The sequence below is a fragment of the Aquila chrysaetos genome, chromosome 11, assembly GCF_900496995.4.
Source record: "Aquila chrysaetos chrysaetos chromosome 11, bAquChr1.4, whole genome shotgun sequence".
Lineage (NCBI taxonomy): Eukaryota > Metazoa > Chordata > Aves > Accipitriformes > Accipitridae > Aquila > Aquila chrysaetos.
Window position 1 is genome coordinate 24,913,574 of NC_044014.1, and position 287,051 is coordinate 25,200,624.

At 41.0% G+C, this 287,051-nt stretch overlaps 7 protein-coding genes and 1 long non-coding RNA gene across 26 annotated transcripts; 4 read left to right on the top strand and 4 right to left on the bottom strand.

Annotated features, from left to right (window-relative positions):
- Window positions 1-635: 635 nt before the first annotated feature.
- KAT6B (lysine acetyltransferase 6B) lies at window positions 636-120,504 on the top strand. Of its 9 annotated transcripts, none has more exons than XM_030030161.1 (17): window positions 636-882; window positions 8,292-9,187; window positions 64,972-65,080; window positions 70,743-70,858; window positions 71,026-71,107; window positions 72,126-72,258; window positions 75,891-76,822; window positions 77,747-77,868; window positions 79,518-79,633; window positions 81,315-81,456; window positions 84,069-84,230; window positions 86,692-86,785; window positions 109,393-109,624; window positions 111,778-111,937; window positions 112,556-112,822; window positions 114,068-114,377; window positions 116,301-120,504. In XM_030030161.1, exons 2-17 carry the CDS (start codon window positions 8,567-8,569, stop codon window positions 118,784-118,786), a joined length of 6,084 nt encoding a protein of 2,027 aa, XP_029886021.1. In that variant the 5' UTR covers window positions 636-882; window positions 8,292-8,566; the 3' UTR covers window positions 118,787-120,504. The 9 variants fall into 9 exon arrangements, with proteins under 9 accessions (XP_029886021.1, XP_029886028.1, XP_029886029.1 ...); XM_030030168.2 differs by having other exon boundaries at window positions 75,891-76,273; XM_030030169.2 differs by having other exon boundaries at window positions 75,891-75,946.
- Window positions 120,505-125,967: 5,463 nt separating this feature from the next.
- On the bottom strand, window positions 125,968-150,155 carry DUSP29 (dual specificity phosphatase 29). Its single transcript, XM_030030171.1, has 4 exons — window positions 150,027-150,155; window positions 141,046-141,259; window positions 131,435-131,655; window positions 125,968-126,352 (listed from the first exon to the last, which is right to left on the bottom strand). Exons 2-4 carry the CDS (start codon window positions 141,219-141,221, stop codon window positions 126,105-126,107), a joined length of 645 nt encoding a protein of 214 aa, XP_029886031.1. The 5' UTR covers window positions 141,222-141,259; window positions 150,027-150,155; the 3' UTR covers window positions 125,968-126,104.
- Window positions 150,156-168,458: 18,303 nt separating this feature from the next.
- Window positions 168,459-192,716, bottom strand: DUSP13 (dual specificity phosphatase 13). The gene is made up of 4 exons (XM_030031156.2): window positions 192,414-192,716; window positions 177,649-177,840; window positions 176,728-176,948; window positions 168,459-168,884 (listed from the first exon to the last, which is right to left on the bottom strand). Exons 2-4 carry the CDS (start codon window positions 177,837-177,839, stop codon window positions 168,670-168,672), a joined length of 627 nt encoding a protein of 208 aa, XP_029887016.1. The 5' UTR covers window position 177,840; window positions 192,414-192,716; the 3' UTR covers window positions 168,459-168,669.
- Window positions 192,717-194,675: 1,959 nt separating this feature from the next.
- Window positions 194,676-222,455, bottom strand: LOC115348445 (dual specificity protein phosphatase 13-like). 4 transcript variants are annotated; one of them, XM_030031160.2, is made up of 4 exons: window positions 218,584-222,455; window positions 215,678-215,998; window positions 196,947-197,167; window positions 194,676-195,796 (listed from the first exon to the last, which is right to left on the bottom strand). In XM_030031160.2, the coding sequence occupies exons 2-4, from the start codon at window positions 215,770-215,772 to the stop codon at window positions 195,570-195,572; spliced, it is 543 nt and encodes a 180-aa protein (XP_029887020.1). In that variant the 5' UTR covers window positions 215,773-215,998; window positions 218,584-222,455; the 3' UTR covers window positions 194,676-195,569. The 4 variants fall into 4 exon arrangements, with proteins under 4 accessions (XP_029887020.1, XP_029887018.1, XP_029887017.1 ...); XM_030031158.2 differs by lacking the exon at window positions 218,584-222,455 and adding an exon at window positions 198,401-198,608 and having other exon boundaries at window positions 215,678-215,763; XM_030031157.2 differs by lacking the exons at window positions 215,678-215,998; window positions 218,584-222,455 and adding exons at window positions 198,401-198,608; window positions 213,554-213,701.
- LOC115348447 lies at window positions 200,390-203,916 on the top strand. The gene is made up of 3 exons (XR_003925822.1): window positions 200,390-200,511; window positions 201,100-201,244; window positions 203,687-203,916. It is a non-coding gene; the product is annotated as an uncharacterized LOC115348447 (long non-coding RNA).
- Window positions 222,456-222,572: 117 nt separating the features above from the next.
- LOC115348446 (dual specificity protein phosphatase 13-like) lies at window positions 222,573-224,728 on the bottom strand. The gene is made up of 3 exons (XM_030031161.2): window positions 224,490-224,728; window positions 223,976-224,193; window positions 222,573-222,859 (listed from the first exon to the last, which is right to left on the bottom strand). Exons 1-3 carry the CDS (start codon window positions 224,648-224,650, stop codon window positions 222,660-222,662), a joined length of 579 nt encoding a protein of 192 aa, XP_029887021.1. The 5' UTR covers window positions 224,651-224,728; the 3' UTR covers window positions 222,573-222,659.
- An 8,218-nt stretch (window positions 224,729-232,946) lies between these two features.
- On the top strand, window positions 232,947-251,549 carry SAMD8 (sterile alpha motif domain containing 8). 8 transcript variants are annotated; one of them, XM_030030325.1, is made up of 8 exons: window positions 232,947-233,115; window positions 233,542-233,709; window positions 234,598-234,738; window positions 240,507-241,114; window positions 242,859-242,954; window positions 243,687-243,804; window positions 244,602-244,752; window positions 245,787-251,549. In XM_030030325.1, exons 4-8 carry the CDS (start codon window positions 240,534-240,536, stop codon window positions 246,089-246,091), a joined length of 1,251 nt encoding a protein of 416 aa, XP_029886185.1. In that variant the 5' UTR covers window positions 232,947-233,115; window positions 233,542-233,709; window positions 234,598-234,738; window positions 240,507-240,533; the 3' UTR covers window positions 246,092-251,549. The 8 variants fall into 8 exon arrangements, with proteins under 8 accessions (XP_029886185.1, XP_029886187.1, XP_029886189.1 ...); XM_041127339.1 differs by lacking the exon at window positions 232,947-233,115 and adding an exon at window positions 239,828-239,935 and having other exon boundaries at window positions 233,444-233,709; XM_030030327.1 differs by lacking the exon at window positions 233,542-233,709.
- Window positions 251,550-268,011: 16,462 nt separating this feature from the next.
- Window positions 268,012-281,018, top strand: VDAC2 (voltage dependent anion channel 2). The gene is made up of 9 exons (XM_030030210.2): window positions 268,012-268,138; window positions 272,384-272,455; window positions 273,503-273,552; window positions 275,770-275,922; window positions 276,011-276,063; window positions 276,522-276,749; window positions 277,983-278,133; window positions 279,043-279,100; window positions 279,945-281,018. The coding sequence occupies exons 2-9, from the start codon at window positions 272,389-272,391 to the stop codon at window positions 280,034-280,036; spliced, it is 852 nt and encodes a 283-aa protein (XP_029886070.1). The 5' UTR covers window positions 268,012-268,138; window positions 272,384-272,388; the 3' UTR covers window positions 280,037-281,018.
- Window positions 281,019-287,051: the final 6,033 nt, after the last annotated feature.

Sequence of the window (287,051 nt, forward strand, 5' to 3'; positions counted from 1 at the left end):
CTCAGGACAGCATGGAGAAAACATTTAAATGAGTTTTAAGTCCATATGTGTTATCACCTTGTCTGTTAAAATATATTCCTCATAACGTCTCGTTACATTTATGGCAAACTCAATGGGAGGACAACATCTGTAATGCGTTCACCCTCCTTTAATCCCTCAGACTAATTATGGTTGCCTCAAAGACAGCCCCCTTCCTCCGGACCGAGGAAGCGTTCAAGCCCTTGAACTGCCAAAGCCTGCCTGTAGTGGTGCTTCCATCGAGACGTTTTAAATCGCCCCATATTGGACAAAAACCCAACCCAAACCCCCGAGGACGGCGTGAGGGCCCCCCGGGAGGCGGCGGTGACCACTTCCCCTCAGGCCGCCTTCCCGCCCAACGCGCCCCGCAACGGCCACCCGCGCGCCCCGTCCCTCAGCCCCAAAACACCGCCGCGCTCGCGGCCTGCCGCCGCCGCGGGGACGCGCCCCCCCCCAAACTTTATTGCCTTTTTTCCCCCTTTCTCTCCCCCCCCCCCCCGCTTTTTTTTTTTTTTGAGGGAAAAAGGTGGGGGGAGCTCAATTTCCCACTTGCCAACAGCAGATAAAAAAGTGGGGAGGGACCTCTTCTGTCACAGCCTATGTAGATTAACCTTTCAATTAGCTGTTATCAGGTCCTGTGTCTTAGCACCAGTCCTCGCAATCTGCGTCCGCTCGGCATCGGGAAGGCTGGAGGTCTGGGGTGGGTTTCTGTTTTAATTTCTAAATTAATGATAATTGTTCGTGCCGTTCCCCTCCCCCGCCTCTCCCCCGCCGTGAGCCGAACGCTTGTGTCTGATCTGCCCGTCCACCTTTTAGTATTTTGAAGTGAGAAGAGGAGCCCCGCGGAGGAGGAGGGGAGACAAGGTATTCTCTCTGTATTCATCTTCTTTTTTCCCTTCTTGCGAAGGGGCTTAGAGAAGGTAACTGGTGCAATCAATCCGCTGGCTGGGGATTCCCTCCACCCCCTCCCCGGCTCGTCTGGCTCTCCTGGCTGGGTCTCTTCAGTGTGTATGTGTTTGGGGAAGGGGGTGGGGGGAGGTTGTGTTGTTGTTGTGTTCCTGGCTCTGGTTGCAGCCAGGAGAGAGAGCGAGCGAGCGAGAGAGCGAGCGAGCGAGAGACAGAGAAGGAGAGAGCGAGCGAGCGAGAGAGAGAGAGGAGCCGCGATCGCGTTTCAGGGGCAGCACATTCCGCAGGAACCGCTGCTGCAGAAACACACACAGGCAGAGAAAGGAGGTCATTGCAAGCAAAGGGGGGAAACCTGCATCGGAGGTTAGATTCCCAGGAGTTTACGTGGGGGATAATAGGGAGCATGCGATGGGTTTTGTTTTGCATTGGGTGACAGGCTGCAATTTGCCATAATAACCCCCTTTCCCTCCCCTCTCTCAGTGCAGGGGGCTTGTCACTAGGCTGGGTACTTTTTTTTTTTCTTTTGCATTGGAGGCTGATGCACGTGTTTGCAGACACTTGTGCTTGGTAAATGCATTGCAATGCTCTGCGTTTTGCAGGGGAGGGGGAGCAGCAGCAGGAGGTGATGGCTGGGCTGGATGGGGTGGGGAGGGGGGGAATGGAGTGGCGGAGGGAGGCAGGGGATGGCTGAGGTTTTTGTGTTGCATGCTCCCACCCTGTCCTTCTGAGGCGGCAATTGTTCCTTCGCAGACGGGGTGACAGAGAAGTCCCTGTGCTTCGCATGGCGAAACTTGCAGGGACCTGCATGTGGCTGTAGAGCTGGGAGTCATTGTCGCCGTTCCCACCCCCTCCTTTCGCCGTGCGGGCTCTGTGTGTGTGTGTGTGTGTGTGTGTGCTCGATAAGCGGCTGCCACTGCCAGGCACCTTGGGAGGGTTGTGCTGGGAGCATGCTGCTCCATCTCGCCCGCCCGGGTGAGTGGCAGGATCTGAGGCACGCACGTGACGCTCAGTATTTAAGGCTGCTTATTAGTGTGTGTCGCGCGCCCGCCCGCCCTGCCGAACTGGTTCAGGCGGCCGCCGCCGGTGTCTCTTGCTAGCGATCGCCCTCTCGAACAAACTTCAGGAGCGGGTGGGGCGGCGGCGGGTGGGGGAGGGTAGCGAGGCCGGGGGGACCAGACGGACGGCAGTGGTAGCCAACCGGAAGGCGGGCTTGCGAGAACTCTCGCCTCCACTTGCGGCGGGTGACCAATCACTAGCGTTCGAGGCCCAGGAATGAGGCGGGCCGGGCTGTGGCGGGCGGGTGGGCGGGCCATGCGGGTGTGTGGCGGCGGTGGCAGCCAATGGCAGCCTCTAGCCCCGCCCTTTCTCACCATTAGGCGGAGTTGAGCGCGGAGGGAAGGGGCGTGTTTCGTGATTGACATGCCCCGCCTTCCAATGGGAGAGAGAGGCTGGTTGCTGGGCGGAACAGGGCCGGGGTGGGCGGTTGACGGACACGGGCCGGCGGCCTGTGAGCGTGGAGCGGCGTGCGCAAGACGGCCCAATGGTGGGCGCCGGTGGGCGGGGCGCGGGGGTAGGTAAGGTTTTAATGAGACTCCATTGGGCTGTAATCAGTGTCATGTCGGATTCACGTTAAGTACAACAGGGCGAAACAAAATGGCGGCGTAGGTGAGGCGAGCCGAGCCGAGCCGCGCCGCGGCGGTAGGGGGAGTCGCGGCGGCCGCCGGCAGGGGGGCAGCGCGGCAGCGGGGGCAGCCGCCTCGGCGCAGTCTGGCCGCGGGAGCAGGGGAAGAGCCGGCAGCAGGGGGAGCCGCTGCGGCGCCTGGAGGAGGCTCCTCCCCCCGCGGCCCCGGTCCCGCGGAGGTGAGTGGTACCGGGGAGGGGGGGCCCTCTCAGCCTGCCTCTCGCGGGCGCGGCGGGGGGGGGCCGGCGCGGCCGCTGCCCCCGGTACCGCCCGCCCGCCGCCCCCGTGGGGTGGGTGCAGGTGCACGCCGTCGCCGTCCTCTCCCGGCTGCTCTGTCCTGTGGGGTCGCCGTGCTCCGGGGAGCAGCGCCTGCGGGCTTGGGGTTTCAGCCTTTGAAATGAGAAATCCCGGAGGAAGGCTTGGAGGGTTCAAAAGCCAGCCCCGGCTCGGCCCCTGTCAAATACAACAATGCATTGGCGCTAGGCACTAGGCGTTGCAAATCTCCATGGCTTGGGTATACTGCAAAAATTTTAAGTAAGTTGGGGAGGGAAATATTCAAGCCTTTAAAGCCACGTTTCGGAAGCGATGTTTGCACCGTAGTTTCTTTGCCCAGACCTTACCTTTAGCATTCTGTCACTGAGCATTGAAAATAACCCTCTCCACAAAAAGCGAACGGAAACCCCTTCTGTTGAGGATCTCTATCCCAAGAAGAAATGTTTCCACTGAAATCCTCTTCCCAGGTTAACTGCTGGCAGTGAATAGAATATTACCTTCCCATGCTCCCTGATGTTCTCTAGTACTGTATTTTGAAGTGCTAAGAAATTCCATGGAAGAGGGTGGGAAGGGTGAATTTGGGTGATTTTGCTGGTGTTGTGTTGTGCTGATGCTGTTTCCTCTGGTGGTTCTTGCTGCTGTAATGTTGTGAACTGCTTTTTAGCATATGATCTTAAACTAGCTTGTGGGGTATTGCAGAATGCAAGCACTTCATCAGTTTGATTCACTCTTATTTCCCACACCCCCAAGTCTTTTGGTGTAGTTTTGAAGTTACTATAATGTCTCCTCGTCTGTCTGTTTAAGGTATGTGCAAGTGTCATTGCCCTTCCTTGTTATAATTGAAAACTGTTGTATAAAGAATAATGCAATAGCTGTCTTCGTGATCTGAGTAATTTTAAGAGTGTCATGGGTGCTGGGAGTCCTTGCCAGGATCTGCTTTCTCTCTCTCTTCGTAGGTGCATGTATTTTGCAATGGGGAAACAAGTATCTTGCCTCTTTTGCATCATTAATTGAGATGGGGGTGGAATACAGAGTTGATTAGCTGCAGAATTCTAAGTAATGGCTTGGAGGAAAGAAAAATGGCAAAAAGCTTACTGAATGCAATGGCAGTCTTCTCTTCCTCCTCCTCTGCTGCAATCCTTACCTGACCCTGATGCTGCAGCAGAGAGCTGGCCTGCTGCTGCTTCTCCTGAATGTGTGCAGAGCAGGTAGGAGGGAGCAGAATGAAATTGTGCTTCACAGGTCACCGGCAGGTTGCACAAGTTGCTGTCATCTTTCCCCCCCCCGCCCTTCCTATTTCTTTTTTTGGTGGCTGTGTTAACCTCAGTTTTTGGAAGTTTAACTGCATTTGCATTTTAGACAGCCAGAACTAATTTTTCATGAATTTCTCCAAAAAAACACTTTAGATAGTATTTTGTGAAATGCTTTCAGATACTTGTGTAATAACTTTTAGTTTTGTTTCGGGGGGTGGGAAGCGGAGCTAATTTTTTTTTTTCTTTCTTTCTTTCTTTCTGACTACACAGCTTGTTTTCACAATCTGATCACTTGGAAATAATTCCAGATACTAGTTCAGTCTAAAAAAGACCTTATTATAGGATTACTGATGACATCTAAGATTGACATGTTCAGTCAGTGCTTTCTTTAATTAGAATCAGCTGTGCAATAGGTGTGTGCTTTATAAAGGACATATTTGCATTCATTCTAAATCCCAAGCTGCAATTTTGCAACTTCTTTGTATTTATCAGATAATTTATGCCTTAGGTAAAGGGACAAGCCTTGACTAGAGATGGCTTTTCACATTTCGAAGGTAATGTATTTAACCCTCTGAATGCTTATGTTCTGCAGCTCTTCTATAGCAGACTTGTTAACAGACTTGATCAGTAGTATAGTGCAATCAAACTTTCTCAAATGTTCTTATTTTCAAAATAAATAAGATACCATAGAGCGTAGAAGCTGGAATATGACATAGAAAGAGCTTAATGACAGTTGCCATAAAACTTGGAAGTGGTCCTGTGTACTTAACAGTCTGGAAAATCTAATCTGTGATTGGACGGGTACTGTTGAGGGTTTGGTTAAAAGTTATTTAATTATGAGGGGAGGAAAATTAATAAATAGACATGAGTGCCTGCTACTAATTTATAATCACTCGTAAAATTGGTATTTCCTCAAAATCTGTTTGGGTAAGCATTGTACTTTTTATATTAAATGATGTATGACCACCTTTTTGTGGTTTTGGTAAAATTAAGTTCTAAACTTAGCAACCTGAACGTCATTTTGAACTTCCCTGCATCCTCTTATGTTGAATCTGGAAAGTTTGTTTCTAAAGCAGTTTGTTTCGTGTTTATCCAGTTACTCAGCATGTGTATGTATGTATCTCTGTATTGCCAATCTTGGATCAATCTCTCTTAACCTGATTTATGAAAAGACCTCTTTAACTTACAGGTCCAGGATCACTGAGCTGAATTATATTGCTGGCAAAGATGTTTGTTGTTAAGAGGTTATTCTGAATCTTGTGGATGGTAGACCTTGTCATATCAGTTGTGGAGGTCAGGGTGCTATGCTTCAAGTACAAATGCAGTCGAAGTGGCAGAATAACCAAGACTCTAGGTTATGGTAGAACAATTCAAAAATTGGATCAGATGAGCTTTGCATGGTTTCCTAAAGCAGAATGAACTTAGATTCTGTTGGAAGGTGTGAATTTAAGATGTCTTGGTTTTCCTCTTGATGTATCTTGTCCTGTGTGTTGGAAGCTCTGTGCTCCTGCTGTTACACTCAACTAGTGTTGATTTAGTAGGTGCTAGTATGCAGGAGGTTGTATTACACATAGGGAATTTTAAGTAAATAAGTAAAAATGTAGTTCTGAATGTATATTGCTGTGGAATTCCTGTACCAAGCAGCAGATTTTACATGAAGATACAGGTTTATGCTCGCCTTTTGCCACAGTCACTGGCCAATAAAAATTCCTGTAAGCCACAAGTTATAGCATTTATACTGAAATGTTCATCAGTGTCCAGGTACTTGGAACAGACCCTGCACTGTATGTTCTGGAATTTAATGGAAGTGATGTGGTTGCTTGTATGAAATTTAATACAACAGTACTGCAGTAGGTTTAAAAATGAGGCAAGTATGTCTGACTCAGCAAATGCAGTGTTCAGCATTTAATTAAGTACTGACTATCTTCATGAAGACTCATAGTAGAACAGCCTAACTAAATAACTTTTAAACTTAAAAGTAGCTTTCTAGGAATCTGGAGCTTTATATGTAGCTGCTACAGAGAATTTCCGAATCAATAGGCAGGGTGTATAAAATAGTCTTAATGTGAGTGAGCCTGCACTATATATAGAGTTCTGCTTTGTTGTATTATTGTATTTTCAGTGTCAGAGTTGAGAGAATTTGTAGGATTCATAACACCATGGAAACTTTTTTCTTCCCTATATTTGTCTGCGTTCTGCAGCTACAGTTATTTTGGAATTACCTGAAAACAGTGAATATAAATAATGCCGTTAGGGAAAGAATGGCTCTTGCTAGCTGGATTAAATTAAAATTTGTGTTTATAGAACAAGTTACTGTTTTGTTACAAATACTTGAAATACACAGAACTGTTATCAAGTGTAACTTGCATGAGTACAGATTTGGAAGCAAGAAACAGGATCGAATCCATGTAGATCAATAGGGTTCAGTATGAGAGCCAATTAAACATTCAGGCCCTGCATTTGTATCAGGAATGTGTCTCTTCATTCTGGCTGTCAGTTGAACTTTCATATTTATAAATCTGAAAACGCTTAAGCTTCAATCAAACCTAAAGAATGACAAAGTCATAGAATGAATTGGTTAATATTTCTACTATTTGGGTATAGAAGAAATTTATATTCACCAATAACCAGCTGCTCTTTTGTTACTAATCCTGTTGTGTAGGTATAATAATGTGTGAAACATGATCTGGAGTTCATATTTAAAGAGATTTTTGAGGGGGTAGAGGGAGGAGAAGGTATGGGACCAAAAGTGGGTTTTGTACTTCTTCACGGTTGCAGAGGAATCTTTTTAACAAGTTGAAAATAATTTAGATTACTGCATCAATTCAGTTTTTTTCCTATACATAGGTTACTCAAGTTTTAAACATGATTGAAATGCAAGATGACTTGAATAAATGAATAAAAATGAGATCCAAGACTTGTGTAATCATAGATATTATTGTTAGTTATAAGTTGCTTGCCATAGCTTTATAAATGTAGTTTCAGATTAACTCAGTTTTAGATTTTGCTGTGAAACCGGTGAATCTTCTTCCTTACAAGACAACCCATTTATTGAGAATGAAGATTTTCCTCTTTTTTGGTTTTTATTTATTTTCCTTTGATTTGAAGTGATTATACAATTCTTTTAATGTCTTCAAAAGTTCTTCCTCACATTTCATGGCAGAAAAAACTAATACCTCAAATATATTTATTTATTTGTTAGGTGACTACTGTCTTAGTTTAATTTGTGTGGATTTTTAAATTTTTTTTTTTTCATATATTGTCCTGCAGGATGAATACACTCCTGATTCAAGATGTTCTTTCAGGTTTCTTGTATAAGTTGTTGTAGCCACTGAATTTTCTATTAGAGTGATATATTCCGTAATAAGTAAAGAAAATTGTTCATTAAACTGTTACCAAAACATATTTTGTCAGTGTGACCTCTTTTATGTCTTCATGCTGACAGTGTATTTATGTGAAAATGCCTCCTGTTACTTCACTTTCATTTCTGTTCCTAAGAGTTTGTATCAAAAGTACAAGCCTCTCTACTGCACACCTTTAGAATGAGAAGTGCCTTTGTGATCCCTTGCTGTATTTTAGGGTACCTAGGTATTAATGAAGGATGTAATACCAGTAACTCAGTTCTGATATTTTGGTTTTGATTTTTCTGAGTTGTATAATCAACATATGGCATGGCACTTATAAACGGCATACTGTAAGAAATGGCAGTGATTAATAATTTGACTTTCATCAGTTGGAGATATTTTGGTTTTGTGGGAGGTTTTCTGGGTTGTTTTCCTTTTGTGCATGTATAATCCTTGCAGATAGTAATTTTCTTATATCTGTGGGTCTAGGAATGATTTCTAGGCAGTTTGTTTTAGAGAATATTTTCAGATCACTGGCTGAATGGAAATTGTCCACCAAGTCAGTAGTAGGTTAAGTGTTGGGGTGATAGAATTTAGGAAAATTAAATCCACTGAAAGTTATGAGAAGTGGAAGGATTTTACGATGACTTGTTTAGGGTGAGGTAGGAATTGGTGAACATTGCATACAATCTTGCAAAGATTTTTGCATACTGCAGCATCTACAATATGAATGCATGTCTGAATGCATTCTGTTTCTCTTTACTACTTCAGCGTTAACTGTATTCTCTTCCTGTCTCTTCTTTTTTCTTTTTAAAGGTTGCAACAAACTTTCTTGTAAGGATGTACCAGTATCATTACCAATGAATCCTTTCTACCTTTCCATAACAGTAAAGTAATTGGAAGTTTCAATCAGCAGATACTTCCCTGCCTTTTCTGACTCCTCAGGATGGATATTTTTGAGAGGCATCCAAGCAGTGTGTGGGATCCTTTGATTTGTGTTTGAGGTGTGACCAACCTCTGAAAGATCTGCTAAAAGGATAAGGAGGAACCTCTATGGGTAACTCTTGGCTGGAAATAATTACTGGTCAACCATGGTAAAACTTGCCAACCCTCTTTATACGGAGTGGATTCTTGAAGCTATACAAAAAGTTAAAAAGCAAAAGCAAAGGCCTTCTGAAGAGAGAATATGTCATGCTGTTTGTGCTTCCCATGGATTAGATAAGAAGACTGTTTCAGAACAGTTGGAACTTAGTGTTCAAGATGGTTCTATTCTTAAAGTTACCAACAAAGGCCTTGCATCCTACAAGGACCCAGATAATCCTGGACGGTTTTCATCTGTTAAACCTGGCGCTATTTCTAAATCTGTTAAGGGATCTAGAGGAGCTTGTACTGAGCTTCGTAATGTGGATTGGAATAAACTCTTGAGAAGAGCAATTGAAGGGCTTCAAGAACCAAATGGCTCGTCCCTGAAAAACATAGAGAAGTATTTGAGAAGTCAAAATGACCTAGCAAATATTTTCAATAATCCCGCCTTTCAGCAGAGGTTGCGTCTGGGGGCCAAACGTGCTGTGAACAATGGGAGATTACTGAAGGATGGACCGCAGTATAGAGTGAATTATGGCAGTTTGGAAAGCAAAGGAGCTCCAAAATACTCCAGCACTTTCCCAGCTTCTCTTCCACCTGTCAGCCTTCTACCCCATGAAAAAGACCAGGTAAGTCTGAAAAAGGAGACTAAATGTAGTAATGCAAAAATGATTCATGTTCTTTGTTTATTTACCTAATGCAAAAATAATGATTCTTCTTGTTCTTTATTTACCTGTTTAAATGTGTATAAGTGAGGATGCATGTCAAAGATCCATGCATTGGATAGTTTCCTCTTTGGATTTTCAGTAGATAAACAGAGCAGCAGGGAAGAGTACAGCTTTATGCTCTCTTCTAGGTGTGAAATTGTTCTGTCTTGCCTGGCAGACTGGTGTTGCTGAAATCTGCAATGTGGTTTGATTGTGGCCTTTTTACCTTCATTTTGTGCCTGGACGTACTGATTTTCTTATAGTTTGAACACGACCTGAAATACTATCAGTACAACTCTTGACTTTTAAGACTGTCAAAATTATTATTTTTAAAGATATTTGTATGTAGATACTAAACTTTAAAACTTAATTGGAACTGTAGTTAATACAAATATTCTAGGAATGTAAGTAAAGGTGTTAGAGTAACAAATGGAGCTAAACTGCAGAATCCTCCTCCTATTTCAGTTTTGTTGGACTTCCTACATGGGTTTATTTTTGCTCTTACTTGGGCCTTCTTTTCAGGTTAATTATTCACAGAGTTTAAGCCTTGAGGGAGAAGGGGGTGTCAATTAGTGTTTTGTTTATGAAAGGATCATGTCAAAGACATGTCTGTAGGTATTCTTTGATCATTCCTCATTTAGTATGGTGAAGTGTGTTTTGAATTTTCAGCATACTTGAGGGGAAAAAAACTACCTGTTCTGCTTGAATTGGGTTACTTAGAATATTTGTAACTTGGTGGTTTGATGGGGTTTTTTTGTTTCATTTGGTTTTTTTTTTCCTCCACTTCTCAGTGGTAAAGTTTGGTGGCAGTTCTTTTTGGCATGGAATAACCCAGACAACTTTGCCATTGTAAAAGTGCCATTAGTGTCTCCTAGAAACTGCATGATGGTTTTCACTGTCTTCTTCCTTCAGCTGACTGTGAGGTGTTGGAGGGTGCAGAGTAGAAAGTGCTTGTGTTATAAATATTTAGTGAAGTGTACAAGAACAGTTGCTTGTGGAACTGTCAGAGGTGACACTACAAATGTCGGTAGCTGCAGGTTGATTTTTGTGAGCTTCTCTAAATATGTGTTAAACATGATTGCTTTTATATGTGGATATCTATGTATTTCTGTCAAATTGGACTTCTCGGGTAATTGAAGGATGCATGGAGCTTCATGCTCAATAATCGGAATGGAAATTCAGAAGTGTTGCTTACTGTGCAATTACTGCTGTAGCCATACCCTATAAAGATTTAATTACTTGTAGCGATAAAGCTGTCTGTTGTTTAAGTACTTTCAGAGATTCTTCTGTAATTCTGATACTCTAGTGGCATGAAAAATTTGAAGGCTGGAGTACTGAACAACCAAAATAGTTTAATACTATGATCCTTCATGTGAATTCTGTGGAAACAAAAATCTCCCTTGTTAGGCTACCTACTGAGACTGGCATCCGTTGCAAGGAATGTTAGTTGGGTCATGGTGCTGAAAAAGCCGTTACTGCCATACTAAAATACTGATATAAGGATAAATCTGTCTTTTAGAAGTTGGCCAAACAAATCTGTTCTCTAGCAAGTGCTTTGGCAAGAAATAAGCTTTCATTTGGGTGCCTCAAAATTAGCAGTGTGACTTGCGTGTTTAAAAACTGTTCGGCATGCACTTTCTCCTGACAAAAATAGTTTTGATGTGAAGTTCGTGAATCGGTAGTTGCATATCAGCGTAGTGCACTGCTTAGTTGTACTAGTTGTGGCACAGGTTACTAGGCAAATGTATAGAGACTGGGTTTAAATATGGGATTTTTGCTGGTCTTCAGGCTGTATGGCTTTAAATACACTTAAAGGGCAGTTCTGAAAGTAAGTGTACGTAGCTGTCTATTATTGGGATATGACTGCATGTTCACTTGAAATTGATGGTAATTAATGAATAAGCAGAATGACACTGCAGGAAAACTGTTAGGCTGTTTTTATTAGGAGTATTTAAGTGGCAGTATGGGGCATGTCAAGATTATTTATTGAATTTTATACAGTAAAATGTAGCCAGCTGGCATCTCTTAGGAATGGCTAGTCTTTGAAGACATTTGTGTATTTCAGTGTTTCTTTGGCTGTTTATGTAGCTAGCACAAGTAAGAGCTACTTTTTTGTTTGGGTGGCTCTTTCTGTTTGTTTGGTGTTTTTGGTTTTTAAATACTAGAGGTGAAGTTTAAGTATCTCTTCTGTTGACTTTCCTTGAGGAGAACAAAGAACAGGAGGATGTGCAGAAATCTGTTTAGATGACTGTGGAAGTTTGAGTAATTTTGACTTTTTTAATACATAATTGACATCTCATCAGAATGAAACAGTTCAAAGATTTAGTGCATTAGAAGTGCACCACAGCGCTCTCTTTGGCAATCTGAACTTTCACACTCATGGTACCAAATGCAGACTCTGAAGCTTTCTTCCTGACTGAGTAAAAGGTCATCAGAAGAGATATAGTAATGCCTCTGTGTGTGTGGTGGTTTTGGTTGGTTTTTTCCTGTTTTGTTTTGGGGGGGGTGTGGTTGTTTTTTTGTTTTTTTTTTTGTGGTTGTTTTGTTTTGGTGTGGGGTTTTTTTGCTGTTTTTCCTTTTCCATCCTCCACTCTCCTCTCTTGCCGGCCCTGGCCCACCCCCCCTCACCTGCCCCCCCCCAGGCATCAGAGTATCTCGTGCACTGAGAAGTTAGATACTGTTGCAATGCAGTGCCACTGAAGTTAGTTTTGCAGAACTGGAGCTTTGACTATGTTATGGGCGTGTTGAGTGTTTTGCATGCCATGAAATACTTGCATGGAACAGGGAGCTGGAAGTGCTAAATTTTCCTCTTGATGGTGATGATACAGAGCTGCTTTTTTTGTCTTCATATTAACTGGGTGATCCAATGCAACTAGATCTAGTCCTCTTGTTTCATTAGATGCAGAAATAGCTGCATTTGGTTACAGCAGTGTAGCTTATATTGCCATGTTTCCTCCTGTTCTCCACAGGCCTGGAAGGAAGCATTTGTGTAACAATGGTATGTTTCTTTCAAGTGTTATCCTCACTCTTCTGGATTTGGGCAAATGTATGTCAACTCTGAGTTACAGAAAGAGGAAGTATGCAGTGCAGCTGTTTAAATTTTCTCTTCCTCCACCCCTTTCCATTCCCTAGTGTGTGTGGAGGGTTGCTTTTTCACTTCTGTATGAAGAGATGCAAGCACAAGGCTCATAGGAAGGACAGATTCCATTGGAAGGTTAGTAGCTGTCATCAGCTATACCGTGTCTAGGCTGTACATCATAAAACGTGTAATGAGTAGTATAAATTACATTTCAAAAGGACATCCCAGTTATCCTAAATAGTCTGGTGGTTACATTAAGATAGATGCTTGCTTGATGTGGACAGGTAACTTGAATCAAAGCACTTAAAAAAATGCCTGTTTTAAAGTGTTTAAATTGTGCTAAAGGACCAACCTCCAGCCAGAGGTGGAGCCGCCTTAACAATGAAGGGAAACTGAAAACAGTGCTGTCCTTTAGGATGAAGACTTGCAATGTTTTTTCTTTCCTGCAAATAAAAAAAAAACAACAACCCCACACATAAGAAATCAGGAAAAGAAGGAAATTAGTTGCTCAGTAGTTTGATCTTGTGCACTTCACTAGATTGCAGTGCATAGTTAGTTTTAACAATTTAACTGCTCTTATGTGTTCTTCCTTATGTTCAGAGTATCTTGCATAGATGTCTTCTCTCTTGCGCTTCACACCTTCTCTCACACACCATCTTCTGAAAAGGTCTGTATGAGTATGTTAATGAGAAAATGCAGTGTGAAAACTGATAACATAGTAGTAAAGGATGTGAACAGAGAGGAAAATCAACCTTAACATGTTGAGTGATATTTAGCTTTTCGATAAGCCTTTGATGCATTAAAGTACGCTTCTGGAAATGCAGCAGTGAAGTGGTATTTAAGTTATGATTAGTCTTTAAATGGGTGTTTAATTTATCTTTAATGGTGTCAATTGTAGAATGGCAGTATTGGTGGTGGTTTTTGTGCACATCCACACGCATGCACTGTGTCCTTCCTTGTTTTTCTTGTCACTTGGACAAGCACTAGGAGGGTTCTGCAGTTTGGGAACTGCATGAAACCTACTAGGTCTTAGGAGTTAGCCATCTCCTGAGCACAAATGCTGTGTGGCTATAAACCCGAAGAAGCAGATGTTTGTAGGCTGTAGACAGCACTTTATTTACTTATTACTAAACATGATTTAAAAGGATAAATCCAACTTTAAAAGGTGAAGAGGCAATGGCCATTGTAACATTTTCAGAGGGCTGGGGAAATGCGTAGTATATCTTGGTGATTACAGCTTTGCTATGTTCAGAATAATTCCTACTTAAAGTATACTTTGAAAGATGCAGTGCAAATGGACATGACTTGATCCATAGGGCATTTTCTTGGTTCTCCTGAATGTTGTCTTGAACAGCTGAGCAACTGTATTAATAGTTGTTTCCATTTGATTCTTGGCATGAAAATTTTTATTAATTCCCCTTTCACTTTCAGTTTGTCTTTCTAAGCTGACTTTCATGCAAAACCAAACTTGTTTTATTAATTTTTCATACTCTGAACTCCTATCTAATTTTGTTTTCACTGTCCTACGTACATTTAGCTTTTCAAAGTGTAACTTGGCATGGATTGAATTTCAGTTTTCTGGTATGTAGCTTGTGCCAGTGCAGACACTGGGTGTTCCTCCTTCTGTCTTTCAGGCAAAGGGCCAATCTATAGAGAATTGCGTTTTTGGCATCCAGGCTCCTCCCTGCTCAGTTTTTCAGCTTCATGCCTTCCTGTGGGTAGGCAACAAGAGACTGTTGGCTGAGACTTCTTTGCTTGCTCTACCTTGTTCCCTCTGGCCTCTAGAATTTCCACTGAGCAGAAACAGAAAAGTTAGGCAGAAAGGAAGTGCTACACAATGCATCTTACTGATTTACACATAAGGGGATATTCATAATGCCTAACTTTGGAGCCAGCTTTACGTGGAGTCTGTGCTCCTGAAGGTGAGTCTGAGCACCAAAATGCAGTGATAGGTAAGTTTCTGTAAGAGAATGTTTGCAGTGCTACAGTTAAAGAGACTGTAGGCAGTGGTATGAAAAAAAAGAAGAAATCTAGGCTTGAACTTTGTCAATCTATAAAATACTGTTGCCTTTAGAGACAACCTGTGTTTCTCCCCTCGTAACATCTTCACAGTGACAAAAGACAGAGGAATGTTAGTGTTACTTGACGAACACAAACTCTCATGTTTATGCTTCTCATTATCTCAATTCACAAGATACCTTTATTTCTTGGAAGGGTGGCCTGCATCTTCGTGTGTGTGGCTCTTGTCCTTGAAGTTCTGGGATGATTGCTAGGTGCTGCTGCTCTCTCTCATTTCTCTGCTGTTCCCTGTAGCTTCTGGAATGCTCTAAATACCAACTCCATGCATAAGCCAAGTGAACACTTAAAAATGGATCCTATTCACACTTGAGATATTGGAGCTTACCAGAAATTGAAGAATGACTTACCTCATCTTTTGAGCGTTTAAAACTGAATTGGAAAAGTCTTGTCATCCCGTATCATGGAGAAACAGCTCATGCCACTGTAGATTGACATAGTGGACTTCTGGGCTTTTTTGTATTTTACAGTTCAGCACATTGGGATAAAACCAAGAAGCATGCATGTGAAAGTTTCCTTGAATTGGATGGTGGGAAGGAAATTAAAAACTGCTATTTCCTAAGTTAGATTGGTTTGCTCCTTCATAAGGCGGGGCAGGGGAGAGGTTGGGTTCCAATTACTGATGTCAGTGACTTAGTTTCTGCAAACAGGTCATCTGTTTGCAGTTTCCTATAGAACCATCACAGAAGATCCTACTCGTCCTTTTTTCCCCAAGTTGGATATTTTGGAACATAGTTCTGCATGATGTGCTTATGATTCTTGTTTACTGCAAAGAGTGATTCGAAACCTTATACTGCAAGCTGTTTAATCCTTAGGCTTGCTAAAATTTGATTCTCTTGGTAGTCTCTCTTCAAAATTTCTTGGTGTGATGTACTGTGGTGAGTCCTGGTATTGAAATGGACAGCAATGAGTTAAAGAAATCCTGTGTAGTTCCAGTAGTTCTGTTGGTGTTTGTTCATCTGTGCTGTTTGCTGTGAACTCTTCTGTCTTAACTGGGAGTGGCATTTGATTCCTAAACTGCAGTTAGAGGTTTTACTCTTTGCATTTTTCTTCCAAGATTAATTTTTCTTTAACTACTCAGTACGTGGGTATCTCCTTTGTCAAGATTCCTTCTGGAATATAGAAATACCAGAAGTCTGCCTTAGCTACAAGGAGAACTACCTCGCATATTTTCTCAGTGCTGTATCCTTACCCAACTTAAGTGTCTTTCCTCTTCTATGTTCAGTAATAGTGATAGTCTCGACTCTTGGGTGTTTTTTCTGTGGCGGTTGAAATGTGGTAACAATTCCATGTTGTTTCTTGTTGTTACTGGAACTTTGTTATAAAACAGGTGATGAAAAACCTTGATAACTTGCAGTTGAGGTTGTTTGCTATTTTTTGACAGACTATTTTTTTTCTCAAGGAAGATCCCCAGGTGTGGATTGAGTGCTAATCAACCACAGCTTTCCAATTTGGTGGTTGGAAATGACAAAAGATTGTCACTCTTGAAAGAATTTCAAGCTAGCAGTGAGAAAAGAATTGCTCAATTGGTGTAAAAGTCTTCTTTACAACTTTGAATCCATTTATGGATGCTAATGCATCTTCTTTCAAAGGGCAACTCTCTTCTCTGTATTCAGGACTACATTTGCCTGGGTATAAGGACAGACCAATAGTTCCTATGATTGTTTAAACAGGGCCTGTTTAAAGTCAGGACACAAGGGCTTTCTGGAACCAAATGGAGGGAGTTGCTGTTGCGTACTGGAACAGCACTATTAGGGCTCAGATTGTGGCTGTAGAATTTTGTGGATGACGCACATCAAATCAGGTACCACTTAGCTGACAGATCTACTCCTGTCCTTTCCTGTCTGCTTATATCCCTCCTCATTGAGGGAAATTATAACTGGTGTCACTGAGATTTTTCTGTGGTTTAGTTTTTTTCCTCTCCAGGTTTTTGCAGAAGAGCTCAAAGTTTCAAATTTGCAGTCACAGGCAGCCTTCTTACAATATGAATGGTGTGAACTGTTCAAGGGATGTCTGCATAGGCAACTCCAGGGCTGCTGCATTTAGTTCTAGGTTTGTGTGGGTTACTGTGACTTCAGGTTGTGCTGTAGAGAAGATGTTGCATAAGGAAAATGTCCTTGGGGGAGGGAAACTGCAGACCTGTAAATTGTCAACTCTTGTGTCTCATCTCTGTGGTAAGATACACATGTGCAGGAATTTCTGCTTTCTCAAGTGTTCTGGATCTAGAGGGGCAGAGTCCCCTTCTATCTCCCCTTGCAGTTGTAGTGGGACAGCCTGTCAGTTACCAACTAATGCAGTACTAGGTGGAGTAGGCTTGAGACTTGTTTTTAATTGCAAGCAGCACTCTGGCACAGGAGAAAAGCTGTGTACGATCTCAGCAAAGTTGTCTGGGAGGCATAGCTGATGTTTCCTCATCTAGGAAGAGTCCTTAATAGAAGTGGGGGCTAGCATAAGCTGTGATAAGTTTGCCACACATTTTCCACATTCTCTCCAGCATTTAATTTCATCGCCAGTGGTGTTTTGAAGTTGGCTTCAATTTCACAGCTCTGTTTTTTCCAAAATGGTGAAAATGACTGTAGTTTTAGGAATTAATTTTTATGTAATCTCCATGTATCCATGGCAACATTAACTAGCACTGTTTGCATTTGGCTCAGTAAGAGACAAATGTCAGTGGCACTTGTATTTCAGACATTGAGTACACGTATTCTTAACTAATGAATAAGTAGTTACAAGTAACAGTTGAAAGGAGTATAGTCAAGGTAAAATTATAGATGTGTAGAATTCTTTTGTCCTTGTGTGGAACTGTTGTGTTAAAGCACCTCTTTCAGCACTATCTATTGGGTGATTGTAGTAAAGATGCTATTTCTCAGATGGTGTCCTGGTTTTGTCTGGGATGGAGTTAATTGTAGTAGCTGGTATAATGTTATGTTTTGGATTTAGTATGAGAAGAATGTTGATAACACACTGATGTTTTCAGGTGTTGCCAAGTAGTATTTAGACTAAGTCAAGGATTTTTCAGCTTCTCATGCCCAGCCAGCGAGAAGGCTAGAGGGGCACAAGACGTTGGGAGGGACACAGCCAGGGCAGGTGACCCAAACTGGCTAAAGGAGTATTCCATACCATGTGATGTCATGCCCAGTATATAAACTGGGGGGGAAACTGCCTGGGGGGACCGCTGCTCAGGAACTAACTGGGCATCAGTCAGCAAGTGGTGAGCAATTGCTTTGTGCATCACTTGTTTTGTATATTCTAATTCTTTTATCATTACTATTGTTATTCTATTATTGTTACTGTTATTACTATTATTTTCTTCCTTTCTGTTCTATTAAACTGTTCTTATCTCAACCCACGAGTTCTACTTTTTTTCCAAATTCTCTCCCCCATCCCACTGGGTGGGGGGGAAGTGAGTGAGTGGCTGCGTGGTACTCAGTTGCTGGCTGGGTTTAAACCGTGACAGATGGCAAAAGGATGAGAGGTAACTGACACTAGTTGCAACAAGGGAAATGCCAGATAGGTGAAGGAGAAAATCCTGTATAGTGAGGATAGAGAGACATGGAACAGGGGTTCGGAGGGGCTGTGGAATCTCCATCCTCAGAGGTGGTCAGAGATTGAGTAGTCAAGGTCCTGAGCAACCTGAGGGAACATTTGAATCTGGTCTTGAGTGGTAGGTTGGTGTACAGGCTCCAGAGGCCTCTCCTGGCCTAGAGAATTTTATTTCAACTTGAATTGAAAGTTTGTCAGTTTCTTCTAACTGTTGGCTAATAAAATAGAAAGTGTAGTTTCTTTATGCAAGACTATGATGATGAAGATTTGCAGACAGCTGCATCAAATAGCCAAAGTGTAAGCTAAAGAAGTTTTAACGAGGGGTAGAAGCTTCACCTGGGAAAACCACTGCTGGAGAATTCACAGTGTGTTTATTCTTCTTTTTTGTTGTTAAAGTTTCTTTCATAAGTGTATTTTGTGTGTGTTGCTTTAAGAATAGTGAACATCCTGATTTCTGCTTTCTTGGGACTCCCTGAAATCTGGAAAAATAAGAACTTAAAGTTGCTGAACTTCTAGCTTTATATACCAGACCCAGGAGACTGGGTCTGAAGCCTTCTAGGCTTCATTTAAGTTTCACCATTATGTTGTGTGGATACCTTATCTGGTGCTGCTTGGAGAACTGTTGTCTTTTATATTGATCTGTAAAAATCTGATTAATGCCTAACTTGCAAGTACTGTGGAATTCTCTAAAGTGCTTAGGATTAGTGGATAATGAGCAATAGTTAGCAAAGTGGTTCTACAAAAATAAAAATACAGTTAAAGGGTGATGAAAAAGGCAGTGTTTGAGCCTAAAAAAATTCTCAAGACCAAAGTAATCTCCATTATAATCACTGAACTTAACAGTAGTTAGCTAACAAGTTCTATGCTTATAAAGGCTGTTGTATCCCTCCATTCTGTTTCAGATTTAAAAGATACTCAGCTTTCATTTCCTGCTTTTTCTATTTTGTCCTCTGAACACTACCTGCTATAGGAGTCAGGTTAACAAGAGTATGTTAGTGGTAGAGGAAGAGGACAGTGTATTGACTCCTGCAAGTAAGTATTTGGTTATCAGTCAGTTTATAAATACACAAATGGAGGTTTATGTAATAAGCAGTGGGGTTATACATAAACATGGTACTTTCTGGTCTGAATATTCTTGCTCTGCCTTTAACTGCCCAGCTCTCCTCCCTTTCCTCTTTATCCAGTGGTGAAAACAGGATGTCACTGAAAACTTCTTAATGCTGTTTTACAAATGTTAATGCTGCTTTAATATTGGAAAATTGTATAGTAAAAACAATTTTTATTTATTTTGACGTGTTTGGCACACATTCTGCTGATTTAGCAAAGCAAGCTTTCATTCAGATGTTACAGATGTTTTCTGAATGTCTAAAAATTATAGATAAATCAGTCAAGAAATGACTAGAGAAAACCACTCAGAAGATAGACTCTCAAGTTAGATAGCAGCATGTGCTATGTGCATACAGAATGGTCTGTTACTGTGCTTGTGTATGCATATGTTTAACTACATGAAAAAGTATTGGAGCTCACACTGTCTTAGAAACCAGTGATGACTTCTGTGGCCATTTTAAAAAATTACTCTTGTTGGGCCACTTGACAAGCTTGTCTGCCATACTCTTGAAGGAAATTATTGGTACTTAGGTCTATTAATGGTTCTGAATGTTCTTAAAATAAATTTTAAACTACTACATTTGTAGAGATGACAGCTTCCACTGGAGTCAAGCAATTCCTCCTCTTCACATCTATGCATTTAACTCTACTCTCTTGTGATAAGTCAAACATGGAATGCAATAGCTGTTTAAAAAAAAAAAAAATTAAAAGAAGCCCTGGCTTTAGCTAGTCCTTGTGCTTTGGGCTTTGCCACTTGGAATTTATGTGGGTGATGGGCAGTTTTTTCCCTTCATGCATTTGTGCACTGTGTTTAAAAACCAGTGAGCAGCTGCTAATCTTGCAGGCATGTTTTCAGCTTTTCAGTAGAGAGTTTCAGGAGTCTTCTCAGATCTGAACATGAGATGGATGATAGGAGTCTTTTTTTTTTTTTTTTTTTTTTTTTTTTTGAGTAATAAACCACTGGAGGAATCTTCCCTGTGTTGCCAACTTTCTATACTGCTCTGAATTCAAGATGGTACCTCAATTCTGCCTGTGAATTTAAGGAAATAATTGCGGCTGCTATTCAGCCCAGAATTGACAGATTTTGTTTTATGTCTTCTAGAAGATACTAATGCTGGGAGAGGGATGTACTGGAATTTTGTTTGGTACCCCTCTTTCTCACTGATATCCTGCCGCCTTAAGTAACATTTTCAACATGTTTATTAGGCGCTTTCAGCCTGTTACAGAAAAGGTACTTATAATTTTCAGAGTTAGTCTAGAAATAAAACTGATCTATCTGTTTTTATGTTAATGAACTTGCTGGAGTTGACTTCATTTGAGAAAATGACTTTGACAGCTGGCAGCTCTGTTCTGCCTAAGAAAACAAACAAAAAAAAAGCTGCATGTTCAGGCTTCATTGTGTGAACGTGCCATATTTAATTTTCTGTATGTAGTTCCAAACAGAACTGCCCATAATCTGCTAATGTAAAACTGAATCTTAATGATTTATATTGTTTCTTTCTCAATATTGTGTTTAGATGTATTTTGAAGAGACTGCTGAAAGATTTGATTTCTAGAGAAGAGTTACTAATATAGCTGAGGACGAGCTTTTTCCCTTTCCTGATCTCCGTCTGGTGGTAAAATTCTAACTAGCTTGATATTTTGCTATTACAAGTGAGTTTCACCAAAACAAGTGGATTTCTAATTTTCTTAGAAGTTTTATATGGAATTCACATGTAAAGCTTGATGCCTTAAAATTTTGTGTTTTGACTTAGTTAAGAAATAAATACCATGGTGTTCTTAATTGCAGAAGAGAACAAAAGTAATTTTCTCACCCCTGTGTAGCAGGGGAATGAATCCTAAAATAGTTTTAGTAGCTAAAGTGGTTTTACCCTTGAATCTCTTATTTTGCTTTTCCTCTCAAAAATATTTATCTTGGGTTTTAGCAGACTGGTGTCTTACCTTTAAATTTCTGACAACAACCTTAACAGCAGATTTTTTTCCTCTCCCCACAACACATGCATTTTGTTTACTTCACTGTTACTGATATTATTGTGAGGCCAGCAGCTTTAAATAAGGTTAGCTTTTTGTCTTTTATGTGCACAGCTATAATGACTCCCATTGTTATTGCTTTCTTAAGTCATGACAACTTGACTTTTTTCTTTTTTTTTATAAGTATGTATTTAATAGACTTTACCAATTAGAGTAGACATCTGTTTGGAGATCAGTACCAATCAAAATCACTTACGAAGAAATTGTTGGCTCATGATGCATCTAAAATATTTCTGGAAGTTCAGCTTCTTTTTAGCTGTTGCTAAGAGATGAATTTTCATTGACATGAGGGATGTGAGGACATGTCAGCATGCTACCAGTTGTTTTATAGGCAGTTAGCTTTGCCGCCTTGCAGATGGTTGGAAAACTCTTGGTAGTGGGTAAATGTGTGCTGATTATCTCATTGAATTAAGGTAACCTTTTGTCGTTCATTGAATTCTGCAGACCAGGCACTGAGCAGCTGCTCTACTGTTGAATTCTGGATTTAGTGAATACAAAGATTATGCTAAAGGGTATTTAGTCCTATTCCAGGTACTGAGCATTGGACCACTGTAAGAATTATTTAATGCTACCTTCACTGTGTTAGTAATCAGGGCAATCCAATAAGACAGTGTCTTCAACATTTTGACTAAACAAACATTTGACTAAAATTTTCCAACTTTATTGTCACCACATGGTTATTGATACTTTAAAACTTTGGAAGTAGGTCAGAAAGAGAGATTGAAAAAAGCCATTTATTTTTTCCTCCTTCCTATTTCTCTCCCTCTGCTTTTCTTAAAGTGGTGCAAAGGGAGGTAACTCTTGTTTCTGCCTGCTTTTTGTATTAATAGTTTTGTTATGGGTTGCGTTTTGTTTTGATGTGGTGGTGTACCCCCCACCCCTGGAAGTCTGATTTGATACTAGCTCATGTGGCAAATGTCACTTAAAACTAGTTCCCAGTGTATCGACGAGACTTGCCTCAGAAACAGTTTAAGCAATGTGGTGATTATAAAGTTCATAAATACATCTGTTTCTCTGTTTTGGATTACACTTGTGAGTATGCACCTCATCTGTTGGGGGGTATATTTAAAGGTCATAGTTCACCATCATGTTAAAACTTGCTTGTAAACTTGTTTTCCCACCTCTTTGAAAACAAATTAGTAGGCAGAATTATGTTGCTTTTGTTAAAGACTATTTTCAAGATTTAAATAAAATACTTTACTTTCTAAAATGATTTTGGAAAGGGATGGGAGAAGGAATTGGAGCATTCCCTTGGTAAAGCTTAAGTTATTTGGATTGCAGAAAGCAGAAGCACTTCTGGATTACTTGACAGTGTTTATAGACTTTCAGGTCTTCAAATCAGTATAGTTTTGTCCAAGAAAATTCAATTTTGTAAGGATCTGAAAGGTGGGGTTTTTTGAGAATAATTCTGTTGCTTTGGAAATACAATGGATAAAGTGTAACTAGAATAAGGTGCTGTTGTAGCAACTATATATAAAGGGGTATACTTGTATACTATGCTGTATAGAAAGAGGTATTATACTCTCTTTTGTAACAGTAATGGATTGAGGACTTAAAGGATCTTCTAGAGAGCTGCTTTCTTAAGGCATTATGGTCCTCTCGGTGAGATTTAGAAATAGATTAGAAGTAACTGTGTTTGGTATTACAGTACCTCTTTTCCACGGTAAGAAGTAAAGAGAAGAGGGCTAAGCTTTTTAAGGGGCTATGTTTAAGGGTCACTCTCTAATGCACCTTAGAGGAGGTGTTTCTGAGATAACAGGTTAGGTTCATCTTCCCTGACCTGCTTAAGTGTAACTTTTACTTCATTCTTGAAAGTGTGTGGGGTTTATTTTCATTTTTTAATCAAGTATATAATGTTTTAATGGGTGTTTGTTTCCTCCCAACCTTCAACACAAATCTTACGTACTGATTAGACTTCTGCCAGTAAATAGTTGCCCATCTTCCACATAGTTTCAAGTATTGTTGGGCTGTTTCTGTTGAAACTATGTTGTTCAAAAACTAGAAAGTCTATTTTGTTGTCAGGATTATAATGGCAAAGCTGATTAAAAATCAGCATTTGAAGTATAGAATTTAGAAATTAATCTATTTTTAAGTTGAATTAATTTTATTTGTTACATAAAACTATAGTAAGATGGACATATGATATTCTGCAGAAATCTTTGCAGGAGCCTGGGAGCTGAAGTCTTTTCCCTGCTGTAAAAATACCACAGTCAAATGATACATCTTTGAAATTATGGAAAAAGGCAGTGACTTCATATTTGTTTGATTACCCCCAATATATTTTTGCCCTAATAATCAAACTGGCTTCCATGTCTGAATAGAGTGCTGACACTTAGGTGGAATACATTCTAGCATAAATGTTTAAAATAGTTTCTCAGACTGAAGAAATTGCTCTTCTCTTGTATCTAGTGGAATTTTTTTATAGATTCCCCACCCTGCCCCTTCTGGTTTGCTGAAATGCTGACATCTTAACTCCACTACATTTTGAAGAATCCCTCTCCACTTCTGTTAATTATCTAGCAGGTTTCTATTGTGACCTGGTTCATGTTTTGAGAGTTAATCGTGTTCATAGGGTATAAAAATCTGAGATACTGTCATTGAGAAATAGCTTTAAAAAAATGCATCTGTGTGCCCCAGTGTTAAAACTAACTATTGCATAATAGTATATATGAAAATAAAGTCTTTCATCTCTTAGTAACCTTTCCTAGAATATACTGGGTGACTAAGGTAAACTGATAATTAATGCTTTCTTCAGGCAAACCAGACCAAAATATAATAGCTTATGCAGTGGTATCTTTCAGTTGTGAGGGACTGTGGCCTCCTTGGAGACAAGGATGAAGATACACAGGCTGTGTGGTAACTTTGAAAGTACCAGCTTCTAGTATCAGAGTTCATAATGACAGCTTATGCCACAGCCTTGGTTACAGCACTGTTGTTTCTTGGTGGTGCTATAATGTGGTCAGAAATAGCACAGATAAGCATTGCGCAAACTTGGTACAATTTGGGAAGTTTTTCTCAGTTGTGTGATCTAGCAGTCGCATTCACCTCCGGTCTTTTGAAGTCCTGTAGTAAAGGGTACTTGCTTTTGGGTAGCTTTTTAATATTGCAAAATGCTACAGTTGGAGAAAAAAACTTGACTTCATAGTATTAAATTTAAACAGTTTTCTTGGAAGGAGTTTCACCAGGAGGAGGTACTACAAGAAATATTGTCTATTGCCTTATTATATCACTCTTTATTGGAAGCAGGCTGTTAGACTATAAAGCCCGTAAGAGAGGGTAACTAAATTCTTAATTGGGGCTGATACTAGCAGAGGTACAATGACAAATGTTTTGTTAGAAGCAAAACAGCAACAAGGAAGCATGACTTAGAACTGCATTTCAAAATAAGAGAGCAGCTATTGCTTGTGAAGAGCTATATGGACATGTGTTTCTTCTTCTATAGTCTGTTGATATGTTGACTTTTAAATAGAAGTAAAAACACCAGTTTTGCTAAGATTTTTCTAAAGTAGTGCTACAAGAAAGTAATGTTAATATTTTGTTTGCAGTTTTAACTCATCTGTATTCACAAAACAGTAAATACTTAGTCTACAAAAATTTTTTTCTTAGTAGATCTATTAAATTCCATCATAGGTCTATTTGGTACAGCTTTATGCTTACTGTCAGCACCTATTGCCTCTGTGGTTATTACCACAGAAGATGGGTTTGGTATTTATGCTGTTTGCCTGGCTTTCTGTTTCCTAGGTGTGGAGTTCCAAGTACTTTTCAGGCTTTTCTAAGAGCAGCATAATCTAGAACAGATAACCCATTTAGTGAAAACAATAGCAAAACATAGGGGGTTTTTTTGTTTGTTTGTTTTTTAAAAAATACTTTTTAAAAAACGCTTTTTATGCTGACTTAGTAGAAGTGCGCTGAAGAAATTCTTTGAGATTGTTGTTTAGCCTCATCAGTGTAAAGCTTGAGGGAAAAGCTATAGTAAATACTTGATTAGCAGCTTCCATGGAGGTACTAAGAAGTGTCCTGTTACCAAAGTGGGAGGCAGTAACATATAATCTATATAAAACCTGTTCACACTATGTACAATTTGGCTAAATTCTCAGGGTTCTTTTGCCCAAATTACCAGTTTGCATTCAGACTCTGTACTTCTGAGGTACTATGAGCATCAGTGAGAACAGTATACTGTGGGGTTTTTGCTACTTTCGTAGTCACTTTGAATGCTTCTCTGCAGTGCTAATTAGGACGTCACTAATATAAATAGCACAAGTGATAGATGAGACCCAAATACTGTGTCATGATGGACAGATTTCATTTTTTCTTCTCTAAATTTGTGGCTACTTCAGAAACTTCAAGCTGAGCAGTGTTCATTTCTTTGTACAGCCCTTCCTGAACTTTTCCCATAAGGGGACCTTAACTGATAAGATCTTAACATCGGTTTTGTGGTTTCACTGCTCATAATTAGGGGAAGGAAAAAGCCAACTATGATGTGAGTTTACCATTGTGGTATAGGACACAGTATATAGTTCATGCTGTTTCCTGTCATGTAATAATCTTTATTAGGTTCATTTGCAGAGTTAAATGTTCTAATATTTAGCTTAAAATAATTTGGGGAAATGGGAAACATACATGGTAAGAGTTGGACTATTCATCTGCTGAAGGAGGAAAAAAATCTTTTTCTCACCTTTCTATTTCACTGGCACTAGCTTGTCCTACCCACCTACCTGCCTTCCACAATCAGTTTGCGCTGCTTAAAAGAAAAAAAGAAGTGGCTTGAGGCCCTGATGACGATGTATATGTTTCTTGACTAGAGTAGAATTGACTAGAAAATGCAGGCTTAAGGCAGTGCTTAAGTTTCCAAAACCTTGGGAAGGGGCTGGCAAGTCCTGTCTATGGTATGTTGTGCTGCAGGGTCTGCAGTGGTAGTGGCACAGGTGAAGCTTTAGAATAGGGCTGTCTTGTGTTAGCTCAAGAGCTCAAGCTTTTATAGCTGGATGAAAATAATCTTTCTTTGATCGTGAGTTACAACACTGGATTAAATTGTGACTAAGTTAAATAATCCATTAGAGTAGAATCAAAAGACCAAATGAATGCAGTGAAGATAGTTTTTTAGAGCCTAATGCTTAATTATTCTGGCTCGGGAGAACTCTGTCTTGACAGGTGTCATGTAGATGTTTTATTTGAGGATGGAAGGGCATTTACCTAGATTATAGGAGAGAGCTTTGCAAACAAATAAAAAAAGGTGGAGTTTTGTTAATAGAACACTACTCAGAATTGAGTAGCCTAATGTATCCTGCAGAAGCACTTCTGTAGTACTGTACTTTTTTTCTGTTTAACGTCTGAAATAATTTGCCTGATTTAAGAATATCCTAACTCTTCTCCAGGATATAACAAGTTATAAAGTAATGTTTCCTTATAGAGGACCAAGCTGTTATCCTCAGCTTTATCTGCATATGATCTTAACTAATGTATGCTGGTAACTAACTTGGAATTTGTTTTGTGGTCACTAATTACAGGAATCTGAAGACTAGCCTCAATAGCTGCCTTATCCATGTCTAGAATACATTTCTGTTAGGGTTGTCTTGTTTGAATTTGTGTCTTGAACACAAATATTCAAATCTTTTTAATGGAGTGCTAAAACTTCCTGGTTTGTGCCTAACAGTCCACCACAAATGTCAGTTTCTTCCTCAAAAGTTAAAGCATACTGAAATTGTAATGCCATGTAATTAAAATACTGTTCTTTTGCTGAAAGGCTTTGCTGCGAGTTTGCTTTTTGTATTTGTAGCAGATAACACAAATATGTGTCATAATTGATACATTGATAAATGATAAAATCATTATGTTAAATGATAAAACATTGGGCTGGAAGAAAGGATGCAGTGCTACAGAGCTCAGTTATATTGCTATGCTGTTATATCATGTGGCCATCCAATAGAACTGGGTGAGGTGTTTGCCTTGGTTTTGAAGACTTCCTGAATTTGATCAGTACAGATTATGTGCAAGATCCATAGTGACCTTAAGTATCGCCATTCTTTTATGGGGTGAAAACCTGACGCATCTTTAGGGGTGTAAAACAGGAATGCCAAATCAAAACTTAAGTGCAGTGTACAGGTTTTGAGGCGGAATCTTCTGTCCTTCTCTCTGTTTCCCTTTCCCCATGGATTATGTAGCTTCATTTGAATGATGCTTCAGATAGTGCAATCACACCAGCAGATGCTTGAGACACCTTTTCACCTGTCATCAGTACTGATGGGCACCACCCTGTGAAAACTTCTGGAGATACTGGCTAGTGTGTTATCCTTGATAAAATATGTTCTGTCTAGATGAAAATGTCCTGACTGCTAGTAGGTTTTTCTGTGCTGGCTGTCAGGGTTGACAAGTGACACATGTTAGAAGTGCAACAACTAAAAGGCAGAGTCTTTTGCCTCCTAACAGGAAGCAGCTTTGTTGCTCTTCATTGTATTTTTGTTGTTGTTGTTCCTAGTAATACAAAATAAAATACTTGAATTGTCTGAAATTCCAAGCCATCATGAATACACCTGATTTGAAAATAGTATTAACAAGACCCTAAAAGTCCATAACAAAAAGCTGTATTATGCAGTGAACAGGTGCTGGCCTTTAAATTCTAAGCAAGACGCAAATGAACCATAAAAGGAGTAGTATTTACTTTCATGCTATAAAATAAAGGGCAGAAAACAAGGGGTGAGGGGGGTGGGGAGAATATTACCTTCCGATGAAAGTTGTATTCTGTGCATATGCATGGCAGTATACAAGCTATTAGATTTTGAAAAGCATGCTTTCCTCATTGCTTTTTGCTTTGTAGGGATAAAGGGTACTGTACAGTGCAGTTGCAGGCTGATGAATCCTGTATTTCTTTTCTACTACTGCTTTTTCCTTTGATTCATTGAAGACCATTCATGACATCTGTTCAGGGCCAGTAAGAAAGGGCTTCTTGGCTTTCAGACTTTCAGACTTTTTATGCTAAACAAGATACAGGTATTTTCTCAGATGTTCTTGAAGAAAAAGATTTTGCAGAAGTAGCTGAAAAGATCTTAGGATTTCTTGTGGTCATTTTAAATTAAATACTTACTGAATCGTCCATTGTCTTCCATGTCTGTACTACAGGGTATTGCCATTTCAAGCTGTTTGGATAGAAGAAATTCTAAGAACATCCATTCCAGGTTTTCTCAGAAGGGTTTAGGAGGCTTTAGCATGTTGGTCACTAATTACGATTCGAGTCAGCTAGGACACTTCCTGCTCCCTTTTAGTCCAGGAGGGTATCTGGCTTGGCTGGACCTGCAGAATTTCTATCTGCATGTCTCATTCACTGCTGTACTCAGAAGTAAATGTATTAATTTCTAGTACCAGAGGTAAATGAATCTTGAGCTGCTTTTCAGTCTTTAAGTAATGAGTCTAATCTATTGCAGTAAAAGCTCTACCAGTCAATGAGTGTGGTACTTCAAGTAATTCTGTGGTTTAAATCTAATTACTGTACAGTGCTTTTTAAATCAAACTTTTGCTGGCTGCAGGGCAAAGCATCTTAAGCCTTGTCAAACTTAAATTGTACATTATGTGGAATTATTTTAAGAGTGATAACTATGATCCTGTCTTGTGCAATGTGTTCTGTATTTACAAGAGAAGAATTGCAGCTGTTGAAGTTGGTCAATTATATAGGAAATAATGGGATCGACTGTACTGAGATGCCAGAAAATAATTGAGTGTGTAAATGGGAGCCAGACTCATTAGTCTGTGACATCATACAGTGAATGTAAGGTTTTAATGATAAACTAGGTACTAATTATGAAGCTTTTTCTATGCTACAAATGAGCTAATTTATAAACTGCCAGCACCTGAAGAAGGAAGTCTCTTGGGGCCAGAGGGTTGTGTATTATAACATATTTATTGGTTTGATAAAAGCTGTATTGCATTATCTGTCCAATTTAACCAGGAAGTATTTTTCTTATAATTTAACTGTAAATCTCAAGAGGAGAAAACTGTAGAAGTATGATTTTACATTTTAGTGCTGCTTAGCAGTAGCGATTCAGGAATTGATGCAAATAACTGTTTTAAACAGCTTCTAGGGAAGAGAATTTTTTTTTCTTCTGAGAAGTTATTTCTGTGCCTTGGGGTACTCTATTTTTACATGTATCTTTTATTCACACACAATTGTATATGTGTATGTATGTGTATATATATATATCAAAATGTTTTATTTGCATTACCCTCATATTATACAGTGATTTCCCAACCTTGTTGTCTTGTAAAGACTGACAGATTTTGATTTTAAAAATTGAAAAATAGGGTGCAAGACTCAGTGAGGATGGAAGGGAAAAACAGAAGACTACAGGGAATGAAAAAAAGGTGAAAGAAGAAAATACTCTGTGTACTGTTAACTTTGTAATGGTGATGTTTATTGTCGAGAGCAGCTTCCTTTCTGCAGGTACTGGCAGCTATTTAGCAGTGTTGATGTTTTTTCACTTGTCTTGAAGTTAGTTGAGTAACTTGGTGATAGCTGCAGCCAGCTGCAGGTGCTTGGGCCAAAAGATACAGGATTACTGTAACAAAATAGCATGGCACCATGTCCCACTGCAATAAACTGGGCTTTTATTACTGATGTTGTTTGGCCTTCTGAAATCACTAGCAACATTGTCCTGGAACCTGTAGTGTCAGTGTGTTTCTCACCTGTGAGATAATGTTATGAGAAAGTCATGTGAGGGGTAGGAGAAACTCAGCAGGACAGCTATTTGTGTGATTATGGATTCTTCTTTTTGTCACCAGAACTTAAAGAATGGCATTTGCACTATCATACTTCCTTAGTGCTCATTTATGGAGTAAGTGGTAGTGACCTGAACATCACTTAAATAACCCTGTTATGATGTCTGGTTTTGGAGGTGGGCAAGGATTTCTAGGTACTTGAATCCTAGTTGAGAACTCAGAGCCACAAAAGTATACCAGACTAAGCCTTACGGAGGGTTAAAGGTTATGTGGAAAACAAACTAGCTATGTCCTTCCTTCTTTCTTTTGGTCTAGTATTCACAATTTGTGAAGTTACATGTTTACCTAGAACACCTTAAGTATTCTGCTGGTTAAAGTGATAGAGAATTAGCCGATGCTCTGTGCATGCTCTCTTGAGAACTATCAGAGTTGTCATTGTCTCAGTGGCTACCTGTGATGCTTCACTGAAGCCTTTAGATAACGTGTAAAGATCATAGGTAACCAGCTCTGATCATCAGTTAACTGACTGCTGCTTTTCCTTTACCTTCGAATTTTTTTTCTTTTTTCAATAAAGCTTTGCATTTATGGAATTTTCCCTATTGAAAAACTAAGCCTGGAGAGATTTTTTTTTATATATTCCTTGCAGAGCTGGTCCTTGGTTTTCTGGTCCATCTTAAGGACCTTAAATTCCAAACTTTATCTGCTGCCAGAAGACTTCAGCCTGCCATCCTGGCTTGTTGATAGCCAGCCTTTTTCACATGTCTTCTATGTGCCATGTTCATAAGAATCAGAACTCTACGTTCCCCATAGGTAGTGCTGTTGTGGCTGACATGCAAATGGCATGGAGGAGCCAATGACCTTTCTGTTCTAGTTACTACTGCAAGAAGAGAGGACTGAGGCTGGAAGGTGGTGTCTCTGCCTTCAGGCTGTAAAGAAGCAGTTTGCCGTTGTGTAGGCTGGTTTTCAGACTGTGCTGGTTTTGGCTGAGGTAGAGTTAATTTTCTTTGTAGTAGCTAGTATGGGGCTAGATTTTTAGATTAGTGCTGAAAACAGTGTTGATAATTCAGGGATGTTTTAGTTATTGCTGAGCAGTGCTTACACAGAGTCAAGGCTGTTCTGCTTCTCACGCCACCCCGGATTAGGCTGGGGGTGCACAAGAAGTTGGGAGGGGACACAGCTGGGACAGCTGACCCCAACTGACCAGAGGGATATTCCAGACCGTATGACATTGTGCTCAGCAATATAAAACTGGGGGAAAAAGAAGGAAGGGGGAGAACGTTTGAACTGGTGGCATTTGTCTTCCCAAGGAACTGTTAACGCATGATGGAGCCCTGCTTTCCTGGAGATGGCTGAACGCCTGCCTGCTGACAGGACGTAGTGAATGAATTCCTTGTTTTGCTTTGCTTGTGTGTGTGGCTTTTGCTTTACCTATTAAACTATTGTTATTTCCACCCATGAGCTTTCTCACTTTTACTCTTCTGATTCCCCCATCCCACCGGGGGGGAGTGAGTGGTGCTTAGTTGCTGGGAGGGGTTAAATCATGATACAGTCTATTCCTGATGAAAACCATGCTATAAAGCTGCAAGGATCAGAATGTACTTTTGAGGGGCTTCTGCCCACTGGCATGTTTTCTAGCACCTCTCTCTGTTACTTGTGGTGTCCTGTATCTTGTCCTGTGTTTTCTCATGCAGACTAATTTCATTGCCTGCATGTAGTAGTAACTGGGATTGGTTTGAACATAGTGTGGCTAAATAGCTTTGGATGCTGGTAGTTTGTTTGCTTTTAAGAATGGGAAAACCTTTTCATAAGGGCTCGGGGTGAGTGGGGATTTTTGCTTTGTTTAATTGCTAAGAGTACTGTTGTATTTCATGCTAGGTTATCCCCTTCTTCCTTCCCACCCCAGTCTAACATGTGACTGCTATTTACAACTCAGTTGTGGTGTAGGTATTGTACTGTATCTCATAGTAAGCCCTGAAATTACATGGGTGCATGTTTCTCTTTCCAGAAGAGAGGATGTGGAGGCATAAACTATATGTAGTGAAAGCAGGGGGGGTGGAACAGGATGCAGCATTGTCTTGGGAAGATGAAAACTTAACTTGCGAACTTCTCCATCTCTTGAAGTCACATCAAAGACTTATTCTATCTGAAGTAGATGTGTGGGTGCACTTTGAGAAAATACAAATCTTTGCTGAATATATCTGTTTACTTGTATCGTGTAGGATTTTGCTTGAGTGCTTACCTGAGAGCAAGCAGTCCCTTTGCATAAAGTGTACGGGCTGTCTTGTCCCTTAAACTAGAACAGAGTGGAAAGGTAAATGTGTGTGGAAGTGATTAACATTATGCTCTGGAGTTACTGCATATGTCTTTAAGCACATTTTTAGTGTAACTATCTCTGTTTTGCCAGAGGTTTTCATACTGCATTATGCAGGCATCAGGGCTCATGTGATAATATACAGTGACCATCGTGTCCTGTCCTGGGAGAGATGGGGGGGTAAAGACTTCAAGCTGGAGACACGCACAGACTGCTGAACTGTTCAGTGTGTCCTGGCAGCTACATATAGAGCTGTGATTGCTGCCACCATTTGCAGGGTTGCTGCTGCTTTTGAATTCGTGTAGAAAGGAGTGTTGGTATAGTTCCCTTAGGTGGATCTGTCACTTCTGTGCAGTCAAGTGACTCTGCATGAGTTTCCCCAGCCCATGGATGTGATGTGTCCCAAACTGGCTTTGCACAAGCCACCTGTTGCTGCAGGTGGTTTCCATGCCAACTAAGTCCGGGAGCCATAATGCTAAGCCACATCTATGTTAGAAGAATTAAACACAACTCTTAAAACAGGAAGCTGGGAGGTTGTAATAATCTGGGCTTCTAGACACCTTATTTTAGTGGTGGTCTTGCTATTTCTTAATGTGAGTTTCTGTGGTCAGTAAGAAAATAGTATCTCTGTGCCTCGAGAAAATGTATTGAAAGCAAATAGATCATTAATGTTGGGTTTTGCTCAGATCAAATGTAAATGCTTTTATTGTATTATGTATTAATGGTCTTGGTTTGTTTGGGTTACTTTATAATGTATGATTGTTTTAAAGGAAATGAATCTTTTTTGACTTTGTTCAAATACACCAAGCTTAATGAAAGGCAGTTCGAACTGGATTGGTTTAATGAGGCCCGCTTCTATCAAATTTACTGCTTTAAACCCAACTACAAATAAAGTGAATTAAAGGCCGAATTATTTCAATATAGATGTGCATTGAGCCAGAGTGTTATAATGATTAATTTCCTCAAGTGTTTAATTCCCAGTAGGTTTTTGTGTCAACAGCCAAAAAGGAATTTATTGACTTTACATTAAGCATAGTTTGGTCTAGTTGATTATATTATTCAAGTGTAAATTAGTGGGTGGTAGAAGTCTGTGTTGTATTGGAATTTTATTTTGTCTTAAGCAAATTGTCTCATGCCTTATTAACTACCAGTGTTTAAAATGTATCGTTCTGACTCTTGGAATAGATGCTAGAGCATTCAGAAGTGTTTTTAGTGGGTTTCTCCTATTCATTATGTAAGAACATCTGTATTCAAGGAGTGTTTTCCCCCTTCCCTGCCCTAAGAGTGCTGTTAAGACTGCATAGTAAGTTTGAATGTTTTGTGGCAAACTCACTAGTTTTTTTATTTGTTTTATTTTGAGTGGTAAGATGTTTAGGTTCAATTTCAGTATATACAAATTTACAGACCATTTTCTCATCTGGGATAAGCATAGTTTAGACACAAAACACTTGCCATTGCTTCCCTTCTAAGTCCCGTCTTGTACATCTGTTGCTCTAAATAGATGACTTTCATTTGTCTCTATGCATTTTATGGATTGCAGTCAGGAAACATGATTTAACTAATGTCTCCTGCCTCATGCAAAGATAATGCTAGAGGAGTATCTATTTTTTTTGGTTGTGTTTTAAAGGGCAGCAGATGCCATGTGGAGTAGTTAATACAGTGTGTTTATCATTGTCAAAGAAGTTGTATCGTCAAATGCTTCTCTTCTCCCCTACCCTAACGTGGCATCAAAGTATCATTAGAAATGATAGGTGTTGAAATAGATGATCCTGATAGACCTTCTTATGTTTCAATTAAAAATTGTGCTGTGCAAATTTTTTAAAAAAGCAGACTTCTAGTTGGACATGACAGCCCTCCAGTTTGAAAAAATAATTACTGTTGGATCAAACTTTCTGTTCCATGTCTGTTATCAAGTTATCTATCAAAGAAAATGAGATGAGTGATTAAAAGGTTCAGATCAAAGGCAACTGATTTAGCTTCACTGGAGGCTCCCATCTTTTAATTTAAAATGTATCTATGTCTAACTGATTACCTTTCACATTTATAAAGAAATATTGACATCCTGCTAAAGTATGCAATGACCTCACTTCTAGCTGCGTTGTGCAGGTTTCACTGCAGGCACTCTGAAAGCATTGATATTCCTGTAACCTTTTGAGGCAAGATATGTGTTTAGTGTATTAATGAGCTGGTTGAAGTGATGTACAGTAATTTCATCCTTGGGTAAAAACAGATGTGAAAGATTCTGTTTTAATATTTAATCAAGCTCAAAGCCTCTGTTGGCTTGTTTAAGTTGACCTGACAGCATCATACCTGGAAACACTTTGAATTAAACCCGGAGTGCTTGACCTTGTTCAAACAGTTGTAATTTAATAAGACTGCTGTCTTTGTGGAGATAGAGCGGCTAATGGGTAAATCCTTTCTTGGCCAGGATTGCTTTTTATTGCAGTGGAAAAACTTCCTATCTGCTCTTAAAAAGATTTTAATCAGATGAAGTAATAAAAATGAAATAAAGAGCAAAAGAAGTTTTGTATGAGTTGCTAGTCCTAGATTATAGTTAAGGGATTCCAGAAGATACCTACTTTCTTCAAATGTTTCCCACCATTCTCTTGTGACAGGTCCCTGGCAATCGCTATACTGTAGCTCATCTCTTTCCAGAACTTTTCTTAGGGTTAGGAAGCTATTTCTCAAGTGGTATATATTGATTTGGCCTCAGTAAAGTCAGTAGAGCTTGCATCAATTTAAGGCAAATGGAATGCTTTTTGTTTGTTTGTTTTCCTGCTTGTGCCTGCAAAAATGTTTCTAAACTTTGGCATGTGTCTCAAAACAATGGGACCCAGGAAACAAGTGCTTCAATGTTTGTGAGCAAGTGTAACCGTATTAGCTAAGCTTTTGTGAAAAGGTGGCAATAGAGTAGAAGAAGAGTAATCAGCAAGCATCAGAAGTAGGTGTCAGCGTGGTATCTGGGGTCTAAATGAAGCAGGTTACGTAATACTGAGAGAGAGGTCCTGAGACAAAGGAGTTGTTCTCACTCATTAAATTTAATCACCAAGCTAGGAATGAAATGAGAGAGTTAAAATTGTCCATCTTGTTCTGCTAAATATGATTTGCATATACTACCAACTTGGTCGGGTTTTTTTGGTCTCATTTTTCCAAAGGAATTGGATCTATATGTCTGTTCAAATTCTACAGCAACATTGAGGTCAAACATGGAGAAATACTCTGTAGTGTGCATGTATGTGGGTTTTCTCCTGCCCATATTTTCTGCTTTGCTTACACTTCCACAGAGTTTTGCTTGTTTATTTTTAAGGTATACCTAATAATGTTCTCAAATCACTTGGGGGGGGGAGGGGAATCTCTCTATGGGTAGTCTGAGTAAAACTGGAGATAGATTATAGGTATAGGTTGAGCATTACCTAGAGAAGACTTAAGGTTTGGATAGAGAAGAAAGGAGACAAATGACAAGGAACTGCCAGTTAACAAGAAAAATGGAAGAAGTTGAAGTACAGAAATTTAGATGGTTGCATCATCAGGATCCATATCTCTCTAATTCTGTGTGGATATTCAAAGGCTTAAATAAAATTGTCAGACTTCTTAAAGATTGACTGTGCAGAACGGTGCTGCTGTTAAAATTTGCCATCACATCTGCTGTTTGACAGTTTATTTGACTGTCTTGCTTCCCTAGGTTAAACATGTGTTTTAGTAATTCCAGAGGCTACATAGTTGAAATAACAATAAAATCAGAATTAATTTGAAATAATTTTTGTTCTGATATATAGCAACACTTAATTATGCTACAGTGTTATTATAAAACATCATATGGTTGTTGCTAAAGAGTATTAATATAGTTTGAAAGTACCTACTGGCAAGGACTGCATATACTCACAGAAAGCTACCGAATGTTGTAACAAACGTGCTTCACAATGCCAAACAAAATAATAGTTCATTAAAAGCCCTTTTTCTCACTCTAGCAAAATGTGACTTCTATTCTCGAGTTCAGTAAGATAATTCCGGTTTTAATGTAGTGGAATTTACATTGAGGTAGGACATTACATTACAGCTTTCTTCGTGTTCCTTTGTTATCCTGCAGTTGATAAACATGATATGTATGGATGCATGGATTCAACATTTCTGTTCTAGAATCAAACAGTGGATCAGGGTAAGCTTGACCATGCATTATAAAGAATTATGCTAATATTGACTGATGCCTCAGAGTGGATCCAGCACATTGTAACTTCTTCAATCATGAGTTTTTTCAAAGGCTTCAAACAGAAATTGCGGTTCAGAGTTCTGCTAAACCTCACTGAAGCATAGCTAGTTGTGGGTGGTCTTTGACTTAGGTGGGTGAAGAAAGGAAAACAAATTCTAAAATAAGTGTTCTTTTGCTTAATAGTTACTTTATTGACACCTTGTGTTTCAGTGTTTTAACTGCTCTGTGGTTTGAGAGCTTGATAATGATTTGTCAGTGTTGTGGTTTAATCCCAGCCAGAAACTAAACACCACGCAGCCGCTCTCTCACTCCCCCCCCACCCAGTGGGATGGGGGAGAGAATTGGGGGGGGGGGGAAGTAAAACTCATGGGTTGAGATAAGAACAGTTTAATAGAACAGAAAAGAAGAAACTAATAATGATAATGATAACTCTAATAAAATGGCAATAGTGATAATAAAAGGATTGGAATAGGCAAGTGATGCACAATGCAATTGCTCACCACCTGCTGAACGATGCCCTGTTAGTCCCTGAGCGGTGATCCCCCCCCCATCCCCACTCCCTCCAGTTTATATACTGGGCATGATGTCACGTGGTATGGAATACCCCTTTGGCCAGTTTGGGTCAGCTGCCCTGGCTGTGTCCCCTCCCAATGTCTTGTGCCCCTCCAGCCTTCTCACTGGCTGGGCATGAGAAGCTGAAAAATCCTTGACTTTAGTCTAAACACTACTTAGCAACAACTGAAAACATCAGTGTGTTATCAACATTCTTCTCATACCAAACTCAAAAACATAGCACTGCACCAGCTACTAGGAAGACAATTAACTCTATCCCAGCTGAAACCAGGACAGTCAGTCCTGAATTTGCTTCTCTGATCTGTCATCACTGTTGTTTTGTGCAGTAGCCTGCTGCTTCTAAAGCTTGTGAGTTTCAACAGAGTGTCTCAGCTATTGATTTCTTGTAGCATAGGAAGTATGCAAAGGTATCGTCCTTTAACACTGTTTTGATTTCTTAGAATGTGTCTGAAGGCATCTGATAAACACATTTTAGGAAACTTCATGTGCTGTACTTGTTTTACATGCTAAAAAATATGTAGTCCTTTTCCCAGGGCTGTTAGAGTGTGATACTGTAGCAAGCTGGCAGGTTTCTTCTGTTGTCTCATTTTCTTGATAGGACCTGGGGCCTTGCAGGTGGCTGCCTGTTAATTGTTGCTTGACTCATGGGGACAGGTGTGGCTGCTTCTTAGACCCAAGTTGTAGAGGTAGGATGTGCTTTTGGCAGACGTATTCTGTAGCAATTCATTTTGCTAATAGAAGGAGAGAGGCTTGAACTTAGGCTTTCTTGATCTGGATGTGATTGAACCACCACCCCACTTTGCTCAATCCCAAACCAACAGAACAGACTAGTCTCAAGATCTAATTTATCTTTTTTACATGAATGTCCTATGAGTTTTCAAACTAATTGTTTCTAGTTATTTTTTGAATCTAACAAAAGGGGGGAACACAGGCTTAGTTCTTCAGAACAGGCTCATAATTCACGAAGATGCAACACTGTTTAAGGTATTAAATGTTTTCTTAGAAGTTAAGTGTGTGAGCAGATTGTGTTCCTATGAAACTCCAAGAAGCTTCCAGGGTACATCTTTACATGCCTTTGTAGTATATGAATGCTGCTATTAGCAAGAATGTTCACTATGTACTTCTTTTATCCTGTCGTTATTAAAAGCTAGATTAACTACATTTAAAAATTGACAGCTTGCTAATTCTGGGTGTAGCTGGGCCTGAGGAGGTGGTGTCTAAGTTTTGACTTGTGTAAGGTTGTTTTAAAATGCAGCCCAGTAAAACAAGGCGGGGGGGAAAGCAATTCCAGTGTTGTAGCAGATTGACAGATTTTGTTTGGATAGGAAGTCTTTAGTTTCTATGCATCTTTCAACAGTGCTAGTTTCTTCTGAAACACATTTGTCTTGGATATACACTGCTGGAATCAGTAGAGGTGTCTAAGGTGAGGCTGGCCCAATATACAGAAGAAGAAAAAGTATTGGAGCTAAAATTCCTGTGAGGGGCAAAATAGTACATTTGGCAAGGTTACCTGCTTGCTGGTTTACTTTCTATTTTCCTACATTAAAAAAAAAAAAAAGTTGCAGTTACATTGCAGCTGCAGTCAATGCCAGTCAGATATACTTTGGCCATATTACCTCAGTAAAGTTTAACTTAATGGCCAGTTTCAAACACTTAGCTTGTACTCAACGAAAAATAACAAGTAGGTTTTATGGAAACTGAGAGTGACAAGGAGATGCCTTTGGAAGCATTATTGCTGAAGGAAAAGGAGGGACAGCTCTATCTACATCTTTGTTGTTGGTATTTCAGATAATGGTAGAGGTCAATTCATAGGTGATACTGGCTGGAGACCCAGGGTAAATAGAGAGGAGGAGGAGGAGGAATACTGTGGATGTGAGTGTGAGCATGAGGGATTTAGTTTGAGAATTTGGAGATGAGGTAGTGAAGGAAACAAAAGATAGGTAATCCAGTCAGAAGCCAGATCTCACTAGACGTGTTGTTCTGGGAAATGAACTGTTCTTAACAGTCCAGGACTCTAGGTTAAGCTAACTTTGTTATTATGAAACTAAATACTTTCAAAATCTTATGGGTTTAAGGGATATTTCATAGGCTAAAATAAAACAGGAAATCTGTGAGTGTTGTTTTTCTTTTATAGCAACAGATGCAGATTTCATCATCTTGTTTAAACAAAGGATCTGCATATTCTGTCCCTTAGCATAGGCTGTGGAATTAGCCTGCTAGGATAGCCAGACATAGTAAGGAAAAATCCTTTTGTTTCTTTGGTGTGATGTCTCTGCTCTTTCTGTCCTTTCCTCTCCTATCCTGTTCCCATTACACAAAATTGGTTTCAAGAAACACGTTTTTCCATTTGTGTACCTTAATGGAAGATGCAACAAAGCTAGGAATTGCTTAATTTTATTTAATAAGATGATCCATGGGTCAAATGTAAGCTCTTCCTTTTTTTTGGCTACAGACAGACTGAATATAAAATAGACCAGTGAGTGGATTTTGCTTTGGTTACACTGTTAGGCATGTATTCTTAAGAGATTACCCGTGGAATCTCTTGTATATACAATTCCCGCCCCCCCCATCCTCTTAGAACTTGTGTAATATAAGTACAAAACATGATTCTTGTCTGACAAGTATACAGTGATATTTTTGATTTGCAGAGCTCTCCAGAAGTTGGAGAGTTGTAAAAAGAGTGGTATGCTTTCCAGTGGTTGGGATGAAAAATATCAAAACTTACTTATCTAATACTGATTAGAGAAGTGTACTTGCATCATTTTGTTGTAAGCTTCTCCATTTGCTTTGCCTTCCTGAAAAATAAATGCGTGCATATGTGACTAAACCACGAATCAGACTAGGTTAGTCTCCTCAGTAGGAGGTGCAAATAATTTTTCAACTAGTTTGTCATGACTACAGCTTTATTTTCTGAAGATGCAAGCAATTAGCTGCGTTGATTTAGCTGTGTACTTGGTATCGATACCCTGCACTGTGCCTACAGTGATCAGTGTCACATTGAGTGCTGCATGGTAGGATCTATCTAACATGATTCTGTAACACCAAGCCCAGGGGGGACTAGCAGCATGAGCAGCAGTTTGCTTTTGACAGCAGAATGTCCTTGTTGCTATTGATTGGGTTGTTCAGTGAAGTGAAAAAACATTGATCCAGCTTTAAACTGGTAGTTATATGATAATCCTGGAGATGAATGAGTATCAAGTGAAGTATTGCTGGGGGGAGGTGGCATGGGGGGGATGCAATACTGGTTTTCTGTGTAGCTAATAATAGGCTAATGATACTTTAAAAATAGATGGTTTATTATATAGATCTGCACTAAATTAAATGCAACTAATAAATGAGACGTCTTTCTGTACAACAGATGTAAATAGTGGTAAAAGGACATATGTCTCCTCTCTCTAATTACCCAAATAGGTGTTCTCTGTGTCTTTCTAGTCTGGGGCATGCTAAGTAATACTGATATCTTCACTGGTGATGGAGGGTGGAGGGGTTACCCTTCCAGTATTTTAGTGGCTGATTGGTAGTTATGTTTGGCATTGAGCTGCTCTGAAACAACATATATATGTTTTGCAGCCACTGTCGGTTAATTCATGTTTAAGTCCCATCTCCCTGTCCCTATCTCATCCCCTTGTCACATCTAAAGCTACCTGAATCACGTTACTTTTTCTTGTAAAGCTAACTTTTTTTTCCCTGAAATGAAGAATCTTGAGATACAGGGGTGTGTGGAATATTAACTTTGAGCTGATTCTTCTGACGCTTCATCTCCTGATTTCTCAGATATTATCAGGCTAAAATGGATGAATGAGATGGCATTGCTGGTGTTAATGTTTTCTGTGATTTGAGTCTGCTTTGACTTTTGCACTCTTAATATTTTTCTTTGGGATGGATGCTTCTTGCACAGCTTACTTAAGGAATGGGAAAGGCATCTTGAATATGGGATGGGAGGACCATCTTCCCCAGTCAGTATTTGATAAATGTCAGTTAAGGGAGGGACTAAATGCCACTGTTTTATTGTTTAGCCTGTTTGGCAGCAATAGTAGTGAACGGCTGCACCTCTGCATTCCTGACTACCTGAGTGTTGCTGTTGCTTGTTCAACCTGGGATCCAGCATGATTTAGCTTTATGAGGGGTGACAGTGTCTCAAAGGGTTGTGCTTGCAACACTATGCTCTTGACTCCTTGTTACCACTGCAGCTCACCAGTTCATAGGGTTGTGGTGCTAGGATTAAGGGCCTTTCTTTTTCTTGCACTGTGTACTTATCTTCTACCTCCATGAAGCTACAGTTGCATGTACTTATATAAAGACAGCATGGAAAGATCCTATGTGGAGCTCTTACTTTCTTTGTTCAGTGCGGTCCACAGAACTTTCTCCAAATAAATGTGCCAATGGTAATTTACACTAAGAAATCATGTTGGCAGAACAGACTGCAGGTCAGACTTTCAGAAATGCTGAAATCCATCCTCCTTCCCTGTCTACTTTTGCCTTTCCCATTCCCCCCAAAAGATTATTCTCTGAAGTGCTTGAATTGTCTATGTGCATGAACTTTAGAGATAGCGAAGTAATTTTGAAGAAAACTGATTTATAATCTGCTGTTTTAAAAAACAAACAAAACCCCACCTCACACCATATATTCTTCAAACAAATTAGTCAGCTAGGGGTGGGATATTTTTTGTTGTTGATCTGGGGGTAGGGGTTGCTTCAAGATAAAATAAGTCTGAACTCTCCTACAAGAATGTTGCAGTATTGGATTTTCAGCATTGTAACTTACTGTGGGCAGGTCATGTTAGTTAGAGATAAATCTACACAACTGGTGAAGAATCCTTTGTCCCGTCTTGTATCTGATTTCTTAAAAAAATCAAATGGTCCTTAGTGCAGGAGATCTGACAACTATTACAGTGCAACTGAAGAGAAGCTATATCACAATCCTCAATGCACACAGTGCTTTGTGTGCACTAAAAGTTGGGGAAGAGGTTTTGGATCTGAGCAGTTGAAAGTGGTTTGATTGTGGTCTACATTTTGTTTCAACATCTTATTTTGAAAGCAGAAAACTTTGTAATATGTGTTCCTGCATATATCTTCAGAAAGCAGTTACTTTTCTCTGATAAATCCAGCAAAACTGGGGAAAAACTGGAGTCACTCCAGTTGTTAGTGTAGTAAAACTGAGTGGAAACCAAAACCTACCAGGCTCCTCTTATGGATAGCAAGGGGAGGGAGGGAGGGAGGAAGAGGGCAGACCACAAACTGCAGCATGCAAAATAGTAGTCCAGTAGGCTAGTGAAACAGATGCTGGTCATATCTGTTTCTCTTGGCAGCTGAAGGAGGGGATTTGAATTTCATCACCTGGACCATGCCAGGAACTTACTGTGTCAACTTCATTGCTTGCCAGAATTTAGCAGTTATAGACATGAGCACTCACCTGGTTTAGTTGCATAAGATGTTTGTGTTCTGTATCTGCATATCATTGCTCCTTTTACCCTACTGAATGTAGCTACCAGTAGGGATGACCAGACCAAAGAAATTGCTCAGCTATCTATTGCATTTCCTAATAGGATTATGATTTCAATGCTTTAATTTAAATTTTAAAAACTCCTCATTTATAAAAAAGAACAACTTTGTTTTGACAGTGAAGTAAAATTGGGGAGAGAAATAGGTCTAGAAAAGATTGAAAGTAATATTGTCTAATATACTGTGCATTTATTGGGGTTCTTGGAGCATTTTTTTAATAAAAAGCTGCTTTACAGTTTACTCTTACATTCAGTTTTTAGACACTTGATTGTAAGTATGAAAGGGCATAGGTTTTACTGCAGTGCTTGTATCCAGGATCAGGGTACATATTAACTCTGTCCCATATTTTCACATTTGACATCATCTGTTTCTTTGTATCATACAAAGATCATTTATCTGTTTACAAAAATATCCCCTCCCAATAATCATACAATTTTATATTTAAAAACATACTTTTACTATTAGTCTTGCATTGCTTTGTGACCAGTATGCCTTTTAGGTGTAATAAGTAATAAAGAAACAAGTGGCAATGATAGCTAATTAGTGGTAACACCCATTTTATTTCTTTAAAGATGTTTACCTCTTCCAGAAAGGTGTTGTAATAACTATAGGTAAGACCTTTTCCAAATAGGAATGTTATTTATAAGCCTAAGCATTGAATATGGCTCATACTATCACCTTTTTTTTTTTTTTTGTGCTTGTGAGGGGATCACATGTTATTTTAAGAGTTCTTCACTTTAAACTGTTAATTAAAGATGCATCCAAGAGACACATCTTAGTGGCTTGTTTGGGGAGAGTTGTATTTGTGTTAAGCTTAATCCTACTTACTTTTGCAATATGCTTTAGTAGCTTCATACAGAAATTAATTGTACTAAGCTTTAAAGAGACAAAACTGATTTAGTAGTATTCCTGTTCTACAATACATTCTCTCACTGTGTCCTCTTGCTGTGTTTCTCTACTGCTCTTTTGTCTTAACTGTCAGATCTAACAGTCTTCCAGGAAGGTTAACGTTGACAGGGAAATTCCCCCTCTGTGCACCAGCACGAGCACTCACCCCACCCCCCAACCCCCTTCATTATCCTTGAATTTATGACTAAAACATGATTGTTTGCTGTTCTTGTCTTATATTTACCCTTCAGTCTTGCTTTGTACACTTCTTGTGATCAGATGATTATGTACTTAATTGAGAAGCTAGAAGTGGCAAATCAGTTTAAGTGTTTGGCTGTTGTCTTCAGTATTGAGATTGTGATGATATTGCAACAGAATCTGGTTGCATCAGTTACCTCCTTATTTGTCTTACATGCAGAATTTAAGTGTATGCACCTGTGTACACATTTCCCCTCTCCTCCCTGCCTCCCTGCTACTTTGGACATAAACCAGTTCTGTTGCCCATGTTGTATATTTTCTTGCTCCAACACAATTTGCTGTATGTAGTTGGGGAATTTAGAGTAACATTACATTAGATCAAGTTGGTATAAGTTAAGCCTGCACATTCATAGAATTTGTTCAGCTGGTTTATTTCTAGCATTGTGAAGTATTGTAACTTTTGATTTGTGATTAGATGACTGGTGCTTAGTCAGCAGTGGTAAGAGTTTGCAGCTCTGGCATGCTGTTCGCTTTGCAGAGTTACAAGTGAGGAACTATTGGGAAAGATGTAGGCTTTAAAAACTGTTCAGAAGGCAAAACAATATACACAAGACTTCAGTTCTTTCCTTTAAACTCCTTTTTATGGTTTTCCTTCTTAGAGAGGAGATGGGTAGAGTATTTAGAAGGAAATGCTGATGCACTTATACTCTCAACATACACTACACATACTTCATAATGTCAATGTATAGACAAAACCTTTCTTATAATCTGAATTTTGGAGAAGGTCCTTTCACACAACGGGGAGGTCTGTATGTGGTGAGTTGACCCTGGCTGGGTGCCAGGTGTCCACCAAAGCTGTTCTATCACTCCCCCTCCTCAGCTGGGCAGAGGAGAGAAAATATAACAAAGGGCTTGTGGGTCAAGATAAGGACAGGAGAGATCACTCACCAATTACGATCACGGGCAAAACAGACTCAACTTGGGGAAAATTAACTCAATTTATTACAAATCAACCAGAGTAGGGGAATGAGAAATAAAACCAAATCTCAGAACACCTTCCCCCCACCCCTCTCTTCTTCCCAGGCACAACTTCACTCCCGGATTCTCTACCTACCACCCCCCCACCCCTCCCCCCAAGGGGCGCAGGGGGGCGGGGAGTGGGGTTTATGGTCAGTTCATCACGTTATTTCTGCTGCTTCATCCTCCTCAGGGACAGGACTCCTCACACTCCTCCCCTGCTCCAGCGTGGGGTCCCTCCCATGGGAGACAGTCCTCCATGAACTTCTCCACTGTGGGTCCTTCCCACGGGCTGCAGTTCTTCACGAACTGCTCCAGCTTGGGTCCCTTCCATGGGGTGCAGTCCTTCAGGAGCACACTGCTCCAGTGTGGGTCCCCTGTGGGGTCACAAGTCCTGCCAGAAAACCTGCTCCGTGGGCTCCTCTCTCCACAGATCCGCAGGTCCTGCCAGGAGCCTGCTCCAGCACGGGCTTCCCATGGGGTCACAGCCTCCTTCGGGCACCCACCTGCTCCGGCGTGGGGTCCTCCATGGGCTGCAGGTGGAGATCTGCTCCACTGTGGACCTCCACAGGCTGCAGGGGGACAGCCTGCCTCACCATGGTCTTCCCCACTGGCTGCAGGGGAATCTCTGCTCTGGCACCTGGAGCACCTCCTCCTCCTCCTTCTTCACTGACCTTGGTGTCTGCAGGGTTGTTTCTCTTACATGTTCTCACTCTTTCTCCGGCTGCTGTTTCTGTCTGTCCCGCAACTTTTTTTCCTTCTTAAAAATGTTATCACAGAGGCGTTACCACTATCACTGATGGGCTCGGCCTTGGCCAGTGGCAGGTCCATCTTGGAGCCAGCTGGTATTGGCTCTGTCGGACACAGGGGAAGCTTCCAGCAGCTTCTTACAGAAGCCACCCCTGTAACCCCCTCTGCTACCAAAACCTTGCCACACAAAGCCCATACACTGTGTTAGAACTGCATGCTGTTTTAAGAAACAGTTTCAATGGCAAGTGTGTTTTAAAAAACATGTCTAATGGGCCTAAGACTATTGTACGTTTATTGCTATGCAGAAATGTTCTTTTTAGTATTAGTTACTTCACTTGCTGAAGTAATGTAAGCTGAACTTGAGTACTTCTGTGCACATAAACTATGTATGCTGAAATGATGTGTCCCTGTAGGTGGCGAATGTTGGATGATTTTTGGGCCCAGGAACCTATTCTGGGGACACTGAGAAATTCCCTTTCCCCCTGCCATGGTCAAAACTGAAATTTGGGATTTCTGGTGTCTCCCCACCCACCAATCACGTGACCAAATATTTTTATCAATTTTTCTTTATGGACTACACAGCCCATACAATATTTATGTTTACCTAATAGGCACCTGTTCTTACAAATAAGTGGAAGGGTTTGGTTGTCAGATGATCAGTTTTCAAACTGAAATAAAATGAAGGCATCTCCATTAATTCTTCCTGATATGTCTGAATGAATGGAAGGGTCAGTTTAAGAAAGGTGTTACATTTTTTTGCTATAAAACAAGGTGGGGTAGTCTAAAACTATGGATAGCTTATTGGTTTGTGGGTATATTGTCTTAAGAATAGAATTGCTTTAAAATACTAAACTGATGTCTAGGGCAAATAGTGAAGTTTCTTCAGAGGAATTATGCTTGCTTTGATCTCCGAGTAGATTGAGTACAGATGAATGCATGTTCACTAACTCTGTTAAATTAGAGCGTTAAATGAAGACTGACAATCACTTCTAAACTGCTTTGTTGCAGGTGTCCCAGAAACTCTTTGTCAGTTATTGCAGTCTCCTCACTTTTGTCTGTGTACTTGGGGGTTTGGGGTAGTGAGGAGGTTCCCTCTGTCTCTGTAAACTTATAATCTTGAAGCTGAAAAGTTCTTGTTATAACTACTGCTGAGAATGAAGTAATATTAATTTCTTATGTTATTTTCTCAGAGCAGACACCTTTTGACTAAAACTGTGCTGTAGGCTTCTCTGCCCCCCCCCCCATGTATCATGTAGGGGATATGTGTCTCTGCCGACCGTGATGCATTGACTCTGTGTGTGCAGAACTATACTCCAACTGCATGTTTGGCCCCAGTTCAAGGGACAGGATCAGGGCTCGTAGGTGCTGGATTCTCTCTGGTGGTATTTAAGTTGCTAGAAGAGGAAAGAACAATCCTTAAGTTCTATAAGCAGCACTCTCTCCTAGTCATTGGGGTTTTTTTAGTTGTTCTGGTTTTGTTTTTGTTTTTTTGTTTGTTTCTTTAAACAATGATACTATAATCAGCTATCCAAAGACAGTGTGAAGGGAGTCAAATCACGGGTCCAAACAGAGGCTCAATCTCTACATTGAATTAGTATTCTAGTGGCTGTTTCTATCTTAATTCAGATGCTTTCAATTAAATGGGACTTTGAGAAAGCTGTAAAAATGTCCTGGTATGTTGTTTGGTATTGTAGTGGAAATACAGTTAAGTGGGGGAATGGGGGATTAACTAGTGGAGTAATAAATTTATGCCCCTGTATAAACAAAAGTTGCAGTTATGGCTCTGACATCTTAGGTAACTCTGTCAGGTCATATTGTTGTAATCTGCCTGCTGGTAGGTTGTGTAGGGTTCTTATTTCCGTTTGAGTTCAGAGATTTCAAGCTTTTAGAAAATGTGCTTGTGATAGTACAAGGAGTTATTCCTGAAAAAGTCAGGAGGCTGCCCAGAAAGATTGTTGAACCTCCATCCTTAGCGTTCAGGACTCTATGATATTGGTTTGTTGTGTCTCCCTGTTGTCTGACTTGATGTCGGTTTATTTTTTGCTGTGAATTTGTCTCCTTCTCTGGACACGCCATAGAAGTTCTTTGTACTTTCTTACAGAGGTGATTCAGCAGAGGTATTCTGGGGAAAAGACAGTGAACTTAGAGATAATGGTTTCAGGAGGCTGTATAGATTTGTATGAGGAATACTTTTTGCCTATGCTGATGGCTTCAGTATTCCATTCTACTTCCACTCCACCTTTCCCCTGCAAGCAGTGCAGATGCTCTAGAGGATGCTGTGTCAGCAGACTCTGCAAATTCTGATTAGGAGGGCACATATCATAGTGAAAGTCTTGATTTTTTTCCTAGAAAGCAGTGCTGGAATAGTGACTATACTGTGTGATTAGCTATGATTATGGGCAGGAAAACAGCATTTTCTCCCAGAAAATAGGAGTCTTAGAATGTAAAAAAAGACTTGCAGTATCTTTTCTGCTGCAGTTGTAATGGAAAAGATGATGAGGTGCAAAAAAAGTAACAAATATGAATTTGCCAGATGTCCTTAACGTTTCCACTTCTTTCTGTACCTGTGGATATTATCTGCACTTGTGAAGGAGTAGATGGTGTTTTCTTTATCTGTGGTGTGTGGGTTGTTTTGTTTTGTGGGGTTTGGTTGGTTGTTTTCTTTTTTAAGAGATGCAGATCTTAAAGCAGAAATTTCTGCAATTTAAATTTAAATTTTCCAGACCTTACTTGTTTTTGTGTTTAAAATTGAGTATTTAGGAAAACATACCTAGTTGTATCCATTCTTCCTTTTCCCTATCATCCATAAAACAACACTTCATATTGTGAATGCATGAAAGATCTTATAATTAATGTTGATGTTTTGGGGATGTTACAGTGCAACTTCTTGCCCATGAGCTTCTGGGAGAGACATGATGTTAGGAAACGCTTGCAGAATCATGATATTAACAGCAAATTTGGCTTATAGCTGCTGTTTTCTCTACTAGTGGCTCCTGGTATGGAGATGTTCTTTGCCTTATTTTTCAATGTGGCAAGTGGTATGGTGTATAATATGTAACAAAGTTATTAGTTCTCATCAGTCTTTTCCAGCACACTTTGAACAATAAACTTTACTTCAGTGAATAACTCTCAAACTTATAACGGTACTCTTCTGCATACAGAATAATTTAATTGCAATGATATAATTAAAAGGTATATAAATCTGCAGGTTGTGTGAGCTATCACTGATACAGAATTTGAAGAACGACCTTTTGAGAGCTGTTTTGTTGTGGTTTTTTTTTAACAGCAGAAATTCCTGACTTTTTCGGGGTGAGGTGAGTTTTGTTGGGGTGTGTGTGTGTGGAATAAGTTTTCTTACTCTGCTGTCACTGGCAGAGGAGGGACTGTTGGCCCCACTACGAAAGCAAAAGCTAGAGAGACTGTAGTCATGGTGTTCTTCCTGAGTGCATTTTAACTGTATTTTTATTGATTCATTGATGGACAGGAGGAGTGGAGAGGAGAGTTGTGTTTAGTAGTCAGTAGCAGCAGAACTACAACCCATGAATTTCCCCAGCAGAAGGAAAGGGGTTGCTGTCCCTAAGAATTTAGTATGTAGGAGAGAAGTTGCTAAGAAACCTGCTACCACAAGCTCATTAAGTTTGCCAAAACAGCAGCAGTGATAACTATTATCTTACAGATATCTTAGAAGTGCAAATTTGTTTTCTCAGGTATAATGAAACTTTACAAGCGTTTAAGAGGAGTAGACTGTATAAGCCAATGTCATAAACCACCCACAACTTGACTTGTCTTTCAAGGCAAATCCTCTTCAGAATGCATTACTTTGTTCCTTAGTATGCACTTCGTGGGCTTGCTAAACAAACTCAGTCTAACTGAAATCTGTACTGAGTGGCCAGTAACATTTTAAGTGTTCTGTCTGTAAAGAAAATAGTACTTGTTGCGATGCAAAAGTACTTGTCCTTTCTGCTTGCTCTCAACTCACTTGATGAACAAATTGTGGAATTCCTGCTACAGTGCATCAGAACCTGGCAGGCGTTGTGTGTAGCCTTTGCGTCTCCCAGCCAGCACCAAAGAATGGTGCTGTTCTCTCTATGTAATCGAAGATACTGAAAATAAGAGTAGTAGAAATATAACAACTTTACTGATGTCCTAAATGACTGGAAACATGCCTTCTTCCACCACCTCCCTCTCCCCTTTCTAATGGAACAAAGCAAACCGGTTACTGTATAAATGTATGTATTAATACATAGCCGTTTCATAGATTTATATTGTGGGGGTTTTGTCTGTCATAGAGCAGAGTCCCACGTTTGCATATCTGTGTTGTAACTTAGGTAATTAAGTAGCTGCCGTAAACCCTTGGAGGAGTAGAAATTAATGCTTCTGGAATATCAGTTTGATCCCCTGCCTTTCCCCCTGCACATCCCCCCCCCCCCCCCCCCCCAATCAGCTCTTCTGTCCTTTTGTCTGCCTTCATGGTCATTATTTTATCGGTTAGAGTGCCTTGGTTGTTTGGGGTTTGAATGCATTGTCAGAGGGGCCTACAAAGGAGATTAAAAATATGTTACCAGGAAAAATTGATTTTTTGCCTTTCTTTGTATATGTTTTTAACACATAATTTGAATTAATCACATACTAATTTATTGGCGGTTTGGAAATGTAAAGCTGAGATTGTTTTGCTGAAATATAAAAGTGATCTGTGCTTGATCTGAGTACTACTAGATCTATCCCACATGAGAAATAAACCCACTGTTATTAGAAGGAGATTCCTTATCTCAGATAAGTATCACAGAATAAGCTGTGTGATTTAGGTTTGTGTTTCTGAAGTTCATCAAACATCATTTCAAGAAACAGTCTGTCATTTTAAAAACGTAAGAAAGATTAGAGTGAAAAGTTATTTTCAGTTGCTGCATTCACTTGATTTGTGTATTTTGGGTTTTGAGTAATAAAATTATATAGTGGGTTTTTTCTGCAATATTAATACTTTCCCCTTCCTTTCCCCCCTCTTTTTCTTCCTCTTGTCATGTTTTGTCACTGTCATCTCTCTTCAAGTGTAGATTTATTTCTCATACAAATTGTTGTTTTCTTTGGCAGGAGCTACAAGCAAGTCTGTGAAATTATGTAATGTCTGAAAAGTTATGTTCATGATTAATTACCCTATCATGAAACTATTTTGGGGTGTGTGGAATAACTAGATCATACTTTTTATTTTTTTGGCATTGGTAGAAGGCACTCTGGTCAGATCAAGTAACTTTAGAGTGCTTTCTATTAACTATTATATACATTACCTGATTACATTTGGAACATGAAATGTATGTCTTTTTTACCGGTCAGTTAATGTGAACCTCACATTTGGGTTCAAGTAAACTTTAAAGGAAACTAGCTTGGGCTGCAAGTATATCTTATTTCCCAAATAGCAAAACTGATAGTTGTTGCTTACAGCTGAGCACCCTTTAAATGGCATATTCAAAGAAAATTTTGCAAGAAGTTAAAAAATAAGGGAACGATATGTTATATCTGAACTGCATTGACATCAGTGGCACAGCTCTCAGATGACAGTGGAGTCAGGATCTCAACCAGAATTTTAAGTCTGGAGAGGACTTTCTGTACAATTTATCCTGCGGAGGCTGGAGGGGGTGGGGTGTTTGTTTTGTTTGGTTGGTTTGTTTTTTTGGTTTTGTTTTTTGTTTTCAAGAAATCTATCCAGTACAGTTAAATTATGTTCCAAAAATTCCAAGATGTAGATGTTGTATCTTTCGGATGTTGACTTGGTTAGCCAAGACTTCTTGTTAGTAATGAAGGCTTTTAGGTTATATTGTAAGCATCAAAGGGGGGGTGGGGCTTCTGTGGTTTGGGCTATATAGAATTCTTTATAGGCTATTATTAAAGTGATCTGTATTTTAGACAAGTAGTCTTTAAACCTTTTCTACACTCTTTGAAAATTGTGATTTGCATCACTTTATTGATGTTTCACAAATGCTTGCCTTTTGCAGAACTGAGGGAGATACTGTGCTCATCTTAAATGTAATTACTCATTTAAATTAGCTTTACTGTTAAACACATTTAACTTTGTTTTCACTAAATTGGCATTCTTTCTGATGCTATAAGCATAGATGCTTAGTTGTAAGCATTTTAAATAAATACTGCAGAGTTAAGCCACCAAAGGACAAGAGCTGTAAATAATACTTTGATTTACACTGTTAAGAAATAGCAGTATAGCCAATCTCCTTGCTGGTGCCTTGGGATCCACTGTCTACTTGCTACTTCTGACTGGCTAAGGGAGATACTTTTCTCACACTAGCCTATAAAGGAGCCTAAAATACTTAGAGACTGTAGGGATCAGAATTGCAGGCTTCCTTGCAAGAGTTCAAGGTCAGAATTTTGTTGTACTTATCTGCTAGTGCTAAAAAAGCTGAACAGTGAGTACACAAAGTAAAAAATTGACCTACTTGTTTGCTTGTTCCTTGGCCTTACAGGTGTGAAGGAAGAGGCAAGGGAAAAATGTCTGCATAGAAAATTTTCTCATGAAGTAGATTCCTGCAGTATGTCTTACATGAGTTTATCAGTGTGTCTTGTCCCAACCATGCTCTGCGCTCATTTGGAATTGGATCAGGGAAAGTGTTTCTGAGGTTGCACTGCACAAGAAAACTTGAGTGGAAGTAGTTTGAGTATTACAGATAAGACTTTTGTTTTAATGGGCAGTGGCCCTTAACTGTGGATGATATTGTAGGTATAGGTTATTCATTACTTAGTTCTGTTACTGAATTGAAGTGAACAGGAACAGCTTCCTGTTAGGTTAAATAACCCTGTCAGTGTTGGAGGGAGGTTGATGCTAGAAGATTTCAATTTCAAACTTGGGCATGGTCCAATAGTATTGTTAGCTTGATTTGCTAAGTGATGTTTTTTTAATACATTCTTTCCTTCAGTTATGCCTTTTTGTTGGAGTGGAAGCTTCTCACCACTTTCTGTAGGCTATCAGCAATGCAGTTGCCCTTTCTGAGGCAGAGCATAACCATCTTGAAGCACTGTTCAAAATCCCTCACAGAATTACAGTAAGCAACCTACTGGCTGAATGAACTTTGCTATGAACCTTTTCCTATCCTTTTCTTCTGTTGTGTGAATTCTGATGCTAGGACTCGTACACTTTCCCTGAGTAATATGGCAATTTAATATTTTTGGTAGGATAGAGAATGGCCTCTTGGACTTCATGGGTTTTGTTTGATACTACAGACTTTGAAATAATGTTGAAGATAGATTAAAGCCAGGGTTTGAGAGCCTGACTAGATTTGTTTCCAGAAGCCATGCAATACAAATTGCTGCAATAATTCCCCCCCCCCCCCCCCCCCCCCCCGGCTTAAATGTAATAGTTGCAGGCAAATCTCAAGCCTGTTTCCTTCAAGAGACTTTCATTTGACTTTATTTAATAGGCCTACTTGGAAACCTTTCTAAGAAAAGCTGGTCTTCTGTGAAATATTTACTGGTTTTGTTCTGAGCTGTTTGAGCTCCGGTTTATATAGCGTGGCTAGTTAACAGTGCTTTATTATATTCTAACAGAGATAATTTTACTGTATTTGTAAAATGAACTACAGTGATCTGGGTTTTTAATTGTAAAATGACATTTTTATTTGGGGGGTGGAATTTCGTCACAGTATGTCAATATTGAACTTTACCTATATGTATAAAGAAGCAGCGACTAATAGAGCAATCTCTTTCATTTGTTTGAAACGCCATCCTTGTAGGTAACTCCTTGTGGTATAGGGCTACTTTGCCTATTCACCTTTATTATCCCTCTGCCATGGATTTCAGCACTTGATCAAGTGAAACACTGCTATTCTCCTAGGTCTTGTATAAAATACACTGTATGTACTTTACAGATCTGGCAGATTTTCAATGGCATTGTGTCTTGAGTGATGGCTTGTAAAGTTAAATGCCTGCAAGTTATTTCAGTGTCTTGGCTATTGAAAAAACTGTTTTTCTTCTCTCAAGAGTAGTGTGTGTGAGCATTTAATCAGAAAGGACATGAGGAATTACTTTATTTTAAAATAAATAAACAAAAAATAGATTTTTATTACTTGTATTGGTCTGTGGCTCACCTGATAGAGTAGTATCTTGGTGCCAGTGTTTTTTACCAAATAAAAACCCGTGACTCAGCAACAGAAAGGTCAATGGCCTAGCTGCTGTCATTTGTTGCCCATAGGAGTATAGGTGTTAAGCTATGTTAGTTCTCTACTACTTGGGCCTCAGTAAGAGAAGTGACCGTGTTATTTACAGTGACATTATTTGTATTACATCTGCTCTGAAAATAATTGTTTGAGCAGAAAGGATGTCAAATTACATGTATGTGTTAAAATTAAATCTTTTAAAAAAAAAAACAAAACAACCAAACAAAAACCACAACAAAACAACAAAACCAAAACATAGCTGTCACTATTTAAAGCTTCCATTTCATAATCACATCAGTGGAAGAAATCTAAAGAAATAGTTCTCTTGTAATCCCATATTGGGTCCTGGAATTTGCAGCATTAATCATTTTGCTTTGGTCCTAATACTTTTCCTTTCAGGTACATGAGGTAACTAGCCGGGATATTTCTTGACTTTGTGCAGAAATTCAGCTGCTTCATCTTGAAGTAGAATGGGGGTCTGCTTGTTTTATTTAAAATTGTATTTCCAACACAAAAGCCTTACTTCTGTATTTAGTGTAGTGCTACTCACATCTAGATAGTGCTGACAGTAAACTTGCCCCAAAGAGTAAACTAAATAAAATATGCATATGATCAATTTAATATGCAATTAAACATTTTCCCTGAGCGATTAGCATCAAGACAACTAATAATTATCCTGTGCCACACTGCAAACATATTACACACGTTTATGTAGGATGACTTTGGTAATAAGTTATGAATAAAAATATGCATATATACAAACATCTGAGTAAACATAATATTGTGGCAATGAAGTGTGTGCTTTCCATACTGGAGTTTATTTAATGTGCTTAAAAGCAATACTTTTCCCCCCAAAATGTGAAAATTGATATGCCCAGGGGATCATGGTCTGTGAATTGCACCACTGCTTACTTGCTTGTTATTACATGTGTCCCCTGCTTCATCCTAGTTGCATTGCAGTAACAGGTGGAATTTGGAGTTAGGAAATGCAATCCCATTCAAACAACTGTATGTACATGTGGCAAAACCCAATGGATTCCATGCCAAAATGTTTGGAAATCTCCTATGCGTATGAAGAAACTGAGATATATGAAGAAAATGTGAAAATAAGAAGCAAGTGATGAGCAGGACCTGTAGAAAGCTAGATACTTACGTAATTAAGTTTAGCTCTGGATAAATACCTAGAAGTGTACTTAAAGGTGAGATTCTTGGAAGGGTTACATACTAATGATGTGGATGATGTGTGTGTTTTAACTATGTTGTCAAACACAACAGATGGCATTGTGGTTGATGGTGTAGAAGATGAGGTCATGAGAAGGATGATGATAGGTAATTGTTTTAAGGCTCAAGTGCATTGTTTTTGTGACAGTGCATGGTGACTAACAGAAATGTATGATGCTTTTAAGACATCTAGATGGATTTAAAGGATTCAGTTTTGAGGGAGGTGTCAAGAGTGAAAACTTACTACTTTGGAAAAAGAAGAATTTGAGCTACATAAAAAGCAAAGATATTACTTTGAAGATGACCTCATACTTTGACTAATGATTGCTACATAAGGAGTAATGCAACTTCAGGTATGACCTGCTTGGCTGGATCTGCAGTAGCATTTTCACTTTGGTCTGTGGGAGTCAATGGACTACTTTGGAGAGGGAATGAAGAAAAGCAAGCCTGTTGTTGGCACACTTGAGGTTGTTCTGTGTGCCAGATTGAAGTACTGGTACCAGTACTGATGGTGCATGGTCTTTACAGTCTCATCTATTTGATAGAGACAGCTTAAAAATGTGTATTCCTGAAGAGACTATATTGCCACAGGTATCAGTAACATAGCCAAAAAGTACTAAACTAACTTTTTTTTTTTCCCCTTGGTCTTTTCACTTCAAAACCACTGAAAAGACAGTTTCAAGAAGTCAGCAGACTATTTGGCCCAAGGTTAGATTTGCACAATGTAGGTGGCGGTCATCAGAAATACAGGAAGATGCAACCAGAAAACTGCAGTTTATATAGGATATATTTACAGCTTGAGCTATTTATAACCTGGCTGGTAAGCATAACTATCCCTTAGTGGCAGGATCTGTAGTTGGGCTCTAATCTCACAGTGGAGAACGCAGAAGAGGGGACTTGTGGATAACCTTCTCCATAGCCCAGTTAAATTAATAGCCTTGGTTACAGGACTTTTTTATTTTAAAAACACTCTTGCTACTACAATAATAGAAATGTGAATACATTTTTCAATTGTTTAGTCCCAGGTGTGGGACCAAAGCAGGAAACGCACACATGAAATAACAAATTCCCTCCCATTTCAGAGGGAAAAGCCTTATTTCAGAGGGAGGAGCCTTCTTTCTCCTGTAGTCCTACCATAGGAATTAGCAAAAGGTCACAGAAGGGGTACACTTTAAATAAATTAATTATCTGAGTTCAGTAACTTTTGAAATGATAGCAGGGCCTACACATATCCGAAGTGTTGTTCTTAGGCTGTCTACAATAGTCTTGTGTGTCTGTTAAACTTAGATTACAGTTTGAAAGCTTCTCCTCTGCAAGTATAGAGGCTTTAGATTGATTCTGTTAAAAATGAAAGCTGAGCCTCCAAAGGACTGGGAGATTTATCTGTATTTTATAGCAGCTGCTTTGCACCCTTCTCCAGGAGATGTACCCTGTGCTTTGGGTGGTGGTTTTTCAACAGAAAGTGGATTCTTAAAACTTTCAGTGGATACAAATTGCAAACAAAACATGAATGAAGGTTGGCTTGTGTGAAGCTAATTAAGAGGACTAGAGCAAATGAATAAACTCTTTCTAGAAAAGGTATGTGTGTGTGCGCATGTGTGTTTCTGTGGGGGTTTTGTGGATTTTTTTGATCAGGGTGTCGTCTTCCCTGCATGTTGAGCAATATTCACTATGCAGAGCACTCAGCTGGTTTCTTGAATACATCTGAAGCAATCTTAATAAATTGAAATTAGTTTTGGTTTTGTTTCTAACATCTACTATTATATAAAACAGCAAAAGTCTAATTTGAAATAGAATTTTAGTTTTATTGTCTTTTCCATATTGCAAGGAAAAGAGACTTTTTGAAGCCTGAAGTTGCATTCTGTTTTCTGAGCAGTAATTGTTGCGAGCTCCACTGTTGCAGGTTGTGTTGTTTCCCAGTTTGGAAAAGGGAGCAGGAACGCTCCTTTAAGTAAGTGAAAAATAGAAGCTGTATTTAGAAAAATGTCTAGTCATGTATGCTATTTTATGCATGTCTTCTTAATACAGTGTTTGTTTATGAAGATGTAGGTTAGCTTTTTGTCTGTTCAGTTCCATCAGCTGTAGTGATACTTGTTGACTGATGAGGTTAATACTAACGCACACAGTGATGTGGGGAGCTCTGTTCCAGTGGGACACATTGTGTCCGGGGAGGTAGATAATATATTGTCCTATAAGAACTAGTTAAAATATTCCAGGAGAGAAATTTCTAAACATAAAAATTTGCTTGGCCATATTTTTACAGGGTGGGAAGGAAGAGGCAAGTTTTTTGGTTTTATGCTTTTTGGCTTTAAAAAAACCCAAAAAGTTGTTTTAAGGATATTACATGGAATTATTAGCTGAAGAACAATGAAAAAGCTAGAAACAGCTTACTGTACGCTCTGCGCACATCATGTCAGCTCACGTTTGCAAGGGAACTGGTGTGCTCAGGTGAATAGAGTTCTTAAGCCTATTTAAGGAACCGTAGTTTTCTTGTGTGCTGAGGTGGGAGAATGCTCCCCCTCCTGCTGTTACCTGTAGAAGTATGTCAATTTGGATGCACTTTCAGGAGTTTCCCACCTTGTCAGGAGTGCAGGATGGAAGTGAGATTTCCAGTTTTCAAGACAACAATTCAAGAAAATTATATGAGAGGCGGTCTTTCTATGTGTGCCTTCACTAGTCATCCACTGATTGCTCTATGTGTGCGCGCACAAAGTGGAGGTCACGGACCTGCAAGAATGTGTTCGAACTCTGAAATCTAGCATCACTGTTGCAGTTACATGCCTTTGGGGTGTGTGAATCCAGGAGGACACCAAGGGTTTTAAACTTCGCAGTTTTGGATAATTTAGGTACCTCTGACAATTACATTGTATCTCGTAATTCTCCTACAGACATACCCTTTGAAAGTACAGGAGGGGGCTGTGAGCAGAGGAAGCCACCTGCGTAGTAAGGAAATCGGAGTTTTATAGAGCAAAAGAAAACACAAACCTGTATTCTAGCAGTGAAGATATTCTTTTGGGGGAAGAGGAGAAGCTTCAGACTATAGTTCTTCCTCAACACACACTGTTTAAGTAATTTATTGACTTAAAGGTGTAATAAAAAAATTTGGCACCCTGGACTGTCGTCTTTTCTTGGAACTGCCCTTGTGCTGGCTTTTGCTTTGTGCTTTCTGAATGTATACATGCTACATTAAGGTTTGTAGCAGGTGTAATGTTTTCACAGTTGCGCAGTAATAGCCTGTCAGCATGTTTTTACCATCATTTGAGTTAGTGTGTAATTTTTGCCATGTGATACCTGTGTGGTACTGTAGGGCTAACAGGGGATCTACTGGACAGTTGTCATTAAGAAGTTGTTTAAAAAAAAAAAAAAATATCAAAGTTTAGCTTACCTTATAATAACTAGTTCCTGAAACATGGGGGTTTTTTGGATGTGGAAAGTAAACTCAATTTTTTTACCCACAGAATGGCTGCAGTAAGGGGATTGCAGCTCAAAGTACTCGTAATACCTCACCTTGACTGTGACCAAGAGCATCTGCTTCAGTAGCTGAGACTAGAAATCAGTACCTCTGGCTCATTCAGTTTTTGTTTTTCAACATTAATTTTTAAAAAACAGTATTTAGAGGTGCAATTGGTGGTATTTCTTGTTCAAAGATTTCTTTTTTTCAAACTATGATGTGATGGTAAAAAACCAACCAACCAAACAAACAAAAACCAACCAGAAAGCAGATAGCCCATGAAGGTGCTTTGTACAAATGCAGGTATTCTGAGAAAGCAAGTTTGCTGCTTCTGTCCTTCCTAAGTCTGTAAATAGTTATGTAATGGAAATAGGGTAAAGACTGGGCCCAGAACAGTGGATCGCTAGTGAAGGTCATGGTAGTTTACATTTTCAATAAAATTTGCCTCTCTATCCTGTTAACCCTGAAATTACTTCTGTGCTGTTTTTGTTCATAGGATAATAGAGATCTAATATTTGTGTATCATGTATAAGAATGTGTCTTCCAGCAGGTTGCCAGATGATGTTGAGGTGTTTCTGAAAAGGCATTGAGAGACGGTTACAAATGTGAACAGTTGAGGCTTTTGGTTTACTGTTCAAACTTAAATTTCTTGGGAGTGCGTGAAACTTTTCATTTCTTTTACTGCCTGTATAACATTTAATGAGACTAGCACTTAAAACCATAATTGTGTGTACACAGCTAATGCCTAACAGTTTTCAGACAATCTGTTTAAAGCCTCAGAGTGCTATAGCAATGCAAATAGTAATCTCCTTGCTTTCAGTGGGATTTATAGTTATGGGTACCTTTACATACTCAAAAATAAGACTTGTCAGGACTTAGCAATGTGACTTTTTTGGGGGTGGGATGTTAGAAAATGCTAAATGCTTTAAGAAATTCATGGGAATTATAAATGTGGTCAGATGGGCATGTAAATTCCACAAGCACAGAAACTACAGTAGGAAAAAAGTTATTTTTGAGACAAATTTCTGGCATAAGGTTACAGAAGTCCAGCTGAATTTTTACCAAGGATTCATTTTATGCAGCAGCAAAGCCTGTTAGTTTCTCAGTATAGGTAGCTGCGATTTATTAAAATAAATAAACAAAATCATTTACTGGTTGCATAAATGACTTCCAAGTCTTTGCTTAAATATGGAAACTTCACTGGTTTAACTAAATGCTAACACTATGTTGTTATTTCTAAATTAGTATGATTTCTGTGTGAACCAATCTCAGGGTTTGCAGTATATGTGAAGACTGTGAGAAAGCAGTAAGAGTAGTGGGTCCTTAATGTTTCAGAAGTTGTAAGCTATGCTAAATGGTTGAAACTCATGTTTCTTTTTTTTTTTTTAAGTCAATTACAAAACACTTCCTGAAGTCACCAAAACCAGTATTTTTTGTTATTTTTAGTCTTTATCTGTAGTACAAACTTAGTAAGCATGTTTTTTCTTGTTTTTTTTCTGAAGTGACTGAAATGATGAAGCCATAATCAAAATTTAGTGTACACACATTCATATAATTTTTAGTGAAAACACTCTTAAGTGTTAGGATAATCACAATTACTGTCTAAAATGGGTTTAAAACTATAAATGTTAAGAAATTACATTTTGGGGGTGTGTTTATTCTAAAATAAAGATTGGGGTGTGGGGGAGGAACCTGAACTTTTTAAGATAAGGTTGCTGTAGCATTCAATGCTCCACTGGCATCTTTGGCACTGTAACTGAGTCCTTGCCAGTCTGTGGACATGGGGCTAGCATCCTTCTTGGGCCTGAAAACCTCACTGTATTCCTTGGGTAGCCCATGTTTTTTTCTTATTAGTGCAGTAACCCAAATATGGAAACACTAATCTCTGGTCTTTAATTCTCTGTTTTTTCTGCTCTGCCAGATGTTAAAGTTGGGTGATATTTTAGATTCTTTATGGTGAATGATGTCACTCATGCATTTTCTCTTTTCCTTTGTTACGTGGGTGGTTGCTCTTCCTTCCTTTTTCTACCCTGTATCAAATGCATGCAAGAGGATGAGCTATGATTCTATAATTCTCCACCTCACCTGCTGAACCAACTTGCAGTATCCCCTTGCCCCCCTCCCCGATCCCCATGATTCGTTCTTGCTGTTGATGCATTCCTGCTTTGCATGGTGGGGTAACAGCTCAGAAATCTTCCTTTTCCCATCACTCAGGTTGAGGATATGTAGGCACACCGAGGTGAAATCATTAATGGGTTTGCATTGCCCTCCTGACAAAAGGCAGTCGCTTTCAAACTTGACCATTTGATGGTCTTTAGTCTTTCTCTCTAGATACTTAAGGGCAGGCACTTGAATGTGATACTTGTCCTCATAGTTTTGGTTTGTTCGTGGGGTCTTCTATGCAGCACAAAAAAAAATCATAGTGTAAATGGTATACCAACTTTTAGTTGGGAGTAACTGAGCTGCAGACCTTACTTCTTTCTTCATCTTTTTAGTGCCCTTTTTAGGAAGGTGGTATATTTATGAGGTCAGAGCAACAGTTTATATAATGCCTAAAGCAGAGACACAGACTGGAGCCTGCTAAATAGTCTGTGATACTCTTGTTAGTAAGCCAGTCTCTTGAAAATGTACCTGCATAGCTTTTCTGGTTCACACATCTTTTATGACAGTGTTCTGATCAGCTGCAGTCACTGATTGTTTATAGGAACAATTTTGCCTCTACTTTTTTGCCTGAAGGGAAGGGGGGATACATTTGAGACTTCCTGTTGTGAATGTTAGAAATAATGCCTGGTTTAACATTTGTGCTATATATGTAGCAGAATTAAATAGGTACCTCCTACCAAACTAATAATTTGTTAGTGTAAAGTAATACAATCTGTTTAAAACTTGTATATATTTGAGAAATTTTTACACTGTATTTTACAACATAATCCTTTCTTTCCTACTTATTGTAGGAAAGTAAGAGAGTCAACTTGGGCAGATGATCACAGTGTATGCATTATGAGGGTTTCTGAGCCAAAATGACTGTGACTAAAAATATCATGATATGGTACTTGGTTTTAATGCTATTTACAGGACTGATGGACTGTGGTGGTTGTACGTATGATGTATTAAAGGGTTGATTGACTCTGACAGTTGGATGTATGATGCTTAAATAAGTATTAAATTTCTAATTGGAAAGTAAAATAAAACCCCAACCTGTTTACAGGTGCTAAGTTGATGGTCTGTTATTGCTTTATGGTATATAATATATTAAAAAAAAAAAAATCCTGTTGCCTGACTGCTTTTTGTGAACCTTCAGTTTCTGAATGGAACTGTGTGTTGGCATAAAGTATGAATTTTTGGCAAATTTGCTCCTACTGCAATTGGAAATACAGTTATTTGAACAGGGCAGCCTTTTAAATTTGGATGTACAATTTCTAGTGATCTAGAAAACTAAACTCTTTGAAAAGTTGTGATTTACCTTGTTCCCAAAATTAATGGAATGAAAAATTCTTCTCAGCTTATTAGCTCTGTTGAAGAAATAATAGTATGTCACTGGATAAGTGTTATTCAGACCTATGTTCAGTGACAGAGCAGACACCATACTCAAAAGTTTTTGTAACACAATTATTAATATGGTTCTCAAATATTAGATAAAAAGCTACTTTCCTTTTAAATGGAGGTCGAATAACATGAAAAATATTACTGGTTCATCTGGTATAAAGTATTGCAGTGTTGAATAACTGGCTGTACTGGTTCCTGTAAGAGGTGAAATGGAATTAACCTTCCTGGTGACTAATCATTGTTTTTTTCAGAAGATAATGTTACTCGATTGCTGTATTTTTAGAAGAGAAACTAGTAATTAAGAAAAGAGATACAGGTAGGAGATGCATTTCTGTTGCATTATATTCTGACCCAGTCAAAAAAACTAAACCAAAAATGAAAAACAAAACCAAAAAAACCCAAACAAAAAAACCAACCTAAACCCCACTTAGCTTATCCTAGTTGTGAGACAGTTGCAAGCCAGAAATAATAATACCAGTATGAATATAGTTTTGCTTTGACTGTGCAAGCTAAAGCAGTGTGAAACTACGTTTTGTTTATTGTGCTGAGAAGAATGTGTGTATTCTTAATTTTCAGTAGCTCAGAGATCAGACCCAGTAATACAGTTATGAATGCAAACAGCTTCAAAATATATCCTGGAACCTGTAAGTTTCTTGAAAACTTGTGTGTGAAGTGATAGGATTTGCAAGCTCTCTATTATTAGATTTGGTCTGGGAACATCAGTCTTTGTAGCCCTGAACTGCCAACAACCTTTGTCCTTTATTTTACCTTCAGTTAAAAAACAAAAAAAAAGGGGGGGGGGGGGGCAGTGTGGGGTCGGTGTTGAAATAGGGAAGTAAATGAGTGTTGGCTAATGGCCACATCTTTTCCTAGAGTAAGGAAAAAAAAAACACCTTGGAAGGATAAATTGAGATTGTGGACCTGGATTTGAATGATATGTGATGTTTTGTAAATTATTTATCAGAGCAAGCCTTTCTGAAATGGCTAAAGCACTGTTATAGCCAAGGGAAGCAGAATGGTATGGTTGCCAAGAGGAGATTTTTACTGGATTCCACTAAAAGAAAAATCTTTCTTTTAAAATTATCTGTATTAAAGTAGGAGTTAAGAAATGTCCACAAGATGCTGCAAGTGAACAGTTGTGTTTGGATAGCTCTGGACCATTTTTCTGCTGATGATTATTGGTGTAGTTTACATACTTTTTGTTAATATCATTTTTGCTCCAAATACAAGTCTGTTTAAAGGTATAATGATGGGACAGATCTGTTGAATTATGATACCTTACTGGCAAGAATAGTAACTTAACTCATTTTCTTTTATTTATACATGTTGTTTTTAACTTGCAAGTGAAAAATTCTGCAGGTATATCCTTTCACACCTATAGAATTAGTGATCTCATTCAATGCCATCCTACCAAAACTGACAGAGAATATCAATAAAATAGTTTAAATTTTTTTGAAGCATGACTAAATTGGAAATCTGCCAGTTCTATAACGTCAACAATTATTTTTGTACAGGTAGCAATTTAAGATTTCAACTATCCATATAATCCATAATGGAGGTCTGGGTAAGACTAAGGACTACAGATGATGCTTGTTCCTATTAGTTATGAGATGGTAATACTGCAGCTCCCTTTTGTAGTTTATGGAAGAGAACAGACCTCTCCATGCTTATGAAAAGTCTTTGGCTCTGGTCATCTTTTATGTATATTCTTTGGGGTATACAAGTATGTCAGCGTTCTGATAATTGGATGGTGAAGAAATGAACAGTGAGCAGACCTTCTGAGGACTAAGCTTTTAGAAAGTACCATGCCTTAGGGTGTGTTTATATTGAAGTGGTTGTAGGCTAGGGTAAGGATATGTGTGCCTCCTCTTGGCTGGGTATGACAACTTTACCTGGCTGGTGTCAGTATTTGGAATCTGCTGCTTGATTTAAGATGATCCTAAAGCTCAATAATATAAACATAGTTTCAGTATTTCTGTATTATCTGTGTCGAGGTATAAGGGCATATCTACATGGAACTGATGCCTTCTCAAGAATACCCTTAAAAACAAGCATTGCCTACTTTGCAGAACTGTAATGGAATACAAGTTTGTAGGTCAAATGAAGATAGTCTGTCAGCCTTCAAAGTATTGTGGCATAGAGTGGAAATGTAAAATTGAAGATGAAAACAACAAATAGTTACTTTGATATACAAAACTAACAGCATTGCTTAGCTGAATCTGAAAACTAAGAATTTGCGAAAAACTATTTTAATTTTTGAGGAGTTGTGATGCTAGCTGCTAGCAGTCAGTCTGGGAAGGTACTCTATTATCTGACTATCTCACTTGAAGAAATAGTTGCACATCATTTTATTTGTTACAGATCTGTTTACAGATACTTCTGTGTAGGCTTTAATACATGAATATTTTGGATGATGCAAGTAAGTAGTTTCATTGATGCTCTAAAATTTACTGCAGAAACTGTTTTGGGGTATTTAATCTCAGATAGTTTGTCGCATATCAGATTAGGAAGATAGGGAAGTAAATTCTTTCAATTCTTACATATTTTTCTGAAAAATTCTGTGTATTGTTTCCAGACTTTGAAAGATTTGCATAGTTTTTTTATTCTGATTGTGTATCATAGCTGATGGGACTCATCAGACTGGAATGGGTAACTGTTGATCTGTTGAATCCAGTATTTTTACCCTAAAATGGTAACTGCAGAGTGGGGTTTAAGTTGTATTGGATGGAAAAGTAATAAAGGTATGTATTAAATTTGAGAGTTTTTGTAAAAGTTCCTGTTTTTCTTGTGGAAAAGAACTATAGTCATCTGTAATAAAGGCCAGTTTGCATCTTAACCTTTGAACACTATTACAAGTGTGCCTAGGCTGCCCAGTGAAGTGGTTGAGTCACCGTCCCTGGAGGTATTCAAAAAGCACGTAGACAGGGTACTCCATAACATGGTTTAGTGGGCATTGATGATGGTTGGACTTGATGATCTTGAAGGTCTTTTCCAACCTAAATGATTCTATGATCTGAAGAACAAGTGATTGTGTTCTGGAGTTGAAATTGTGTGTTCAAGAATAGTGTCCTAAGTTCTAGTTTTTCCTCATTTTTGTTAACACAAGTCCTTTATTGGAGAGGTTTACATGGATTAGTATACCACGTTGTTTATTATGGGCCAACTTAACATTTATGAAATATGTTAAGGTAATAAACTTTGTTATTCTAAAGTTAGCAAAATGGATGTTTGTCTTGGTAATTAATATGGGGTACAACAAAATGTCAGGTAAAAGTGAAAGAAAAGACTGCTGAGGCTTTTTTTTTCTCCCCTAGCTAACTCTGTCTGTTTATTTTTAAATGTAGCCACGAGCCGATCCCATCCCGATATGTAGCTTTTGTTTGGGAACGAAAGAATCAAATCGTGAAAAAAAACCAGAAGAGCTGTTGTCTTGTGCAGACTGTGGCAGCAGTGGTAAGTTGGCTGAATTTACAAATAATAGAAATGTTTATGTTTAAGTCTGTTTTTAAGGTATTAAAAATATTTTAAACTTCTGAATGTCATCCTCTCTTTGAACATAGATTGAGAACTGAAACAAAGCGAGGGATGGAGGAGACATACCTTCATACTTTTTTCTTTTTTTTTTTTCTTTTTTTTTACACTAAAATTTTGTCATCTGGATAACTACAAATGAGACATGTGAATTCATCTTTTTGCCAAAAGTATAGATCTGCTGAGTAAATCAGTAGGGAAACCACACATAAAATACAGGAATTCTGTTATTGTTTGGGATCTATGTTTAACCTGAAAACTCAGGTTTGCATTGTAACATCAAATGATGATCAAGAATTTTGCTTGCACAGATTTGCAACATTGTAGAAGCTGAGGAATATTCATCACAATAAAGACTGTGTAGCAGTCTTTGCTCTTGTGTATCTTGTGTATCCAATTCATTTCTTTATAAAATTCTTTAGTTATTCGAGTGGGTATTGAATAATATTTCAAATAACATACTAAAGCTGTTAGGCACCTGTTACTTGTCAGGCACAAGATAGTGACTCTCTACTGATCATATGTACCTTGCTCCTGTGTGTCGCAGCAGCTCTTGTGGACTTCCTGTGGCTGTTCTGAATGCAAGTGCTTCCCTTAAAGTGAGCAACTAGGTTAATTCTGAAAATGAAATACTGTAGCACACTGTTGCTTTGTGCAGTGCTTGTGCATGGATGATACCAAAGGTGTTCTTGGTCTAGGTTATTCCTGATTCACAGAGGGATTTGGCTAAGAAATGTGGGCAAATCTCTTTAGCAGCTCTATGCCATAAAGCTTTTTCTGGTGCAACTGTAGAGTTCTGGATGTGAAAATCCTCTGTAGTTTTAACTATTCTGAAAAAATCCCCTGTGGAAAATAGCTTTATTCTGGAAGAGGAGTTATTTGGCCAGTATAGTTTGTCAGTTGAGTGGACTGCTTTTGTTTAGCTGTGCCAGTAAAAAAAACTTTTGCTCCCATAAGCTTACAGCTGCATTGGGAAGTACTTTTGGTAAAGCTTTGCAATATAGACCATCCATCCCAGCTCAAAGACAAAATAGCAGTGCTGCTTAAAGTCACAGGCTGCAATATCCAACTGCTTGATGCTACCTCTTTGTGCTGGCACCTGGTTGCGTATAAACTGGATTGAGGAACAAACATAGTTAAAAGACAACAAGTTTGATAAGTTCCCCAGTGCAGTTCACTGCAGAGCCATACCAACTTCTGTGCCAGAATGAAGAAGCAGCAAGTGCTCAGGAGGGAAATGAGAAGAGAAGCGGTAGGGTCTGCGTAAGCCAGCACTACTTTTGAGAAGGCTGGAAGTGAAAGTACTGTTTCGGTGTCTTTGAATTCAGAGTCCATGTGTATCATCATTTTGTAGGTGTGCTGAAGATAATCTGTCTTGGGTACTGTGATAGCTACGTAGATACTTCAGTGAAAACAAAACAGTGTGGATCAAAACTGTGTTGTCAGTTAATCAGGATATGCTTTTGATTGTGTGCTTCTGAATCTGTCACCCCAGACAGAGTCTTTTTATTTTAGCCAGTGTATTTTTTAGTACATTTAAGCAAATGATTAAACAGTGAAGTAAGGAAGTGGCTTTTTCACCCCTGTATGCAAAACCAAACCCCATAGATTTTAAACTGTCTTCCTTTAATGGTTTACAGGTTTCCTGTATTTTCAAATCTGTATTCTAATATTCGGAAATTGAATAAGATTTGTGCTTGGTTAGACTCTGGTACACAGAGTTTACATTAATCAGGTGAGCTTAGATATCAGCTACTCTTCTGTTGTGTAATAATCCCCTGGTAGGTCTAAGATGCTTTAGAACTGGAAGTCTTGACTTTCATGGATCAGCTTCCATTTGAATTAACACTGATACATTCTCTCTGCCTCATTAAGACTAAATTATCTTTAATTAGTTCCTGAGATATATTAGATATAAAGAATGAAATGTTGAGACTGCCAATCAGATTGCTGGATGGTTAAACTTTAGCTACTGATGCCTAACTAAAATAAAAACCAATCTCAGAGCAATTTATAAATAACAAAACTTCACTCAAGTGGAGGTTTATTGTAATTGGATTTGTAATTTTGCACATTGCAGTGTATCTCAAAGCTGGTCTTGCTGTCTAACAAACAAAAGAAATTGCATGTTGCGCACAGCAAGCAAATTGTTCAGTTGATCAGAAATTAAATTGCAGTGCCCACTACTGGCATGTCTGCTTTCCGTTATGTTTTTGTTGTCCGTCGCTTGTGTCTCTTCAGGTAATGCTTCTGTGTTCTGAAAGCAGAAACTATCTGGATATCTGCACATTTCATTGATGTTACCCTTATTTTGTGATATTTGGGAGGATAATGTATTTGGGCACTGGAAATGAAATGCACTGCTATGTCACTTTGCACAGGGCATTTTCTAAAGGAGTAAGATGAGCGATGTCAGGTGTGAGAAAACAAACTCTACAACGAAAGCAAACATTGCTCTTCTTTTTTTTTTTTTTTTCCTTTTCCTTTCCCTCCTGCTTTTTTCCCCGATCTTTTGATTTTGAAAAATTGATAGACTTGAGAACTGTAATCGAACTGAACTCTACTTCCATTTTTCCAATTGAGAGGTGCAGAAGCAATTAAAGAGCTGTTGCTGACAGATTTTAAAAGGGAGTTGAAGTTTTAGAAAGAGGAGGGGGGAAAAAAAGTTGAGTTACTGGGGAACAATAATAAATATTTAAAGGGGAAAAAAATAGCTAAAAGTAGAATACCTGTGGGTACTGTCCTTTCAAACAAATAGCATGTTAGGCTGAGAAGGCAAGAGGGTTACCAATCAAAGATGGGTGGGGGAGGCTGGAGAGCAGAGCAACAAAGACATCAGAGTCAGGTCAAGAGGAATAGGGACAGAAAATGTTTGGGAAGGACTGTGCAGAGATTGCTTTATAAGGGAAATTTAGGGTATGCTTTAAGAACAAGGGAGTATGGGAGTTGTCTTAGTTATTACCATCTGTGGGAGGGTGTTGGCTAGCTGGATAAAATGAACTGTTAAGAAACCTGCAGGTGGAAAAACCTACTACATACCCACGATAGGTGCACTGATCCTCTCTGCTCATGGCTAAAGTTACCCTAAATAATAATGCTTCCTACCTAAAAGGTTATCAAACACAAGGGGGTTTTTTGTGGATTGTCTTATACATTAGTTCCCCATATTTGTATCAAAGTTAAAAATAACTAACTACAGAAATTTGTTAAACTATGGAAGTAGTTAAACAAGAGTTCCCTTTAAAAGTGAAACCTGTGTTGATTACCACTTCGTGTTTAGTAGGCATTACCCTCTACTTGTTATTGTTATATTTGCACTATGTCAATTTATGTCCAAAATGAAGAGTGTAAGTATTGTTAGCTATTAAAGAACACCACCATATGGTATTTTGAAATCTGAAAATTTCTGTGCTGTCTCTGCTAGTGCATACCTAGGAAAGACAGTAAAAGAACATGGCAAATGCATAGTGATTACTCCCATTTGCACTCTTCCAGCCTCTAGGTATTTGTGGCTCAGGGACATGGAGTTGCAGGCAGAATCTTCATATTTAATACCAATGGATTTTTTTTTTCCTTGAATTTTTGTCCAATAGTAAAATCTAACACTTAAGGGTATTAACAAATGTATTAAGCTGTGTAACTGCTTGAATGAGAAATGTTATGTTGGTAGATAACAGAGAAATAAAGTAACCCTGTTACACCTAATCTGTGCATAGTTACCAACCAGTAAGAATGGATGTTTCATACGTTTATACTTCTCAGTTACTTACTTAAGGCAAAGTTAACATCAACAATTTAAATGACAACTTACAGAAGTAAATAACTTCTGTGCAGGGTAGATAACTGAAATTAAATGTACTTATATAGAGGTAATTGGTTTATGATTACACTTTAATGTGTTAATATAGTTGTTAAGTCATGGTTGATGAAATCAGTCTTTCTGTGATATTGATTATTAATATCAGCCACTCTAGGGAGCTTTTTTCTTACTTAGATTTTTTTAAATGAAGCACTTGTTAAGCTTTATTGAAGGGAGCAGTGCAGCATTGAACTCAACTATGCAGTTACACAGTATATTTGTCACTTTCAGGAAAAATAGTATCTTTAAGTGCATACTCAGTTTTAACCACAAAAATTTGTTAATGTGCTTAAACAATATGCTAGGAATCAAATGGCAATGCTTTTTCTATATCTTTGCTTTTGAAACTACTCTTTGAATTTATTATTAATTGTTCTTTACTAATAGATTATATTCCTGCATTTTGTTTTGAGAATGTGCTATATTTACACAATTTAAGTTGTCTTTTAAAATTTAACAAAAGTGGATGAAACCACTTTTGGATTTGTACATACAATAAAACAAATTAAAATCTGAAATTTGCACTTTAAGTGGCTTTTGCATTCCATCAGTCATCTTTGCCATTCATGCCTCAGTCCGCTAGAAGACGAAAATAGAAAATGCTCATGGATTAGCCTGTTTTCTTGTTTGTGGTGGTTTAGCTCAGTCTTGGACTGAGAAACAGCAGATGGAGAAAGTCTGAATCATCATGACTAGACCATTACCTGGAAGAAAGCATGTATCCCGACTCTGACAGTGAGAAGGAAGCATCCTTCATGCGCATCACATAACTGCAGCCATCTATAAGTGCAGCATGACATCAGGGATTCTTATCTCTGACAACTTGTGGGTTGATGTTCTTGATAATCTCTGAATATAATACTGGCAAAAAGTGTTTCCCTGGGAAGGCTTATCCCTTCCTATTTAGCAGTGCTTTTATCTTTTTTTGGATTAAGGGTACACTCCATTGAGGTTGTTGAAGACGTGAAAAATTACTGCCAGTATTGCCTAAGGTGTTGTATGTGTTCAGTTGTCTGCTATCTTGTATTAATTGGAAAAGCCATGTAGGCCGCCTAGGCTACCATGAGAAGAGGATGGTCCCGCCAGGGAATAAAGAATAGTTTTATGAGAGGTGGTAGTTCAGCTACTCTTCCCTACTCCCCACAATGTTTTAAGTCATCCTTTGCAGTAAGCTTTTCTTGTGCCAATTGTCTGCTTCATTTTTTCCTTCTTACTGCTCTGAAATTGTTCTTTGTATGTAATTAAGTAATAAGTTGGAATGAAAAATGCATTTAGTTTGACTGTTACGTTTCTCTGGTAGATACTTAGTATATTTAGAAAAATAGCTAATACAGTTTTATCTAAAGATTTCCTCTGTTCATGTTGCACTGCTATGAAAGGGGAATGTGGTCAAGTTTGTAAAAATACTTTCTTCAGAACCAATGGCAGTTTAATATGCTATGGAAATAACCTAGTGAAAATAAAATTCAATTTCAGGTGCTTGTGTAGACCATTCACAGGTGTCAGTTACAGTAGAAGTCAACTTTCTACCTCTCTTCATAAATGAGTTTTATGGCAGTTACTCTGTATCTTTGTATGAAGCAGATGAGGTAAATAATGTGTTGCAAAGTTCTGAAAACAGCTGGTGCTTGCAGGGTTCTGGTGGTGCTGGCTACATCCTGTTGAACTTAAGAATCCATTTTACCTATCTTAAATCTCAAGCTTTAAATATTTTGGTTTTTTTAGGACATCCATCATGTTTGAAATTCTGTCCTGAGTTAACAACAAATGTGAAGGCCTTAAGATGGCAGTGTATTGAATGCAAGACATGCAGTGCATGTAGGATCCAAGGCAAAAATGCAGTAAGTTTAGACTGTTGAGTGTTACCTGACTTTTCTTTGTTTACTGTAGCTCTATACTTAGCACATGTGCAAATACAAATCACTGATGTACAACTTCAAGCAATGCTGTATTAAGTCTTTTTTTCCTCTTCCTCTTCCTCCCCACCCCCACCCTGTGCCCCCTTCAGGATAACATGCTTTTTTGCGACTCCTGTGATAGAGGGTTCCACATGGAGTGCTGTGACCCACCACTTTCCCGAATGCCAAAAGGTGATAATAAAAATCCTTTCAATGAAAATACTATCATTCATAGTCTTTTCTCATACTAAGTGACCAAAAGCTCTTGAGCATGCTAATTATTTTTACATTGGTAAACAGTATGATTTCAATCATGTCAAAGCCAATTTTATTTTTCTTTACTTGAGATTTACTATTTTCCTGAGAACAGAAAGGTCTGCGGTCAGTTGACCAGATGAATTCACTGCATACTGAGCTCTTGGCCAATTTATTGAAGGTGAAGTTTCACAAAGGCTGTTAAAATGTTTGGAGTATATACACTGACAAAGAAGTCCTTAGAGTAGGTGAAAGAGCCTGCTTCTTCCTGCCTTTTGTAAGAGAAATTTAAAAAACAGAGAAGCAAACAAAACACCTGTCTCTTCAGGTTCTCTAATCGCTAGATTTCTGATATATAGCACCTCTCACTTCTGCTCTCACATCTTTATGGCTTTCCCTATTTAATCTTAAAGTTACACTAAAGACTTCTTCCAGCTTTTTTTTCCTCCAAATTCCCAGCCTTATCTATAATAAATTAAGTGTTCAGACACGATCAGCTAACGTTAAAAGGATGCCAAATTCAAGTTGTTGTATATTAAAACAAGCATACCTAGGTGTGATCTGGTATTTTCTTTAGCACACTCTAGCCTAGATTGCTTTGTAACGCACATGTAATTTTTTTTTTTTTCCTCTGTCTTAATTGTGTCTGAAGAAAGATCTAGGTAGTATAAGGAGGGACAAGCTAGAACAGAAATTCTTCTAAGAACCCATTTGCTCACAATCTTTTCTGTGACCCTTGTTGCCTCTTTTCTTTCCCCTTTCCATGAGCACTTTGCTTTCAAATATTTCAAAGTATGGATAGAAGTGGATCACTTTTCTCTGTCCACTTCCCCTTCCCTATGTCCTGTTCATAAGATAATTTGTTGACCTTGTGTACTTGGCATGTATCTTGGTAGACACCTGCAGTACAGATTAAATAAACTGTGTACAATTAAACTTTTTTTCCTTTATGTAGGGATGTGGATTTGCCAGGTCTGTAGACCAAAGAAGAAAGGGAGAAAGCTACTTCATGAGAAAGCTGCCCAAATAAGGCGACGATATGCAAAACCTATTGGACGACCGAAAAATAAACTAAAGCAACGAATGTTGTAGGTTTCTCTTGAATTTTTTTTAATGTTTCTAGAATGTAGTCAGATAAGAGTTGATGCAGGTTCAACTACAGTTTTTAACTGTATTTCAAGTTGGGGAAAATAGGTGGCAAGTATTCTAGTACATGCGTTTCAGCCCAATGGCTAGTAAATTCTTAATTACAGTGGGTGCTTTTTGCGTCATGTCAGAAAGTGATGAAAAAACTTCCTGCAACTTACTTTTCTAGATCCCATAATTTTTTAACAAAACTTGTACCTATAGCAGATGCAAATAAAAGTTTGTATGATAACATATGCCAAAGCCGTCTTTTAAGTGTAACTTCAAATGAAGTACATACATAATCTATACTAAGTGGATAATAGTGAGTTACTTACATCCAGCTTTAGGAGACTGTTCTGCTCAAAGACCTGTTCAAAAGTTGTATAAAAATGACTTTATTAGTTAATATCAGCTCACAAAACCCATTCCAAAACGCAAACTACGCAAGTACTACAGAAGTTCTGGTTTCAGTGGTACTCTGGAAAAAATTATTACTTGAATTCTGCTGTTAAGCTGCCACTGGTTACTAGGGAAAGAGGTTGTAATTCCTCTTGCTTCTCAGGAATGTGTTTATCTAAGACAAGAGAGTGCTGTAATTCTTTTGGCATCTATCTTTCCAGGGAACACTGTAGTTGGACATCTTAAAGCTTGGTTGGAGGATTGTTTAAGTAGCATTCAAATGCTGAGTTGACTTTACACTGAGTGTTAAACAGGAACAGATTCTGTGTTAAGTCCAGTAGCATGTTGCCCTCAGTCACATGTTCTATGCACATATGCCTTTCTTCCCCTCCTATTTAACTATCTGTTTGGCCATGTTAGCTCAGCAGCTGAGCTTTCTGGCTCTATGTACTACTCATTCCATCACGTGGCTGTTACCCAACCATTTTTCTCTATAGTCTAAACACCTGTCTGGTATTCTTTGGAGTTGCATGGTAGCTGCTGTAAAACTTTGCATTTTGCATAATAAGGATTTCTGGAGCCAGTGGAGCCAACATGTAGAAATAGAAGGAAAAAACCCATACTTGCAGTACTAGAGTACAGCACACTAGTCAAGTTGATGTACTTGGTACTGTGCAGCTTGCTATATTTTCTTTCCCCTCTCTCTGCCAGCATCTCTTGTCTTGCCTTTTTGGTCCTTGTCCTAAAGTTCAGTGTATGCTGCTCTAGGAAAGTAGTATAGGACAAGGATGATGTGTGGTGCTATATGAAAGTAAAAGATGTAGTTGTAGTGGTTCATGAGAGCATGCTGTTAACAGAAGAGTGGGTGAAACATTTTTTTACTTCTCCGTTCTCCTCCTGACTAAATAACTTAAGAATTTGAAGGTCATTGTAATAACTATACAACTTTCAGTGTTCTAACTGAAATTCCTATATGCCATTGTGTGTGCATAATAAAAACGTTCCCTGTATATCTAGCTAAACCTCTGGTTTTACCCCTTTGAAAACTCCTAAGCCTTCAACTGGAGGTTAGGGAAATACAGTACTGCTATCTTACTTCTCTAAAAACATGTCCCTGATTTGGGTTCCCACAGCGGATTTAGCAGGAATATCTGTCTGACACAGTAATTCTGCTTCTCCTCCTTCCTCGTACGTGTAAAAGAAAGGTTGGAAAGGTGGTGAGGGTTTTACTGTTATATTTTGCTAATGGGTTTCTAAGCTACAACTTTAAAAATAAATGTCATGCTAAAGGATGCAGAAGTTCTCTTAGCGTTGGATGATGATTATGAATATTTTTATAAAGACTTTCTTTTCTTTGTAGCACATGAGCCACATGAGCATGTTAGAGTAGTACTTGAGGGGGTTGTTTGTATACTGAATATTTGCAATACTGTGGGCACATTTCTATTACTTCAATGTCTAATATATATAGATATATATAAAACAAAGTAGTCTTGTTTTGGAAAAATAGTGGTTAGGAGATGGAATAAGAGAAGAGACTCTTCCTCATGGAATTCTATTTAAAAGTGATCGTGGAATACAGAAGACAACAGTGTCATGCATAAAAGTGCGTGGCCACATGAAATACAGGAAGGTTAGCTAATGCCGCTTAGTTCTTTTTGTGTAGTACAAAGAAAATCTGTCCAGTAGTACTGGAATAATTTTTTGCCTGTTGACCATCTGTAGGAGGCCCTTCACAGGCAAATTACTGTGTAGTATTAACTAAAACCAGGTGTGTGTTGGTGCCTCTGGCACTGATGGTGATTACTACATCTGGTAATAAGAATAGGTCTTGTGATGGACATAAGCTTATGGCACCAAAGGATTCAAAAGACTTAGAAGTTTTTGGTTTTGTTGCCTCTTAGGAGCTAACCAAATTTAAGGATGTGTGAGTGGAGAAGGGGCTAGTTCTTAAACTGGTGGGCCCTTGGAGTTCAGTAAACCAGATGGTAGCCCCAGGCTGTTCAATCTTTAATTAGAAGTAACCTGTTGGAATTAATTACTTCAGCATCTCAATTAAGAAGGCAAATCTGTGGAAGAAAACTTTCCGCTGCAGAGTAAATAAGCTGACTTCAAAGAGCAGGATGGAAAAGGGAATGGAAGCATTTGATGCAACTACATAGCTTTGCAATTTGATCATGCCTCCTGATACCTATTCCTTTTACTGCAAATATTTTTAAAAGTTCTGTTTCTATATACTTACAATATACTACTCTTCAGTGTATCATTCACTGTTGTTCCTCTCTTCAGTCATTAGTGACCAGCTAAACCTGTACTTCTGGTGTAACAAATGTTGGCTTTCAGCATGCCCTTTTTCTTCCTAGCATTTAAATAACATTCACCGTTCTTCTTTCTTAACACCTTCCATGTTAGGCCTGATTGGTTTACGGCTTTTCTACAAACACCACTTGGTCTTACTGTTCTGTTTTTTCCTTTCCTTTTTTTTTTTTTTTTTTTTTTTTTCCCCGCTATTGTTACAATTTCTAAAGAAAACAGGGTCTATTTTTTTGGTTTTGTTGTAACGCTCTTCATAAACTACCTCATTTTGCTTTTAGGTCTTTGGCAGTAATTTTTACTACTAGTGTTGACATACATAATCCAATGAGAGTGTGGAAAAAATAGCAGTTTCTTGAAAACTGACTGTATTGCTTTAAAGGTCTAATAGACTTTCTCTACAGTTTAAGCAAATGTAGTCTGAAGTGTTTTGATATGCAGTAATTTATTAACACTGAACATGTACATCTCCTTTGTGTGTACAATAAACTCTATGGTGATGGAGCAGTTATTGTATTCAGACACAGTGCGTTGATGTTTTTCTCCAAAGCAGCACACTCTTTTGCCATGCCTAAAAGTAGATAGGAAGGCTGTGTACTTGTGACATCTTCCTATCCTAGCTGCTTCTATTTATATATACTGTGGACTATCTTTTAAAGAATGGGGGAGAAGGGTCAAAAAGGAAAAAGGAAAAGGGGAAAAAAAAAACAGTTGGCTGTCACATCATAGCATGAAATGTATTTCCAAAGTGCATATGTCTTTAAATTTCTTACAAGATTTTTAGGTACAGTGGCATAAATAACTTGTATAAACTGTAGTACTATTTGGCAGTAGTTATACATTTTTAATGCTGATTTTTATTTCCCAAATTTTTGCATAGGTCTGTAACCAGTGATGAAGGATCCGTGAATGCATTCACAGGAAGGGGGTCACCTGGTAGGGGTCAAAAGACTAAAGTGTGTACCACACCTTCATCTGGTCATGCTGCATCTGTGAAGGATTCAAGCAGCAGATTGCCTGTTACAGACCCCACTCGGCCTGGTGCCACCACCAAAATCACCACCACCTCCACCTACATATCTGCCTCTACACTTAAAGTTAACAAGAAAACCAAAGGGCTCATTGATGGCCTTACTAAGTTCTTTACACCATCACCTGATGGTCGCAGATCACGAGGTGAAATAATAGACTTTTCAAAGCACTATCGTCCAAGGAAAAAGGTCTCTCAGAAACAGTCATGCACTTCTCTTGTGTTGGCTACAGGTACCACACAAAAGCTAAAACCTCCACCTTCTTCACTTCTACCCCTAACCCCCATCTCTGGTCAGAGCCCCAGTTCGCAAAAATCCAGCACTTCCACTTCTTCTAACTCTCCCCAAAGTTCTTCCAGTCAGTCAAGCATACCCTCCTTTAGTAGCCTTCCTAATAACAGTCAGCTAAAGGGACTCTTTGATGGACTCTCTCATATCTATACCACTCAGGGACAGTCTCGAAAAAAGGGACACCCAAGTTATGCACCACCCAAACGTTTGCGTCGTAAACCAGAATTATCTTCCACATCAAAATCTAATAGCCATTTCTATGGAAAGAAAGAGGTTAGGAGCAGGTTTATTTCTCATGCCTGTACCTCTGGATGGGGTGTGTCTAGAGGACATGCTTTTAAAGCAGTTGCTCACCTCAAGAGAACAACTTTCCTTAAAAAGCACAGGATTCTAGGCAGATTAAAGTATAAAGTGACCCCTCAGATGGGGACCCCCTCACCAGGGAAGGGGAGCTTGGCAGACGGAAGGATTAAACCTGATCAGGATGATGGTAAGCAAAGGTCAAAGCGCCAACCAAACCTGCATCCCGTCCAAAACCAAAATTCTTATATTGTCACATAGGTCTTAGCTATTTCTCTTGTTCTTACTTCACTTTCATACAAAAGCAACGAAACTTTGACCTTTTATCTAATGCTGACTAAATTTCCAACATGTTTTTTCTGACTAATACCACACCACCTTTTTATTATTTTTTGCGTCTGTAGTTGACACTAGGAGCCCCAGATGCCTTCATAATGTTGCTTATGGCTGTGTAGTACCGCATGAGTAGCCACTTTTCATGCTACTTCCTTGTTCTTCCCCTGCCCTTTCTCTGGCAGTAGTGCTGTCGTCATGATTGTGTCCTGTCAGTGCTTATAATGGTGGGCATTTCAATTCATTTCCCTCTGCTCCATTGCTTTTTCATGAACAATTCCATCCTGCTACAGTCTCCACAACACTTGATCTGTACTGCTGTGAACTACCTTTTTTATAATTACTTTTATTTAAGAAAAAATATATTTATAATGTTTGAATGTGGACTTAGTTTAGCATTGGTCTCCAACTTTTAAGGGCAACTTTTTTTCTCTTATTTTTATTTTTACCTTGTAGAGTATACTGGAATTTTATCAGGTGGCATAGTTCTAGTGATAGAACATACTCCATTTCATGAGGTTCAAAACTAATGTAGTAGAACTGGACTGTAAAGGCTTATACAGACAGACAAGCAAGTACCAAAAATAGCTCATGCAACAGCAAACTACAAAACAAGAAGGGGGGAAGGTTTCATTTCTCTTAATTAGTGATCCCAAATTTAGTTAAAATGGGGAGTCATAACAGCCATCGTTGCTACAACCCTATTTAGGAGTATCACTTTGGTAAGGCACATGTAACCTTCATGTCTGTGAATAAACTTTTTGCTGGTTTTAAATAACAGATACTGAAATCAAACTAAGCATCAAACAAGAAAATACGGATGTATTTCTGGTGGGAAGCAAGGACACTGTTACACAGGAGGATTTGGAAGTATTTAAGCAGGCTCGAGAACTTTCCCTGGAGGTAAGAATCATGTTGCATAAAATGTAGTTATTTCTGTAAATAAATAAAAAAAAAAAATCAATTCATTTTCATATGTCTATTCATCTTCATTTTTAATATATTCCTTTTGATCTAGTGTGTCATGCTTGCTGTGACTTTAGTTTGGGAGACACTGTATATACAGTTATATTTTCCTAGATAGGAGACAAGGCATCACACTGGAATGGGTCAGATAAGTGACACTTGGGATAGATTTTTGAAAGATACACTTGAGCATTTTGGACACAGGACTACCACTGATTAAGCACAGAGATTAAGCATAGTTGACATCCTGGTCAGGACTGAGAGGATGTTGGTCGGTAAGAATGTGCCTGATGATTTTCCTCTGTGGATAAAGCAGCCACTGTGAAAAGTTAAGTCTGTCCCAGCAAATACAGTTTGGTAGCAAACTGGGGTTAGTGAGTTTATAACTTCATTTCACCCAGTGATTTAACACACTTTGAGTTTAAATACTACAGACTTTTTCTAGCAGTGAAAATATTTGAGCTTAATCTGACTAAAACTGTTTATTCCAGCTGGTGTTAATGCTATTCTTTAAGTATGTAGGAGTAATCTAAAGCTTGTGGAGACTGAGATTTTTTTTTTCTTTTTTTTTGTGCCAAGGAAGCTGCACACGGAAGGTGAATCTTCCTATAGCAAAATGGACTTTTACTTTTCTGTGTCCATGAAATGAGCAACTAATTTTTTTTGAGAACCTGGGTCAGAAGGGAGGTGCACGTAATGTTTCAAGTGCTGCTTTTTATAAAATTGCATCATAAATGAGTATGTCTTTTACTTTTTTCAGTAATGGAAGTCACTTTTTTGAGGTTTAGTTTACAAGAACTGACATTATGTGCTATGGGTAAATGCAGTGACCTTTTTATAGTCTTAATTCAGAGTGTGTTATCCAATAAATTCAAACCAAGTTTAAAGATTCAACTTTGTTATTAGTTTGTACTTCCATTTGCTTGTGGAAATGGTTCCTACTGCTTCCTTTCTTTGTCTTTCATATGCAGTCCAAAAATGTTAGGTAATAAGATTTCTAAAATTTGTGGCACTGAAATTACTCTCCCCCCCCCCCCCCCCCCCTTCCTTCCTTTTCTTGTATTTCGCAAGCTCTGTAGGGTCTAGCAGTCATTTCTGAACAGCTCAACTTCAGTTTGATAGCAGAGATAAGTGTGTGTTAGTATACTGTTGACTGTTATGAGGTAAATTCCAAGGACTGTGGAAGTGTTCTGCTGATGCCTTCTCCCTCATTGTTTTGACAAAAGGACAGCTTTGAGTTCGAACCAGAACTGTAGAGAAGTCCTCATGCTAGATGCTGCAGTAGAAGAGAATGGGGGCAGTTGTGCCTCTTATTTGCCTGGGCCATACAACATCTATTTGTATGCACTTACTTGTAAGCACTACTTGCTTAACTTCATGTTCAGTTGTTTGGCACCTTGAAAGAAATTTTCACTGTTTATATTTGGGTGTTTGCAAACACTGCCTGTGCAGGTTGGAGGAACTTAAGCAACTGATTTGAATACTTCAGCTTTCTTCCACCTTCACTGGGTGAAATTGATGATATAAAGCTAACTTTCCTTGTACTTTTTCTACAACTAATATTTTGCTTTTATGGCACCTTACAGAAAATTGGGTGTAAAAACACTGGTGAAACAAGTGGGCGATACCCTTCAGTGATTGAGTTTGGAAAATACGAGATCCAGACCTGGTACTCTTCACCTTACCCACAGGAATACGCAAGGTAGCGAGTTGTCAAGAATGTCATACGTTGTTGGAATTTTTACTAATGTGTTAACTGTAATTTATTTGCTTACTCTTTTGTAATTGTTTATAACTTACAACTTTTAAAAGTAAATATGCTTTTGTAATTGTAAGTGAGAACAAGGATTTGTCTTTTTGTTTGGTTGGGTTTTTTTACAAGTTCTAATCAAAGATGTGTTAAAAAGACTGATTTTTCCTAGTCCTGTATCAACATAATCTTGCAGTGTGTACTGGCATGGCTTTGGGTCTTTCGGGGTTTTTGTTTGTTTTGTTATTTTTGTTTGTTTGGGGTGTCTTTTTGTTGGTTGTTTGTTTTTTTTTAACCATTGCAACTAGGCATGTCCAACTTCTGGCCATTTAGGGCAAATAATCTTGTTTGTCATCCAGAATTTAACCTCCTTTTTTTAAGGGACTATTTCCACTTACTCCTGCTGCTTTTATAGTGTTAATATTTTATTTCAGTTACTTTTTTATTCCCTGAATTTATATCATATTGTGAATGAGAGAGTTACCTGTTGCATCAAGTAAATTAATCCCAGGCAGAAGTGTAATGATGGATAATTACTGGTATGTGGCAGCAGTGGGATGGCATCTGTAGGAGGCAGTGTGCTTCTCAACTCTGAGTGCAGTGGGATTACATCATGGAACAAAGAGTTCAAACTACTTTTTATGTTGTTGATACACTACTCCAGTATTCTAAGAAAGTTTAAACGATGGCTGTGATCCCAACGAGATCCCAGGATGTGCCAATAGCTTCAGAGCAAATAAAGGCTGTCCTCTCTGCTCTAAAACTTTGTAGACTAACTAATTTCTGCAGTCTTCCACTGCTTCAGTTATTTAAAAATGAAGGTAAATAGCCATAAAAGTCACTGAAAGGAACTGTTTCTGTTATGTAGAACAATTGTCAGCATTGTCTTACATGGGGCATGTGGGTTACTTGTATGTATGTAGTCTGAACTGAATCCTTCCTAGAGGAGTACAGTCATCTAGTTGCCTGTGTTGTGGAGATGTGTGGAAGGGAGACGTTTTGCCTGTGTGCAAACTGTTTGGATGGGCTTCTGAGTTGAAGTAAAGTGATAGTTTAGGTGGAGGTGAGGGGGTACAATCCTACTACAGCTTGCTGTCCCACACAAGTATTTGGAAGACAGTGGAAAGAAAAAACATCTCCTAGCCTTCCCCATGTACAAAATAAGGAATATTAAAGGGAAGGAGATTCCCTGTATTCTGCTGTGTGCCTCCTTTGTCTTTTGTCTTCACTGGAAGAAGAAGGGTGAAATTTGAGGTATGACTCCAGTGTGCCTACTGTGATGGAGACCACGGCAAAAGCTTAGGTGGAATGTGGGAAGCGGGAAGTAACTGGGATCTACCAGAGGCTGGACCACAAAACAGCTCACCACAGTCCAACTCTATTGAATTAGGTTCACTATGATTGCTTGAATCTGATCTTTTCTGATCTTCCTTTTTCTAGTGGCTGATGTGTGTATGTTTCATCATTCACTGTAATGTTATTTATTTATTTATTTAAACTTAAGCAGCATTTACTTATGGTACCTTATATTTACATGGGGAGGGCCTTTCTCTTTGTGGTAACATTTTTGTTTACAGAATTTAACAATTTTTATTTATTTTTTTTACAAAATATCTTTCTAATTTTCATACAGATTACCAAAGCTTTACCTGTGTGAATTCTGTCTTAAATACATGAAAAGTAAAAACATTTTGTTAAGGCACTCAAAGAAATGTGGCTGGTTTCATCCTCCAGCCAATGAAATCTACAGAAGAAATGACCTTTCAGTATTTGAGGTAAGTATATAAAAAAAATCTATATTTCTGAAAGTAACCAGTTTGTAGACATTACAGACCAGTTGTAGAACTAGTGAAAATTGACGTACTTAAATACTTCCTTGGAGATTCTTCCTATACTGTAAAACCAAGTCCATCTTCCCTGTCCTATTCCACCCTGCCATGTTCTCTCATGATTCTTGGTTTCTTTACTTGTACTTCATGTATTAGCCAGCTTCTTAAGGTACCTGTTTAACGTGCATCTTAGATGAGGACTGCAATGGAAGCCCTTTGACTGGATTGGCTTTCCCTTCTCAGCAACGGTACCTCTTGCACCCATTCGTTTCTGGCTATTTGAGTATCTTGGGTGTAGGGAGAATACTAATTGTAATGTACATGCTTCCAATGTATAAAAGCAAGCAAAGCAGTTTCTTGTGTATTGTTCTGAAAATAAAAAATTATCTACTAAGTGCTTTTGTATTCCTTTTGGATGTTTGAGAAAGTTGCCCTGAAACATCCTTGTTGGGTGACAGATGTTGAGTCCAACTTTGGCCAGAACATACTGCCTTTAATTTAGAAAGTCTAGAGTTTTGCTTGTGGATATGTATTCTTTTATAATCTAAATTATTCTCTTGGGAGACAACGACTTTTAAAGTTTGAGGTTTTAAGGATATCCTGAACAATAGAATTCTGTTTCAAATAGTATGCCTGAAGTTATTAAAGCTGTGCATTAACCTTCACGTTTCTATTTCTCAAGAGTTGTTACAGATTGCATTAACAGAAAAGGCTGCTGGGGTTACTAGGACTTCTTTTGAGGCTGTTTCTCAATAGCAGTATTTAGATGTGTATATTGATAACTTCTTTTTAATTGCAGGTATCAGAGATTCTATTTGTGTTTTAATATTGTATAAACATCTGTTGTGCTTGATCATTGCCATTATCTGTTCAAACAATGGTAGATGCAGTCTTGAAGTCCTTACTTAAATTAGAACAAGATCTTAATATTTGGTTCACTTGTTTGGTTTTGTGCTATTAGAAAAAATAGCTATCTCAAACAAGATGGCTTCCTTCTTGTTTATAAAGATGGTAGATTTGCCAGCAAAAGACTAAGTTGTAAACAGACTTACTCTTTTCCTGTCAAGAAACAAAATTGCCCTAGTCGGTCCAAAATAACTTACAGTTTCTCTATTAGCAGGTGTTAAGAACTGTGCAGCATACAATAGGCAAATCCTGCTTTCCAGTTTATTTTCATCAGCTACTGCCAACATGTGAATAAAAACTTTATTAAAATAATGAGAAAAAAAAAGTCTCCCCCCCCCTTTTTTTTTCCTCTCCTTTCTTGTCTTCTCACATTTAAAACTGATGAACAAGCTGTATTTACCTGGAATTTAAGAAGTTTTTTGCATTTCTGTTCTAATGTTCTTACTGAAAAAGATAGCTTACATAATTTGGGTTTTCAGGCTTATGGCTTACCTAGTGATGATTTCTGCTTGCTTAATGTTCGCATTTAATTTGCACACTTGCTAATAAGTGTGAAAAGGAATAAAAAGCATCTAGACAATAGGGTGAGTTGTATGAGAGCTTAATGTATTTAGTAAGTTCTTGAGTACTGTATGCAAGTTTATTCTGATGCCTTTAGGAGCAGTAGCTGTCCATTAAATGTTTTTTTTCTTTAATCCAGATAATGCAACTATACTACTGAAGTCACCTTGAAATCCCTAAATATATCCAAAAGGTTGGGTTTTACTCAGATTTTTAACGAGGATTTTTACTAAAATCAAATCAGAACAGAATATAGCTTTTTATTTTTTTTGGCACGGTAGGCATACCATTTGGCTGTCTCTGTGAATGAAATACAGCTAGTGACTTTATCAAAGAACATCAGTACAAGCAAACCTTTCCATTAAGAAGATTATTTCAAAAGTGCTATTGCCTTTGAGCCTTCCCTTTCAGGGAGTAACTAATTGATCTAGGAAATCTGCATCTGTGTCTGGCTTTTCTGTAGCCGAGTCACAGCTTGACTCTTTACACTCGTAACATACCTAGACTAATTGCAGTACTTAGCCTGAAAATTTACTTCTCTCACTCAATAGCGTTTTAGTCTGGCATAAAAATTTTGTCTTGTCTAATTTATCTAAAACATTGCTGTGATTGATACGTAACTGGCAACTCATTCATTGGTCTTAAACCTTAAGGATTCAACAAAATATACTTCATTGTTTTTGTTGGGTGTTTTTTAATGGTTGCTCACCACTGCCTTCTAGCAAACCACAGTTTAATATAATTTTAACTAGTATATTTTTTTTGTTTGCCAGTCATACTCATTTTTATTCCAGGAATAAAGTGAAAGAGTTAAGGCTAATTTGAACAATTAAGAGGTGAAGTTACTTTGTTTAATAAATCCGGATACTTCGAGGATACTTACAAATGCAAAGTAATTACTACTAACTGAGGAGTTCTTACTTAACAAGAAGCTGGGGCATTTCTTTTCTGAACCTTAATGGTGGGGGGGGGGGCGTGTCTGTAACACCATATTGTTCACATTTCCTTCTAGGATATGATTGATTCATTAAGTTGTTTTGTCCTAACATGTTGGTGGCATTGGAAATAACTGCATCTGTCTTGCTTTCTAGGTTGATGGAAATGTGAGCAAAATTTATTGTCAGAATCTTTGTTTGCTAGCTAAGCTCTTTCTGGACCACAAAACCTTGTATTATGATGTTGAACCATTCCTCTTCTATGTCCTTACAAAAAATGATGAGAAGGGCTGCCATTTAGTTGGATATTTCTCTAAGGTAAAAAAAAAAAAATGTGGATTTTCTTAAACATTTGTAATTCCCACTCATGAATACTTGTGCCAACAGCAAAGAAAAACAATTCAGAAGCTTGAAATCTTCTCTGTAAATCTCATATAATTTGCATTGTTTCAAATATGCTCGTACTTTCTTGTCTCAAAGACTGATGCAAATTGAGTAATTGTATGTGCATTCAGCCACATGTGTTGGGGTTTTTTGTTGGTTTGGGGGTGGTATTTTGGGGGGGGGGGGTTTGTTTTTGTTTTGTTTGGTTCCAGAATGTAGTTTCAGTTGAAAATTAAATCTTTTTCCTCCCCCTACCATTTTTGCAATAGTATGCCAAGTCTAACTTCTAAAAGTGCTAGGTATTGGAAATGTTGATGTGTTCTCATGGCTTTACTGCTAGCAGTTCAAGCTGTCTGTTTAGACATAAATGGCCAGCTATGTTCATCTCTTGTGCACAATCTGATCTAATGCAGTTACTCATTGCACTGAATGTAAGAGTGCATTGCCTAACTTTATGGTGGATGCCTTCTTTAGAGTTGATGTCTCTATTGGTTGTGGTTTTGCTTTGAATTTTAAAGCAATAGATAGCTGCTATAGGTGAAAATAATACTTATGTGGACCAAAAATAATGGTGAAGTATAATTAGATGTGCCTGCAACAGGAAAGCTTCCATTATTGTCCATAATTTGTCCATAAGAAATGTGATGAATTGGTACAGTTACTCAGAAAGTCAGTACTTCTTGCCCCTAGTATGACCACCTCCTATTGCCTATATAATTTTCTTTCTTTAAGAAGTGATTTGTATGAAGGTATTATTTTGAAGAAGTCTAAAAATCTTGTCAGTGTGCTGCATGTTATACAGTGATCTCTTGGGGGTCTGACTGATTCCTTCTGAGGTGTGGGCCTTGCTGGGATTAAAGTAGCAGTGAGGTATGTAGGCACAATTTGCACTGTCTTTTCTGTGAGTGAGAAGTTCTTGTGGCATACAAACATGTCAACTCTGATATAGGCAAGTATTTTCTAGATATGCAGGTGTTGAGGTGAGTCTCTCTTGATGTTTGTTCCTTCTTTCAGCAAGGATGCATTTTCTTTTCCCCTTTCACCCCTGTTGCTTTTGGGCACTCTCTTTGTCACATCTGATGGTCATGAATGTTTTAGCTACCAAAACTTAGGAAAAAAGCTTCATCTCAAATTGTTTACTGAATTACATGTGTTGTGTCATCATTTCCGCCCCCCTCCTGCCCCCTGTCCCCCCCTTTTTTTTCTTCTTTTTTTAAAAACGTGTATGCTCTTGCTGGCAGAAACACGCTGGCTTTTCTTCCCTGATTACAAATATGTTGCCAGAATGTGAACTTCATACTAGCAGCAGTCTTGAGAGTTTGGGAACCTGTACAGAGAAAATATGTCACCATATTGTAGAAACTAAGAAACCTTGCAAAATACGGCTTGGGTATCTGCTTTCACGGCTGAAGAAATGTTTGGAAACCAATGTACTGGCATGTGATCCTGTCAGTGTCACCTCTGGTCTGGTGTCATCTTATGTGTGGAGCCTGAAGTGATAGGTGGTGTCTTAAACTTTACATGTGCTTGCCACAACGTCTTGTCAGTTATGTGGACCTGGATATTTTTGGCTGATTTATTTTGTATCCCTCAAAACTAACTAGTGCTGATTTTTGGGGGGTGGGGTGGGGGTGTGTAACCTTTTAAAGGTAACAAGACTTCAACACGCTTCCTTTTTATGAATAAATCTGAAAGAACCTACAACCTTACATTGTTAGAACAGCTTCCTAGTTTAGATTCTTCCTTCTGTTGTCTTAAATAATCAGTGTAGTATTTGCCTGCATTGCCTGTATGTTGTGTGACTTCATTCTGTCTGAAAGAGCTCTGGCTTCTGAGCATTCTGCCTTGATTTGGATTGAGGTGAGAAGCATTCAGCTTTGAAAAAGTTAGTATGCTTCAAGTATAACTTCTTAGTTCTGTGGGTATGAGGTTCCTCCCCTCCACTCTAACCCCACATTCATTCAGAGAGAGAAGACAAAATAAAGATGGAAACCAGCAGGCACTTAGTGTAGCAATTGCAGAAAATACAACTTCACCATGTGTATGGATATTATTTTCCACTTATATATCCTTGACAGAATGGTTAGTGAAGCATGAAAGTATTTCACTCTTTTTCCCATCCTCCTCCTTTACAGCACTTAAACTTCATTATACTGTTTAGACAATGTATTTAATTTTTAAGGTGCTGAGTAGTTAACTAATAAAATAATTTGAAGGGTATGTTTGATACTTCTTTCTTATAATTAAATATTAATGTAGAATTATTTGACTTTGCTACTGACCCCATGCATCTGTTCACCTTATTGGGATATCTTACAAGGACAGTGGCAGGTGCAGGCAATTGCCCACTTCAGCAGTGCTTTTAACATACTTGATCTGTTTCTCTTTCCCACAGGAAAAGCTTTGCCAGCAGAAGTACAATGTCTCCTGCATAATGATCATGCCCCAATACCAAAGGCAAGGATTTGGAAGGTTTCTCATTGATTTCAGTAAGTGAAGTGTTTTATTTACACTTGTGATCCAGGGAGCTGATGGCTGTTATAAGAAATTGTAACATGTGAAACTTTATTTAACTTGCTTTGTTGTTTTTATCAATAGATAATGGGATTTCTGTTTATATTTACATAGGATATAAAAGCTCTCTGAAGTGAAAACTTACTGCTGCTCTGTTATTGTACTCGAGGAAATTGAGAATGGATCTCTCAGCAGTAATATTAGCTCACAAAGCTATTACCCTGAATGAATTGTCTAAATTACTTTCCATTTTGCCTTGCTCATTAGTATAAGAAGAGGCAATTATTTGTGATTATAGCTAAGAAGGTGTTAGTCCAAGGCATTCTCTTCATTCTAATATTTCTAACTTATATTTTCTTTTAGCTAAAAACCTGTTTTAGCTGAAGAATTAGCACATAGAAGGAATGTATTTTGGTTTTTGTCGTGAAGTTCATCACTTCCTCAGTGGAAATTGTTACCAAAAAAAGCATAGGTGCTCATGGCTGTATATGTACTTGCTGCTTTATTTTGCTGAGTTGTCTGACCTTTTAGAAAGCTTCAGGCACACTTGTTTAAATATAGATTTGTTATTCCCCAAATCTTTAAGCTGCAATGAAACTCCAAACAAAATTGTCTAAAGAAACTTCTCAGCTGAGTGTCCTTAGTATACTACTGAATCCAACTTTCTATTGTAATTTAGAGGGAGGATGATAAGGAATTCGTGTATGTTGTATATGGTTAGTTTTCGCTATTACTTATGTTTTTTAAAGCACTGTAGAATTACATGACAATAGCAATAGTTAAGATAATAGGATTCCTGCCCTGAAGGTGTATGCAAGAACATTAAAATGCAAATAATAATACATTGCAGTATAACAGCAGGATAAAGACAGTAATTTGTAACTGTAGAGTTTTCAAGTTCTTTGTCTTTAGTGTAGTCATGCTGGGTAGAACACTATGAGTTGATAAAGATACTTAGTATGTCTCATCATTGTATGGCTTTATAAACAGTCTTCACTATACCCCTGTGAGTTAGGTAAGGATGGTTCTGGACCACTTAATCCACCACTGAAATATATTTGTTGCTGGAGCCAGAACAGAACAGATGTTCCATTGTGTGCCTTCTGCAACCCTTTAGGAAAGGCAGTGAGAAGTACCACATATTTCTGGAACTGTGGAGTGAACTTTAAGTTCACTTAGGTAGAAATTGGCCCTGGTTTAGGATTAGGATCCCTTCATGCAAAAGGAGATGGGGAACTCTTACTGGGCACAGCTGGTAAGTACTTCTAGGCTTTTTCTTTGTTTTTTACTCTGTGGTGTCTTTCAAAAAAAGCGCTCTCAACAAACATTAATCTAGTTGAGTTTGTGGTAGTTATGTCTACAAAACTGATGGCACAGCTACGAAACCTGTGGATTCCACAGAAAGTCTGGATGTGGATGTGCTGTGTCTTTCTGGATCTGTGCTGTTACTGTGCCATGTGCTACTTAATCTGGAAAAATCAGTAGGGTGTTCTGTCCCTGTTATCCTTCTGGAAAAATCTGGAAGCACATTGGGTTGTTTGAATCATTAGGATTTCTGTGATAACTTGCAAGATGACCTAACGGTATCCTTAGCTTGAAGCTTATCTGGTGCTATTCTTACACCTTTCCTCTTGCAGACTTGTTTGTATCACAGGTGTAGACTGCAGCTGTATACATACTGGGTGTAGTCCAGAGACCAGCTTCAGCTTCTGCTGTAGCTAACAAACTGCCCACTTTGTGAGCACCCAGTCAGTCCTTCAGTACTTTTCCACAGTGTTTTCCCTTGGTTTTCTGGACAGAGGTTCCCTTAGCTAACTGGGAATCAGACTGTCTCAGTTTCCAACAGAATGAAGAACTAAGAGGTGACTCAAAGTCTGGCTCTGTAGTGATTTATTTACTTTTTTCTTGGAATTTTATTTGTGTTTGTCTCCTATATTGTAATTGACTGACTACCATCTTCTTTGTACTTCATGTCTGTTCACTTGTGGTCTCCTGAGAGTAAGTTGCTCTAACTGGCTTGAGAAGATGGGATATAACAAAACTCCAGTTATAATTCTAAACTTGAACAGAGCAAGTTCATCATAGTTTAAAACGTTTTTTGCCAGTAACATTATCTAGATTGTCATGTTCTCATAAAGTTATTGGAAGATAAATTTTATGCTCTGGATGTTAAGTCTTCATTTGTTATGTGGGTAATGCATCTAAATGAGTTCTGTGAAGCAGTCACTGGTACTTGTCTTTTTTAGAACAGTAACCAGAACAGTTTTTAGACTAAAATAATAAAAATGTAACTGAGCAAGTAATTTTCAGAAAATGATAGTTACAAACCACAAAAGGGAAGGTCTCAAGAACTGTGTGCAAGCGGTTGACTGCTCACATTACTTTGTATATATAGACACTTCACAGTTACAAAGGCTGGAAGCAACGCAGCCTTAAGTCACTACACAACTTTTGCTTTGTCAGCAGTCTGGTGAAAATGTAGTTTGTGGTACAGAATTTGCTTCTTTTTTGGTGAGTCAAATGTATTTGTTCAGATTGTGATGCAATGCATTCTTTTGTCTTGAACTAATTTAATCTTTATAGATGAGTCGATGTGGTCATCCTATGACTTGCAAGGGAAAATAAATTATTTTGCTAAAAGAAAAATAGGTATTTGCTTTCTGACCATTAACTATTTTTTTTTCCCCAACTTTTTGCTAACTACGTTTAAACTTATCTAAATTTCATATAGAAGCTGATAATACTGTTATTTCTTACACTGTAGACACCAACATAAAGCTTTGTGTAAGGTCTGTCTGTCTATCGTTTCAGGAATCTATAAGCTCATGTGGAAAAAAGATTTTTAGGAAGAGTACTTTAACTTTGTAAGAAGAAAGCGTGCTGTAAAATGCCTGAGTTCTCTACTCTGTCTTCAGCAAAAATTTCATGTGTAGTTTTCTGTATGTCATTGGTCATTTAAATAGAAATGTTTTTTAAAACACAATATATGTGTCTGTTCTGGTTTGTAAAGACTGGTAAGATTTTTTTAATTTTTTTTTTCTTGGTAGGGAATTTACAGGTTTTGACTGTGGTAGAAACTTGTTGGGCTGTCAGAAATGGAAAAAAAGTTAAGTTCTAAATATTTATCAAACAGTGAAACTGTTGATTTGTAAAATTGCAGACTCAATACTGCTTCATTTTGCTTAATTCATTTTAAGATAAAAACAGTTTAACCTGTTTTATTTTCTGGAAGCATGTCATACTGAAGTCAAAACTGTTTACATGAAGTCTTCATTTTGTTTACGCTGAGTCTGCTTTATTATTTTATAACAGTCTGTTGATTTTTCACATTGGGAACCTAATTTTTACTTGGAGTGTATCTAAATGTACAAAAGCAGTTCCTGAAAATGAATAATGGTCTTAATTTGCTTGTCAAATTTATACCTTCCTGCCTTTTACAGGACTGATAATTCTTGCCAAACTACTTGGGTTTGGGCTTTTTGTTTTGTTTTCATTTCCTTGTTCTTCTTGTATTCTGTGAGGTTGACTGGATTGTGATTGCAGGGTTGTACCTGAGGCAAAATAATTGACTTCTGCATCAATCTTTTGTATTTGCTGTAAATTAAATTTTGGGCAAGTAGACTCCAGCTTCAGTTGATCCAGAAACAAACCAGAGAGCAGGCTTTTATTGTATAATATCCCATTCTGGGTTTGTTTCACTTCATGTCCATTTGTGGTGGTACACAGCTATCATTCCTGTCACGAGGATTATATATACTTGCATTTGGGTGAGTCTTTATATGTCCTCTGTCAGTTCAGCCTGCAGTACTGTTGTGGTTTTCATAGTGCAAGCACTGAAGCTACAAGTGTTGTAGCTGTTTCTCTCTGTGCAGTCCCATTTCATTTATAAACTTTAGCAGCTTCTCTAGACAAGAATTTTTTCTTTACTTTCTTGATTTGAGCTCTCATAAAGCCTAGAATCTTCATATGCTTTCTATTTCTATTCATTAGGCTGCAGTGCCAAAAAATATTAGTATTTCTGTATTTGACATATCTAACGCAGAGTTCAATATTATTAGAATGGAATACCGCAGTATTTCATATTTGTTTTCTGTAAGTTTAAAGCAATCTTTCGATTCGCACTTCCTCACAAAGCTCATCTTGTCACAGTCCCGTATTTCTGCTTACTGGATTGCAAATTCCATGCTGGAGGCCTAGCAGCAGTTGGAGGGAAAAAACACATGTGACAGTATTAGGATAAACCGTTCCAACTGTGCTGGCTAGTATGTTGATAGTTCATTTGCATCACAGTAACAACTGGGTTCAATACTGAGGAGCGAAGTCCTTGATAGCCTTTTGTTATTTATCTTGAGGGTGTTTCTGGTCCAATTGATCGTAGCAGTTTCTTCCTCCCCTTCAGAATTCCTTCTTTTCATTTGCTTTATCTGTTCATTGTGAAATGATTATTCTTGCTCAAGAGAGGAAGCCTGTTTTAATGGTGCTGGGATTCTATTTGGGCTACATGTGTTCTTTGTTTTGTTTGGGGGGTATGGGGTTTTTTTGTTTCACTTGTCTGTATGTTTGGGAAAGTCAGTGCTCACTTTCTGACCTTTTGTATCATTTATTGCGTGCAACTTTTAATGGATTTTTTTTCCATTTACTTGAACTAACCCTTGATTCCCTTCTGGGATGTGTAGCTCAGTGTTTTGTGAGGAGACCATGATAGGGGCAGACAATTCAAGTCTAGCAGTGGAAGAAACAAACAGAGTTTATATTACTTGAGGAGTTGTATTCTGGTGTAGGAATCTGGTATCTGTTTCTTGGTAAAGTTTTTTTTTTTTTTTTCTTGTTCCATTCGAACAGTGAGTAAATCTTCAAGTCTTGATTTGCAGAAGCAGCAGAGTACCAGCAGTAGCAGCACTTGTGCAACAGCTAATGTATATAACACCAGGGAAGGCAAGTTTCCAAGGGATGAGAGGAGCAAAAAATTGGCTCTACAAGTAAAGGGAAAATAAACTGTTAATTAAAAGTTACATTTTTCCTCCTAAATGCTTTTAATGAGTAGCTTCAGAGCAGTTGATAAAGCAGGTCGGTACCATTACTGGTATTTATGAATTGGTAACTGAGAGAGAGATCCACTTTTTTGGTCAAAGTCAGTTAGGTTAGTGGCAGCATTCATTTCTCAATAGGAAATGGCTCAGCAAAGGCCTGTGAACAAGATTTGGTGGGGTGGAGTGTTCATTTGCTGTTTACTGCTTTGAAGAACTTGACTGAAGATCTAGAAATACAGCCTGTTTCTTTGATCTCAGTTCTAGTCCTGTCTTCTCCTCCACTGCAAATTCCTACAATCGCTTGTCCATATGCAACCATTTAGGGGCTTTTGTGCGCAAAAGCTGAATCAGTGAAATATTCTGGGCTAAAAATGGGTCGGGAGTAAAGACAGATGTCCTCGAAGGTGTTTGTTAAACCGGGATCACGTAATGATCCTGTATGCACTTTCATTGAGAAGTAAGGGATGGTGATGGGGCAGTGAATAAGAAAAAAAGGATGGATACTTTTGTAAAGTGCATTTTTGAATTCTTTCCAGTTTGCACTTGTTTCAGAAGATCTGCATCTCTCTGTGGAAATGTTGAAGTTCGTCATTTCTTAGGGCTCAGTCATGCAGAAGTGGTAAGCATTGTGGATTGAGTCCAGAGAATTACTTTAAGCACAAAAGCTGTCCCACAAGCATTGCCACATAACGTATACCTGTATTGATGAGAATGGGGAGGGTGGGTTTATATGTTATTGCCAGCAGTTTTGAAACAAGCTCAAAAAACTGCATTGCATAAAACCTAGGATAGTCTTCAGGCATAATTTAAGGAGGTTGTGAAGAATATGAGATTTTCTTCTGTTCTTTAGTGCGATTTTGTTCTCCCTGCAAGTTTGGTAAAGAGCTGGTCTAGCGTGTAAAATCAGTTTTTCTGTGAAAGGGAAGACGTTTGGTTTTTGCTAAGCTTGAAGAAAAACATGAATATTGTTAAGAAATAAAACTGCTTATTTCTGAATATGCTCAATTCAAACAGCATTTTCTCTTCTAGGATCAATTAGTTATTTCAAACTTCGTCATGGCTCCAACACTTCAAAAGCTCTGTCTTCTGATACAGACAAAGGTTATTTTTGATTGAAAATTGGAATTTATTTTAGACAATTTTGGGCCCAGTTTTCTCCCTCATGTCCATTACTCTATCTTCGGTTTTTGCGGTGTCTTCAGAAGGAGTCAGGATTGAGCTTTCCATGTCTAGTTGCAGTTTGGACAGTGAGCTCTTCTTCTAGTTCCATCTTCCACACTGGCTTTGTGGTGCTTTGGTATATTAAGAAAGTTTGGAAATGTTGCTGTACCAAAAGATTGATTTCGTAACTGTTATCTCTGGTTCCTGCTATGGTGTTCCTAGGCTTTCTGCTTTAACAGCAGATTAGGTTACTGCTCTGTGGACACCTGAAAAGCAATGAGTTTTTGTGAAGCACCATGTTTGTGCAGTCATAAAAAAAAAAAAAAAAAAAAAAAATCAAGTTGAACAAAACTTGAAACTAGTAATGAACTAACACGTGGCCTGTCATTTAGGGCTGATAGATGATACTAGCATTTGAGAAAATGTCATCCCTGTTTTGAAGATAAGTTAACTTTTTTTAAATACAAAATATGTGTTGGAATTAAGTGGTGGAATAGAGTAAAAGTGCTGCCTCAGGTTTTTACAGTGGCTCTGAGAAAGTATTTTATCAGTGAAGGAAGAGCCTTGGAAAAGGTGACATTTTCTTTACTGCAGGTATGGAAATGGTGTTCTTTTAAGAATACTTGAACACAGAAACAATGACAGACTACTAACAGAAGCAGTAAAAGGGCAAAAGAGGTCAGAAGTAATGAAAAGACATATAGTTTTCTTCTTCATTATGATGAATTCACACCTTCTTTGCTGTGTAGCCTTAGCTTGTGTTAAGTAGCTGTGTAGACTTGCCTTGTAGTAACAGGTTGGGGGTGGGTAACAGATTTAAAACTCTGTATTCAGCTGGAAACAAGACACAGACCTTAAACTGAGAAAACTTGCATTCTTTATACTACTTTATAAATTAACTTCTGGAAAACAAAGCAGACTGGAAAGAAAAAAAAGGTAAAGGTGAATGCTGTAATGGAGCAAATCTATTAAGAGAAATGAGAGGAAGTGTATTCACATGTATGGCATGTAAATTCTGGTAGCTTATGGAACTGCTGGGAACCACTGCTGATACCTGCTTGCTGTTTAGAGCTAGCCTCAAGCTGCAGTGGGCTGTAAGTGGTTGGATCACTTCTTTGGTATGTGTTTATATAGAATTGATAGTCTAAATCCCTTAATCTGGTCATGGGAAGTAATGCATTGGCCAGAAAGTAGTCTCTTGGAAAAACTACTTTAAGAAAATCAGAAGGAATTTTTTTAAATGTATAAGTACTTTAATCAAATACACGTATGAAGTAGAGATAACATTTGAAAAATGAGGGTGTCTGTGGAATAATGAACTCTTTCTGTAAACACCCCTTAGACTGTTCTTTTCCAAAGTCTGGTGTTAAGATGTTTTATAGTTTGCTGTAACAAATAACTGAAATATAGCGGAAACACAATCTACGAATAAACACACTTTGAAAAAATCTTGTTTACAGTTATACTTTGCTATGCTTTGTAAACAGAGTTGAGATGGGCATGAAGTGGGACCATATATTTTTTTAAGATAAAATTTATTTTAACCAAGAGCATTTCAGCATTCCCTTTCTTACATTACAATCCTGAAAGAACTGTTTTGTTACTGCTGAGGTTGTGGCAAACAATGGAGGGTGAGAATGAGAGGCTGAGGACAGAAACAGGATTATTTTTTTTTTTTTAATCAGCTTTATTGGAAAAATGTATTCTCAAACTACACTTATGAAGTCAACACCACAAATCTAAGGATCTGTATAAAACAGGCCTGTGTTGTTTATTACCTGTGGTGGCCCATATTGAATTACTCTGTTTGGGTTTGGTTTGGGGTTTTGTGGGGGTTTTGTTTGTTTGTTTAACTACTGACTGACTGACTTGTGTACCCCAATACAGAACACTGTGTCAATCTTCTGGTTGTTTTTTGTTGGTGTGTTTACAGATGTATTGTGTCCAAATGAAAGGTTGAATTACCTGCCTTTTTTCTTTGAGGGAGTTGAAAGTGTCTGTCTGTGGGAGCTGTGAATTTGTGAGGGAGACTGAATGCTGCTGCTTATTTTATGTTCTTTTCTTGATGATTGATTATGTTGCTGACCTGAAGGCATGAGTTTGGCCTCTCCTAAATAACTAATAAGGAACATTCTGTCAAGCTGAGATTCAGATGAGGGGGGAATAAAGATGGATTTTGAATCAAGCTTTGTTGACTTAAGATTATTCCAAGAAAATCAGCCTTTTGGGATTTCTTGGCATCGCTTTTATATAGCTTCAAGACTGTGCATTTATCAGAACCGCAAAAAGAAAGCAGGCATGTCACTTCAGATACAGAAGCTAAAACTGTTTTAACTGAAGAGCATCCTTATTTCAGATAGCACTGAAAACAGCTAAAAGGCAAGGCCAAACATGGTAACAATGACAACAAATGTTTGTTGGACAAAGCTCTCTTTATAGGGCATTAGTGAACAGTAGAAGCCATCTGCTGAAGACTGGTGGCTGAAAACAGATTTAAATTAAGTAGTGCATCTTTAATGATCAGGAATTTCTACTTTTGACTTCAATGTGTAGTTCTGTTGCAGCAAGTCAGTGGACAAAGTGGGTATTTTGTAGCCTGTCACCCTGTTGTTGAGGCACAGTGAGATCTCACTTAAATGTGACAACCTTGTGGCTCTCTTAATGGATATCTTTCTTTTCCAGTGCCATCGCTTTTAACAGGCAGTTCTACCTTATTGTAAAGAAATTTTTTATTTGCTTGCTTACTGCTGTTTTGAGTAACAGTAGATTGCCATGTCTTGGGCTTAGCTTTTTGAAATGTGCTGTAATGGATGGATTTTTGTGTTCAGTGCTTGGTAAACAATGTGCACTTTTTTTATCACGCGGTTTCTGTATCTGCTGGCTAACCAGGTATCACCACGAGATTCCCTAATAACCTCCTTCAACTGTTGGTTCTTTCTTCTAAATCTTACTTGGTTAATTCCTTGTTCTGTAGCATGCTTTAGTAGAGCAAATGAACAGCAATGATTTTTTTCTGCTCACATAATCAAACGCAGTTTGCATCTTCTGTTGTGTCTTTTGGAGTGTGTATCATGACCACTTACCTGAGCAAATACAGTATTTGCAGTGATTTCCTAGATGTGCTTTTTGATGTCTCAGTACTGACTCCCCATTTTGCTTTCGTTCACTTTCTTTAGTACTACTGGGCTGTCTTTTGTGGGTATGAATAAAACAATGACAGGAAAAGCTCTTGGGCTCTGGAACTTGGTTATCTACTCAAACTTTTAAATACACTTTTGGTCCAGGGCATCTGTCACTTTCCAAGTGTGATAACAATTTTCCTGAGCCATGAATCTGGTGAATTAACAACAGTCAGGTTAACACTCTAGCTGAGAGTTGGAGCTTAATGCTATGGATGCCATCTGTCTGTGCTGGTTGGCCTCAGTGCCATGTAAAGGTTCTGGGCATCTTCAGTTTACTTGTTATATTAGGCATGGCCTCCTAGGTCCATCTTCCTATCTTGTCAATTGAGTCTAGTAGGAGTATGTAGAGCCTATAAGAAGCAAACAGGTGGTATTTTCTAATGAGCACATTTGATACATTTTTAACAATGGTATTCATGTGCTGTCAACATTAAACACCAGAAGGTAATGGCAGGTCTTAAAGGAAATTCATTCCGCAGTTACAGTTGTATAAACAATTTACTGTTCAGTGTCATTTATTTAATAATTATTAAATGTAGATTTAAATAATAACTTAAAACATTGCTTATAAAATCAAGAACAATCCAGCCTTGTTAATGGTCTTCTAAACTACTTAACCTACTGACAAATTTATTCGTCCCATTGGTAGTCAGGACTGATGCCCTCTGTGCATGCAAGTCTTGGTTTTAAGGGTACTTCAATTCCCTTTCTCCTGCTTATGATTTCACTCCGCTTACAAGTAGTCCATTTAGTACACAGAACCCCCACTCAAGGGGTTTGCTGGCAACTGGCACAGGTAAAACAAGTGTTAGCCAATTAATTCACTCCAAGGGTGCCTTTTGTTGGTCTGACTGTAATGCAGTCATCTTTACCTTTCCTTCCCTTCATGAAGGGCATTTGTTTAGCTCTAACCTCTTCTCTGAAGCTTTCTGTAAGGAACTAAAGGTTTGGGGCCCCCTATGTTGAGTTTACTTGAGGATGTGGAGAGGAATGAGAGCTGGCATTATTTCTTGTAACAATAATGAGAGAATCTTTGGCTTACTCTGTTCATCATGAAGAAAGCTTTTCTTTAACCAGACAAAGAAGAAAAGAGAATGTAGCAGGTTGTTCACTGATCTAAGCATCTCAAGTTACAGCTAGTCTTTCTTTATTTTATAGTGTTTGTGTGGATCTTGGCATTGGGGTACTTTGAAGCTGCCTCAAAAGTGCTTTCAAAGAGGGTGCTAACACCTATTTAAGGTCCTCTATCTTTGACTTTCCTCCCATTGACATAGATAAGAACAGTTCAGAGGCACACAGAATAGTTATGGAAAAACGGAAACATGAATTAGTTTTAGGAATCTTAAGTCTTAATAAGCTCACACTTTCACCTTGCCTATTTCTGCCTTCCACTCATGGTCATACCTCTGAACATGGAATGCTGAGCTGACCTAAGTGCATTGAGCTGTCCTGTCTGACTACTCAGCTGTTTTGATTTTTTCAGCTACCCTTTTGAACCGGTGTCTTCACAACTTGTTCACATAATTTCAAAACGAAGTATATGATGTTTTATAAGACAAAAGGAAGTATCTTAGGATAACTTGAAATGCTGGTTTGAGGGAAATCTTCACTTTAGATACTGGAGTATTATAAAAACAGTTACTAGCACTTGCTGTTCTTTCAGATCTCTAGTTTGATACAGAATGTTGCATGAAAACTTACGAGTTCTTTGTTTCCATACTAAGGGACTTATTTTACTTGGTTATGTTTCAAACAAAACAAAGTTTAATGGAGAAGTGCTTGTTTCCATCTGTCCGAGTCTGGTAATTAATTTGTGGGGGCTGGCCTTTAAAGAGACTGAGAAGAACTTAGAACATGCAAGGGCAAATAGTTCACTGGTTGCTTCTTTCATTCTGGAAAGATTCTCATGAATACATTTTCTTCTGACACAAATATTAACAAAATATAAATAGGAGTTGAACAGTGCTGATTACATAAGGGCAATCTTTTGAGCACAAACTATTGCTTACAGCTTTCAGATAAGCTCCATTTTATGACTAGGGGACTCTGAGAAGTAGATCTCAAGCTGTTACCAACTTCTGGCAGTAGTTTGATTTTGTTGTGTCTCTCTTGTCTGCTCAGGTTTTTCAGCAGTGCATTGGCATCTTTGAAGTGTGTATCTGGAAAGCTTTCATAAGTAACTTGATTCTGTCTCCTGTATGAGAGTTACTTCAGTGGTGTTGGGATACCTCTGCTATGTGTGGAAGCGTGTGTAAACGTTTATATGTGTGACTGCAATGTGCATGCGTAACTATGAATCTGAGCTTGACAGGTTTAAGTTATACAATGCATGAGGAAAAGCTATTATCCATATAAATCAGACTGAAGTCCAGAATGCTAGCATAGCATTAAATTCTCATTTTGCTGATGTAGTGTGTATGTTTCTAAATGAACTTCAGCTGTGAAGGCTACATTCAGTCTAAAGCTGAGGAAGGATCAGTAGATTAAAACCTGTTCTTACGATCCAAGCAACCTGCTCCTATTTGACTCCCATTTTTATGACATCAGTACACTGTTCTTATCCCTTTCCTACCCTCCAGCAGCTCTGGTCAGTGGTGATATTTTTGATCTGACTTCACTGGCAGGTAGACTAGATCAGTGGACTTCATTGCTGACTGCTTAAGTGCATAACATAATGAGGTGAATAACCGATAGGATCCAAATGCTTAACTGCATGTATTGTTGCTCTAATTTGCAATGCAGTTAATCTGTACAGCTGGTGCAGAGGTGCACTGTGCATTTGAGGTCCAAATGTTCCTGTTTATTATGTAATTGCTCTGGACCAAGCAATTAGTTGAAATACCTGTGAGTTTGTCATCTGTTATTTAAACAGCTGCAAGTGCATCTAGTTTAGAGGGCATTTTCATGCTAGATATAATACTTCCTGATAGGAAAATAGGTTTAAAATGGGCAGAAGCGCATCTACAGTGTTAATATAAAAAACACAAGTGTGTTGAACCTTCCCCAACCTTTGTCTGGATACAAGATCATAGATGTTCTATCAAGTTCTCCAAGATGAATCCTAAAAAATAGGAGAATATATTTACTTCTTGGTGAAGTTTCTTATAATTGTCTATCTTAACACTTCATGGAGACCTATACTTGTTTAAAGTATTTTTTTCACTTTTTCATAGCAGTAGAAAAACATACAAATGCAGTGACCTTTGCTGTAAACTCAGTGCACTGTAAAATATGATAGGGTATTTGTATTAGTTTCTTGTACTGAGCAATATTCAGACTAAATGGTAGGAGATGGAACAAGGTGTACTGTACTTTAGAGCTGTGTGATAGTGGTTAACGAGAAATAAGTTTGTGTACAGCTAATTTGGCTCCTAATTCAGCATGAGCATTTTGGACCACAGCATAGAAGGAGGGAGCATGTTGATGGATCCTTAGTTCAGAAGGTGATTGAATTGTGTTTGCAAACCAAAGACAGCCTGTGAAGTTGCTTGTCAAATAGGAAGTCTTGAAGTGAGGTGGAGTAGACTTGTGTCCAACTTCTTACTTAACAAACGTGTAGATAGCACCGATGACCAAGACATGCAAACCTGGCAGTTTAAGGGAACAGTTGGCCCAGAATGGAGTGTCCTGAGGGTCCAGAGAGCTGTTTGGAGGTGGCACAACCATGATGGTGATGTGTTACAGCCACCAGTTGGAATGACCACACTTGGCACATCAGAAACTGACTTGGACAGAACTCCTAGGGGAATAAGTAGACATCCAGGTCTTAGGCTTCTTGGAGAGTGGGGTTTGCAAGAGACAATTTGATTGGGGTGGGCAGGGGAAGGGGGCCCTGTTGCACTGCATTTGAGATCCCATTATTCCAATTTCTCAAGTCCTCAAGACAAAAAGGAGAAATTAGAGGACTGTGCTCTGTCATAGAGCTGTGACCTTGTTAGGGCTGCAGAGATGCAATGGGGTAGCTCAGAAGACTGGACTGCTGCAATAGATGGATAACTGTCTCTTCAGGAAGGACAGGTGGGGAAGCCAAGGAGGGAACGTTGTGCCCTACACAAAGGAATGACTTCGAAGCATGGAGCTCTGCTACCTGATGAGTGGTAGGCCTGTCAAATCTGTATGCCTCAGAATCAGAGGATAGGACAGCTATCACGAATAGTGTGGTGGGCATTTGTTATAGACAGCCTGATCAAAAAGGGAAGAGGATGAACCTTCCAAGCAACTGGATGACATCTGCTAGTGGAAGGCCCTTGTTCTCAAGGACTACTTGAAACACTCTTCTGGAAGGGCAGCACAGCAGGACACAAGCAATCCTGCAGACTTCTGCAGGGTGTTTGGGACAATATTTTGACACACATTTTGGAAGGACCAGCTAGGGCAAATGTTTTGCTGGATCTGCTACTTGCACATAAAGAGAACTGATCAGGCAAGTAGCAGTCAGCGGCAGCCCAGGCTGTAGTAGCCGTGAGACAGTAGGGCTTCAGATCCTGAGGGAAGTGAGGAGGGCAACTAGCAGTCTAAGGCCCAGAATTTTACCTTCTTTAGAGAACTGGTAAGTGGTATCCTGTAAGAGGCTGCTGTGAAGGGCAAAGGAGCACAGGACACGATCTCCAGAGGCAGTTTCTTCAAACTGCAAATATGTCTCATTCTAATGTTCATGAAAACAGCAGGCATGACAGTAAGCCAGCTAGGCTGCAGGGAGAGCTAGTGACTTGAAAAACAAAATCAGCAAAAGGTACTGGTATTCCTTACATGTGCAAGAATGGAATTAAGCCAAAGCTTGGTTGGACTTGAAAATGTGTGATGTGGGGAGCAACAGGAGGGCACTTACAAGTATGTGGACAGCCAGAAGAAGAGTAAGCAGAACATGGCCCTGCTGCTGAATGGAGTGGGCATCATATGACAACATGGGGGTGTGGTGGGGATTTCAGAAGGGATCTGAGGTACTTGGTACTTTCTTTGCCTTGGCTTTCACTGATAGGGCCTGTTCTCAGGTGTGGCAGAATTTAAGGAGCAGAGAGAGATGCCATCCATGATTAGAGGAAGATCAAGTTACAGACTACTTAAGTAAAATGAACATACACAGACTCATAGGACCAGGTGAGATTCACCCAAGGGAACTGACTGACATGATTGCGAGACCTCTCCCTATCATGTTTGAGAGGTCATGGCAATTAGAGAACATCCTTGATAACTGAGTGGTGGCAAATGTTACAGCATCTTGAAAAAGAGAAGGAAGAGTAGACAACTACAGCAATAAGTGAAATAAATGGATTTGTATTGTCACGATGTTACAAAGATGATAGAGCATTTGACTTCATGTAAGTCATGTAACAAATGCTAAGGTACCTCCAGATCTGCATAAATTCTGTCTGCAGGTATTTCTACATATGCTGTTTTCTGAAACTTTTGCTGTTAACATTAGATTAGCTTGTGGTAGGAGAACTTACTTTGGAAGTAAACTTTAGGAAGTTTGGAAGTAAAAGTGCTGTCAGCAGGCTGTCATTTAAGCTTTGTGTTGCGTAGATGCATTTTGAACTGGACTTGATGGTGTGGTACTCAACACTGGCAGCTTTCTTTAAGCCTATTTATAGGTCAGTGATGTATTATTATTGTTAGTATAGCTGAACAGGTCCAGAAAGATAAAATGGAGTTTAGTTTTGCATTGACAGCAGTTCTCTGTAGCTGTCCAGATTAATTTGATTGCAGTGGCCTTAGTGCATGGCTGGAGAGCAAGCATGTCCCTTAGAATGGCAACAGTGCTTCTGTCTGTTGTCTGTTTTGTCCTTGATTCACAGGCAGTTAAGCCATTTACAACTCAGCTGCTGAATATGTCTCATAGGCATACTGAAGCTGATGACAGTTTACCTTATTATGACATGCTGTATGTTGTAGCACCTCAGTAGCTGTTTCATGACTCTGTGAGAGCTGACAACCTGACAGTTGTTTTAAGCTATGTCATTCCTGTTTGTGAGTTGAAACCTGTTTTTAAAATGGGCTTTCTATGCATGCAAGGCTTGAGCAAGTTTGGAAGCATTTAAGTTTGCTTTTGTATTTTGCTGTGAGGTGAATTACAGTGGCAAGAGAGACTTAATTTTGGAAGCCAAGGTTAATAGATTTGAATTTGGTTCTTCATATGGTTTGTTCCCCACCCTGATTCTCAGTTATTACCAATTACAAGCATACTGTCTGACTCTTTGGGTTTAAAAATGATTGGAAGATTATTCAGATGTGATAATATAGTGTCATCTGTTTTGTGGGTATTTTAATACATAAGCAATAAATTAATGCTCTTGCAATGATACTTCTCCTAAATTTTGATCCTTTGCACTTTAAAAGGTGGAGAGTGTTTTTCTTCTGTGGAAATGAAATAAGGATTCACAATAGAAATTTTCTTCTTTGAAGCGAGGTACCATGATGATGATCAAGCAGTTTTACTAGGAAGCATAGAAGGTGATAGCCTAAAAAGCCTGAGAGGAAGCTGTCTTGATGAAACCCTTGATGAACAGAATAAAGACTTCCTATTTCCTAAGTCCACTCTTGTTCAAAGTCCAATAGGTTACGGTGGCAGGGTTACTGCTGAAAGACTCTTAGTAGTTATTTTCATCTAGGGACCTCTGCTACGTTGCATTTTCTCTACTCTTCTTGTACTCTGGAAGAGTTGCTCCTATTCAAGAGCTTTGTGTGTTATGTTTATTAATAATTCTGTGAATGTGGAGGGATGAAACAGGATGTAAACATTTCTCTGTAATGAGTGTTTGCAGTGAAGCAAAGTTCTGCTTCTTCTCTTGTATTAAACTACCACCAGTGTGGTTCTGTTTTTTGAAAGAAAGACTGCGTTTGGCTGCAGTTTTTCTTGAAAGTAAAAGCCAATCTAATCTGCAGATGAGTAAAAAAAAAAGTGAAGATCTAAGTTTGAATTACAAGATTTGAGTGAAGAGTTGTGTTCTCTGGAACAGCTAGGCTGATCCAAGATGAGGACTCTGGAGTACTCTGGTAGGACACATCCTAATGTTAAGATGTTTCTCTTTTTGGTTTTTTGGTTGTTTTGTTTGTGTTTTTTTTTTTTTGTAAACTGAGTTCTGTCTCAGTTACAAGAATGTAACAAACTTTCTTCACTAGTATTTGTAACTTTCTTATTCACAGAGATTAATAATACTGATTTCCTAGAAAGTAATATTGAACATGACTTCTTAAATAAGATCAGAACTGTGTTTTGTCTCCAGTGCATTATGTGATTGATATATAAAATGTTTCTAGATCACAGACTCTCAGATAAATTTCTCTTAAAATTTTCAGTGTAAATTCTTTCCAGCTTTTTGTAGCAAACAAAAGATCTGTCCTAGCTGAAATGTAGGACTTAAGGATCCCTACCCTCAGGGTCCACTTTGAAGACTCTTTTAATTTTTAACCTGCATAAGTGAAAAACAAATACGTGGATTGTTGCTAGTAGCATAGGAGAAAGGAACTGCAATTTTGAAGTACTTGTCCAGGTATAGAATGAGATTCAGTACTCTTATTTGCTGTTCAGGCACGTTTTTGCTGATATTATCTGTTTCTACTGAAGGCAATGTAATGCATTGCAATGTGATGCAATGAGGTGAAAGGTATTTTCGGAACAATAGTTAAACATCATACATTATGTCCTCACAAGAGTGAAGTGCCTCTCTTTGTGGCACTGTACTCAAAGAACCTGCCTACCTGTAAGCAGTGAAGTTCAAGGAATGGAGGAATTGTGTTAGATGAGCACAGTGTCCATTACACGTGGCACAGTGTCTGTGGTGTGTGGTGAGGTTGATCTGTCAGATGCCCTGTTAAAGAGAGCACGTGGATAGTAGAATACAGGAAATGATACTAGAGATTCAGCTGGTAGCATCTTCTGGAGTAGATTGTATTGAAACTGCCTCAGGATGCTCTGGGTGGGTTGTATTCTGGCTATGTTGAATTTTCAATAAAATGTACAATTGTATTGCCCATTGGAGATTGCAAGAGATTTTGTGTTACTTTTATAAAAAGAGGACTAATACACTTACTCTTACTTTACAAGGCAAATATAACTCTCTATTTCACCTTCTTAGCACCTACACTGCCACGATTCTTTATTTTTCAAAGTGTGGATGCTAACCAGCCAACTATTGATTACTCTTAAGCTAAACAAAGTAATTTTTGTATTTAATATAAAATACGGCATTTCTAGGATTGTTCCAGGGTATAAAGTTTTTTAAAGATAGAAATAGTAAATATAATTACATCAAAAATACTTGTCAAAACCTTCATATTAGCTAAGTTCTTTTGCTTCTCAGGTGAATAGGAAACCATTAATGACGTGTTCATTCAATCCTGTGCAATATGCATCCCACAGTTTAACTATTTCTGTGTGTAACTGAGCCACAGTGTGGCCATGCTTTCTTGCGTGCACTCAAACAACTGTAATTCAGACACCTACAACCAGGGCGCAAATGGGTTGGAGGGAAGGGAGGACAAGACTGAGGTTTTTGGTTTTGTGGTTTACTTGAATCAAGTTAAATTACTTGGCTTGCTTGAAAACCTAATGGCTTTATAATGATTGTGGTCAGTCCTAATTAAACACACTCAAAGAAACTGAACTTTTTTTAGCTAGATCTCTTTGACCATTCATCAGAAATGAAATGATAAATTGATTTGTTCATTGCTATAGAATTATAAAGCATGTATAGAGAGCACACAGATTGCAGGAGAGTCCTTAAAGAATATTTTCAAACTTCATTTGACTTCCTTCTGTCAATTTTAGTTTGTTCACTTGGTCTTTCTCAGTATACCAGTTCAATTATTTAGTGTCTTTATTTGCTGCTTCTTCCTATGCCACTGGCCTCTATGTAATCTGCGTGTCTGTCTTCTTACATGTTTCAGGGCTAGCCTGCCTTTGCTACCATGTTAGAAGCAAAGGGACAAGTCTGTTATTTCTTCAATAGGTAATAAAATTCAATTCAGCTGTCTCAAGCTAAATTTTATCTGCCTTATCTAAAACTGTGGAGTGATTTATGCTTAATATTAGAAAGCTAAGTAGTGAAGTTTGGAAATGTGTATGGCAGGAAAAGGAGGATGTGTCTTGGACTTGGAAATAAAAGAGACTTAGTAATGAAATAGCTGCTTACGGCAGTTTGTATCTTGAAGTATGCATAAAACTGCTTTTGTGCCACGGGACTGAAAGGGGGCTGATACGATCCTGATTTTTAGAAGATTTTCAGGAGAGAGCTAGGGAGATACAAGTCAGTTCACCTCAGGTCAGTACCAGGCATATTAGTGGACATGACAATAAAGACATTGTACACATAGGTAAATGCAGTGAATGGAGAAGGAAGATGGACTCTCTGCTGCTTGCAAAAGACAGTGATACTTAACAAATATTACCAAGTTCTTAGAAAATGCCAAAATGTGTGAGGATGATACACATCTGAGGGGTTCCATTTGTTTGGACAGAACCAGACTAATTCTGTTTGCATGTGAGTTTCACAAAATGGTTGCCTGTTTTAGTCTGTTCCTTGGATTTTTCTGTTGGCCACTGTCAGAACAGGGTACTACCAAGCTGGACCTCTGATCTCACGCTGTTTAATTTGTTTTAAGAGACAGAACTGAGCATAACAAAATCAGTAGTTAACTGAAAGTTGCTGGAGACTGACACAGGTGTATTAAAGTTATTGTTTTCACGTAGGTGTGTTGAGGACTGCTTTAGCTATTTCAGGGCAGTTACATACTGGGAATGCTGTAGATTGAAATTAAAAGATAGTCCTCAAGTTAATTTCTTTAAATGTATGTTTTAATGTCTGATTTTCTCCTAAATTTGAGTTGAAGGCATAAAATACATGTATCTTACACTAACTTTACCCTTTGTCAGATTGAATTTCTTCTAATTTTTTTGAATAAGATAAAACCTTATTGGTTCTGGGGAGGTTTGCGTGATAAAAATCAAAGGCTGTAAATCGCGTGTGGCTTCACTATGAAGGCTGGAGATAAGGCAAGAAATAAAAATCATTAATGGTATTTTGGCTGTTTAATTTGTGATACTATCACTCATATGTTGAGAAGATAAGATAGACAACTCTTTGTTGTTCTAGATTAGGTCTTGTATTTTGTTGTAGGGGGCTTTTTGTGTAACATACAGTCTTGACTTGTTTACTCTTGGGGGGGTGGGGAGGAGCTATATTTTGTCCTCTGAATGCTGCTGTTGTTCATAGTCTCAAATCAGGGGTTATAGTTTAAGGAAGTTCTTTCAGGTTTCCCCTTTGAGGCTATCCATTATTAAAATTAGGTAGACACAATGACACTGGGGCTATCTGTTTAACAGGGGCATATTGTACTCATTTCAGATGCTTCAGGATAGATACACGAGCTACCAAGATCAGTGTTTTTTATTTACCTGCAACTTAGATCAATTATTTGGCGTCTCTTTGGTAAGTTTAATTTAATAGATGTCATTCAAATCACAGAATCTGTTAAGAGAAACTTTCCATTCAGTGCTTGCTACGTGTAACTGAGACTGTTAACCTGTGATTTATATTTTTGATCCTACAAAATGTGAGTATCTTGGATAAGCATAGGTTATATTGTAGAATGGTAGGAGAAGGATACCGATAGATCACCTTGCCATGCAGGTGAAGGTTTCACTGCTTTAATGTAGAGTAAAAATATGTGAAAATGACAACTAAGAACTAGCCTCAAAGTCCCCAGCCATTGGAAAGATCTGACGAGCAAGGATATACTAGTAAAACTCTAAAGCTACTTGTGGTTGCCTAACTAATGATTCCAAACTCTTGATAGTGATTTTTTTATTAAGCCTCATAAAATGTTTACCAGGAAAGTATAGTTACAGCCCTGTTACATATGAGGAAAATGAAAGAGGGGGAAGAAAGTTCTTGTCGAAGTAATTTTGAAGTATAGTGAATTACAAGAATGAAATCCAGGTCTTGCAAACAGCCTACAAACACTTTCTATTAGTGCCCAAGTTTTCTTGAATGTGAAGTTGGTAGGTTAAACTGTGAAGTTACTTGAAGCAACTGTAAGTTCTCCTCATGGATTTATTTTTAAAATCTAGGTTATTCTCCCTCTCTTTTCCTGTATTGAGACTTCTATCCGTACTTGTACTGCTGCAGTTTTGCATGTTTTTCTATAGGCAATGACATCTTAGTATAAAATTTGTCTTTATATGTTGTGAACAAGTTGATCCAAAAAATCTTTCTTGGTGCAAGTGAAGCTTTGTCTAAAATTATGCAGAATAAGCAATATGCTGTAGGTCTCTCTTTGTGCAGTTGGAAGTAGAACAACAATTCTTTACCTTCAAACTATTCAGGATGCAATGTGGTTTTGAACGCGAAGTTTGGCTTTTCCTGTCAACAGCAGTTACATGTAGTACTAAGACGTATCATCTAGTTATAAAAAAATTTAATATGCTGCAACTTCAAATGTTAAAACACCTTCCTTTTCTTGAGTTTTAAGGTAGTGTTTCTTCTTTAAAACAGAATAAATTTACTTGCTGAGTTTCCAGTGGTACCATGCAGATGTAGGCAGGCTTTATGTAGGCATCTATGTGCTACATAGAAGTAGGCAGATGTGGGGTGGTATTCCTCCTGAAGCTCTGGCATTTTATCATAAATCATGCTAATAGATATGAAGGGTACACTACTTATTTCCTTATCTATGTTGTTAGTGATCACTTGGAATGTAGTAGGATATCTGCTTTTCTGTGTAAACATTTTTATGCAAACTGGAGGTTAGAGTATGAGTACCAGTGCATATGTATTTTCCAATACATATGGAAAATTCTGTTATGAACCTGTTGTATTGCCGCCATAAAAGAGAAGACCATTGTTTCAGGCTGAGTAAATATATATGTATGTCTGTATTTCATGGTTTTTTAGATAAACAAAACCCAGATATATTTGTGTGTGTGTACAGTTTGTATATGGTAGAGCATACAGCGAAATAAGGAAACAGCCACTGCTTCACTCAAAGCTGAACATTGATCATATGTTTTTAATTTATAGCTAACTTGAGTAGGAGAAACTTTGTGAAGAAGTCAGGAGGATTTGTTGAGCAAATGTGACATGGCTGTACTAGATATGTTTTAAAGCAATCTTTGAAAAATAAAAAGAGGGATTTCAACTTAAAAAAAAAAAAAAAAAAGAAGTATTTAAGAATATTGGAAGGCAAAAGAACCATATATGTTGGTGGATTCCAAATGACTTTGAGTAATGTAATTCCATAAGCATGATGTCCACGTCTGTAGTGGAATAAGCATTTTGTAAGCCTGGTGTTTTAAGGCCCATGTTTTGGTAGTGTTTGTAAAGGCATGGTGCAGAATATGTATCATGGAGAGATTAATTACTGTGAAAGGATACATTTTATTAATTGTGTTGGGTTTTTTTTTTTCCTTTATCCTGAAATAGTTTTAATGGTGGCAAATACCAGACTTCTTCTGCTATCTCCAAGCAGGTGTGTTCTACTTTAAATTGTAAAAGCTTCTTAAAGCTGAATGGAGTTAAAAAGGACTTAAAACATACATAGAATATAAAATGAAGGTGGTGTATTGTATAATAGCTGATCGGTTACTGTCTTGAAGACTGCAAAATGGAATTATGTGAATGTTCTTAAATGTGAATTAAGGGAGATTATTTTTTAATTATTTCTCCTAAGTAATTCTCCTAGTAGTTCAACTTGTGAATTATATGTCACCTCTGAAGTACAACAACTAACTGTTTAATCAAAAGCTTAGTCACCTGGAGCTTCTTGAAGAAAACTGACTTAACTGATACTACCCATGACACTTCCTCTTGAGATTCTTCTGAAAATTCTTGGCTTCAGTGATGTAACTCAGGTGTAAAAGTTTCTGAAAAGGCCAGGCAGTTGTAGTTGTAAATGAGATCATGTATGATGAGACCTGTTGTGAAACGTGTTCGCTTTTTCTTTCCTCCTTGCCTTGTGATAAAAAGGGGGGGTTTGGTTAATGTTTGATTCTTGTAACGTAAGATCTGAGTCTCTTAAAAGGATTTAATCTTTTTCTATGCCATTATATGATGAAAAACAATCTTTTATGGGTAGGATATCTTTAATTGCAAGAGTTATCAATAATGTGATCAGTCATGCTGATCTTTTTATTAATACCAACTTTCTTAAGGGGTAGTTAAAATTCTTTAGTTTTGTTATCTCAGTAAGGTATTCTGTTTGTTTTCCTTCTAGGCTATTTACTTTCTAGAAGAGAGGGTCAAGCAGGATCCCCTGAAAAGCCATTGTCTGATCTGGGTCGTCTCTCATACTTGGCGTACTGGAAGAGTGTCATATTAGAATATCTTAACTGCCACCATGAAAAACAGATCAGCATCAAAGGAATGAGTCGAGCTACTGGAATGTGTCCACATGATATTGCCACAACCCTGCAGCAACATAGCATGATAGATAAAAGAGAAGATAGGTCAGTGAATCTTGTAAAAATTTTAAAAATACTGAGACAAAACATTAATTTTCTCTACTTACAAAACAGTTGATGTGAAAAATGTCTGTGTAAAATTCTGACTTTAAAATGAATGATAACCATTTCACTGAAGAAGGGCAGTACAGCTGGGTCTTGTTAATGGGGGTCTTACAAAAAGAGTTTTTCTCCCTAAATAAATGCTGGTTTTTTGGATCCTCTTTCATGTTAATGGTTATTAGAAGGGTGCGGCCAGCTTGAAACATTTTCAGTGAAGAATTTTGTTTTGTTCAGTATCATCTTCCGTAAGTATAATTCCTGACTCTTACTTTGCAAATATCTTGCTTTGAATACCAGTGAGGGGAAAACTTTGGGTTTGTGGGTGGCAGTCTCTCTCTCTCCACACCCCTTTTTCAATCATTACTGAATTCATACGAGCCATGGGATCAGGTCAGCTCTACATGAAGTCATCCTGCCCAAGGTACTGGGAATGCAAGCTTCTATTTAACGTTATGATCAATGTTGAAAGTTAGTGCACTGGGAAGGTGAGTTCCTGTTTTGTGAATATCTTCTTTCTTAATGATCTTGATTGATACTTTAGATTTTAAGTGGGCTGGTTTTGTTGTTTGGGCTCTTTTTTTTTTTTTTTTTTTTTTTTCATAAAATGTCTTAAATTACTTTTAATGGTATTTGTGTTTCTGAAGAGCTTCTTAATTCTTTCTGGATATTCCAATCATAGAAACTTCATAATTAAGCAAAACTGCCGTACAAACAGTGGGTTGCCAAAAAATAAAATTAAGATCAGGAATAGCTCAGCCTCAGTAACTTTTATGTGCACCAGCAGTACTATTCAAAACTACTAAGTTTTGAACTGGTAAGAATGCAAGACTTCAAAAAGGAGTTTGGATTACAGAATGGTATTATGCAAGTAGTAAGAGGAGTGCTGTCATGGCATTAAAACCTTAACTTTCTGGGGTGATTATTTATGGACAACCTGATGGGAAAAATGCATTTTAAGGGAGATTCAAATATGTATTCGTTACTTACATGCAGCTTCTGCCATCACAAATTATTATAGGGCCTGAATACTGATGCCCAATTACAAAATAATGTTATTTCATCTATAGAATTCAAAATACTTTATGAACAAGGTCAGTTAGTCTTTTTTCACAGGTAGTAAAGCTTAGACAGGGACATGAACTGACTTGGCTAAAGGTATCCAGAAGGTCAGTGGCTGAACCAGGAAGAGAAATCGCATCTTTGAAATTCCTGCCAGACACTTACCTTGGGAATCGGGTATGGCTTCTTACGATTTCCTACATTTAGTTAATTTTTCATACATGTAGTGAAGTAGAAGTTTGTCACAGTTCTGTGAAAAGGGTTCACCTGGATCTGACTTATTGTTTTTAAAGCATTCTCTCAGTGAAAAGCAATATTGTCACTTAACCTACCTGATTTTTACAGCATTTGAAATCCTTGCTAAAAAAAAAAAAAAAAAACCAACATATTTTTTGTTGTTTAGAATTGTATAGTTCTTTGTAACAGGGGAGTTTGGTGGGATATGTGCTAGTATGTTAGCATACTGTGCTATTATGTTAGTCTTCACCTACTTTTGAAATGCTACTTCATTTCATAGTCATTAGAAAGTTGTTTTCTACTGCATCAGCATAGGACTAAGGTACATTTTTATGCTCTGTTAGAAAAACCTATGTTTCTAACTCGCTTTCTTGTCCAGTTAGCTGCTATCTTCAGTTGTAATATTAGCAACTTCTTTACTCTTTATTTGATGATCCACGGTGTTTTATGCCTGTATGTCATATTATAATTGGAAATTGTTCTGGCAGTGACTGAAGTGCTAACACTACACCTCTTACATGGATTTAGAGTAGTCAACTCTAAAACCTTTACTTTCCTCTCTGTTGCCCTAGTGATGTTTCGTGTTGAGCTTTTACTTCATAAATGGTTTTTTCCTCACTTCCGCTTAGTGAAGTCAGTAGTGTGTGTTACCTATGTGTGATAGCTGATATTTTTAGTTTGATGTATCCATTTATTTATCCATCTGTTTTCACAGGTTATTGTGCAAAAGGATTTAAACTGTAGGAAGGTTGTTCTAGGTGATCACTTTCTAAAATAAATTACTGTTTATTGGATTGTAGATTTGTAATTATTAGAAGGGAAAAGCTGATTTCAAGTCATATGGAGAAACTGAAAGCGAATCCACGTATCAATGAGGTAGATCCTGAAAGCTTGAGATGGACTCCTTTGTTAGTTTCTAATGCTGCTGTTTCTGAAGAAGAGAGAGAAGCAGAAAAGGAGGTAATAGCAGAAACTTCTTATTCTGAATTTCCCTTCCTTTGGATTTCATCACTCTGAGTATTCAACATTAGGCTGTCTTAAACAGAGCAGTTTTAACTTTGACCACTGCTTAATGATAGAGGATACTGATATTATTGTAATGCAAAATTTTTGGAAGCTGTGCAGCAAGACATGGTAACTTTGGGAGGATGAATATGAAAACTTAGAACATGAATCACTTGTCATAGAGCTGTATTTATCACTCCTGAGGTAGTCGAAGAGCATGTAATCAGATCAAATTTGGTGCAGAGCTCAGGGGCTGCAGTGTCAATCGATTCTTTGTGTTATGAACTTGCTCAAAGTGATCCATGTCAGTGGGCATGTAATGTAGTGCTAAAGGACTTAAATCAATTCGCTGCATCATTAATAGTGCTAAATATCCCATGAAATGCAATCTTCTTTGGTTTGTTATCCTAACTGTTGTAAAGGAGCTACTAGATGATTCAGCTGAAATGTTGTTGCTAGGTTAGCCAGCAGTGCTAATCAGGGTTGACTTATTGTAACTCTTTAGCTGAACGTAAAGGATATGGCTAAGTAAATGCTGTTTCAGTGACCTGTTATTTTAACCTCAACCTTCAGGCTGAGCGTCTGATGGAACAAGCTAGCTGCTGGGAGAAGGAAGAGCAAGAGATATTCTCCACAAGAACTAATAGTAGGCAATCACCTGCAAAAGTACAATCTAAAAATAAATATTTGCGATCTCCAGAAAGTGTGGCAGTGGTGGGGGAGCGAGGGCAATCCACAGAGCAATCTAAGGAAAGCAGCGAGGAGGATGGCGGGGATGAGAATCAGCAGAGTTCGCCTCCCCGGCTGACAAAGCCACAGTCGCTGGCCATAAAAAGAAAGGTGTGTTTTTTCACTGGTTTGGTTTAAAGTCATTCATCTCTTATTTCAATCAAATCGTTGTAATCAAAATAACAATCTGGCTTTTTACGAACATTATTAGATTGTTTTAATCATTTCTCTGTTGTTTGGACACTGAACAACTCTTGTCTTTCTGTATTTAGTCCTCCATCTAATTTTTTTATCTTTTGGATTTTTCAGAGAACTGTAAAATACTAATGACACCAAAAAAATCAGAATTTCCTGTTAATTTTTAAACAAGTGATTGCCCTCTGCTGTTTGGCATTGGTATTCGTTCAATATTTTAATGGTTCTTCCTTTTTTTTTCATTTTAAGATGGAGTCCAGCTTGTGGGGTTTGCCCTTCTACTGTTCTTAATATAGGGACTCCTTAAAGGGGAATGCTGTTTTTAGAAAGCAAGTACTGTTAAAACAAAAGGGGTTTTTTACCCATATTCTTCTAATTTCCAAGAGATTTAAATGTTAAATTCTGGTTACTGCAGTGTTCACATAAATCTTAATTTTGTTGAAAAAGCAACTATTTGAATGGATTAAATTGGTAAACTAAGCATCCCAAAATTTTAAAGCACTCACCTTAGCATATGTATTTAGGTGTCCCTGGTGAGAGTTAGGGAATTGGAGCATCCCTTTGTTTATACTTTAGATGAGCAAACTTGAAAGTAACTATAAATCTTTGAGAATGCATAATAATAGAAATATGAACTGTTGAACAGTTTTTTTCTTTATAGCAGCCAGCTGTAGGATTCTTCTAGTGTATTGTTGAGACCCATGTGAAGCTTGAGGTGCACTTCCTTTGCTGTTACCTATTTTTCTGTATACATACTTATTTCTAAAATAGCAGAAACCAGAAATGTAGAAGAAGAAACTTTGATACTTGTGAAGGTTGTTGGGGAATTATAAATCTACAGAGGAAAAATGTGTAAGTACAATGTATGTAATATTGCTCTGAATATTATTTGACAGAAGAAGGTAAAAATCACTACAATATGAAGAAAATTCTAGTCTTAATTTTCATCTACAGAAAGGTTTGTGTGCATGTATAGATACATACCTATTGTAACTGTTTAGACATTTTAGTTTTCTGTCTACATTTGAATTTGATGCAATGTAAGGTATTTTTTTGAATGAGTAAATAGATTATTGTAAACTCACTTTACAAAAACTTATTTATTGATGTCCAGAGTCAGCTAACAAACAGGAATGTTATATTTCTGGAATTATTTTTCAGAGACCTTTCATACTGAAAAAGAAAAGGGGCCGTAAACGCAGAAGGATTAATAGCAGTGTTACAACAGAGACAATTTCTGAAACAACAGAGGTATTGAATGAGCCATTTGATAACTCAGATGAAGACCGTCCCATGCCGCAGTTGGAACCTACTTGTGAGATGGATGGGGAAGATGATGACTTGAAGCCTGTTATTAGAAAAGCTTTTGAGTATCAACCTGGGCCACAGAAACAGGAGAAGGAGGAGGAGGAAGAGCAGAACAAGGAAGAGAAAGATACTTGTTGTTACAGGAGTGATGACAATTGTACAAGTAAGCTGAAAATGTTCTTATATCTTCACAAAACAAATTTGTCGGGTGGCCTTCAAAGGAAGTGTTTATTTTTGTCATAAATACGGAAATTTTTAATGAGATGTGTTTAGACATTTTGGTCTTAAAATCTTACGATCATAATAATGCTTTCTGCTTAGAGGTGCTACTGCAGCCATTAATCTCACAGTTTATTAGAATTCAGTGGTGGCTTCAAATTTTTTTGTTTTGTTTCTATTGTGTTTACTTCTTTTGTTATTCCTAACCCATTAATATTACAATCTGGTTTTTGTGTTCAGAAAGCAAATGTTTTCCAGTCTGAAGCACTGCAGTCCTTGTCATGTTGCCAAAAAACAACTTTTAGGTCCCTACAACAGGGCATTTCATACTCAGCAGAGCAGGGGTGTCATTGGAATACTGTCTATTGGTTTTGTATCCTTAGTAGAGGATACAAGCAAGAAGTAAGATTTGATTTACACAAATTTCTTTCTATTCTGCATTGTTGGTAATTAAATGAAATGTTTGTTGTTTCTGGGGCACAATGTGTCCTCAGCACTAGGGTCCCTATTTTTTTCCCCACAAAAGAGAGGGATAGTTTTAACAGTGTTCTTTCAAAGCTGCTTATCTAGTTTGATTTCAAGGATATTTCCTGGCAGAAAAGCTAATGGGTAGATAGTGAAACTACTAATGAGCTATTCTGAATGTATACTCATCCCTTGACCTCCTGGCTCTCAAATTATGCTTTTAAGTTTTAATTCCAGAATTGAATGACTGGATTCTCAGGTCTATATATTTTCTCTAAGAAGCCAGTGGTTACTATTTTAGTATTTTCATAATTCCATGGGAAGTTTAATCTTTGCTTAGTTGAGGGAACATGCACTGATTTCTATTTTAAACAGCTTTTGTGTGACTAGAGCAACCATGCTTACCAATGTTGGTGCTGTTACAAACCAGTGTACAGGTACATTACAATATTACCACTTTTTCCCCGCTTCTCAACAGAAGTGAATTAAACTAATAGTAGCAAATTCAGAGTGTTCCAGCTATGTCCCAGTGGTCAGGTTTGCACTGCTTTAATTGGACAGATACTGTGTATCTGTCCACGGACCATGTCATCACATTAACTGACTGTAGGAGTGTTGTAACACTACAGCGAGAGGCAGAACTTGGCAAAGGAGTATTGCTGAAGCCATTACACTCCCAAGTGCAGCATGTTATATCCTGAGAATTCTCCCTTTTTCTGGTGTATATGTAAGTGGTATTTGGGGAGAGAGGAGAGGAGTGAATGTGTTTGGGTGGGTTTTTTTATAGTCAATGGATTAATTTAGTGTTCTGATGCACTCTGTGTTTAATTGCAATTATCTTGTGCCTTTTGTCATGTATTGTGAGCTGTGTCATGATATGCTGCCCATAAGATACTAGAATGAACCACCTTTTTTCCAGTGTTGGTACTAAAGCATGATTATATGCTTACTATGGCTTATCCTCCAGAATGGTCAAACAGTAAACTCCAGACTCATGTTATTACTGTCAAAAAAGATCAACATGCATTAGATCAATGTCTATATAGTTATGGCATACCTGTATTCTAAAAACAAAGGTTGATAATCAAATATTTGGACAATATTTTTGCTTTAGTTTACATGTCATGTGATTTTAAATCTCTGGGATTCTTCTAGTGTATAAATGGTGGTTCTGATGGTAACTATTAAAAGGCCACCAAACAAGAAGAACTTTATATATCTGTGTGTTTGAGCTGTATGTGTGTTATGTCATTCTATTGTGGCTTGAGATCTGTTTGTAACTTTTGCTCCAGAGTTTCTTAATACATTTTGAGTTTATAAATTGCTTTTGGGTTTATGATTGAAAATACTGATTAGTCTGTACAAGCTAAGACTTTTCTTTTGTCTCTGTTGCCTCCTAAAGATAATACAGAGGATGTAGCTGTGTTGGAAGAAAGCACTAAAGACAATCTTGAACCTTTAAAGAGTAAGCAGGGTTGGCCCAAAGGAGTTAAGCGTGGTCTATCTAAATGGAGGCAAAGCAAAGAAAGAAAACCTGGCTTTAAGCTTAATTTATACACTCCACCCGAGACTCCTATGGAGCCTGACTATCAGGTGCTGGTGGAGGAACAAAAGGAAGCAGCTGAAGACAAGCCCTGCACAGTTCCTGCTGTTTCAGAGGAAGCAATTAAAGAGCCTGTTGAATTATTACCACCACCAGATGATGAAGTAAAAGAGGTAGAACCTGAACCTCTGCATCCACCCAGTGAACCCTTTGAAAAACAAGAAAATGATACGATAAAAGCTGGGGAAGAAGAAAGGAATGTAGAACAAGGTGGAATCAATTCAAAAGATCAAGAAAAAGACAAAGCAGAAGAGGTGTTTCTGCAACAAGAGGAGTCCGTGCATTTGGATGATCAGGAGGAGGAGGAGGAGGAGGATGAAGAACCTTCTCACAATGAGGATCATGATGCAGATGATGAAGACGATAGCCACATGGGTTCAACAGAAGTGGAGAAAGAGGAACTGCCTGGTGAAGTTTTCAAAGAAATGCTGGAAACACAGCAGTCTTTTTTAGACGTAAATGTTCAAACTGGTAATTCAAATCAGGAGGACTTAATGGATTGTGGTGTTGACCTTGCAGCTGATGAGTGTGAAAGTGACCAGAAAGAACTTGCTACAGATTCAGACCCCGTGCCTGAATCTGATGATGATCATACAGATAACAACCAGGACCAAAAAGCTGGTGAAGAATTACATTCCGATTTCAAGGGAGAGAGTACTGAGACTATGGAGATTGATTCAGAGACGGTTCAAGCAGTACAGTCTCTAACCCAAGAAGCAAGTGAACATGAAGATACATTTCAGGACTGTGCAGAGACTCAAGAGGCCTGTAGAAGTTTGCAAAACTATGCCCATAATGACCAAAGTCCCCAAATGACCACATTGGATGATTGTCAGCAGTCTGACCACAGTAGCCCAGTTTCATCTGTGCACTCTCATCCCAGCCAGTCAGTTCGTTCTGTTAATAGTCCAAATGTTGCTCCTTTAGAGAACAGCTATGCTCAGATCAGCCCAGATCAAAGTGCCATTTCTGTGCCATCTCTACAGAACATGGAGACTAGCCCAATGATGGATGTTCCCTCAGTTTCTGATCATTCGCAACAAGTTGTGGATAGTGGGTTTAGTGACTTAGGGAGCATTGAGAGCACAACAGAAAACTATGAAAACCCAAGCAGTTACGATTCTACAATGGGTAGTAGTATCTGTGGAAACAACTCTTCTCAAAACAGTTGTTCATACAGTAGCCTTACATCTAGTAACCTAACGCAGAGTAGCTGTGCAGTGACACAGCAGATGTCTAACATCAATGGAAGCTGCAGTATGATGCAACAAACAAACATCAATTCTCCTCCCACTTGTAATGTAAAATCTCCCCAAGGTTGTGTTGTTGAAAGGCCTCCAAGCAGCAACCAACAGTTATCCCAGTGCAGCATGGCTGCTAATTTTACACCACCTATGCAGTTAACTGAAATCCCCGAGACTGGCAATGCCAACATTGGATTATATGAAAGAATGGGGCAGAGTGAATTTGGAGCAGGGCATTACTCACAGCCATCTGCCACCTTCAGCCTTGCCAAACTGCAACAGTTAACTAACACGCTTATGGATCATTCTTTGCCTTACAGCCATTCAGCTGCTGTAACTTCCTATGCAAACAGTGCCTCTTTGTCCACCCCCTTAAGTAATACAGGGCTTGTTCAGCTTTCTCAGTCTCCACATGCTGTTCCTGGAGGACCCCAAGCACAGGCTACCATGACCCCTCCCCCCAACCTTACTCCTCCTCCCATGAATTTGCCACCTCCCCTTTTGCAGCGTAATATGACTTCATCGAATATTGGAATATCCCACACCCAAAGACTGCAGACTCAGATGGCCAGCAAAGGTCATGTTTCTGTAAGAACCAAATCCACGCCTCTGCCACCTGCTGCTGCAGCCCATCAGCCACAAATTTATGGGCGTGCTTCACAGACTGTGGCCATGCAAGGGCCCGCGCGGACCTTAACAATGCAGCGTGGTATGAACATGAGTGTAAATTTGATGCCAGCCCCTGCTTATAATGTCAATTCAGTGAACATGAATATGAATACCCTTAATGCTATGAATGGTTATAGTATGTCCCAGCCAATGATGAATAGTGGATATCACAGTAATCATGGGTATATGAATCAAACACCCCAGTACCCTATGCAGATGCAGATGGGGATGATGGGAACTCAGCCATATGCACAGCAACCAATGCAGACAGCACCCCACAGTAACATGATGTACAGTCCTCCGGGGCATCATGGCTACATGAATACAGGCATGTCTAAACAGTCTCTTAATGGATCCTACATGAGAAGGTAGGCCCTTTGGAGAGACAGACTACCAAACTGGCATATTGGATTGATCTGCACAAATATCTTTTGGAGAGTACGATTTCAAAACCAGCAATTGGTGTGAATGCAAAAACATTTGTTGGCACCATTTAAAAGCTGTATGCAGCAGAAAGCCTTATACAAGTTTTTTCTTTTTTCTTTGTTTCTTGTTTTGGTTTTTTGTTTCGTTTTTTGTTTTGTTTTTTTAACTTTGTGGGATTTAACTTTTCTTCTCTTTTCTTTGGGGGGAAATAGATGGTTTTCCATTTTTTGTTTATTTCATTGAGCTTGAAGTTCTCTGGAAAGGAAGAACTCTTTCTATGAACTGCAATTACACAGCAGCTGATGGTTCAGAGCCATTTTATGTGCCTGCTCCCATTAAAAATGTGGATAAATAGACTCCAAAACTATCAGACAGTACTGGATCGTGAGCTTTTTCTCTCTCCTTTCCCCACATGTAAATGCCTTTTAGCAGTTCTTTTATGGTATTATTTTGTTTCTGAAGGTGACACTTCTGCATGCCGCTAATGTCTTTGTTAGTGACAGTGCATTTTGTAGTACTGTACAAGTGTTGTGCTTAACAGTAAGCCATTTCTTAATTTTTTTGCCTTGATTAGGTTACCCTAGTTTGAGGGGTAAAAAAAACAGAACTATATTTTTGTTAATTATAAAACTTGTAAAAAATAATAAAAAAAAGCTGCGAAAGCTATTCACATTTTGGTTAGTTCAAAGGGTTTTATTGCTGTATGTTCAGTGTAAAGTTGAGACTCTTTTCCATTTTTGTGACCAGTTTCTTTGGGGCTGGGGTAGGAAAAAAGGCAGCTTTCTGTTTTATAAATACTGTTATGTTTTTTTGTTGATTGAAACATCTCAGTGTTTATTTGTCAAGTTTTGAAACATTTTCATATATGTCCAAATACTTGGCAGGATTTAAAAAAAAAGTAGTGAATTTGGTGTAAAGTTGCTATTTTATGGAAATGCCTCTAACTTTACATTTTCATTCCATCTGTAGATTTTTCTATCTTTATAAAATATTGGAGTTATTTTTTAAGGGAAAAAATAGAGCAGTAGCGTGTGAATAGCTCAAACTAAGCTTACAGATCGCATGTAAAAAGGCAAAAGTTATTTGTGTCTGTTTATATTGCTTCCTTTTTTGTAGCCTTTGTACCTGTACAGAGTGACTGTAAGGGCCGAACAGAAGAGGCTTGATACATGTAAAAATAGGACCCAGTGACACTCTTGTATTTATCTGTTATCTTTTTAGTCAGTCACTTAAAAAAAACAAAAAAACAAACAAAAAAAAACCCCAAACAAAAAAAAACCCAAAACCCATAAAAAAAAAACCCCAACACTCACAAAAGTCCCCAAGAAACAAAAATAAAAACTGCAAAAAACAACACACACCCCTTCCCTCAAGCTGTACATTTTAACATAAAATAAATTATGATGAGCCATTTTTAGCCTCTTGTGTCTTGTCATAGTTTGATGTTGCATGGGAATTACCTCCTGAAACAGTGTTTGTTACAGTGCTCTCACATGCTTGATCTAAAGCCCATTAAAGCTGATGGGGTTTGGATTAGGCTGTTAGAGCTTAAGTGTAGGTTACTCATCATAATTGCATACACCTTGTGAAAATAAAGAGTATCTAAGATTATTTTTTTTAATAATCTTAATAAAATATTGAATAAATATGTATTTAATACATTACAAGGTTGTCAATATTTAATGTATGAAACTTCTTTCCTATAGAAAGTGTTAATATATATGTAAAAGGGTATATGATAGTAAGAGGCATGGTGTTCGAACTGTATCTTAATGACAGAATTGTAATTTCTTTCTTTGTCATTGTTGCTGGGTTACAAGATGATGCAAATATTGTGTTGAACCTTTGAGTTCTGTATATATACATGTATATGTGTGCACACAAACACATACACACATATATGAACACTTCCAATCTAGCAGTAGAAGGTCTGTAAAAATCAAGAAGGCTCTCTATATGTGGAGCTCTTGAGTGGACCAAGTTTAAATTGGGTACGTGTGAATCTGCACCAGAAAAAATCCTTGTAAGAATTTTTCAAAACGCTTCTAATGTGAATGGTGCCACTGAATCCCCTCTCTAGCACGCTGACACTGCAGGAAGGTTGCTAGCTAAGGTGAAAGGATTGGTCATCTTGATTGAAAACTATGTGTCCCTATTCCAGTATAGAGAGCAGCTTTTTAGGTGATATTTTTTTTTCTGAAAAGTCAGAGAAACCTGTATTTCTTCAAATAAAACCCTTAAAGCGTGTGGTGTTGCCAGATGAAGAAATTGATACTACAGATCCATGTGCATAACCTGTTCAATTTTATTATGATGGGGCAGCAGTCTAAAATAGTGGATCTGAATGGGAGCCAAAATTGCTAGTCAAATGGTAATTTGGAGTAACTTGTGTTTTAGGAGTTCAGTATGCTTGATAAGGAGAGCACAATGCAACAAAGGTCTTTGTTCATGCACTTACGTTGTCAAATTTGCGTTTTGAAGGCGGAGAGTATTCATAGTACTTAAACTATATGTGTGTTTGTCTTCACAAAGTCCCTGTCACCTTTTTTTATGCTTAGGAAAAGGAAAGTTGAACTCAACACAGTTAACATGCAGCCTTGAGTGTGTATAACTAGGACCTTCTATCTTTGGTGAATAATTGCATCTCAAAGTTGGACTTGGTTTTGTGGTTTTTCATTTGTGTGTTTTTACAGTGAGTGAAAAAGGCACCTGGGTCTCTATCCACTGCTGTTTATTTTCAGGTTTCCAAGCTTGTAACATACAGGCAAATCAGACCTTCTTAACAATTCAGTATGTGCTAACCTGAAACAGAGCATCCTGACTCCAGCATATTGCTAAAATTCTGTATTTGCAATATATGGATTAAAAGTTGGGTAGAAAATGATGTACTGCGTGTGCACAACAGGCAAGTTTCCAATGTTATTTTTTTTTATTTCAGAACTGAATTCCTTTCAGGAGGATAAATGGCTCTCCTGTGTCTTTTCCCATAGTGATTATTTAGCTGTGAATTCTGTTTTATAGGAATGCTGTCTTTTCCTTGACAGATCTACCTGTTCTATGTATTATGTGCCCATTGCAGCGTCAGTTTTGACTGTGCGTTCTATCACCATCCCAGATAAGAATTAGATCTTTCTTTAGTCTCTCAAAAGAATTCTTCAGAGTTGCAATATATGCATTCTTGTGAAATGCAGGAAGTTTCCCTGCCCATGCAATCTTAGTCTTTGGTTTAACAAATAGAATACCCCATATCACTAGTGATTTGCAAGAAAGAAATAAACTTGCCTTGTTTTGCATGTACATTGCTTGCAGACCTGACTTGTAGGTGAAGTCAGTGCTGCTAACACTTGTTAAGTTAGCTAGTTAGCAACTTGCAAGAGTTGCTTACATGTGGAAGCTACATGTTCCAGAGCTTTTGGTTTTTCTGATTTAGTCTAATTGATTCTGGGAGAATGGTAGGGAAAAAAGCTGGGGAGTCAATAAGAAGTACGTTTACTTCAGAATTGCTTAATTGGTATAGCTGTACCAGCAGAGTGCTTCAGGCAAGACCTGGTTCTAGGGAAGATACTTGTCTTTGGAGCAGAACCTACTTCATCTGGAAGCTGCTGAATGACAGTACTCCTGAAAGCTGCACTCTAGCCCTTTAGCAAAGACAGGAATGGTAAGTGTTGTTGCACCCTGGCCACCTGATCTCCTAGCAGTAAACAAAATACAGCGAATTTTTGGCTAACTTTGTAAGAAGCTGTGTGATATAAGCAGAAACAGAGGACTTCTAAACATACAAAACTTTCATGTTAGATCACTGTCTATGTCTTTTAGTTTTATAAGCTGTTTAATTTGTCCGGCAGGCAGGCTAGTTGGTGCAAACAAACTCCATTTATATACAGTGTGGTAAATAGAAAGAATGGGCCTGGAAATTATCTGTAGTGCTGAGGGTGATCCTAATACAGCCTGTTCTTTAGAGACTGACACTTTTAGCAGCACGCAAACTGACCGATGTAGTAAAGACCTATGACTCTGTTTTTCTTTCTCTTCCTTTTACTCTTAATACTTCTCTGTATTAAAACTATGTATTTCCAGCATTGTTTACGACCTATATAGTTATATAGGTCAGCTCTTCCGTAGTGAAGCTCTGGGGTATGCATTGATCAAAAGTTGTTGTTTTGAGCTTTGTGGAGCAGGGAGAAGATAAAAGGAAGGATTACAGTTTTGGCTTTTTATAACTTGAGTATTCCAAATTCTTGGTAGTTTTTTCCCCATCTACTAAATAAGAATAAAGAAGCTTAATTAAGCCATGTTTAAGGCCTTCAAGTAGTATGTGTAGAAACACTGAAATATGGGGTTCTGTTGATTTACTTCTTGAGAAATCAGTTTTGTGCTATTTTTCATCTTCCATGCACGAATAGCAGCTCCTAGCGTCTGAGTAGCTCAGAATCCTGTCCTTTGGAAATGGTAGATACATTCTTCTGTCACTTTCAGTGTTGCCATCTGCCAGTTTCCTGATCTCCTATGCAGGACAAAATGAGTGGGAACTACTTAAGAGTTCTAGTATTTTGCTTTCTATCAGTAGTTGGGAAGCTGCTATTTGAAAGCTCTGTCATTCTCCACCAAAAGCAGCTGTGGCTCAGGAAATGAAAAGTTTTCCTGTGTATTTGCACAAGTCTCAGACTGCAAAAGAAATGCCCATTTCCAGGCCCCAGAAAACCTTGTTCAAATACAATTCTGCACATAGATCAGCTACAAATCCTCTTCCACTTACAGCAGTTATCAAGCAGGGTGCAAGAAAGAAAATAACCTGTAATTTGACTGAGGGAAATCCTGGTAGATACTTGTATTTTAGTATATAATTTGGCACAGAATTCCTGTCTGTAAGGCTGATGCTAAGAAACACACTGCTGCCATAGAGGTGAGAAAGTTCAGCTTTCTCTATCAAGGTAACTGAAAGAGCAGGGCCATGCGTCTGAAAGGCAGGTTTGTCAGACAAGGCCGGGAGAGCTGTTGCTTGTCTGGGTTGTGAATTAAATTGCAGTAGACAGTAAGGTGCTCTGAAAAGGTGCATTTGAAGGTCTATGGAAGTAGATGGAAAGAGTTGAAGGACCCCTTCCAATCATTTTTTTACTCTTTAAACCCACATTGTGACTGCTCATTTATTTTTGAAGTGTCAAATGACTTCCTTTTGAGCTTCCTTTTAGTTCTGGTTTTGTTTTTGGTTTTTTTTTCTAATCAGGTTTAGGGATACTTAATTCACTTTAAGTCCCAGAGTTTGTGTTTGTCTATCACGAATATTGTTCGCATTGTGATGTCCAGTTTGTTTTTTAACCGTAGTCTAGTTGTGTTTATTGTGTTCTGCTGTGCCTGAGAATTTGAAGGTAAGGTATTTATTATACAGATAAATACAAATGATAAGTCAAAAGCATTGCATTATGGGTGCCTGCAGCCTTGGCTACAGTTACTGCTTGGAGATGAATGATTTGCTGGGTTTTGGGCCCCAAAAGGAAGTGAAGGAATAGGAAAGCCTTCACACTAGAGATGCTAAGCCTGTAAAGAGCTTTTTGTAGAAGTTAAGTTGTGCTCAATTCTATTTGGTTTGTAGTGTATGCTCTCAGTTCTCAGTGGCACACTTCTGGCCTGTGTTCTTTTTTTTTTTTTTTTTTTTTTCTTTTTTTTTTTTTAAAAGTATCCAAGACTGCTACAGTCCATACTGTGCCAAAGTTACAAAGTCTTTGTCAGCTGGTAAAGACCAAGAGAACTCTCAGGTGCTATCGTTGGCTAGGTCATCCCTCTCAGGCACTGAGGCAATAAATAGCTCTTGCCTGATAACATTGAATTAGGCAAAATTCCAGTGGAGAGAGCAATGACTTGATCTTTTTGCAGATGCAAAAAAGGTAAGCATGGCTTAATTGTTATCAAGCTCTACAGTATATTTTAAGAATATCAAATACTGCTGAGGTGGCAAAACTCTCATTGTGTCAAAACACAGTTACTGATAATTTGTATCAAGTAGAGTAAATTGAATAAGTTTAGGCAGAAAAGTAGATCTGGTGTCCCCGTTTGTGTATTTGGACTACTTCTGTCAACAAATACAATTATTGGCAACTGTATTGGAGGAGAGTAACGTATTAAGGTGACTAAAGCTAAGATAGGAAACATGGTAGTAGTAAATACGAACAGTGGTGTCTGGAAGCACAGCAGCAGCTTTGTCCTGGTTATTTTTTAAAGGTTAGTTTTTAATTTTATCTCCTGGTGAGATATTTTTTAAAGGCTTTATCTGTGTCTCTTGCCTTTTTAATCAAAACTAAAATCTCATTAGAACTGGTTGTAATCCGTGGTTATTGAGGGGGTTATTAGGACTGCACAAGTTCAGTGTTGACCCTCCTCTTAGCAACGTAAAGAACATCCTATTTTTCTTTATTGTTCTAGCTGTTAGTTTTTCCAAGTGCAGGAAAACAAGTCACAACACATAATTTTCTCAGTTGGGTTTTTTTTGGTTTTTTTTTTGTGGACTAGTAAATTGATTTGGATGCTGTATGTATAGGACCTTTTAAAGTTCAGGCAATTGAAGCATTTAGGAAAAACAAGTTAAAACTGAAACTGCTAAATGTCATGTGTATGTACTTCCTTGAATTGTCCATTATAGTTGCGTATGCATCTGACCTTCTCAAGGGTCTTGCTTTGTTTTGAGTTTGCATGGTCTGCTGCAAAATCCTTTGTAAAGACTGAGTAGTTGATCCTCATCTGGAGGCTCTCTAAATACTGTGCTGCCCTACATTATTACTGTGAAAGAAGAAATGGAGATGCCAGGAAACAGCACAAAGAGGCAAACTCCTGCAAAATCCTTCAGAACTCTGGGACTAAACATTTGTGCTGCTACCATCTCACAGTGTTTTTCCTGCAAAATTTCTTTAGGAATGCCTAGCTCTATTCTTTTAAAGGCCATGTGCTTTGGTTAGGATCAGGAGTTTGGGGGTACTCTGCTAGAAGAGGGTTTTCTTCAAGTTGTGCCTGCTTCTGTGTTATAAAAGCTTTTTTACAGAGGTTAAAATTTATTTGTTGATGTAACAAAGAATTCTGCTAAGGCTGGAACACTCTGAGATGATGGGTTTTAAATTTGGCTTCCGTTCTTTCTCATCTTGACAGCATTTGAAATGACTTTGTTTTTCCTTCCAAATAACAAATGATCCTTGTGACTGTGTAATTAACTACACCTTCCCCTCCCCTCCTTTTAAGGAGTTTCTTTCCCAGTAGCACAACCCTGCCAGAAACAATACTAGATCATGGTGCTGTTCTTGTCATCATCAGATGGTAGGCTGGTTTTGGTATTCCTCCTCTGCAGTGCCAACGCTATGTCCAGTTCTCTCAGCTGCTTCAAGAAGCCCCGGTTTGGCAAGATGCATCGGTGTCTTGATACTTGCTCAATGGCATCCACTACTGTCATGTTCTTGTAAATCATCAGGTAAGCCAAGACCAGTGTGGCTGACCGGCTGCGACCCATAGCACAGTGAACCAGAACCTTGTCTGTGGAAACAAAGAGAAATGATGCAGAGATGACACTGGGTAATTTCTTTTTTTGGCAGTGAAGGTTTCTGCAGTGCCCCTGCTCTGTTTGGTGGTTTGACTACCCTTACCAGCATTTTTGTAAGGCCTGTCTTTTTACAGGGGGGGAAACTGAGGCTGTAAATCTTACTGTTGTAACTGAACATTTACACTGGAAATTACCCATTTAATTCTAAACCAGGTATCTTTGAATTTATTTGTGAACGAAGGTTGCAGAGAAGGCCTGGGGGCTGCAGGCTTGCATTAAGTAACATAGCAAGCCCCACTGCAGCCTAATCTTACGTGCCTCACAAGCAGCATATATGTAATTCTGTGTTTGGGCATAATGGCCAAAGCACAAGGGTGTGCGAGGGTTTGGTATGCTATCAAACCATTCTTCCATGAGGATAAATGGAATGCATAGAGGTGCCTTTCTCAGTTCTACCAGCTAGACACAAAAAGCTAACCGAATTTGATTATTTTATTTTGTTCTGGCAATAAGTCGTTCAAGATATAGATTGCATCACTTTATGCCCAAATACTTCATTTGTAAACTATAGCTAACAAGGCCTTTTTTAAGGCTCAGTGATATTTTTGAGGGCAGAGGATAAGAAAGGCCATAGAAGTTAATAGGCATATAACCAGGGAGATAGAAAGAAACCACCTCTTAAACCGTTCTTGAGAAGTCTCTGGCTAGTCGCCCTTACCCTGTCGTGTTGAATGAAAGTAACATTTCACCACCACCTCTCTGAGTGTTTTATATGATCATCTCCTTGCAGTAGTGGCCTGTCTTGTATACTGTGAATGCAGAGTCTCTGCTAATAGTTTTCATCTCTGAATAAATGTGCCTCAAGATTCAGCTTTTGTGACATTGCTTGGTTTAACTTTGGACTTCCAGAGGCAGAAAGTCCGTGGCTTCAGGTACTAACAAGGATGTAAGCCAAAGTGGAACCTTCCCCATTTGCTGTGTCTGGGGGAGGTGGAGGAAGAGAACAGTAAGTGCGTTCAGGTCTGATTGACAGGTTTTGAAACACTTCAAAAGATTTCCAAAAATGATTCAGGGCCCTTGAGGGGGTCTCACAAAGGGTTGAACTGCTGAAGGAAGTAGATTTGGAGCACTCTCTCTTAACACCCTGCTAAGCTGAATTGCCACCGGGGGAGGAGGGGGGGGGAATCCTGTCGGGGGGCCAATAATAGTTTATCTGTCAGCTCTGCCCAGCGAGAAGTGTTGGGTGCAAAGCCATGACTCCTGCCGATTAACTCCTTTGCTTCCAGGTGCAAGAGGGTGTCTTGGCACAAGTAGCATTGCTGTGTAATGGATGCATCAAGAACTGCCAACACTGGAGGATTAATGGTTACAGTCTGCATCCTAATCCTAGCAGATAGTCTTAGAGGCATCTTGGCAAAATTCCAGTCTCTCTGATAACTAAAAGTGCCTCTTCCTCTCCTGGAAAATGATAATCCTTTCTATTATTACTGCAAATATTTGAAATGGATGAAAACTCTCATTTGTTCAGCCCTTCATGCTTCTCTTTAGAGCTTCCTACCTTGTAAATGGGTTGCTGTTGAGGTGATAAAATACATGATAGGACAAGGAAGGCTTTACTTTGTGTGGGTGGCAAATGCAGGGGATATGGGAGAAAATGTACAGTTTTATACTGTGTTAACAAAGGCAAAAAATGGCCATACAATTTTCTGAAATGCCCCCTGGTTGTAGGAAAATGAAGTCTGTTCTTTCCTGTATGTGAATATTCAAGATCTGACTGCCTGTTACAGCAAAACGCTGGCACTATTCTGCAGAGCCATGTCCCTTCTGTACTATTTTGTAGCCTCTTCTGACGTAAGGACCAATCTGAACCTTCTTTGCCAAGAGGGAGTCTGATCTTGCAGTCTTTGATTCTGACCACTTAACATCCTTCAAGGTGTGGCTGAATAAAAAAATACCAGTGCACAGAGCCAGAGGTTTGCTGAGTGGTGACAGGTCCCTGAACTGTCTTGGTCAATTGACTTGGGCTTGTGTTTCTTGAAAATCTGTCTAGATGCAGCATTCCCTTTCCAGAGTCAGATGGAGTGATGAATATTAAGGTGTCTTTGGTCAAATGCCTTGGGTCCTTGTATCTGTCTCATGTTTCTTCTCACGTTACTTTTTTTAGCTCTGTCTTTAGTGTATTTTTCTCCCGTGACATCTTCACGTGAAGAGAAAATGCTATTCCCCCCCTACTTTACATTCTGAGGAACTAAGACACCAAGGGAATGAGTACTAAATCTGTAGCATAGTAGGGAACTTAAAAACCTCTTAAAATAATGTCTTCCTTTCAGGTTAATCAGGCCTTGCTGGTATAAATTTTAAGCTGTTCTATGGTCCAAATTGTATGTTTGGGGAAATCTTTATGCACAGCTGAATGTTAGCATGCATAATGGTGAACAGTTCGAGTTTGCCTCTAAAACTTACTCTTAAAACTCAGCTATTTTCACTGTTCTTACGTCCCATCTGCCCATGCTTATGCTCTGCAAATACTGCTCTGATCAAGGAGTTTCTTCACCATCACAAAGATTTTGAGGGTTAAGTCAGAATTACTGCATTAGGACTGTGTTTTGACAGCATCCAAATTGCCAAGCTTTCTGGACTGTTGCAGAGAGAGTCTTCTTCGTTTGCATGACAACTTGTTTCAACAACATGGACTATTGAGCATCTTCCCAGCAAAAAGCATTGTATGAAGACATCTATTCAATGAATTTGATCACTTGGCTGGCTGAAGGTCACACCCCAAACAATGTGATACAGCCGAAGTACATTCTGGTCACAAAAGTTGAAACTTTTTTTCTTTTTCCCTTTTTCCCTCTGTTTGCATTTGCTCGGTTCTAATGCAAAGTGGCAAACGAGTGTAATTGCGTTGCTGATCAGAACTATTTAGCACCATATACTGAAGTCCCATGTTATTACCACTGGAGATAGGTACTTGGTGACTTACTATAAATTCCTGTTTCGGAATCTGGATGCTATTTGTCAGTTAGGAAGATGCATGCAAATAGTCCTTTCATTAGGCACATGAAATACAGAACACCTTTCTCCACTAGATGTGCATTCACAAATAATGCATTCATGTTGTTGGAGGAGAGCACTAGTTACTTGCCTCTAGTCTTTTCTCCTTTAAGTGTAACAGCCTCTTTAGTCTAGCTTCTGCAGTCATTCTGTTCTGTAAATGTGTAGTGGAAAGCTATTGTCATGCATTCAAGCTCAATGTCTTAGTGGGCCATGCATATGTGCATTTATGCATATCTTTGGCTGGGATTGGAGATGTAAGTTTAGTGTACTTTTCCCTTATGAGAAAGTGAAGAGCTTGCTCTTTTTCTTCATGAGTGTTACAGTAATTCTTTATTTTATTGGTCTCCATCAGAAAAGATCCTAGCTATCTTGTTTAAAAACCATGTGAATGTGGCAGGCAGTGCACAGCTACAGAAATGATTGCAGTAGTATCTACTTAAGTGCAGATTTGTTTTGTAGAAGTTCATCCAGTCACTCTTTGATTTGGTCTTGTGTTTCAGTGCTGGACTGCTGCTTGATACTGTCTCAGAATTTCCTGGACTTTGATGTGGTTTTGAAACAAAAAAGGTTAATACTCCCCTCTGCCCCCATCCCATCCTTCCCTGCCTCAATATTTATTGGGATGCAAGGTTTTTATCTAGCCTTTGCTGTTTCCCTTGTGCTTGTTTCTTTACCTCAGTGCAGCAGACAAAGGTCTTACAGGAACAGGAGGGTGGTGGGAGTGAGGAAGTCTGCATTTCTTATTTCAAGTGCTCCAGTCTGATACTGACCTCTGGCCTCCAGCCATGGCTAGACACAGGTGCATGTTAGTTATCCACTCCTTCCCAAAGGCAGTGCTTCAGACATAATTTTTTGAAATGCCGGGTACCTTTCTTCACAAGCAAGTAAGCTCCTGAAGCAGTTTCTCCTGCTATTAGGACTTTGATTTTTAAAATGGAACTGCTTTCAAGACTCTCTCCTGAACAAGGGAAGGGATCGTTGTTGTAGGGTGTACTTGCTGAGAGGGTAAAATTGTAAAGACCTGGCTGGCTACTGGGGGCAAGCCAGGTAGTAGCTGGCTACAGCTGAGCTAAACAGCCAAGAACAGAAGCTGACACGAGGCTAGAAACTTGATATGTGACCCTCTGATATCAAGGTCTTTGTAGGTCAGCAGGAAAGTCTTCGGTTTCTCAGCTGGTTTCTGGTAAAATATCCTGTAGAGATTTAAAAAAAAAAAGAACCAAAACAAAACAAAACAAAAAAACATGTAGGGGGAAGGAGTAGGAGTAATACTGAAAGCCAGTGTAGGGCCTAGGGTGTAGCATTTCACATCAGTGTAAAGCTTTCTGATAGAACACTGCTGGGGGTCAGCAAATAATGAATTGTGGTAATCAAGCTGAGAAATTACAAAGGCTTTAATGAAATGTTTCTAGGTCTCTGCTGGCAGAGTTGTTTTGGTCCCCTGCTGCTTGGAAGATGGCAGAATGATAAATGTTATAGTTCTGGGTAGATCTGATGGCCAGGTAGGAAGGTGGTTTGTATATTTGTAGAGTGAATCTAATGCTGCAGAGCATGAAGCTGTGGAGTGACAGCCTGGAATCTCTGCAGAGCACGCGTGTTCCACCACTATGCAACCAATATTCATTAAACCTTTTTTGATAGGGACTAATTTGAGGAAAAGACAGCTAATACATGGAACCTGTGCAATGTCCGATTGTCTCTGATGTGTTTATGATGGAGTCAAAACAACAACAAAAAACCTCTATCAGACAGGAGACCTTAATGCAAGCTGTGATGTGGGCTTTTATGAAAGTACTTGGTAAGGGGCTCTTGGGCTGGTACTAGCTTTGCAGTGAGAAGGGTCCTAGTTACATCACTATCTTCTCTTAAACTAGTTCTGTGCTACTAGTTTTATATTCTCTGTTAAACTGTATTGGACTTGTTTCATTCCCACAAGGTTGAATGCCGTGGAACTATGCTTATAATCAGACAGAGTAAATAACTGTACTGTTTTTAACCATTTTCAGCACCCTCCTTACTTCTTTCATCCTGAAGCGCATTATCAATGAATTTAGAAGCTGAGTAAAAGAACTGGCTGAGCTTGAAAGTGGGGAGATCATCTGCTTCCACTCCATGATACTCCACAGTCATGTCATGATAATATTCTGGTCCTGTGTCCACATTCCGCTGACCATGGGCCGCATTGAGGATGTGGGTGAAGCCTGCCTTCTCAAGGCTGTAGCGATCTAACGCAGTTTTCCTGTTAAAACAGAAGCTGTCATGTAAGTGAAGAAGCTTCTTACCCAGCAAGCCAGAAAAAAAATAAACATCTCTGATTTGGTATGTTCTAAATGTTAATGAAATTGATAATGCTGCAAAAATGCATCATTTACCATTGTAAAGATCTTAAGATACTGTCATTCAGAGTGAATGATCCTTCTGGAGTTCATAACTATCTCTCCCAGGTCCTTAGAGCACCTTAAAAATGAATTTATTTTCCTGGCGCCTTTGTAATGTAGGCAATCCTGGCTTCTATCCATCTTGTACAAGAAGAAACTTGAGATACAGAAAGAAATAGAATGAATTATTTAAAGTCATAAAAGCAAATCAGTGGCAGAACTTGAAATAGGAGCCATGAATGCTACTTTCCCCTTCTGTCCCATCAATTGATATTGCAGAACTAATAAAAGAGTCAGTGATATGCGAGTAGTAAAATCATCTGGGATTCAGAAAGAAGCTCTTCATCCCTAAAAGAAGTTACTGAGTTTTTTATCCATTTCTACTTTAAAAAATAAAAATAATTTAAAAACTCACCCTTCTGTAGTCACAACTCCCTATCAGGTTTCCTTTTACTGTCATGTTTGGTTAACCAGAGGTCTAAAGCAAAAAGAACTAGATATGGAAATTGGATATTAGCCTTCAGTGAAAGCTGAAAGTCATATATTTAGCCCTGTATTCTAATTTATTCTTGTCCTCTCTTCCCTTGCTCAAGGGAAGACAGGTAGGAGAGGAAATCCTAGATTTTTGTGTACCCAATAGGCACTCTAAGTGCTTGCCAGCAGCCTGAAATTCCTCAAAAAGTGCAGTTTGTGGACAGGTATGTAAAAACTTTTCTGTTCTGTTACAGAAAGCTTTTAGTTTTGGAAAGCTTTGTTCTGGAAAAGCTGTCAAGTTCCATTAGTGCCTAGGAAGACTACTGAGCTTTTTACATAAAATTGCATAGGCTTTATTCTGTTAATATATTTTCACATAACTACTGCTCCCATAAATGAGTTAAAGCTGTTTCACACCATGTACTTTCCAACCAAAAGTACCTCTCTTCATGAATGTTTCCTGAACATTTCAATGTGTAAATGCAGCTGCTGTCACACAGGACATTGTGGTGGGCTACCTGTTGTGTTTCATAATTCTAGTGGTGACAGGTCAGAATAGCTTGAAGTTGACTCCACCTTGCAAGACTCTGTCAAAGTCAAAATCCCCCTTTGAGCAGTCAAGAACCTAGTGATGAGAGCATTTAACTGGGATATGGATACTGAAGGTCTTACCTCTGCTCGCTCTTTAAATTAAGCTCATGATAATTGGCTGTTCTGAGGAGATATGCCTCCCTGCAGAAATTCCTTTCTGGACAGGAATGATAACGTCTCGACTCTACTGGTATTTTTGCCATGAAATAATGTTGTAAGTCCCCTATGCAATGATATAAAAAGTAAATAAAAACTCCACTTAGTGTGGTGATGCCTGCCTAAGCTCAGTAGACTCTGGAGGACAGAGAAGCAGCAGCATCTTGCTGCTAGAGCTGTGACTTGCCACCTTCATCTCAGGTTAAAAAATGCTCACTCCTTCCATTTGTATTCTTGTTGCAGTGATTGACCTAGACAGACTTTTCTTTTTCTCCCTCCTTTTAGGAGATATGTGCCTTAGGATTCTGTTCAGGCTCATATGGTCTATACACTTTCCCAGCAAAGGCACTTTGTTCGGGGCTATAAGGATGGCCAGTACTTAAAAAACAGATTAAATGTCCTGGCCGAAGAGTAAAGGTGCAGTGAATAACTAATTCTCTTGGTTTTTATGTGCTTGAGATTCTGCTTTCAAATTAAGCCTTATTTTGTTTTGCTTCCCTGATGCTGGGATAGAGGAAATATGTTTTCCATTCACCAGACTTGGCCCAAAGCATGTATCCAACAAACCATGAAAGACTGATGGTTTCAGGTCAGAGATCTGTGCTCAACTGGAACCCCTGCAAGTGGAGGCCTACATCGTGAATAGTAAGTAGGACTGCAGTATAGTTAGGGTCAGTGGAAAAACAAAGTTTTTGATGGACTGTAGATACTACCAAACTTTGGCTTCTGCAAGCACTGCTCAGGCTAATAAATAGCATTTGAATCAAATGATCAAGTTGTTCTGAGCAAGGACAATGTAAAACAATAGTATCGACCTTGAATGCTGTTGCAAAAAGCCCATTGCAAATGCTCAGATGTAACTAGATCATCTTCTGCAAATTTTTTTTTTTTTTTTAAAGTAAATTATAGGTGTACCAAGGAAATACTTAGGGGGTTATCTACTCCACTGTTTGTGGCACTGAAGAATTTATACTCTGTTTTCTTCAGTGCTTGGGATAGGCTGATTTTAAAATGTCATCTGCTTTTTAATTGTGCCTGATACGTAAACCGATTCAGCAATATCCTTTCAGACTGAATGTAACCTTACCCAATATAATCTTTTTCTTTATAATATGGATGCACATTTTCTTCTTTCTACTGATGTTGCTCATCTTCAAAACTTCCAGAAAATTAATGCTTAGTGTTGAGCACTCAAATCTGTTAGGATCTTCACATTTTCACTGGAATAGATACTCAAACTGTGCTGTGTATACATGTTGTACAACCTGTTAGTTGAACCAAGAACTAAAATATTTGCCCTGGCTAAACAGAGCAGGGTCAGTGTAGGTCCTGTGGGTATGTTTCTTGTGCATCTGCAGGCTGACCTACTGTGTGTAATCTGTGAAGAGGATGTCGGATACCTTTCTTCCAGCAGATACCCTGGACAATATTATCTGTGGAAAGCTTTTCCTAAGGTTTCTAATACATCATGTTGTGTAGAGATGTGAGGAAATAGTTATTTTTCAGTACAAAATAGAGTTCACAGGACTGCAAGAGGTGCCTGCCTTGGGCTTTAGAATCTGCATCTTTTGAAGAAAGCTGAAGTGACACTTTTTCAAGAGCAAGAGTGCTTGGTTTCAAACTTGATATGGAGATTGGGAAGCACTTACGCTCTTTTTCCATTCTCTCCATCCCCTCAGTCTTGCTACTTGATAATTAGTTTTCATAAGAGAGATCTCTACTGTTCTTGCAAAAATTTTGCTTTTTTTTTTTTTTTTTTTTTTCCCTTGTAAAACCTTTCCCCAAAAGCTAGGCAAACAGCCCAGCTGGACCACCACTCGTCATACTGACCTGGGTTTGTCTGCTTTTTCACTCCCATCAGCTGTCTTTTTATCTTGCCCATTGACCATAAATGCTATTGGGCAGGGACAGCCTGTGCTGAGACTCTTGACACTGCCATAATATAAGCAGTTAAACTTGGGGTTGTGCTGTGTCTGCAGCATGTTGATTGCCAGTTAACAGAGAGCAAGAAACAGGCTGTTAAGCCCTCGTAGAGGGGGACCTATATGCCTGTAAATGGAAATGTTTCTGTGCCCCTTGACGTGTTTGCTTGGACTGGCTTTAGTCATCGGTGAACTCCAGCTTTTTGTGAAGGACTTGGCTTGCTTTCCAACCTCAGCTGAATCTGTAGTGTGGATGCTGTTGTGGAAGCATCCCTCATTATCTCTTTACTTTAATCAGAGCCTAATTTTTTGTGTGTTTTATCATGCGTGATACTCCTGGTTACATCCCAAGGAGGGAGGAATGCTTTTGGTCTTCCTTGCAGTTTTTACCATGCCTGAGGTGTCAGTATTTTAGATGAAAGGAAGGAAAAAATCAAGCATAAATAATCTGCAAATATCCGATTGGTTGAGGTGACTAATAGCATGGGATCATTCAGGGGTACATGAATCATATACCTTATTGGAGGATTTATAACTCTATTTCTAATTCACTTTCAGCTAGAAATGGCACAGATTTTTTTCCCTTGCAATTGGCTCACTACCAGAGTTTAAGTCAAGCTAAGAATATTTCTTTTTCCCTCTTCGGGTGCTGCTATTTCCCAATCAATTGCAATTAATATTTCCATTTTTGTGATTATGGTTGAATTTTAAGTAGCCGTTGTAAAGAGGAATTTGCTGCAAATGCCAGCGTAGGTGAAGCCATGAAGTGTTTGACTACTCTTGCACTTTGTATACCTCCACCATCTGTGCTATTAGCACTTGATTTCCTTTTACATGGTGCAAGTGTAGTCTCCAGTGTCTGCCTTGAATGTGTTCTTATGCAGAGAAGGTGAAGTGTGGCACTGGGAGATAACAGTGAAAATTCCAGTATAATTGAGTTTAGTAAGAGATGAACTGGGCAGATTGGTCCTATGTAAAAACTCATCAGCTCTTCAATTCAGAGCACATAAACATATGCTAAAAGTTAAGCATACCCAGAAGTCCTTCTTTCTATAGCAAAGCATATTAAGCAAAAGCTCAGTGCTTTGCTGAATCAGACCCTGCATTTACTGTAGGACAGATGGACTCATAAACATGTTTTTAAAGTTCTGAGACAAGGGGGAGTACTTTGATATGAGAATGCCACCTAAACAGTGAAAACTGGAGATAAAACCACTTTCATATAAGGATATATTGATAATAACAGACTACCGCCAAGAGGGAGAACTGACCCAAACAAAAACATCATCCATGTTCAGATGGTTCCCAAAAGACTGTTTATACCTCTTGAGTTGTGCAAGGGCAAGTAAAGGGCTTGTCCAAGACTTTAACTGTGCCTGCTGTCAGTTTTAAAGCTAAGATTCATAGGACTAAAAGCAAGTGCTGCAGCAAACTCTGCCTTCTTCTGGAAGCAACAATGTCAGTAGTTGTAATGTGAAAGAAAATCCTTCCTTTCAAGTTGCCGTCTCCAGGGTACCAAATCCTTTCCCTCTTCAAAAATACTGTCATAACAAGCTTTAGTCCCAGCTGCTTTCATCAGGAAGATGCCCAAACCAATGGAGTTGGACGAGAGGGAAAAACAACTTGCAGGCACTGCAGTCTGCACCTCTACATCAAGTATTAAGTATCTTAAAAGCAGCTAACAAAGGGAAGAGAAGGTGGCTCATGATGAAAACCCAAGTGCATCTAAAGGAAAGGAAGTAATCCTGCAAAATGCCTCATGAGGGTGTGGGCAGAGCAGCTCCCTCCACAGGTAAGTGAGCACCTTCTAGCGGGTACTCGACAACCAGACAACTGGTATGCTTGCAAGCTCTAAGTAGAGCCAAGTTTCTTAAGCTTCATGCGAATTAGTGTGGACTTAAAGCCACCGATTGATGTGACCCAGATCAACAAAACACCAGGAAATCTGAGGCAACATGTTACTAGAAGAGGAATTGTCTCTCTCAAACTTTTCCAATTTCTTAAACGCTGAAGGAAAGCTCGATGCAGGATGATAATTTACCAGATGGTCAATGTCAGAAAGAAGCTTCCTGAATATAGGCAATACTGACACTTTCTTAAGAAAATTTGGCAGTTCTCCCTCCCGAGGAGAGATGTTGAGAATTTCCAATAATACTGACCCAATTTCCTTTGGTAACTCCACTGAGTTACCAAAGCACTGAGGGAATCTAGAGATAGTGTAGCATTGTATCCCCTTTTCCTTCTGAGGTGTTGCTCCATTTCTGTGGATACCTCCTGTTCAGTGTGAATTAGAAGAATTTTTAGTTACCACGGAAAATACTGAACAGGATCTTCATAATATGTGGTAGAAAAAGATTTAGTAGTCCATTTTCCTCTAGCCCAAAACAGTGGATGTTGTTTTTGTAAGTGATACAACCTAGATACAGAAAATACCTCTCTGCTTTCTATACAGCAAAGGCATCAAACACATGTGATGCAGTCAGTCAGTTCCTGGTCTTGACTTCAGTCACTCAGCAAGTGTTAGAAATTGCCTATAGACAGAGATGTTGTTGTGTGGGGAAGCGTTACTTGTCTTGGAAACCGTTGCTGCTTTAAGAGGTTTATGGTCCAGTGTTACAGATCCGATTTTCTGGATTGTTAAACTGCTGTTACAATTGGCAGATTCTCATACTAACGGAGTTGAAACTATGTCCTCAAGAATGTTGTTATAATCTAAACCTGCATACATTCCTATTTTTGTATGATAAATACTGGTGTTGATCCTAGGAGTTCATAATGCTAACTATTTGCTACCCTGAGTGAGTCCCATCTGTTTTCTTCTACATCAGTATAAATTGTCTTTCTACTTAGTCACTTGGAAAAAGCCATACTGTATTGTTTTTTCTGGAGAAAGGGAAGAGGAGAGAATGAGTTTTAGTTAAGCTTATATTTAAAGTTTAGTTATATATTTTTATTATCATACACTCCAAACTGTAGGTTTGAGTTACTCATGTCTTGTTGAACCTTACCTGTGTTAGTTCTCAAGACCATAAGCCCTGGGGCTTTACTGGGACAAGCACAGACCATAGCTTTCCTGAAGTGCAACCTCAGTTCAGCTGCATATCCAGAAAATTATTTTTCATATTTAACCTGTAAGGAATTAGACTCCAGAAGACTTCTTTTCTTCTGGGAGTAGTTTGAGAACACAGAAAGAGCTGAAATTGTGATCAGGCCTTAAATCCTAATGAGAGCTAGAGGGTGGTTAAGAGGAAAACAAAATCTTGGGAGGCTTTTGTCTTCAGCTAAAATACTCTTTGAAATTCAGAAATGTGGAACCATGAACATCATCTCGGGTAATAAGGCGATCACTGAAGAGCCACAAGAAGAAACTACAAGCTGCATAACTGGCAAGATTTTTTCCATGTGATTGCAGTGAACCAAGCAGGCTTGGGGTCAGCCAGTGAAACTGCCCATGCAAGTAACCTGGTGACCAGTGAAAGAAAGGATCAAGACAAAGCTGCTTTCTATCCCTTTAGAAGGCTTCTGGATGTGGGTAGGATACATGCAAGCACTAATCCTGGTAGCAGATTAATCAAAATCTTGGCAAAGCATGTTTTATTCCTATCACTGGGCTGTCTCCTGCAAGTTCTAGTGTCTGGTCTTTAAAAGTCCTTGGAACTTGCTAGAGGAAAATTTCAATTGGAGCTGAACACAGCATGTTATATTTTGAGGCTTTGATTATTCTGGGCCTGACAGGCTCATGGAGATTTCATTGCCTCTGGGCAACATCTGCAGTGGAGCCTTGTAACAAAAGGATTGAGTGGCCTCACAGGGCTCCTTGATAGCCTGTATTGCATTAGAAGGAAGATGTGGTTACGTAGTCAGGGTAATTAATTAGCATTTCCATAAGCAGTCACAAGTCCTGTTAACCTTGTAAATGCAGGAGGCAGGAATGAAGCACAGATGTGAAAGCTCTGAAGATAAACTCTGCATGTGTGTGTTCACTTGATTTTGTTGATGAGCTCCACTAAATTCTTTCAAGAATAACCTTAATTTAGCATGGCTAAGGATGCAAATACACCCAACATCTGTTCACGTCTCCATGGCAGCTCTTTGGCGACCAGTGCTACAGCAAGATCTTAAAATAAAACAATACAAAAACCCCTGCCACACTGAAGGGGGAAGCTGTTGGTCAGAAGTAAGATGTGGAGCTGACTGAGGAAAGATACAGAGGTCCCTGGACTTTGCCTGCAGACCAGTTCTCATCTCAGATTTTCTGCTACTGGATGTCAAGTTTGCCCTTATCCGGCTGACAATAATCGTTCTCTTTCAGGGAGCCCCACTTTTTGGTGAAGTTTTGTGTCTGTTCACCCCACACCTGCTCCTCACTTCTTTCTCCTCCATTTGCTTTCTCATTCTTTTGTCCCAGTCACGTGGCGGACTTGTTTCCCCTTGGAACACCGTTGCTTTTCCTCCTGACTTAAGACTGGTTCCCTGCAGAAATACGCTGCCCAGCATAAGTGGGTATAGCTCTCAAGAAGCTTGGTTTTCTGTTCCTCTGGTTAGTTTGTACTAAGTGCAGGTGTGTGTTGTATTCAGTCACACCTCCTAGCATTTATTAAGTTACAAGGTGTAACAAACACTGCTACAGGAACGATTACATGAAAGAGTCATTGGCTGGTGTTCTGGGCTTAAAGACTGACTGTCCAAAGACCTGTTGTCTCATTAGATCCCTTTGCTTAGAGGGCAGAGCTGTAGCTTCATCACAGAGATAAGAGGGAAATTCTTTTAACAGCTTCATTCAAAATAATTCTGCTGGTGATTCTGAACAAGGAAGAAGGAAATAAATGCCAGAAGGAGCTGTTCTTTACACTGAATCTTGAGTCAGAAACATCTAACAAGAGGGGCAGTGTAGGAGGGGGAGAGGACGACTCAACTCCCTTTTCCTTTGTTCCTGAGTCATTTGGCCAGGCTCTTCCCATGGCTTAATTTTGGTTTTTTTGCTTTGTTATTTTCTGTCTCTAAAAGGGGGAGCCCAGGCTTGGTTAAAGCCCAGAACTCATGTGTCTTTCTGTTGCCTCTGGCGCCACAGAAGTAATTGGTCGATGATATTAGGAGTCTTGTAACTTTCAAGGCTGTATATCTTTTCTCTTTTATAAGCTGGCAACAGATGAATTTTAGGACCTTTTAAAAAATTATTGAGAACTTTGGAGCCAGCGGGCTCCTGCTTGTGCCTTACAGTGATGATGTAAAATAAATGTCATGTTAGTGCAGGGTGTAGAGGAAAATGGGAAGTAGACCAGTAATGCCTAAGGGGTAAGAAAAGCTTTCTTCCTCTGCTCAGGGTTTGGGCTGGGGGATTTTCTGATGGGATGTCTCCCTGCTGCAGCAGTAGTGTCTGCTTGTTGGCATAGGCTGTTTCTAGTTTAGTACTGCGCTCGGCAGACCTAAGTCTGTTTTGTGGGTTTGTTTTTTTTTCCAAGTCACACTTGGTCTGATCAGTGAGACAGATCTCTGCAGCTTTGCCTTCCGCAGGGTTCTGTTGTTTGTTTTAATCTTTTGAGCAATTTGGAAATGCAGAGTATCCCATGTACACAAGCACAGGCTTGGAAATGCAGAAATACCACTGTGGGTTGAGCTGTCTCTTCAGTCACTTTTCAAGAATTACATTTTAGGCTTGAACCAACCTAAGCTGTGGTCCGACACATCTAGGCCATGCTCTTCTGTCAGTGTAACTGTGGAAGGACTTTCACTCAGAGATAAATGACAAATTACTCGAAATGAGCCATTTAAAAATAGATCATGACTAGCTTCAACCTCTGCAGCCTACACTGGTGCCACAACCGCTCCTGTTATGCAGTCTTTAACAGTAGAGCCCGCTGCACTCACCCAGCACTTTCTCGAAGCGGCAGCGACAAACACTGTGTGCCTTGATCTGTAAGGCCATGCCAGGCTCCGATTGCTTTATTGAACTCTGGCATCGCTCAGTAGCTCATCAAATCTCATTGTCAGCACTAAATACTAATGAATGGGTAGTAGGAGGAAAGAAACACCTTTCTCTGTTGGCGAGCTGTACTTAGTAGAGCTTACTCATCTCCTATGTAGAAGAGAAGTACTATGTACACTTACTCATCTCCTATGTAGAGGTTGGGCCAGACTTCATTGACATGAGTGTACTTTGGGCATCCTTTCCAGAAGAGTCGCTCCAATTCAAATGCACCTGGGGTACAGTAATCGTTGTCAGGATCTACTTTGACTGCTACGTATGCATTTTTCTTCCCAGCATTCAAATCTGCTGATGACATCTTCTCTGTGGAGTAGTGCGCTCAGGATGTGCAAGAAACTGGAATGCAACCAAAACAGAATGTGAACCTGAGGAAGCACAAAGCAAGTGATTTCTGTTCCAGTTGTGGAACGCTGGGAGCAGCGCTGGCCAGGTGTGATTGGGCTGGGCATGGTGTGAGATGGATGTACCTGCTCTGTGGCAGGCACAGACTCACACCTGGATTTCTGCCTCCCCTGAACTAGGCAAGGAATACTTTGTTGGATGAGCTTACCAGCAATGGGAGCAAAAGCCAAATGTTTGTGATCACTGAAGTTTGGTCTCCGCTGGCAGTTTGTTTCCTGGAAAATCCACTGGTGAGAATTTGGTAGGTCTAGCAGCCTGATCCAAGGGATCTAGAGCAGCTAGGGGAAGTGAGTGGGGGAAATTTAAGATGTTTCTTTATCATTAATTGTCAGTCTCCTAAAGGCTTCACCTTTATGTGATTTTCAGCAACGCAGGGAGTTAAAATGTGTCCATTCAGGTGAATGCTGGGTGTACCTGTTCTACTCTTTCAAGATCTCGATGCAGTCTTGCACACTGAACCTCACGGGCTTTTTGCAGGAATGAGAGTTTGCCTTTTTGCAGCACCACTGACTGACTGACAAAATATTTTTTTAGCTAGCATGGGGCTCAAGGACTTCCTTCTTTCTGGGTTCCCCTTTTTTTTTTTTTTTTTTTTTTTTTTAACCTAGGTGCGTACACGCCAAGTGGGTAGGAAGAAGCACTGATGAACATATAGAAGGGAGTAACAGAGTAATGTTATCCTGTAGTTAAAATCAGAGTATCATTAATGTTGCCAAAAACAACACCCTTTGCCTGGCCAACGCCCATGCCTGGCCATGCTGTCAGAGCTGTATTGCTCAGAACCAACAACCTTGATGTCCCATGTGCTTAAGCTATCTGCTAGTATTGAATCCTTTGGTATCAGCTTTACATATCTCTTGAAGCTCCAGATTCTTTCCTGCTTGCTGTGATTTCCTCAGCTGCTCTCCTGATTGAGGCTTTCCCTTGCAGAGTTTGCCTCCTTCAGCTGTGGAGTCAAGAGTTACAGCCCAGTTAGGTGGTCTCCCTCCTCCCCCACTTCCCCAAGGCTGTGGCTGTGCCTTACTTAGGAGCTGGGCACTGAGCGGGAGCTCAGAAGGCAGCCTGGAGTTTTCACAAAGCTGGTGAGTGAAGTTAAAGGCCAGAGACTAACTTGAGTCTCAACACTTCTCCCGTCCATGCCTTCATGAAGACACTGCCTTAGGACAAGGCAGGTAACTGTAGGTTTGCAAGAATAGTCTTGTCACTTGGACAGGTGGATTTTTTGCATCCATGCTTAACTTTCCTAATCCTCTGCAGCTGAAGTATATCTGGTAAAAGCTCAGTGAAATACATGTGATACAGAAACTCTTGCACCAGCAGCAACTGTACCAGCCGCTGGAGGTGCAGTACAGCTGCAAGAGTGCAATGCTGTGCTCCTTAGCTCAGGTGTGGCAGCGCACTGTCCTGCTAAAGAAGTCGGCTGGTGTCCCCATGCATAGAGTGTTGGGTGTGTTTAGGTCAAGGATTTTTCAGATTATTTTTCACTTTAATTTTTTGATTACTTGAAGAAAATTTTGCAGGAGAGTGAAGGTACGGTATGTGCGTGTATTCTCAGTAAAGAAGAAGAAACAAGGGAGTGATTGACAAATGATAAAGGTGTACATGAGAGCTTTTCAGTCCAAAGTAACAGCACTGGAAATGGCACACTACCAGACAAATACTCACGCCATAGATCCAAGCACAATGTCGAAGAAGGATTATTGTGAGGGACATGGGTGTTGTAATGTCTCTTTTGCTTTTCTTCTGTGGATTTGCACGTTTCTGAAGGCAAAGCACATTTTGTTCTGCAAGTTGTCAGCAGGAAAGTTAAACTGCTCGTGCAGCTGATCTTTATGCTACAGGAAATGTCTAGGAACTAGAATTTGGGGCTGGCCACATGCCTGACCTCCTGTTTACCCCTTATTTTATTTATTTATTTCTTCTTTGCCAGTTGTCACTTAACCACCTTCCCCTCTTGTCCTCTGAAACAAGTTTTCCTTTTTTTTCCATGTTGCGAGCCTTTTGCTGCAGACTTTCTTGTCTGCTCCATCTCCCTGTTGGGTCTGTCTTGTTTCTCCTGCTGGATTCCCAGGTGTCTCAGGGCAGCAGTTACTCCTGTCTCTCATCCCCTTGAAGGGAGAAGTTGAACCTTGGAGTTCGTACGAGACTCATAACAAGAAGAGGTCAAGTTGGGCTTGATCTTATGAAGTGTGCACATACGGCCTGCCAAAAATCCACCTTTCTTGCAGGCAACAAATCCTGTAGTGGCTCCCACAAATTTTTTGTGTTGGCCACTGGTGACATTTGTGTCCTTTTTATTACAAAAATCTGGCTAATGCATTCATGCAGCTGTTGTAGAGCACTCCTGAAAGCAGGATGACCATTTTCCACTGACATCCCATGTACCCATAGGGTTTGTTTCCTCAGATTGGGCTCTTTTGTGCCTGTCATGTTCTGTTTCTCTGGAAAACTTGAAAAAGCCAAATGATTCCTGTTTTCTTACTCCAAAGCTAGGCAAAATTGTGGAGTCAGTTTTTGTTTGGCATGCGTACACCTTTATTCAGAAATTGGCTTGCTTTCACTGGCAGGGGGATCTATCTTTCAGCCAAGCTTCCTAAAACATGATGATGATGTTTAGCTAAGTGGTCCTCTGTTGAGATTTGTAAAGGGCTCTGAGAATTCCAGCTTCTAGCAAATTTACCTTGGGCTCAGCCTTGCGTGCCTCTGAGTAGCACCAAGTCCCATCTCTGTGCCCCCAGTAGCCATTCCACAGGAGAGCCTTTTTCTTTCCCATGCCAGAATTATGCTAATTCTACATGCAGACTCAACAGCGTAGGTAGTATTAGACTGTGAGAGCTACAACTCTAATACAGTCTGACTTTGGGAGTGAATAGGCTGTTATCTAGAACTTGGTAAGAACTGCTATTTGTCTAGTAAGGAATTAGGGTAACTGAGAGCCTGTTGCCTTGATGCTGAAGGACTGACTGTGCTTTTATTCATGGCTCCATAAAATGGGAGGGGAGGAAATGAAGGGAAGAAGAGAAAGCAGTGTAATCAGTAATCATGCTTGGTGGCCACAGCACATTGATTTGTTAAACGAATAGTCCTGCTCATAGACTACAGACCTCAAAACAGGGCAATTACATCTGCAAATGATCGTTTGTGGTACTGCAACACCGTCTCAGTTTGAAGCTTGGTTAGCACTCTGAAAGTTAGACCATTGCTGAGAAATACTCTTTTCTGTCTGTCCTGGGAAGCCATATGCTCCCCGAACTTTCAAGTAAGCTGTGGTCTTTTATGCCTTGCCAATGTTATCTGCTGCAGGGTTTTTAAATTGAATTAGAGCACAGGAAAGCATCAGTTGAAATTCCTCTAATAAAATATGTATTTCAGATTTGACTCTAGACTAAGTAAGAAGTAACAGAGTTTAACTAGGAGGAGGGGAAGGGGGGAAAAGGGGCTGTTTTGCTGCTTGAGCTCTGGAATCAATTGCCATGAAACATTCGGCTGGGGGGAGAAGGACGGAAAGACTTGCGTCTTTCCAGGAACCAAAGATGGCGAACCTCATCGCTTATTGACTGTTCTGTGTACACTGAACGGAGCTGAGGGAAGACTGTTCCTAAGCCTGCCCTCTTAGATTAAAAAGTGAAAAGTGGATTGGATTTTTTTTTTTTTTTTTTTTTTTTTTTGGGCGGTTGTTCTTAGTGCTGTGGTGGATATAAGGATGACTGTTTGTCTGTATAAGGATGACTGTCTAGCACAAGCCCAGGCAGGGAAAGCTCAGGTTTCCTTTGCAGACGGCTGGGGAGGGGAGACTGTCCCTTGCAGGGTGTTCACCCGGTGCAGTCAGCTGGCAGACAGATGGCAGGGTTACCGCTGCACAGGCTCATCGGAGCAGTCTCCCACCCCTTGCAGTGCTTCACTGGGCCTAAAAAGGCTTTGCCTCATAGACTAGTTAGCGCAGGCTGAATGCCGTACCGGTGCAGCTTTCCTGTGCCGGCTCGGCAGTCGCTTCATGGCACCGCACCGTGCTGGGGATGCAGAACCTTGGATGTGAAAGCTCTCCGGAGTAGGGCCGGTCCTCGTGCCCTTGGTTTGCACAAGGGACTCTGCACCCTGCTTGCTCCTGGGCGTGCTGCTCCAGCCCAGGACAGCCTCTCTTACTTCATGGGGGAGGAATGAAGAGGAGAGTCAGCTAGAGGGAGCTGCCGTTGTCCCGGAGGTTCTCCTGGGCAGGAAGGTTTGAGCCCAACTTCGAGGCGTAGTGAGGGTCGGAGCCCTGCTTCTGGGGCCGGGGCTTCCCTTGCCGTGAGGCGGGGCAGCCTGCGGCTAGTCCCGCTCTTCGCCTCCGCCCGAGCCGCGGCTCCTCTCGCGCGGGGCCGGGCCGCGTGAGCTGCCGAGACCTTCCCCGTCCCTCCCTGCGCCCACCCTGCGGCGGCTGGTGAGCGGCCGAGGGCCTCGGTGGGACTGGGCTCCCACGCCCGAGCCTGCCAGATTTCGTCCGCCGAGCCTGGCGTCCTGCGGGTTCTGCTTCTCGGTCCGGCCCGCGCGTGTAACGCTGAACTGCCGGCGCTCGCCGGTTACGCTGTCGTGGACTTAAGTGTATTATCAGAACAGGGATGATAAAAATTCAGTCGTCTGCATTTTTATATCCTAATCTTTCTCTTCATAAATAAGACCAAAGTGCATGTTATCTAATGAATTTTATTTGTTAATCACTTGGATGGCTGGAATATTTTCCCCCCTTGGGTTACACGTATATAAATGAAAATATTGTTAGTGATTTCACAAAATGGTAATTCAGAATAATGGAGAGTTAATCCTCTTTTCATTAGCGAGCCACTTCAGGACATACACTGTGGCAAATTACACTGCATTTTAAGTTGTTCTCAAGTGCTGTGCGCTAGAAAAAAAAAATTAAACTATTTTTGCATTGATAGAAGTAATTGTGTGGCTAATTTGGATAAGCAGCATGCATTAGGCACAGCAAAGGAATCTCTTCTTTATGTTCACTATCCACTTGACAGCTGCCAAATGGAATTTCTTACAGAGCTTTTTAGCTTTTTTTATTTTATTTTTAACAAAACAGGGAGGGAGGAAAGCAAGTGCAAGGGGAAAAAAAAAAAGGAAAATCTGCCAGTCTATCTGCTGTTTAATTCAGAGAGTGAACACAGTCTAGTGGCTGGAGCAGCAATATGGCAGTGAAAGATTTCCTTTCTGCACCTCGTCTTGTGTCCCTTGGAACTACTCAAATTAACCCAAAATTTCCAGGAAAGCCCTGGGAAGTCACAGAACATTGTGGCCCATTTTCAAATTTGTTCAACTGGAGGGATGTGCCTCCCCCACCTCAAAATTTTTAAGGGGTTAGTTAATGTTTTTGGAAATGTCAGTCATGAGCTCTACAGTTTGGTAATCCCACAGATGTGGGGGAAAAAGCTGAGGTTCATATCTAGAGGTGAACGTCAGAGCTTCAGTGGTGGTGTGTATGTTTCTGATGCTGGTTTTCCAGATGTAGTGGAAGTTTCTGAGTACTTTGAGACTGAAAGCTGCAAGTCATTATCTACATAACAAAATACTATGTTTCTTAATATTTTTGGCTCAACGTGCTGTGCAAGCCTTAGTGCTGTGTATAAAGATGCCGAACAATTTGGCAAGATGTATGCCTGGGAGTTAAGATCCAAGTCAGCTGTAGAGATTTTGGGGGGGGGGGGGGGGGGGGGAGGCAGACATGCACAGGAAAGGATTGCATTTGCCTTTGTCCTTTGCAAGGACCTATGTACCCTCTCCCCTTATTTTCTGCACCCCTCCCTGACCCAGGAGGGTTCCTCCATCACTGCTGTTGTCCCAAGCATATGTACTCTGGCTGCCAATTTGTAGCTGTGTTTCTGTGCCTCAAGCTACAGAACCCCAATAAGGTCAGAGCCCAATGGTGTTGGTACAAACCTGCAACAAGAGAGGCTAAACAAATAAAAGGCAGGAAGGAAAATAGAGACAGAAGACGATTTTCCTTGGTCTTTCCTTCAGAAAGAACAACTGTAATCCTGTTAGCTGTTTTGTCCTGCCTGACATAGGGCACAGGGCTTCTGTGACTTAATGCCTGCTTCAGTCCATATTTATGTAGCAGAATAGTTTAAATTCTTTACCACCCATGTTTCCTGCTCTTGGAGTTCTCCCAGCCCATACGACATCAATCACCTGTGCTAGTAGGGCTTTTGATGCTGGCTTTATTAAATTTGATTTGGTGTGCACCAAGTGTACCAGCCTTGGTTTTGTACTCAGAGTTGTCTAAAAGTTACTTCTCCCTGAAAATACCAAGCAGTCGCAAATTCTTCTGCTTTAGTTGGGAATCGAAGGTTTTCAGCATCCAGAAAACACCTAAAATATATCACCTATTTGTAAACGTGGAGGCAGTTTTTAATCTTATTCCTGTTTTGATGCTTCCAGATTTTGCTTCCTACCTCTTTCCTTGTGACAGCTCTGAAAAAAAGGAGTGGAGCTGTGATACCTTAACGTTTTTTTTTTATCAAGATGCAAAGGGAGGGAAAGAAAATAACCAAAGCAGACTATCTGTCAGCTCTGGGCCTTTCATGAGAAGTCTACAGAAGTAATGACATTTCCAGTAGACCTTATGCCCACACCAGTGCAGTAGGAGATAAACATGGTACCCTTGAAATTTGTCAGTGGTTTGACCCTCAAGTCTGGGGACTGGATTTATCTACTGCCATGAACACTAAATTTGAAAGAACAATAAAATGGAAAAAAACCCCACCCTGCAATTATGATTAAGAAATCATTTTTGTGCATGAAGTGCTTGTTATTGAGAAATTATTCCCATTTTCTTTTCTGATGTTGTATGGAGAGCTGACTTATTTGAATGTTTTTATTTATCAGGTAGAATTCAATGCCACTGAAATCAGAGGACATCTATCTTCCAGGGGGTCCAAACCTGAGACCTTCTTGGCTTCCAGCCAACTGCAAAAATAATGCTTTTATTTTTATTTACTTCTTTCAGTTTAATAACCACCTTAGATAAGACCTTCATGAAGAAACAGTGTCTGTAACAAGAGAGGGAAGTACCTGAGAGAAGGTAAGGAGGGAGAATACCAGTTCTCCTATGCTTTGAAAAAAATGTGCAAAAGTCTTGAATCTAGTTTAGTAACCTTTCTCCAGGTAAGCACTCTCTCGGTGCTGAAGGCAGACAAAAATCAGATCTAATGACTGAGGGTCTTCAGAAGTAGTGAGGGAGGATCTATTGAGCAAGTTCATGAGTTCTAAGAAATGCTCTCTTCTTCCATTTCCAGCCAGCATGCCAGGTACTTCAGGGTGAAAAAGTACTTGCCCTTTTTGAGTATGACGAAGCAGAGGGCTGTTTTATAAACCGGAAAGTTCTCCTTGCAGAAGCCAATGCACATGCTGTCTGGAGCGCAGTGTTTGCACTTGGGAGGAGGGTAAATGGTGCTTTGGTTTCTAAGCTTTTCATGACTCGAAGTACATCAGTTGAGCTGAGTGTCATTTAGCTGCAGTAACAAAAGCTTGCTTTCTGGATGATTTAACTAAATGAATTTAAAATGGTGCTCCCTGATATGCCATCCCCATGACATTTTGCTCAGACTCCAAATGCTGGCAATAGCCATGAAGAGCTGTATGCTTTCCTGTGTAACCTGGCTCTTGCTGCACCCCAGGGTACTGCAATGAGGTACGGTGCTGCAAAGGTTCCTTGGGTGGTTATTTTCCCTAACGCTAGACCAAAAAAATTAGTTTTGTACAAATAGTTCTTGGGAGGGAGGAGGAGTAAGTCCTTCAAAAAATCTTTCTCTGAAAGAGCTCTAAAAGAATTAAGCAAAGCAGTGTACATCCAAAACCAGAAATCCCTGGGGTACCTGCATTATACTTAAGCGGAGAATAACACAATACTGTGTTCCTTATTCGTGTTCTAGTCTTCACCAAAAACTGTCATTTACTTCAGTTCCTGTATTTTACCCCTGTATTCTTATGCTTGAAGCGTTCAGGGACTGTCAAATAGTTAATCCAATGCATTCGTCTTTAAACAGTTTAAAACCAGAAGAATCATAGCCTCTGTGCAATTATTTCCCAGACCCTCCTGCTGTGAATATTCAAAACTAACCAGCTATTTCAATGAATTTCTAAGCCACTGATGACTTTTTAAAAACTTATTTTTGCCCTCATTCTTTATTGTTGACTGAACTGGTTAATTTAAAACAGATTAAGCTGAGATTTCATTAAATATTATGAGAGTGCCCAAAGAAACTTAAAACACAGCATCATCTGAGAGAATTGTAATTCAATTGGAAACGTTAGATTTGACTGGAGGGTGGAGCAATTATCAAAGAATAAGCAAAATATTCTGGGATGGATGTTACAAAAGCTTGAAAAAATGCATTTTTATTCCTAACTTTTAAATAGAAATTATCTCTAAGATAAATACAGTTTTGGCACCTCATTCCTATTTTATAAAGTCATTTCTGTAATAAGACCAATTTGTTTTTTAAAAAATTATAAACGATACTTTCAAAACCTCTTTGACTCTACAATAGTTTTAAGCTTTTTTTTTTTTTTTTCTGCAACAAGTTTATGAAGTTATTGGTTACCTTAGAAAGTTTGCCAGCTCTCAGTCCTCTCCCTGGTTTACTTAAACTAGGTTATAAAAGGAAGAAAAGGAGCACAAGAAGTACAGCAGAAAATGCATGTTGCTTAGCCTTACCTCTAGGCTTAGGTGGGTGCTCTAGGTAGCTGGGTCCTGTGAAGTGCAGCCGAACGACAAAAGAAATCTTACCAACTTTGCAACTAGAGTCTATTTTTAGAGGAGGATTTGCTGACTCTGACCTTGAGTGCTACCCACTCCAAAGGACTCTCTTTGCATCTGCTGGTAAAACTATTCCCTGATGTGACCTGAAACATTAAACCTGGCAATTAGTTACCTAGCCTCGGTATGACTAAGATAACGTGATGCCTGCATGTCAACTATAATTAAACAAAACTCATCTTTTATTTTCTTGTCCCCTTGTCGAGCCCGGTGCTACGTTTACTGCTGCGTGTGGGTTAGGAGCATGGCATTGCTGTTTCCTGTCATGCTGTGCACAAGCGCTTTGGCACTGGCACAACAACGGGCAATGGGAGAGGTGGCAACCCAACAAGGTGGTCCTCTCTTGCATGGGCACCACCAGAAAGCCACCTTCCCCTACCGACTGTCTTGGTTTTCTTCAGCGCTGCTGCTCTCAGTATCCATCTGACTTCTGAAATGCCTTTCTCTGCTGAGAAGGTGATGTGGTGCTCAGCTCTGGCGACACGGGCACAGCTTGCCAAAAAGAGGCGGAGGTATACTCTCCAACCTTTGAAAAATTCCCTACTTCCTTAAAAAGGTTTCCTGAAAAGCTCCATGCCTTCCTACTGAAGAAAGTCTCAAACTTTCTGTATTAAGCCACAGCCAGATTCATCACAGATCAAATCGGGGTTCCCCAGCGTCAGAGCCACACACACCTTTTCCACTCCAGCACTTTGTTCGCTACGAGAGTGGTGACCTTCGCGGCCCACAGGGCTGTCTGATGGAGGGATCGGTAAGCACATGTGAGCAGCTGGTACACAATATCCTCTCCCCAAGTGTTTGTTCTGCAGCAAACCACGCCTCAGTGTTGCCAACTCAGACAACTTCATTAGGAGTAATGAGAGTTCAGTGCTGCTGGAGCCGGGCTTGCAATGACAGAAGCAGCTCCAGCTGTCATGTGAGTATTGATATTTCTAAGGAGAAGTTCTTCAGATCCATTGCCTTCTGCCTGGGAGAGGGGGAAGGAGGCAAGGAGAGCAGTCAGGACAAGCACATGATAGCGGGAAGTAGCCCATTGGTCTCTGCAGCTGCTTTCCTGGGCCTCCCACCCTCCTGTGGAGGTAACCGTCTTGGAAGTGATCTCTCTCAGCAAGCCTGTACGCACTGCTTGCCTATCTCTGCGGATCGCAGTGCTCCTTACTCTCACCCCAGTGCATGCAAAAAGCAGCCAGCTGTTGTTGAATACCCACTGTGGAATTTTTTCATCTCTCCCAAGAACAGAAAGAGTCTTCTGTGAATGCAAATGCCTGTGCCTGACCAAAGTTTCAGGTTGCCCAAGCGTTTTTCCCAAAGTATGCAAGTCCCACGGTAGATGCCGTTAATTTTCAGTGGGACACAAGTTCCCGACTGTATCAGTTATTTTTAATGTTACTTCAAATCCTTCCAACCACCTTTGTCATCCCATCCATTTAAAAGTTCATCCCAGAAGGACCAGGACCAGACCTGGTCGTGGCCCATGGCTAGTACTGCAGTACAGATGTGAAGTAATAACAAACAGTTTCAGTTCAAGTTCTGGGCATTGGATCTGCTGCCATTTCATTCTAACGGCATCACTCTAGCCAAGTTTCTGTATTGCAGAGCAGCCAAGCTCCTCCCTGCCAATTATTCAGATAGTCGCTCTTAAAATGAGAAAGAGCTTAGATGTTAGAAACCTGCTGTGCCTTCTAAGTTACCTTTGGAAGGTTGTTGTGCAAATTAATTCTATACTGATAACAGAGAAACTTTGTGGAGAAGGAGATACAGACCCCATATAACAGAAACTAGCAGCGGTTGTTTTATTTTTATCCCTGCAGGCGACCCAGTATGGGGGAATATGGGTAAGATGATACAGCAGACTGGCAGTGCTGGTGGGAGGGGGCGGCTCTGTAAGGTGTGCGAGGGAAGGTCTGTGCGCCCTGGGTGGCACAGCGTGGGGACAGGCACTGGTCTGTTACTTCTGTTGGGCTGTCACTCCCCAAGGTTGTCTTTCTGATGTCAGATCAATGGCATGACAATGTTTTGTGGTATTGTTTTTTCAGGCTGGCATTTTGAGTTCCGGGAATATTAAGCTGAAACAGAAGTATTTGTTTGTCTGCCTGGCTGTCAAAACAATACGAGCCTTTGTGCCCCTCGCTCCATAGGGTCCCAAGAACGTGTAGGCAGGGATCATTCCTCTCCTGGAAAAATGTTCTATTTTGGGGACCAGTTGTGTGTGTTTCCATTAGTTTTGCTTTTGTTAAGTAAAAAATACTAGCTGCTGAGATGTTTTGAGAGTGGCCAATGACTTAGAGTGCTTTGGAGCCCGGATACATGGGAAACGGAGCAGGAAGGCTCTTATTTGGGAAGAGGTAAGCACCTGCCCTCTGGAAAGTTGAATAGTTGCCTTGGGCTCCTAAAAGCAGATGTTTGCCGTGTTACTGGTCACTTCTGAAAATCCTGGCTAAGCTGATGGTGGTGCTTTCAATGTGCGGATCGGTCCCCCTTCCTGGAGCCTTGCATGCATTCAGCCTGCTCCTGTGCAGGCTGCAGGTCCCTGCTGGCGGTGGTCGGCTCTTGCGCGCAGTCTCCCACTGGCCCCACGTGCCTGTCTTAGCAAAGCAACTGCACCAGCCCCAGAACCCGACCCTGGGCAAAATTCATTATCCCTTTATTTTTCATGTGTATTCTGAAAGCATCGGAGGGCCAGCCAAGAACAGCACCAGGCACTGTTCAGATACATGATAAAAGGCAATTCCTATCCTTGAGAGGTGATGTTCTAGATGGAAGAGACAAAGGCTTAGATGGGAAAAACGATGACACCCAAGCAGAATAAGTAAGACCGTGGCCGAAAAAATGCCACCGACCAGCTTCCTAGGTGGCTGTTTCTGTGGCACAGAGTATGGAGCTGTGGGGAAGTATGAGAGCTAAAGTCCCATTTGGGGAGAATGGGGAAAAAAACCAAAAGCTTTTTAAAAAAAAAAAAAAAAAAAAATTCTTAGGAGGACTGAATTTCTTCCACAAGCACTGGGTAAAGAAAAGAAGGGAGAGAAATGATAGATTTCTGTCCAGACCACACTAGAGGTACAGTTGGAAAAATCTGACACTCTGTTTTCTAAGGCTTGAAATTTTTATGTTACTTTAAAATAAAAGCTTTGAGTAAAGTTCTGCTTTAGAAGACTTCCCTCCCCCATTCCAACCTGGTGGACTGGAAGTTTTCCTCTTTGCTACAAAATACATTATTATGTGGAAAAGCTGGGGTTTTAACAATTGCATGGGAAGAATAAGTATATAATTATATAAGATTGTCCTAATGGACATCTGCAGCTGTACTGAGATGCTAACAGCATGCAGAAACCATTATGTTTCCAGTTGTTTGGCAAAAGTTAAGAAACCTTATATATATATTTTAAAGTTAACTGTAAAGTAAATCCAGATGGTTCTCTCTTGCACAGACAAGCAGTCTTCAAGCTAGACATATAGCTGTAGCCTGGCTATAACTTGTTTTGATTACTGCAGATAGAGAGAAATGTTTTAAATGACCGTGCACCCTCCTCACAAAATGCTGTGTGCCCTTGATTCTTGCTGAAGTCAACTGGCGTTTATGCAGCACTACATAAAACTTGTTTGACAATACCTTGCATGCATGAGTATCTAGTTGGGAGTTACTTGTTTAATTTCTCTTTACACTGAAGTATTGCTTAATGGCCCCCATCAGGGGTTGGGGCTCTGCTGAGGCAGGTGTTGCAGACCCATAAAACAAAAAGGACAGTTGCTGCCCTATGTAACCTACCGTTTGAGCTTGAGTTTGTTCTTCTCTCTTCATCTCCTAGATAAGGATTACCAGAAAATATTGGTTGTATGCTTATTTTTGATTGATGTGTTCAGAGTTTTATTTGATTCTTTAATAAGCATTGTCTGTTGTGTTCATTACTTCATTTCAGCTAGATGTCAGTTGTGCTAGCTTCTATCAGCAGGGGAATCAGAATTATGTTGACTTGTGAGACCATTCTGCAGATCAAATCAAAGGGGCAGCTTTGCTTCACAGGGCAAGGATTTCAGTGTCTGAATATTTTCAGACAACACATTAGGAGCATTTCTGAAATCCTGAAAATAGGGGGAGCTGAAAGGTCCATCAGAAACAATAGACTCATGGTATGTTACTTTTTATGTTGGTTTTTTTCAGTCGGTAAGCAAGTGTTCTTGTAGATAACAGTTGATATTGTTTGTCCAAGTAGTATACCAGGTAGAAATACTGCTTTATGGGCTTCTTACGCAGTATTGTCAGGAGGCTAACTTGGATTTGAACTGGTAGGAGTCAAGTTTACTGGCTGGTGCGCCTCTTGCTATGTCTCTGACAGGGCTAATAGCCCAGCAGTAGTGGCTGTGTTTATAAGACAGTGCTTGAGGCTAGGGACGAAGCAAGCTCCCTGGGGGCTAGGAAGGAAGGACCCCAGTCCTGACCGAGGTTCCCTGGCCTTCTTTGGGCTTGTGGGGGGGAGGCTGGGGCCAGGGCTCTGAAAGGCGTTTTGTTCACTGTTCTGCTTTTTCTCTCGCTGTCAGCAGAAAAAATGTTCTGGGAGATTTGTGTTGAAATGGAGTATAGGTCCCAAGGCACAGTAATGTGGAAAATAAGGGATGAGGGCTTTTTTGTAACCTCCCCTTACCAAAGAATGCTGGGAGCAGGAAGAGCCTGGGGCCCCAAACTGCTTACCCCCCTGTTTCTCAGTCAGTGCTAAGGGGAGGCCCTGTGAGAAGAGCACCTACCAGAGAAATCCTACGCAGAGAGAGTATTAACCAGTGAATACATTGTTCTGTCCTGTGCAGGGCATCCTGACGCGCTCCTGAGGTCCAAAAATCAGGCACCTCCGATTGGTCATAATATTTAAAATGCCCTACAAGGAAAATGGCATTGCCAAAGTTCAAGGTGTTTTTGTCCCTAAGACACCACAGTATCGCACACAGGATTGCACTTAAATTCTCTTGACGACATGTTGGGAAACTGCCACAGTCTGTTTCTACTCTCATTGTTCATTGGGATAAGAAGGGTTTTTCTTCTACTTCTTTATATCCTTAATAATATATTGCTGCAGGGATTCCAGAAACGTGTGGTCCAGCCTATTCCCTAAGCATAGCATGTTTTAAAAAATAAACAAAAATAATAGATACTTGGTATATAACTCTGATCAGAAAGTTTTGTCCAGACATGCTCAGACCAGGTTTCAGGTCAGAGTAATGTCATGGTATACAGAGTGCCAAATCTAGACTTAAATAGAGCTGAGAGCCAGAAATTGGATTGATGTTTGCTGTCCTCTTGGTATAGGCTTCTGGCTCGCTGGCAGTGCAGATGGAGAAACACCAGAGTTGCTGTGCTGGTGCGATTAGTCCGGTGTCTGTACTGCTGACTGTGGTCAGTAACAAAGTACAAGAAATCTGTGCTCCCCACTTAAGGAATAAATTTTCTGCCCCACAGAAAATCTGTTTAATCTCCCCACTCCACCTCCTTAGATAAAGCTTGGCTGGAAGCTTGAAGCATGAGGATTTACAGCTTTTCCAAAACTATTTCTTTTCTTCCAGTGTAAATTGTCGCTGGTGGTGGTTTTTTTTACTTATGTGAGTATCTGATATTCTCTTTAACTCTTCTATGCTCTTTGCCTCCAAGTGTTCTGACAACAAGTTCGACAGACTAAATAATGATGATAACTATAACTTACAACATTAACTGGTTTGAAATATGTCCCCTTTTCATTTTTCCTGAGCAAGCTTGGGGGAAGTTTGCCCGACCATTGCTCAGGTGCAGCTGTTCTGCCGTACTCGGAACATCTGGTCCTGTGGTACCATATGGCTACGACCTACCATCCTCCTAGAAGTAATCAAGTACACTTCATGTCATAAAACCCCACAACAGCAAAACAATGCCTCATAATCCACCAGGAATGCTCCACGCCACCTCAGGGCAAGTGCCTTTTAATGGCTTTTTGCTCCGAGTTTGATCAGGTTCCAGACTCTTTTAAGCTGAGAACACCATAAATGTTGGAAATGAGGTACTCCATTTCAGGAAAAATACGAAAGCCAGACCGAGTAGTTCTGTGAAGTAGAAATAGAGTTGTTACACTATGAGAGATAGCAAGACTGCCTTAATAGATGGCATTCAAGTGCAGCTGTTTATGGGTCTTAACTGGTGTTGGCCCACAAAACGCTTACTTAGAGAGGAAATCAGGGAAAGCTAACACATGCCTGGGGGCTTTGAAGTTGTTATTATCATCCACATGCATAAGAACGGGAGATCCTCTCTAGTCCAGCAAGTACTGAGAAATGAATGAGTTTGGCTGGCGCATACATCAAAGGTCTTCACTTGTAATTTGCTTAAGAGATTAAAAATGAAATATGAGGGAATTATTGAGGAAGAGCAAGCTGCTGTTTTCCCCCCCCTTGCAGCAGGAAAGAAGAACAATTGAGCATCTATTCTGGCTGAAAGTGATTACTGAAAAGCTTTCTGACAACCTTGAGCAAAACAGCAGTTGCATCTTAGCTTCACTGACATCAAATAAACATTTGATTTACCGAGACCCAATTGGACCTGTCCAGTGCCAAGGAGTGTCTTTGAGAAGCAAACAAACTTGATAAAGCCCTTTCTTTACAGAACCACAATCTCCAAAGCAATGCATTGCCAGACCATGAAATGTGCTCTGCATTTTAGCTACCAAAAATGTTTTACTTCAGAACAAAACTAACAAAACCTAGTGACAAACAATTGAAGCATGCTACTGTTCCCTTTCCTCTCAAATGTGATTTTTACTGAGGTTCTTCAAGAGACTGAGTAACCACTAGGAAGAAGACAGTGTTGTCAAGTCATCAAGCCATGGTTGGACCGGGAGATATGAAGGCTTGATAACAGCTGTGATCGTCTGGGACAAAATTGACTACAAATGCTTTTGAGGTGTGGAAGAAGGAGAGGAGTGGCTTCCTGGAGCAGCTTCCAGTAGGAATGCAATGTGGGAAACCCTTATTTTAGGGTTTTGAGGAAAAATTGTGATGAATTTTTGAAAAGGATCCAGAGATGTTGGCAGGGTCTAGATCATGTAAGTCTTCCCATCCTGTGTCCCTTGCTGTTGCCAAGTCAGAGATTTTGTGGAATGACTTGGAGCTTCTGAATCAAGATCAGATACCTCAAAAAAGAGCCTGGCTTTTTTGGAGCTGACACAGTGATGTTGTGATGGATGTTAGTCTACAACCGGTATGACCCAAAATGGAAGATGGTGACTGCAGATAATTTCCGTGTTCACTTTGATAGTTTCTTTGATAGCATAAAAATTATAATATTTGTTAACGGTATATCCAGCATGTATTTTATCACCTTTTCTCCCCTTCACCAAACTCTTATTGGGTGTTCTTGGTCCCCATCATCTCATTTAGGCTGGGATTTTACCTGCCCTTTTGTGTTCCAAAATGGGTAGTCCTAAAAAAAATTCTGGCAGTAACTTTGTCGTACATAGAGCAGAAGATCATCAGTGCAGCTCATTTATTATTTTATATCATCGAGGCACAAGGCAGGCGTAATAAAAATGAATGCATGTTTTCCCGTCAGAATTAATCAACTACATTTATGAGCATTGCTATTCTTAATTTTTATGCAGTGTTAAAATAGTCTCTTTTTGTGAAACCAGCAGTCTCTCCCACACCTTTCAACCCATCCACATAAACACACTCACACTGAGAATTTTAAGGAAAGCTTTTAGCTTGACCCATTGCATTTCCATTAAGACTCCAAAGCACCCACATTTCTCCAAGAATCCATTCAATACCCTTTATTCCAGCTGTTACAGGTGCTGATTTCCGTATAAATTATGGATTCAGTCCCCTGCATTTTCTGATTTTACAGCCGGTGAAGTGACAACCAATTGTTTTAAAAGAACATTAACATAGAGGATTTTCATGCGAAGGAAAATGAACTCAGACCTGAGAACACAGCCCTGTGCCAGAGAGGAGCATGCAGAGAGGTGTCAGGAGATGTCCTGCCACCAGAAGGGGAGTGCCAGGAGACAGGACTGGCTGTCAGGAGCCCCAGCTTGAGGAGTGAAACCGTGGGAAAGCTGGATGGGTGGTCAGTGAGAGGATTTTAAAAAAATCTTTCCCGTAAAAGAGGACTTGGGGCTGAGATGCAGAACTGAGATTTCTGAGAAAATTGAGCTATCAACAGGAGTTGCTGCCTATTGCAATTATAGCTCATTTACTATCAGAAAAGTACTACGTATAAACAGTGCATAAAATTACTGCTAAGCATATTTTTGAAATGTCTTGAATTTTTTAGTGATATGAATAAGCCTGGGTTTAGAGAGAGAGAACTATGCTGCATGCCAGAGATAAGTAAGTACAGGTTTTACCTATTCACTTATCTCTTTAAAAAGGGAGGGAGAGAGCAGGGAGGGGAAAAACCTAAAGGAAGAAAAACCTGAAAGTAGAATACATCAAATATTGTTTCCTTGGAAACAAAAAGGAAGATTACATCACAGGGTTCAAGCCTATAAATAGAAACCTAGCCGTGCAGATGCGGAAGAAACTCTTGTTCCTAGAGGGAAAATTTAGAAATGAAGATGACCTCCCTTTAGACACTGCTGTCACAATGCAGTCAGCACAGCCCGATCTTGAGGACCAGCAGTACATTTAGCTGATGGTATATGACAGTCTTCTCTCAATTAGCTGGAGCTTTCAGCTCAGGGAACCGGTTCAGTTGGTGAGAAGAGGTACAATTTTCAGGCTGCTATAAATACCGTTGGTGTCTCCAGAGCCCTGCTGTGCTGCTGTGGCAGAAATTACTGAAAGTCTTCAGCCTGAACTCTAAATCCTTCGGGCAGCCATGACAGGACAGTGAAAACCTCAAGCCCATATTAATGTCCGTGAGAAACAACCTGGGCGAAGCATGACTGCGCGCCGGCGGGAGTCGAGGCCTTTGGACAAGATGAGCTGCGGCTCACGGGAGCGGCTCGGGGTGCCTGTCCTCCTGTGGTCCCCGCTACCTCCTGCCCTCTTCTCCTCCCGCTCTTTAGCCACCCTGCAGTCCCGCACCTGCGGTGCTCAGGGCCGAAGCATCCCTCCGCCCTGTGGGGGTGAGCGATAGCATCTGGGGAAGGTCTAAAGGCAAGCACAGAGGGCTGGTGGCTTGGCACACACCAGCCTGCCTGCCCCTCCAGCCTGCTGCAAGCTCGTGGCCCCAGCCGTGCTGTGGGGCCCATCTCTTGCATCCTGCTAGTGTCAAGTGTGGGTTGCAAGTGTTTTCTGTTTCTGAGTTACATTTCTTGATGCTATGGAATATTTATACCATTAGTCACTAAACCAAATAATGATCTTTTCGTTGTTACAGATGGGTTCCTTTGGACTATGCAGTGGTTCATCTTACAAACTTTACTTTTTAGTGACATGCAACTTTCTCCCTGCTTTTGCAGCCAAACTCTCATCTGAGTATGTGTGTACAACACTGCTGAAAGGATAGCTTCAAAATTGGGCAATTCACGCATCTTACGGGCTAATGTAGCTAAATCTTCCTTCGAAAGACTAAAGCCTTATATAAATCGTATTATTATATGGTCTTTCCAGCTGTTTAAAAAAAAAAAAAATTGATTGGTTATGGCTCTGTTAGGAAACGATCCCTTTCAAATTGAGACACCGATTTGTTCCATCAGTTTGTATGTGATAACTCAGGGCCTGGTCAAGTTTCCACTTTCTGGTGGGAATCATCTCTGTTTGAGTAGGGATCTTAGTGTGATTGATGGCTCACAAAGGGCTGTTCCGTCCCAAAGCTGACAGCGCAGGGCTTGGAGCTGCTGGTAAGTGAAGAGATTTGTTAAATGTCCCAATCTCATGGGTGTTGATGATCCTGTAATATATGTATGTATACATCCTTCCCTGGTACTGCTCATTTTAAGGCACAGCCAAGTAAATGAAATAGCATGTGCTCCCAGCTGCTTTAGCCCTAGGACATGGCTGTGGTGTACCAGGTGGCAGTACTCTAGCTCTCGTAGCTTTTTCCATGTCTCAACATGGTATGCACTCCTAAACCTACCAGAGAATCTCAGCTTTGCTTGGCAGGGGAGAGGAGAAGGAATATAAGTTTATTGCCCTTGTCAAGAAAACCATGAAAACAATGAACCTTAAGACAAATAATAATAACGATAAAATCCCATGCTTTATAAAGACATTCTTACAATGGGAAAAGGGGTGTGTGTGTGTGTGTGATACAGGAGTTCTGAACATCTGGGGCTGACAGAAACACAGTTCTTCCTTAGGTAGATACAGGGGTCATTTGTATGCGTGTCTGAGTCCAGCTGTGATTCTGGATCCAAGGTTGCTATTACCATAATAAACTTTAAGATCCCAGGTCTGTAAATGCCTAGTGCTAAGGGAAATCTGGATAAGATTTGAACCTTGTAGTTTGTGTCAATCTTCAGTTTAAATCTTATGTTTTAGCTTGAAAGAATTTTAAGGGATTTGGCTTACTTCTTTTCATGGGAAAAGTGGTTGGGGTGGGGAGGGGATCCTGATATGATGGTGCTTTCTTTGACTTGCTTGGGTTTGCTGCTGTAATCTCTCATCTCTGAGTCATTGTGCCTGCACAGTTTGCTTTTTTTTTTCCAAATGTCTGTTCCACATTGTGAGCTGATATTCCACGGTGCGATATTCTGCCAGTACAATCACAACACTCCAGAAGTGCTCTTGCGGTCCCATTGCATGGGATAACTACTAGAATATACTGAATTTTTAGCCTCCCAGGATTTTTTTTGGAAGTAGCCAAAGCTTATTTCTTTGGTTTTTAGCAAGCTGGCACCTTTATCAGCAGGCAGGCATTTCTGACCATTGGGATGACTGTCATCAACATGAGTAGCCTAAAAAAGATGTATTGGTATTCATCTGTTGAAATGCTTTTGGATGACGGGCTAGACGGACTGCTATGGCACTGATACTTGACATCTGACCAAAAGGATCTGGGATAGCAGAGATGCAGGTAAGGTGACATGTCTCGTGCGAAGCAGGATGGCTTAGAAACTGGAGGGAGGACTTGCTGGAGGTTATAGTGATCATAAAATCAGGGTGTAACCACATGGAGGCGTAACTGAGTCTAAACTAAATTTTTTTTTTTTTTTCTTCCATGAAAATTGAGAGTAGGAAAAGACATCAGATGAATTGAAGAATTTTGTGAATTGATAGAAAGCAACTTGGGTTGTAAAAATCTAAATACTGCTTTCTGTTACTGCCTTCTCCTGAGCACTCCCTACCTCCCTAAAAAGCAACGTACAGCTGTTCTGCCTGATCAGATGAGCTGTTTAAATTAAAGCCGCTCTGTAAGACTAATGTGCACGCCAGGACTGTGTTCCTTGGTACAGTTTTCATTTCTTGTTATATGATGTCTCCTTTGATTAATTCATAGATGTAGGAAATGAAAAAGATGGTCAGTCTGATTTTTAATCAGTTGTGTGTTCCAGTTGGGTATCAGCTAATTACCTACAGACAATTAACAGCTGCATCTGAGAAATGTGTTGCTTAGCCTTCAAATGTGCAGACCGTGCAAGGCTGGGATTTCCCCAGGACGGCTGAGGAGGAGGAAAGCGATCTGCCCTGGCCTGTGGCAGTATTTGGTCCCACCAGCCAGGAGCTGCCACATGACGTCGGCCGGCAGCCAACCCCTGCCTGGCAGGGGCTGGCGTTTCTTCACGAATGGAGATTTTTCTTCTGCAAAACTCTTGGCTGGGCAACTTCATCTGGTTATTATGTATTGACATCATCTTGTCATTGGCCGTTATAGACTGAACCCTTTAGAAATGTTCCCTACATGGGTGACCTGGCCAAATCACATGTACTGGTACTGCAGGCGTGGTCATAGCTACAAAAATTATGCAGCTGATTGCTAGTTATACATGCACACACAGAGGATTAGAAATGCAAGTCAATGAATAGAACAGAGAGTAAAAAGTAAATTTAATTTTCCAAATACCCTTAGTTTGAATAGTCTCTGATAAAATGCTGTTTTCCTCTTGTGAGAATGGCAAAGAAAAGTGTCTTTGAGTCCAGCCCTGGGATCCTGCTGTGTCTCTCTTGTGAATGAGTAATGAAAAGTGGCCATTCATTGCTGAATGATTATTTTTCCCCTTCAGTGGAGTGGGGGGGGGAACCCTCCAAAATCCAAGTCTTCTATGAGTCCAGCAGACTAAAAGCATCAGGAAACCTCTGGAGGGAAGTAAAAAGTTATGAATGGAGAATAAAATATTGGTGTGGAGCAAAAGGGCTGTTGTGTATAAAGAGCAGATGGGAAAATGTTGAGTTTGAAGTTTAAAAGACAAGGATCTGAATCTCATTCAGCTGAGCAGGGGGAAGTGGTTTGGGTTTCCTTTCCTTGGAGGTTGGCTCCATTTGATGAATTGTCGAGATGTGCTATAAATGTTTAAGGTTTATAGGAGAGGCTCCAAGTAATACTAATGAGCAGCTAAAAATAGATATGATAGGAAAATATAAACTGACAAACAGATCATCCAGCATAACAATAACTTCATAATCACGCAACTGTTGCCAACTGAAGATGGGAGACATGGCATGAAAATGAGCTTTTGTTTTTCACATCTGAAAGTTAAAGGAGTCGGAGTGGAAACAGATGTTCTCCAAAACAATGTGTCAGAATAACTCTAGTAACAGCCAATTGTCACCAGAGCTGAGCAAATAATTCCTTGCTCGCTCTTCGCTGGCTGATGGTTTTCCAATGATGGGTGGGGGTTTTGTAAAGGACTGGTTTGTTTATTTATTTATTTATCTATTTATTGTAAGCAACCTAAATGTTTTTGGTGCAAAAATTATCAGTGTCTCACTTCTTACAGTTCTGTGCTTCTTGAGTTTTGGGAATTTTTGTCTAAGAACTCTTGGTTCTCCAAAAGCAGTCTTAAGCGCTTTGACAAATCATTTTGGTTGTAAATTTTTGTGAATATTTCATTGTTGGTATTTAACATTAGATGAATTGATGACTTATAATTATTATTGAATTAAGAGGAATTAGATGAATTAGATGCCTTGTTTTCATAGAAAGGAGTTTGTGGAGCAGTAACTGCCTTTCAGAAGAGTTTTACACTGGGAATAACCACAAGGGTAGGTCTTGTCTACTACAACAGCAGAGTTGTTGAGCTTTCATTTTTAGGGTCTGTCTGCTGAACACTTACAGAAGAGAAACATTCAAGTCAATTGGTGATATGTGGACAGACTGAGGGACCAAAGATCCTTTGTGCTGCTATGAATCTCGGTCTGTGCTGGGTGCCTACTGAATGCACTGGAAGATCTTTGTGGTCATGAAGAAGATTTGCAACAAGCAGGATCAGACTGCAGCAACTGGAAGACCCTATCCCTTGACAAGTGGCATTTTGTGTGAGGGGAGGCTCTGCCTGCATCTTGGGCAACAGACAGATCAGAAGTGTGAGCTGAATCCCAGACCTGCTTTTCAATTTTACCTGAAGTTTAATAACTGATGTTTTTGTCAGCTGGCTGGATTTGTGCTGTGCAGATTTTCTATTAGTACTACTGTGAAAATATTTTGATTTACAGTGGTATTTCCACTGGGAGATGCTTTGTCTCCAGGGTAACTTCCCTGAGAGTGGTTTCAAAAGTTAGTCTGTGCAGCGTACTGCGTCTCGTTTTGCAGTCTTCAAATGCCCTTTTATAAAGTAAAGTAGAAGATGTTATTCTTTTTCTGGTACTATTTTTTCCCCCTACTTGGCACCTTCTTATTGTCTGAAAAGTGAGCAGACCCGTGTAGGTGTACTCAAGGATTTGATGAAGACAGTGTGGGCTTCACTGTAATTTAGTGATCAAGTGAGAAAACACTAGATGGGACTTGGCATGGCAACATCACGGAAGTTGCTTTGTAACAGGGTGGAGAATGGCTACTGGCAGAGGAGGAAGGAAAAGGATGATTTTGTAGAGGGTGAGACAGGAATAAGGTTGCTTGGAACAGCCGGGGTTGTTGAGCATGAAGATGATGGAAGGATGTTATGGAGGCAGAAGCAGGAGGAGGAGAGACAGAGCCAGATCCTCAGCTAACATTGCTGGGTATTTTTAGGAGTGCTTCCTGAGAGTGCTTTCTGTATATAAACAGACGAGGTTCCAGGAGGCAGCAGTGAGGGGGAGTAGTGTAACTCAATGATACTTGTACCGCAAATAGTACATTGCAAAGAGCAAATTGTTTGACTTTATTAAACTGCAGCCTCCTGCAACAGATCAAGGGTCTAGTTTCTAAGCAAAATAATTGTAGCCTAAAGAAAACTTAACTGTTCAAAGCCTCGCAGGCCCTAGATTCCTGTTTGACTTGGCTTCAGGAGCTGCATATACCCTTTGAACCTTAGACTATGAAGAAAATTTGCAAAGCACAAGCTATTTTGAAGGCCCTCTCCACAGTAACACATAGCTCAGCCTCATTATCAGGAAAATACAAGACAAAAAATAATGGGAGGAGGATAACGTCTGGCAACTGGACTTGACAGTGCTTTGCAATTCTGGAGGGGCTGCCAGGAGCTGGGCAGATCTGATCTAGACACGAGCATTATCAGAAGAAAGTCACCTGGTCTTGGTGGGCAGTGCCAAAGTTAAAGCAGAAGTGGGAGCCACTGGCTAAAGTGGAATAGGCCAGTGTAATGAGAACCAGGAGACCTGCCTGTTAGACTGCTTGCCTCCATCCTCGCCTACAGGCGCTGTGTGTTACTTAGGGCGCTGTACCCAAAGAGCTGTTGTGTGTACGCTGAAGGCCATGAACAAAATGGTTACTCTGGAATGTCGTCAACTTAGGCTTGTCCAGTGGCTTGGTACTCAACCCTGAAAAGCTAGTCTTGGTCACACTTAGTTTTTCAGCTTTGTGGTCTATTCTGGTCCCAGTTCAGATTTTTTTTTTTTTTTTTTTTTTTTTTTTGTAAGAGAAAAAGGGCAAAAGCTATGAATTAAGAAGGTCCCATAGGAGGCCCATCCTTGCTGCAGCAACCCCAAAGCTACCTGTGCAAGGAGGAATGAATTAATGCACCTGCAAGAAAAAGGCTGACGCTCTTAGCTGTTGCTACTACACATGGTGTGTACCTGGGCAATATCCTGGCTGGCATTTCTTTCCATGGGAAACCTGCCCTTGGCATCATCTCTTTCCATGCAACATGTTGAAAATTTCTATCGTCTCTTCCCTTGGCTCCTTGCAGAGCAGATTTATGGTCCCACTTTCCTTTTACAAATAAAACCCGAGGTGCAAATCCAAAGGATAAATAACGCAGTGCAGACATGCCCGCAGCAATATTCTCTGTATTTATCATTGCTGAAAGTCTGGGAGGAAAAGCTGGTGAAGGCAAGATATCTTATGTGAGAAAACTATTCTCACGCTTTCGTTCCAATTCCGGAGGCTGGAGAGCAATCCTGTTGTGCTTTTCCCCAAACATCCTGCTGCAGCTCAGGCAAACTCCAGGTGCCTTGTCTGTGAAAAGGGGCTAAGATGCCCATCCTCCCTCGCAGGCTTACATGTGGGAAGTACACCAGCTCCACCACAGTGCTGGAGGTCGCTCTTTCATAAGCATGCAGAATGGATAAGTGTTTGTAAATAAACCTCAGCATTTGCTCTGCACTGGGTAGGATGTAGGCGCAGACAAGATGGTAGCATCAACGCTGTTCTGTCTATTAATATGTCTGAATCTGCCATTCTGATCACTTCCACTCTGCCTGCAGTCTCAGCTGACGTTGCTTTTGCCAGGTAATATTTAGGTGGGGCACTGGGCAAGTGTGATTACAGCTGGCACTGCAGAGGCACTACGCCCGCAGGGGAGTTAGTGGGTCTTCCACCTGATTCAGCAGCAGCAAAATTGGCAGCTGCATGCCAGGACCAAAGGTCTTGTTGTTAACAAGGATGGCTGTGGTGGAAAGAAGTTCTTTGTTGTTTCTCGGGCTCAGCTGTTGGCTTGCAAAGAGTCAGCAGCTCTGGATCTCGCAGTTGTAGCACGAGATATACCTGGAACCACCCCCAATATTGTTTTCATTTCCTTTGTCTTGATTCCAGCTGTAATTTTAAGAGAATTTTGCCTAACTAAGCACAGGGGCAATAAGCCACCTCAGTGTGCAACACATGTGGGTCAGAGATTAGGACTGCTTAATTGTCATCAGCTCCTGCGCCTGCACCTGTGCCCCTGCCAGGCCACCTCCATGGCGCTGGAGCTCTTGCACAGAGGGAAGGTAATGCTGGGCTCAGGCACTGGCATCTGCGGGAGGGTGGCGAAACTGCGAGGAGAGGAGGGGACCCGCCTCCCACTGTCTGAACTTGACAGCAATGCAAAGCGCAGGAACCAGCTCAGGCTCTTCTGGAAAGGGACTTTTTTTGTCCTGGAGTTGGATAGCTACTTTATTGTCTTTGGGTCAGTGTTTTTGACCTCTCGTTCTTCGTCATTTGACTGGTTTTTTTCCAGGTTGAAGAGGAAGCTTCCACTCTACACCTGTCACAGTGACATCCAGCCAGCAGCCCTGCTCTGCCAGTGCCTTGGCTTTCCTGGCGGGCTGCAGCTCCAGCCGGACTTACTGCTCCCAGCTGCAAGTCATGCATGGCCGGGGAATCTGTGGCCCTCCCTGGCTAGCTGAAATAGTCCGGCAGTGGCCAACAGGCCCCAGCTGGGGTAAATTTAGGCTCAGTCACTCTGAGAAGCTGTTCACTTTAAATTCTGCCCTGCAACCACAGATGTTTCCAGATGTGCAACTTGCTGGGAATTATGACCTATCCTGACGGGCTCAATGCACGGAGATTTTGGCCGTTGTGTTTCATACGCCCCTTGTGCTTTAATACAGTGCCATTTGGCTTGGCATAGGCTGAGTTACAGAGACTTGAAGGGAGTGGTTAGTAAGGCAACTGAAAAGACTACTCACAAAACAGCTTCAGCATGGTCTGCAATAAAAAAGGATCCCCAGACAGACCGAGGTGGAGGCGATCCAAGTGCCAGGAGTGGTTCAGCCACCATGCTCACTGAAATCTAATCTTCTTGCTGTGGCAGCCAGTAAGAGGCCTGTGAAAACTATAACTTCACTGATTTTTCCATCATTAGCTATGACCTCCCTTCTGGCCGCTTACTCCAGTCTCAAAGGATGGGACCCTTTCTGGAGGGAAGACCCATCTCTCTGTTCCCTGAGAGGAAATTAGTCTGTAGCATTGCTTGTGTTTTACTTACTATATTTATAAAAGTGGAAACACCACCTGAATTTCTCTGTAGGCTCTGCAGGGAAATCATGTTTCCATATTGCATTATGAGAAATGCAGTGGAAGTGTGCTATGCTCAGTTAATTTTTTTTAATGTATGGAGGCAAAAGAAACTTCAGTTCAGAACGAGTATATGCCTTTCTCTTTCTATTCAACATCCATAGTGCTATAAATACAAACTGCAGGGTACTTTCAGAACTGCAAGCCTTTAAGACCTCTCAAGGGAAAACATCACACCAAATTAATCTGCCGTCAAGTGGAAATTCTATATTGTTTGCATTTGCCAATGTTCTGTATGTAGCTGTAATTGCACTGAAGCAAATATCTGCTTCGAGTTCTTCACAAGATTAAATGTGGCCAATTGGGCGTAAAAGACTAATCGAAATGCAGAGCTGCTGCTTTGGATTTGTTAGAGGCATTGCTCATTTTTGCTCTGACACGATGACACTAGGTTCTGGCTTTGTGTTAAAACAGGGAAATTTGGGGAATGTGATTTGGAGCGTCGGGTTGCAAGCCAAGAGGAGACCGTTTCTGTCTGGCACTGCTGCTGGCCTGCAGTGCACCAGCGGGCAGTGTGCCCTGAGCGTGCCCCTTGCTTTACGCGTGCAAGGGGACACCTTCCTTCCCTGTGACGAGCAGTGAGGCTGTTGATAGCCGTGCCCCAGGGTGCAGCGTCTGGCTGGGACTTCCAGTATTGGCTCCTCAGGATTTCATGGTCTTTTTAAGTTCTGAGTATTTGCCATAGACTTGAAGCTAAAAGGAGTTGTGAAGGTCCTGGCAAGAGCCTCCGTGGCTTATAAGAGAGGGAGCCCAAGGTCTGAGCTGGATCCCGGCTCGCGTCACCACGTCAGACTAAAGGAGCATGTCAGCTTGCAAAACCTGAAGTCTTGCCCTATGCCAGCTGGATGTGAAATGTTAAAGATTTGCTTAAAACCCTCATGCTTTCTTTTTCTTTTTACTAGTTCAGCCATTTTCCCTCTTGCCATATAAATGCAATTATAAGCAAGTAAAAAGTCTTTTTTCAAGTTGACTGTGCTGCCTTTTAATTCTGCATGAAAACCCAACTGCTCCCTATGCCCTGCCCAACAGGTAGTTAAATAAACAGGCCCAGGTGGGCAAAACTGCCGGTTTGAATCCTTCTTTATTTCATTTTCTTTCCAATTAGTGGGCTTATTCAAAAAATACATACTGAATTCCTACCAGCTTGCTCATGCTCAGCCGATTCCCAAGGAGTTTCTCAGTGCAACTGCAGAGCAGTCCTGACAGCATCCTTGCACTGCCTTCGGTGCGAGCAGCATCTCTTGGTCCGGTGCCAGGAGACATGCCCCCTTGGCACTAGCAGGCCTCTGCTCCTCTGCCTTTCCCCCTTCCTAACTGGAGGTCCAGCTCCCGAAGCTGCTTGAGGAAGCCGGAGTTGGGGCAGATCCCTCTGTGTGAGCGCACAGTCTGAATTGCTTCAGCGAGGGACATATCTTCACAGATCATTAAGAAAGCGAGGACGAGAGTTGCAGATCGACTGATTCCCATTGCACAGTGAACTAGTACTTTCCCTGGAAAAAGGAGAGAGAGATGCAGTTATGCCAGGAGGCCGAATGGTCGAGGTTATCGTGCTGGAGCAGATATGGAAGCGGTGCTGATACTGGGGCTGAGCAAGCAGGTGTGCTCAGCCCCGCAGAGCAGACCTGGTGCAGTGCTGGTTGGGGAACAGTGGGGGTTTTAAATGGCTGGGGACAGAAAATTCATAATTCTATTCCAGGATCCGTGCTTGCTTGTTTGGGCTCAGCTGCCAGCCTGATGGCCCTTAGCCCTCCTGCCCAGCCTGCCCTCCATGCTGTCCCTGCTTGCTCACATGTGGTTTGGGGAGTGATGTACTTGCTGGCAAAGCTTCAAGTCTTCATGCTTGAAGGCTATGCTATGGGAAGCAGCCTTGGCAGGTTACTTACTACCAGAGGGCCTGCAAACCTGGGATTTCAAATGTGCAATGCTCAGGAGTGCTCACTGCTATTACAGGAACACTCCTGGTTTTCCACAAGCTCTTTTTTAATTCTTTGCTTAGGGCACTAATGCTTTCTGAGGGTGCTGACTGCTGCCCAGACCTTGTTGGAAGTGTGTGAGAAAATGGGTGTTACCATTAAGAACAGCTCCTGTTTGTATATGCCATTTGCACCAACTTACTTATGGGTTTTTTATTTCTATAGCCTACCCTGTACATCTATAGTCACTATCCTTCCCTAATGCCTTTATCTTCTCTTCTGTATTAGCTGATCACTAGAAAAACAATTTATGAAATGTTTTGAGTTTCCCGGGGATTTAAATATGACGTCTGCATCTTCGTTAAGAGTTCATTAAGAGTAATATCATCAGTCCTTCCATGTTGCTGTAAGTGAGCCTCATGGAAGACCTTTCAGGGATCTGGGAGTATAGCTCCTCCTTCCCTCTGCTCTGCTTTTGGTTTTTCTGCTGTGATGACTAACGGAAGCAGCCTGAGAAATGCAATTCTGTGTCATGACCGCTTCCCAGGTTTCTAATGTGTGTCTTTGACCCATGCTAGAAGGAGATAAACTTTTTTTTTTTAAATGGTCTTATGTGAAATTAAAGGAAATTTTGTCAGAAGGATTGCTTTCAGATGGAAAAATTCAGGTTTGTAGTCCTTTCCCTCTGGATGTGAACAAAGACCTCATTCTGGAACCTGAAAACTTGCATCTTGTCAATATTTTAAAGTGCTTCAACTTTCACAAAAATGGTATGATTCAATGAGAAATTTTCAATTGGAAAAAAAAAATGTTCTGTTGTTTGACTTGACTATAGACATGCCTGAAAATTTTCAAACTCTCTTGTCCTTTGCTGCAGTCAAGTCTAGTCTTTTCACAGAGACCGTGGCTTGGTAATTGGGCATTATTGAAGGAACCAGTGATTAGAATCAGATTTGAACTTCTGACCATCTAATGGACAGCTCTGTCTCACACTAAAGCAGCTAAAAAAAAAAAAAAAAACACATGAAAATTCCCAAACACTTCTTCAATGGAAATCTTCACAAGTTTGGAACAAAATATTTTCTGCTTTTTTTTATATTTTAATTTTTTTAGACTGTCACATTTGTAGTCTCTTGTTTACTAAGTGTATAGCCGTACAAAATGTGATTTAACAACACGACAATTTATATCCAGAAGAAGACGAAAACAAGCAAAACCAATCCCCTGTTGCTTTTTTTTTCCCTTGGAGATGGAATAAAGTATCTCAGATGCTGCTTCTCTGTAAAATGTAAGGAAGGGTAGAAAGAATGGACAGCTTTTCAAGGCTAGTTCCTTGTTTTGTTTATGCTCACAGCATCTTAATTTCCCTATTACCAGTAAGTGAGACAAAAATATCCTTGTTGGATGATGAGCCTAGATCCAGCCAAAGACCTCAGACTGATTGCCCCCATCTCCCTGGGTGTTAATTCTGGGTACTTTGTGCACAGCTTTTAATCTTAAATCCCATTTTGTTTGTGACAGAGTATTTATTTAGCAACCGTTCCAGTTCTGACTAATCGTGATGGCATAGCCGCATGCTCAGAGAGTGCGAGCATGTGTTGTTAAAACCTGCTCTGGCCAGCAGGTTGAGAGAAGTGTTGAATTCCACAACGTATGTGACACAGCCACCTTTCATTATCCTGGCATGAGAAACCTGAGCTCAGCCCTAAAGATAGATGTGTCTTCAGCAGAAATAAAGGGACAAATACAGTCTCCAAGGAAGTGGTGAAAACAGCTCTGGTGACAGCAGACTTGGACTGAGCATCAAAACCTTTGAGGGAAGGAAGAAGTCTTTCCAATGTAATGTCAGTTTTGCAGAATTAGAAGATCAAATGATTTCTCTTTGTGTTTCCCCATTCAGATACAGCTTCACAGAATTTATTGAGATACTGATGCCATTATTCAAGTTACATTACACCTGTCAATTCCGTTAACTCCATGGGGATTCTTGGAAGTGAAGTCCTACTTTTTTATGGGAATATGGAGAAATGCTTTGCGGCCCTGCTAAAAAATAATGCTAACTTGATTTTTCACTAGACTTTTTTTTTTTCCATGTGCTGCACTATCGTTAGCCTTCACACCAACCTTGTGGGATATGTATGCTGGATTATCTTCCGCAGAGGAGGCACTTCAGACTCAAATAACCCAGGTCTGAGATTTTCAAAGTAATGTAAAGGAGTCAGGAGCACAATTTCTCTTTGAGAAATACTCCGAATAGGGCTAAGTCCAAAAGGTCTTTGGAAAATCCATGCTTCAGTAGTTTGCAGTAGGCCTGGCTGCAACGTAGTGGCAGGGACTGGCGAAATCCAGACACGCTCCCTAATGCACACCCCAGAAAACAGAAGCCAAGGAACAACATGTTCTGAAAAATTTTCTTGGAACCAGAACCGCTTTCTTTTTTTTGGTCTGAAAACTTCTAAGCTACAAGCACTCTACAACTAAAAGGCAAAGAAATTTTATTTATGGTTTGAACTGCACCAGGAGGGAGAAAAAAAACCCCAAAACAACTAAAAAGAGATGGCCTTGATGTTGGATTTGATTTTGAATTACTAAATATTTTGAAATTCAATTGAAATTTGGCCAGAAATTGGATGGGGGACAGGAGGCTTGCTGTTCTGAACCTAATTTCTATAAAATTGTTCTTGGGTCCATTTTTTTTCCACCCAGATGGAGGCTTCTGCCTTGGAAAATGCTCAGCCCCACCTGCAGTCTGGAACTGAAGACCGAGCTGAGCACAGGTATGGATGCTGCCATTAAATATTGCCTGATATGTTTTTGTTGTGGGATACAGAAAGCAGAACAAATCCCAGGTTCCTGCTTGTACAGGCTGTGTCTCTACCATTGTATATCTAACTCTGTGTCTGAGAGGAGGAGGTGGCAAGTAAGAACACACTGAATTTTCTTCCCTGGCTTATCTGCACTTCCAAAGAGTCGTCCTAGATCAGCAACTAGCTTTAGAACGTGTCTCATCAAAAGCCTAGGCAAGCCCCAACTGTTGACCTTGGACCTAATCTGCATGGCTCTCTAATACACTCATTCCCATGAGGATACAGGTATATTATCTCTTTTACACGTGCAATATCTATTCCACGTTGTTAGCCTTTGTTTCACTACACACAGAGGTTATGATAAATGCTGGTACACTGACAATAAAATGACTGTTTGTTGCAGATAAATCAGTCATGTAAAATGATTTAATTAACGTAAAATTGCTCTAATGAAAGCAGATTTGAATTTACTATGTGATTATTTGTAGCAAACAAATAGAATGTTAAACTTGAGTCAGGAAACAAAAGCTGTGTTGCTATTTGGTTCTGTTTACAGGCTTAGACCCTTGTTTCTTAGCAGTAGCTGTAAATGGGTTAAGTGACACTCCGAACCCACCATGATATACTGCATTTGACTAGCGCCCGAAGCGTGTCTGCACCATGTGGGCTGACTGCAGCGGGCTTGATAACAGCGCGTTGCATCAGCCTCTCACGGGAGGCAGCCGAGATGCACCGTCCCAGCGCCGAGGCTCGGATTCCCATGCGGCTGCTGGACCACAGCCTGGGAAAGCAGCGTTCACAGGGGCAGTCGTGGTGCATGCCCCTGTCGTGGGATGGGCAAGGAGGTCATAACTAGATCTTCTGTACCACAGAATCCATGCCACAAGCCGGCATCCTTCAACTCTGCCTTCCCCACCCCCAATTGTTTTAACATACAGTGCAGAGAGAAGTTGGACTGATCCCACATTAGCGGGCCATGTTGCAACCTTCTCTCTGAGCGTGTAATGGGATCCCTTAGGAATAATGGGATTAACTGAGGAGAAGTGGGGGCACTTAGCTTCTGGCATTATTAAATCTTGCAATCCTTATTTGAAATGTTGCACCGCACATCTCAAGCTACTTTTCGCAGAGGCAGACAATAACTCTCATCTGGCTGGGATTTGTGCAGAACAATAACACTTGGTTTTTAACAACGGATTATGGATATTATATCCAGCTCATGCCTGCTGTAACTCTACTGACATCAAAGGGTTTGCACTAGGGATAAAGTTTGCACATTCAACTTCATTGGCCAAATTCAAGTTGGGAAATTCAATGTTGTTGAACAAATCAGTCATTAAAACACATAATATCTTATTGTCCTTTTGCTACTCATCATTAACTGAGCTAAATGTCCTGAACTAGCCCTTGCTTTCTTGCAGGATGGATTCAATTTGGCTTAAGACCAGGCTCCAGATCCGTCACCCGGAGTGAACGCCCCAGCTGCCCTCGTTCCATTGAATCCAGCAGAATTCTGCTGCTCACCAGGAGGAGAGCTCAGCTGGGCTAGTGGGCCCCACAGGCTCTTCCCTCTCCACCACGGTTTTCTCATCTCCTGTTACGTTTTGGCCACTGTCCTGTAGCTAGGTGCAGAATCAACTGTCTATTTCTTGATTAATCAGGTGTCTATTTTGTCACAGCTGAAAATAGCAAGAAGCCTCCAGAGAGCTTTAAATGGTGGCGTGTCCCTTCTCCCCATGCCTCCCGGAACAGGTAAGGGCTGTCATTTGCTGGAGAGTGGGAGGTCAAACTGATGTATGGAACCTTTTCTCCTAAGTTAAGCTTCTTTCATCACCAACACCACCAAGAAGAAGGCAGGAGAGGGAGCCTGGTTTTTCATTCGGTCCAGTGAAGTGGAAGAAGGGAAATGCCTTTGAGAGGGTTTGCCATTTCAGGAAGTTAATGGGTGATTTTAACCTGCCTGTTTTAAACGTGTTAGGAAGTCAATAAAAGGAGAAGCTCTCTATTTGGGAATCTTTCTTTCTGCACGGTGTTAGTTTAATAGTTTTCATGGCATGCTTTCATCTGTGCTTTCAAGCTCTCTCTCCTTATCTCTTCTGCTAGACTTGGCCAAACCCTGCTGATTTTCGCTTAGGTTTAGCTGCACTCCAGAAAAATGCAGATTGTACAGATGGCCATACAAAGGGGCAAGATTGATGTTTGAGGTGTTGCCCCTTGAGCACGAGCATGCGGGAGAAGGCCAGTACTTCCCTGACACCATGTTTTTCCTTGCAGAGAAGTGGGCAGATCGTGCATCTGCTTGCTCTTGGCTGAGCCTTCCCAAACAGCTCTGTTACGTGGGCAAAGGAACAGCAGGGCTATGCCGAAGGAAAGGCAGCCAAGGAAGCAGGGTTCATAAAATAATGCTTATATGGCATGGCTGCAATAGCAGTGCACGTATTTCTTAATCTGTATGACAAAGATGATGAAGGAAGTCGTTCAGGGTGTGATGCGGCCATTGACCACTGTGACAGGAATAGCTCGCAATTAGGAGCATGTGAGTGCACGCTCCCCCGCTTCCTTTTGCTCATGCTTTGGCATCCACGTTTGAAGAAATTGCCTGAAAAATAAATTCCTTACATCACCAAAGATGTATTCTGTTCAGCTAAGGTAGAAATCTGGAATAAATCTGTCCATGCTGTTTTCTGGACTTCTGCTGTAAAGCATCAGAATTTTTCTTCAAGCATGATGGGAGTAACAGTTCTTACTTAATTCTAATGAGAATTTGATTCATAGTTTTAAATATGTTTGTGGCTCATATAGTCTTAACTTCGACTTATCCTCCCAGGTGAAAAAGATAATTTAATTCCATTTAAAAAAAAGATGTTGAATTTGCTTGTAATAGTTAAGCAGCAGTCTTAAATGACTTCTCAATCAAACAGAAGTACCTCGTTACATCCTGAATTTAATATGAACAGGCCTTTTGTCACCTTGTATAATTTTTTGTTCAGCATCACTGCTTATAATAAATGCCGTTTTTTTCTCTTCTTCTAAATGATGTGAGTAACAATCCCCTCCCTGTCTCATCCCTGCACAGGTCATGGGTATTTAGCTGCTAAATTTCTGTACCTCAGGAAATTATGCTTCCAGAACATCTTGTTTATATATTTTCTAAACTGTTGCACTTTCCTTAAAATGATGAATGTCAGCAACAGCTGGACTGTATATGATTGAATTTCACCTTGTCTCCATTCCCAGAACACTGCTTCCATATGGAGTTCAGTAAAGCAATATCTAAAATCATGGGAGTAGGGATAAATATGCACTCTAGACACGATGAGTTCATTGTGTTTGCCTTGAGCCCTAACTTGTTCTGCATTCATAACTTTCAGTATTTGGGCATGCACCTTTCAAAGCATTGGTTTTATTTGCTTTTGTGGCCACCACGATTCATCTGTTGTTTTCTGTCTCTTGTCAATTCATTTGGAGCTTTAGTTTTTTTTACACATGCATGAAAAGACTTTGGATCTTACCTTTCTCTGGAGCACCACTAATAATGATCCAATTGCAAATAGTGTATGCTGCAATAGAAATGGGTGCAGATCCAAATTCCCCAAGTATGTTAGTGGTTTTGAAATCCAAATGCAGCCCTCAGTTGCACAACGGCAAATACTTCCTAATGGGACAGATCAAGCCCTCCAAACACCAGTAAACGCTGAGGTATCTAGCACAGAGGTACGCTATTTTCCGTTACTGTGTCTGCCTTTCCTAGCTTGTATGGTGTGGATCAGATCTACTAGCTGCATATGATTAAGCTGGGTAGTTAGTATTTTAGGACCCTCATTGATATTAAAGCTCACCATGATGCAAGCAAAACAGTTTGCTGAGTGTATAACTGTTCTCTTAATAAATCACTTTTGAGTGGGTACTTGTACAGTTTTGTGGCACAGGGGAGACTTGCTTTTGTGAAGGTTTGTCCTTAATGGTAATGATCCCCCACTAGCCCCAGGCCTCTGGCAATGTACCTGGCCTGTGTTTAGCAAGTCCAAGGATTTTGTGGGTTATCTTCCTATTTCAAGGTTATGCTCCTTCTACCAACAGCATGATATTATCTCCTGGCTGGTGGTGTTGCTTAGGTTCTCTTCTTCAGAACTGCTTCCCAGCAAGTTCTTCCCTATCTTGTGTTTGTAGGACTTGCACAGATTGTAGGAATATAGTTGATTCTTCTTATTCAGATATGATGCTTGCCCTTGTCTTTTTACACCATCCCAGCTTTTATTTTAAACCCTATCACTAATTTGAAAGGATCAAGTGTATGTGCCTCCTCTCAGGTCAGTGTGTCCCTGTAGGTAATAAAGAATACTTGCTGTTTTGTCTTTTGCTAATGAACAGCACTAGGCAGAGGGAAAACCCCTTTGAAAGCTTGTTCAGTGCATCCTTCCCTGTTTCAGGGGAACAGGGGAACTCCCACTCACTCTGGGAGTTCAGGAGGCAGGTGTGACACTACTCGGTTTGGGTATCTCCATTCTTACGCACATCTGCAGGCGGTTGGTTTATGCCAAATACTATTTGATAACTTGCCCTACTTGTCTCCTATACAGAAGATATGCAACATGCACAGATGGTCTAGTTACCTCTTGGGGACTTCAGTGCTGCTCTTATGTATTGAGCAACTGGGTAGAAGTAAATGCTGAGATCAAAGTTTGGGTTGTCCTCTGCTTCTACTCCGTAGTAATCCACAGGCAGGTCTTTGTAGAACTTGGGTCCAGTGTCGATGTGAAATCGCCCGGCAGCGGCATTCACAACATGGGAGATGCCCATTCGACTCAGCTGCGCTTTGTCACGAGCGACGTACCTGGAAGAAGGACGGTGGGTTATATTCACCTGCTGCATTACAATGTGGGGTAGAACATGCTGCTGGTGGTGCAGTTTGTTAAAACCACCTGAAGTTGTAGTGGCTGTTTTCTGACAGGCTGATCAGGTCCAAATTGTCCACCAAAATGCTTCAAGACAGAAGTGACTCGTTAAGAAACTGGCTTTTACATTTCCTGCATTTTTCTCCCAAACATCAGTTTAGGTTCTTCTTCTCAACTGGTGAAAAATAAACAGGTGGTGGTGGTGGTGATATTTCTGCACGAGCCAAGAGTTTTCTGGTTTGCTTTCTCACCAAGTCACCTCTGCTGAGCATCCATGAGTTCAGGGGACTGATGCCATCTGACAATATGAAGAGAAAATGAGGTTGGTCCTGTTTTACCTAGCTCTGGCGTGACTGCCTGCAGTACTGATGCCGTGGCCCCGCCAGGCTCTTGCAGTGTGGGACTCCTGTACTAATGCAGGAGGAGAAATCAGGAGGGGGAATATTCTTTTCGGATACTTAGGACGCCTTTTCTCTATGCTACAGCATCCTATGCACAGTTCAGCCTTGCTCCACACTTAGAGGGGTCCCCAAATTAGTGCCTAGCTCTCTTTTTTTTAAATAGAGTGGAAGATCTGGGGGGGAATAGGGTGGGGGCTAAGAGTTGCATTAACACCTTCAACCCTTCCCTCTCTCTTACAGGTCTCCCACGTAAAGGTTTGGCCAGACTTCGTCCACGTGCCCCGTGGGGTGCGCGCGTGTCCAGAGCAGGCGCTGCAGCTCCTCCAGGGAGGGTGTTCGGGCTCTGCCCTGGCTGCCAGGTGTCCGGCTCGAGGCGCTTCTGATCTTGGGGCGCAGTAAGTCCCCGCCGCACAGGGAGTCCCAGGCCATCCTGAAAGGTGGAGGGCAGACATTCACCACCAGCCAGAGACATTTCTGAGGTCGCCCTCTCTTCCCCTCACCTTCCCTTGCCCCCTCACAAAGCTGGCCCACGGTTACAGCAGTAAGCTTTTTGGGGCAGATACTGTCTTTCTCTTGGGTGTTTATATGCTTATCACAGCAGAGGCCGTGACTGGACTCGGGAATACTGCTGCATTCTAAACAATGACAGTCCAGTGGCTCTCATAGTCCCGTGTTGTTGTTCAGACAATGATTTCAAAGCCTGTGCTTCTAAAATAAGCTTTTAAGTTATTACGGCAAATTGGAAACGAAAGCTTTTGCAAACTACTGGGCTGAGGGCCTCAGCAGGCTTATTTTGACCTGACTACTCAACCTTTCTTTCTAGGTATGTCAAACAGTTGATTAAAACTTCATGATAATATTTTTAAACATTTTTTTCATAGGAAGTGGGAAAGTTCATACTACTGTCTGGAATTCTAGGCACTATTACTACCACAGTGAAACAGCCCAGTCCTCAATATGCCAGCATAAGAGTTCTGCTTTCGAATGGAAAGAGGTAATGCTACAGAAAATTTATTGTGTAGAGGTAGCTACTCAGTGGGTATAGAAACAAGTTACTAATTTGGTATGCTGAGCTTTTTCTTTAACCATGTAACTAGGACTTCCTTATATATACTTCATCCGATTTGTCTTTTATAATTTGCTCAACAAACTGAGCTGAATAGAACTGGTCATGCAAAATCCTGTTCACTGGTTAGCTCTTAATTGTCAGCTTCAACAGGGGAAACTCTGTAAGGAGTATTTTGGTTCTTTCTGATGGTAGTTACCAGCCATACTTGTCCTCATGACAAATGTTCACGGTAGAAAAAACTGCATGAGTAAGTTATAGTGATTCCAGCTGCCATTCATATGAGCATTAATTTTTTTTTTTAATAGGTCGTTTAATTTGCATTCCTCTCCTCTCTGCACCCTCCAGGAACTATCCCATTTCTAATCTTGAAGTAACTACTTCAATTACAAGGAGAAACACTTCTTTTAGGCATCAGTTTATCTCTGGAATTACTCTGTTCCCATGTGGTACATTTCTTTTGAAATAGTGGTTCCTTGTGTTAGCTATAGATTTGAACTGTTGGGAGGATTTTTTTTAAGAGGGGAATGGAAATTCTATTTTTAACAGAGTTCTGTTTTAAGAAAATATTTTAAAAAATGTATTTTTTTCTATGTTCTAAAAATCAGTCAAGCATCTGCATTACAGAGATATTAGGAAGTCTGTCAACTCGTGCAGCTTTAAAACAGAAGCATCTGTCTAGGACATGGGTGAAGTTGTAGTCAATGAGTCAAAGTCTTGCTCTGGCACTGCCTACTGAACGTCTTTTGCATAAATGATTAGAGGGGTCGGTTTGGGTAGAACAGTCCAGGGCAGCAAACCTGAAATCTTCCATCTTTCTGCTGAACATCTCTATCATTTACGAATAGGTTGTATTCATGTTCAAGCACCTCCATTGACAATTTCTTTCCAAACACTAACTGTGGTCAAAGGTTTTCCTAGTTTCCCATCAAGGTAATTTCACGAGCTCCAAGTTCATATTTTGGTGTAATTTTGTTTAAAACTATTTATCTTTGCATGCACAAAGACAGAGAGAGAGTCTGAGGACTAGCCTGCTTTGGGATCTCGTTGCATCCATTGTTTTGCTGAAGGAGAAATGGAGCAACTAAGTCCCTGAAACGTCTACAGAAATGAAGGAGGGAAGCAGTGACTGTTGTCTCAGTGTTAGGCCACTGAACATTGACTAGAAGCCACCCTTCTGCCGCGCACTTTGGGTGATTTGCCTTGCCACCCAGCTGCCAAGAGGGGCCCTTTGTTATTTCAGTACACCTTCTTCTGCCACCTTCACAGGCAGCCTTGTCCTCTTGAATACAGTAAGTTTTCACCAAATAATGTTGTTCCCGGGATGGTCTTGTATTGTTTGTATTACAAAGAGCTCCACTGTGGAATGTGCTCCCCTCCCAAATGTGCGTATCTCCTCCAGCGTCAGCTTTTACTGTGAAAACAAAAGCAGATGTTCTTGCCCATTTTGGATGGCTTTATGCAAGAGGAGGCATGGAGGAATTCCCATACTGGAACAGACATCTCCCATTGATTTTGATAGCTTCTTTGACACTGGCCACCCCAGTGCCTACTGTGCCAGGTCTGCCCAGCTCCCACTGGTGATCTCAGACGCCAGCGGGACTTCTCTGATCCCACGCAGGAGGTCTGCAGCAGAAATGGGACTTGCATTTCCTGTGTCCTGACCACAGGGCCATCTGCCAGTTCATTAAATACTTTCAAGAATAACAGCCTCCTCCAATCCTTCCCACCTCATAATATCTGCAGCAAATGTTCCCCTTTTTTGATGTATCTCGTTCCTTGCAGTGTGGCTAATGACCACTCTAGGGCACTTCTCACTCCTTATAAAGTTGCTTTCAACTGTTTTGGTTTTTTTCTTTACTTATCCCTTCCTCTCGCCCTCTCCACTGTATAAATTCTTTTATTTTCATATTATCTAGCCTCAGAGGACTGAAGGCTGCTGTCAGCCTTGCTTTCCTAAGCCTCACAGGAGCGGAGAATTACAGGGCCCTGCCCAAAAGTCCTGGTAACGTTGCGGCGTTCAGGCTGCCATTAAGATGGGGAGGGACAGGCAGCAACTCAGTCACACAGCACTTCTGGGATCTGTGCTTTCCAGGTCCATAACTCCATCCCTGTAACAGCTGGGCAGATAGCTCTGAAGTATAGCACACCTCAGAAAAGGTGCTCCTCCCGAGATTTTTTTAATTTTTTTTTTTTTTAAGTTGTCTTTCTAGAAGGGAACATAACTGTGTAGGCTTGGCAAAAGAAGGTAGTGTGTGCTATGTTGATATCGAAAGTTGTGGAATAATGAACGGTCTTTATAAGACGGGTGTGCTTCTTTAGAATTATCCTAAGATGACTTTCAGCTTGTGCTCACGTTGATCTTGTATTATAGCTAAGGAATTTACTCCTGTTAAAACACAGACATGAACTACTGAAGCTTTGTACAAAACTTATTCCATCTGCATTGTGGTCACATTTTTTCAATGGGAGAACAGCATCAGTTCATGTAAACTCTATATCCAATAAAAAGTAAGGACTGGGGTTCAAATTTCAAATGTGAAATAATGGGAACTAACAGGCTGTGAATGATTCAAAAGCAGAGAAGTCTCTGTAGGACTATTCAACTAATATGTTGAATAATGAATACACTGAAAAAAATAATAGCTTTCCATAGAAAATTTACAGACAGGAAAAGAAGGCAATTTTTTTCTGAATAAATGATTGCTCAGTTCTAGCATCAGTCTAATGTTTTAACTCACTAAATTTATACATGCAAGTGTCATTTACTGAAATGCAGATATTTAAAGAAAACAATGCTATGATTAAAATTTTGTGTAATGTTTTATAAGGAGCATGAATAGATTAAAACACATTAGTGTGAAAGGAAAATGATTATGTGTAATAATGTGGTGGTTCTTAACTTTAAAAATATGTTTTTAATGATTCTCAGCTCAATTCCTCTATATTCGCTTTTTGTAGTGGATCACTTTCTGTGATGTGTGTCGTATGAATGAGCAATACAGTTTTAAAATGCTGGTTTCTGAATGATATTCGTATGAAATGTTCCTGATCTTTGCCCTACTGGACTTGTATTGCAGTAATTATTCAATCACGTAGGAGAAATTTTACCATTATATTTAGATTAATTTTGAATTGGTTTGTACTACAACTGTAATTGTATCTGAACTGTGTAACAGAATTTTCTTAATTATGACTAGGAGGAGAATTGCAGTCAAAGAGGCTTATCGCAGAACAGAAGGTCATTCTGATGATCTAGAGTGACCTAGAGTATGACACAGGCCGCACGTGTCACCACACCGTGCCTGCATCAGTAGCTGCCTTTCTGGAAACCTGTCAGTGGCTTTGCTGCAGTTGGGCTACAAGAGCAGCCGCATCAATCGTTCCTTATATACAGACTATCCCAGGAAGAAAGGAAAGTGGTCCTGTGAGAGGTCCCAGAGAGCCTAAATAGTCTGGAGGGAGATACTTCCTCTCTTCTCAGCACTGAATGCCCCTGTGGACGCTTTGGTTTTCAGTTAATTCAGTGACTATAGCTTTATCCGTAACATAACTTGTGCTGTTCAGTGCTGTGCTGAGGAGAGGGCCTTTAGAGACAGGTATCCCTTGACAGGTGTCTCAGTCCTTGGAAACATCTGCCATCTTTATCCAATTTCTCCAACACTATAGTATTTAATTAAATAAGAACAAACTCAAAAGTCAGTATAATTTCACAATTTGGCATTACATTGGTACGAGATCAAGCTGAGAAGATGGTGTGAAGGCTGAGATGGGGTGACACAAAACCCCTGCAGCATGATGCTGTGGAAAGTCAGGAAGAAAAAACAACTCTTGTGTCTAGGATATTTAGTAGAAAACCTTTATATCCTCTCTTTTTCCTCACGTTTTCCAATGCAAAGATAAAGGAGGGATTTGAGTATAATACAAGGATGTTAATGCTCTCATTTGAATGTTGTATTGAATATTTTAATCATCCCAGGTACTGTATTGGCTTTTGTGTGTGAGTAGAACATGGCCATTTTCCTCTGCCTTTAGTAAAAATATTTCTGAATTTTTAAATCCTGAGAACAAAGTCCTCTACATCCTGTTTTTTTCTCAAGCTGGTATGTGCTGTAACCTTGTCATCTCAGTGAAGATATCAGCCTGACTGCACTTCAGATAGACTGATTTGTGGTGGTAAAAGACCAGGCTGAAGCCCAGGGCTTGGCCAAAGTAGGTCGTGTCAAGTTCATGCCTATCGTGTATTCAGAAGTCATAAACATTTCTCAGAAAGCCTATCCCTTGGAAAGATTCCTCCAAGATAACGTATGTTTGAGAGAGGGGTTTGTGTTGCTACATTTCCACACAAATGACAAGTATTACTGTCATCATTCTTTCTTCCTTGGTGTTTAACCCGATAGTCTCGCTGGAGCCATAATTTATCAATTGCTAGGAGTGCTATAGGATATAGATGGCATGAATCAAATACAGCGATGACTGAGGTAGGGCTGGCTGGACTTGAAAGCTGAGATACAGGCAGTTTCCAGGGAGGCACGAGGTATTTGAGCAGCCAACTGTTTGTAAGAAAATCTCTCCAGCAGCTGGAGGATGTAATCTGAACAGCACTTCCAAATTTAGTAGAGGCTTCCAGACCCACAACTTCAACCCAGCTGTATATTTAGGGTAAGGTACCCACTTGGCGTGACTTGGCAAAATCCGTTTAGGTGGACTTACTCTCAAGAGACCACGCAGAGCCTATGTTGAGGAGCAGACTAACTAAATTAATGTCTGTATTGGACAGCTTTGAGCAGCACAAGGAAGAGGAAAACATCTGATTGTTTTGGGGGTTTTCCCCTCAGTTTTGCATTGGTACCAAATTTTCTGTCCAGCTGGAGAGGGATGGTGACACCTCTCCTCTGTCCAAGTAGAACTTTCCTCTGTGTGACATCCAGGGAAATCAGCAGCAACATTTCTGATGCAAAGCACAACTCAAATGTAAGGAAGAAATTAATCAACCCATCCTGGTTCTCAAATATGCTGAATTTACCACAGCTTCCACTGATGTTATGGGTTGCCAGGCCTCAGAAGCCTCAAAAATGTCGAATTTTTTCATAGCAAGTCTGTGGGCCAGCCAGCAGGGCTCAGACCTGATGGTCTTGACTGTTTCAGGATGTACATCAGCAGGCAGGCCCCGAGGCAGGGTGGCCTCATTTTTTGTCTGTAACTGTAGTATAAAATATTCTCTTGTCATCAGCTGGTTAGTACACTTGTATTTACCAACCATGTGTGTGGTTCCTAACAGTGGCTAGACAGAAGCAGCCATCCTTTCATGTGCAGCAATGTTGTACCAAATGTGCAAAACCTGGCCACCTGCTGATTTTGCTAATTTTTCTGGGTCTTGCATGTATATTTATTTTATTCTTTAGCCACAGGAAATCACCTCTGTAGAGATACTGCCCACACTGCAGCTTTGACTGGATAAAAGGGAAGCGAAAAATATGGGCACCTAAATGGATTTTCCCTGACCCACCCCTTCCTTATGGAATGCAAAACCAAGGCTTTTCTGGACACAGTTGCATTTTTGTAACATAAATGGGATCCGAACCACATTTCTGAGTCAGGACAAAGGCAGGGACAGAATCTGCACCAGGCAGGGGTGGGCACATGGAGTATGCTTTATGGAAGTCATGGCTGATAGGTAGCACCACCAGAAGGATTACAGAGATAAGAGGAGATAGCTCATCCACCCCAAGCTTTTCTGTGGCTTCCTCACCAATGAAGCATGGGTATATTTTGTTGCTGAATTGGACCTTTTATTTACTAGTTACAAATTTTACATGCCATTTTAATAGTGTACATTGTAACTATTTAAAGCTGTGCATTAAACAGGCCCAGACACTGTTAACAATCTGCATGTTACGATATATATTTTTTGTAACTGCTTGTTATAGCATCAGCTATTAAGAATTTATTACTGGTGCTTTTTAGGTGGTGCTTTACAGTCATTTAATTACAGCCATCTAGCAATCATTACATAAATATGCATCGAGAGCAAGAGCCCCAATGTAAGGTGACCCGAAAGGCTTTTACCTGCCAAGACCAGAGTTCAGGCCCTCAGGTGGCAATGATGTCATCAGCATATGCAGGGAAACACAAACATTTAAAGCTGCGTGGGGAGCTGTGTTCCTCCCGACGCTAGGTGTTCATGAAGTCATCAGCTGGAGCGAGAGCCCTGTAGAGCTCTAAGGACCTGAACTTGGCTCTTGGCAAGCAAGCAAAGGGAAGTCGGTTCCCCTCCAGCCCTAGTCCCAGCAAAGACGCAGGGCTTTTGGCTGTAAGCACAGAAGTTCAGCTGCAGAACTGGGCCCTCTGGAGCCCCTTGGTACTCCTGTGTTCTCAGCTGCCAAGTCCGTCCTTATACCCATTAACCCAACCTGATCTGGTAGAGAGGCAGACACACTGCGTATGACCCAAAGACAGTAGCTGGTCCAAAATGCCTCTACCACATCTCCATGCTATCTGTCACTGCAACAGCGTGCCCATATTTGAGAGTCTCTCTAGCTACCTGCCAGGCTACCACTCCTAGGTCAAACATTATCACTAGTGTCTTCTTCTGCAGTGGACTTCAGCCATCAAACTTGACCGATGAGTGGTTCTGACAGTCTGTAATTCCTTCCTCCATTCAGTACTGATATTTTTCACTCCCTCCTGAGAAAACAAAAATCCCAATCTACAGTATTATAGCACCAAACAGCTCTTGGATGTGCTATATTCACAAGACATTCTTGCTGTCCCTGTGCTCCCACTTGAAGACAAGCTTGCCTAAAACTCAGTTCTTCTGTGTTAAGGCTGGCTGTTCTTCTCCAGTGCACAAAGGTGGTTACATCGCTGTATCTCTATTGCCTCCAGCAATGACTTGTCCGAGGTGAAAGCTGGTATATTCTGAATGGGTAAACTGTTTTTTTCTTGTGGAAGCACCCTCAGAAGATTACTGAAAAACTCAGAGGATGAAACATTTCTGAAAGACAGGCTGGCAAGTTGGTGCAGGTTGCTGTAAATCAGGAGTAACGTGGGCCACTGATTTCCTCTTGGAGCTGCCAGTAACCAGCTGGGTTGTCTGGCTGAGACTGGTGTTTTGGTACAACCCCTCCAAAGCCTTCACCCTCCCTGAACAACACAAATCCTGGTTGCTATTTCATTTAGTAATGCTCTACCAATATTTGCAGCCTGCAGTTGCAGAGAGCATGTGGTGCTGTCATTACTGGATGGTGTTAGTACAGCTTGACCCTGTGGAGAGGTACAAGCTTGGGTTTACTCACAGACTGCCTGAAATGTGCTGAGTCTATTTCTCTGAAGCAGATCCAGTGGACTGGAAGCTCACATTTGCAGTGATGCATTTCAGCCTCAGCAGTGTCACTGCGTGGGAGGCAGAGCCTGTTAGTGCTGTACACCGCAGGGTACATTCTCTGCTCCCTCTCTGTGGCTATTTGGGGTGAAACTGCGACTGCCAAGCAGCCCTGCGACTACACTCTTTTGCATACTGTCTGCTTTGTAAGGGGTGTCAACCTGGACATCTCTGTTCCAGCTGAACACAACACGAGAAAGCCACAGACAGGTTGCTGGGCGCGCTGCATCTAGCTTAATGGAAGAAGGACAAAGTGTCACTTGGGTGTTGTTTCCAGTCTCTCAGCCATGGTTTTTACTCTTCAGGCTTACTCCGTGTTGCATACTCTTAATCTAGCTTGATCTGATTTTCCCAGGTCACCTCCAAAATGATCGGGGGCAGGTGTCATGTTTGTTTCTTGCTTCAGCAATGTTCAGAGGCCAAGGATTTCCTGTGCTGTGCCTTGTACAGAACCCCAGTTGTAATGCAGTCCCTTAGGTCGGTGTCCTGTGTCCCCACCAGAGTTTAGCAGGTCATTTCTGAAGGTGAATGAGGCTGCCATAACAGTAACTAATATAGCAGTGTCCTCCAGCCCAGCGCTGGAAACATCAGGCTTCAGAATTCAAAGAATTCCATTACAAATGAATGGTTTCTGCCCCAAGGATTTAACCGAAAGGATGGCACAATGCAAAGCCCTTCTCCCCTGTGACCAGCTCTGGTATGTTCTTCTATCTTAAAAACAATATATTGCCTTTTTTTTGGGTCTATTCTGTTTGGGGGCATTGACAGCTTCACTGCTGTTTGTTCTTGTCCTGTGGTCTTTACCAGTACCACAAAGATAGCTCTATGCTTCCCAGCTTACAGGAGACAGCAGACACCTATCCCTACACTGGCATAGCAGGAGGGTTGAGTAACCTGCTAGGAAGGAAGATGGGGAACAGCAGGAGGTAGGCAGCTGCGGTTCCCTGATGTTTCTTGAGCACTGGAATGCATTTTGTAGTTGTTATCACAGTGAGCCTGTGAGGAAGACACTACTGTTCCCACCGCACAGGTGGAGATGGTAAAGTTAAGTTGGATGATTTTTCTACATCTCTCCACAAGTCTGAGCTGGGAGGCAACCCAGGGGCAGAGTGCTGCCAAACACTGGCAGTGATAGCTGAAACTGAGTAAAGAGTCACCCTCGGGTTTAATTTGGGTCAAAAGCTGTGCCCGCCCCTAGTGGGTCAAAGGCAGCTTACATTGAGGCGAAAGTCATGGTCAAGTTTGGACTTCCATGCTGGGCGACGAGGATTCCTAGGAAAGCTTTGGCAGATTTTGGTTTTGGTGCTCAAAATAGAATTCAGAACGTGCAAAATCAAACCAAGGACACAGAAACCTTATATCCCAGTGTTGTGCTCCTGATACCCTTCTTTCAGTGCTTGCAAAGTCCTTCTTTAGATATACCCTAAAAAAATAGCAGGATTCATTATTAAATGCTGTGATACTATGGCTTAAAAACAACTGCACTGTCTTTCTAATTGTTTCTTCATGTTTCTTTCTCTCACCCCAGCCTCTCTGATCTGAGTCTTTCTAGCAATGTGAAAGTCTAGCCATGGCAGGACTTGGAGAGGTTTGGAAGGCTAGTTCCAGTAGCCTGTATTTCTCACCAGTATCTACTGGCAAAAAGATAAACCGCAGAGCTGATAGCAAGCTCCCGTTGCCCAGGTTTTTGGCTACAGAACTCAGAAGGATAAACACCTCCTTAAGCACTGCAAGATAGAAATAGAACAAGAGAAAGGAATGAAATCCTCTCATAATGCAATGGCTAGAAGCAATCCAGCTGTTTTGTTTTATTCCCACCATGAGAACTACAGTCAGTCCCAGTATAAGCTTGGCCACCTGTCAAATCAGGTTTGTGAACTAAAGCTTATTGGAATTTGACACGCTTTTGTCTTGGAACATGCTGGTATGATCAATACAAACTCCTCCTATAGCAGTGACACAACACGTATGCTACCCATGCAGTCCCAGATGCCCCTCATAAATCATTAAAATACTGGCCAGTTCTAATCAGACCCTTTGGGGTATACCGTAATATACTATTTGAGAACTAAAAACAATAAATCAAGTTAGTACAGAGATCAGACTGAGACTGAACAGAGCTGAGACTTGCTTGCTGCTATGTGAATAGTCTAAGAGATGCAACGGAAGGAGATGAAATCCCAAGTCAGCTAAGCAAATTGCTTGCTCCTCGTTGTAAAATCTCACTCCTAAGTCTGCTGAAGGGGAAAAAAATAGGAACTCATCATGTTCTGTAGCACAGCTGATTTGAGGTCTAGAATTTCCCAGCAGTTGCATTAGCTCTTGGGATTACAGGTATTTCTAATCAGTTGTCCTTTAGGTTAACTCTTACCATACTTCTAAAACAAGCTAGCAGATAAAAATATGTGCCCCCAAATGTCATAGATCACCTGGTACAAAAAGAACAGAATACATTTTCTTCTAGAGCATAGAAACCAATTAACCACTAGCAAAAAATAATTTCAATCCCATTAGAAGGCAGCTGCTGTGGTTGCACTCTTCAGTCTTGCCTGGGACACAGCAGGCAGCTTTGTGAAGGGGAGGTTGTCTTGCAGTGCCCAGGTGTTGGGAACCAGTAACAGCCTGCATACTGAGGTGCTGCTGCATAAACCCAAATAGTCGATGCCTTCTCTTTGATACAGAAAAGGTTGAGTCCCATCTGCATTTTTCAAGTGTTATCCAACTGTGAGGACAACATGGTATGGGGTACAGCCAATCTCCATGGCCAACACATAGTTTGGCCACCAAAAATGTTATCTGGCAAAAAATGATACTGAAGGCTAACTTCCTCATTCATGCTGTATGTGCATGTACCTTTTGTTTCTTACCTTATATTTAGAAGAGAAATGCCTAATGATTGTTTCTTACCTTACCTTAGGGCAAGGACAGTCTGTGGCAGAAGTTCCTGCTCTGCATGTACGCTGCAGATGCTAAAGCTGTATAACTCTCAGTACTGCTGTTTAATTCCCCTTGCTTTCCCTTGCACTTTTTCCTCAAACTTCTCTATGTTTGGCCTAAATTGGGCAGAGTGTTTTTAGAGCCCATACAGCAGAGTAGCTTGGCACCTGAGTTTTACCTGTGGAGCTGTATTTCTAGTAGTGGTCTGCGGGGAAGGCTGTCAGAGGCCCCGGTTGTGGCAGCCTCCCTTCTGCCATGAGTATCAGAAAAGGGCTTTGCTCTATTGCTGTGAAAGCTGCTGTTATGCCGAGCACAGGCTTTGCTGTGGGGAGGTGCAAATCGTATGAACTCTTGGGGTTCATGCTGGTGGCTCTTGAGCTGAAACATCTGGAGAGCAGTGCCAGGAACTGATCTCAGACTTTGTCTTTGGTAATGCAAACCAGTAATCCAGAAAGTCACCATAAAACAGCGAACAAAGTCTCTGTGAGACACTGGCAGTAAATAAAAGAGCTAGCAGAAACCGGGGCAGTAAATAACTGATGCTGAACAGAATGGAACTTGGCCCGTTTGAACGATGCACCAACACCTCCAAACTGGGTGCATGCATGGGGCAAGGTGGATTAATATTGTGTTTTATTTCTAATGAGACCTAAAGCAAGTCTGAATTTCTTTTAAGCCTGGTGGAGAAATAGTTGAAACACAGATGGAGACACAATTATCAGTTTCATCGGAGGTGCGGCACAGCTTGGTGTGGGAACTTAATGAAGATTTGTTGGTCAACAACAATCTCCCCACCCGCTTAACGTGCTCTCCGTTTAATTTGCTCTGCTCTTGTAGTAAATTTGAAGCCCCTAGGTCAGACTCAGCTTTTGTGGCTCTTGTAGTCTCTGCAGTGTCAGCAGGAAGCACGAACCAAAGACTTAGAGCCTGGACTCGAGCAATGTGTATTTCTCCTAATGAAACCCAAAGCCAGGTGAAATTTTTGGGAGAGAGGAAACAGGATATGGAGTCCCTTTGGGGGATGAGGGGTGTTCATAACACTCAGAAACTTGGCACACGTTTCTGGTCTCCTCCCTTTCTACCCCACAAAGGGCTTGTAGCATTTTTAGACAAACTTGGATCCATTGTATATTGTGAGAGAACCTGCTGGGAAATTTGGTGATTCCTGCACTCCAGGGCAGAGAAAACGTGTGGGTTTTCTTTGTGGTTTTAGGAAAGTAGGAAGATGAAATTCAAAATAAAACGCAGCAGATGGGAATCTCACAGAGACAGACATTGGGAAATGTTTAGACAAGCTTTGTCCCCAGTCCTTGAGCTCAGGATTTAGCAACTAAACCGTAGAGAGACTTCGGAAAGACAATGAAATGCATTTTGGCTTCAAATACAGTTCCTCCAGAATCCAATGAGAGTTGTGCACGTGAATCTGAAGGCAGAATATAGCCAGCAGTATGGGGAATAGATGTAATGTGAGAAACTCTCAAGCTATATTATTATAGTCTGAATTGTTTCCATCATTTTGGGTTAAGTAATTCCCCACTATCCATCTCTGAAGTGCAAACAGTACAGCCTTGATGTGCCCCAGGGAAAGGAAGCAAACCAGCCTTTGAATCTTTACCCAACCTTACTGCTCATATTTTGCTTTCAGTGAATAACTGTTCCAATCCTTTAATATTTCATTCCCATAAAAATATATTTACCAGGGGTTTTTGTGGCAGCAGTGAGGCTGTGTTTATTATTTTAGGAACACCACACGACTGGCTTTAGAAAAAAGACAAGGCAGGAGCACAGAGTGCTGCAAATCTATCAGAGAACAGCATGTTTTCCACCTGTTGAGGCAGCAACCACAATAACAGATGCACATAATAATTACCTGTACCTCAAAGGCAGCACCAAGTCCTGCACCTTCTGCTCCCCACCTAGCAGACAGCTTGATAACAGAATTACAAAAGAGGAGCACTGAGAGAGTAGAGTAAGTAGTGCTTTGTGAAGAACGAAAGAGCAGTTCTTATTAAAGAGAAACTGGAAGGTGGAAGATGAGAAGGAAAGATCTGAGGCACCATGATGCTAAAAGAAGTGTGGAGCTAAGGAACTCCAGGAGCCTGCCTTATTTTTAGAGTGGCGGTCAGGTTTTTGCTAATACCTTTTCCAAGGCTGCTCTCATTTGTACTCTTAACATCAGAGAGAATTTCTACCGATAAATAGGTGCCCCACCCACCTACTGGAGCCCACTCCTTCCCAGAGATGGATGGCCCCGCAGGGGCAAGAAGGGCACATACCCCTGTAGGGTAAGGGCCTCATCTCAGTAGGTGACACCATGAGTGTCCGTGGCCGTGTGCCAGGACCCTGTTCCCCTTGCCCTCCCTACCGCCTGGCACCGGGAGCGTGCTGTGGACGTATGCTACCCTTTTGTTTGCAACTGCCCCAGGATACCTGATGTAAGGAGAAGGGCTGGGAACAGTACGGGGAGCAGGGATGCAGAGCAGGTGAAACACCTTCGGTCTTTCCTGCTGAAGTGCTGAGGCTTTTGAGGCTCTTTTTCTCCCCTTCCCCTGACTACCAGGAGGAAAGAGGTGACATTTGGCTGGGTGAGGACTCCCAGAGCCCACACCATATGAGCTCTGGAGTGCTTTGTACCACGGTAGCTCCTTCCTTGCAGAAAAGAACAGATCCTTCCTAGCAGGGATTTGCAGGGGAAGGGAATGATCTCAGCCCCGATTTAATCTTGACAGAAGCAGATGATGAGAAGACTGTGTGCTGAGTTGGAGTTTTCCTTTGAATTCCTACGGTGTTGAAGGCAGTGCTATAAATAGACACAGTATCCTTTTTACCCTGGTACAATTCTGTCTCCAGCTCCCCATATAGACAGCAAGTCTGCTGGTAGGTATTTAGCAGGAATTAATTTAACCCAGTCTTCTCTTTCTGTACTCTTTTACTCCAAGCATCCCGATGGCTTCCACAGCCATACAAACATATTTCCTCAATAAAAATGTTCTGAGGAAGGCTGTTGATATAAAAAAATCCCATTTCTGTCTGAAAATTCTATCCTAGTTATAAATAATCTGTAGAAGCCCCAAACTATAAAGAGTTAGTATTCCCCCACCCCCCAAAAAAGGGCAAAAAAAAGATCCCCACACCCCCCCCCCAAACTTCTTAATCTTTCATTCCCCCCCGCCTCAGGTTTTGTTTTGAACTGCACAGCATTTTATTCATAGTCTGTTTCACATTTTCTCCAGTGTAACTGGCTGGCCAGTTTCTCCCTTCCCAGGAACAGTTTTGTGAACATCAGCTGAGAAGAAGGAAACCCAGATAGTGTTTCATGGCTATTGTCTTAAAGATAGATCTGTAAGAAATTTAAACACAAGCTGGATTGGTATTTAAAAAAACAAACCCCTCGAATTTAAGCATCTTTTTCAGCGAGAGGTCCTCAGCCTGGGAATCCAGCAAACTAGAATTTCAGAATATTAGAGTTTCTGAGTACGACGGCAGAGACGATAACCTGGCCTAGCCCTGGAGTTGTCCCGCTGCTCACGGAGCTGGCTGTGGTTAGGTTCATGCTGCTCAGTGCATGTATTGAGTTCACTGGGGTTGGTTTGTAAACAAGCTTAAAAGTACTTGCCTGGTAGTGGAAGCTCCCGCGCTGCGCTGTCTTGGATTACCTTTGTTTGAATGATACCACTCGGTTTCCTCCTAACGTGCCAGTTGCACAACAGCTTTCTAGCCTCTCTGTGTTCAACTTATTCAAAGTCTATTTTTAATAGTGTTAATTATAAACCGTAACCCCCTACCCTCTTTGGACCTGCAAGCATCAGCCAGAGGGAGGCAACTGGAGGGCGGCAGCAGCGGGAGGCCGAGTTTTGAAAGAGGCCGATCGTCAGGTGGTGTAAGCAGATGTGACCCGGCCGGCCTTGCTGGGGCCGCGCTGGTTTGCGCTGGGCGCGCCAGTGCCGGTGGCGGTGCGAGGATTCGCGCCGGAGACGTGAATGGCGGTGGGCCGGCTGGGGCTCACCGCGCACCCCCGCGGTTTTGCCACGTGCGCTTGTTGGCGGGGCAGTTGCGGTTTACCCCAGGGGGGAGCAACCGGGGGGCGCAACCGGGGGGCGACTGGCTTACCACCGCCCCCCCCCCCCCCCCCCCCGTGTCGGGGGGCAGTCGGGGCTCCTCCTTGCAGCAGGCGTCGGCGGGGTGGTGGGGTCTCGCCCCAGCCCTGTGCACCAGTGCGGGGTTGGGGTTACCCCTGGCAGGGGGGTTTGTTTGTGTTTGGGGGGGGGGGGGGGTCTCGGATTTTACCCCGGCTGCGTGCCCCTGGGCGCGCTGGGCTCTCTCTTGGCGGGGCGAGCGGCGGCGGGCTGTGCCCGAGCCTCCCGGCCGGCACAGGGCGCCTGGGGCGGGCGCGCTCCCAAGCACAGCCCCCGCCCCGCCCCGGCTGCTCCGTTTCCCTCGGGCTTTGACCCGAAATCGGAACAAAAGGGGCCGATACGGCGTTGAGGCCCGGGGGCGCCCGGGCAGCGGCCGCCGCTCGGCGCGGGGCCCCCCGCCCCGCCGCCGCGGGTCCCGCCGGCCGGGCCGCCGCCCGCGCCGGGCCGATGGCGCCACCTGGCGGCGGCGCCCGGTGCGGCGGGAGGCGGGGGGGCAGCGCCCGCCCTCAGCCCGGGCCGGGGCGGCGGGGGCGCGCCGCGCGGCAGGTCTTTTGGGGGGACCCCCCCCCAGTGTTACGCCGCAGCGTGAGAAATTACACTCTGTGGGTTATTCTGCAGAGTTTACAGTAATTTACCATCAGGGTAAGGTGCGGGGTTTCCGGTTGCACCAACCGGTATTTTAGAAACGCGGTAAGTGCTCGCCGCACGAAGTGCGTTTCGTTGGCGGGTACTCTCGTACCCCCAGCGAGCGCATCTTCAGCTGTGCCCTTCGCTCCACAGCCGAAAATGGCTGGCCGGCCACAGTCCTGCTGCTGCGACAGGCGAGGCTAGAGTTTTCCTGTAGGTGGGAAGCGTGAGGAAACGTGGTTCTTGTGCTTGGGGCTGGGAGCATCTCTGTAGCCAGATCCGCTGGGGCTTTTCCCCCACTTGTTCTGTAAGTTGAAATCAGTTTGTTAGAATTAATTGCTAACCGAGACATGCATATTCAATTTTGATTTGGGTCTGCAGCATGCTTTTAAGCTGACTGTTCTACTTGCTGTGTTTTTGGTGACCTTGCAGACCCGGAGCTCATGAGCAGGTTTCCTTGCGCAGGGAACTGAAGGACAGAAGCGCTCCGGCACTGCTCTGCTGCCGCTCAGGGATGTCCAATCTGCAGGATTAGTCCGAAGCAAAACCCCCTGAGATGCCCTTGGTGTGGGGGTCAGGTCCTCGGTGCCAAACGCTCTGCTTTGTGCTCTCGCTCCCGTAGCCTGGTCCACATAGCAGATGTAGATCCCGTAGCCTGGCCCACATAGCAGATGCAGCTATCGCCAAAGAACATTACAAAAGGTGCCGAGTTGTCTGTCCTGAAAGCAGAAATCTGCCTTGTAGACAGCACTGGGAATGGCAAGGAATGTTTTTCTTTGTTGCTGTGCTGTTCTTGAGTAGCCGGCTCACATGGTGGGGAATATTCATGCCTCTGCATTCCTGAGTTTGGTACTAGGAATGCAAACAACTGCCATCCCGGAGCTGGCTTTGTGCTGCGAATGTTTGTCCGCTGGGAACTGAAAGCCAGATGTGCTTCACATAGTTTCCAGGCAGCACTGATCCATCAGATGACAGTAGCTATTGAGTGCTCTTCTGGTGGCCCAGAGACACAAAGATGAAAGCCTGATGCCTGTCAGCACCTCCCTTGCCATTCCTGTGTCCCTTCAGTTTTCACTTGAGTCCTCTCACAAAAGCAAATGCCACAGAACATGATGTTGCAATGTTAATGACCTTTATTTTTGAGAAAGAAAATCCCAAGTTTTATAATGTTGAACTGTCAGACAAATTTGGGATACATTGAACTTTGTTGTCAGATGCTTTCCTGCACCCGCTCCCACTGCCCATGCAGCTGTTTGGGGTCTCAGCTGGGAACCCACCTTCCTCTTCAGAAGCATTTTCCACAGCATCTCCTGGGTGAATTTTACTAGGGAAGATGAACAATATTTGAATGCCCTCTCAAACAAAGGTATTTTTATGGAAGAAAAAAAGTTAATAATCTGATGAACAGTCAAAGGGAAAACACTATAGAGAGACCTGCAATAATTTCTTGAAGAGAGGCTTATGTTGTGTCCGCGCTGCTCTGCCTTTGAACAGCCTTTTACCCCCAACTCAGGGGCTCCACCAATTGTAAAAGCAAGAACTAACCAGTGCCAGATTCGAGTCTCAAAATACAAACCATTTTAGACACGGGGAGCAAAGGGGTGGGGGGGCTGGTTCATAAGAAGACTTCTAAGCGTTATTGTAGCATAAATAATATGGCATCTTTCACCTCAAATAGCCTAACACTTCATAAAGTGATATGAGCTTCACTAGTTGCTGAAACACAGCTATTTCTGAAATGGAACCTGATATCTTTTTTTTTTTTTTTTTTTCACCAGCAAAGAGCAATGTTTTAAGGTGGAGAGTGGAGGATGCAGTATACAACCAATCGTAACTATAATCTAGGAAGGCTTTGCAAAATGGAAAGATCAAGTAAAATCTACTTTTAGCAATAACATGCTTTCTGGCGTACCATAAACTTGTATCCTTAGTTTACAAATACAATTCATTTAAAAGAAATACAGGAAACTCAAATAACATTTTGTCCTCTCTCCTTCAGTAATACTCTCTTAGAGCTCTTTGGTAGCAGATGCTCCGGTTCCTTTCCTTTCTTCATTTAGTTTAATGTCCAAGTCCCGGAGCTGGCTGAGGAACCCTGAATTTGGGCAGATGTCTCTGTGAGCACTCACTGTTTTCAGAGCATCCACGAGTGTCATGTTTTCATGGATCATTAAAAAGGCAAGCACTAAAGATGCAGAGCGGCTCACCCCCATGGCACAATGAACAAAGACCTTACCTGCAGAAAAAAAGAGGCACAGCAAGGTGAGTGGGCTTTAGCATTTCTAAAGTGAGAAAGAAGCAGGGAGGACAAAAACTACTAGAAATGAGTTGGGAAAACAATGGTGACAATTAGTGGGTACTCAAGTTTTCAGGGGCTGTTAGCATAAGATCATGCCATACAACTGAGGCAAGGTAGTATTTCATACTGACCTCATCCATCTAACCTAGGCCTCAGATTAAAATAGTTGAAATTTTCTGTGGAATGAGAAGCTTTCTGTGACTAAACTTGTTAGTATAGTTTTCTGTGGAAAAAAAAAAAAAACCAGTTTTGGCAGAAGACTTTGGCCCAGCCCTGACTGTGATCACTGACAAGTCCCATGAACTCTGTTGGAGAGTCTGCCTGTAAAAATGGACTCATAATTTACTGTATCTCAGCAGCCCAGTGTGAGCTATAACTGGGGATTTAATAAAGCACTCCAGTGAAAGCAGCAGATCTCACAGCCAGTCAGAGTCTGAGCAAACTCTGGAACAAATGGAAATTATGATAACTAGGCCATAATCCAAACTCTGCTGACAAAAATTCAGCAGGCTGCGGGTCAGGCTCGTAGTTTTTGACTTAGTTCATTAACTTCTGCTGCTTCTCTAGCTTAATAGACAGTCTGAATAAAGCTCCAATTCTGTGAAGCACTTAAGCATGTGAAGCATTTAAGCCAGCGCTGAAGTGCCGCTGCTCCCAGCTGAGTGCATCGGGAGCGGGAGCAGGGCTGGGGTACGCGGGGCAGGATCGCTGGGCTGGAGCCCGTGCCGGGGTGCGAGGTGCGTGTGGATGCACGCGGATGCTGCCACGTCCCCCGGGATGGACCCGTGGGGGAGCACCCGCGGTGCCGTAACCTCTGCCCTTCCCTCTCTCTCTGCTCCTGGAGTTGGCCCTTCGTCCCACCACGCTGGGCTCGGGGCAGCCAGCCCTCCCCAGCCCCCGGGCACCTGGTCACTGCCGCCATCCCGGCAGCGCGTGGCATAGGTGCCCTTCTCCCATCCTCCGCGCGGCGGTTCTGCGTGCGCCTTCTCGAACCGCGTGCTGAATCTGAGCCTTGCTGGCTGCCTGTTACTGCAATTTGGCTCCTGTTGAAACTTCCTCCCAAAGCTTCTCTTTGCCTCCTGCTTACCTCCTGAAGTGTTTAAGGCTTTGCCTATGAAATTGGCAGCATTGTAGAAGAAGATACTTAAATCAAAGGAAGGATCATCAAATGCTTCTACTCCGTAGTACTCTATTTGCAGATCTTCGTAATATTTGGCTCCTGTGTTGATGCTATATGGCCCATCTGCTGCATTAAGGATGTGAGTAATGTTGAGGCTTCGAAGAGTCGTTTTGCTCCTAGCAGCCCACCTGTTGAAAGACGTGAAGCGCTCATTGGCAACACTCCTAACGTTCTGCTAAAATAGCATGGTTTAAAGTTAGTGCCTGCTCCCGCTAGGGAAGGATGCAGGAACTGCAGCTTGCTTACAGATTAGCAAATTTGGAGAAGCCCATAGTGCTTTGCACATGAAAAATGTGACATGGTGTTGCAGAGAGCAGCAAGAGCACAGACTTGCCGGTGGGATACTGTTAGTTAAGCAAATGCCTCCCAGCAGTTAATCCCTGGAAACATGGCTTACTGTATAAAGTGGTCAAGATTTTCCTTTAAATAGTTGTTTAGCAAGTTCTAGAGCTAATTTCTCATTCATAGCGTGCCTGGGTCGCAAGGGTGAGAACCCACACAGATGCAGCAGCACCCCTCGTTCCTGGGTGTTTGGACACGAAGCGGCTGCATCGTGCTCACCAGCCAGGTTCTCCCCACTTCCTACTATAAGCTGGGACTGAAGCTACTCCACAAAACTGTCATACTTAACCGATGTATTCAGGAGGAGGAGTAGGAGCTGGGAAAAACGAGCTGATGATCTATGTAATCTGCAGTAATCCAAATAGAAGGAAATGGCAATAAATAGAAGCGGTCACAAGAATAAGGTATGTGCGTGAAAATTCCTGTCTGATATTTTCAGTTTTACCATCTTTGGAAGAAAGTCTGGATTTGGACTGGCAAAATCCCTATTGTATAATTCATTTGGGTCCTCCTCCATCTGGCTCTTGATCCTGCTACTCCTGTTTGAGTGAGGCCACTGGCAGCATGTCTTCACAGCTGCAGGTGTTCTCCCCTCCGTCAGTATCCTCGAGTGTCTTCTGCAGTGCCAAGAAACTGAAAGCAGAGCCCTATTTGAGGGCTACTGTGCTCTTGTCTGCTGCCTTTGAGCACAGTTTCCAGGGCAGATAATGCATCTCAAAGTTGACACCAATTTGGGATGGGTTCTTTAAGGACTTTAGTCTAGCATACAAATAATTCTTACCCTGCCAAATCCGCTGTGGTTCACAGAATATAGAAAACCCAACTCAGACACACTATGAATACACCATTTTGTATGCCATGTTTTTCATGACATCCAAACTCCTTATGTTATCAGTTTTGGAAGCCTGTGTTGCAAAAACATTCCTGCAGACCCAAAAGCTGGTCCCCAGTGTACGACACCCCTTCCTCCTCCTCCCAAGGACCGATAACAGCTTAATGATAGGACATTATGTTCTTACGCATCTCCCAGGTAAATATTTGGCCAGACTTGGTCCACATGATTATCAGACCCTCCTCTGAACCAAAAGAGCCGCTGGAGGTCTGATAGTGCTGGTGTTTCATAGGAAGCTCTGCTCCCTGCACTGCTAGTCGCAGATGAAGAGTCTCTGGTGTGAGGCATCTTGCTCCTCTCTTGCACGCACTTGGGCTATATCAGAGACAGCTTTTCTGAAATGAATTAAGAGGAAATTTTCATACGGAAATAATATTCCCTAGAAACTAGTCCTGTTCATTACCCTCCAAATAGCATTACATTATTATAACTAGTGTGTGCAGCAGGGCCTGCAGGTGTTGCTAAAAGCATCCAGAGAGCAGGACTGACTCTGTGGTCGGACTCTACAGGCATGTAATTCATCCCCTGAGAAAGCAGCAGCATAAGATGATATGATTTAATTTCTTGTCAAGTAACGCTGTTGAAAAAGAACATCCTGTGCCACCCGAATGCAGCACTGGCTGAACCTCATAGGTGCAGGTATGATTACTGTTACTATAGCACTGATGAGTGTATGCAGGAAAGCTCCAGTACTTTATGTCGGAAAGTTACCAAAGTGTTTGTGCGCACTTGGTTCCGGTTAGTTAAAATGGGAAGTTTTTGAAAGAATGAATCATTGGACTGACTTATATTTACAAAGCTTCTAGGGCCAAGGTGGAAATCTTAGGATGTGTATGTAAGACATATATTCATATAGTAGATGTGTATACATATATAAAATGTATGTACGTACAATTTTCTTTCATTTATAGGGCGGTATTTAAAACATGTATACACATACATAGGCATACATGTATACTTATGAATGGATTTTCACATGCGTATGAGCACAAGTCTTATGAGGAGCGGCTGAAGGGAGCTGGGGCTGTTTAGTCTAGAAAAGAGGAGGCTGAGGGGAGACCTTATCGCCCTCTACAACTACCTGAAAGGGGGTTGTAGTGAGGTGGGTGCTGGTCTCTTCTGTCAGGTGGCTGGAGATAGGACAAGAGGAAATGACCTCAAGTTGCGGCAAGGGAGGTTTAGGTTGGATATTAGGAAAAATTTTTTTACTGAGAGGGTTGTCAAACATTGGAATAGGCTGCCCAGGGAAGTGGTTGAGTCACCATTCCTGGAGGTATTCAAAAAGCAAGTGGACGAGGTACTTCAGGACATGGTTTAGTGGGCATGGCTGATGGTTGGACTCGATGATCTTGAAGGTCTTTTCCAACCTAAATGATTCTATGATTCTATATGTACATATCTACATATATGTCTGTATGTATAGAAATAGAAATTGAGAGAATTTGAACTAGTTTTTTCCATCTCTCAGGCAAATACCCCTGAACACTCAGCTACACTGGTATACTTGCATCTGTCTGTCTCAGTCTCTCCTCTGGGAGCTGTTCCACTTTGTATAAATAATGTGATAGCTATTTGCCTCCAGAGAGAGGCTGTTTCTCTTGTCTGAGAGGTAGGGTACTTACCTGGGATGTGAGAAAACAAGGCATCTGAATTTTGGGAAATAATTACAGAGCTGAAAGTTCTGGCTTTGTTGCCCTGTTGAGAATCCCATTTAGGACTGTTTTGCTCCCTCACAGATCATGCAGTGGAATACAGGCATCCCTTTTGCAATGTTGTTTGCTGGTTTAGACCCAGGAAGCTCAGGCCAGCTGGTCCAGCCTGAAGTAGAGGTCAGCTGAGAGCAAGAGTTCAAAGATATCCAAGCAGTCCCCTCTCTGAGACTTTAGGAGCATTCCTCCCGTCAGGACCTCATTATCTGAATTGTTGTTCTCGCCCCCAGAGAACATTGATGAGCTTTGTTTTGTTGCTTGTTGCTATTAAAGCCATAATCAATGTAGGACCCACACTAGAACTCTTCCCAAAGTGGGGTGGCCAGTGTTTATTCTGATGTGGCATCAGCTTTCACTCTAATGCCTGACTGCCTAAATCTAGAATTTGGGTTTATTTTCTCAGCAATTCTAGAAAACGAGTGCAGGTGAGACCTTTGGAAGTCATCTTGTCTGTCCCTGCCCCACAGCAACAGCAGCCAGATGGATGTAGCTTCTAAAGCAACAACAACAACTTTGTTCAAACATCCAGGTATGTTATTTTTAACAGCGTAGGCTGATTTGGGGAATTAAGCAGAAAGCAAGGGAGAATATCTCATTGCTTATGGAAAAAGAAGTAGAGATGATGCAAGGCATATTACTGAACACACCACATACATTTCTGTGACCTCAGCCTAAATTTGCTTCCCCTGTCCCCTTCTCCCCCCTCCTCCCCGCAAATGTTAAGAGCAGTTCCAGCTTTTTGTATGTTCCAATAAAAAGGAAGCCTTCCTAGGGTAACTACTTAATAAGAAAAATATGAAAAGCACATCAAAAATGATGGGAGAGATGGAAAAAAAGCTGACTGGTTTTACTTTTATTGACGAAGGAAAAGAACTGCAGGGAAGTAGAGAGGAATATAGAGATAAAAGCCTACGAATTTTTCAGGGCGGATAACACCAAGAGCTTTGGTAAACGAGTATGTTGTGCAATCCCAGCACAGATTAGCATGAAGAATAGCACAGAAAAAGATATTGTGCATTGCCCTGCAAGTTTTACTGCCTGGCGAAAGTCATGCACTGTGCTCAGGAGCTACTGCCAGCATTGTCGTGATGACCTGTTTGTACTTTCACCGACACAGAACGTTAAGCTGAAGCAGTAAAAGGAAATCAAGAAAAAGATACTACAGCTTCTACATCAGGAGATTCGTAAGACCACAGGCTCGTTTTCAAGGAGTGTGGCTGACTCTCAATTGCTGCAGATGTTTAAAGGCTGAAGTTGTGGAGGTAAGCAGATGGATACTACTTCCAGTTCTCCTAGCTCCCACTACTTTAAACTTCTGTTGTAGCCTGTCAGCTAGTTACAGTAATGGAGATGATTAGCAGAGAGAATTACATTGTGAGGCCTCTTGTTCAGGACCTGACTTTGAGGAGGTTCTCCAAGAATTGAGTCGTTTTGGTGCCGGTGAAACTTAGCAGGCGACTCCAGCCTTTGCAGCCAGGGAGCTGCTTTGCAACAGAGATCCCTTTCATACAGCAGTCCTCTTTCCAAAAAGTGCGTCAACATCATTTGCTTCTCATGACTAATGCCAGACAAGTGAGCTCCTCATGTCAACACGAAGCGTAGCTCCTCCCAAGCACACTGCTCCGTCCTGCGCTGCACTGGCCTTGAAATTGAATTGCTCTGCAGGGCCTTCAGGGTAAGCTTGGAAATAGCTATACCAGATGATTGGACTAATGAGGAAAGTAATATGAATTTTTTAATTGAAGGCCAGGGACTTTGCTGAGGGTTTTCCCCCCACCCCTTCTACTTTAAGATACTGCAAAGCTAGCGAAAGTGCTGCCACTGATTACATTTCTCTAAGCTTCTCCCTCTGGGTGGCTCCCAGAAGCTGCTGCAGTTGGAAACAGCCAGTGACTGCAGGAGGGCAGGAGCCCTGTAACTGGGAAAAAAAAGTTTCTGTCTTAGAAGGTCACTAACGTTTTCTGCAGAGATCTAGACCACGCAGGTTGGATAGGATTACTTTTCTTTGAAACCGTAGCCTGGAAGTACCTAAAGACCATCTCATTAGATTCTTTCTTTCTGTCTTTGTTCCCCAACCCCCCCCCCCCCACCCCGGTTAAAACCAAAACAACAGCAACAACAACAACAAAAAAGCCTTCTACCTATAGCGACATTTGAGACTGGATAGAGGTTTTTAAAGGCAATCCACATGTATTAACCTCCTTGCTTCCCGGGAAGAATACAAGGTAGCACAAGCTTTAAAACCGTTTTGTCCTTACCCATCAGCTCCCAAACAGCCAGAGCGCCGGGCTGCACCCCAGACGGCCAGGGCCTGCCTGGCTCCGTGTCTGAGCTGTGGAGCCCGAGTCGCGGAGGCTGGGGCAGGCACCAGAGCCACCCTGGGGGCACGGGCTGCAGGCGGCTGTGGGGCTCGGCATGGCCGGGCTGCAGGCGGCTGGTGGGGCTCGGCATGGCCGGGCTGCAGGCGGCTGTGGGGCTCGGCATGGCCGGGCTGCAGGCGGCTGTGGGGCTCGGCAAGGCCGGGCTGCGGGGAGCGCCCAGGCGGGGCTGCGGGTGACTCCCCGCGCTGCGTGCGCGCGGCCGGGCGCCGCTCCCGAGGGACTCGGTCATTCCAGGACCTCGGCTACAACCACCTCGCTGAGCTTTGTACCTCTTTGATATTGTCCAGCCACTCGAGTGCTACAGTCTGCAAGGCTTTTTTCCTTTTTCTCTTTCTACGCTGGAAACAATTGCCGTTTTCTACTGAAGGTTTTTCTGGCAAAGAAAAGAAAAAAAACGCACAACCCCCACTGACTTGAATTGACTGAAGTGTTTAACAGATTTGTGTTGCGTTTGCAGATTCCAGGCAAAGAAAACTCAGCAAAGCTCTGGAAAAAACGCAAACACTCCAATACTGTAAGTTTGAAATAGTTCATTTTCTTACTTCCAAAAAAATCACCATTTCCATTTTTCTTTTCAAAGTTACTTTTGTTTTGGAATTTTACTTTAGCATTGCATAAAATCTTTTAAAATATTAAAACAAGATGAAGTGGCTTGTTCCTGGTTGAGAAAAACATGTTTTGTTTAACTAAAAAAGAACACAAACTAACTGAGCAGCCACATATTTGCCTAGCCCTAATTTTCACTGCTGTAACAGGGGGAAAGCCTCTTGCCATTTTGCCATGGTTGTTTACCTTGTCTCCTAAAGGCCAAACTGAGCTGTAGAGAGATTAAACAACTGTCTGAAGCCCCGAGAGGAGTCTGTGGCAGGGCATTAGTTGGGCCCCAAGTCATCTTTCCTCTATCCCTTTTGCTAGCACCTTCCTAGCTGGCAGAGGTCTGCTTGTGGTTATGATGATAGCCCGGATGGGGACAGGTGTCTTTCAATAACAAGGTCCTATGTGAGATTATTGATAGCCTTGGGCACAGCAGGGCACTGGTTTTGGCTGGACCTGTGGTTACTACAATAACAGAAACATTAGCTAACAATAACATGATACAGAAAACTCCTGCAGCCAAATATCCTAAATTCCCTGAATCAAAACCTGACAAACTAAATGGTTCAAAATACCAAAGCATGAGATCAGAATATAATTCCCGTGGGGGGAAAAAAAAAAAAAGCCTCTCAATGCATTTGAAATTGCTGTCTACTCGTTTTTTCTTCTCTTTTCTCTCAGCAAGCATCTCTGCACTCATCTTTTACAATCCTTGCTCTTTTCTCTCAGGTAGTGCTTAATACTATGGCTCTTTGTCCTCCTGATGGAAAAATCCAGATGGAAAGAAGTGTGGTTCACAGGGAAATGATCGTGTAAGTGGAATTAATCTTTCAGATACTGTAACGTGAAATCTGATCTTCCTTTTTGCTAAGAAGACCCAATCTGTGTCTCTACATTTTGGTCAGAATCCGATGCTAAGAGAACCCAGGAGTCTCTTGAGGTAGAGCTGAAAGCCTTGTGCGCAGAAACAGGCACATTTAAAAGCAATAGCAAAGTTAAAACAGCCAGATGGGAACCTAGCAGGCAACCAAGAGGGGAACTCTCTGTTTTCCTTGCAAGCCTACAGGGGCTTGTTTGCAGGAATTAGAATCTCTCACCAGCAGTTCACTGCAGCTCTAATACCAAGTGGTATTGAAAATGAGAAGCAGGTTATGGCTGATGGTTTAAATGAGGCACCTATGGGAATTTAGAAATGAGATCCTGGACTCGTCTCGGTGTAGACCGTGCACATGGCAGAGCAATATTGCTTTCTTGGCTGACTGCATCATATATTATGGCCTTTTATTTTGCCCACACTCAAACAGCGGGGAACAGTAGAAGTTCATTGCTCCTGCTCGCTGTTTAAACCCCGATCTGCCTCACCAGAGGCAGTGCCCCTGAATAATGGAAAGCAGAATCGGTCCCTCGGCTTCAGCGGGGGTACGTGTTCAATGCAGCACTGTATTAATGCCATTACCATTATTCCGGAGTGAAGAGAAAAGCAGAATGTACAATTAAAGCTCTGTTTGGTTCAGTTTTTAAGAGAATTTACTGCCCGGGAAAGATGCCAGATCGCGGTCTCTGGAAAACACAGCCCTCTCTTTAACCACAGCGGCGGGAAGGAGTGGGAGCAGCCCTGCAAGCCTCCTCCACGGCTACCCCCTCAGCTCAGCTCAGCTCGCAGATGCCCCTCGCCCTACGCTGGCAGCCCTGTTTTACTGGGTGGGAGAAAATCTGCGTCTTCACACCTCTTCACTGCTCGATCTCCCTCCTGACACCTCTGTTCATGTCCGGCCTTGTACATTTATGATGGGGCCCTCCGACTCCTCCAAACTGAGCTGGAAGGTACCAACTTCTCCTTGCGAGAAGCAAAAGGCTCCTTCCGCTGTGAACCCTCCCGTCCCCGCGCAGGGCTGCCCGTGGGGCTGGAGGGTCTGCTGCAGGGCAGAGACAGCCTGCCGCTGCCCCACGGGACCTGCGTGTGCCTGGGGACGGCGGGGACGCGTGAGGCTGTTTCAGGAGTGGGAGCAGTCGGAGGGCAGGGCAGGTGAGGGTAACCAGCCTCGGCCAGGGGTTCGGATAGCCGGGAGAGCCCTCGGCGGCGAGGCAGGTCCCAGGCGAAGTGGGAAGTCAAGGGGGTGCGTGGCCGGGTGCGTGGCCAGGCATGGGCAGAGCTGCGAGGTAGCGCAGGTGGAGGTTAAGCCCGAGTGTCTCGGCTCAGATGGGCTCCTGAGTGAGGTGGGGAGCCCCAGCGAGGCCTCCCACCGCTCGCTCTCACGCAGCTCCTTCCAGCAGCCCCATCCCAGGTCACACAGCCACCGTTGTCCTTGGACAAGGCAAGCCCCCAGGAGGGGCAGAGCTTGCCAAGCCAGGCTCATGGCGCTGCCAGCAGGATTCAGGCTCATAAGAGGAGCTTCACCTGTGCCCTGCTGGTTTTTGGGGAGCGGATGTTATTGCTAGCTCATGGAAGTGCTCCTGGAGAGCGTTTCCATTGCAATGTAACGGATCTGCACATATTTTCCTAAGACCCTATCTTTCCAAGAGGGGAGAACCTCCAGCCCCCCAGCCCCATCCTGCCTCCTCCACCCGCCCCATTTAAGAGCCACACAGCCTACGGAGAGGCACCGGCCCACGCACGGGGCTAACGCTGCAAGAAAGGGTACTTGGAAAATGGGGGCGGCGGGTGGAAAAATGGGAAGTCCTGCTTGCAGTGACAGGCCATGGCTGTGGCAGGACGACAGCTTTTACATCTTCAGCTTTCAGATTCAAAGGAGAGAAAAAAAAGTATTACCTTAGCAGCTGGCATCTCTGAGCTATTCAACGCACCATCCCCAGCAAGACAGCGCTGCCCTCCACAGGCTCCTACCATCATTTCCGACTCGACTGTGGGTATCTGTCAAGCTTAGGGTGATGCTTTCCCCTTTACTTCTCTTCTGGGGTACTCCCATAGAGGGTACTACAGCTAGGAATTAAAACCCCCCAAAACTGCTGTTTTTCTTGACACATCTCAACTACACTCATGCTTCTCCCTGAATTAAAATAGCTGTAGTTTTAAGTCCTGCTGCCAGCAGCCATAACTGTGCTCTATGCTATAATCAGGAGAGCACACAATCACTGTGCAGCTAACTGCTTCTAATAGTAGAAACTTCACTCTAATCTTATATAACGTCAGTAATGGAGCAGAGAGGCTGTGGCTTGTGAGGAGCTTAGACAGAAAGCTTCCTTGGGCAGCCCGTGCCCTGAGGGCAGAGGAGCTCCAGCGAGAGCGAAAAAACCAAAGTGACCTTGATATTGATAACAGTTCAGTGAGTGCTGTCACAGCCAGCACTGTGCCGAGATTTCATCGGTCTCACAGGCTGTAAGTTATGGGCAGTTCTGATAAAAATTATGTCGAAGAGACCAGACTTTGGGCGGGGGGAATGCCTTGCAAGTTTCAGGAAAGACAAACAAGGATGTTAGTATATTGCTATTAAAAGGGGCTCCAAAGCACTTGCCCTTCTGCAGCAGTATGGATTTGTGTGACTGTGGATTAAAGGGTTTTTTTTTTCCTTCTCCTTGGTTTACTCCTCAAATGATTTTTGTCTGACTGCTGCTGTCAATACAAAATTGACAATGCTGTCAAGCTTGCAAGACTTCAGAATATTTGAAGGCACAAGTAAAGGGGTTTTGATATTCCTCAGTCGTTTGGCAAGGGTATCTTTGGGCTGTCTGTCTCTCCCTGCACTTTTAATGTAAGCAGTGAAGTGCTCTCCTTACCTTGCCTTGCTTGAAAGGGTACATACGAAAAAGGCACCTTTTTTCTAAGGTTGGCAAAGCTGTTCATACTCTCTGCAGTGGAATCAAGAGCAAAAAGACTTCAAAACTCTAAGTGGAAGATCTATTTTGGCACTTAAGTTTTTTCAGGCACATCATAGAGCTTTCAAGGGATACTCTCAGCTTTGTTGGGGCAGAGTGGGATGTTTGTTCTTTAGATTTTTTTTAATTGCTGACTTTAAAACCATGATTTGTTTTTTGATTAAGTCATTTTTTAAGTAGGGTGATTGTATGTCACAAAGGGATTGACCTGATGAGGTGCATGAGAACAACTAAGAGGAGACATTAAGACCTAGAGCTGGGGTTTACTTTCTCTTGCAAACTTTTGATTGTGTCTGATGAATATTTGCTCCCAATTTCTTATCTTGAACTTGAAGAAAGAAAACTGGGGATGGTTTTCCTGCCGCTCCTCCCTGGTATTGGGGTACCAGATAAACCAGAGTGAATCAGGGAGCTGCCTAGCCAGGGGGCATGGGTAAAGCAGTGTGTGCAGACACCTCCCTGGGCTGTGATGGATGAGGGGCCAAGGGCAGGGGGGACACACTTGCTGCTCTATGGAATGTCCAGTTCCAGGGTCACTGGGAGAGCTTGTCCTGCCATTTGCTGGCTGGTGGGAAGGAGTTCCCACGCCAGGCCCTGCAGCGCTGTCTCTGCGAGGAGCCGGCAGTGTGGTGCTGCCCCACTCCCCAGATACCATGTTGATGCCACCTGAGTCTTGCAGTTGGTCAGGCAGGGCAGGAGCAAGGGTTGTTACGTGCCAGCAAGTTTTTGGAGAGTCTTTTCACCTTTATCTTGTCAGGTTTTATGTTGTTGTTTTTCTGATGCTGTTTCCCGCTGAGGCTTGGCAGTCTGTAGATCGATGCCAAAGCTGGTAAGGTGATGGAGGGAGGAAGAGCCTCCAGCAAAGCAGCAGCCTCATGGCTCCCAAGAGGGACAGTCAAGCACAGGCAGCAGGGAGGGGTGCAGCCTTGCTGGAGGTTGTGCCTGCTGCAGGCGGTTTGTAATAGACAGTTTGGGAACAGGCTGCAAATGTAACAGTCCATTTTCCCAAAGCAAACCTCAGCACCTCCAGCACAGCCCTGGGAAGGCTGTCCTCTGCTTCAGTAAGTTGCTGTGAGGAGGAATACATTAATACTGCGAGCTTCTCAGGTACAATGGTAATGGGAGCCACCCGTGAGCTATAAATAGCATTAACATCCTTGGCATCCCAAGCAGTCGTTTTTGCCGGTGCTAGTGAAAATGAACAAAGCTTTGAACAGTTTTTATTTATGTTCTCTTTGCAGGCTGGAATCTTGTGAGTAGTTTTTCTTACTGGCTCTGAATTTTGAGTTTATTTTAAGGGAAAATATTGGCATTTTCTCCTTTTGGATTTTTTCTTTTTAATTATCATATATAATTTTCATATTTTTAACATAACTGTGTGGGAAAAGCTATTGTGACAGGAGAGTGGGGATCACAAGTAGTCATTTACAAAGAACCTCTGTGTGATTGTAGGAAAAGGGAAAAACAACCCAGGAACCAAAATTTACTCTTCTGTAAATCTCATATACGTTTTTAACAAAATACTGAAAATGTTTTGTTTTAGAATTAAGCCAATAATGCAAGGTGTTTTGGCATGATTTGTGGTGTTTACATTGAGAGATCAGAAAGAAATAGTTGTAGTAGAAGGAAAAGCTTTACATGCCTGTCAGACATGATCTTCCTGTAGTTTCACAGGAAACAAAGACGTCTTTTGTCAAGGAGCTATGAAGACCTGAGAGTGAAACTAGCAAAAAAGACTCCCTTCAAAATATTTAGGTACACTTGATGAAGTCCTGTTGTAAAATGATAAAGCCTCACATGTTATGTAACCCTCCTTCGCTGTTACAGACATTGAAGAAACACAAGGTCTACAAAACAGCCATTTTGCTCTGGGATAACCACTGAACCACTGCTACTAGATCAACTCGTAGAGCTGGAAGAATTAGGCCAGCTTTTAAATATGCAAGAAGGGCTATATTTTTTTCCAGTTATGCCAACTGATCTGATTATACGCTGCCTTTACTGACACCCCTTGCCTTAGACCAGCAGAGCAATACTGCCGTTACTGAAACGCTGTGATTTTTCATATTGCCAGAAGATGGCAGAAGAAAGCAATCTTGCATGATTTAAAAATACACAGTATACTCATGACTGGCGTTTAAAGGGAGCTGTTACGGATATACGAGAAACTGCACTGGTTGGATGGAAGGAAAATGTGAAATGTACTCAATGAATTAAATTGGTATTGACCTGGGCATATACATCAAATGATCTACACTGTATCCTTTCCCATGCAGGTTTTCTGTGTAAGAAAGGCCTGTAACAGCGCTCATTTTTCCTGTGCACAGTGCAGTTTGGCCTGGTTTTGCTCCACCGGCAAAATCTGTTGTGCAAACCAGTCCAGGACACAATGCAATCGCCCAAAGTAAAAAGCAGGGCGATTCTTTTAGTCGTTTATTCTCTCTCTTTCCAAATACGTTTCTCTTCCCTTTCCCAGTTCCTCCAGGCATAGTAGGAAAAGAGCCAAGGTAGCGCAAGCGTTACTGCAAACATCCCCTCCTCTGGCTTTCAGGAAGAGAGGGAGGAGCGAGGGGCAGATGTCGGGTGGGAGAACACGCCTGAGCGCTGACAACCTGTTGCATTGAGTTGCTGGACTGGGCAGCGGGCTAGCGGTGGTGGTTGCCTCCGACAGCATCTCTCCCGCCTGTTCTCCAGGGGAAAAGTGACCCTTCAGCCGCATGGTTCCCACAAGAGGGGACATTTCCACTGCCAGGTCTGAGCCTCTCTCAGGAGCTGGCGGGGCTTCGAAAGGGGGCTTGGGTAGAGGAGTCCATGCTGTTCGTGCTCCCTCCCCAGCTGCTTTCACTTCAAATACTTTTCTGGAAGGAAATAAACCCTCTGCAAGAATGGAAATCGGTTTGGAAAGTGCAATCAGACTGGCTGGAGGCTTTGGGTTGACCAAAGGCGTTACTGCTCCTCCCCATCCAGAGCAACGCTTCCCTTGCCTCCTTCTAAGAGCTAAAAGCAAGCTGAAGAAAACTTGCGAAGGTTATTGGGCGTCGGTGAAAATTGACGGGCGCCGATGAACCGGTCGGAGTTACTGCCGAACGGCAGCGCTGCGCAGGCCCTGGTGGTCGCGGTGGCGCCGGGGTCCCTGTCCCTGTCCCGGTGGTGGCGGCGGCGGCGGCGGCGGCGCTGCCCGCCAGGTGTCCCCGCGGCACCGCGCCGGCCGCCGCCGCCGGGAAGCGCGAGGCGGAGCCCGCCGCCGCCCGCTTTTTAGCGCGCGTCGGAACGGGGCACCGGGTGAGCTGATCGGCGGGCTTTGCCGTTCGTCCGACGAGGGGACGAAGCCTCACGGGCACGGGAAAGCCCGCGGCCGCGGGCCCGGCGCAGAGCCCTCCTCCCGCGGCGGCTGCCTCGCCTGTCCTTCACCCGTCCTTTGCTTTTTTTTCCCCACAGCCCGAGCTAACCTCCCTGGAGCTGAGGGAGGCAAGGTGCTTGGCGGGGGCGGGGGGCGATCGGGGAGTTTCGTAGGAGGACCAGCCCTTCCGTCCAGCCTGCAGGAGTTAAAAGCATCGCGAGGTTCAGGAAGTGGCCTGTCTATTGAAGGCCAAACGCTGGAAGATAACGCAGGGGAAGGATCGCTCTGAAGTTGTCCTGTTTCTTGCGCTGTCTTCCCCTACGCTCTGCTCTGGGCTAATGGAGAATGATTGACTAGCCAGACCTTCAGGTCTAACCTGCCTTGGCACCTTTTCCACCCATCTTATGAATGAGGTGTCCACGATATCCCTTACTAAATATCAAATGGTATAACATGGGCACCAAACATCCAGCATCTGCCTCCCAGGCTGGGAATACGTTTGTCACTATGAATCGAGATTCATTTCACAGTGACAGGAAGGAGGAGGATGACGAGGGATCAAGAGTGGAGAAGCAAAAGAAAAATGTTTAAAGCAACTTCCAGCTGTTGTGACGATGAGGAAAAACACCTGATGATACGGATGCCCGTCACCTGGGCAGGAACACCCTTGCCCCATGAGATGATGCTAACACAGACCCCAGTGCCCTCACACCTTTCCCCTCAGGATTCTGATCCTACTTGGCTTTTTAAGGTACTGTTTCTTATATCACTTCCTTTGGTAAAATGACTTTTTCCCAGCTTGGTTCTGTGGTTAGCAGCGCAATCAGCTTCATCTTGTGAGGAAAGTGAGTGATGGAAGCTCTGCGGCTGCTGGCAACACCACAAGAGCACTGCCAGTATCCAGGAGCTTTCTTTTGCCCTTTGGCTGCCCACCTCTGAATTACGGGGTCCCACCTGCTATTCAGAAGTAGATTAAGCCTTCCTGAAAATGAATAGGTTTAACAGAGCACAAAATGACTTTCTGCCTCGTCCAGGACATCCTACAACCTGGGTCCTTTTGCCAGGCTTCCAGCAACTGATCTTCAAAGCAGCTCCAGGGTATGCTTAATCCTGCTCTGGACAGGAGGTGAGCAAGCACGTACCCTTTACACGTTGAGGTTTTAGTAGGTACGCGTGTATGGGGGAAACAACACTCTATAGACATCTGTTCCCCTTCCACGCTTGAAAGGAAAATCCTCCCCTCTCAGCACTGAAGCATTAACTTCAAATATCAATTTGCCATCTTTTTTTAGTGAAGACAATAGTGAGAAACGGTTCAGCACAGGTAGTTTATCCCCAAAACAAAGGCAAATTCAGGGCTGTCCAGGAATTTGAAAGCTCTGGGTAGAAGGGATTTTCTATTTCTATTCTACTGGGTGAGGTGTATATACCTGAGTTTTCTATTTCTGTTCTATTGAGCAAGGTGTATATACCTGAGAGGGAACAAGCATACACGCAGGTCAGCTCAGAAGGGAGGAAGCTCCTGCGCAGGTGACATAATTGCGGTTGTGGTGCTGGATCAGGCCTTGAGAGGGCTACACTGAACTCTGCTCTTCTCCTGCTGCTTACTCTTGACCATTGCCACAAGTAAGGGCTGAGACTGGGTAGGTCGGTCCTAACCCAAAAGATCAAATCTGGTCTGAAATGCAGGAGCCCAGAGCTAGGTCAGCTCAGCCCTTTTCTCTATTTCTGGGACCGTCAGACACAGGAAGATGGTTACTGACTTGCTGACTATCGGAACAGAAAAACATGCTGTAGAGCTGAGGTGCTTTCTTACCCGGACTTACAAAATGCCTGTCCCACTTTCTTCATCTGTGGTGACAGCAGACTGTGCTAGGGTCTGCTGATCACGCCTGTCCTGTTTTCTGCCTTCCTAGGGTCATAAACAATTGTGATTACCAAATAACTCCACCTCGTCCCTCTCTTAGCTGAAGCATCCTGTTGATGAATCACAAACTGAGTGACAACAGGCAAGACTGCTATGGTTAAAAATTTAAACTCCCTCTGCTAGCAGAGGTGCTGGCATGGTGGCGAGGGTCTCTTCGCACACACGCAGCCTGCCTTCTGGCCAGTTACATCTCTTCCATGCAGGGTGCTGCATCTTGACTTTACAGCTCCTCTACGCAGCTACACATGCTTTCACAGTGGGATCTATTAGCACCAACCAGCCCCCCTTGCAGAGATCTGAAAGCATGCCACCTTTTGGCACAGGAATGCAGCCAGCTACCCCCAGAGGAAATAAAGACAAAATCCTGGCCAAAGAGGGAACCATGAGAACAGAGCTAAGGTTGTGACTTTCTAAATGTTTCTCTTCAGTCTGTATTTGATGTCTGGATAATAAGGTGACCAGTCCCTTACAGAAACCTAAGGCAGGTTAAACAAGACAGAGGGAAACTGGTTTTCCTGAGCTGCATGACAGCGGATGTGCAGGGCCTCACCATTCCCCACTCACAACCTCTGTGGCTGAGAATTTCACGCAGTGTCTCTTCCTAAGCCCTTCAGATCTGAGCTTTAAGTAAGGTTGATACAGCTGCGCTTCTTTTTTATTTCTAAAAAGAATGGCTTTTCCTTTGTACTGTTTGCATTTTGTCATGCTGCTTTGGTTCGCTCACCATTTTCCTGAGTTTGGTTAAGCAGCTGTCTGTGAAACTAAGAATGGAAAAAAAAGAAAATTATCAAAGACTTTTTTGTTATATATATATGGGGGAGAGATTTTTCAAAGGCAGAAAGGGGAGTCTATCAGGTTATGCACCTAAGTACTATTTATGCCCTTGAAAATCTTTCGCTTACGGTGCTTAATTGGTCTGTGCAAATCCATTGCCAGAAGAGGTAATTGACCATTTTTATAGAAGGATCAGTAACAAAAACACTCCAGGCTATTGTTCTAGAAATTAAAAAAAAATTAGGAATTATGGAAAGAATATGTTTCAGGGCATCAGCCAGCCTCTTCTGAAACTATGCAAATTCACTTGGTGAAAACAACAGCAGACACAATGAAATGAGTTGTATATGAAGAACTGAGATCTCAAATGTGATATTATGCAGAAGGTAAAGAGTCTGTACTAGATAAGTAACAGCTCAATGTGTTACCAAGGGTGCACTTTGATTTTGATGAATGTTAAAAGAACCTTTAGCCTTGAAAATAAAGAGGATAATTTCTCTCTAGGCAATGGCTGCTCATGAAAGTCATAAAATAAGAGCACTGGAGCCCTAATTTTATAGTGCTTTTTAAATGATTTTCAAATGGTCCAGCTGCTTTGTGCCACAATAACACAAGGCAGAGATATTTACGCCGGCGATAACAAGCATGCATCAGCCTGCCCGAGCTGCTCTCCGCAGGCAGCCGGTGTTAGGCGAAAAACACATGGAAAGCTGATACTTGCCAATGCGGATTGATCACAATTACACCGTGGCTAGAGCGATCCTGGGAAGCTGCTTTTTCCACCAGACAACTTGATTGTTTTTCTTGTCTGTGTCTCGCCTGCAAAGCATGGGATGTACACAGCCGGCGATGCTGGTTCTATTTTGACACTTGAGAGCCTGCCAGCTCTGTGTGCCTCTTAGGCCATACTGTCCTTGGCAGACTTCTCTTTTCAGAAATAGGAGGGCAAATTCAGCCCTGGGTTGCACCACTGGTTTTTGGTGGGAGTCTCCCCAAGGATTAATTTGGCCCCAATGTTGGTGTTCTAATGTTGCAGCACTGTGTTATCTTGTATGGAAATGCATGCAGGAGGCAAATGAGTTCTGGGCAAAGGCTACGTAGTTCTGCTGAGATGCTGGAATTGCCACCAGCAACTTTCCCCAGCTATTTTACCTCTGCATGTCTAGGACTTCGGTCTAAAACTACAATTTGTTTTCCAGGACCTGCTCTAAGAGGAGAACTACCCCAGGGTGGTGTAGCTTAGCTCACCATTTTGGGTAGTCATTTCAAAAGTCTGATTAGTATTTCACCTTTGCAGTCCCCTTTCCTTTGCGAGACATTGACAGAAGACAGGGTACTGGGAGAAACCTGTCTTCTGAGCAAGCAGAGTAGGGTTGAAAGACTAGTTCCTTTATGAAATATTCCTGTAAAATTAAAGAACTTGGCTCTTTCTGTGTTCACTAGTGCTAGAGACACAGCAATGTTAGTGCAAAAAGAGCCTCTGAGAATCTATTGTCACCAGGGTGGAAAAATTCCATCCGCCATCTGGGTGACTTCTTGTACGTGTTGGACTACAATGTTTTTCACGCTTTCATGTGCTGATCCCAATGCAGCAAAACAGGTTAGCGTCTTTTTATGTCCAGGGATATCCTTAAGAGCTTTAACTTTAAACAGGGTCTGGAGCTGAGTTTTATGAGTTTTAATGAGCAGAATGGACAACAAACTGGGAATGTATCCTAGAGGAGTATCTAGCACATTTGTTGCCTCCATTTAACCCAATGATTGAGGAGTGACTGGAGCATATGAAATTCAGGCACCTACCCCCTAAACAGAGAGGAAAGATAGGTTTGATGCCAAAGCTTTAGGTAATGTTCCTTTCATCTTTATCTTATGTTCAGATTGTCTGTCTGACATTTCTCCCTGTCACTTTGATCTTTTTTTATTTCATAAGCATTTAGAGTTTACGTAGGTGTATACTTTATCTCAGTTCAATATGTAAATCCTGCAGCTTGATGAAATTGCTCACTACTAGATAACTCTTTGGATAGCATTGCCTAGAGGAAAGTGACAGAAGATCATAAGGTAAGCCAGCACAAGAGAAGCAGATCTGCTTTTTCTAAGAACACAGTGAACAAAGATTTCCCCTTCAAAACAGAAATGAATACAAGTAGCGCTGTTCCAAGCTGCACAGAATAGTGCCATGGTCACAGACTGCGTAAGTTCGTACTTCTGCCTCACTTGCATCTCATCTCATATCTGAGAGATCCAATTTACTGCAGCTGAGATAAAGTAGCCTCCAGGGTATTACATTCATCCCTTTCATAAATCAAGAACCACTTTTTGTTACTAGAGCTCTGAGTCCAGAAAGAGAGGAAAACACATGGCATTAGGCTTTGTAAATGGCCAATTGGCATGTCTCTACAACAGCTCTTTGCAGCTTTTGGCTGTTTCTCAAACCAGAAAGTAACAAATTTTGTGTTGTGTATTCTGATGAATCAATACAGAAAAACTTAAAAAATCCAACTGAGAACTCAAAACCTTCTCCCCACTCACTAAAATACTGCATCGTTCCCTTTTATAATTGCTTTTTTTTCTAATCTCCTGCTACAGAAGATAGACTCTGATGATTACCAGTAGACCACATGTGATCCTTGCCACTGATTTGGACATCGTTTTGTTGATTACTCCTAATCTTTCAGGATCCTGCTGTCCTCCCACCTGCCAATGGAGACAATGTGTGTAACTGGACAATTAGGCTTACCCAAGTGGTTGAGTGAGGTTTAGGTAATGCTGCTAAAGTAATTTGTGACCACTTAATTGAAGTGCTGCATAAGAGCAGTGGTTTACCACCAAGAGATGGACTCACCATTTGGCCTTGTGAACGCACTCAGAGGCGGTACAGAAAGGTGCGCCGAGGTGAAAGTCGATCAAGTCCTCTGCAGGTGTTCCATAATAATGCATTTCTTGGCCATGGAAAGTTTGGTCTCCTTTCCTTCCCCATGCAAAATGTGCTGCATTCAGTGCATGGGTGACACCAACCCTCTTCAGATCTTCCTTGTTATGGGCTACGGAGCTGTGGAGAACCGTGTACGAAAGCTCACTACAAAAAGCAACTCAAGGTACTTTGTTGCCTTGTAATGTGTTCCTGCTTGTAGAGTCCAGTGCCCACCACGTTTTGAGACAAGTTCTGTAAGAAAGAGTAAGGTAGTAAAAGAAAGGTAAAATGTAGTGATTTCTGAATATACGCAAAATATATGTGGAAATGCAGAATTCCAAGTTATTTCACTTCTGCAGTTTCCTGCCTATAACTTCCTGTAAATTTAATGTGTGTTACAGGCTCCAGTTGACTACAAAGGCATTGGGAATTACTGGCCCAAAAACCTTACAAAAAATAACTTCATGAGGTAGCTCAGGTCCTCCTATAATTGGACTTGAAATATGTACATTGAAAGAGCACACTCAGGTTTTAGCATAGCCCGTAACCATTTTGCCTCCACCTGTAATTGTACGATGTTTCTTTGCTGGAGTGGTATTAGCCTTGCTATTTGGCTAAACTCCAGTTGATAAACCTGCCTGCTTAAGATCAGCATGAAGTTTGATTTCTGCAGAATATTTTACATCTTGTGCCCTCAGCTGTTTATTATGTAGCACTTCAAAAAATATTTTACCTTTCAACCCAAAGGGTCTTGGCCTTGGCCTTGTGTATCAGCAATGGCTGATAGCCAGACAAATATTCAATAATCAGTTTGTTGACCACTTCAAAGTCCTCCAGGATGAAAGACATCATGTGAAGTCAGCCATGCCTACTTTATTTTACAAGAGATATTTAAGTTGTTTAAAGAGGCTGACCATCAAATTTCTGATAAAGTCATAAGGAGAAATATTTCTTATAAAATACAGCATTAATTCTAGATTGATCTTTAATTTCCAAGTAGCTCCTCAGAAACTGCACATAACCGGTTCCACAGAAACAAACAGTGACAATTAATGGTACTGCTTCAGGTTATTTTAGCTCTGGCATAAGCCTTGATGCTGGCATGGGTTTGCTCAGTAACAGAAACATCCTCTGTTTATAGACTTCACTGAGTATTGGGTTGGGCCCTAAATGCAAATACTCTCTCTATTCCTCATTTCCACCTCAGGAAGATCCCATGAAACCTTATTCTCAGACATTGTTCATACTTGTCTTATTGACGTTGGCAGAATAAAGAAAATTCTATCTGCACTTGATAAACTTCCAGTTTCACTGATTGCAGTCTGTAACTCTTTGTATTTAAGCTCAATATTAGTGATCAGCTGTTGCATTAGCAAACAAACCTGTTTACATTTTTATTCCCCTTAGCCGAATGTTCTCAAAGTTCATCTTTTCCTTACTACATGTACACACTGTTGTTATCTATACTTTTTTTTCCCATCATTCTTTTTTTTTTTTCCCAAGAGACAGAATGTGATTCAAAATAAACATTCAAGAATAATTTGGAGCATATATACCCAGAGGCATTAAAAGCAGATCTTAAAACAGCACTTAGAAGAATTGCGTTAAGACAATGCATTAAGAACGATGGTGTTAAGACAATACAATTTCAGTGATTTTTATAGCATCTTAAATCTTTGCTTTTACTACCTGTTGGGCTCAATTCTGCAAATCCTTATTTCCCCAAATGGTTCTAATAAAGTAAAAAAGTTAATTTCCAAGTATAGTTACGAGGTTTAACTGGAGGGGCAAAGGTTAGTTTCCCACTCCCGTCACCAAGGCAGAAGTTTAGTGAAGTACTGCATGTTGTGCTGGCTTCTGCCTTTCCCCACCCAGGGCCAGACGCGCGCAACCATGTTTCTGGGTGCCCACCACTGGCTACCAGTGGGCAGCAACCCGCTGTGCGTAGGGCTCATCTGCAGGGTGTCATGCTCCTGATTGGAAACACAGTGAGATTAGGAAGCAGGCTGCAATTTGTAATCTGCATTTGCAAAACCTGGTTTTATTTCCCCAAAGTCATCTAGCTTATATTTAGGCTTTGTTTTTTCATAGCTAATAGAATGCCCGCTTTTAGCTGTAATCAATGGGTGATTAGCCAAAGGTTCGGTAGTTCCTCCTGCTTCTCTTATTTAGGAATTATTGTAATTGTACTTTCCAGATATTTCAACAAGTTTGCAACCTGCTGGTGGTGGAAAGAACTTGTTTTAGCATAACATCAGGCACTAGGCACGTTGAGTGCAGATGACCGTGTGCTTTCTCTGTGCTCCAGAGTGAAACAACCATCCACACAAGTTGGAGAAATAAACAGTGAAGTCTGCTGTCATTCAGAATATCCATATTTTTTTTGTCAGAAATTTCATCTGCGAATCAGGTTGTCATACAAACAGCAAATATTAGAATACTTTTTTTAATGTGAAAATTTTCCTTCCAGTTAAAAAGAAACTGAAAAAGGTAAAAAACAATCATAGTTCAATTTTAAGGCTACTCAGGATCATGACTCTGTCTTGTGCTTTATATGGTAGATGTTTGCAGCATTTAGAAAATCTATTTGTTGAATAATTATGAAATAATGCAAAGCAATAAAGAGAGTCTTATTATCTTTTTAATTAATTTTATTCTGTTCTGTAGGTTCTTTCTTTAATGGAGAGTCCTTTTGCTGTCTTCTGTGCTAATCTTAAGTCTATTTTAAGGCAATGAAGTTTAACAACGCTAACTAAATAAAGCAGTTGGACAGCATATGTTAACAAGTACTGTATTCCCCAGCCCTTCAGAACAGCTCAGGCTCAAATAACACTTACATCTCGCCTATGTAGAGATTAGGCCACCCTTCACCCACGTGATTGAATTCCACCTTGCAGCTGTCCAAAATATCTGGCAGTTCCTGGGCAGAGGGAGTGCCAGGCTCAGAGCATTCCAGGGCTGACGGGGCCTGACCGACCGTCTTCAGGCGCTGACCCCTTTGGTGGCCACAGGCAGATTTAGGCAAGGGAGAGCCGGCGGGAAGCTGCTGCTGCAGAATCCACAGGGGAGGTTTTTTGCTGAAGCGTGCTCTTTGCTGCTGCTTGATGTTCCCAAGCAGGTGGCTGTCTCTAAATATGGCACACGCCTTGACGCCTCCCCGGATTAGCTCAGCGCTACATCCCTGACAGAACGGGGAACAGCCACAAAAATGAAAATTCTGCGTTAAGCGAATCTTATGCGAAGAAAACGCTACTCCCCTCCCCACGTAAGCTATACTGCCGCGCCTGCCAGCATAGAGCTTTCCCTGTGAAAGAAATGTCGGTCAACGCAACTGAGACGCAGTCCCAAATGCCTCATGTGACCCAGTTCTAATAATAAGCTACCAGGAAAGAGGGGACAGCTCATTTAGGGGTGAGTTCAAAATAAAGACCCTGAGAGCAGCTGTCCTGGGCCTTACCAAAAGGCCAACGAGCCCACTATCCTGCGCCTGACTGTGGCTGTAAGTGGATGGCTACAGAAAATCGGAACACGAAAGCGTGAATTACACCGCTTTCTAACACTCTCCCAGCTTCCAGCTGGCTGCAGCTCATGAGCTTCCAGATCTGGATGGAGTTTCTAAGTATTTGGTAACCCTGAATGGATTTCTGTCCCATAAACTTTTCCCGTTACCCCTTGAATGTTTAGAGGCTTTTACCCTCTGCAGCGTCCTGTGGCAAGGCGTTGCACAGCTCACCTAACCCCCCTCCTCTTGTTTCAGACCTGGCTTCTACTGACTTCATCTGATGCCCTCAGTTCTTGTACTGGAAAACAAAATTGAGGGACCTTTCCACTGGAATCTTACATGGCTCCCTTAAGGTGATACTGTGGTTTTGTGATTACTTCCAGCAGATTTACGTCTGCCACAGCTGTGGCTGGGACAGTCCCTTTCACGGTGCTCTGCTCACAGACACACACTCGCAGCCTTCACTGAGCTGGCACTAAACCTCATGACTCACTGGGTAAGGTGGGTCAGGAATTGGATCTAGATGACAATTGCTCTCAAAAGAAGAAAAAAATTGGTTTTCAGATCCTCTTCAGGGGAGGTCTAACTCTTCTTTCTGGAATAGTCCTTTCCCATGGGAGGAGCTCATTCCTGAACCATATGCACTCTGCTGTAGGGCTTTGTCAGATGCATTCTTCAGCTGAACACTAAAAAAATGTTGAAAAGGCATAAAGGAATTAAAAACAGATTGAGGAAAGACCCCGTGATAGGGCAAGCCTGGGGCAGGAAGGCCTTCACACCTGTTTGTTTCAGAGGAGGCGGAAGGTAATCGGCTCCTGGTCAGGCTGGGTGTCCAGGACTGACAGTTCCCGCGGTCTCCCGGGAGGGTATGCAGGCACCTCTGCATGAGCCAAAGTGTTCTGGCCAGCTCAGCAGGTACATGGCTTACCTTTAGGTACTTCAGTATCTTTTAAAATGGGACCCTCCCTCAGGAGTTAACATTCAGTGCTTTCAGTCTCCTGGGTTGTGTAGACCCTGTTGACAGATGTGCATTTTCTGAACAAAGTGCCATGGGTGAGGCGGTATTTTTCTTTTGCTTTGGTTCCTTAGTCCAACTTGCCAAACCAATACTTGAAATACAAGTTTTCCCACTGATAATGGAAAACATTGAAGTACCTCATGACCTGAACTATAGCAGTGTAAGTGACAGGTGAGAAGGTCTGTTTTCCTCCTAGAGCATCACAGCAGACAGAGTTTTCTGTTTTAAGAAGTTACAGGACTAATTCTACTGCTTTTGCTTATGTTGAATGGAATCTTTTTCCCTGAGCAGACCTGGAGCCAAAGTTAAACTGTATATAAAGAAAGGAGCAATACAGACAGGCAGGAAATCCAGGCAACACTAACTCTACCAATTAAAAACACTTCTGTGATTTACCAGTGCCCTTGAAAAGAATTTCTGACTAATTCGTTCCCTCCACTGGGGTAAGTAAGTCTTGCTGTACAAGATCACTACCGTGTCGTTGGTGGTATGGATGCCATACTGACTCAGCTTCGCTCTGTACTCTTCTCTTCTCTACCCCTGGTGAAACAATACTCTCCCAGGACGAGCAGTATCTCTGAGAGCAGGTACTAATTTACAACAGGAGAAGCTTTCACAGCTGTGGCTTTGTGGGACAGATGTTCAGGGGCAAGCAAAGCATTATCCTGATGGGAGGTTCCATTAATCTTCCTCACATGTGTCTAATTTTGCCCAGCCTAAAGCCATTAAGATGCATTATTTCACTCACATGAATTTCAGATTTTTCAATGCCATGTCTTCAAAAGGTTTCCAGACTAAAATCTACTGTAATGTGAAAGAAATATAAATTATAATGAAATATTAACTCATATAAATCCCTATTAACTGTAATGGAGAACTTCAAAGCAAACCCAGCTCCTCCTCCACTACTCTGCTGCTTTGTGAGCTATAAAGATTGACCTAGCACTATTGGGTTTTATATGTGATTTTCTATTTGATCTTTTTACACTACAATGTCTTCTCTTTCGTCAGTGGAGCTCTTTGGCAAGATTTAGGAAAATCCAAACAGACAGTCAAATAGACCTCTGAAAGGATTTTAAAGATGCTTATTTTGCAAAGCATTTGTTACACTGAAATAGGGAGGGATTTCTACATTCCCAGAAGTGCAAGGCAGAATCAGCATTCATGTCATAACCTCTCCAAGAATTAAGGAGGATAGGAGGTCTGGGAAGGAAGAGGTTCAACTCACAAGTCACCACTATTTAAGTCTCCTAATAACCTTGCAAGTCTCTTCCAGCAGAGAGGAAAATGATCAGAACTGATGTTTCAAATGCAAACAAGCAAGCAGAAATGTATTAACTTAATCTGGCAGGGAAGGTTTAGAAGGTCAGCTAATCAATAAATCAAACCAGTAGCAAAGGGCAAAAATAGATTTGATTATCACTTTGTGGTTCACCACAAGGTAACAAGCTAATTTTCAGGCAGAGTGGTAGCATTAATTTCAAATGCTGTTGCTGTATTAACAATCACATTGGTTTAAGTACTGATTAACTGGTGATAGGAAAAGTGACATCCTCAAAACAGCTTAAAACTAATTTGTATCAATTAAGCCTAGCCTTCGATGTAAGCTAAGTTCCTACCCGATGTTAAACCAGGGATGCTTCAAAGCCACTTACACAGAACTGATTTGGGATAATTTGGAGGGAGAGTGAACTGATGAATTCAAGCTTACAAAATGCTTTGAAGATCTGAAATATTTTTTTTAATGTCCTCAATATACTACATAATATACATTATCTTGTTGAAAACAAATTTACACAAGAAAAGTTTTGTGGGTTTGCTGACCCAGAGACTGCACTGAGAGCTGCACAGAAGTTTATTCTGCTGGTGTGAGTCTTCAGGCTGTCACAACTTTCTGTAGCACTGCAATATTTAGCAGACCAGTGAAAGAGGAATGTTTCTGTAGCAGTGCCTGGGCTCTTAAGAAATTGCCCTCGCCACATCACCAGGCCTGGAACACAAAAAGCTTTTCTTATGAGAACATGCAGGTGAGAACTGCAACCAAACCAAAGCAGCTAGTTATGTTACACTCCCAAGTAAAGGGGACTCAAACATACTGTACAGCTAGATGCAATTATTGAACTTGCCTCTGGCATTAGCACAAACCATGAACAAACTCAGTCCATCTTAACCGCAGCTGTGCAGCACACAGTGCTTACGGTGCTGACGTTGGCTGTGCTGGTCTTGGAGGAACTGAGCTATCAGAATTAATCCACTTAAAGTTCTGTTGACTTTTTTCTTTGATGCATAATTTTCTTCCTTTTTTCAACATGCATTGATCATAGGAAGCTGTATATGTGCAATGGCTATGAAGGCTGAAACTCAGAAAAGTGATTGCAAATGGGTCTGCCCTTTCAGCAGTCCTTCTTTTGCCGTAGCTGAACATCCAAATTTCGCAGGTGTTTCAGAAAGCCACGATTGGGTGAAATCCATCGATGTTCCTTCACTGTTTTGATGGCTTCAACCAATGGGAGGTGGTGATTTATCATAAGATATGCTAGGACTAGAGAAGCTGACCGGCTTACTCCAACTGCACAATGTACCAAAATTTTAGCTGGTTAAAAAAAAAAAAAAAAAAAAGATTATAACAATAGAAGAGAAGCAGTACAGTGGATGAAGTTTAATTTAAAGGGAAGGCAAACCCCTTCTGCCTTCTCCAGCTTGGTCAGAGCAAACAAGATGTATTTCTTACCTTTCTGATAGATCACATGAAGTACTAACAATTTAAGTCTAATTTGCAATTGTTACACTCACTTGTATGAGAAGTGCCATGAGATCCCAACCTGATCTCAGAAATATCGGTAAATCAAAGAAAACGCTGTTGAAGCAATGAAGTTGCTCTGTTGTGAGCAAGAGGAAAATCAGACCCACTGATTTCAGAGGGGCTTACTCAGGTGAAGAAGAATGCTAAAATCTGGCCTGAAAGGATGGCATTAACACATTTGCCACCAAGAAAAATGACTGGCCTAGTAGCATTGCATAATAAGGCAATTTGCTGCAACTGTAATTGTCTTTTGAAGGCAGATCTTGTGATACAGACTGACACAGCTCCATTAATGCCACTTTACTCATGCTAAGAAATGGTCTTTTACGTAATACAGGTTAATTAATATTCTATTGCACCAGTGCCAAGAAGCTCAGTCTCTTGTGCAACATGCTATAAATCTCCTTGGGTAAAGGTAAATCTCCTCAGGGGCACAGCTCTGCAGGCCCTGTTCACACAGGAAGCTCATTGCAATATATAGGCCTCTTCATGCGGTCGGTGGCTGTAGAAATCAGGACACTTGTCTCTTTATTCATTTGTTCTTACAAATACAGTTGCCATAAGAGGGTCTCAAAAGAGGGTGTCCATTTTAAATGCATGTTTTTGCTTCTCCCTTTTTGAACCACCCTTTCCTTCCAGATATTTTTCTCTCTACTCTGCCTCCTCTCCTCTCTGCCCCGGTCTCTCTCCTGCACTGTTCATCCCTTTCCTCATGTCAACTTTTTGGGACCTAGTTAGAGCTACATCCATGTACCCAGCACTCCCTCCTCCTGCCACCCACCGTGCAAGTGACCAGCAGCTGGCAGGAGACCATGTAGTGACCCATCCACCGCTGAGCTCATGGAACTGACCTGTTATGAGAGGCTGCCAACTCACATAAAAATGCGACCAATGATAATTTCGTACCTCCTGGTGTGTTCAAGGCGTTGTGGATAAATTGTGCTGCAGAGAAAAAGAACTGGCTTATGTCAAAGCTTGGGAGGTCATGGGCTGGTACACCATAATAATCAATGGTTGCTCCGTAGAAGTCCTGGCCTCCGTGGCTATACGCTGTGCCGTGGGCAGCATTTAAAACATGGGTCACGCCCATCTTCCACAAAACAAATCTGTTATGAGCTGTCACTCTAAGGAAAAAACAAAGGCAAACAAATTAAGATGGGTGCAGAGAGATTCATAGAGCAAGAGAAACACTGCGATTGCATCTCCCAAGCCATTTGCTGGAGCATCAACCCGTGCATTGCTTCTAAGGGCTAACCGAGAAGCAAGTATCAGCTGAGTCATAATTTTATCTTGGAAACCGTGCTGTCTGCAGTGTAAATGGCAGCAATTAGCAAAACTATGAGCTGTCTAAAGCCGCATCTATGAGGCATACTAACAGACGGAACATATGGCAGAGGTGTGTCCATAAAGCTGTACTTACAGGTCTCCTAAGAAGAGATTAGGCCATACTTCATCAACGTGGTTGCAAGAGGGTCGCCCGGTGTTCAGGAGCTGCTCAATTTCTTTAAGGGAAGGGACGTCCCCCATGCATGCCCCAGCGCCTTCGGGTCCCCGGGGGCCCAGCGCCTCCGCCCCAGACATGCCGAGAGCCAGGGAGAGACCCTGCTCCCACCGGCCGGAGGCACGGCGCTGGGTGCTGGGGTGCTGCCAGCCCCCGGGCGGTCACGGGGGAGGCCGGGAGATGGGCTGGGGCAGGTGCTGGGCAGCAGCTCCCGCCACCGAGCCACGCCACCCCTGCGCTGCGGTGTCCCTTGAGCCCCCTCCCCAGGGCTGGCCGCTCGCCCGTGCGTTGCCCTGACAGGCACAGCCAGTTGAAGCAGATGCATGTACCAAACCGGGCATTACTGGGTCCTTACTGGTTCCGGTCCGCTCCCCAGGGCTCATCCCCAGAGCCACACTGCTCTGCCTGCCGCACAGCAGCCTCGGTGCTGGAGGCGTCAGCCGCATGTGGCGGCAGCCCCCTGCCCGCAGGACGCCCACCAAGACACGGCCGTGACTCTCCTCAGCGGCGTCCTCAACAGAGCAGTGGCAGTGTCCCGGTTTAGGCTGGGATGGAGTTAATTGTCTTTCTAGTAGCTGGTATAGTGTTATGTTTTGGATTCAGTATGAGAAGAATGTTGATAACACACTGATGTTTGCAGTTGTTGCCAAGTAGTGTTTTATACTAAGTCGAGGATTTTTCAGCTTCTCATGCCCAGCCAGCGAGAAGGCTGGAGGGGCACAAGAAGTTGGGAGGGGACACAACCAGGACAGCTGACCCAAACTGGCCAAAGAGGTATTCCATACCACGTGATGTCATGCCCAGTATATAAAATGGGGGGAGTTGGCTGTTGGGGGGATCACTGCTCGGGAACTAACAGGGCATCGGTCGGCAAGTGGTGAGCAATTGCATTGTGCATCATTTGTTTTGTATATTCCAATCCTTTTATTAGTATTGTCATTTTATTATTATTATCATTACTAGTTTCTTCCTTTCTGTTCTATTAAACTGCTCTTATCTCAACCCATGAGTTTTACTTTTTTTTCCCCCAATTCTCTCCTCCATCCCACTGGGTGGGGCAGTCAGCAAGATCTGGCTGTTCATCAGAAGCAATTAAAGGCCCGATAAAGGAAAAATAGAAACCTGTCCAGTGCAAGGAGAGTGGCAACTCTCTCCCAGTAACAACTGTCTCCCATTTATTTTGAGATGCTAAAAAAAATAGCTGTGAAAGGGTAAGAAGTGCACCAGCGGGTCCTACCGACATGGTTACCAGAAGGTTAAACACCAAGTGGATGATGATGTCTTGCCTATAACCAATAATCTAGAGAAATGTATTTCTTGACGCTAATGTTTTTTCACCAAGTAAAATTATCTGAGCCTAACTGTATGTTATACGTTTAATCTTTTCTATTGCAGTCACTACTTTCATCACTGTGTTAATACAATACACCTGCCACGTATTGTATACATCCCTCTGTTGAAAAGAGAACAAAGAAGTTGAGTATAATGGTTGTCAGGTGAAACTTGTAAGCCACTGAGTTAGTTTATATAGGAAGGTCTGGTGAGCTGCAGGTTGGAGACCCATCATATAAAATCATAGCATTAGCAGGCCTTTTCAAGTACAGCAGTACCTGTGCTTCTGGTCTGCAGGATGTGTGACTCCTGGCAGGGGGCTGCAAAGCTGTCAGTGATAGAGCTACAGGGCAAAACATATGAAATGCTGATGCTCTTCCTTTGTCAGCCTAGCAGCTGCCATGCAGAGAGTGATGATTCCTCTACCAAAGCAGTCCAGAAGAGCAGGTGACCTAAGAGAAGCTTGCTGCTGATATTATCCCCTATAGAAAAAGGGGGATGATGAATGGAAAGAACCCTTAGTAAGGTCTAAACCACCTTTATTCCACAGGCATTGATTTATTATGGTGGAGAGAGGGTTTGCTTTATTTTATTTTATCACGAGATATCTCATGGAGAGCCACCTGAAACCAGGTATTGAAGTCTGGACTAATTAACTATGCTTAGGAGTACTCAGGGTGAGAGATCACCCTAATACAAGGTAATAGCTTCCAGCATTAGAGGGCAAAAGTTATACACAAGGAAAAAAAGTGACTTTTTTTAGAGTCTTTCATGAAGCAGAAGTTGTTAAAATTCTATGAATGTAGAGAAGAAACTGTTTAAGAGCCTCCTGTATACAGAGACTGTTAGCTCCCATTGCCATGTATGTTCTGGCCTAAAAGGTGAAATAAGAGAAACTGCAAGCAACAGTGCTGCAGTGCTTATCTAGAGGGGGCAGTGGGACATGCAGCCAGGTGCTGCTGTGAGGCAACCAGCTGGCCAGATCCAGGAGAGAACTGCAAAAATGGTTGAAGTTACAGTTCAAGCGCTATGTATATGTCCTTAATATGTTACCTTGTTGTTCTGTTCTGTTCTTCCTTTTTCCTTTGGTAAACTAGTGCTTTTTAAGCTGGTTGATTTGTGCTCATGAATGAGGAAAACTAACTGACTGAGCAGGTGAAGTTGTTTAATTTAGTTTACTCTTCCCAGGTTTCTGGGTGGAGGCTCAAGCTAAGGCTTTACTAGCACTTTTTAAATGTAGGCCCAGCCTTTTTGTTGCCAATCAAGTTCTGTCAGAAATGTGACACTCATGTTTACCTCTGGCCCTTTTCAGCTATAAACTTTTATTGGCCTCTATCTCAAATGCACTAGGAATTCAGAGTTCATCTGCTGAATGAAAGTTTTTGAGCAGAAAAACATGAACTCCAGAAGAATGATCTCCAGGCTCTGTGTGCCTCCAACATTTATATGGCATACGTCCATTTGCTTCAAAACTCCAGCCTTCCAAACCTAGCATCTTCTAAACATTTAATAGTCTGTAAATATGACTTTGGTAAAGCTGTGTTACTGACTTTTTTGCCAGGAGCTGTCTTTGAAGTAGAGAGGAGGCAGAAATCTGGCTTTCAGATCAGCTCCGTTATGCATTAACCCACAGGATGTAACCTCACTAGAGAGAACAAGATCATCTCTTCCCTCTCTGAGTTCTCCCTTGCCTGCCACTCTGGCCATGGCACTGGGCTCAGATGTCTTGGAATATACCTCTCCTTCCATGTGTTTATACAGGTTTTAGCCATCAGCTCTGTGGGTCAATCCAGGACAGTCAGGCTCTCCTCTACCGAGATGTACCTTGACATGAAACTCCCAGGAAGCTGAAGATCCTTCTCAGGAGAGGTGCTAACTCCCCTAAGTGAAGCTGAAGGCTTTGTTCCATCATCTCCTTGCTCCTGAAGTGCCTTATTTTGTCCTTGTGTTAACATTCAGGGAAAGGCCACGATTCTCTGACTTTGTGAAGAACTGTTGTATTTCAGTGTGTACACAAGTAGCCTGAATGCAAATGCTAAAAAACTATATGAACTTAGCTTTGTCCTCAAATTTGGCAGGAGATTCCTTCCAGGTGTAATCTTTTGTCCGGATGGGTTTGGCTCTCCACAGCTTTGCTTCTTTCCTGGCCCTTTCAAAGCTACTAAGGATGGACGTAAAAAGCAACAAACTGATATATGGTCACACTGAATAGAGGCAAAATCAGCTTTCTGTGCAGTAGGGACTTTTTGAGACTTCAAGAATTTGGACATTCTCCTGACTGTTGGGTTGGTGGGCAGCTCTAAGCCAAACAAATAGCTGCTGTTTCAGCTGAAATTAATGCATGATTTATTTCAGAACACCCAACAGAAGGCATCCTTTTAATCAGTGGACTATGCCTTTGTGATTACTTTGTAGGTAGTACTTGATGCAATAAGCTAAATCAAACATTCCCTGGCTAATAACGTATTAGGTGGCAACAGTGTAAACTGCCATAGAGTGCTCTAGTAGCACGCAACATGGCATTACCAGGAAAACGTGCAGCGGTCATAACCAGGACATTCACGGAGGCTCTTCTAATGAAAATACTGCTATCAGTACTAACAGATGCTGTGTCTGTGATACCCTTCCATCTTTCTAGTGAAAACTGGGCCAAAATCAAACTCCTTTCACATATCCTGAAAGAAGAAAGTTTTTACAGTGAAAACATTACAGCATGGAAGTTCAGCTAGCTATGATTCTATAGATACAGTCATCCCCCACTGCAAAAGATCTACTCATTTCACTCATCAGCCTGTTTTGGGGATTTGATTTTGGGGATGGTTAGCTATTGAAGAAGAATTGAACTAATTGAACTCTGGTACATTTAGGTCAACACTAAGTAAGACAGAGTTTTCTGGTGTTCTACAACATTAATGTATTTTCAATGCATGGAACAATTTTGTCTGATTGGCATGTGGAGTTTACTCTATTTTTTTTTCTTTCTTTATTTTTTTCCCCTCTAATAAGCTCATTTTCTGCCTTGAAAAAATAATTATGTTTCACTAACTTGATTAGGTCTTAGGCATTCAGTCCCTTTTTCTTCCATTACAGCAGTAGGAAATTTGAAGATAAAACAGATGCTTCAAAGTTCACACATGACTGACCTAAGTATGCTTCCGCTGAAGTACAGAGATTACAAAGAAATTATAAGGCAGGACCTGATCCATACAAAAATGAGATTACCAAAAAACCCCACCCCAAAACCCAGAAAGAGAAAAAAGCATGATTTAGATCAATTAGTACTTTTAGTGAAAGATCCCCCCTTGTCATGTTGTATTCTTTGCTGGAAGAGAATTTTCATAAGCAATTCATTCTCTGTTCAGCTAGGGCCTTTTTGTCCTGCGTACGGTCTTGAGATTTATTTGACATAGATTATTTCAAATTATTAAATGCTAACAGTATTACTTAATGACAGTGTTTAAAAAAACCCCACACCATTACATTAACACATCTCATTTTCCTTTGCTATATAATATATTGGAACTAGAGCTAGTTGGGAAATTTCAATATAAATTTCCTTTCTTTTTTTTTTTTTATATTAAGTGTCAGCCTGAACATTGAATCAATATAACTATGTGAATTGAATAAATTGTTTTCAAACTGAAGATGCACCCAGTGTAATTACACATTTTAAAGACTTTTTTCTTGGCAATCTGCAGTAGTTTTAAAAATATCTGTAACATATCGTTTGTCATAACTTCTCAGACTGACATGTCAGCATTGCCACTGCCTGTCAAACTTACATCAATGCATTCATGTCACATAGCATGAAGTGACATAACTCAAAGTGACAGAATGAGGTTTATTGGAAATTTCTGTTAAATAAAGTACAAACTATTTAAATAATTCACCCTTTTAAAGAACATCAAATGTTAGTAAGGCGAAGTAGTTTTCAGCTTTGAAGTGCAGTGGCTAAGCAGCTATTACATGTCTCCTTTCATTTAAGAGTTGTAAGTTTTAAATTGTGCTCTTCATCACTTTTCTGTGCAAGCTAATTTGATCATTTTCAAAATATGTTGTCAGTTGATGAAACTAGACAGAGCAGAAAAATGCCATTAGCAGTGATAACTTCAGATAGAAACCGACCAGTCAAGGCTTTCTCCAGTGCTGAGGTTGCCAAATCTCTGCTGCAAACCAGCCCAACAGCCTCCATAGCAAAGCACAGGGCTCTCTCCAGTGATGCATGGCCAGGCTGCGTATGTCTGTCTTCTCTACTTTTACAGCGGACGTGATTCTTGGCCAGAGGTTCACTGCATGGAAATCTATTGCTGATAAAACATACCCTAGAGCCTGTAAACTTCAGATGGTTGTGGATTCACGTTTATATATAATTATGACTCATTTTCCAACCTGGACTTCTAAAGGCTGGAGACAGAATTTGGGAAGTCGTTTGTAGGTGGATTGCTGGTCTTGCTATAAACAGTGTAGGGAAACAGGATAAGGAAACTTCTGCTTTCATTTTTGCTTCCTTCCTGCAATCTGGTGAGCTGGTGGACTCTACAGCATGTTTATGTTAAAAAAAACCCCACACAACAAAGCCATAGCACTCTGAACAAAGCAGCACTTTCCTGGCACCTCCCATGAAAAGGCTAAGAATGAGATTCTGAAAGGTAAGTTAGCTCCAGGACTCTGCTTAAGACTGACACAGTGATCTATTCTGTGATGAGATGGCTGTTTAGCCTGCTACACTTATTTTTGCAGCAATTTTTAATTTCAGTTTTTACTTATTTTTACACTTTTAGCTTAAACCAGTTTTTCAGATACAAGGAAATGCAGCAGTGTATTGTAAATTGTACCAACTCGGCACCTGGAAGTGTGCAAAAAGTTGTGATTGACTGGCAGTTGGTGAAGAAAAATTCACAGCAGAAAAGGCAAAGAATGCACGCAGTAGAGAAGCACAAACTCTTGTTTAACTAAATTGCCTTGCTCTCCTATAATTTTGTTTTCCTTGTGAGATAACTGCTAGTTATTTGGAATATGAATATGTGGACCTGGTGTAAGCAAAATTACCTCAACTTTCAACCAGCTTTATTAACAGGTCCATTAATAACAGGAAGACGAGGTCCTTTGATTTTTTTTGTTTGTTTGTTTGTTTTTTCAGATCCATACATTTGTGTTATATGGTTTGTCACTAATGAACTCTGACTTGTCAGTTTTTCATCTAGTGCATGTAAAGGGAAAGAAGGGGAACACTGCTGAGGATTGAAATTGCTCTTAATTCCTACATTGTTTGCAGAGGCTGCTAAACTGGCAAAGGAAGTGGAACATTCCCTCCAACTTCAGCAACTCATTTGGGAAACTACACATCATTTGGAGTAAAAAACTAAAGCAGGATGGAACAGATTGCTTAGAGATAAGCATCTTTGAACCAGTATCAGGGCATGTGGCAATGAGCAGAGGTTGTTACAGTTTGTTTCTGTTCCGAATATCCAGTATTTGATCTGTTTAAAATGTATACAGCCCATTACAATTGAGATTGTACAATCGTGGACATTTGCATTAGATTGCTAGATGACTTGACAACTTGATGTAGCTTTGAAACATTTTGAAATGCAAAATTTCCTTGTTTCACTGTGGCGGCACGTAAGCATTGCAAAAGATCCTTTTTCTTCTCTGTGAAGAAAGAATACAAGGCCAAATTCTTTGAAAAGGCTAGTGTCATTAACTTACTGCAGCTACATTGGCACCTGCTTTTTACTTCAACTGAAGCCACAACTTAGACTTGTCTTGGACCTCATAGTAACTACATCATCAAAAAAGCAAATTCTGTATGTTCTTCAGACTGCATTATGCTGCTGCAAAGGGCTGGCTGCTACCACAGTCAGTTGATATACAGAATAAATTTTATTTCTGGAGCCATTTGTTTCTAACTCCTCTGTATCCTCCTGTCCCCTCCATTTGGATTATTTATAGGTTATGGAGCTCCTGAAGTTATGGTGCCTTGTTGAAGCTTTCATAAGTCATCTGTGCTGTTCACATCTGTGTTTTGGATCACCTTGGATAAATGACTGAGTACTGTCGGCCAGCTGCCAGTTTTTGATTTATGTTTCCTACAGACATTAGGAAAGAATAACGGTGCAAAATATGGTGCATCTGAAGAGGAATATTTTGTAATGACTGCTTGGTATGAAAATTGACAGGATGAGGGTCCTGTAAGTTTTCTCTATTTTGTCCTGACATACGCCTTTCAATGACAGATGGGGTTATTTTCAATACTACACTAGTGGGTTTTTAAATTACGTCAGATCACTCTATGTGTTTATTCACGTCTCATAAAAAAAAAAAAATCAATGAAAAATCCTATTTAGTGTGGTTAGAAACCTCCACCTCTTTCTCACATACAGGCTGTACTAAGGTACTTCCCAACGATGGACCACAAGATCATACTGGAAAAGAGCATGCTATTTTATCTTCGAGGAGTACGGTTTTATGCCCTTAGCGTGGTTTAAGCACGTTCTGTTCTTCAGTTAGAAAAGCAAGATACCCCTGCTTCTCCCTTCAGCTGATCTCTGTGGGGATTATGGATGATTTCTTCTTACGACTTCTAAGAAATATGCTGCCAACCATCTACGTGAGTTTCTTATACAGCTCCGATGAGTCCTGACTACACGTGCGCGCGTTTCAGACCTTCCTTTCCATCGGTCCCGGGCCGAGGCAGGCCAAGGAGCCATTCGCGTGTTGTACGGCCTGCACCCGGGGGGGAGGTTAACGACGGGACACCCGGGTGTAAACGTGCCCGCAGGCCCCGGAAGCCGAAGCCCCCCCGCTCGGGCCACCGGCGAGGCGCCAGCGGGCAGCAACCCCTCAAGCGCTCCGAGCCCCCGTCGGCGAGGCCCGCGGTAACAACCCGGTAGGCACCCGCCGCCCACGGCCTAGTCCTGCACTGCGGCCGGCCCGGGGGCGGCGGAGACGGGCGGGCAGCGGCGGCGCCCCCTCCCGCGGCGGCGGCGGCCTCTCCCGGAAGCTGCCCGCGCGCCGTCCCCGCCCCTTCCGCCGTCCGCCAGGGGCTGGCGGCCGCCACTTCCGGCCGGGTGATGGGGTGGTGGCGGTGGTCGCCGCCGCCGCCGCTGCCGCCGCCGGAGAGAAGGAGGGCGCGCGGGAGTCGCCGCCGCCGCCGCCGCCCCGGGGCCGGGCGCTGCGGCACCGCCACTTAGCGCTGCTGCCGCGGCGGTAGGTGAGGCGGGGCGGGGCGGGGTGCGGGGGCAGGTCCCGGTCCCGTCCTCCCCGCGGGGGTCGCGCGTCGTCCCGCAGCGGAGCGCGGTGCCCGGCGCCGGGCCCGCAGGGGCCGCCCCGGGACGCGGGGGAGACCCGCCCCGGCGTTGGGAGCTCGCCGCCGCCGAGGAACCGGGTCCCTGGGCGCTGCGCCCGGCTGGCCGGCGTGTGCGCGGCGCGGGCTGCGGGCGGGCTCCGCGGGTGTCGGGAGGGAAGGGGCCGCTTCCCTCCGGCGGCCGCGTCGGGGGAGGGCGGCTGCATCTGCCGCAGGGGGTGGGAAGCCTCTGATGTTGTCTGTTCGCGCGAAGATCCGCTCCGCCGTAATTAACGCGCGTGTCTCTCGCGGAGACGTCTGTCCCGAGGTCCGACCGCCACCCCGTGTCGGCAGGCTGTCGGCGGCGTCCCTGCGGGCTGCGGGTGCCGGCTTTTGAGGAAACCGGTCTGCCAGGAAACTAAAAATCACGCCTGTTTCTCGCTCAAGTTCGTCCGTCTGCCGTGGAGAGGACGAAGTGGTTTAGTCTTCGCGCCTGGTCCCGCCGGTTTCGTTCTGAACTTTGTAAGTTTGCCGCTTCAGCAGCGATCACCGAGGGGGGAAAAAAAGCCTCGTTAGGAGCCGGGGTGTGAACGGGAGGGTTTGTCGGGGGGGCGGCGGGGCCCGCGGTGCGCTCGGCGAGAGCGGCTCCAACAGCAGGGGGGTCGGGGGCGTGCTGGGAGCGTGCTTTTTTGTTGTAGCGGGTCTGGGAGGAGAGGGAAATCGTTTGGTTTCTCGTTCCTGTGTTAGCCTGCGCAGGAAGCAAGTCGTTTCTGGAAACGATGCTTTGTGTCAGCCCCGCGGTTAGGTAACAAAACAGCCGTACCAGGTCAAAGCGGGTATTTAGTTATCTTGCTATTTTCTCTGTCGATGGTGTAAAATTGGTGGGCAAAGTGTTTAGTTTTGAGTGAAAAAGTTTTTGAGCGCGTAGGATTTGGTAATTAACGAGGCAGCATGGAAGAGTGCTGTTACTGGTTTGCACGCATGCTGTTCGAGTTTCAGGATTAAATGGAGGAGTCTGCCCGTGTGGGACAGATTCTGTGTGAGTTTAAGGCCTGAGCGTGTTGAGAAAGTTGAAGCTGCAGGAATTGTTATCCGCTCTGTCTGTCAAATCTATGTTGTTAATGCGTTAGCTGGCCTCTCGGACTATTCACTTAATGATTGCTATTTTTTAAAAATAATACTTCAAAAGGGTAGGTTTTTTCAGCTCTGTAAGTTAATGGAATGAGAGGCAAATGAGAGGCAGTTCTAATGTTCACATATTTATTGGATTGTAACTGAAGTGGTCTCATGGTTTTGTATTTGATGCTTCAGTTTGCAAAATTCATCTTACGAAAACCCAACACATGTTCTGGGTTGTAAGGTGACCTGATGGAAGATTCCACTTGCCCTAAGTATGCTCCATCTCCACAGAGCTCCCTCATGCAGCTGGACACGGTGTCTGTGCCACCTCCACAGAGCAGCTGATCATGCTGCGCTCTGGAGTGGCAAGAACTCGGCAAGACATTTCCTGGCATTTAAATGCCCCTCATGTTTGGTAGGGAGATATCAGAGGTAAGGAAATACCTGTGGTCTTGTTCTTCCTTTTGCTTTCTGTGATACAGAAAAAAGGTGGAATTAACTCGCAGAATTGGGGCAAAGTGATGTTTATACCCAGTGGAGGGAAACTCTTTGGGAAGTTTCATTAAGTTTTTATTGCAGAAATGCTACTTAGATGTGAAGGAAACATTCTGTAGGTTTGTAAAGAGCAAGAATTTTAAATTATCTTGTTTGCTACTCTGTGTGATCTTCTTTTTGCTGGCTGCTTGTTTGGGGTTTTTTTGGGGTAGTACACAATTAAAAACACAGCTTGGCCTAGGAGTTGCAATCTCTCAGGCTCTATACTATCACTTTTCCTTATACAGAGCTCAGTTTTGCAGCCCGCTAAGCTGGTTGAGGTCCATAAGCCGTATTACATTATAAATATTTATTTGATAATCACATAACTTTTAAAAGTTTTTTTTATTTCTTATTTATGTTAATGCATCTAAAATGAGGAAGGCTCCTAGATTTTCACTAGACCAGAAAGATCAGGTTGTAAATGATCGTAGAGAGTAAGAACAAACACAGTGTCACTTCAGATATTGTTCTGGTATTAATTTGGGTGGGGAGTTTGTTCATGTCTTCCCTTATTTCCATCCTAAGATGCGGGGTTTGGGAAGAAAAGAAAGAAAGAAAAGGGGAAAAGCAAACCTAAATTGTTTTACTGCTAAGTTGTATAAGGATAAAGAGCAGCAAACGTTCTGTTATGAGATGGATATACTAGTTCTTGAAGTTGGAGGAAAAAATACTTGACACACTGTATTTAGCACGTGAAATGTTTGAGATCTTGTACAAATATTAATGAAATACTGTGAATTACATTCTAAGATAAGTGGTGGTGTACTTGATCAGTTGTTTAAAAATCACTTGTGTGTGCCTTGAATTACGGTGGTAGGATAAAAAAAAATGTTTTGTTAGCTCGTTAGTACATTAGGACTTGAGCTGCTCTTAGTGTTCACTTGAGTATAGTACAACCCATTTGGTTTAATGAGGTGTAAAAGTCAGGGAGCAGTATGTATTCTATTCAGTTTGCTGCAACACCTAACTGCACTTAGTGGTTCTTAAGGCAAATATGTTTAGCTTTCAGGACTTTCTGTAGTAGCTGCTGACAGTTTTGCATGGAGGCATTCCAACAGAAAGACTCTTCTAAATGTATGGAGCTAATCTTTGATTTTACAGTATCAGTTCTGTATTTTCCACAATGCAGCACTGCAATGAATAATTCTTGAAAGGCACGTCTTCCTTGATGGTTTAAAACCTAAGACGTGCAATAAACTAAACAAGTGTTACTTAATGAGATTTCTTACCTTACCTTACCTTCATAAATAGCACTAAGACCTTTGAGTACAGTTAAAATACTGCTGATAATCTCCCATACTAGAAATGTTTATGAAACAACTCTGATAGCAAATTCACTAAGTCAAACTGAATGCAAGTTTTACAGGAATAGTTTGCATTTGAAGTTATTGTATGCTTGCTTCAGGAAAATACTTATCCAATTTTCCGGTCTCACAGTGGGCGTTTTGCTATGTTTGATCAGTTTTATATATAGCATGGTAGCTATTGTATTAAAAAACCCTTGAAAAACCATGTATTGTTTTTGGAAGTGTTCTTTTTCTCCTTTTGTTTACAAGATATTGTACTATATATGGTGGCATTTAGAAGGTAAAGATTAAGTCACTGTATACTATATGGCAATGAAACATTTGGTGCTATTTGCTTTAAATAAGCACTGAAGAATTTAGAGTTTTCAGGAAGAGCAAGTGACAAGTTTCTGATGCAAGTCAGCAGAGTATCCGAGACTCTTGATGCATAACAAGGCAATGCTGTATGTTCTTTTTCCAGCACGGCGTTACTAAGTTGGTATGTGACAGTAGCCTTATTATTGCAGGCTGGCTCAGCGCACGTTTTTGTGTATGGCTTTTTTTTTGTGCTGGGGAGCCAAGGCCTCAAACCTCTTGTCTGCATTGTGAACCAGCAGCCTTTGTACAGAAAAATTTTCCCCATGGTGTGAGATGTCATGCTTCTAGGCCAGCAGACCCAGCGAAGGAGGGGCTGAGTTGAAATTGCCTATATTCGAACTTCAGCTTGAAACCTTCCACAAAGAAATGTCGGTTAAATCATTTGAGATCCAATAGTTCTTTGGTGTCCTTCCTAAAATTCCTCTCAAGGATGGTGAGAATTGGACCTAGCTGGGGGGAAAAAAAAATCAAGAGGAATGTCAGCAAGGAGAGCCACAGGCTCTCCCAGGCACATGAGAGGGCAGGTGGTGAAGCAGTAATGGTGCTGGTAGAGTTTTGCATGCATGTCTGGAATAAACAAATCCAGTCAGCATTCTGCTAACTGCAGCAGATGTAACTAGGATCTTATTTAACCCTTCAGCTATGATTCTGGTGTAATCAAGTTTTGTTTCCGTAACAAGACCGCAGCCTAAAATTAGTGTGAAATTAATGCTACTTTTCCTTGGCTAGAGTCGTGATTATCATATTCAACTTTCCACATTTTTATCTCAATGTACTGACTCGAAGTCAGTATGCTAGGAAAGCTAGGGACTTGGTTGACTGGCAGTAATTCAGTAGAGGAAAACATGATAGAATTGTGGATAATCATTTTGAGAGAGATTAATTTTCCATATTTAAATACACATCTAGGAAAAACATTGTGCTAACAGCTAGGGTATACTCAGCCTCTCAGAGGCACCTCATTTCTTAAAATGCCCTAACCAAATTGTAGAAATGTTCATGGTTCATAACTTTTTTCTTTTTAAAAAAATTAATACTTCTACACATGTGCATGAAGTTCATATTCAGTTGTGTTCATGCTGTTAATTGAAAGGCTGGGGAAGGAAAAAGGGAAACGGGACACATGATACTTAGAGCTGATGAGCGGACTAAGTATAAAGTCAGAGTAGCAGGAAAGTAATCAACTAGCTAGCTACAGACGTTGCTGATGTCAGGCAAAAAGTATATTTTGCCCTCTGACGCTTAAGTCTGTTCTTGCTCTGTGTTACTCATGTGTGTTATTCATCATTAAATAATGTTATCCATTATTTGGTTTCAGCGATAAAACCAGTAATGTAGAAGGCAAAGTAGTTACCAGTGCTGTTTTCTTTCAGAAGAGCAGTACAGTTATCTAGGTGACTTGGTCTCTTCCACTATGTTAGTCAGTCTTGTGTTGCAGACTGGTAATGTTGGAAATGTTATGTAGTGTTCTTAAGCTTCAAAAAATGAACAGGAGCAGTTGGGCACAGAGATCTGTATTATATTGTATTCCAGGTGCTAAGATTATTAGGGTAAGTGTTTTTTACTATTTAAACTACAAAAGTGGCACTAAATGAGTAGTCTGAAGGAGAAGGCAGTTTCTGAGTTTAAAGAAATTGCCTTGTCATCAAAACTGAACTTAACTGTTGCTGTTGAGACGAAATCAGCTACCAGCTGAGTGGAATGGTTAAGTTTGTTTTGTGTAAGTGTTTGTTTCTTTTGTTGATTTCTTTGTCTTTTTTGAGTTGGTTAAATGTCTTGTCTTTGACAGCATTTAAAAATGGGAGCAGGTCCTATCAGGTGCATCTTAAGGTTAATGTAGACTTTCTCCCAGGTCCAGCCCATTCAGTAGTGACCTTTGATGGGTATGCTTACTCAGTGTTGTAAGGTTACCTTTATTGTACCTTTGGTAAGGGTTGATTTTTATTCCTGCAATGCCAGATGAAGAAACACTAGGCTGGTGTTAGGCTACTTGACTTGTGACAAATGAGTAGAATTCTTGTAGCTTAGGGAGAGTTTCATGCTTTTGCCCTCAGAAGTTGCTTTGGTTAGAAGACAAATCAGTAAGTTGAGTGTATTTTTGGTGAGTCTAAATTCACTGCTTTTAGAAAACTTGTGATGATTACAGTGTTATAAAAAACAGTGATTACCAATTTTTTTCAGTATTTTATCTGTGTTTCTGAGTAAGGAAAGCTGGAAGTCCAGATAAGCAACTCAAGTTTGTTTGTTCTACTGGAGTAAGATAAAAATATGTAGTACGAAAAAGGTCAATTAACCGATCATGAATTACAAATTAAATGGACTTTTGAGAAACTAAAACTATGCATTAAGTACATGTTGTTAATATACAATCAACTCCAGAGAGAATATCTTCAAAAGTACCACTCCCTTAGTTCTTTTAGAAGGGCAACTTTAATTTGTGCGTTCATTTTTCTTCTAAACTATTTCTTTTGCACTGCTCGGAAATCTCGTTGGACAAATTGAATCTTCTCTGATATACAATAAAATAGCGTGTGGTCCTGTTAGATGTATGCTGGAAGAAAAAGTTGCATCCAATAATTATGATAAGAGCTACTTCTAACAATAGGTACTGTACCTATTTAAAAGAAGTGAGAAGGGAAGAGCTTCTGGTTTTGGAAGAGCTGTGCCCCTGAAAAAGATGTAGAACTGTGCTGAATATTCATGATGGGTTTGAGTACCTGTTCACTGTATACAGAAGCTAAATAATAGATTAAGTAGACTGTTTCCTTGCGTTCATTCTGAAAACCTTGAATGATGTATGTGGCACTAGTGTATTGTACTATCGTGTATTTTCTGAGATTCGGTTGGCATGATTGAAGCATTCTAGTTAATTAGACTGGTTTTTTCAAGTACAGAGGAGCTGTGAAATTGTAGCTGTTTCTTAGATGGTAGCTCTACATAAGCCACCAAATATAAATTATGCACAAATCCATTCTGTCTTAAATATTGGATAAGCTTTTTATTACTTTTTACATCAGTGGTAGGCTTTCAAAGTTTTTTTTCATGTATTCCACATAACATTCTGTGGTTAATTTTTTTCTGGTGGTTGTTGTAAGTTGTTCTGGTGACTTGTCATCTCCATATGACTAAAATGTGGCTGAGATGTCTGGCCTTCCTTCAAACAATATTCTAGAATCAAGAAAACTATTGAGAAATCTGTGTTAAGAGAATACATCTTTTCTGGTTTTGGTGTGTTGTTATGCTATTTATTACCACATCACTTTTGAAGATGCTTTGGAATTAAAGCTAATGCTTAATTTCTGGTAATGTTATTTTGAAAGCTGAATATTTTAAAGGATTTGCAATATAATAAGCATCTATCTTAATTACTGAGATCAAAGATAGAAATATGATGGCTTCACCATCAACATACAACTAAGATGCCTCAGGTCAATATTATTGTAGATACCTAGTCTTAGGTTTACTTGTGGCGGGGGGAATGTCATGCCAAGCTTCAGTATATATTTTAAAACAGTGGAATGTATTGGATCTGTAATGTATTATTTTAGCTTTAATTCAGTTTTACATGGCTGCTGGCTATGCTTTCTTGCTTAGTTTGTGAAGTGCAAACAGTGGAAAAGGCTAATGATTAAGCTGGTATTTAAACAGTAATCTTTGTTTTTCATTGCTTAGTGTAATTAACAAACTGGGATTTATTTATTTATTTAACAAAAGAATAAAAGTAGACTGGGTACATCTAGGAAATAATTCTGCTTCTTGGTAGCTTTAAATTTCTACTTGGAAACAAATGAGATAATCTTAATTTAGTTTGCTTGAATAAAAAATGTTTTTAAAGCATTTTTATATTACTTACCTAATAAATTATATGTCTTGTTATAGCTGGCTATTATATAAAAAGCCTTTGGCTAATTAAGCATCTAAAATAGAAAAAAATACACTGGCATTTCAGTAATAGTCATTAAACATTCAGGTCTTGTCTCTTTCTCCAATATGTAACAGGTCAATTTTATTGGTGGATAGAGAAGGATGATGGCAGGCAATAACCAGTTTTGCATTCGACGTTGGACTACCAAGAACGTGGCCAAGTGGCTGAAGGAAGAAGGCTTCTGTGAATATGTGGATGTTTTGTGCAATAGACACAGGCTAGATGGAATTACGCTGCTGACACTTACTGAGTATGATTTACGATCCCCTCCTTTGGAAATCAAAGTCCTGGGGGATATCAAAAGGCTAATGTTGTCCATACGCAAACTACAGAAACAACATATTGATGTTCTAGAAGAGCTGGGTTACAACAGTGATAGTCATGTTGGCACAGCATGCCCAAGTGTTGGTTCACTACAGGGTACAGATTGGTTTTGTAATGGTGAAGTACCTCGGGACTGTGATGGACCAATTACTGACCTGAACGGTGATCAGTACCAATATGCAAATGGAAAAAACAAACACTCTACTCGAAGACTGGACCCAGAGTATTGGAAGACGGTTTTAAGTTGTGTGTATGTCTTCATAGTGTTTGGCTTTACATCGTTTGTTATGGTTATTGTACATGAGCGAGTACCTGACATGCAAACATATCCACCTCTACCAGACATATTTCTAGATAGGTAAGAAATTTTCTTTTACAACAAAATAGTAACTTCATGGTTAAAGTATAGGCTGTCTTTTCTTCATTCTCAAAGTTTCATATGCTCTTGAAGATGCCTCTGCAAAATAGTAATTAGAATGTAGTAAACCCTTCTGCTAAGATTGAAATGTACATCAGTTAGATGCAGAGATTTAGTCTTCTCAGGAAAATAAATTGAGCTGTTGTTCTACCCCGTTTACACCTCATTCTACATCTTTAGCTAATCACAACACAGGAATTAATTCATCCATCCTCTCATTCTACTAAAAAGGATGATGGTCACCTGGCATAGGTAAGCAGCCATATGCATTTTCTGAAATCTAGATGCTGCTGTGAAGTTTAACATGTCTTGATATAGAAAAACTTTTAATGACGGAATATTTTGGTCTGCCAGTGAGCAAGGCAATTAAGAGGGAGTAGCATTGATACTGTGTTTTTGCTGTCTCCCCACTGTCAACTTGTTGAAGATGGTTTAGGGAAACTCTGAAGTAGACTGAATAGACCAGCATCTTTTTTAATCGTAGAGTATCTATGTACCAAAACACTGTTGTGACTTACACAATACCTGCTCATTTTTTGTAGAAAATATTCCACTTCAGGCAGAAAAGAGACACAATAGCAAAGGTGAAATTCTGGTCATTGACTACAGATTTAATAGAGAATAAATGCTCCCTTTTGGAGAACTTACTGCCTAGAGAGTTTTAAAAGACAAGATAAACTGTTTAAGAAAGAGTTCAGTCTTTGTGATCTCCTTATTCCTGCCAGTAATTTCTGTTTTCGTGAAGTCAGTAGGAGTCTACTCTTTTGAGTAATTGTGCAGACTCCCCCATAAGTTTAGATATAACTCAGCAACGATGGACCATGTCGAGCAGTGGAAGAGGGGAGAGAGAACGGGAGCTATGGCATTACTGGATTTTGTTCCCAGGGCCTTACCACAGTATTCAGTGGGCAGGAGGATGGGGAAGGTCAGAAAGCAGCAGCTCACAAAACAATGCAAGGGGATTACTACAACGCTAGCATTTGAGCAGCGCTTTGCTACCACTTTGTATCAGGGGGAACACAAAACTATGAGGAGCAGCCTCTCTTGAAATCTGTCAATCTGTATTTTGGTGAAATTGCAGAGTGGAAGTTGTTACTGGTGCTCTATGTGTGCAGGAAAGTCTTAAATCTTTTGCCAAGCAAGGCTAAAAGGTTTGCATATAGTGATTATCACTGAAATCTAACTTCGAAAACATTTTTTACTTTCCCTAACGCTTTTCTGTGCAGTTCTGCTTCATTACAAGTATTTAGGATTTTAGGCTTTGTAGCATTTCATTAATTGTGTTGACATGGCATTCTTATAAGCATAAGCAGCATAATTGACGTGATGCAAGTTTGTGTCAGAATGAAAAAGGTTGTTGGGAAACAATGGTAGAGGAACACATCCTGTTAGTAAATCACACGTAAATTAAGAGAGCATGCTAGGGATTTTCTTTGACTTAGTGAATTCTGTGTAAATGTCCACTGAAAATACATTATTAGAAATGAGATAATGTAATTCAAAAGTAATTCAAATTCTATTTAATTCAGTCTAACAAAATAATTTCTTGCTTTAGTTTAAACTATTGTCAGAGTTACTTTTGTAGTTAGAACTTCATATGTCTTTATTCTCAACACTGAGACTAGAAAGAAGAGTTAAGCCTTTGTATTGTAAGTTAACTTTCTTGCTTCATCCTTTTTTATAGCGTCCCTAGGATACCATGGGCTTTTGCTATGACTGAAGTGTGTGGTGTAATTCTTTGCTACATTTGGCTGTTGGTTCTTCTGCTTCACAAACACAGGTACAGTATATAAAATTGAAATTAACTGGTACTTTGATCGAGAGAAAGGACTGTAACAAGAATTTATGATGATTGTTTAAGACTTTCCAGTCAATAAGAATCTTGTAAGCTTCTAATATGCCCCTGTTAAAATGGATTAGGGAGGATTTAATCAAGAATGGTGACTTGTGAATCTTACAAAGGAGTAATCTGAATTTACTTTTCTACCAGATTTATATGTAATTTTCTTCAGAACATATGTATTTCAGAGAGATGTCAGTATATCTCTCATACTGTAACAATTTTGTATATAAGAAAATCCTATGAGAATGAAATTCCACAGGATGGCTGAGCCAGCCTAGCAGCTTGCTGTCACTGAAGAGTAGAGAACCCATTTGCATGCCTGTGTATTTAAGTTACATTTTCACCATTTTGTTGATTTTTTTTTTATCAGTTTGCCAACAGAAGGTGTGAGTGCCAAAGCTAGTACCAATGTAGCTGCAGAGGAGTGGAGCTGTACCTTTTGGTGACAGTAAGCTTGCTGCAGCGTCTCACCCTGTCATGGGGAACCATACTTTTACAGTACTACTTTAAAATAATAAATAATTATTTTACTGTGAAACTTGCAGCAATGATGAAGGGACTTCATGGGATTAAGTTGGGGTGTGGGGAAATGTTTTTATCATAACTTTCCTGATTTAAAAATACATTATATTAGGATTCTTGCAATCAGTTCCTATATACTTTTCCCAGATCTATACTTCTGCGAAGGCTGTGCAGTCTCATGGGGACAGTATTCTTATTACGTTGCGTTACAATGTTTGTTACCTCACTCTCTGTGCCAGGCCAGCACTTGCAGTGTACTGGAAAGGTAAAAACTTAAAATGCTTTAAATGCTTTTTCTTGTTTCCTTTTTTTAAATTTAATTTAAGATATGATTAAGGTTGTTGTGACCATAATGATAAATGTGTGTTTGCAAGAGCAGCGTTTTTTCTCTCCTATTCCCCTCCACGACCCTTCATTAATTGTCATTATGCAGGCAAGCACCCTTAGGGGTCTTAGAAGCGCTTGCCACTTTGGAGAGGAGATAGTTAGTTGGGGAAGGGTGTTCAGAATAGTTCACAATGTAAACCAGAGAGAATACATCAGAGAAGTGTGCACTTGAGATACTGACTTAGTGAAGAAAGGCTGAAAGTGGAGTAATCGCTTCTTTGTCTTGTTGGATGTGTGGTTTTGAAAAAAAGCCCAACTATTATTATTTCACCTCTTCTAATAAGTGGTATTCCACAGAACATGGGATTTTACGGTTTTATCCTAACTTCTAGTTAGAAGAAGTTTGAGCTGAACATATTGGAAGCTTGAAAATGACACACTGGGAGGTTGAATACATTCAAAAAAAGGTGGCAGACTCTGTATGTAAATCTCTTGCAACAAAATACTTGCTCTAAATTCCAGTATTCATCAGAGGTATGATGAATACAGTTTGTAGTTACTAATGTGACTCACTGCCACAATAAAATCCAAAGATGTGCTAACCTGCATTTTAATAAAAGACCCCATGTGATAAATGGTATTAAACATACCTAGTGCTATACAGCTAACTTTAAGGACATACTGTTCAGGCAGTGGGGTTGGAACTTACTAAAGGTTAATGTTACTGTCTTCTAGTTGTATGGCAATGTTTGGGCAAAACTCCAGCGGGCCTTTGCCATATGGAGTGGCTTTGGAATGACTCTGACTGGAGTACATACATGTGGAGATTATATGTTCAGTGGCCACACTGTTGTCCTGACCATGCTCAACTTCTTTGTCACAGAATGTAAGTACAGAGTGCCAATACTTAAATGTCTTTTAAGTGTTAAGAGTATGTACTGCTTGCTGTCAACCAAGGCTGCGAGAGTGTAAATGCTTAAATGTTCTCAAGTATTAAGAGTATCTGCTGCTTGACCTCCTCAAAAAGTTCAGAGTGTAACATTTAAGCAAATATATAAATGCAGATTGCTGTGCTCTTTCTCAGGTTTGTGACAGTTCACCTGCAGACAGGAAAGGAGCAGCACCACCTAGATTAATGGAAGGATGGATAGGGCACACCTGAAAGAACACATGAGCCAAGAAAATTAGAAAGGCTTTCTAGCTTGCTACGGGGAGAATAATAGGGAAAATACTTGCGATTGTCTGTTCCTATATACTTCCCTAGGTATGCCAAAACCAGCACACTGCCACTGACCCCTGTCAGGCAAAATACCTGGCCAGGTGGCTGTATGTTTAGTATAATCCATAAAGCCAAAATACCAAACCTCATAATGAGTGAGAATATATGAAACAATAGTGCTCTTCTATAAATACAAAGTGTGATTTGATATATTATATAGCAAGCTAGGATATTCTGTAAATACAAAGTGTGATTTGATACATTATATAGCAAGCTAAGATAATTAGTTTGAGTTCACCTCTCTGTTATTGACTGCAATAACAGAGTAACGTATGCTTTATGACATTTTTCCCCTTATTACATGGAAAAGGCATGATTTTCATTAAAAGAAGTTGGTTGAACAAAGAATTCTGCTTTGCATGGTCCCAAACCATTTTAGGATGCTCCGTTAATCCAGAAATGCATAATAGCTGTGTTTGTAAATGAAGTCATGAAGTTGTAGACATTTATAACTTATGTGGTTGTTTTCGTTGGATTTTTTGGACCTGTAGATGTAAACAATATTTCCAGATGAAGACAATAACTTCATCACATTTTTGGATGATAAATCTGTGTAAAAACCTGCAATGTCTAGGCCTGGATTTTGTAATGACCCAGATTTTTGAGACATTCAAGTTCGGTTGCTTTCTGTTTTCTCCTAGATACGCCAAGGAGCTGGAACTTCTTGCACACCTTGTCCTGGGTCCTGAATCTCTTTGGAATCTTCTTCATTTTGGCTGCACATGAACATTATTCTATAGATGTCTTCATTGCCTTTTACATCACTACAAGACTCTTTTTGTATTACCATACGTTGGCTAATACTAGAGCATATCAGCAGAGTAGGAGAGCAAGGATCTGGTTTCCAATGTTCTCTTTTTTTGAATGCAATGTTAATGGTACTGTTCCCAATGAGTATTGCTGGCCCTTTTCAAAACCTACTATACTGAAAAGATTGATTGGCTGAAGAGTACGGGTCAATTCAGATTTTTATGAATTGTTATGACTAAGATCCTACAAGGCTAGCTGAAGGGGGGATGTAAAGTAACATTTTTCACTCCATGATCATCTCCTCCTTGTCTTGTTTCTTAGATTCTTAGCCATAAAATGGGGTTCCCATACTTCACGGGGATGTCTTTTGTTTTCTTGTTGCTAAAATAGAAAACAGTGCAGGGACCGGTAAAGGCTATCAGTGAACCATGAATATAAACCAGAATAATGTTACCCTTAGTAAAGTTCTATGTGAATGTTTATGTAACTTCAACCTCAAATACGTGCTTGTACTGAATGTAATATACACTTTACAGGTCCAAATAATCTCTGTTACCTGACATGCCAGCCTTTACATATACTGACTAAAAAATTAGAACTTTATGAAGACTTTCTTTTACAAGTCATAAATGTAATTTTCAGAACAAATTCTGTGTATACTTAAGGATTGAGGAGTACTGTGTCATACTGAAGAAAGCAGTATAGTTCCTTGCTAAAAGGGTCTCTTAACTGTTAAATATCAAGTCTTAAAGTATAATTGACAGTATAAATGGTCTGCACACAGGTTGCCAAAAATGAAAGTCTGCCTTGTGGCTATGTGGCGATGATGTTTTTTTTAATGAGAGCTTATTTAGTCTAGTCTATCAGTTGTCTATATGGTTGTTCTAGCACTTGGAAGTTTTCCCTTTTGTGTTTAAATAAATGAGTTAAAGTAAATGCTACATCCACTGAAAGTAAAGTTAATTTAGCTTTAGTGAGTTTAAAGCCACAAAATAACTTTTGTGTGGTTTTAATTGCTTTATACCCAAACCTGTGCATGTTTTTTAGGAGCAGCTCTTTAACATTGGAAAAACAGAACAGTTATCTTCATATAATCTTACTGTCCCATAAATGGATGGGGAAAATGCATGTAGTAACTCTTTCAGGAAAAGTAATAATAGTGAGTATTGGAAATAGTGCTCATATTAATGTATGTTTTAGCACTCTGGTGTCAACAATATGGTGAGTATCTCTGGATATATATACACAGTATATTTGTTTATATATATATAAACACACAGAGTATATGTTCTTCTAACAAGTATGAAAAGAGACTAGTTCTCAATTTAAGTTGCTCGTTTACTACACTGAAAGATAAAAGTACCATAAGCAGTTGAGTTTTGGTTCTTTAAAAGAAAAAAAACCCAACACACAACAAAACACCCCCCAAAACTCCAAACCAACACTTTGAGTCCGTAATGCATAAGCAAGGGTCACACAGTTGGCGATCTCTTACACAGTGGTTTGTAAGGGGACAATACTAATGTTGGCTGTAGAGACTTGAAATTAGATTTATGCTAAATGAAAACTGATAGGTAAAAGGTGCAAATCATAAAAATGGTATAGACCTTTTAATTTGGTTAATGCAATTTCAGAACAGGTGGTATGTGCAAAAGCTAGCGTAAGTCAGCCTTGGAAAGTTAACATGAAGCATTTCCAGCGTGGTACAAGCTGACTTAATGGTCACAATGCACTTAGGTTTGCATGGAAAAGAATCCCTTTGGAATTTTGCAAGACAGTTTTGTATTTGGAGGCTTGTAACCTACTGTGGGCTACTCCTCACTGTATTGTGTTCTTTTTATAAACCTGGATTGTACTAACTTGACTGTCTCTTCGCCCTTCGTAGTATATTACTTTTGTAACTTCATTTAGCTCCTATTCCATGGAGGAATTGTGCATCTTAGAGTATCTCTGCCAACTGTATTGAGCACACACATATTGTACGATTCTGCAGACTTTTATATTTGTAACATTCCAATTTTTTAGCAAAATTGCAGGTTTAATACTATATTGTTCAATCTGCCATAGCCTGATGGTTCTTGCCATCCAAATTGGGGGAGTATGCTTACACTTAAGAAAAAGGGAAAAATATTCTGAAAGATTTAAAGACTTTTCATTTTCTGTTCTTACCTTTCGGATTTCAGAAAGGCAATTTGAACATTCCTCTTGAGACTTTATAATCAAAGAGCTCTATTTGTTAATTTATATTTGCCTTTGCAATGCACACACAGTTATGAATGCTCTTCTTTTAAACTCTAGAAAACATCTCTTCTCAGGATATGCAGGATTGTATTCTGAGTTATAATGTGGAGAGGTATGCAATTAAACTTGCAAAGCTGTTGATTCTGAAAAGAGCCATGTCACTGCTAACTGTCATAGCTGTGTCTAAACCGAAAAATTATTTTGCAACTTAGACCTGCAGGAGAATTTTCAAGTACAGCATAGTGTAACAATGTTTACATAAAATAAAGCTATCATTTCAATACTATTTTTTTAACAAATGAAGTTCATATACTTTGAAACATAAGGCTTCTCTCTTTGTTCTAATTTAATTTTTCAAATTCTGTTAAGTAAATCCATGGTTTAAATCAGCATTGCTTATCAGTGTTTTTTAAAGGAAACGTTCTTTTGTGCTGTTTCCCTTGATGCTAAATACCTGAGTCCAGGATAAGTAATATACAGAGGTTGGGTTTGTGAGCATTGAAGTGGGTTAAAACATTGTCAGGATAATTGTCCTCCTCTGTTTTGGAAGTTCATTTTGTCTGTCTAGAAACATGCAAGAGGAAGGCTTGAAAATGATAGAAGATAGAAAAATTGATGTCACATGAAAAAGAGCACAGGTCAATCTGTAAAGTTGGTAATGTAAGCTTTACTGTTAATTAGGTGGAAACAAGTTGCGAGTAAGTGACAGGCTTAAAATTCTGTACCTCCTTTTTAAAGAGTCTGTGTTTTAAAAGCATTTTGCTGCTTCTCTGCTATTGACAAGCACTTTTAAGTAAAGGCAGCAGAGCATCAGGCCTTGGATTTAATGCTAAGTCTGTTTAGGGTTGTCCTTCTCTCTTATGTTCATGCACCAGTCTTTTTACCGTCCTTTAACTTGCTGCACTTACTTTGTGCCAAGTCATCTTCTGTGGTCCATGGGAATGCACACATAATCTGAATTCAGAGTAATGAATGAATGACTGTGTTATGTCAGCAAGTACAAGTGTCTAACAACATTGGTCTACTACTACAAAGTGCACAAACTAATAAAGTAGGAAAGTCTTAACTGAATAACTCTGGATATACAAAAGAAGGGGAAGGAAGGTCACTTTTTTTGGTAGCTTAGCAATTCTGGTAATGTTTGAGACTTGACAATGGTCTTGAGCTCTTCCTTACTATTACAAGTTTGGGGATATGTATGCACATACGTGCAAGTGATAGACACATAGGCATTCCCCTCCTCTTTTTTTTCTTTGTTTTTTTTGTTTGTTTGGTTGGTTTTTGTTGTTGTTGTACCTTATGACATAGCTTCTTATAATAGCTTTCCTAAACTTTTTGCCTTTAGTTTTTCCTTTCTGGAAGATCCCTTAATTTAGTGGGTTTATGACATTACACCCGCATACGGAAATCAAACTTTCATAGATGTGGAGGTTTTTTAGCAAGTGCTGATTACACTGACAAAAACTTAGGGAAGGATCTTTAAGCAAGGTTCCTCCAGCTGTTCTTGAATAATGATAGAGAAAGCTTCCATATATGCAAATTATCTTCATGTACTCTGTCAAACAAGATAACACTTATACAAAGTGTTGGTACAGAAATGTAGATAGGCCTGAAGTATTTAAATGTCTGAGACTAGCAAGAAATGGATCCTCTAAGTATACTAATTGTGATGAAGCAAATGATGTGCTTAACTTTTAAGCAAATCACTAAATCCACTTCAGTGAGGGGTTACCATTTTAGTTTAAGCGTTTTCTTGGATAAGGCCAAGTGCATGCTCTGCGTGGTGTACTGATACAGTAAGGAGAACGGGTAATGTCACTTCGTTTTTGGTTTTCCCTGATATCTGCCGACCCCCCCCCCCCAGCCCCCAGCTACTATAGAAGGAAACATTCCAGTAGAATTTTAAAGAAATTACTACTTAACTGGGTTCTGAGAGAAAAAATCAGTACAAAAAATGCATTGAAATAAAACTTTAATACTTACCTGCTTTTAAGAAGCAAGAGTCAGTTAAATGATTTGGAGAAAAAAAAAGTTATTTTTTGATGGCAATCATGTTAAGTAAGGTTATTTAGAAGTATTGAAACCCTTCAATGAGGATAAAAGCACAGGTTCCTATAATCTTCTTTTCTGTACAGCTGTGTGTCATGTAGTGCCAAAAAGATTATTGAAGGGAAAGAGGGAAGGGTTGAACTCAGACCAACAGTTAATATCTTCTTGGTTTTTTTAAGCAGTGCTTGCATATGTAGTGCTACACTTGTTCATTACTATTTAGCTAGTTTTTTGATGTATGAAAGTCCACTAGGTTTTCAAGCACCAAAACTACTGTGGAGCTGAGTCTTAATCATTAAATACGCATTTGAAGAAATAGCAGATGTCTTAGGGAAAAAAGTAGGCTTGTGAACCTGGAGTAGAACAACAGTAACCTATAACAACTATGATAGTTTTTCATCCTGTCCAGGTAGTTTCTACTGAAGAGTTGGAGAGGATTTGCAGTAATCTACATACAATACTGATTTTTTTCTGGTTTTTTTTTGAATAATCTAGGATACTGTTATAGAAAATTGACCTGTAACTACAAAAACCATTATAGTCTTGTCAAGATGGAAGTGTATTTGGCAGAAGTCCTAGCAGTGAGCCAGCTTATCCTCTGAATTGTTTTGTGCTTGTAGACTTCTATCAATCAAGGGTTAATTGGTAGACCACTGATGATTCATACAGATTACTATTTCTGATGTATTTTTGACATTGTCACTATTCTAATTGAAATAGTATATTGGGGAGGGGGGCAGTCCTTTGGAGTGAACCTACTGATGTCTTCATTATATGAAGAAAAATGTGGGGAAAAAAAACCCTTCACAACACCTCAAACACCATAATATTATGAACACTGAAGTTTCTGTATAGCAGTGTCCTGCATGCTTACAATTTGTATTTAAGACATTTGCAGTGAGTATTATGTACATAATTGTGACATGCACCTTTTTAAAGCCAGTTTGTAGTAGGTGTGTAAGAACTCAAGATGATGAATGTGGAGCACAATAACCTAACCTGTTAGCCCAGTGACTGTGTAGTTAGAAAGACTGTAACTTAGTTTTGCTCTTTCAATTCAGTTTTGTCAAATATGAGAAATTTGTCAAATGTGAGAAACCACAAACTGCATTGTACATGGTACTTAACATAATAGGGATGTAGAAACATGGCTTTTCACACTGGACATTACTTCAATTTGGTTCTGACAGAGAAAATACTATTACCTAATGGCTAGAAGGTATGCCAGTGAAGTTTGAAGTGAGTACTGTAAATAAGTAAATATTGTTTTGATTCTAAACTTAGATTGAATTAATATATTGTTTTATATCTTTGTTGTATTAAAACATATTTAAAAGTACTAAAATAAAATATTTGAAAGATGACAAATGTTTGATTTATTTTATATGTAAAATGATGGCTCATTATCTCTGTTAACATTGTAACCGTAAAAGTATACCGGGAGTAATCTACGTTTTAGAGTTGTTTTTCCCTGAAGCTCTGTTTTACTGGTGTGAAAATGCATGCTGCATAATGCATATATCAGTGTGCCTGATGTTTTTGCCAGTCGTAATTTGTTTTGGCAAGTCACTTAAATTTTATTATTAAAAACTTAGATAATGTATTCCATCTTGTAAGATCTCAGTTAAGTATGACAAGGGCTTTCAAAGAGTCTTCAGCTGAAGTAACCTTAATGTCTATAGGTATTGGTGGTGAATAGTGTTACAGTAAATCAACAGTCTATAAAAACTGTTGGGAAGACTGTGAAAGAGTAAAGTTAACTTCTGAAAACTTAAATACACTTAATGGTTTGTATGTTAGGCTTGTTGTTACTTTCAGTCATGGATTTTGGTCATCTGGTATGTGAAAGGATGTATGTTCATTCCTATGGAGAAACTTAAACAGTATAACAGGTATGCTGTGTGCTCTGGAGTTGTATGTTCACGTTTGTAAATGACAATTTTGAAATACATTTTGTGACCTTAATCCAGCTAAAACATTCTCCAATTAGTGTGATCCAGGTAAATTTAAGGTATTTACCTCCCTCTGAATTACAAAATCTTGATCAATCTGATAATTTAGAGAAAGAATCCTGAATGTGAAGCCCTTCCTCATTGTGATTTTTTAATATTTTTTTTAATCAGTTGTTAAAGACTGGATTCAGAAAGGAAAATGGGTGTGGCAATACATCTTTCTCAAAAAAAAAAAAATTGCAAGGAAGAAGGGGAAGCAAAAGCAATAAGGTTCAGTGTACCAGTTGCAGAGTCCTTACTGTGGTCTTTGGTCTAATATTCTGGGAAGCAGTAGATTGTGTTCTAGGCAACTTTGAGCAAGTATGTGCTTTGTGCATTGTAAAACAGATTGGGAAGACTTCCAGGGAAAATAGCTGCCTGCTTCCCAGAATATGTTGCAATACTGCTTAGAGATGTGAACTTTGAATAAAAAAATCTTTCCCCTCCACAATAACTTGCACTTCTCAGGGTTTCTACTACAACCAGAGCTAGAAAGATAAATAGTTGCTGCTATGTGTAATGAAGAAATAAAGCGGAATCTATGCAGATGGGCTTAAGTTTGATGTTAAAATGCAGGTGAAAAGCACCTCACTAGCCTACACTTATTTGATAGAACCTGGGGATAATCAACTTAAGATTGTCCTTCTCGGACCACTTTGTTCAGATTTATTTTCAAAACTCTCATAAGGAAATCTGGTACAGAACAGAAACTACTCTCCTGATTAATTAAATGAATTACGTTAAAATACCTTTAGGATCTGCAAACTGTTTATGTCATGGCATCCTATCTCTTTCTTCAGTGAACTTCTCCAAGGAAGTAGTTTATTCTTACATATTAAATGTACAGGTATCAGTCTCATTTACTGTTCGTAATTCAAAATGTATATTGAATTGTTAATCTTGGCCTTTCATAGAGCTGTCAAAATAGTTCACAAAGACTGAGCATATTTTCACAACTAACTTTGGACTAACTGAAATTGATTTCTTAAAGCATAGGTGTGATGGTGTTAAGAGCTCTTCCTCCAGTACAGAAATAGTAATGCTGACAAAATATAGTTGGCACATACCACGTGAATCTGTTATAAGTATGTGCATATACTTCAAACTGTTTCTGGAGAAATAACTGTTCTAGGTGGCGTAGTAATTAAAGGTTCCAGCTACGGTCTTAAGTCTGCAGCTACCTATGACTGGTTTGCTTTTTACTTGGCACTGATCTATGACAAATTCTGGTGAAATCGCTAGTGCTCTCTGGATTGCTGAACAGCTGCCAAATACTAAAATAATTCCTGTTGCTGTCAAAACTGTACTGAAGTTTGATACTAGGATAGGTACTCACTGGACGGTTCATAGTAATCATTTGACTTGTGCAAAATACTGACAGCCAATTTGGTAACAGGTTTTTTTTTCGAGGTGTCATTAGTTTCTCAAAAGGTTCTTTCCAAGCTCTAATCTCTGGCATACTACAGCAAGCAAGATCAATTTGAAACGAGATGGGGGATGCTTATTTTCAAAGAAGCATCATTCATTTAAATATAAAAAGCAATTAACTTTTTTTCCCATCACTGCTAGATGAAGTCCTCAAAACTGAACCTATGTCTTTTGATCACTGGTAAGATTCTCAAATACTGTAATTGGAGGCAGTAGCCCTAAAAAAGAAGGGCCAGAGAGGAAGAGGAGACAGAAGCAGGCAACAAGGTTGCTATTCTTACTGTAGCACTGAAGAAGGGTGTTTAGTAAATGTAGGGAAAGCAATTCATTTCACAAATCCTGTGAAGGAGAGTGGAGAATGAAGCTCGGGGGGGATTACCAAAAAATATTCAAGAGGTGACTGTGTCCACTAAGGAATATCTCTGGTGTACGAGTGGAAGCACTGAAAGGGGGTAATAAAACTGTAACCCGCAATTTTGCTGGCTTTTGTAAATTCATTACAAGTCTCATCACAAAGGCCCTCTCCAGAGCGTAAGTTTTTGGATTCAAATTATTTAATGATGTTAGGATTTTTGGGGGGGGGGGGGGGGGGGGGGGGGGTTGGCAAAGCTAAGAAGTCAAGACTTCTGTATCCTAATGGCACTTTTTACACTTTTTAAAAGATTCCTCTGTGGTGGTTTTTTTTTGTTTGTGGTTTGTTTTTTGTTTTTTTTTTAATACTGGGGGGGAGGCTTGTGATATTGAATATGTACAGAACAGTAACCCGATACTGCTATTGTTTACACATGCATAAAAACTGTTACACACCAAAAAAACTACTTTGTGCGTGCTTCTGCCAGAAATGAGATAAGTGATGTTCTCCCCATCCTCCTGTGCTCCAAGGTAAGCACAAGCTGTGCTTCATGTTACGGCAGAAAGCAAAGGAGAGCGGGTCCTGCCTGAGGAGCAGGGGTACGGCGGTGCTGTGCTGCAAGAGGTCTTCGGAGGCACACTTGAATTGTTTGCACGAAGTGACAGTTTGACCTAGAAACGAGCCAAAGTTGTGGCGAGAGAAGGTAATAAAAACATAAAGCACTAGCTCCAGCTTCTGTAAAACTGCAAATGTTATTTTGCACCAAATCAAGCTCCGGCCAAACTAAGTTGTAGTCGATGCCCAAATTAGGCCTAGATTCTTGCAGCCCTTATTTTGCTCCTCAGGTTTCAGTATATCTCAGCAAACTGCCTTCTCTTGGGGAATGTCACCTTGGGTAACAGTGCATGATGAAGGACTCTGCAAGGTGCGCTCTCCTGCTCCCCACCCCAGGATAAAGCAATACTTCAGTGTATTACAGGGGGAGCTGCCTGCTGATACCTGTGTTCCTGAAGAGGAAAGCAAACAGTTTGCTAGCTAAATGCTTTACTGAGGGTGCCAAAAAGTGGCTCAATCTCTGTGGGTAACAGAGGGTTGTGGTGTACTCAGTGGATGGCTGAGTTTCTGCCGTTTCTGCCCTGCCTACTAAAAATAGCCACCCTGGCTAATGCCAAGGGGCGTAACAGCCCCTCATGTGACAATCTCTTGCTGTCAATCATGAGACTGGAAATACCTACAAAAGTGTTTGCTCTCCTGCAGGCTGCATTAAATAAGCAAGAGGAGACAGCAGAGGAAGAGGGAGAGTGGTTTGCAATGGGCTCTGCTGAACATAGGCCTTGCTGAAGGCCTCTGACCCTTCCTGAGATGACTCCTTCACAAAGGCGGTCTTTCACAAAGGTTGTCTTCTGTTGGGTTGTTCTGGTTTTCTCTTATCAGGCTGTTTCTCCAAGCTGTGGTCTGCAGTAATTGAAAGCAGAAGGTTGGTGTCTGCTTCTGGCCAGCTGGCAACATGAAAGACCGCTCGGTTGCCATCTCTGTCCTAGCACTGCAGAAACGCTGCCTCGATGCTTCAGACTGGGATTGCCGAAGCAGGGACGGGCTGGTGTAATGGCATGACCGAGTTAGGGCAGCACTGCGGCACTGATGTGGTGTGCACACTGACTGGGAATGGACTGGTGTTTATATGCCAGAATCAACTTATTTTATTCCAGGAATAGTTGCCTACAAGGCAAGAGTTACACCAGTAGCTAAATCCATGGACAGGCTCCTACTTGGGCATTCTCTCTACCACATCCAAATGCATCTGAGCTAAATTCAAACCTGCGCTAGCTGGTGTGGTTGATGGATGGTTCACAACTTGTGTTGTTTTCACTTTGGCTTCTCAGTGGGGATGTTGACTATATTACCTGATGGCTATTGATCTGCCCTTGGTTTTCCACATACTATTTATATGCACAAATCCCTCCTTTGCTTTTCCTGCAGCATGGGGGAACTGGCAAGGAATGACAGAGTAGCCCAGATCACTGCAACACAAAAGGAAGTCACAGGATCTTCCCTGCCAGCATGTGCTGTGGTGAGCACATTATCCATGAGAAGACAGTAGCCTGAGCTTACATTTGGCTACCTGGTGTATGTATTCGCATCCTGTCTAGGTGTTCAAAGTCCAATGCCAACTAATCTGATACTAATAAATGCTACCACATCAGATGCAGGAAGAGTTTACACCTAGAGTTGCACAAAGACTAAGGAACCCTAAGGAAACTGGCTCAGCTCTTTGACTTGATCTTAAGAAATCCCCCACTTAAGACTAAATGCGTATATGGTTTTCAATATAATTCTCTGTTTCAGCTCCTAAGAGGAGGCACTGGTCTCCAGCTGTGTAAGATGTGGGAATTTAAACCCAGTTGGATCCTGGGGCAGTAGGTGGTTGGGATGCAGATCCCTGCCATCTCAAACTCCCATTGAACAGCTGAAGAACTGTAAGAATTCATTCTCAGACAGGTAGGAAAGGTGCTGCCTTAGGAAGGAGGCTTTCTTACCTCCCTTGGTAAGAAATGAGGGAGCTTAATGAGAGTGAACTGACAGACAAATAAACTCATTGGTGTTTCTGAGGGCATTTATCAGAAGCAGAATAAAGCTAGTTTGGGTTCCTTAATCGAGTGTTCTGACTTTCTTAAACATTTAATCTTAATGTTGAGTGAAATGTAGTGTTCTTGGAAAGTTTTCTCCTTTTTAGGTGACTAAGGGGCATGTAGCTTTGTCTAAGGATTTCTGTACATTAATGTTCCCAAATGCAGGAAAGAAAGGGCTGAAGTTGACTTGGATTTGCATCCATGTTTTCTTGATTCATTTTCCTCCTTTTTTCCTCCTCAACCACCAAAGTCTTAAAAACCTTGTGTGGCTTTATCCATCTTCTAATCATCACCCCTGTGATACTGTCTTGCCAGATCTCTGCTAGGCATGAACTAACTTGTCAGTTACCTACAAACCCAGGCAGGGTAACTGAGGACTAACACCCTGTCTAGGTACAGAAACCTAAGATGAAGTGTGGCTGACAAGATTGTTGAGTGTTCCAGGATGGACCTGTGGGGAATCTCATGGCAAAAAAACTCAGAATGATGCTTTCTGGTAGGCTGAAGATCCCTTCTGTTACAAGCCTTAGATGCTGCAACATCCTTTTTGCTGCTTGAGTATAGGCCAAAGGTGAAAGATCTTTGGAAGGCCTTTTCTTCTGCCAAAAGTGATTAATGGAAAGCAGCCAGCCAGCAGATCAGAATAACAGCTGGAGTGCCAGGATCCTGCCAAAAGAAGTATGCTTGGGCATTAAGAATACTGAGCACTGGCTTTTGTCACTTGAACATCTGTATCCTGCTCTGAGGATTTCAAAGCACATTTGAAATTCATTCTCCTAGAAAATGAAAGCGCAGAAGTAGTCCCAGGCATGCCAAAGATTGCAATGGGCTTAATCAGACAAACCTATTATACTGCATCTGGCTTCTCAGATAGCTTATTTAAAACAGGGAGAGTATTTTCAAATCATAGTCACCTATATATAAATTCCCCGAGCAGTAACAAATCAGGACTGCAGTCAAAGAAAATAAACACACTGCTAGTAAAACTGCCTGTTTGTGCCTGCAATGAACAGCTGAGTAAAACTACAAAAAAAAAAAAAAAAAAAGAAAAACAACATGTACACAATTGTTCTTGTGCCCATGCATCTAGCAGTCTACATAAGCCAGTTCACAAAAACCTTACGAGCTGCTGGCAGTGCCAGTCCTAGAAGCATGGAGAAGGCAAGGCTGTCTATTGATTGGTATGTTGTATACTGCAGAGAAAAGGCAGGGAGGCAGATGCATCAGAAAGCATCCACAGCATCACTTCACACTAACTGCAGCCTGTGGCAGAAGAAAGCTGTCGGGTATGTTGAAAATGGTGCTGGAAGCATGAAAGCCTTGAGACAGAATGTATCCCTGACAGGAACGACCACAGCTCGGCTGAGACCCCACGGAACAGAGTGAAGTTGTACACAGTATGACCCATGCTGTACTTGGCACTTAGTGCGGTTCATCTTATGCTGTAGTACTGAACAAATGTTAACAGCCATATAATGGCACAAAATTTAGAAGACCATTGTATCACTGAATCAATTGTCCTGGACTGTGTTGCTGGATATACTGCCTGAAACTGCAGTCTATTAATGCAAAGGTCATCTTTATTTTAGGATTTTGGTTTGGTTTTTGTTACTGCTTTTTCCCAGCCTGAGACGCTGTCAAAAAACTTGGATTTCACAGGGTTTGACTTTCAAAGGGTAGATTATTCTGCCCTTCTCGGCTTAAAAGAGTTTGAAAAAAATGTGAACTTCCTGTCTGATGGAGTTCACATTTCCAAAGTGTAGATGTTTCCATTTACTCCTGCTGGGTGAATTTTCAGTGATGGCATAACCCTGGATGATGATGTTCTCAAGCTGAGGCATGTTAGGCAGCTGCTTGATGGAGCTCTTTCCAGTGGTGAAACAGAACAGACATCTTCATGTATAAGCATCTTCCAAGTTTTATCTTTGTCATTCTGTAACTTCTGTTTTAGTGTACTGTATAATAAATCTTACATGATTACCTTCTGATCTCATTACAGCTTTCTCCTATGAATATCTAATCTTGGTGGATGAATCTAGCATATTGAAGGATGACTTTTGGGTACCTACTGATTTAATAATACTGGAAATGCAGGATTGCCAACACCAATCATGAGACTTACTGCATAGCTAAATCTCTATTACTGCTGTTATTTGCAACCTTGGTACAGCATAATCTTTTTTTTTTTTTTTTTTTTTAGTTTCTGAAGGAATTAATATATCTAGGTTATTCTAATTAGTAGCTTTCTATTTCATTCATAAAAAGCTTTAAATTTTGTCCCTCTTACCAGGGGAAATACAGAAGGACTGCACTGATAAAGTAAGCACCACAGTTCAAGCCTGACTCAGAACTATAATTATTGTCACTTGGTTGAATCTCCAAGCCTGTCTGTAAGAAGGATGGAAGTGCTGAAGTAAAATTGGAGAATTTTTTTTTTAATCCTTTCCACAGGGATACCTGGGATGGCATAACTTAAAGCATTTTCGCATATGGGACTAAAAACTAGACAAATGAGAAGCCAGATTTAGTACAAATACACAAGAGAGAGGAAAGCATCTGGTTTTGTAAACTTCATGTTAGATATCTAGTAACCGAAACATCAAAACCATTTCTGCTTCTCAATTTCATGGGTCCTGTCAGGCAAAAGTGTGTGGATTCGCACAAGGAGAACCCTGGACATAGTGGAGGACTGTGATACCCCAACATCAGTGTCACTTAGGAAGCATTACTGAGCTGTTGATATTTACCTTGATAATATATTTGTAGACAACTAGTATAAAACAGTATGGTTTATAATATGTTCCAATAATTTTCTGAAATGTGGGAAGTTATTTCAGTAAAAATATTCCACTTGTTTCTAGACACATTTTTTTACTACATGCATAAACTTAAAATACATAGTGTATACCCAAGTTTTAGTCAAAATGTAGCTGGAAACATGGAGTTTAAATATGAATAAAAATATATTTAATTGAATTGTAGTTCTTTGTTATATTCTGTTTCTTAAGGTTATATTTTCTGCTTGAATCACGTGAGTTATGTGGAAGCCTGGAAACTTTCCTCCTGGGTCTGAAAACATCCTTCTAGAAAACTTATCTCTACATGACAAAAATGGAGCGAAGGCTCACTTCTCTCTCTGAAAGGACTCCTTCCTTGTGATCACTCCTTATGATCAATGAACCATGTGCTATTTCTCTGTATATGCCCTAGCTAGCCTCTTAATGTTTATGACTTCCTTAACCTGTTGCTGGGTTCATTGAACCGTTTGGCCTGTGTCCTGCTGTGAATACCCATCAAGCGACAGAAGTCTGTTTGGTTGCCAGTCCTCAGTGACATTATTTTTAAGAAATATATATTTTGTGGGTCATTACTTGCAGGTCTTTGCTCTAAAGATCTATCTTTGGGTCTGGTTGTAACTGACACTGACGAAGTGAGTGACATATTGAATTTTTCCACAACTTGCACTTGTGAGCCCATCTGCAAACCCATACTGTCCATTTTCCCCAGCACAGGCTTTTCAAGTCCCTGCATCACAGTGTATCTGAAAGCCGGTCATTTTTAGCAATAACTTCTCCTACTTAGTTTTATGTCACATTGATACATCTGGCTAATGCAAGATAACTTTTTGAAACAAAGTTGATGCCCATTTGCCTTCCAGGCCACATAGACAGTAACATTGTGGCCATTAGAATAGTTCTTGATATTTTTCCTAGGTCCATGCATACTGTCCAGGCTAGTTTTGAAAACACATTTATATACAGGTACCCATATAAAAAGTATTTTTTCCTGTTCCTCCATCAAAATACAAATTTGCAAAATTTTCCCTTTTTAAATCTTAAAATGTACTAAGCTTTATGCTCTTTAGTCATAGCCACTTATACAATAAAATTGCTTTCTTCTGGGTGCTTGGGAAAAGCCTATGTGAAGTATAGGCTGAGTAAATTTCAATTTTCACTTTAGGCTTGTGAATATTTAACCCAAAGCAGTCATGTGCATATTTAAACCAAAACACCAGGTATAAAAGATGGGGTCCTCTATTTTGGTAAAAAACTTTAAGATGTTACTCTTGTTTTATTTATTGTTTTGCTATAATGGAATCTGCAGTGAAAATGAGGAGAGACAGTGACAGGATCCAAGGATCAGCCTTCATGTGGTGTGTGCTGATGAATGTCCAGATTATCCATGTTAGCTTAACACCACAGGAATACCATGGTTTCTCTCTACTCCCAGCTCAGAGAGATGGAGCTCTTTGTGGCTCTAATAAAGCAGCATGTCTGTATGTCCATCCTCTGCTATGCTTGAACTCTTGGTTGATCTAAAATTTATCTTAACACTTCATTATTCTAGAAATTGCTCAGCATTTGTGTTACAAACACTGGGAATACATTTTAAAACAAATATGCAACAGTGTCAAACATCTCTCCAAATCATAGTGTAGGAGAAATTTTTTAAATGCCTGAACTCTAAGAATGTGGTAAATGTGTTCTCAGGGTATGAAACAGGTATGCTTAGACACATCTTCCTTCCAAACAGAAAGAAAAGGGGACAGCTAAGAAGTTGTTTAGTTTTATTTAGAATGGTGCATGATTTCTCCCGAGGGTTTGGTTGTATACAAATAATATTGCCTCTTTAGAATGTGATAGGCCACATTTATTGTACCTATCTTGTCACCTTTGAATGTAGAGGATTTTTGTCTCTGTAGATTTTTAAGCAATATCTTATCCGTCTTTCTATTACGTACCTGGGTGTGCAAGTTTTTCAATGTGACATTGAAAAGAAAAAAAAATTGTAGTTATGTAACAGTTGGAAAGCAGAACAATTTTTTTTTCAACATTCAGTTTGTGCTGGGCTCTACAACAGAGGTCAATATCATTACTCCCTTTTTGCAGAAGGGCAAAGAGCCTTAAAGAGAAGTGAAATTAATTGCTGCAGGTAAATGTGCAGTAAAGCCCCTATTCATTCTTGTCAACAGACACCTTTACCCTTGCTCCTGTCACAGTTCATTATCCCGTTGTGTTAGTACTTACTCATGCTTCCATCTGTCTTGCCTTTTGTTTCTATACCCTTTTCTATTCTTTGCTCCTCAACATAGGAAGCATTTGGGATTCTTATGCTCCTGAATGGTTACCTATAGGGACTTTTTATTGTGCTCAGAATCACAGTCAGGTTTACAATACGGAGTTAAAATCATACAAGAAATCTCATCCCACTTCTTCAGCTGTGGGATGAAGTATGCACAGTTGCTCCTGGGAGATGGCTTAGACCGATTACATTAAGTGCAGAGATTAAGCATGCTCCATTGATACACCCTTTGGAAAAATCAATTGCCAAATTGTACCATGGGAGATCCTTTGGAAGTTTATAGATTGAATGGGGTGAGTTTTACTAGACAGCAAAAGGGCAGTCTTTCCATGTAATGTCTGAAATACCTGTTTCAAGATGAAAAGCACAGTCTTCTCAATTAAACCATTATAAGAACTATTTCAATTGGGTAAACAGCATTTTCCCCTTATAAAGCACAGAACATTTTAATCAAAACTTTTGAAAAAACATTCAGGCTGACACAAATTTCTGGACTAGAACCTCCACTCTGAGTAGATAAAAAGGACTCAATGAAATAGTGTATTACTAAAATATGACATTTTCCTGGGGATTGTTAAGCAGACCTAATTATAAGAATCACTATCATCAGCTCTGCTGCCCCAAGACCTGCACTGACCACTTAGCTAGAACATGATTGTACATACACATAGTCAAATTTCTGTGAAAAAGGAAAAATCTGCCAGAGAGAGAGAGTAGTTTACCCCACAGGTCTTTTTTGTGTGTGTTCTGCTATCTTATATTCAGATGAAAATGCAAACCGTTGAAGGACCAGAGAATTTACATATGTTGGCAAAGGCTGCTCACTTCACACACACCCATGCCACATAAGGTTGTGGACTACACAGTTTTCCAAGGAAATCACGAAGGTGGAAAAGGTAACTCATTCACTACTTCTGTATTTGTTAGCATGAGAGCTGTCAAAATAGATTTGTAGATAAATCACTTCTTGTGGGTTTTGTAACAGGTTTGCGTTATCAAGATAAGCCTCTCCTCCCAGATAACCAGCTGTATCGGGTTGCTCCTGTGAAACTCTAGCTGACCACAGATCAGCTTTGGTTTTAGGTCAACTCCATCTATGTTGTCTGTTTCCCCATGGGATGTGCTGCTGGGTGGCATGGGAGCTACTGACAAGTGCTCAGTGTAATACGGGATGTCATTCTGCTTTTACAAAGGTGGTGGAAAGAAACCCAAATCCTCCCTCTTTCCCTCTCTCCTTTTTTTAAAGTCTGGGCTCTATCTCAGCATCTGTAGTTCAGTTTCCCTCCTACAACCCGAGGTGGCTGTGCTCAGCTAGCCGGGAAAGCCTGCCCTCCACTGCCTGTGCTCCTGAAAGGCAGCAGCCAGGGAATTAATCGTTCAGCAAAGTGTCTTGGCTGCTGGGGCTGAAGAACAGAGCGGATGTGTACAGCAGGCACTTTATTCCTATGTGCCTATGGATAAAATTGAGGCCACCCCACACTCTTTAAGGGTGGGTGATGGCTGGTCCCAAGCTCGCTCAGGGGTCACTAGCATCACATCCCTCCACTGCAGCTGAATGGGGCATCCAGAACCAAAAAGCAACGGCCGCAGCATGGTGCAGGGCCCTGCTGACCAGCCTAGCCTCGTCCTGTTGCTCACCACCACCGACCTACCCCTAACAAGACTTCTTCCAGAAATCTGCTGTTTTCTGCTTGTTTAAAGACCCATGTCCCACCATGTGGCCATACACCAGGTCAACCTGCCTTAGCTACCCAGAGGGAACAGCCTCTGGGAGCCAAGGCACGCACCCGTGTCCGACCTCAGCCAGCCTGTCCTCGGCTGCAGCTTCCTCGAAGTCTGAGGCCATTTGGGGCAGGAGCTCAGGTTACAGCAGCCTGAAACACCTGCAGCTTGACTATTGCGAATGGCCTCCCATTGCTTGCTGTGTTTGTAAAGCCTGCGCCCTAGAAAGAGAAGTGACCTTAAGAAAGACTTACCTTCAGGGAGAAATTGATTGAAGAGCAGGTTGGAATGACAGCAAATATTATTAAGATTTTTACATTGTTTATTTGTTGAAGAAGAAAACTTAGTCCCTCAAAAATCAAATGGCCAACAACGAGTGTGGTTACTGTAGAGGTGCTTTCAGGTTTGGAGCTGCACATCCAGAGCAGCTTACAGTAAAGACCATCATCAGAATAGTCTGAGAATAATAAGGGAGCCCTATAAATAATATAAAGGTTTGCAATGCCAGGGAAGCACATTTTTTTCTCAGGGAAGGATTTGCTTGGGGGCAAACCGTTGTCCATTCCCCCTCCCCAAGACCCCTGTTAGCACTTCTGAACACAGTACGTAACTTGCAGCAGCTTGGGCACAGCCCTCCGGGTGTTGTTCCTCCTCCATGGCTCAGCTTTGCTTTGTTCCCCCGCTACCCTCACGATGTTATTTACAGAATTTGGGCTTAACTCTGGAGTGGCTTCAGTGAGAGTCAAGGCCATAAAAACATTGTTCAGCATCTTGTGCACCTGTGTCCCTCACCGGGTCAAGCTTTACATTGAGAGAAGCAATCAGTTTCATGGAGGCAACTAAATTGTTTTCAGCTAGGCAAGTAAAGTCTTGGAGGCCTGCTGCTCTGCGATGTAATTTCTTTGGTGTAAAATGCACGGAGTTTTCTGAGGCATGTAATCCTCATTCAACATTTTATGAAAAACCTGAGATAACTGAAAAATTTGTAGCCTCTAAAACTAAGTGCCCTGCATCCATCTGACACAGTAACTGCTACAGTCTGCACCATGAGCAGAAATGTCAACAATACAGTAGAAATTAGTAGTCGTTCTCATATTTAATTCAGGTGAGAATTATTGTACCAATCACTCAAACCTATTGCTCCATGTAAGTAATTTAGGAACACTAGGCATATCTCTGACTTTCTCAGTGAGTTTTGCATGAATGGTTGTGTTTTGCTTACAAATCAGCATCTGATGACTCGATTGCCCCTCCCTTTCCTAGGGATACCTAGAGGTATCTCCTCTAAGGAATGAAGCCAATTAATTTATTTATTTCAGGGTGTCAGGACACCTGATGGTTTGTAGATCTGTCAGGTAGTAGTTAGCTTTGTTAACAAATTGCTTATTCCTTGAGCTACTGAGGATAAAAAAAAAATAATAATCCTGAGGCAATGGAAACTGCAACAGAAAGAAAAATGAAGGAAAAGAATTTACAATCAACCAAAGATAAATCCAGAAGAAGGAATAAGTACAGGCTCATCTGTGTGGGTTGGTGTTCATTTCAGTTTCTCCTTGCTCTTTAACAGAACCTTTTCCACATCCATCTTACTGTTTATTTGGGAATAGGGTGCTTTAGCAGTGAACATGTACTAGAAGAGTGTGCAGCATTTCCACAGGTCATAACAAGAAGGACTGGATTTTTAGTTTGCTTTGGCTGTAGAGCTATGGGCAACCAGCTTTTGTTAGCTATGTAGCTGTAAGGTGCTCTGTGTCTTCCTTAGCCTTAGTAGGGCCTGCAAACAAATTGGTTTCCTTGTTGGCTTTCTCAAATTTGCTTTCTGTTTGCCTTCTCAGCTCTAAAATTGCAGGCTAATACTCATTTGTGGTCCTCTGAGCTAAGGGATTATCTGCATATGTATCTGTATCAGATGATTTAAATGTGTTGGCTTCCGTTTGGACCTGTTGTTTTAAGTGTATCTTAGAATCTGGTTTAAGTTAAACTTCCTCCTAATTGTTTAAGCTAAACTGAAAAAAGGCTACTTAAAACTGCTTGGGAAAAAAAAATTAAAAGGCATTAAGTCTATCAGTCTAAGGGATCCTGGCAGTATGGGCCTCTTCTGGTTGCCACCTTAGGGCTTTCCAGATGTGGGTTTTTTTTTTTCCAAGTGGCACCAGTAAAACATATGACTCTGTGATGTCAGTTATGCATATGCATGACTGTATTCATATGAAGTGGTAATAGTTAAACTGCAAGTGACAGAAAAACTGACAACTGCTTAGTTTCAGTGGAAAATGAGCCCATTTAGAATGAGCACACCTGCACAGGAGGTGTGTGCACTGAATGGTATGAGGAGAACACTAAGAAGAAAGGTCCAGAATAATTTAGATGGCTTGCTGTTGCAGGCCTGAAGGCGTGCCTTTCTTGGCGCTCTAAGCTTTAGCAGATATGCTGTGAGAAATAGGCATGGTTGTATGAGTGAGGAATGGGAGAGTGCAAGTGAAAAACACTGGCAGGCAGAGGCTGTCGTTTCAGAAGCCTGGAATGTTAACGCAGAGGAGTTTGTGTGCTGTTGTCCATCTCAGGTTATGTCTCTGCTTTGTCTCACAAAGGAAGTGATTAATTGCTTTTTTTGCTCAGGGTGGGGCAGTAATTGCTTTCCTGGATTGCTAAAAATAAAGCCAAACCATGACTAAAGTATTAATCTTTAAAAGAAGAAAAAAAGGCAAAAAGCTGATGTCTCACGTAAGTAACTGAACTTTTATTCAGAATGGATTTATGCTATGGGTATGAATAATAAATTCATGTCTTTAAATAATGAGCAACTTGCACCACAACCTATTTTTACTTAATCAGACCTCTATTTATTCCTAATCTATGTTCCCATGCACAATAAGATACACCAGTTTTCTTTTCCTACTGCTATTTATTCTCTCGGCATGTGGTTTTCCTTCTTGATTCATCAATACATATCCTTCTGTGGAATGCCAAGCTGCTTATTTAAAAACATCAAAATGAAATGTACTAACCTGTTGGGTCTTCTGATGTGAAAGTATTGGACTTACACCACCAAAAAAACCCAAACAGTTGCTTATCTTTTGATATAAGGAGCAGGTGCTGACTGGCATTACACTGGGCCTTGCTGCTAATCTTTCTTTTCTAATAACCTGGAAAATTACTGTTGTACCATGTGTTCTGGCAAATTGGTAGCATTGGATGATAATATGTATTTTTCATACTATGCAGATGTAATTTGTATTTGTAAGTAACTTTTACTTTCTGGAGGCATTTTATCATGTCATAATCCAAGTAAGTAGGAGAGAACTATGAATTTCAGAAATGCCTGTCCTGCGGTTCCTTGGGCTAGCGATGGTCTGCATTGGTGACTCAGTGATTCTTGCTGCAGAGTTGTGCAGTGACTGCTGCAGAACAGTTGTTTTGACGGTTTTCTCCAAGAGGTCATACTTATGATCAGGACAGCACTATCTAAGAAAGCTTTCTGAGGGTTATTGCTTCTCTTGACCCGAGATATGCTGTCTTCCGTTGGGGGGTGGGTGGGTGGGTGTCTTCTGGTGGGAGGTGGCTGGAAGGTAAAAATGAAGCTTAGGCAATTGGAGAGATGGTGGCACTTGTCTGAAAGATGTAGCAAACCTCGTTAGAGGGAGTGCAAGCTGTCAGATCAGCCATGGGACAGCCGTGCTGCTGGATGTTGCCGTGTGTCCGTGGGTTTTGGGGTAGCAACAGCAGAGCACGTTAGGTGTAACGTGTTCAGTTTCAAACAGTTGTGGGAAGCGGGAGAGCAAAGGCGAGCATCCCTGCAGAGGGATGCTGGGCAGCACGTCATCCCCCCAGAGCTCCGCAAGGGCTGGCCGCTGTGGGGAAGGGGTGCTGTGGGCTGAGGAGCAAGGGCTGCCTCCAACAAAAACGCCAGCGGTGCCACCTTGGCCGGCTGCGGAACGGGTCCCCGTGGCTGTTCCTAGGTGGAGGGCTTCACCGGTCGCTGTGCCCCGGCTGGAGGCAGGTGGGCCCCGAGAGGAAGACTCGCAGCTTCTCGGCAAGGGCAGTGGCCCTGGGCACGGGCCCTCCTCTAAGTACTGCCGGGCGCCGCACTTCAGCCTCCCGTCCCCATGTGGAGGAGAACGTCTATTTACTTAAGCTCTCCGAAGGAGGAGTGCTCCTTGGGTGCGGCCGCCGCCGAGGAGCCGGTACTAGCGGCGCCCTCTGCCCCCCGCGGGCGGCGCTGGGCTCCCCTGGCCCTCTCTGTCCCTCCACAGCTCCGCTCGCCCTGAAGAGCGGCACCCGAAGGCGGCGGCGGCCGCTCCCTCCGCCGCGCCTCAGCAGGCTGCGCCCTCCCGCCCCGCGGGCGCGGGGCGCGGCCGTTACCGCCCTCCCCCGCCGGGCGGCCCCGCCCTCCCGCAGGACCCCTCTCCGCCGCCGGGGCTGCCCCTCCGAGCGCCTGCCGGGCCGCCCTGCCCCCGCCCGGCTCCTCGCCGTGCCCTGTCTCCCCCGCTCCCCCCCCGTACTCTTTGCCTTCGTCTTCTCCTCCTTCCTTTCCGTTTTCTTCTGCTCCTTCTGCGTTCCTTTCCTTCGCTTTCCCTTCTTTCCCCATCTCTTTTTTCCTTCTCTCTTCGGGCTTTTCTTCGATCGGTGTCTCCTTCACTTCGCCCTCCAGTGCCAGCGGCTGCAGCAGCGCGGCCTCCTCACGGCGAGACCCGCCCGCGCCCCCGGCCCCGCTCCGCCCGGCCTCGCCGCCCTCCCGCGCTAGCCAGGTGCCGGCCCGGGCCGCCGCCGGCCCCGCGGGGGCAGGGGAAGCGGGCGGGGCTCACCCGTGCGCGAGCGGGCGGAGGAGGGCCGCGCGGGGCTGGGGGCCGCGCGGGGGCGGCGGCGGGGGCGCCTTCCCCCGCGCCCCGGCTAACGGCGGGGCGGGCGGGCGGGGGGTTTTCGGCACGCGTTGCCTCCTTCCGCTCCCCCCCGCCGCCGTGGCCGCCGCGCCCTCCTCGGCGTGCGGGCCCGGGCCGCGGTTACATAAAGGGCGGCGGGGAGGGCGCGGCGGGGAGGGCGGGGGTCAGGCCGGGATGCCCAAGATGGCCGCGTGGAGGAGTTCACCTTGCAGCGGCAGCGGGCGCCGCTCGCCCTGGCGGCGGGCCTGGCGGCGGCGGCGGCGGCGGCGGGCCTGGGAGCGGGGGAAGGGGCTGGCGCGGGGCGCCGCCGCCCGGGCCCTTCCCTGGAAGGGTGTGCCGCCTCCCCACGCGTCTCGGCCTGGCTTTTCGCATCCCCGTTTTCCCTTTCGGTGCCCTTCTCTTCTGGCAGGCTCTGCTTTACCCCTGCTTTCGGTTTCTGAACACCAAGTTCGCTTTCGGATGTGTAATTTTCTTTCCCTTCTTCGTAGAGTCTCTAAGTTGGTCTAGCTATGGCTACTAGATTAGCGTGCCCACCCCCAAGATGCAAGTAGGGAGAGAGCTGAAGCAAGGGTAGTGAGGTGGTTTGTTGGTTTTTCTTTTTTTTTTTTTTTTTGTTTCTTTTTTAAGCTTTAGTAGCTGTGTAAGTCTAAAGGTCAGTGGCACGTCCAATATATATTAACCGAGCATTTTTTTGAATGATACCAATTTCTCTGTTGCTATTTACACTACTGGAATACAATTTCAGTGTAGTTACTGCCATTTTTTTTTAAATTGCATGAGTACTTAGGTTTTTTTTATTATAGCCTGATCTAGCCTCTATTCTGAGATCTTAAAAATTGTTAGAAATCTCTATAGAACTCCTTGGCATTCCTTTAATTGCAGGGTGTGAGAGAGTTTTGAAATATCACCTCGAAGGAAAACTGTGATGTAATAATTCTGATAACATTAATACATTTTCTGTTCTTAGGATGAGGGTTTTTTTTTCCTTTTACAGAAGAAGAAGAAAGCATGTTTGTGGCTCTTGAGTAACAGATTAATTAAACTTCTGGTTTTAGGGTGGCATGAAACAAAAATCAGGGTGGAGCTCCCACTTGATTCAAGTAGATTCTGTGTTTTTTGAAATGAGGAATAAGATTATCTGATAGTTGCTTTCACAACAAACCTCTCCTTGTTAAATGGTACTTATATTTTAGTCACTTCTAGTTATTAGTTTTTAAGTGAAAGATACTTCAAAATAAGGTTGAAGAAAATTACTTCTGATTATAAGAATTTGCAAATTTAGGTAACTTGCCAATATTGGAGGACACAGCAATGATTTTTTTTTTTTTTTGGGGGGGGGGGGCCCTGTTTTCATATAATGAGCATTCTGATGGTGGCACTGGCTTATCAGGTATTTAGTATACCCCAAATTAACTCTTGCTTTCCCCCTTTGTCCTCATCTATCCCTGTTAGTATAGGATTAGAACAGCAGTGTGACAGTTGTACACTGTTTTAACTTTTTATCACAAAACTTGCATCTGTAGGCTGGAATGTCTGACAAATACTCATTGGTTTCCTTGCAGTGGGAAGGATGCTTAGTTAGGCCAGACAAAATGGCAACATCCTTTTTACTGTAGTAGTCCTTTGAATTTAGACACAGATACCAGTTTGTTAACTTCTCAGGACATTACTGCTTAGCATAAATCTGTTGTCTGTATTGGTTGTCTAGTCAGATTGGAAACATTGAAAACAAAAGTAAAAAGCTCATTTATTTATATTGTAAAAGCATGTCTGTGCTAAAGGCTAGTATAAAACTTTAAAACTAGAAATAGTTATTCTGAAGATGCTAGTTAGAAGTGAGACCTATTCATTAAAGGAAAAATACATAGCTAAACCTTCTCTAAATTATTTCAAACTGCTAAGAATTGTGCAGTTGCTGTACAGCAGAAATTTAGAGGGGAAAGCAGTTTCCCACACTTTCTTGTAATTTGGTCTACCACCTGCTGCTTTTTATTTAATAAATACTAAGAACCATTTAATATCTTATCACCAGGATTAGTATCTGTTCTGCTATATATTTGTTTTTTTCCTCAAGACTTATTTATTATGGACTTGACTTGGGCTAAGCCTTTTTAAGCTTCAAGTGCACTAAGTAATTTTCAGGGCGGTTTTTTTTTTTAAGGGACAGATTACTTTAACTCTATGGAAAGACAGACTTTATGTTCTTGAGCAAGCGATGGCTGTCTTGCTCTAGTGACCTGGTTCTAGAGTTTAGAACTCCTTACTAAAGAAGTTTTTTTTAACTTTTCTTTTTTAGTTAAACTATGAATATAAGTGTTTTTGTTCAGAGGAGGTTGAAGTTATCTTGTAGTTTAGGGAGGGTGAAGTAACGTACTCTGGAAAACTGCATTAGAAATTGTAGAAGGATAAGAAACAGTCTTGTGCCTTGCCATTGCTTGCTAAAATAGTGTGGGGGTTTTTTTTTTTAATAGTTGCAGTTCATACAGTTAGGCTGTATATGGCAGGTGTAATTAGGGTAGGTGTTGTTTTTTGTTTTTGTTTTTGTTTTTTTTAATGTGGATGCTATTCTGAAACAACAGTCTGTTTAGTGAAATGGTGCCCCAAAGGAAATTTTTTTGAATTGGGTGTTCTAGGAAAGTTTTCCCTTTATGTAGATAAGGCCATGAAAAGATAGAAATAAACTTTTTGGGGGGGGGGGGCGGGCAGTGGGGAAGCTTGCCTTGATCCTGTGTTACTGAATACACTTAGGATCTTGTGGAGATCTGCAGAAGATAAGCAATTCTATAGCCAGGTGTTGAAAATTTATATATTGGTTAAAAGTACTATATAAAAATGAAAGTAATCTTTTCTGCTTTCAGTTGAAAGTTAACATGTGAGGGTACTGCCCTTGTAGGTTTTGAGGTCCTGAAGATATTTTTCCATTTACTTAAAAAAAAAAATCCAAAAAAGCACCCATGCAAGAGCAAGACAAACAGTCGATTATGTTAATCTGACTTTCTCTGCAGAACAAATGTGACCAATCAGTTTGAAAAGATAAGAGAAGATTTTTGTTTGCTTTTGTTAACCTTTTTGTGGTGCTTATCTAGTTAGTTTCATTGTTGTTCCCCAACCCCCTCTCACAGCATGGGGGGAGTCATTAACTCTTTGAAATATACTGTGCTTTCTGTATTTTAAAACTTTAAAATACAGTGCCTCTGCAATAGTGGCCTTTTGCTGTTGAAATCATGGGAAAACAGACACTGAAGGAAGGTCCAGACAGAGTATCTTCACACAGAGGAGAAACATACAGGCCTGTGTGAGACCTTAGGCTGATATCTATCCATCGGGCCAGGGGGGCTGGCTCATAGCTAGTCTTGAATGACAGGTTCATTAACAGTGAGATTGCCAGAGGCTCCCCGTCTGAGAAAGGGACTTTTTAAAAGAGCTTTTCTCACTGACCCAGCACTCCTACTACTTGTTTGTTTTAAACTGGCAAGACAACAGCCAAACTTAAACTCTTGTACATTGCGGGGGGGAGGGGGGGGGGGGGGGGCAGGCGGAGGGACGGACTTAATCAGATTGCTCGTTAGTTAGTGGCTTAGACATTCCTTTTAAAATTGTATGTCTACCATTTAAAATATGGGGCAAATGGTGTTGCAAAACAGATACGCACTCTATTACATTTCGAAAATAAAACCTGGTAGGTCCTTTCAGGTAATTTTCATAAGCATCTGTCAAATTTGACTGTGGAACTTCAGGAAATAACTCTCTGCATTATAGTTTGTCAAATTTCCAGTTTCCTGGTTTTTGGTGGTAACTGCCAGCTCTGGAAATGTGAGCTATTACTTGATTTCTGGTAATTAAATAAGTATGGAGAAATTACTTGAAAAAATTGGGAACTGGGTGGTCTTGTAATTCTTCTCTACAAGCAGATTACCTAACCTGAGAAAACATTCAGTGTTCACAGTGACCATCACTGAAAATCTGTAGGTGTTTCACAGAATACTGTAATTGTTTGAGCCATCTATTAACTGCCTTCATATATGAATCTACCTTGAAGAGTATCTTTGTAGCATTTTTTTGTGTGTGCGCAGTGGTAAAAGGTTCACTATTAATTAGCCTGTTACCTTTCAGTTCCAATGGCGATTCCTCCATCATATGTAGACCTTGGCAAATCTGCCAGAGATATCTTCAATAAAGGATATGGTAAGAATAGTACCTTTTATAAAACATGGTGTTTGTGGTGCAGCAATGAATTGCCTTTCTAAGCCTGCATGTAAAATTGAGTGCTCAAATGCCTGTGTTTTGGGGGAGGGGGGGAAGGTGTGTTGTTTTTATATCATTACTGTCAACTAACAGATCATTGGAGGCTTTTTTGAGCTGTTTTGATGTGAAGTCTGTTAAATACTACTGCTTTAGCCAGATAAATGTCAGAGGTGTACAAGTATGCAAGAATGCAAGCATCAAGTGTGATTTAACTTGGGAGTACACCTTGTTCACCAATCTCTGTGCCACAACATTTGTTGATGTACAAAGGGATATATACCACTGCAACATTATAGCCTTTTTTGGATTAGAAAGAGGAATAGCTATTGGAATGAAGAATCCTTCAACATTTAAAAATGCTTTAATACCAAGCAGTTGCATAGTTAAATTCTGCTTTATTACAGTGCTGTTTCTTTCTGTTTTTTGGGAATGCATGTGGGGGCTTTTTTACCAAGCCTGTCACTCAGCTCTAAGGGTAACAATGTGAATTAACACTCCCATAAAATCTACTTATATTACACTTCCAATGGCTGTGTATTTCCCAGTGACTTCACTTTTACGATTTTTTTACTTTGAGATATTTCTTCTTGGTGCTGAGACACAAATATTACGCATTGGGATAGCTCTTCGAGTGGCATTGACTACAAAGCTGATGCCATCTCACGAACAGAAAAGAATGCATTTTTTCTGTCACTAAATTTACTCTTGAAGTCATCGTTTGGTAGTTAAATGTACACTGTACAACTGAGAGGCTACTCCCCACCTTCTGTGTGGTGATAGAACAGAACTCCTGGCTTATTCTGAAGTGGCCTCCTCTACCCACTGTGACATCTAAAATTTGAGTGTTACTGAAGTCAGCCTATGGTTGTTTTTCTATATGTATATATGTGGCACGATGCTGAGACTGCTTGGAAAACCAGCTTCTTCGAAAATGTGCATGGTCTTAGTTAAAGCCTACTGGTGTAACTTTGACTTCTGTTTGTTAAGGTTTTGGGTTGGTGAAACTGGATGTGAAAACAAAATCTGCAAGCGGAGTGGTGAGTTTAAATACCTTTCATTCATTATATTTATTTTCTGGGCATGTTCTGATATTTAATTAGAAAGGACACCTTCCAGATGCTCTTAAGTAGTTTATAGGTTATATGAATGATAAACTTTTGGTGTAAAATAATTTCAGAAGCCCCTAAAGATCTGACTTTATTCTGAATGTAACAGGGGTATCCCACTGCTTAGTAATCTTCATAAAATAAAAATGTTTATTAGTTGTCCCTCATGTTATGTCTGAAGGTGAACGAATAGCTGACACATTTTTTAAGTATTTTAATATATCAATCATAGGACACAGATAGTATTTGTATTTGGTGGAGACTTCTGGCATCTTGATGCTTGTTTGAAGCAGTTGACATTGGATTAGCACATTGAATCTTTGGCTCCTCTTTAAAGGTATTAAAGTGTTGCAGTAATGTTCCATGCAAGATGTCTTGGTCATGCAAGCAGTGCCTCCTGTAACTTCTATCTGTTTCTAGAGTAAACTTTGCAAGATATAAAGGTAGTTTGGGTGGTTTTATTTTCCCCCGTAACTGGAAGCTTTTACAGTGTAACTGGCTGTTAGAAACAAGGTGCCTGGGTTATATGCTGTGTTTTTTCTAGAAGTCTATCCCAACTGAAGCGTAGTTTGCAAGAGCCCTATTGTAGATGTAGTTGTTCTTATTTTATCTTGTTTCTTTTGAGGACTACCAGTAATACTGGTAAAACTCTGAAAAATCCAAGCCCTCATGTGAATCCTCTGTTATAAGCCGTCCTTCCCAGGAGGAAAAAGTGCTGGCATATATGTAATGTAGATGTTTTAAAGCAGAGATAAGAGATAATGTAATAATTTGCTGCTCCTGAAGCTATTACTACAATGGTTGCCGTCACAAGCTGAAGGTTTTTGGACTTCAGGTTGTGTAGTCCCTGTCACTTGCCAAGAAATAGACCTTACTACAGTTACGCAACTGTGTGGATGGTTTAGTGGTTCACTAACATAATACAAGTAAATGTCTTGGTCATGGTTAAATTTGATCAGCCACCATTAAAGAACAGTCTCGTGCCCTTGTGATGTACAGTAGGTCTTGGGCTCTGAGAATATGAATGCTTAAGGACTTGTGATTTCAAATCAGTGTTTACTTCTGGGGGAGGTGAGTGTGAGGAGTTGATTTGAAAATAATACTGAGCATGGAGGAAGTCAGAGATCAAAATTCTGATTTATATGTTTTTAAGAGTTGAAATAACAAACTTTTAAATCATAAGGGCAATAATATTTCAGTGAAAAGAGCTCCTTAACATATATTTGCAAACAAGACTTCCACTTCTACTAGGTATTGCCTTTAATTTCTGAATAGTGGTACACAGAAATTATTCATTCTGTTCTTTGTGAGAATCCAAATAGTGAGAGACATGGACTACTTAGTTTAATAAGGAGGTGTGAGTGATATTGCAACTTTTAAATATTTTCAAGAATTCCAGGTAAGACTCTACCAGAAGCATAAAATCAGACTGTTACCTTAGCTTACAATTCCAACATGAATGTTCTTCCTGTGTGTCATTAAACCAAAGTGTCAGGGGAATTTTATATATGTCAGTAAAAACACAGGTGCCTATGGCTTGTGTGAAAGGCTGGTGCATTCATTGGATTGAGAACTCTCTTAAAAAGCAACGAAAAACCTCAAACCAAACAAGAAACTGAACTGTCATCCACCCCCAGTTTGAAAAATGATGGCATTCTATGGCATTTTACAGTTGTACATAATTTATCTTCGGAGATGGTTGACTGGAATGATGAAAATACATGTGATCCTTCAAGAATTTTACTGGAATTGTGCTATGTACCTTATAGTGTGCTTGGCTCTTGGTTTGATTTTTAATTTGCTCATTAGGAGTATCAGACTCAACCTTATATTTCAAGAACTTGTTTCTGCTTTTAAGGAGAATACTTACGGTAACTACTGTCTTGCTTCTGAGTTATGATGCAAACCTGTACGTTTTGTAATAGTGGCAGAAACATTGCAGTTGAGATGGGGAGAGGGCATAGATCGTCTAGTTCTTGTCCATGTTGTGTCCCCTTCTCCCACAAGTTGTCTAATATTGTTGAACTAGTTGCATAGAATAACAAGATCCTAGTGTTTGCTGAATAAAAGTATTTTCTCTTTTGGCACTGTGTAATGCTTTCAGAATCACATGTATCTTCTGTATAACATGGACACTGTCCTTTTTAGGAATTCACAACATCTGGTTCGTCGAACACAGACACTGGAAAAGTGAATGGGAGCTTGGAGACCAAATACAAGTGGGCTGAGTATGGGCTGACTTTCACAGAAAAATGGAACACAGATAACACTCTGGGAACAGAAATTGCAATTGAAGATCAGGTAATAGATTGGGAGAGTATTTATTTGTTTTATTTAAGTAGCAGGACTGAATTTATAGGTTTATCTTATCTTCTTCCCCTTCAATTAGATTGCCAAAGGCTTGAAGTTGACATTTGATACAACTTTCTCACCAAATACAGGGTAAGAATTGTTAACCTTTTTACCTTGTTTAGGGCAGTGACAACACCCATGGTCAGTAAATGTTTATCTGGTCTGTTGTATTGACAGAGATGTTTGTATGGTTTGCTGTTGATCCAAGTTAGCAAATCCCAATGCTAAAGGCTTCTTCTGCTCTTTAGCATCATATCTTATTCTACGGGGTTAGTACTGGGCATTTCACAATGGCCCACTTCGCTTGTTTTCTGGGATAGAAATACTTGGAAGAATGCGGGAAGCATGGAAATGCCTCTGCATTCATCACAGAATGCCTGTTTGCAGTAGCCCTGTGCTCTTGTAATGGGCTGGCTGTGCTTTGGCCCAGTTTAGAGGATGCATGTAGGTGGCATTTAGATACATTGTGTAGAGTCATATGGCTCGAATTTGGCAGTTCACTGAGGAAGATCAAGCCTTGTCTTAAGATAACTGTTTCTCTGTTTCAGAAAGAAAAGTGGTAAAATTAAGTCAGCTTATAAACGTGAATGCCTAAACCTAGGTTGTGATGTTGACTTTGATTTTGCTGGGCCTGCAATCCATGGTTCGGCTGTCTTTGGTTATGAAGGCTGGCTTGCTGGTTATCAGATGACTTTTGATAGTGCCAAATCCAAATTGACAAGAAATAACTTCTCTGTGGGTTACAAGACTGGAGACTTCCAACTGCACACTAATGTGTAAGTACTGAAAATTGTGTCCAGATTTACAGAAGCAGGCTTTCTCTACCTTTCCTTCTAGTCAGAATACAAATGCTTGAAATACCAAGAGGTGGTTGCAAGGCCATTAAGCGAAGTGGTTTTTTCAATAGGAAACTCTAAATAAATGATAAATGTTACTTTGTATCTCTTTTTCAAAGCAGTAAATACTGGTGGCTTGTTAGCACTTACAGCCTAATATATGCTACAGCTTACTAAATACTGAAGTACATGCAAATTGGAAGTGCAATAGTTCAGTTATGCAGAGCTGATCATAATGCTTTTTCCAGCTTTCCCATTACACTGAATTGTATCTGACTATAATTTAAAGGGCAGTAGATTGTTAGAGGTAGTAATTAGCATTGCACTGTTTAAGTAGGCCATTAGTAGTTTCTGGAGCAAGACTAGAGCTTTGCTTTTGGACTTTTTGAGTAGGTTCATCTTCTTGCCTCTCTGGGATGAAGAGCTCATGAAACACTTAGAGTATAACTGAACAAATGTAAGACATCTTGTTTATGAATTTTCTTAACACTTGCTGCCTTCAGATCTTAAGTGTTCTTCAGAGCAAGCTGATCAAAACCTACTGAAGAACATAGTGTTTTCAATACAAGTTAATAAAAATTGGCATTGTTCTAGTGCATTTAGTTAGGAAATTACTTATTTGATTTTTGAGGTAGAAGTTTGTCCCTTTTGGAGGGGGAGGGTGGTGATTGTGTCTGTCTGGGTTTGTGGAAGTTGAGGTGTATGGGAGGAAGCTACAAAACACTATGGTCTGGGCTGTAGGAATTGTGTTTCAGTTTACTAATATCAATCAATGTGACAGATTTTTGAAAAGGTCATCTAATTCTTTAGGAATATCATATGTATTCAATAATCCTAGAATTCAGAATGCCCGTTTTCTAACTATTAACATTTATCTGTTAGTTTTGTAAGGATGTGATCTGGGATTACATTCAAGTACTTAGCTCAACATTAGTGTGAGAATTAGCTGTAGCGTACTGAAATACCTTCCCCCCCCCCCCCCCCCCCATGAATTATTGCAGTTTAATTTTGCCCTGAAGCCTTTGTTCTTCTCCCCTTCTCCTGTCGAAAAATGTGAAACAACTCAAACTTCTGGAATTCTCATTTCTATAAAAATTTGAAGTAGTTTTAAAAAAAAAAAAAAGTTGGGATTATGTAAATATAAGAAACTAACTTTTTTCTTAATTTGTGTAGCAATGATGGTTCAGAATTTGGTGGGTCAATTTACCAGAAAGTGAGTGACAATCTCGAAACTGCTGTAAACCTGGCTTGGACAGCAGGTAGCAACAGCACTCGCTTTGGCATTGCGGCTAAATACAAGTTGGATTCCACTGCTTCTATCTCTGTAAGTATGGCTCTAACCAAAAGGGTGATGCTAAGCACAGTGTATTTTCAGTTTCTGTGAATCTGTGTGTTATTAGTACAAAAGAAGGTAATAAGTCAGGAAGTCTTGTAGGAATTACTCTTACAATCCAGGCAGTTAAAATTAAACCAGCATTTAAATTCTGTAATGTTGCATACAGCAACTGCATACAGTCCATTTTAGAATCTGACTGTCAAATGTTGTGCTACTCTAGAGGACTTAATGTATTGACTTGAAAAAATTGAATAAAACCCTTCATGTCTAGTTCCATAAGTTTACAAAAATTTTTTTTTTTTAAACCAGTTTTTGGGGAGGTCTCTCACGTTCTTATGGTAAGAACTCTGGCAGTATGCAGAAAAGTTTTCTGTGTGTTATAAAGTTAGAATTGAAGCTGGATTGTTGGAATCGTCCTATAGAGGAAGTGATGCAAAGTGAGATAAATAATTTTGCACGTATTGTTTATGATGATACTGTGAAATGTTTGCTGCTTGACTGACTGGACCTGCAAGATAGTAATTCTTTTGTAATAATATTAACATGGAGGATTCTTCTGAAGTGGCTTGTTTTGGGAGACTGTGGTGGTAAATCGCTGTGGCCTTCTGAAGAGGGAGCAGTGGGGAAGTTCACCTGCCAAACTACATTCCAGTAACAGTTCTCCCTGCCCTTACATTCTGTCTGCTTTTAAATATGTTACTACTTCAGCTGTAAGTTGGGGGGCTAGAGCATAGCTGGGAAGAGAGAATCCAGTAAGCACAGTTATTGAAGGAACAAGTAAAATTTGGTTCAGTTGATAATGGCAGAGTTGCCATAGTTACTCTAGTTTCTGAATGGTGACAAAGAACTAATCAGTTACAACATTTCAATTGCTTTTGTCTTGGTTTTTTTTTTCAGGCAAAAGTGAACAATTCTAGTCTAGTTGGAGTGGGTTACACCCAGACCCTGAGGCCAGGTAAGGCTTATCACATGAATTATGTCACAGATGTATCTTCTATGCATCACAAAGAAAATGTTTGAGATCTATGCATTTATATCCATATATAGAACTATTTCCCTTCAGAATAATTTTGTCTTGAAGCCAAAGTAGGTGTTTTACAGTAGCTTATGTTGAACATCAAACCTTTATCTAAACAAGACAAATTCCACTGTATCTAGTGGTGCATCATATTCCTCATTGATTTGCGTAGGATTGGACTGCATTGTGTTTGATAGCTTAGCTTTAGGCTGTGCAAAGCAGTCTTTTTTTTAGCTTTACTTTCTTGAGTCATATCTGACCTGAATGATAGCAGGTCTTGAAATAATGATTAATCATCAAAAGGATGCACTTCCTGCTCTTCATATTTGGTAAAAAAACCTCTAGAATTTATCTTGTTCTGCTTAAATATGAAAATACCTGTTAATGCTATATTATCATTGGTTAGTTCCTTCTTTGAAAACGAATAAAAATCATAGTTTCATTCCATCCCTTCCTTGGTACAAGTGTCTGTCTTTCTATGCATAACTTTCCTCCTTCTCTGCACACCTTAATGTAGAAAAGGAGAGCTCTTTTGTACTTACCAATTAGAGACTTTGTATATCTACTGTATAACATGGTATTTACAAAAAGCATCTAGCTTGATTCATATGACTACCTTTCAATAGATTTCATGGGTAAATAGATTTTTCTGTAGAAATCTTTAGAGGAAAGTAATGAAATGGAAAAAGAGCTGCAACTGGGACTTGTAATGACAGAGGTTGAGTTGCATGAAAGCTACTCTGATTGTATGTTGTAAACATGCTGTTTAAAAATCTTACAGGTGTGAAGCTTACACTGTCTGCCCTGATAGATGGAAAGAGCATCAATGCTGGTGGCCATAAACTTGGTCTTGGCCTGGAATTGGAGGCTTAAAAAGGCGAAGAAAACTGTTGCAGAGAAGGGATATCAGAAGAATTTGGCCTTAAAATGTATTTCCAATGTGACCAGCAGGCTTTTTTTTCCAAGAAGGATGACCTAGAACAAGAGCTGTATTTGAAGTATTTAGACAGTTACTTGTTAGCTGGTTTCTAGTTAAATTGGTTACCCATCTAGTTAAAATTCTGCATTAGTGCAGTCACTTAAACATTATTTAAATGTATTTAACTGTTTAATGCGCTACCCACAAATAATGAAATAGACATTTATGAAAACTGTACAATTGTGTGCATGTTTGTTTTTATGTTCCTTTTAACATTCGATATTGCCATTGAATGAAAAATGGATCAGTGGATGTTTTGAAATGAGGTCAACAGTTTTGTTAAATCACCTGAAGTAGAAATACATTTGGTATCCCAAGACAAATTATGAATAAAACAAGTACACACGCATACTTGTGCCTCAGATATTTTAAGAGTTAAGATATGAGGGTAGTGCTCAGTTAAGTTTTAATTTTTAACTTAATAATCCAAGAAGTAGTGCTCTATACCTTTGTGCAATTAAGGACCCCCACCCCACCCACAACAACACTGAATATAGATGGTTTTCATTGAACAGTTGGATTCCTCAAGCAAGTTGAATGTGCTTTTCTGTCAGGTAAGATTTGTCATGACACAACGGTTTAATTCCCCCTGTGTTCCATGGGCAAGATTTAATGCATTACTAGTTGGCCTCTTGATGCAAAGAGTGCAGAATTATGTACTCGGCACACAGACATTTAAGAACTGATCCTTGATGCTTTTGCCCAAGGGGTGAAAAACCTCACCACAAACACACCTTTTGCTTATACTTGTATGAAGTGAGATGTATCTCTGCAACTGAATGTAACAGTGTAATGGTGTAACAGCCTGCTTATCCCAACTGCTGTTGAGAGGTTTCTGCTTAAAATGACTGAAATAAAGGCTTAATTTTAAATGGAGATAGAGGAAAATGCATCCGATTTTGCTTTGCCTTTGACTGATAAATCTTGGCAGGTATCCATTTTAAGTCCAGAAACATGCAGAGTAATGGAAAAACTTGTGTGTGTTTTTCCAGGATAGAATTAAGAGAGAATAGAAGTATGAGGGATGTTTGGTCTGTGAACATAACATCCCTTAAAGTCAAACATAACTAGCTGTGAATGCTTTTAATGTGGAATATATTAAATACATGTAGTTACAGTGCTTACATTTAAGAATGGGGAATTACTGAGTTCAGAGGAGTGTCTCGAGCCTACTTCTTACAGTCTCTCATAGCTGAGAAGGGTGTCTTGATACTTAGTCTTGCAGTCTGTAGTTCACAGCAGCTCCCTTTATAGGGCGGGTGGCCAGCTTATGATCAGGAAGCTTTATCTCTGGTTTGCAAGCTGTGTTCAGTTCGTGCTGGATTAGACTTAACCCCCATAAAAGTCCTAGTGATTTGCTAGAGGTATTGTTCCATCCTGTATTGTTGCCCTCATACTCAAATTCTTGAGTTAAGTACTCTGTTGTAAACTGCCTCTGTTTAGGTTTTAGTTGTGGAGTAGCTGAGCCACCTTCTTTGCAGAAGATAGAGCAGGACTTAAGCTTCCAGCTTAGGCTCTTGTGCAGTCTTGCCAGTGTTTTGACTAGTTTTGTTACATGACAAAGAGAAGGCTTGGCAGCATTTGTGCTTTGGAGTACCTTTACTGCTGCTGTCACTAAATGCCCTTTTCTGAGGAGCACTTCCACCACTTAGTGATGGAAGAAGCATGTAAGATGCAATTTGTTGCTCTCTTTTTGCATGTTAACATTCGTAAACTATTTTTAATTTGAAGTGTTTTTATGTGCCAGACCACTTAAAGCTAGAGACTGTGTGGCCAGGCTTTTGAATTTTAGTATGGGTTCTTTTTAGTATAACCGTCTTTGGTGCCTCACAGAGTGTGTCCAGGCTGCTGCTTCTGGGGAAAAAAAAAAAAAAATTGTGTGCCTGTATCCATTGTCCAGCTGTAGCACCTGGGCAAATAAAGGAGACTGTCTTTTGCTTATGAATGATGCTTTGTTTGCCTCCTTAAACCACTATGGCTGCAACATTGATGTTTCTCAGTTTTTGGAAGCTTTTGATAGGGCTGTCATTGTCTGACACTTCTTTTTTTTTGGTGGTGGTGTTTTGTGTGTTTGGTTTGTGTGGTGTGTGTGGGGTTTGGTTTGGTTTGTGTTGTGTGGTGGTTTTGGTTTTTTGTTTGTTGTTTGGGTTTTTTGTTTGGTTTTTTGTTTTTTTTTTTTTTTAGTAACAGCTACTCTAACCTTTTTCTTCACTACCTGCTCAACTCTAGCTGTTTCTCCTGCGGTCACAAAATGGACAAGTGAAATTAAAAGCAGATATTGCAGTTTCTCTTCAACTCTTTGTACAAATTAATAATGGAAAGCTTGAATCTCTTCATTTTACTCTTCATGTGCATCACTTTACTAGTCCTCAGCCTTTAAACCTTAAGTAGCTTGATTCGTTATAATGCTGGTAGGCAACTAGAGAAATAAAAGGGCTCTGCAGTAGTTAAGACAATTGTGAAAATGTGAGTTTCCCTAAAATATTGTCATAAATCACTACTTTGAGCATGATAAGGAAGTTCAGTGTCTATCTCTTGACATCTCTCAAGTGAGGCTTAATAAAAATGGCTTTCAAACTTTCAAGTGCATTACAGAAGCTGGTGGTGTAATTGGAGCTTTGTGGTAAGGAATGTTGGTAGTTTAAATAGCTCCATTTTGTTAGAACATGTAAAAAGCCTTAATGATAACTTTAAGTACTAGCCAGCCTTTCCTCAGGTTTCATTCTGAATAAAATAAAAACACTTGAGATAACCAATGACCTGAGCATGGCTGTGCATCCTGTTTGTGTGACCTGTAGCATTGCATTCCTGCCTGGTACAGCTGGAGCAGGGGTTGTCTGTGTGCATATTGCAAGGAGACTTAATCACACTTTCATAAATAAAAATCCTTCCACGTGAGATTATGATGCCCTGGATTTTGCAAGTTACTGACTCCAATGTTTATGTCCTTGCTGTGCTGTAGAAATTCTCCAGGTTGTTTCAGTTAACCTTGCACTCTTCATGTGGTTCAGCTTGGTGTGGTACATTCTTAAATCTGCCTCTTGCATACTGCAGTCATTCAAACCCAGGAAATTTGTTTGGGGCTGTTTTGGATTGGGCATGGAAACCTTTCACCCTCAAGCATTGTGGCACAGGATTTTTTTACCTTTCCCTTGGCTATTGCTGGGATAAAGCCAGGAAGTAATAGAACGTGCTTACTGCCCTCTAATGTCCTGTTCTGGTCTTTGGCTTATTACTGCAATAGTCTGTCTACCGGGCACAAAGATGCATTTAAATCTACGGTGACTGCACTTCTATAGGAAGTAGAACAGAGCAAACAGAAGACAGCCCATGCAGGGATGATTCAGCCCTGCTTATGTCGGAGGTCCTTGTTTCCTTATCATACCAGTCAGCAAAGACAGAAGCAATTCTATGAAGGTAAGCCACTAATGATGACAAATAGTGGGTTGCACTTGTGTCAGCAGTGTCTTAATGGCAGGTACAAATGGTTCCTGTGAACTGACAGAAAGGAAAACCCAAAGAAAAAGCTGGGTGGGTTGTTATGTGGCATGAAAGGGCTACATTTGTTGCATGCGGTTTTATTGTGTTTGTCAGCTTCTCTCTGCAGTGGAGTATTTCTGTTCCTGATCTGGGATAGGAATAAAACCAGACTGTATCAATTATTGTACTGTGCATTCATTGTATTTTAGTGATGTCTCCCTTCTCATGATTGTTCCTGGGACTGCCTTTTGGTTGCCCATTGTGTCCGTCTTTCCATGTGCTGCTGGGTCAAATGGAAAGCAATAAACAACTGAATTTTTGTGAGCCTAACGTACAGTATCTTCTACTTTAGCTGTGAATTTGATACTGATGCTCATGTAAAGAGGCAAACTTTTCTTTGCACGGCAATTTCTGAAAAATAATATGCAATTAAAACAAAAATGCCATTAGGCAAAATGTGGGTGTTACATGCTGTGAGATTTAGTTCATATCTACACTGATATTTATCTACTGGTGTTGGGAAAAGCACTGACAGACCTTTAAAGATGGCAAGCAGTCAGACTTTGTTTCTGCTCCAAATGTTTGACCTTTTACTACAGCACATGTTTTTAAATGAGAATTTTCTGCTGAAACCAACACTCTGGCAATATTTGCAGTACAATTACCGCTGGTGAACAGTAGTGCGCACATCAGAAATCTTTCAAGGGTTTGTGGGTGTTTTCATGGGATGTTCTTTGTCCTGGATCTGTGGGGGCAGATCCTAATGCTGAAGTAATTACTCTGTTGCATGGTTTTGCATTGTCAGCAACTCGGTACCTTTTTTGTTTACGTTGCCTGTGCTCCATGAGCATTAAAATACTAAATGGCTATTACAAAAATCTCCCTAATCTTACTTGGTGTCCTTCATGGAGTAGGTATGGGCGTGCTAGCATGAGTCAGTTACGGGCGCTCAGCCCGATGCTGGGCCTAGCGCAGGCGGGAGAGCTGAGGAGGTTCCTCACAAGGAACCAGCGAGCTTTGTCCTTGGGTGTTTTATTGATCCACGGTGGCATTATTAAAAACACACCTTAACTGAGTCTTTACGAGGCACACGTAACCAACCTCTCCATTTAAGAAATCCGAAGTTTTGCTATGCTGTGTTTAGGCCTCGGCTGCTGTGTGGGGAGGGCTATTTTTTTCTGCGTAGATGTGACCGAGATGTTTTCCCCTGCAGCTGCCGGAAGAGCGTCATTGTAACTTACGATTCCTAGTGACCAGTGCGGCGGTCGCCGCGGTAGCCGCGGGCAGGGGTGGGATGTTGCCCGCGGGCAGGGGTGGGATGTTGCCCGCAGGCAGGCCGGGCCGGGGGCTGCGCCCGCTCCCGCCGGCCGCCCCGCGCCTCCCGCCCCGCCGCCGCGGGCCAACGGCGCCATCTGGCGGCCGCTGGTGTCCTCTCGGCCCTCTGGGGAGCCACGCGTAACGACCCCCGGAAGAACTGCTGCCGCGGGCACTCCTCGGTGCACCTTTCCTTAGCTCACCGGCTGAGAGAAGTCAGCGGGAAAATAATAACTGCAGTAAGCCTAAGCCTGATCCTGAGCTAAAGAAATAGAATTAGAGGAGGAAAACCCCTGCACACGCTGCCACTCGGATTTCCTCCAGCTCTGTGTCTGAGACTCCCGGGCCTTGCACGTTGACTTCTGAAGGAGCAGTTGGTCCTGTTCTCTACGCTGGACCGCCAGCAGCTGGTTCCTGGGTGCATCCCCTCTCCTATCTAAACAAAATTAATTAACAAAGCAGGTTATCTTCCTGCCTGCTGCTCTGCTCCCGACTTGACGATGCTTTTCTAGAAACCTCCAAAGGGCTTGAGATCCATTGATTTCCAAAGAGACGTTCTGGCCACCCTTGGCTTTGAGAAGCACTTGCTGACAGGAGGACAGGGCACACCCACTGCCAAAAACCAGAAGGCAAAGGGAAAGGATTCAAAATGTTGTCTGATTCATCATCTTCCCACGTCTGGTGGCACCAGGCACTGTGGCGGGGCTGGACTGACCCTCTGGTGGCCATGTGGCATGCCAGTAGCGTGGGCACATGGCTGCAGCCCAGGGGCCTTGCACTGCCGCAACATAGGTAGCTCACAAACTCTTGCCTCATCTTTGCAATTAATTTAGGTCCCAATCAAGCAATTGGAGCGTGGGGACAGGGAAGAGAGCCCAGCAGGTCTGCTCAGGGCCTGTCCCATGGGGACGCTGTGCTGAAGCACATGTACCTTTTTGCTTGCTTGAGCCGCCGGTGCTGTGGTGCAGCAGCCTCCCACCAGAAGCAGTTGCAGGTTGGTCAGCACTGCTGTGAGGAGCGACTGTACCACCACCCCCTTCACATGGAGAGGCTGTTAAAAAGCTGTTGTGCAGGATATTTCAGTTGAGGGTGGGGAGTGGAGGCAACTTTTGTGGGGGCTGTTTTGTTCCTGAACGTATAACATTCGTCTTTCCTGGAAAAAACCCAGAAGACTAGTGCGTCCATGGTGCCGGGCAGTGAACTGTCCAACTGGGACTGCTGCCCCGGGCTCCCCGCTGCCTGCTCCTGGAGGATGCCTCACCTTGTCCTGCTCCCCTCTTTGGCGACCCTCGTTGGTCTTTGGGGCCTCGTTTCCTTGCCCAAGCAGAGCATGCAAACACCTCTTTGCCAGGCATGTTGAGCCCCTCAGTTGCTGGAGGGTGGGAGGAGTGGGTGCACTGCCAGCTGCCCTGGTGCAGGGAGCTGGGCCTGGGCCCAGGCCAAATTTACAGTTATAGTGAATTTTTTCCTTGCTACCTTGTTGAGTGGATTGGGTGGGTTACAACTGATCACGGGAGTCACCTAGTATCGTTTTCATTTCTCTAACTGGCAGCATGTGCTTTAGGGAGCAGGGTAGGGAGTGTTTCTGCTTTTCCTTGGTGGTGGTCAATGTGTGTCCTTTAGCCTGGAAAAAAGCCTGCTTGTAGCGGAGGAGGATGTAGTGTTTGGATGCAGGCTGCTCGCTGTTGTACCTGAGAGGTTCATCGGTTGGGCTGAACAGGACCAGCTCTGACAGACATTGCCATGGATGTGGCAAGCGGATGTGATGGCCCTCCACGCTGCCAGCTGCGGAGTCTTGGCTGGCAGAGATGCCACCAGGTGAGTGGAATGGGTGTCACTGGTGTTTCAGGAATCAAAGTTTTATGAAATGTTTTTAAGTAAACTGCAATTCACAAATACCTCTCAGGCTACTGTAATTTAGTTTGGATATAGGCTTGTATTGCAGCCTCTGTAACAGAAAGCTGATCTCCTTCTACCATGTTTGAGGAAATATTTTATTTTTATTTCACTTTTTTTGACTTTCCTTGGGAAATCTGGTACAGTGTTCAGTCCTGGTGCAAGACTGGTAGGCTTTCAGGTGAGACCTAATGCTTTGTAGCAAAGGTCGTCTGGTAC

Excerpts from the sequence above, each read along its gene's own strand:
- SAMD8 (XM_030030329.1), top strand. The coding sequence starts at position 240,534 with ATGATGGCAGGCAATAACCAGTTTTGCATTCGACGTTGGACTACCAAG. Across the intron at positions 242,955-243,686 it reads CTTCTGCTTCACAAACACAG|ATCTATACTTCTGCGAAGGC; the intron begins GTACAGTATATA and ends TACTTTTCCCAG. Across the intron at positions 243,805-244,601 it reads ACTTGCAGTGTACTGGAAAG|TTGTATGGCAATGTTTGGGC; the intron begins GTAAAAACTTAA and ends ACTGTCTTCTAG.
- KAT6B (XM_030030161.1), top strand. The coding sequence starts at position 8,567 with ATGGTAAAACTTGCCAACCCTCTTTATACGGAGTGGATTCTTGAAGCT. Across the intron at positions 76,823-77,746 it reads TAAACCTGATCAGGATGATG|ATACTGAAATCAAACTAAGC; the intron begins GTAAGCAAAGGT and ends TTTAAATAACAG. Across the intron at positions 77,869-79,517 it reads CTCGAGAACTTTCCCTGGAG|AAAATTGGGTGTAAAAACAC; the intron begins GTAAGAATCATG and ends GGCACCTTACAG.
- VDAC2 (XM_030030210.2), top strand. The coding sequence starts at position 272,389 with ATGGCGATTCCTCCATCATATGTAGACCTTGGCAAATCTGCCAGAGAT. Across the intron at positions 273,553-275,769 it reads CAAAATCTGCAAGCGGAGTG|GAATTCACAACATCTGGTTC; the intron begins GTGAGTTTAAAT and ends TGTCCTTTTTAG. Across the intron at positions 278,134-279,042 it reads ATTCCACTGCTTCTATCTCT|GCAAAAGTGAACAATTCTAG; the intron begins GTAAGTATGGCT and ends TTTTTTTTTCAG.
- LOC115348445 (XM_030031158.2), bottom strand. The coding sequence starts at position 198,561 with ATGCCTCACACCAGAGACTCTTCATCTGCGACTAGCAGTGCAGGGAGC. Across the intron at positions 197,168-198,400 it reads AATATTTACCTGGGAGATGC|GTGGGCTGCTAGGAGCAAAA; the intron begins GTAAGAACATAA and ends GTCTTTCAACAG. Across the intron at positions 195,797-196,946 it reads AGCCTTAAACACTTCAGGAG|GTAAGGTCTTTGTTCATTGT; the intron begins GTAAGCAGGAGG and ends TTTTTTCTGCAG.
- LOC115348446 (XM_030031161.2), bottom strand. The coding sequence starts at position 224,650 with ATGTCTGGGGCGGAGGCGCTGGGCCCCCGGGGACCCGAAGGCGCTGGG. Across the intron at positions 224,194-224,489 it reads AATCTCTTCTTAGGAGACCT|AGTGACAGCTCATAACAGAT; the intron begins GTAAGTACAGCT and ends TTTTTTCCTTAG. Across the intron at positions 222,860-223,975 it reads CGCCTTGAACACACCAGGAG|CTAAAATTTTGGTACATTGT; the intron begins GTACGAAATTAT and ends TTTTTTAACCAG.
- DUSP13 (XM_030031156.2), bottom strand. The coding sequence starts at position 177,839 with ATGGCCTGGGACTCCCTGTGCGGCGGGGACTTACTGCGCCCCAAGATC. Across the intron at positions 176,949-177,648 it reads AACCTTTACGTGGGAGACCT|GTACGTCGCTCGTGACAAAG; the intron begins GTAAGAGAGAGG and ends TCCTTCTTCCAG. Across the intron at positions 168,885-176,727 it reads AGCACTGAAGTCCCCAAGAG|GGAAAGTACTAGTTCACTGT; the intron begins GTAACTAGACCA and ends TCCTTTTTCCAG.
- DUSP29 (XM_030030171.1), bottom strand. The coding sequence starts at position 141,221 with ATGTCATCAGCAGATTTGAATGCTGGGAAGAAAAATGCATACGTAGCA. Across the intron at positions 131,656-141,045 it reads AACCTCTACATAGGAGATGA|GAAAACTGCGTTAGATCGCT; the intron begins GTAAGTGTACAT and ends CTGTTTTAACAG. Across the intron at positions 126,353-131,434 it reads TGCGCTTCAGGATGAAAGAA|ACAAGGTTCTGGTTCACTGT; the intron begins GTAAGGAGGGTG and ends TTGTTTCCACAG.